At 39.6% G+C, this 253,618-nt stretch overlaps 13 protein-coding genes and 1 non-coding gene across 17 annotated transcripts; 5 read left to right on the top strand and 9 right to left on the bottom strand.

Annotated features, from left to right (window-relative positions):
• Nucleotides 1-2,685: 2,685 nt before the first annotated feature.
• LOC119728513 (coiled-coil domain-containing protein 178-like) lies at nucleotides 2,686-31,328 on the bottom strand. 2 transcript variants are annotated; one of them, XM_038200783.1, is made up of 19 exons: nucleotides 31,202-31,328; nucleotides 22,975-23,252; nucleotides 22,071-22,202; nucleotides 19,602-19,874; nucleotides 18,942-19,130; nucleotides 18,144-18,362; nucleotides 17,542-17,692; nucleotides 17,073-17,142; nucleotides 16,639-16,781; nucleotides 15,914-16,017; nucleotides 14,915-15,060; nucleotides 14,157-14,293; nucleotides 13,282-13,465; nucleotides 8,176-8,400; nucleotides 7,677-7,790; nucleotides 6,603-6,748; nucleotides 5,794-5,953; nucleotides 4,745-4,894; nucleotides 2,839-3,111 (listed from the first exon to the last, which is right to left on the bottom strand). In XM_038200783.1, exons 2-19 carry the CDS (start codon nucleotides 23,195-23,197, stop codon nucleotides 2,839-2,841), a joined length of 3,039 nt encoding a protein of 1,012 aa, XP_038056711.1. In that variant the 5' UTR covers nucleotides 23,198-23,252; nucleotides 31,202-31,328. The 2 variants fall into 2 exon arrangements, with proteins under 2 accessions (XP_038056712.1, XP_038056711.1); XM_038200784.1 differs by lacking the exon at nucleotides 31,202-31,328 and having other exon boundaries at nucleotides 2,686-3,111; nucleotides 22,975-23,197.
• On the bottom strand, nucleotides 23,929-25,369 carry LOC119727986. Its single transcript, XM_038200067.1, has one exon. It carries the CDS (start codon nucleotides 25,318-25,320, stop codon nucleotides 23,929-23,931), a length of 1,392 nt encoding a protein of 463 aa, XP_038055995.1. The 5' UTR covers nucleotides 25,321-25,369.
• On the bottom strand, nucleotides 25,373-26,425 carry LOC119727987 (the record flags this gene model as incomplete). Its single annotated transcript, XM_038200068.1, has 1 exon — nucleotides 25,373-26,425. A coding segment is annotated over exon 1 (927 nt), but the record flags the coding sequence as incomplete, so codon positions are not given.
• A 271-nt stretch (nucleotides 31,329-31,599) lies between the features above and the next one.
• On the top strand, nucleotides 31,600-45,101 carry LOC119728510 (putative Polycomb group protein ASXL2). 3 transcript variants are annotated; one of them, XM_038200779.1, is made up of 12 exons: nucleotides 31,600-31,796; nucleotides 33,269-33,351; nucleotides 34,428-34,430; nucleotides 35,710-35,818; nucleotides 36,066-36,207; nucleotides 37,111-37,437; nucleotides 38,411-38,883; nucleotides 39,268-39,295; nucleotides 39,720-39,808; nucleotides 40,205-40,314; nucleotides 41,597-41,747; nucleotides 42,687-45,101. In XM_038200779.1, the coding sequence occupies exons 1-12, from the start codon at nucleotides 31,740-31,742 to the stop codon at nucleotides 44,631-44,633; spliced, it is 3,519 nt and encodes a 1,172-aa protein (XP_038056707.1). In that variant the 5' UTR covers nucleotides 31,600-31,739; the 3' UTR covers nucleotides 44,634-45,101. The 3 variants fall into 3 exon arrangements, with proteins under 3 accessions (XP_038056707.1, XP_038056709.1, XP_038056708.1); XM_038200781.1 differs by having other exon boundaries at nucleotides 36,066-36,192; XM_038200780.1 differs by lacking the exon at nucleotides 34,428-34,430.
• A 4,793-nt stretch (nucleotides 45,102-49,894) lies between these two features.
• LOC119728514 (venom phosphodiesterase 2-like) lies at nucleotides 49,895-79,484 on the bottom strand. Its single transcript, XM_038200785.1, has 28 exons — nucleotides 79,349-79,484; nucleotides 72,645-72,716; nucleotides 72,318-72,353; nucleotides 72,029-72,100; nucleotides 71,034-71,072; nucleotides 70,534-70,768; nucleotides 70,343-70,400; nucleotides 69,365-69,456; nucleotides 68,597-68,676; nucleotides 67,936-68,055; nucleotides 66,723-66,798; nucleotides 65,495-65,528; nucleotides 64,495-64,560; nucleotides 63,684-63,756; nucleotides 62,623-62,775; nucleotides 61,199-61,283; nucleotides 60,991-61,031; nucleotides 58,527-58,648; nucleotides 57,546-57,612; nucleotides 57,341-57,428; nucleotides 56,111-56,313; nucleotides 55,184-55,244; nucleotides 54,447-54,601; nucleotides 53,350-53,509; nucleotides 52,533-52,613; nucleotides 51,290-51,428; nucleotides 50,427-50,577; nucleotides 49,895-50,103 (listed from the first exon to the last, which is right to left on the bottom strand). Exons 2-28 carry the CDS (start codon nucleotides 72,705-72,707, stop codon nucleotides 49,942-49,944), a joined length of 2,712 nt encoding a protein of 903 aa, XP_038056713.1. The 5' UTR covers nucleotides 72,708-72,716; nucleotides 79,349-79,484; the 3' UTR covers nucleotides 49,895-49,941.
• A 2,863-nt stretch (nucleotides 79,485-82,347) lies between these two features.
• Nucleotides 82,348-109,215, bottom strand: LOC119728515 (venom phosphodiesterase-like). Its single transcript, XM_038200787.1, is given in 29 exon segments — nucleotides 82,348-82,649; nucleotides 82,687-82,973; nucleotides 83,128-83,281; nucleotides 84,705-84,846; nucleotides 85,289-85,369; nucleotides 85,923-86,064; nucleotides 86,726-86,880; nucleotides 87,470-87,530; nucleotides 88,635-88,747; nucleotides 88,750-88,833; nucleotides 89,646-89,733; nucleotides 90,414-90,480; nucleotides 91,667-91,788; nucleotides 92,449-92,489; nucleotides 92,970-93,042; nucleotides 93,770-93,922; nucleotides 94,682-94,754; nucleotides 96,215-96,280; nucleotides 98,953-98,986; nucleotides 99,655-99,730; nucleotides 99,880-99,999; nucleotides 101,561-101,640; nucleotides 102,314-102,405; nucleotides 103,246-103,303; nucleotides 104,041-104,311; nucleotides 105,172-105,204; nucleotides 106,750-106,806; nucleotides 108,367-108,458; nucleotides 109,132-109,215. Coding segments are annotated over 27 exon segments (2,613 nt in total). The 5' UTR covers nucleotides 108,373-108,458; nucleotides 109,132-109,215; the 3' UTR covers nucleotides 82,348-82,649; nucleotides 82,687-82,802.
• Nucleotides 109,216-111,922: 2,707 nt separating this feature from the next.
• On the bottom strand, nucleotides 111,923-138,379 carry LOC119728516 (WASH complex subunit 5-like). The gene is made up of 28 exons (XM_038200788.1): nucleotides 138,293-138,379; nucleotides 137,112-137,370; nucleotides 136,451-136,557; nucleotides 134,615-134,699; nucleotides 134,349-134,449; nucleotides 133,362-133,481; nucleotides 132,794-132,866; nucleotides 132,444-132,596; nucleotides 131,785-131,898; nucleotides 130,693-130,864; nucleotides 129,242-129,366; nucleotides 127,925-128,054; nucleotides 127,319-127,431; nucleotides 126,139-126,305; nucleotides 125,276-125,351; nucleotides 123,878-124,129; nucleotides 123,348-123,530; nucleotides 122,280-122,459; nucleotides 121,798-121,922; nucleotides 120,465-120,555; nucleotides 119,133-119,307; nucleotides 118,422-118,501; nucleotides 116,829-116,932; nucleotides 115,732-115,861; nucleotides 114,899-114,995; nucleotides 113,942-114,101; nucleotides 113,714-113,801; nucleotides 111,923-112,625 (listed from the first exon to the last, which is right to left on the bottom strand). The coding sequence occupies exons 2-28, from the start codon at nucleotides 137,334-137,336 to the stop codon at nucleotides 112,566-112,568; spliced, it is 3,486 nt and encodes a 1,161-aa protein (XP_038056716.1). The 5' UTR covers nucleotides 137,337-137,370; nucleotides 138,293-138,379; the 3' UTR covers nucleotides 111,923-112,565.
• On the top strand, nucleotides 124,559-124,631 carry Trnat-ggu. The gene has a single exon. It is a non-coding gene; the product is annotated as a tRNA-Thr (tRNA).
• Nucleotides 138,380-138,758: 379 nt separating the features above from the next.
• Nucleotides 138,759-141,866, bottom strand: LOC119728517 (transmembrane protein 244-like). Its single transcript, XM_038200789.1, has 5 exons — nucleotides 141,649-141,866; nucleotides 141,437-141,522; nucleotides 140,729-140,823; nucleotides 140,469-140,594; nucleotides 138,759-139,782 (listed from the first exon to the last, which is right to left on the bottom strand). The coding sequence occupies exons 1-5, from the start codon at nucleotides 141,712-141,714 to the stop codon at nucleotides 139,625-139,627; spliced, it is 531 nt and encodes a 176-aa protein (XP_038056717.1). The 5' UTR covers nucleotides 141,715-141,866; the 3' UTR covers nucleotides 138,759-139,624.
• A 580-nt stretch (nucleotides 141,867-142,446) lies between these two features.
• On the top strand, nucleotides 142,447-164,121 carry LOC119728518 (ATPase family AAA domain-containing protein 2-like). The gene is made up of 24 exons (XM_038200790.1): nucleotides 142,447-142,984; nucleotides 144,185-144,300; nucleotides 144,899-145,116; nucleotides 145,824-145,945; nucleotides 146,747-146,876; nucleotides 147,583-147,684; nucleotides 147,793-147,910; nucleotides 148,256-148,363; nucleotides 148,712-148,820; nucleotides 149,253-149,543; nucleotides 150,320-150,568; nucleotides 150,755-150,845; nucleotides 151,915-152,229; nucleotides 153,231-153,405; nucleotides 154,129-154,315; nucleotides 155,183-155,368; nucleotides 156,034-156,169; nucleotides 156,787-156,983; nucleotides 157,510-157,669; nucleotides 158,309-158,431; nucleotides 158,636-159,622; nucleotides 160,323-160,441; nucleotides 161,297-161,425; nucleotides 163,754-164,121. The coding sequence occupies exons 1-24, from the start codon at nucleotides 142,877-142,879 to the stop codon at nucleotides 163,790-163,792; spliced, it is 4,515 nt and encodes a 1,504-aa protein (XP_038056718.1). The 5' UTR covers nucleotides 142,447-142,876; the 3' UTR covers nucleotides 163,793-164,121.
• Nucleotides 164,122-175,992: 11,871 nt separating this feature from the next.
• Nucleotides 175,993-191,881, bottom strand: LOC119728519 (KH domain-containing, RNA-binding, signal transduction-associated protein 2-like). The gene is made up of 9 exons (XM_038200791.1): nucleotides 191,758-191,881; nucleotides 188,539-188,654; nucleotides 187,991-188,107; nucleotides 185,697-185,843; nucleotides 184,230-184,667; nucleotides 183,478-183,530; nucleotides 182,393-182,448; nucleotides 181,389-181,469; nucleotides 175,993-176,544 (listed from the first exon to the last, which is right to left on the bottom strand). The coding sequence occupies exons 1-9, from the start codon at nucleotides 191,864-191,866 to the stop codon at nucleotides 176,375-176,377; spliced, it is 1,287 nt and encodes a 428-aa protein (XP_038056719.1). The 5' UTR covers nucleotides 191,867-191,881; the 3' UTR covers nucleotides 175,993-176,374.
• A 12,582-nt stretch (nucleotides 191,882-204,463) lies between these two features.
• Nucleotides 204,464-218,690, top strand: LOC119728735 (solute carrier family 2, facilitated glucose transporter member 10-like). Its single transcript, XM_038201087.1, has 14 exons — nucleotides 204,464-204,568; nucleotides 205,761-205,991; nucleotides 207,225-207,341; nucleotides 208,268-208,374; nucleotides 209,329-209,412; nucleotides 209,891-209,994; nucleotides 211,672-211,867; nucleotides 213,495-213,581; nucleotides 213,884-213,994; nucleotides 214,925-215,041; nucleotides 215,551-216,154; nucleotides 216,985-217,107; nucleotides 217,887-218,019; nucleotides 218,440-218,690. Exons 2-14 carry the CDS (start codon nucleotides 205,829-205,831, stop codon nucleotides 218,609-218,611), a joined length of 2,118 nt encoding a protein of 705 aa, XP_038057015.1. The 5' UTR covers nucleotides 204,464-204,568; nucleotides 205,761-205,828; the 3' UTR covers nucleotides 218,612-218,690.
• Nucleotides 218,691-222,827: 4,137 nt separating this feature from the next.
• On the bottom strand, nucleotides 222,828-235,859 carry LOC119728572 (digestive cysteine proteinase 2-like). Its single transcript, XM_038200862.1, has 10 exons — nucleotides 235,730-235,859; nucleotides 233,024-233,182; nucleotides 231,998-232,176; nucleotides 230,065-230,311; nucleotides 228,523-228,712; nucleotides 226,671-226,864; nucleotides 225,621-225,712; nucleotides 225,058-225,219; nucleotides 223,966-224,155; nucleotides 222,828-223,312 (listed from the first exon to the last, which is right to left on the bottom strand). The coding sequence occupies exons 1-10, from the start codon at nucleotides 235,770-235,772 to the stop codon at nucleotides 223,107-223,109; spliced, it is 1,662 nt and encodes a 553-aa protein (XP_038056790.1). The 5' UTR covers nucleotides 235,773-235,859; the 3' UTR covers nucleotides 222,828-223,106.
• A 2,737-nt stretch (nucleotides 235,860-238,596) lies between these two features.
• Nucleotides 238,597-251,411, top strand: LOC119728520 (probable protein phosphatase 2C 60). The gene is made up of 9 exons (XM_038200792.1): nucleotides 238,597-238,869; nucleotides 242,042-242,111; nucleotides 242,765-242,953; nucleotides 243,953-244,381; nucleotides 246,395-246,603; nucleotides 247,653-247,887; nucleotides 248,356-248,485; nucleotides 248,786-248,885; nucleotides 249,674-251,411. Exons 1-9 carry the CDS (start codon nucleotides 238,759-238,761, stop codon nucleotides 249,854-249,856), a joined length of 1,656 nt encoding a protein of 551 aa, XP_038056720.1. The 5' UTR covers nucleotides 238,597-238,758; the 3' UTR covers nucleotides 249,857-251,411.
• The last annotated feature ends 2,207 nt before the right edge of the window (nucleotides 251,412-253,618 follow it).

Here is a 253,618-nt window from a genome sequence, read left to right on the forward strand (position 1 = left end):
ACTTTGTCCAGAAGAAACTCTACATTTGCCCTGGACATATTCCGGGAAAATTGTCTTTAGCAACTGCTTGACTCGCCATACTTTATTGCAGGGAAATTGTTCAGAATCCTACAACTTATACAGATACAATGTCAGCAATTTGTCTGGAACTCGTCCAGGATATAAACTGACATGGACCCTTATGTACTATAGATTTTGTTTTTAAATCGACAAATGTCTAGCGATACAAAATATTGAAATGAGACATCATGCAACAACTTATTAAAACCTCTCATGTTTAGACAATATCTGCAAATACTTCGGTGGAACCTACCATATCTTTTTTCCTTCCCTAAATCAAAAGATTTAGGTTCTGCGTGGTTTGCTTAGTTAAGTAGGTTGGGGCATGGATCCTCTACAGAAGGATAAACGACTCATCTGAGCTTGCGTAAAAATGCACGGAACAGATTGTCTACATGCGTGATGTGCTGCTTCTGCGCATAGAACAACGAATAGAACATGTAGATCAATGCGCTTGCCATGAATCCCGACAGCTGGCACTGGCCTAAATGAAATCTCGTTGAAATCTGTCAGAAATTTGTGTGCAGTCACACGCCGAGTCTTGCATACACGGGCCGTATCATGCATGTATGGTAACCAGAAATTTAGGGAAGTGGTTTATCCTTGTGTAGAGGATCAGTGGTTGGGGTAACCAGAAACACTGGTCTTTTTTCTTAGCCTATGGAAAACACATTGGTATTGGTAGCTCCATTACTAAGTCAAACTTCACATCAAGAGAGAATTTAAAGCATTCAAAATAAGTAACCAAGTTTAAAAATTTGCAAAAAAATAATGTAAAATGAAGAAGCTAGGATTTGTTGATAAGTTATGAATATCATTGTGAATATCGATCATCAGGTTTAAATTGGTAACAAGTTGAAAAGATTAAGCACATTTCACTGAATAACAACTGGGACTCCTAACACTTTTCATATTTCAAGAACCACTTTTAAAAAAACTGTGCGAAATTTCTCAGAATTTCTAACCGGCCTATTGAAGGGAATGGTAGCACCAGTATCACAGCCAGAGGAAGGTACACTAAAGGTTTGCGATATTTTCCTTAAGAAACTTCTTTTTCCCTTCGATTCAAATAATCCTTAAGATAAATTTGAAGAAGATAAACAGTAGATACGAAATCGGCATGATTTGAACAAAGTTCTTTCGATTTATAGAAACTCATCCCACTAACTACTAGGCTATTACATAGCTGCCAACATTTCAAAATCCCAATTAGTAATCAACCCGCGCGGTCATTTTCAACTTCTCGTTTTATCGAAAGCTTTACCAACATCGAGTACAGGTACATGGTTTACATGTACACATACATGTGCATACCCTTCTTGTTGTGAATAATAATGTACTGTAGGCCAAAAGATAATTAAAAAAAAAAAAAAAAAATTAAATTTTTTTTTTTAAAATTAATTTTGTTTTAATGTCTGCATTTGTTTGTGGAAGTCAAATAAATAATAAAATCAATAACATGTGCGCATATTTTTTTGGAGATGCATGCTATCGATGTTGAGTTTCGAGTTCGTATCATGTTTTTACACACAATGATCTATGGCCACCGTATGCAATAGAAATATCCCGCCAACATACCTTGCAAACGCATGCTAATTTATCTTTTCTGTCCGTTGTGACAAACTAAAACTCTATTACCAATTATTCCAACCATACTCTTATTAAATTCCATGATTAAAATCTCGCACTGATGGGTCTCATCCCGGCAATAAGCGACTAAATGTGCTCACGATCGTCACTGAAAAGTACTCACATACAGTACACACAACCACACATCCACGAGATGCACACAAATGACACACCATTGAAAAATAGTTTTAGTCTGGTCCTCAAGTACTCCACTGCGCACACTGCATTGATGTCTACCAGGTGCTTGACTGCATTCTTATTAGACTTGTCACCAGTCCATCCATTATCGCGACATTTCGCCAGAAGTTTTCGGTCAAAAACGATACTTTACATTTTTTTTTCTTCGTTAGGTAGAAAATGGGAAATTCGTAATGTTTTAGTGGCAAATCGTATTTTCGTAATTTAACAAACAATTCGTAATAATTACGAAAAAATCGTACTAGTTGGCAGCTATGCTATTATGTCAACCTGACAACGTCCATTCTTTAAATTCCCGTAATGTCGCTAGTCAATTAAGTAATTGACCTATCGTGTAGAATCGCAACAGAATCAAGTAAACGCAGCTTGTGAAATAATGTCCAATTACATGATATACAAATGGTCGTGGAAGGTGCAAAATCTGAGACAAACAAAAGTTAGTGTGCAAAAATTACCTAGGGTTGTCTAAGGGGCGTGCTAACTCACAAACAGCGATAGGTCAATTATGCTGTGACGTCATTGTTCTTTCCTCATGAATAAACATAATACTCCTTAGGTTACTGATAAAAAGTGTTCCTTCCTCCGGGTGTGATACTGGCGTACTGCAGGTGATAGTCTCTTGAAAAGTGAGTTACATTGCATGAATGACTTACTCACACAAAGCTGTTTCCTCACTTGAAAATGTTGACACGTGCACATGATCTTGAACTCAGACACAGATAATCAAACTCCAAAACGTTAATATACACAGGATTCCGATACCAGTCTATACAGATAATCAAACGGCAGAATAAATACACGAATAATAAAATCCACTTTGGCTCAAAAATGTTCAGCAGAGGATCCTGAAAAAGTTTTACAATAATCCAACTGCAGCAGAGTATTGGTGGCAGCGCAGTGGGGGCAACAGCAATAGCATGAACACGTGAACACAAAGCTCCTGAAACCCATCTACACAGATACTCCGATTGCAACATCGTCTTTGAGTAACGCAGCATTCGCAGCGGCATGCACCATACTCGCTGCCGTTCCATCTAACTGATCTGTCAAGAAGGAGCTGATTGTGTTGATAGCCTGATCCATCTCTGTCTGTAAGGATTCCACACGCTGGCTGTTCTCTGCCGACATCTCCTCAAATCGCATCAATTCGTTCTGGTTGAAGAGCCCTCGGATGTGGTAGTAGCGCACCAAGGCATGGTGAAGACGCAGCTGGAGACCACTCAGCTGAGTGAAAATAAGGAGAAAATTTAAAATTAATACAAGGTAATAAAATGGAAACCCCTCAGAAGGAGTCAAGTTATCATCCAGAAACCATTTACCTATAACTCACCACTGTAACCTTTACCTTTGACCTTCTGACCCCCAAACCAATCCCAACTTGCCTGTACCCAAGGGCAACCCCCTTCCGAAGTTGGACACCAAATCTTATTTCCAACTCAAGTTATCATCCGGAAACCATTAACTCACCACTGTGACATTGACCTTTGGCCTTGTGACCCCCAAAAGAATCCCAACTTTCCTGTACCCAAGGGCAACCCCCTACCAAAGTTAGACACCAAAATCTTATTTCTAACTCAAGTCATCGCCCGGAAACCATTAACCTTTATCTCACCAGGGTGACGGTGGCCTTTGACCTTTTGACCATCAAACCAATGCCAATTTAATATCCCCAAAGACAACTCCCTACCGAAGTTACACTCCCAAATGCATAGCTGCCAACTGTTACTAATTTTTCGTAATTATTACGAATTGTTTGTTAAATTACGAAAATACGATTTGCCACTAAAACATTACGAATTTCCCATTTTCTACCTAATGAAAAAAAAAATACTTGTAAAGTATCGTTTTTGACCGAAAACTTCTGGCGAAATGTCGCGATAATGGATGGACTGGTGACAAGTCTAATAAGAATGCAGTCAAGCACCTGATAGACATCAATGCAGTGTGCGCAGTGGAGTACTTGAGGACCAGACTAAAACTATTTTTCAATGGTGTGTCATTTGTGTGCATCTCGTGGATGTGTGGTTGTGTGTACTGTATGTGAGTACTTTTCAGTGACGATCGTGAGCACATTTGGTCGCTTTTTGCCGGGTTGAGACCCATCAGTGCGACAATTTAATCATGGAATTTAATAAGAGTATGGTTGGAATAATTGGTATTACAGTTTGAGTTTGTCACAACGTCCAGAAAAGATAAATCAGCATGCGTTTGCAAGGTATGTTGGCGGGATATTTCTATTGCATACGGTCATGACGGTGGCTCTAAATCATTGTGTGTAAAAACATTGATACGAACTCGAAACTCCACATCGATAGCATGCATCTCCAAAAAAATATGCGCATATTTTATTATTGTTATTATTTATTTGACTCCAACAAACAAATACAGACATTTAAAAAAATAAATTTAAAAAAAAAAAAATAATAATTTTTTTTTTTTTAATTATCTTTTGGCCTACATTACATTATTATTCTCAAGAAGAAGGGTATGCACATGTATGTGTACATGTAAACCATGTACCTGTACTCGATGTTGGTAAAGCTTTTGATAAAACGAGCAGTTGAAAATGACCGCGCGGGTTGATTACTAATTGGGATTTTGAAATGTTGGCAGCTATGCAAATGACATTTCTAACGCAAGTTATCATCCGGAAACAAAGCTGCCGGGATGGAAACCCCGCCCCCTTCCCAAGGCCAACCCCCTACAATTTCGTGAATTTAGCCTATTAGCTAGTACTGTGCACTATTTGCACCTGTATTCCTTAATGCAGGCTTCCAGGCTAAAACAACCCTCTAGGCTGATACAAATTCAACAATTTCGCAATAGCCTGTAGGCCAGTACTAAGTACTGTTTGTACCTGTTTGTGGTCCTTGATGCTGGCTTCCAGGCTAATACGACCCTCTAAGCTATCAAGAAGTTGTTCTTTCATCTTGAGATGCTCCTGCTGTTTCAGCCTGTACTGATGCGCCAACTCCTTGTTCTCTCGCAGACTTTCCCTCAAGTCACTCTGTAGAGAGAAGCGGCAATCCTTAAACATGTACAACATCTAGTTTTCTGTCTTGAAAACTTTCATTTCTAACAAACTAAAAGGAGAAAAATGTTGTCAAGACTGATAGTGCATGTGAAGATTTATAAATTCTAATGAGAGCAAAAAGTCTTCAGTGCATTATGAAAAGGTAAATCAATTTCTGCAAGCATTCTTTGAAGCATGAAAACAAAACTTGTCTTGTCCAGAAAGATAAAGGGAGAACACTAAATTCTCTGTTGTCCTCGATCGTTCATCTTTTGTTGAAACGGACCTCCATCGTGAGTTTGTGTGCTTAGTCTATGGGAGAGTGTTATATTACAGCGAAAAAGAGAAAAACAATGCCTTGTCCTCGAGAGTTATATAAAGTATGACTGTGTGTGAGTCACTCAGTCAGTCAGTCAGTATGTGCACGTCAGTCAGTGTGGATGTACTTTACACACACCCCAAGGACAACAGATTCTTTGTTGTCCTTGAGCGTTCATCTTTTGTTGAAAACAGTCCTGGATTGTTTGTTTGTGTGCCTAGTCTATGGGAGAGTGCCACATTACAGGGACAAAGGGAAAGACAATGTCTTGTCCTTGAGAGTTACGTAAAGTACGACTGTGTGTGCATCAGTCAGTCAGTCAGAAAGTGTGTCCGTTTGTCGGGGAGTCAGTCACAACAGTCAGTCATAACAGTCAATCAGTTACAATAGTCAGTCAGTCACAATAGTCAGTCACTGACTTAGTCCTAGGGGAGTCAGTCAGTTAGTCAGCCCGTCAATTCGGGGAGTCAGTCACAACAGTCAGTTTTATAGTCAGGGACTTTGTCAGTCGGAGTCCAATATGCTGACCCTTCAGGTCCAGCCACACTCCCACTGATTATCATGCATTTCCTACCTCTAGCTGTGCCAGCATCTCCCTCCTTGCCTTCATATGTTCTAGATGTTTACTCCCGCCTTCCTCCATTCGCTGGGTGACCTGGGTCAATGAATCCTGCAGATCATCCTGCTGCTTCTGACCCGACTTCACCTGGATTGTTAGCTCCTCCAAATCTTCACTGTTTACAGAGAAAAACCAAATATTATCAACTATGAGTCCAGGCATTACCAAAATATTTAAATACATAAAGTCAATTATTTATTTTTCAACTGATTCCAGAAACTTTGTTTTGACACAACTTCTGAAACTGAAAGTAACGTTGCGGTTATATCATGGAGGAAAGTTTGATATTTTGGATAACAGTACAGTCTTTGCCAAAAGATCCAAGTAAATAATATTTACTATAAAGCCGAATGTCAGGACAGTGTAGTTTAACACAAAATCTGAAATAAAAACCGACTTTGGGTTATACTGTATGGAACAATTGTTTCATTTTACAATGGGAATTATACAGGGTGACATTTTTTTGGTCACTGTACAAAATGGGAAGTGTTTCAGATGTTATTATAAGAAAATTATTAAGAATTGGAGAAATATTGGTTATTTTTCTTCAGATCTTATTTCTGCTTCTTGTTTGTCAATTTTGGGGGTGAAATTAAGCCACACTTGGCTTTGATTCATTGGCATGATAAAATGAAACAACTTTCAACATCTGTGCAGTGGAACCTATATTTTCTACATCCTTTAATACAGATGCACCCTTCGGGTGTCCAAAAAACCATGTCCCACATCAAAGCTGTCAACAGTAAACGTTTTGGAATACTTACGTTAATTCAGCGATGGTCTCCTCTGTACTTGTGATGACTTTAAGCATGACACTCTGTGACTTGGCCATATCGGCAAGCTTCTTGTTGATCAAGTCGGTGCGGTAAGCCATGTAGTCCAGTCGCTTTGAAGCGTTCAATATCTCCTTCTGCAAAGACCAGTTAATCTTGTCGTTAGACTCAAGATAACATCCGCTGTACTTACGGTCAACGAAAACTCTACAGATGTAGTGGGGAGTCAGGTTGGCGTAGCGGTTCGTTCCTCGCCTTCCACCGCTGTGACCCAGGTTCAAATCCCGCCTTGGCCAACATGTGGATTGGGTTTTCAGTCCCTGCCTGATTCCGTGGGTTTTCCCCAGAATATTCTTCTGGGGTTTTCCTCCCACCTCTAAAACTGTCATTTCTTCACATTGTCTTCTCTCTGCAGGTTTCTTCAGGCTTGCGAGCTACAGTGCCTAGGGCACTTTTGAGGAATCCTTGGTTTCATTACCAAAAGTAAATAATACCAATAACAATACTAATAATAATATCTATAGTCAATATTTTGGCAGTCATTACTTCTTTAGAGCCATCAGTTGGATGTGTGCACAGCATGCATGGGTTTTTAAAAATTACCATAACGTGTATTTGAAAAGGAGGGGAAGGACACAACGAACGAGTAGTGCCTTCAAAAGCTACAATTTGATGCACTCACAACTAGGACAATTTGAATGCCCATTTCAACTCAACTAGAAAGATATCTCAGTTCTAGAAAAACACTGATCTTGTTAGTATGGAATAACATTATAGGCTCCATGCGCCAACAAGAGAGGGCGCTTTTTGATCACTTCAGATAGCCCAGTGGATGGGACACACCGCGTACTCGTATTGGTTGACACGCATTTGGCGCGAAGTACTCACGACAAATTTTATTCTCAGTATGCACAAAGCCTTCGCCTTTGCGTGAGTGTCAGGCGTCTTCAGCAATGCGTTTCAATGTCTCTCCCAGTGGTCTCCCCAACTCTCCCTTTCTTCCCGTTGAGGGCGCACTTGTGCACGGAGCCCATTTTAGTTTAATCATGGAATCCAGCTGCTTACCTCAAGATCTGCACACTGTGGTTCGATTTCCTTGACAGAGAAAGTCTGGGATTTCTCCATTTCTTTACGACGCTCTTTCAGGTCTGCAATGGATCCTCGAAGCTCTGCAATAGTCTGTGGAAAATACAAACCAGAGTTATCGTTTGCTTTCGTAGGAGGTCGTGGGTTCGAGTCCCACCCAAGTGATTTTTTCCAACTTTCTCTCAGGAGGTAACAAACTGAGTATACAATGTTCATACGTCGGTGAAGGGCAAAACCCAATGTTGATCATATCAAAGTTGTCATCACAAGTGTGGACAGGATATAAATATATTGGGCACTACTTCAGCATTTCTAGAGAACTGTAAGTCCAGTTGGGTTGAAACTTGGTATGTACATAGACAAAGAAGTGTTACAGACTACGTCATACAGATTCTGCTGGGATCAAAACATTGGCCTTCATGAAATTTATTGAGTAATATAAATGAGTAAATGAGTAACCAAGTCTTGAGTTACTCACCTGTTGTCGTTGAGCGTGTTCCTTCCTGAGCACTTTGACATCAGCTAAGATGTTACTGACAATCTGCTCCAGTTCGAATGCCTTCTTGGAGACCTTTGCTTTCTTCTTCTTGGCTTCTACTTGTTGTTTAGCCAGGTCGGTGGTATCGGATGAGATACGAGCCTGGAGGACCGTCCGTGAATGGGTTTCCTCTTTGACTCGCTTCCGCAGACTGTCTGACGTTCCCTGCCAGAAAAAAAAACAGAAGAAATAAGTCAAAATGGACCGTTCCACATTTGCCCATAAGCCCCGCCCACCATTGGTTGGTGTACATTATTCACAGTGCTTGTGACCAACCTACCATGGTCACCTGACCAGAACTCATATTCTAATTGGTCAAAAAAAATCCACATTTGATCATAAGCCCCGCCCACCTTTGGTTTTGTGTACATTTCTCACAGTGCTTGTGATCAAGATATCATGGTCACCTGACCAGAACTCATGTTCTATTTGGTCAAAAAAAATCCACATATGATCATAAGCCCCGCCCACCTTTGGTTTTGTGTACATTTCTCATAGTGCTTGTGATCAAGATATCATGGTCACCTGAACAGAAGTCGTGATTTAATTGGTCAAATAATTATATAGATTTGGCTATAGGCCCTGCCCATCCTTGGTGTGTGTACATTTCTCATAGTGCTTGTGATTTGCCATTATTCGTCGGTTCAGTGCGTGACATCGCGTAGCTGCAATCGGCTGAATGAGAACATGTCCCAGACGCTGAATTCAGGCCCAATTCAAAACATGACTTAGCAACTTTCGAATTGAAATCGAGATCCTGGAATATTGTTTTCTCTGAATATACAGCATTCACTGAGCTAAAACTTCATCAGGTTTAATTGTTAAGCACCTGTCTTCAAATTTTGAACATTTATGTTGCTTCAAACGAAACCAATGCACAAATGACCTACTCTACCTTTAAACAAGAATATTTGAAATATAAGGGTTTTTTTTAATCAGATTTGAAAAAAATCATAAAAAACAACAGCATTATTCTGAACCCTTTGTTATTAAAGACCATATGCTCACTAGAATTGACACCAAAAATGTAACATTTTCTAATCATTCTTGTGTACTATCTGACCTCCGCTTGACATTTCATTCAAGACATTGATATAACTGAGCTGGCTGGCAGCTGTCACTGACAGCTGAGCAGTTTATGATCTGCAACATGTGACTGTCACCACACTTTTATTACAACTGTTTAACCTCCCACTGAAATTTAATTTGACAGATGAAATATAACCGTAGAAACTTGTCTCCTTTAAAGTAGATTTTAAAGCTGAGAAGAAACAGAAATCTCTCAACAATTTTGTATTTTAAGAATGGTAGTAAGTGGGCAGTTCTGCCATGCTGGACATACATTTTGGATGAGACAACGTGGCATAATAAAAGTTAATCATGAAGTGGATTTTAGTTATGATTAAACGAATTAGTTAGTTACATGTACTACAATGATTTGAGAAAGAAATTATTCATCCAACTTTTTTTGCTGTAGTAGAAAATCGGCATGAAACAGCATGGCTTTGGACATACTTGAACAGCTTAATTATTTTAGCGTACTTATTTATGAATTATTCATTAAAAAGTGTTACAGCTTAAGTGTTCAACATTGTCAGAAATAAAATATATTTCAATAAAATTCAGATAACAAGCTTCAAATTGGCATACATGTTTCATTTGTGGATTTTTTGATGTAATTTTTGGTTATATTGACAAATCCGACGGCAGCAATTTTCTGCACTGGCACCAGGCTCGCACGAGTTGCGCTCAGGTAATACACACGCACTACGGTCTCCTCCGACCAATAGGAATACCAAAATGGCATGCGCCTCATCTTTAAGAATGTGTGCAGCATGCGTGTGAGCGTGACACCACCACCGCAGTATCAGCTTCTAATTCTGGTCGCCAGATTCTACTATATAAAATTACGTTCAAGTTCAAACCATAGTGTGTACAAAACCACGCAGAACCACCACGTCGAGACTCAGAAAGCTTGACAATTTTACCATCATCCACCCCTACAAATAACTGGTAAAGCCCATTCCCAGCCATGTGCCACAACCAAAAGGTACCAGCTGTCTTGACTAAACTGCCCAAATCACCTTCAGACTGCTCAATCACGATTTCCTCCGACATTTTTCAATGCATTAATAGGGCCATTTCCATTACGCCATAAATTCACTATTTTGCAACAATAACAACATCAAGTCCTTGAAGGTGTTTTTACACTGAGCTGTCTTTTTGGTTTCAATGTCAGTTCTGATAAACTAGTCATAAATGGTGAGATGTGGGGAAAGATTGATGATGGAATGATTGGACAGACAGAAAACACCTGTCAACACACACTGAAAATACTGACCAGGCCACATTAAAGGTAATATACAACATTTGCTTTTGCTGTGATTTTTAGAAATGGATGGATGTAGGGTTTAGTATTTTATGGCAAATATTGTTACACTGACCTGTTCAAAGTTTTGAGTTCATAAATGCTGGATCCTATCATTAAATTCACAATGAACTCAGTAATAAGTCTCCAAACTGGCAGAACTCAATGAAAAAAAACCTCAAATCTGATATAAGGACAGAACCAAAATGGACAAACTCCTTTAAAAAAGAAACCAGTGACGATCACAGTTAAACCAGCAGGTGGCATGACATGTACTTGCTCAAAGTCACTCTCAATGCCAACAATTACGCACGTCTTAGTAACACCAAACAATAGAACACTATCGCACAATGTAGTCTTTGTCAACAACAATCAGTAGCAGTCAATGCCAGATGAGGGAGATGAACTTGAAAACCACATTAACAAAGGCTAAGACGTCTTAGAGATGTGTGACGTTAAACTCCCGATGACTTAATCCTCAGTGAAGGTTGACAATTAGAATATGATATCTCCTCCTTACATGGGATTATCCTAGTAATCCTTCAGTCATACAATAGAAGGGGCATGCACACTGTGTTCCCATTGAAACTCAAGGCTAATCTCTTGGCATTTGAGCGGTGGGTTGAATTTAGAGCAGGCTAGGGAGTCAGGCCGGGAATGTGAGGCCCATTCATGGCTAGACTAGTCTCCAAGGAGAAAGTCTGTCAAGATATCATTTGAGGACAATAGTGAGATGATGACAAGAATGGAAGGGTGAATGAAGGGACATATGAGGGTCAGATGGGGCCTGATGAATGGTGGCTGGGCATTTGGAGGATTGAGTACCTTAAAGGGGCAGTTGGGGTTTTATTTGAGAGGGAAAATGTAAAAAAAGAAAAATATACTGAACTTTGAAGGACTCAATCTTGCACATAAATATATCAATACATCTCACTGATAATACTTACTTTAGTATGAAATGTATTTTAACAATGTTGTTACATGTACAAGGGATGTGCAATAACAGAAATGTGAAGTACTTTATTTGGGTAATTGGCGTGTAATAAATTTTCTTCGAAAGGAATAAGTCAAAGAGCATGCAGGGGCAGCAATGTACATACAAATTTAATACAACACCACAAAAAATGTCAGTGGTTTTGTACTTAAAAAAAAATTTAAAGGGGATATTTATTTACCATGTCCCATTTTCTAGTTACTTTCCAAGCTAAATGTCCATTGTAACTTTAAGATTTTACATGGAGGTCGAGCAATGCTCATGTATGTTGAGGTCAAACTAGGCAGATTCTTGTGCAAGTGATTAACCTAATAACATGTAATCCTGTCAAGAATTACTGAACTTAATACTGTGATGTATGCAATGTCCTTACGTTGGATGATCCTTCCCCCTTTTCAGGGGTTTCAAGAAATTTAAATAGCAGGTGTTACAGACAAAGAGAATTAGGTGTACAGGTGTGATAGCTACTGAACAGTGAGGGGGGGGGGGGCGTTAGTGAAACGTGTCTGCTGAAGGACTTCAAACAGTCGTTTGTTTGTACAACTCAACTCCTTATGTACTTAATGGTGAGTAAACAATGTTACTGAATGTTACGTTTTACTCTGACCTACTCCAGTCAATACTAGTTACATCGGATGTGTTTAATGGGGGTTAAATACTGCAGCCCTTGACATATTTGTGTCGTCTTCCGAATAACAGATGTAAGTACATCCTGGTTATATGGGATTCGTGACCTTAAGAGCAAATATTCTTGCAAGAAACATGTACAAATGTAACTGGTGAATTTATGTCTAAATGCATACTCTCGACAGTACACATCAATACCATTTTAGAAAACTTATCTTAAGGGTGCTCTCTTCGCACTGTTAAAAAAAAACGTGACTGTTTTTTCTAATGAAGTTTCGATTGGCATGTTTTGTTTTAACGAACACAATCCTTTTTTTCTGTATTCTGGGCGTCTCCAACCCGCTGAAAAAAAGACGGTTATTATTGTTTGTTTCACACCTTTAAACAGATCTGCCTGAATTACTGTCGAGATGCAAATAATTCAAAATTTGAAATTCAAAATTTGTAAAATAATAATTTCATAAATAAATTCGGACAGATTTTGTTTCAATGTCTAGTTGAAATGTGAATAATTTTGTACTGCTAGAAATTCAAAATTTATTTTAAAAAGATATTTCGGGAGGTAACTTGAAAACAGCAAGGAAGAAAGACTTTAACCCTTTCCATTCATAGGAATTAGCTTTGCATTCCATCTTATAATCTTTTCTTCATAAAAAATCAATAATAATAATGTGTGTATAAAGCGCACGTATCCACCAGTATTGGTGCTCAAGGCGCTACATCATTATTATCTTGGGCCAATGAAACATTCAAAGACAATCTTAGCTCCCTGGGGAGTATACAGCTCCATGCTGTCATTTCAGCGCAAAGCAGCTTTAATCAACCACAATAACCATCTCTGCCCTCACAGGTACCCATTTACTCCTGGGTGGGGAGAAGCAATGAGCGACAAAGTGCCTTGCCCAAGGGCACACGCACCATAACCCCAGGCTGGACTCGAACCCACAACCTGCAGAATTACCCGCAGACTATGAATTCAATGCTCCAGACCACGAGGCCACAGAACTCCACTCCACTTTTCTTCACGGATATCAAAGATCAAAGAGAGATGTCTCACCTGTAGAGTGTCTTCCAGCATCTGTGCTTTATCCTCTTCCCCGATCAGCTTATTACGGACGGCCGTGTTGATGATTTTGATCTTTTCAAACTCCTCGTCTACTACAGCCAGCTGTGTTTCTACTTTGGTCATCTCTCTCTTGATGCGGTCCACGTTCTTGGCATCGTCCACCTGCTGCTTGGCACTGTGAAAAAATATACACAGGATTGGTGTCTATGAATGTCACAGAGTGGTGATCAGTGCTATAGTTGAGGTACTTGTGATGGATCGTAAGTGCATCACAAGTACATCACAAGTCCAGTCATAAGAACATCACAAGTCCCATCATAAGTACATCACAAGTACACCACAAGTTCCATCATAAGTACATCACAAGTACGTCAAAAGTCCCATCATAAGAACATTACAAGAAAATCACAAGTCCCATCGTAAGTACATCACAAGTGCATCACAAGTCCAATCATAAGTACATCACAACTCATATCACAAGTCGTGACTGGTCACTAAAAAACCATTGTAGTATGAAATAGCTGACTTCTGATGACTAAGCTATGGCTGGGCATTACACACATGTCTATGGAAAGTGAATACAGCCATTTCAAAGGACCCATATGGATTTTCATGTAGTCTACACAATTCATAAAACTGTGCAGCTCAGAAGCTTAGATTTTGTACTACGCACAACTTTAAGTGAATTTTTGTTTTTTTCAATTGATATCATCACTCAACCAAAACCAAGACAGAGCAGATGTGACTTGGACATTCTGTCTGTGGCTATGGATTACTACAGCAGCAAATCAATGGTAAATACAAAACCATAGCCACTAATGATGACTTGAACATAGCCCTAACAAAAGAAAGGCTTTTGGACGTACCAGGTTTTTAGTTTCTGTTCAGTATCTTCAATCTCCATGGACATCTGTCTGCACTGCGACTCTTGCTGTCTCAGCTCAGCTAACCGTCGCTTGGATTCTCCCTCCAAGTCATTCACTTCTTTGGTTTGTTGATTTCTCTGTGGATTGTTAAAGAGTGGAAAACAATCAACACGTGTTGATGGTGGATGCAGGGTTTGGGAAACTGCTGAATAGTTATGCTGTGGAGTTTAATTTCAACTTGTTTGGATGCAGATATAAAGTCGTACAGAACCAAATTATTCTGAGGATTTCAATTAAGTACATGAAAAGTGTCTTGAAAATTAATTTATACAGATTCACCTGTTTGAAACCAATGTCTATTTGACTTCTAATACAATTTGGTTTGTTTGCATGTCTCTGGAATGCATCCGAAACGGTGTTTATGGCTTCTGACTAGCGCCTCTTGAACAAAGACAATGACAAAATGGGGAATGCCAACACGGTGCTGGATAGCTCAGTTGATAGAGCTCCAGAACGGCAATCCGGAGGTTGCGGGTCCAGTCACTTTTTTGTTCAACTTTCATGTAATTTGATGCTCCTTAAACAAAGACATTGACAAATTAGGGAACCGCCAACATAGGGCTGGATAGCTCAGTTGGTAGAGCACCGGTACGGCAATCCGGAGGTCGCAGGTTCATACCCTGCTCCAGTCAATTTCTTTGTTCAACTTTTAAAAATGATATTTCCTGTCAAATGTTGATGTGATTTTGGTGGCCTACCATTCTCTCTGTCTGGCTGGTCAGTTGGAAGTTATGATCCGCCTTCTTCCGATGTTCAAACTCCGCCTCTATGATCTTCTCCTGAATCTCCTTGACCTTGGAGGCTTGGATCTTCTCTGCCGCTTTGGCGTTCTCACACGTTGAGACTGAAAATAAAACACAATAACATGAAATAGGTTATTTTATACAACGCCTGAATAGATCCCCATTATCTGATTGGTGGGTTGTTGATCACATGTCATTGAAGTATTCATCCAAAACCATAGCTCGGCAGCACCTCAAAAACAGAACTTTCAATCCACAGTAAATATAAGTTCCATTGCAATGTCAAGTACAAACAGAATTATTACAACCACATCGTGACCGAGACTTTAGACGCCGACACCTCCCCGTGACCTCATAGCCAAGATCCCAAGAGGATGTTTCCAAGAGGAAACCAACCAAGTACCAAGTACAAAGTCACATGATTGGTGGCTCGACCAATCAGATGACGAGGATTTATTCAGGTACTGTTTAAAACAAATAATGAATGTTTCACATACCCACATCTTAATAAGAAAGAGAAAATAGACCAATCCAATTTGTCTCTCTCAAATGACGTCACTTCTTACAGATTGCCACGCACAACAGCATTTTGGGAGTCAACTTTTTCGTGACGCGCATCGGCTGCGCTGTATTTCAAAGAATTTTGAGCAACATGCGCATGTGTTTAGAAGATTTTGCACACTCCGCGCAATGTATCTGATGGTGATGCATACGCAGTTGTTATTTTCCTACAAAGATGGCTGTCTATGAGAGAGGTCTATGCGCCGACCAACCAGCATATGTGCAACACCACATGCATCTCCAAGCCACGCTGCATGTTCCACACACCCACATTTTACACATGTACATGCATTTCGGACTTAATTGCGTCGGACATCCATCATCGCTTTGATTCGTTGAAAACATGACAGGGCTGAGCTTTAACGGATGAACGTGGACACAGTGGTTACTTACGAAGTACGATTTTCTCTTCTGCATTTTCACGCAGCTTCTTTCTGAGATCGTTGCATTGATGAGAGTAGGATGTGTGTAGTGCTTTAGTTTCATCCAGCTCAGCGCTGTCGAGGAAAAAAATATACAACATTTTGTTACTTGCAACTTTTAACGGTCAGGAGCACTCATCTTTTTACAAAAAAAAATGCCTTAGACACTCAGATACGATCGTCACTAAGGAGTATTTTCGTAACCAGATAATGTTGACGTTCATGATGGAACGATTATTTTTGTACAGCCATAAGATAATATACGCGGGAGAGTGGCGTGGTGGTTAGGGTTCATGACTCATGATCAGAGGGTCAGGGGTTCGAATCCAGCTGCTGGTTATATGTTGTGTCCTTGGGCAAGCCACTTCACTCCCACTTGCCTCTCTCCACCCAGGAGTTTAAATGGGTACCGGCATTAGCTGGGGAGTAACCTGCGATGGACTAGCATCCCATCCAGGGGGAATGGAGATACTCTCAGTTGTTTCATGCCATGGAAATTGGCGACAAATGACATCCTAATGAGCCATATTGGTTCGACAAAGTCTTTACGAAGCGAATATAATAGTTTAACTTGGGGAGAGGTTATGAGCTATTGCAAAAGACCTTTTTGGGGTTAAAGTTTATTTTTACTTCTTAAGTGAGGGAACAAGCTCTATCTTTGTCATTGTGTGTTCAGTTACTTACTTATAAACTTACTTGATCTCTCTGAGAGCGTCGCGGACTGCTTCCAGCTCTCGCTTGATGTGAGCGCGCTCCATGTCTGCCTTCCCATGAGCCTCGGCTGACTTATCCTCGGTCCTTTGCAGTTTCTCATAGGTCTGGTTCAGCATGTCTGTAGTCTGTGAATACATAAATATCAAAATTCAAAACATGTTCGCAAATTGAAATCAACTTGCAATTTATGGCTATTATCATATTTTGAAATATGATTATAATGCACCTAGTCAGTTTCCCTTCGTGGTTTATTTGAAAATATTTTTCGAAATTGGAAATTGGAAATGTTAAGTTTGCTTGACATCAAAATTTCTTTATTAATAAACTAGCATCCAGTCAATATATACATTAATCTTATTCAACTGCAAACAATGCATATCTTGGTTTCGGGGAGGGGGGGGGGGTGTTTGACATACCTGGACCTGAGCCTCATCAATTCGCTTCATAGCATCTCGCTCCAATTCTAACTTCTCTTCCACTAGCGGGCTGAAATGATCAAAATACAATCAGAAAAGTATATTTACAACTGATTTTCATTCCAAAATACTGTTTGTTTCTAAAGATGTATAAATATATTTTGAAATGAGGTGTCTGCAAAGTTTCAACATGTCTACTTCAGCTCCCTGGGGAGTATGCAGCTCGATGCTGCCATTTTGGCGCAAACCAGCTAAAATCAATCCCAATAACCATCTCTGCCCTCACAGGTACCCATTTACTCCTGGGTGGGGAGAAGCAATGAGTGACAAAGTGCCTTGCCCAAGGGCACACGCACCATAACCCCGGGCTGGACTCGAACCCACAACCTGCAGAATTACCCGCAGACCACAATTTAAATGCTCCAGAACAGTGAGTAAAAATGTTCAGATACGTAAAAGATGAGCTTACCAGTGTTTTTGAACGAAGGCAATGTCTTCCATCAATCTAGCGTTCATTAGCTCAGCGGTTTCAACTTGGCTCTGTACGCGGCCTCTCTGTCTGGCACGATATGCACAATGCCATTTCAACTCAGCGATGTCAGTCGCACATGACTCATGCTCTGCCAAAATACAGAAATAATTGTACGGTGATCTTAGGCACATCCAAATCTCTTGGAGACATTGTATCAGGCATAAGTTGCAGGATTCTGAACAACTTCCCCGCAATCTTCCCGCAAATCAGTGTTGGTGAGTCAAGCAGTTGCTAAGGAAAACTTTCCCGGAACATGTCTGGAACTTTTGTCTAGGTCTGTGTCAATTAGGGCCCATCTCACTTCATATCTGGGACAAATTCCGGACAAGTTGCAGACATTGTATCGGGTACAAGTTGCAAGATTCTGAACAACTTCCCTGCAATCTTCCCACAATGAAGTTGGTGAGTCAAGCAGTTGCTTGAAAATTTCCCCCGAACATGTCCGGGACAAATGCAGAGCTTCTTCCGGACAAAGTGTATGATTCTATCCGTGACTTGTTCGGAATTCGTCCCGGATATGAATTGAGATGGTCCCTTACCTTTCTGCACAGCTCTAGGCATTTCAAACATCCTCCTTGCAGCTAGGCGATCTATCTTAGCTTGCAGCCACAGTACTCTCTTGCATTCCTTCTCATACAGGTCTTGGGCGTCTCGCCGGTCGGTTTCAAGACTTCCCAGGAGTACGACGACCTCATCTATCACCTCCTCTGCTCCCAGATGAGGAATCTCATCTTCAATGTCTGTCAGCGCCGTTTCAGCTAAAATAAAATACCAAGAAAAGGAGCAGACGCACAGACAGTATAGAGCAAGTGATGAAAGCCAATTATGAATTATGGAAACTTAAAGTACTGAGGAGTTCGGGCAGATTTGACTCGCTGATCATAAAAAAAAATTGTCTAGGTTTGAGTGGCAACACTTGTAATTTGTTGTGTTTAAATACACTAACACAAAGACTGACTAGTCTGTCTCCTTCAATCTGTACCACATTTGAGGCCCTGGTGCTTGTGTTCTTGGGCAAGACACTTTACTACAATTATCTCTCCACCCAGGAGTATAAACAGTCACCAGCAGTCAGATCATTTGTCAAGCAAGCACTGTGACTAGTCAAACTGGGAACAGACAAAGCAGGCAAGTTGTGGTCACAGCTGGTTTATCACTCACCCAGAGTCACAGCATAGCTGTATCGAGTTACTTAAACAGTCCCAGCCAGTCAATACTACTTTATGTAGGCTGGGAATTCGTAACTGTTCAAAACAGTCACTTGTTGATTTCGACTGAAAGGAATACTTGGCATAATGTATGTTTGCATAGGAGGATTAACGAGAACACGTTCTTACCTTTAGGTGCAACAGCGCCAACTCCCTGCACTGACAGCTCACATGTTCTTGGTGTTGCTGCCGTACGTGTTGTAGGCAGCGAGCTACGGGGTGAACGCAGTGTTGATGAACGTCCACTGGAGCTATGGGCAAGTTCCTCCACGGCTCCGGATAGGGCTGAGTCCGACACAAACCTGAGCTGCTTACGACCTGTCATGTGACAATCATGTGACAATAATAGATGGTTACATCAGGCTGTGTCTGATTTACTTGGCTATGGCTAGCAGTAAGCAGTGTCTGTGGGAAGTGGCTGCAGCCGCTTCCATAGGCGCATGTGTAATTGCGAGCCATAGCCATAGCTATAGTCATAGCCGTAGTCTGTCTGCTAGCTGTAATATTTATTCAATTACCAAACACTGACCAAATCCACCAGAATGATTAACAAGTTGCAAGAGTTTCTATTTGAGAAGCATTTCTTTTTATTTTAATCTTACACAAAAGAAATCAATAGGGCTTTCAACATTTTCATCCACATAAGAATTTATCTGAATTTAAAAATTTATCTGAACACATTAATACATCAAAAATGAGTGATATCCAGTTTGTTAGTAAAAACGCCATATACGCGCGTGCGTGGACTCGACTACATCCCTCAACAAGTAATAAGGCCTTTGTACTGACCAGTATCAGCAGTCAGTCTGCTAGGTGCCTCCTCAATCACACTAGAAGATCTTGACGAGTTCATCACGCTAGCAGCGATGACCGACGGCCGCCTACTCAATATCTCCAGCTCCACCTCTCGGCTCCATATCTCAATGCGATCTTGCAGCTTCTGCAGATGCTCCATGGCCAACTCGACGCTAGTGGAGGCAGGCTTGCGGAAGAAGAGGGCGCGACGCTTGAAGATCTTGTCGTGGAGGCGCGGCCATCCTTCGGGGATGGGATAGAGCTGGTCTGTGGTGTCAGGAAATTACAAAAAAAGGATTTGAGTTGATTATTATTTTAATAAACAAACCTACAGTGCAATAAAAGTTGTTAAAAATAATAATATATGCGGTTGAGCGCCCTCGGTGAATTAGCATATATTTGTTTTCTCCACGTTACGTAACCAAGAATGGTAAGGTGTTCAGGGTGTGGCGTGAGCGTCACTTCATGTTGGCTCGCACCACTGAACAGACCTGAAATTAAATTTAATATACAATTAATAAAAGAAGTAACCTAATACATTCAGTCTGTAGATAGAAGAATTCATTCATCATTTTGGCATGAGATAGCAAGCATGGGGCCAAACTACGTTCTCAATTTTCTCAATGAGTTTCGAGTTTTCGTAGCCGGCTACTATCACGAGTGGTTCTTCAGGTTAACAGAGAATTATGGGTTTAAAATTGGAAAACGGAAAGCTAAATGTGGTTGTTAAAAAGAAGGTATTATAATTTCAGAAACTTGGAATTGTTAAGACGTAAAATTGGATAAAATAATATTGTGTTAAAGATTATTTAGTATGTTGTAACATACGGACTGGTGGTGCGAAATAAGACCAACACAATCCAAATTATTGAGTGATTTGTATAATTATTTAATTAAAATATATTAGGTTTATTCAAGGGTTTAGTGGAGAATGTCTGTTATCGACCATACGGCAATGATATAGCAGAGTCTTTTAAGGGTCCACAAGATGAATTTTTCTTAGGAACACATTTTGTGCAACTTTTACTTCTCTTAAATGTATGAAAACTATACGACATCCCTTTTTGGTTTAATAATGTTATTGAAAAGTGCACTTCTTTAAACATTAAAAATTGTCCATGCTTTTCCGGACAACTGAGGGCACTGTTGCTGTGATGTCATTTCAGGAAGACACTGTTCAGTTTAGGGGTTTTCTACTCAATTGTGAACCCAAAACTTCGCTCACTGAAAACATTTGTGAGAAAAGTTTGCCACATTGGCCATGTACTGACTTAACAATGAATCACCAAAGAAAAGAAAATTTAAACCAGCAAAATATCCAAAATTCTGGCAGCTATTGGTGCTGATGATAGCTGTAACATTGAGGTTTCTGCCTGAAATGACATCACACTTTTGATCACGAATATGGAAATTTGCATTAGCATAAAAGCCAAAAAGGCACCAAAATACTCTTTAAAAATTGCTTTAAAGCTATAGTCCATCATTTGCAGCCATCCGAAAAAGTAACTGGCGTATTATTGTTGAAAAACATACTTGGTTGAAAGATAGTAAGTGGACTAAACTCCCTGTGAAATTAATCTTTCTGGCAAGCTATCATTTTGAAGTAATCAACGAAAGAAGGCCTTTCCAACGGTGCGTCTTAAGACGCATCGTAGGAAAATTTAAATTAGTAGTTCGTTTTGTTATTCGACGCAGCGCGCGCAAGCATTGGCACGACGCACAAGAGCGCTATAATTCGCCGGATCAGTGCGTGACATCGCGTATAGCTGCAATTCAGAACAATTCAAAACATGATTCAGCAACTTTTGATTTGAAATTGAGATCCTAGAATGCTGTTTTTCTCGGAATATACAGCTGAAGCTGAGCTGAAACTTCATCAGGTTAGTTGTTCAGTATCCTTCATTAGATTTTGAACACTTTTGTGGCTTCAAACGAACAAAATGCACAAATTACAAATGATGGACTATATCTTAAAAAAATTGAAAATAAGGTTAAATGGGACACAAAGGTACATTTTCTAAAAAGTAAAAGTACATTGCATGGCCATTTAACAAGTTCTCACAAGATTTCACAAACTTGTCCATCACAAGTCATCCATCCCAAGCCATGTCACAAATTACTCAAATGAACTCTGACAAAGGCAATGTTTTGTTATTGTTCATCCCCGTTACACTTGACTGACTTGTGACTGACGTGTGATTTAAGAATGACCAGACTTGTGATGGACTTGTGAATGGCAATTTTTCTTCTAACACATGAATTTCATTGAAAACAAATGGAGAGGGTTGGTTCTTTCAGCGTATTATAAATTATTCTGAAACATTTTCAAAACAATCAAAACACAATTCTCAAAATGGAAAACCAAAGCTTACTCAAATGCCTCAAGTAATAGACAATGAGACAAATATACAGTATCAAGTTGTTCGCTTTTACAGCATCCACCGTAAATCACTTCATTTTTACCTAATTCACTCAATGTCTCATCCACTTTTCCTTCAGTGTCTGGTGATGACCGTTCCTCCTCGATACCAGAGTCATGAGCAGTGTCATCCTGAGCCACTGATCTCTGTCGCCTGCTGTGAAACCGTTTCTTTCCTTTCATTTAGAGAAAAAGAAAATTATAAGTTTATCAAAGCAATCCATATCCAAAACGTATTTTCTAAAAAACCTAATACCACCTCAGATTACACTTTCACATTACCAGTTCTGCCGAGTGTTACAAAAATACGACACACCGTAGTTTACTGTTGGTCGACAAGGTTTTAGCAAAACAGGTGCCTGTCACACCGAATTTCCCCCCAATTTTTTTTGGTCATCCCCTGCAACTAAATAAGATGGAATATGCAAAGGCTGGTTATGAGTTTCAGGGCCATTCATAATTTTATACATGTATCATGAATGTTTGTATTTTTGCAGTGACAATATGTGTTAAGGTTGCTAAAACATTTGAATGTCATCATAATGTGCCTATCACACACTCAACTGGTAGTCTATGGAATAGCCACTTGCAAAGCAATCGTCTACAATATCCAGGCAGATTCGGCAATTAACTAGATGCAAAACAAGACTGCATCTTGACCTCCAGAGTCTGACCAATCAGCAGGCACCTTCTATATCAGGTCTTCGGTAACCGTTGTTGTATTACAAAAACATGGCAGCAAATTGACCAATCAACAACTTCGTTCACATTTCTGCATGAAATGACCCCCGTTTCTTTCGACTCCAATTATTGGCCGACGCACGGGGTCAAATACATTTGCATTGCACATGTATATCAGACGTTGTTTAGCGTGCTGGCTCCATTGAACAACAGATGATACTCAGACTACGCAACTGCAAGCTAATATTTGAATGATAGAATGTTTACCTTTTTTGGAGGACAATGTCTCAGTATTCGTCTGTACACTAGGAACTGGTGAAAACGTAATACCAGTCGCCTCGTCAGTTACAGCACTCAATTTGGAAGCAGTCCTTGGTTGCGTAAGGAACGCCTTCATTTTCTCTTTCTGTGGTTGGGAGCCTGCGTCTATCCGAATCTGGACTCGTGCGGAGTCGGACACCTCACTCATTGCACCAGGTGATGACGCCATCTTTGCTTAATATAGTTTTAGACCATCTGTTGAACACTTGCAAGCTTTTACTTTTGGGTCATTCCGTGTCAAATCAACACGCTTTTGGACCCGACCCTCACAGATTGAAACAATATTTGGTGTGATGATTGGCCTATATGAGAAACCCCCAGAACTGATTTTTTTTTGTAAATTGACTCGTTAGTTTTTGAGATACGGGTCAACGAACTTTTGACTAATTAGCATGACCTCCGAACTTTAAATACTTGTATCTCAAAAACTATTACGCCTACAAAGCCAAGTTGTACATCATATTAAAGTTCTTTGAATGGCCTCCATTTCATAAAATAAAACCAAAATCATAGCATGAAGTGCAGAGAAAATGCGTAACAAAATGACCTTTGACCTCGAATTACGAAAAACAATATGCTTCAAATTTTGTAATTTTTTTTCAAATGATAGTTTATGATGTCAGCAACAATCTTAAAAAAAAATTGGGATGGGCGCTCTGAAAGTTTTTAAGTTATGATTTTTTGAAGAAAGCCTGTACATGAAAAAGTATGCATAATATTAAATGTACATGTACATGTACATGTACATAACATGTAAATGTACAGTGTACTTGTACTGTGTACATGTACATGTGCACATTTTACCTGTGCATCATGTTTGCCCTTTACAACTGTATAGTTCCACATATATATTAACGGCAGAACAAAATTACTTATAAAAAATATGTTATACATACCGGTCTACGTTACTTTCATTTTTCGCTCAACCAAAGTCTGTGTTGCAGTGTTCATCTCCTCGGCAGAGATCTTGTATATGCGTCCTGTTTCAGTGACCGGTTCCACTGCTGTTAGTACATCCATTCCGTGAATTACAAGTGTGTCTGGTCGATAGGGGAACTTGAAAGATGGAGATGGCCCATGGGGATGAAGGAAACTCAGTTCCACTTCTTGGGATGCTGGAAGGATCTCCTGAACACATGCTAGCCACCAGTAACAGTCATACATCACTGTAACATACCCCTTGATATCTGCAAAATCAATACATGCAGTTTGTCCATGGACTTGGAGACAAACTGGTTCCTCCCTTGAGTCTGAGGAGGAGGAAAAATCACGCACCTTAATTTTGTCTCTAGACATCGGACAAAAACAGTGCAGCTTTTGTGTTCCTGGAATGGTACGTGCAATTTGGAATCTTTGCCTGAGAATATCCGTTTCATTCTTGTATTGCTCTGTTGTTGCAAAAGCGAAGTCAATACTCTTTATCTGAGAAGTAGCAAATTCATACAGCTGCCATGGGGTCATAATCTGCTGATCCAAAGGTCGCTGGAGACTAGCTCTTGCTGCAAGGCGTTTAACAGTTCCTCCAATTCCATCAGATGGGCCTTTCCCGTGGGAGGTTGCAAAAAAATGCCAATCTGCTGGTACACCAAAATCCTCTTCGTGATGGCACAAGTTGATGAAGTTCTTAAGGTTCTTGTACTGAGCAGCACAACCATCTGAGAAGTACAATATCTTCTTGAAACTTTCAATCTTATTAGTGAGAAATTGAAGGAGCAATTTCTGGAACAGATGCACTGCCACAGTATCATGGGTATTACAGTCTGAGATGACGACAAAGCTTAGGTGCTCATTAAGTTTGCCTTCTTGTTGGAAGTAGCACACAAAGGGGTGAATTGTAGCCTGTAGATTGTTCCAGTGGAATGACTGGGCAGCATCCTGAACTACAAAACTGTAATTTTCTGCAAAATCTGCAATGACCAAGATTTCGCCTGGTTCCATGTTGGCTTTAGTGTGTTGGAGAAAGTGACTCTGCTGTTTGGCAATGAAGTCATGACGTAGTAACTTGCGGAGAGTAGCCATGAAGGAATCCAAAAAGTCATCCACTGTCTGAATTTTGGTTTCAAGTGTTGAACGGTCGGTTGTTGTCCACTGCTTGTACTCAATCTGGTCAATCATGTTGTCCTCAAAATATGTCTCAAGCCTATCTCTAAGGTCACTTGTTCCTGGACATTCGTCACATTTATCTAGGAAACATTCAGTGCGTGGTGGGTTGCACTGAATTGCAGCAAGGCAGTCACGGTAGTGCTTCATCTCTCCATTTGTCACAGTTTCCAATTTAGCTCCACTGAACATAAGTTTACAGTTTTGATGTTTTGTACAAACACAAACAGAATGCGTTCCACTGGACACACTGTTTTGGCCGAAGTTCAGCAAACTTTGAAAATCCAATTCTGAGATCGGGGTATTTTTTCTTGAAATGTTCAAATGCTTCTTTCAGATTACAGAGTATGAGATGCTTCTGTATATGTTTTTTCTCTCCGTCTACTTTGACAGAAACAAAGTCTTTCATTCCTGGCATTTGTCTGCTGATTGCTTCTGACAAATAGAAGTCTCTCACTTTTTGCTCTGTTTCCTTTGTTAGTACTTTTCCAGATTTTGGGTTTGGAATGGCTAGTATTCCCTGTTCCTTCACCAGTTTTTTTGCTTTTCTGGCCATATAATTTGATGCCCCAAATTCCTCTGTAATTTTGTGGATGCTCCAGCTCGTAGGTAACACAGTCAAAACTTGAACTTGTTCACTTGTCCTGGTCAGTGAGTGAAACTTTTCCTTCAACTGACTTATCATCTCACACTCATCATCTTGGAACTGTTTACCTGTTGCAGTTTCAAGCCTGTTCTTGATTGTTGACTCGATTTTCTTCACTTTACTTTCAATATAGCTTCCTGTAGATTTTTTCTTGCTCTTGATCGGGGATTCACCAATTATCGTCAAAGACTGATTGACAATGTCTACATCCACATTGGGTGAAACAAAAACATCTCTATGTGTCGGTGATCTTGAAGGTCCTGGTACTTCAGAATCAGTGGTCTCACCAGAACTTCCCGATGTCAAAATTGTTAATTCTGGTGGCAACTTGGACAACTTTTTACGACATCCAGTGCAGAGAGTTTGTGCACGAGAAAGATTGAGGCTGGGGTGCTCAACTACAAACCTCTCAGACACCTCTCTCAAACCAACAGTTTTTCTCTTGCTGTGACATTTAAATGGGTCACAACATGACGTATTCTTCAAACTTTTCAATCGAGGGTGTTGCTCTTTCGCAGTAGACATGCTGTACTTCTGAGCACTCTAACCACTATACTGACTAACTGATGGACCAAACTGTGCACAAATGCACAGGTGTTAAGATTTCTCCATATACCAAACATCCATTGTTTTCTTTTCCAAGGCCATAAAGAGACATCACTGGTCCAAATGAAAGACTTAATCAGTGTTGTATTGCTCTGGTCAGTGTCAATAGTTAAAGCTTTGTGACACCAAGTAATACACTTTGGGGTTTTTGTTGAATTTGATTGAAACTTGCCCATCTAATCTTAAACTGCATAAAAGCACACAATACTGTCTAGAGGTAGGGAGATGCAGCCTATTTACATGAGTTGAGACTATACGGTTGTAAAGGGCAAACATGATGCACAGGTAAAATGTGCACATGTACATGTACACAGTACAAGTATACCTGTACATTTACATGTTATGTACATGTACATGTACATGTATATTTAATATTATGCATACTTTTTCATGGACAGGCTTTCTTCAAAAAATCATAACTTAAAAACTTTCAGAGCGCCCATCCCAATTTTTTTTTAAGATTGTTGCTGACATCATAAACTATCATTTGAAAAAAAAATTACAAAATTTGAAGCATGTTGTTTTTCGTAATTCGAGGTCAAATGTCATTTTGTTACGCATTTTCTCTGCACTTCATGCTACGATTTTGGTTTTATTTTATGAAATGGAGGCCATTCAAAGAACTTTAATATGATGTACAACTTGGCTTTGTAGGCGCAATAGCTTTTGAGATACAAGTATTTAAAGTTCGGAGGTCATGCTAATTAGTCAAAAGTTCGTTGACCCGTATCTCAAAAACTAACGAGTCAATTTACAAAAAAAAATCAGTTCTGGGGGTTTCTCATATAGGCCAATCATCACACCAAATATTGTTTCAATCTGTGAGGGTCGGGTCCAAAAGCGTGTTGATTTGACACGGAATGACCCTTTTCTGTAATGGGAAGAAAACTGGGTTACTATTTCAGAAGACGAATGAAATTTTTAACTAAGGCTAACCATTAAGTCTATTAAAACAATAATTATAATTATGTATAATGCAGAAAAATGGTATCCTGACACCACATTGGTAGAATAATGGTTTACCGTTTACCACGATTATGACTTGCTCCAGCATACAGGCACTTTTGACCAAAACTGAATGACAGGCAACAGCCCTAAAAATGCACATTGTCAAAATTTGATGCAAGCTAGTGAGGGCGCGATTTATCACAACCCATGACCTCATGCAACACGACGCTTTCGTGAACAATGGCTGCAAAAGTCGTCCGAATTCAACTCGAAATTACAAGATAACTAGACCTCTGAACTGAAGGTGCCGAATTTAAAGTTTTGTTGATATTAAGCAGTTGTAGACGGCATTGTGCGAGTATAAAGTGACAAAATAATTGGGATTTCAAATTGCTGTTCGGCTCCCTTAGCAACGGACTCTCCGTCCAAATACCACATGTGGGATTTGTGACGGTTAATAATAATAGTACACGGAGGTAGTCCAGACTGTCCAGTATTACCGTCACATTTATGGGACTAGGCCATGATTTGATGTGTGTCTCAAACACCTTGGAGAGTTGTGAGTATTTTCCCCGAATTTCTGAAGTGGGAACATTTATCATTGGGGTCAATGGAAGTTTATTTACTGGTCTGCAACCCTATGGCCTACTGCGATGTCATGGCTGTGTTTACAGCCAGGTGTGTGTGCGGTGAAGCATGGCCGAAATGACCGTCCGTAGAGTTTGTAAGTTTATTCACAGACTGTGTGATAGACCCGTTCACGGGTCTAGGGGCCTAGTTGACATAGCCCCACTAGTGTGGCCGCGGTATGCTGCGCTGAACCTCTGGCCACACACCGTGGTCCGCGCACTACTGAGGACGTTTTCATCAAAATTGCAGGAAATTTCTTACATATGGTTGTATTCTACGATGTGCCATCTATCACTTCTGGGATGCTTAGGTGACTGTAATGATGTTCAAACTTCAATTTTCCGAGATATTCTTGAATCTTTCTGGAGCCCATATGCACTCGTGAAACGTCTGGTGATGGCAGCCATTTTGAATGTGACAAGAGATGACCTCAAGCTGTGACGTCGCGTTATGCAAATTGCTTGTCGAGCGAGGGCGCAAGTTGCAAATGCGACGGCTGTTTCCTGGGGTCGCACTAAAAAGCATCAACACAGCGTCAATACAGCGTCAACACAGCGTCAACACAGCGACAACACAGCGTCAACACATCGTCAACACAGCGTCAACACATGACAGAAGCGTCAACACACCGTCAACATCCAAAACACATTCTGAATTGACAAAAATAGGTATATAATTGTAAAGCATAGAATAAAGGAGAATTTCCATTGGATTGAGTTTCCATTTTGTTGTTAAAAATATAGTATTTTCACTGGCCGTTGTCCGCCATCTTGACTTCGCACAAAGCTTGGACTACACCATTTCAAGTAGGGGTGTGTAGGTAATGACATTATCTTATCATAAACAACAGAGGGCGCCATGATGCAGAGGGATACCAGTGCATTCTGATCTGTGAGAGACTGAGGGACTGAGGTTTATTGTACAACGCTATCACCCTTTAACATAATGGAATGGTCTGCACTGCCACTGAGGCAACATGGCAGCCGATCTCGGAGCGGCACGGAGAGCCAATTTTCTTGAACTGAAAATCGCAATTTTCAGACGTTTAACCTATTGATTTTAAGCGAAAATCTTGTTTCTGTCCACACTCCATGGGTTGCATACTGCTTTTGTCACTTTTAATGCATTTTAGATGTGTTGACGCTGTGTTGACGCTTTGGAGCATGTTGACGCTGTGTTGACGCTTTTTAGTATGACAGGTTTCCTGTACCATGCATTTATCGTCTGGGGGCCACGTGCACTGATCTCTATTCAGGATCTATGGCACAGGAAACAGCCGTCGCATTTGCAACTCGCGCCCTCGCTCGACAAGCAATTTGCATAACGCGACGTCACAGCTTGAGGTCATCTCTTGTCACATTTTCTTCTTCCTTACAAGTGCAGACTTCATGGCTGCCATCACCAGACGTTTCACGAGTGCATATGGGCTCCAGAAAGATTCAAGAATATCTCGGAAAATTGAAGTTTGAACATCATTACAGTCACCTAAGCATCCCAGAAAAAGGCAGAAGTGATAGATGGGACATCGTAGAATACAACCATATGTAAGAAATTCCCTGCAATTTTTATGAAAACGTCCTCAGTAGTGCGCGGACCACGGTGTGTGGCCAGAGGTTCAGCGCAGCATACCGCGGCCACACTAGTGGGGCTAACCGCGGCCACACTAGTGCAGTGGGGCTATAGGCCTAGTTGACACGGTAACAGGTCATCTCGTACCTTGGGCAACTCGTACCTTGGACAACTCGTACCTTCAACTCGACGTCATTATACCGAGTCGTACCTTGGACAACTCGTACCTTCGGCAAGTCGTACCTTCAGTTAAGACGACTCGTACCATCACGCGTAAGACAAGTCGTACCGTCAATCAGGATAATGATCCGAGGCTGAATAAAGTGGACCGTAACTCATTGGAAGTGGACTGCTTATTAAAATAAAGGTGAATCTCTTTTTGGTATGGGGTCGCTTTCCCCGGGCCCCCAAAAAGAGGAATTTATTTAGCGCGAAGCCGGCCGCGGCAGCTTACACGCACTGTGTGCGCGGCATGCACAAGCCCACGCGGCATCCGTGCAAAGTGACACGGTTCTTGCGCCGCGCTGACCGGTCAATATGGACGTCTGTGCACGGTGACATTGATGCAGTCTGCCGTTACGTTTAGAGACTTAGGCTACGTGAAAATATTATGGAACCAGTGATGTTTTTATCCAAGATTCACGTCTTACCATCATTTCTACAATGAATGACCATCATTGAGATGATATATATATGAAGAAAAAAGTGGCCAAACCCCCGCCCCCAATTTGTAAATGTTTCGAATAAACCAGTTGATGAATAAACCAACTGTGAATTTTTTTTTTTACATTTTAGACTTTCAGACTTATAGCTAGGAAAGGACTGAATCATTTAAAAGTACTGACTGCTCTTGTATACTTTGGTTATTAGACTTCACAAGAAAACGCAGAAATTACTTTATTTAGACACATTAAATGTTTAAATTTGATTTTTATAAATTTTGTCGGTTGGTTTTAATAGAGTTTAATAAAGCTCGCTCTGGAAACAGGATGTTACGGTGGTTAGGCTGTATTGCATAATTAAACCACACCAAATCCGCATCTGAAGTTTCTCCACTATAAAATTCAATAGATGAGTGACACTTCTATAGATGAGTGACACTTCTATAGATGAGCGACGCTTCAATAGATGAGCGACACTTTGGGTGTACTTGTTAAACCGCCGGCCGCTTCCGAGTCACCGGCATCGGTACCGCGCACGACCGACCGCTGCTCGCGCCCTCGGAGGCCGGCCCGCCAGGCCCAATGCGTAAACTAATGCTGCCTGGCAAAGCCATTAGATCTTGAATGTGGTTCTGTACTGTGAGAAGGAAATTAACTTTGACTTGAAAAGAATCGTATCGTTTGGGAGTCAAGGAACCACACACTAAGTCGCGCACGTACAGTGTACATGTACTCTACTTTTTATTCTGATGGTACGAGTCGTCTTAATTGAAGGTACGAGTTGTCCAAGGTACGAGTTATCCAAGGTACGAGATGTCCAAGGTACGAGTTGTCCAACGTACGAGTTGTCCAAGGTACGAGTCGCCCAAGGTACGAGTTGACTCGAAAGCGTTGACACTGTTCACTCTGTTTTCTCCACCTCAAATGCAGCTATTTTATCACTAAATTTGACATGTTTTTACTCATTATAATTTCACAATTATTAAACATGAACCTCTGTCTACATACCTACCGAAACATTCAATGCATTAGGGCCTACAACAAGTATTCACACCACAGAAACTCCATCAGCACCGCACGACCACTGCAGGCAGCCATTACGCTTCTTGTTTCCAGGTGACGAAAAATCCCGACAAATGCCGAATGCTCGTCATCGGAAACAAAAATACATCGCACGAAGTGAAATGTCGTTGACCTTTCAGATTTGTCCATTACTTCAAGAGGGGTACAATTTAATCATTTTTAGAAATATCTATTTCGATCATTTCAGTCTAAGTATTTATCATTTATATGCAGCTAAAAGTACATTAAAAAGTCTTAAGGTAATTTAGTGAGAGAGAAAAAAAGTGTTAAATTGACAACAGTTCTTGTGTCTATGGGAAATAAAAACGTAATATTTTATTACACCCCTGTGTGTGTGTGTGGTAGATCCTTCACAAAATGGCGGAAGGTGGAGTGAGAAACTGTCCGTTGCAGAAATGTCGTTAAATATTTGTATTTTCCATCCTTCTGGAAACTGATTTTGTGGCCGATCTATGTTCTGAAGAAGCATGAAGGATAAACACAGACGTAGGAAGGGTCGGACGTGGGCTGAGGCCGCTAAAACGGTTTGTATTTTAGTGGTCCAATCGTACGTGACTTTACTTCCATGACTTCAGTTCAGCTCTTCAAATTTTCATCATGTTCACACATTGCAAAATGGGTGCAAAATGACTGCATGAAATGTGGGTAATGTTGGTTGAATGGAACTTGGAAAAAACAAAGAGAGGAATGAAGGGAAAGTCATGCCTTTTCACGCTTTTCATCACATAATTTTAAAATTGACTGGTTTTTTTTTGGGGGGGGGGGAAGTCTAAGTTTGGAGCATTTTGCATTTTGTTGTGTGAGCATTTGCATCACCAAAAATTCAGCTTTTAAATTTAATTCTAATTTTGCAGAGAGAGTTATCGAAATCCAAACGTGAGACATCACGTTGAACTTGATGTGTACCGCAATGCATTGTGAATGTTAGTTACGAAAAGACTCCTCAGCTAACATTTTCATTGTGTAGATAAAACAGCACCCTCTTGAGTCTTGCATCTTCACACTGCAGAATGTTTCATTTTTTTTTAACAGAGGGCGATATGATAGCTGTTGAAAATTGCGTTAAGGCTGCTGTAATGATAGCCTCTACGTTTGGGAATAAAGAGGCTAAGTTTGGAAAGAAACATTTAAAATTTTTGTAAGAAAATGTTAGATTTTAACAACTCCCCATAGTTTGTACACAACCTCAAAACATGTCAAAAGTATCATTCTTTACATTTGGACCCTTTTGGCAGTACCAATCTGAAGAAGAAGAAAAAAAAGAAATAAACAAATGGAATTTAAAAAACCCCAAAAACGACCCCCCCCCCCCCCCCCCGCCCAAAAGTCCTTATGAAAAATCTAATCTTCAAAAATAGACATTCATTTTGCCATAACTTGACTGTATTTGGTATAACTACAGGGTTTTGAGTTTTTTTGACAGTTAATAAGTAAAATTTTAGGTGTGACTTGATATATTTCTATGCAGATTTGTTAAATTTTAAATCTTAGACACAGATTGAAAACTTCAGGCATGCAACTTTTCCTCGGATCAGCTGATTTCCTCTTTTTTCACTTCCAATGTGTGCCATTGAAAATAGAAAAACACTGTACAAAGTCTGGGAAAAATTTGAATTTCCTCTTTTTTTGTGACTTCCCAGTTGCATGCCTGAAACTTGCTTGGTCAATGTTGCTTATTTAATCCATTGGCACATGTGTTACAATGCATTACATTGTATTACATTGTATTACATTGTATTACATTGTATTACATCGTGTTCATTCACTGAAGAATCAAAACCATAGAGTGCTTTGGACACTATAGTGAATTATAGGCAGGGTGGTTTCGGAGTTGGGGTGGTTAATGTTAATGTAGACAATAAAGGATGTTGAGTGGGGTTTTTTATACTAGGAACTCACAGTCATGACTCATGACAATGAGAAGGAATTTCCCCTTCAATGTACGTCTGACCTCAGAAGTTGACACATTTACTTTGTTCCTTTTCATTTTTTGTAGGTTTTGGAGAAGCAGCCCAATACGCCCATGAGCTGTAAGGAGATATTGAGAAATATCAAAGAGGCTAATCTTAAAGACATCAGGTAATATTGGATGGCAATCTGTCCAAATTCACGACAAGTTTATTTCTCCAAAAAAAGGCCGCTAAAAATTGTACCTAGAACAAAATCTAAGTATCAAATTTGGGAAACTTTGGATTTTTAATTCATCGTGAAGTTGAGCCCTTTTGTATGTAATTGTTGTTGGTTGAATACTTGACCAAAAAAACCCTAAATACTGGATAGAAAACTATGCTTTAAATTTTTAATTTACACGTTTTGACTTTTACCGGAAAAAGCAGGAAATTATAAAAAAACGGGTATTTTTGAATAGAGAATGAAACCCAGCAAATTTACAATCATCCCATTTTATTTGGGTTTTGACACAACAAAAATACCAAAACAAGTAAACTTATTACCACCAAAAGCAAAATCAAAAAAAAAAACCCGCCCCAAAAATTAAAAAATTCCAAAACTAAAACCAAAGCAACAATGCAACCAAGCACAACAAATGGCAAAAATCCCCCCCCCCGAAAAAAATGTTCCTTTTCCTATTATTCCATTCAAATTCCTTGAAAAATTACAACTAAATGATGCTTGCAAATCTCATACCATCTTGCGACATGACTCAGCATGTAATGATGAATCTCCTTTGTTTATATATAGGGACATTGTATTGGGAATTCACTGATAGGCAGAGCTGAACCTTATTGTGGTGACATTTTAACTTAATTTTAACCAAACGTAAATGATTATCTCCGGTTTCCTTGGCATGAAACGACTGAGAATATTTCTATTCCCCCTGGATGGGATGCCAGTCCATCGCAGGTTACTCCCCAGCTAATGCCAGTACCCATTTATACTCCTGGGCATAGAGAGGCAAGTAGGGTGAAGTGGCTTGCCCAAGGACACAACATATGACCAGCAGCTGCATTCGAACCACTGACCTCTGCTCATAGGTCACAAACTCTAACCACTAGGCCACACTTCCCCTATGTTCCAACTCTTTCCAGGAATGTTTATATCAATTTAAAATAAGAAGTGAGTAATATAAACAAAATGTTCTTGTTTTAACTTTCATGCCTAACCACAAACTACAACATGGAACTGCCTTTATGAAGAAGGTAAGAGTTAGGTTTGATGTGCTTGCATTGGTTGCTGTGAAATGGTGTGGCATGGAATTCTTTTCTTTCCTAGGATATTCCTGCTGCTGTGGGAATATTGAACTTTTTGTTACAACATGAGAAATGTGTGTATCGCCTTACAAATGCACTTGTTTCTAATGAGATAGTAAGAATGTCCAAGCATGTACTCCTTTAGAATATTACAATATCGTTTTGATGCGTGTGACACCTCAACTATAGCATTGTCCTAACTATAGTTGGGATCATCCTAGTTAGGGCCCTTGCTGTATATCTGGGGGGTCTCATGGGCATGGAATGTGTTATTGAGTGATTGCCTATTTGCCTGATATAGTATGTACTGTTTGCTGTTATATATTTTGGGATATTGCCAAATTTCTAAACCTGTGTTACAGTAGTACACACATGGGTGACAACATGTGTGCCTCGCCAACGCCACGTTGCGTTTTCTAGCAATGCACATCATATGCGTGTGCACACATGTTGGACTTTTGTATGCGCATGCTGGACATCAATCATTGCTGTGATTGGTCAAAAATATGGGATGGGGCTTATTAAAGGTAGGGTACATCATTTGCAGCTATCCAAAAAGTAACTGACAAAATTATTGTTCCAAATCATACTTGGTTTAAAGATAGTCATGGATAGTCAATGTGAAATTATTCTTTCTGGCATGCTGTTATTTTAAAGAAAATAATAAAAGGCGGCCATTTCCAAAGATGTGTCAAGTGATACATTTTTGGAAATTTCCGTTAGTTAGTTGGTTTGTAATTCGGTGAATCTGTGAACAGGTGCGCGCAAGCGTTGACATGATGTACATGCACGCACGCGGTTGCTTATATTCGTCGGTTCAGTGCGTGACATCGCGTAGCTGCAATCGGCTGAATGAGAACGTGTCCCGGATACTGATTTCGGCTGCAACTCAAAAGATGACTCGGCAACATTTGAATTGAAATTGAAACCCTAGGATATTGTTTTCTTGGAATATACAGCATTCACAGAGCTAAGACTTCTTCAGGTTGGTTGTAAAGCACCCATCTTTACATTTTGAGCACTTTTGTTGCCTCGAACGAGAAAAATGCACAAATGACAAATTATCTACCCTACCTTTAAATGGAATTCATTTGCAGTGCTTGCTGTTGGTTTATATGTTATATCTTGATTCATGAGTGTGTATGCCCAGTTTTCTCATAGTCTGAATACAGCATTTTCTTTGATGCAGTTGAATAAACTAGTCTATTCCTCTATCCATTTGCTACAGTGGCACTGTACCGTCAGCTTGCTTGAATGCTGTCCTGCATGGTGGCTGTCGTGGACCTGACGGAACTTTCTACAAAGTGGCCGATATGATGGGAGTCTATGGACTAAGGGTAAGTTTTTGACTCGTTAGCACTTGTATTTAACTCGTTAGCACTTGTATTACATGGGTAAAACATGACATTCTCTTAACCCACTAGCAACTGTACTACATTGTATTACATTGTGTTTATTCACTGCAGAATCAATAAAACCATAAAGTGCTCGGGCTGTTTCAGGTGCTACAGTGAGTAGTAGGCAGGGCGGTTTCGGGTGCTACAGTGACTAAAGGATGAAATTTTCCATTCTTTGTTTTCACAGAGTCATTTATCCGATGAGGCTCGGAGGATGCTGGAATACAAGCTTGATGACTCGGTAGATGTGTCTAGTACCCTGGATGCCTTAGAGGAACCAGATGCTGAATTAGTGGTCAACAAACAGCAGTCAGGTACCAAGAAAATGCGTGAGTGAAAAAAAATGGAGACATGCCTGACATTGTAGATATAGCATTCGTAATTTCTTTTATTTTTAGAGTTGAGACGAAGGTACTTATTGTTTATTGAATTATTGACGCGTGATTGACTCGTCCGTACTTGTGATGGACGTGTTATTGACTTGCTAGGACTTGTGATTGACTTGTAAGGACTTGTGATGGACTCTTTAAGACTTGTGATGGACTTGTTAGGACTTGTGATTGACTCTTTAAGACTTGTGATGGACTTGTTAGGACTTGTGATTGACTCGTTAGGACTCGTGAAGAACTTGTAAGAAATTGTGATTGACTTGTTAGCACTTGTGATTAACTCATTAGGACTTGTGATTGACTCGTTAGGAATTGTGATTGACTTGTTAGCACTTGTGATTGACTCATTAGGACTTGTGATTGACTCGTTAAGAATTGTGATTGACTTGTTAGCACTTGTGATTGACTCATTAGGACTTGTGATTGACTCGTTAGGAATTGTGATTGACTCGTTGGGACTTGTGATTGACTCATTAGGACTTGTGATGGACCTGTAATTGACTTGTTAGGACTTGTTACTGAGCTGTTAGGACTTGAGATTGATTAGTTACGACTTGTGAAGGATTCATTAGGACTTGTGATGGACTCATTAGGACTTGTAGTGGACTCGTGATTGACTTGTTAGGACTTGTGTAAACTAGTTAAGACTTATGATGACTAGTGATGTTAGGACTTGTGATGGACTAGTTTAGACTTGTAATGGACTTGTGATGGACTTGTAATTGACTCTTTAGGACTTGTGATTGACTCTTTAGGACTTGTGATGGACTTGTCTCCAACACTATAACTGACCTCCATGACAATGTGCACTGTTTACTCCCATGTTTGTAATTTCTCCTCCAGCTGTGTGTTATCTACCAGAGAAAGCTCATCATCTCATTCCAGCGTTGCGACGCTTCACGCTCTACCAAATCCCGACCACGTCCACGTCCTCATCAAGTAGCGCGTCGTCGCACCGGTCGCCACCGAGGGCGGTAGACTCGGAGGATCAATTCCACCATCATCACCACCACCGTGCCAAGGGCTTTAAAGCCACATCGCAGATGCACAGCCCGACGCGGATCAAATTCACGCTGCACCACAAACACCAGCGACGGAAGCAGCAGATTGTGCCCAGGATTATCTTGAAACCTGTGAAATCCCCAACGGGAAAAGAACCTAATTATGCAGGTAAGACGTCTAAGTTAACATGGAGAGGCAAGCTTAGTAAAACTAATCCTAGATCACAGATATTCCATTGAAGTGATTCAGAATGACTATTCACCGGAAGTCTTTTCATGCATCTGGTCTTCACATTGGGCCGCATTTAGCCATTCATTGGTGTTACAGGGTAATCCTATATAACAACACTGCCCGACTCGCAAGTGACAGTGAGTCAGATAGAGAGATTAGTACAAAGAGGATACTGGGCTGGCCAAAAAAAACATTTCTTGAAAACATGTACAACTGCCACTCAGTACATCTTTAATCAACCCTAACCTTCCCAAATCTTCCAAAATCCTCTTTGCAAAATGGACTTTTTTTGCAGAATTGAGGCTGTATGTCAAAAGTGTGCGGCTGATTGTGGAGGATGCACTGTGTCAAGGTCTTAGGCCGGACCTTGTGTTGTTTATGCTCAGACGTGCATAAAGTTAGGCCTAGATTATACTTGAAATCCTCCGCACTGCTCCATGATGTCACTGGCTCTGCCTCCACAAATTGACAGTGATTGCTGGAGGATTTTGCAGGATTGAGGCAGTGGTCACCCCTCCAAGGACCACATTCAAGAAACAATGGAGGATTTTGCAGGATTGAGGCTGTATGCAGTTTTTACATGGAGGCAGTTGGAGGATTTTGCAGGATTGAGGTTGCATCCTAGCAAAAATGCCTATGGAAATAGGGTTAAATTCATAAAAGCTATGGTGTATTATTGTGGCATTTGCATTTGTCCTGCAGTTTTCAAGTTGCGTTTTTGTTCAATCTGAAGTGTGCATATCATGTATAAGCAGAAGTGTGGATGCACAAATTGACTTCTGAAAACTAACCTCTGAAAACTCAAGTATCAGAGACCTCTGGAAAAATGAACAATACATTGATGCATAAGAGTTAAGTGAATGACTGCTATTTATTTCTCCCATCTTTTTTTGTTTCATGGAAACTTCAGCGGAGGTGATTGATTTAACGCCATCTCCCAGTGACAACGAGCGAGATTCTCAAGCCATGCAAGATGACGACGTCGACACGGACACCAGCAAAGACGACAACTCCGAAAATAATCTCAGAATCGCCCAAAATGTCAACAACGCACAACACCCAGCAGAGAACACCCAGAAAGATCAGTCAACCTCGTCCTCAGATCAACAAGGACAAGCCGGTAATCCATCGAGTACATCTGATAGCTCTGGGAATGTGGTTGACAATCAGGTCGAATCCTCACGAACTATGACCCGAAGCAGCCTAGGGGTCAGAGGTGATGGGAACGAGACACCTGGTGTGACGTCAGCTAAATCTGAAGCTCCTACCGCTAGTCGGGTGTCGCTACGAATCAGCATGAGACAGGCATTACCACTGCAGACACAGACGAGGTCCCAGACCATGAGCAAACTAATGGCCAATGTTCCTGGGTTCAGCGGCAAGGTGAATATTTTGTGGGTGTGTTTTTTGTTTGTTTGGGGGGGGGGGGGGGCTTTTTTTAATAGAAGTTGCCCATTACAAGCCTGACAAACTATCAAGATAAAGGAAAATACTATTATAGTGATCTGTAAGAACAGGATAAATATAGGATCCTAATGTGAAATACAAATCTAAATAAGATCAAATTCGGGAAAATAAGTTATTCTTCAATGCTTGACAAAACAATTTTGTGGTAGAAAATATTAGACAAACAATCTGAAATGTAAAGTTACTGTGATATGTCGAGCAAATACATTAAAATTGCATAGCTGAAGCTATGCCCTACACTTTGATGCTACTAAATTTAAACAAAAATCAATATTTATTATCTCCTTTATTCTCCTACAGCCAAGAAACCGAGAAAAGAAGTTTTCAGGTAAGATGATAGAAATGTTTATAAAAGTGTGAAGAAAATTAACACCATTTAGTTTCATTAACCCTAACCTTACAACTCCATCAAAATCCATACCCCTATTTTGGGGGATTTTGGCAGAGAAGCCACGTGTACCAAGTCCATCAAAATCCACCAGCACCAGTGGTGGATTTCAACGGATTTGGTCCTGAAGCATTATGTGAATCACATTCAATGATGGATTTTGACGGACATGGTCTCCTACTTAATAGTGAAACTAAGTAGGGAGTTAGAGTTGAGTGCTATTTATCTTTTGAATGTTTCTCTATTTTGTTAATACAATTTCCTTTTAATTTAATAAAATTTCATTCATTTGTAATAAAGTTATCACAGCATGAGTGTTATAGTGAGTTTATAATTGGGATGTTTTTTTGTTCATATTTTTTAGTTTTATCAAAATTGCATCCTCCTAAGAAGATGAGTCTTCATGTAGATCTTGAAACGCCGGATTCCATCTTGGCCAACGTTAACCTGAAGGTAAAATAAAATGACTTAGTGTTTCAATAAATTTATATTTTATGTTAAGTGTTTAGTCATGGTATAAACACTTGCCCAACACAACAAACACTTTCTATAGTTAGAAGCCTGCCAAGCATAACAAGATCCATCAGGTCAAATGTCTCAAGGCCCAAACTGCCTCAGAGTCTGTGGTCACCAACTGCAGCAGGATACAACTGTGGCATTGTTCTATGGGACTAGCTCTCATTGTCTCAGAACTGGCCGTTTATGCACTGGCTCAATGCAGCAAGGTCCCAAAGACTTTCACACGTCTTGCAAGGGTCAGGACTTTCACACGGGCCAGGACTTAATTTCATTATGCTAACAATTGTAATCGTTAAAATATGTTTTTAAAAATAACTTCTTTTTTTCAAGGCGTTGATCAACAAGCACACTTTCAACAGTCTCCCCGCCCACTACCAATACAAGTTGCTGACGCTCCTGCCCAAAGTTGACAGAGTGCAGACCAACGATAACTTCATCAAGTGAGTTTGAATTTGGCCAAAAAGATGCTATCCAAATTTGAGACATGTATATATTATTTTAGTTAAAGGGAATATACATCATTTGCTTTTGCTGTAATTTTCAGAAATGGATGGAATTGGGGGGTAGGAAATATAAAGCAAATATAGTTACATTGACTTTTTGGAGGTTTTGGGTTCGAAAATGCTATAAAAACCAAGAAAAACGATCATTTTCCTGTAGTCTGGTTCCCTGACTCCATATAAGAAGAAACAGAGCAGTTTACATACAATGGGGAATTGTAAGGTCAGGGAACCAGTCTAGCTGGCTCGTACCCGTTCATAGGTTTGTAATCGATTGCAAACAAGTGCAATGGTCAATTGGGGCCAGTATTTGAAAAAAAGCCGCTTGTTTCCAACGCTGATCGGCCGATCAGCGTTGGAAATTGATACAAAAATACAACTTTTCTTGAAAATGACAGTATACCAGGTGCCATGATTTTACAGGATGCTTTAGACTGTCATTTACCACCATCCTATTAAGGTATTTCGCAAAAACTTGGTAGTTTTATTTTTCAATGTTTGCAAATGTTGTATATTCCCTTTAAACAAAGAAATTGAATGGAGCTGGGTTTGAACCTGTTACCTCTGGATTGCCGTTCCAGTGCTCTACCAAATGAGCTATCCAGCCCTATGTTGGCGGTTCCCCATTTTGTCAATGTCTTTGTTCAAGGGGCGCTAGTCAGAAGCCATAAACCTGTATATGCCATGTAGCCAGGGATCACGCCCAAAGTCACGATGCTAGCAACATTAGCAATGCTGCAAACCTGGAAATAGCAAACGGGGATCACTCAGAAAGGAAATGAACAAGAAAATCAATACTAACGCAGGATTAAACCCAAATCGATTACATTTAGTGAATTGATTGTATGATGGTCATGATGGGGTTTTCTTTGGGAAAAACAACAGCTTACAATTACCGACCGTGGTTACGGTGTTTGAATCATGTAGATGGTGCGTGGGTTCAAACCCTGCCAGGAACATGGTGTTTGTGCCCTTGGGAAAGACACTTAACTACAATTGCCTCTCTCCACCCAGGAGTGCGAATGGGTACCTGTGAGGGTAGAGGACCGAATGTGGGCTGATATCGGCTGCCTAGTGTCTCGTGGCCTGATGAACGGGGGAATAATTGTAAAGCACTTTGAGATTATTGATACGATGAAAAGCGTTTTATAAGTATTACAATTTATTATTTATTATTTTTAACAAAATGTTTATTTTGTTCTTATTATCCATTTTTTTTCAGGATGAACGGTTCTGCTTTGGATAACGAGTTCTTCGCCAGAGCCTGCAGTAAATGGAGGGAGAGGTTGTCATCGGGGGAATTTACTCCGGAATCACAACTGAGGCTGAGACAGGAAATAGAGAAGGATATGATTAAGCTAGATCCGTGGAAGGTACGCAGATATTAATGGTAGAGCACTGGTGTGGCATTACAAAGGTCTTTGGTTTGAATCCTGTTAATTGAACAGTTGACGAGTTGAGTGTTAAATTGCAGACTTGCTTTTGGTGTGTTGGGCACTCCTCTGTTTGCATAACTGTAATATTTGTTTTTTCCCGACATAACTTTAACCCCAACTCCCTAGGCCTTTTTGCTAGGATGTAGCGTCAATCCTGCAAAATCCTCCAATTTGCCTCATGGAAAAATAGCATATAGCCTCAATCCTGCAAATTCCTCCATTATTTCTTGAATATGGTCTGTGGAGGGGTGACCACTTCCAAAATCCTGCGGCAGTGACTGTCAATATGTTAAGGCTTGGCCAGTGACATCCTGGAGCAGTGCGGAGGATTTCAAGCATAATCTGGGCCTAAATTTATGCATGGCTGAGCAAAAACTTGACAAGGGGCGGCTAAAGACCTTGACAAATTGCATCCTACAAAATCAGTAATGCACTTTTGCCATGTAACCTCAATCGTCCAAATTCCTCCACTTTGGCAAAGAGGATTTTGGAGGATTCAGGGCGGTTAGGGTTAATGAACAGTGTGTACTCGCTGTTGTCTGTTGGCTTGCGAGAAAAAGTTACTTTACTAGGGTGGGATGTGAATCCATGACCTCCTGCTTACTAGTGCAGAGGCAATGCAAACACCTATTGGCATAAATCAAAGTTTAATTCACATCTTCACCACGCAGAGTTACGTCATACAAATAAAGTAGTGGTAGGTGATGGTCAGTCAACATTAGCAAAAGACTGTTGATTACATTAGAAGATTTAAATACAGTCATATCATTGAAAACAAGGTTAAAGTTACGTAGAGTCAATTTGTTCCATCGTCATTGTTCTGCTGTGAGCCACTGACTTACAACGTTTGACTTTTCATTCTCTTTGTGATTTTAGGCCAAGCATTTTGAACCATCCTGGGGTCAGTCTCTACTCGCTACTGCCCCTGACATCCCAGAATCCTTTGCAAGCATGGGGGTCATCCCACCCGAGGAGAGGAAGTCGCCCGCCATGCATACCAGGAGTTCTTCCCAGAGAAAAGGCGCCGGAGGGCACTCGGTCAGCACCGTGTACCGCAACACGCGATCGGCGGCATCCAGCAGTCATCACCACCACCAGAAGCCGGGTTACGAGCCTTTGACAAGACATCACAGGAGTATGTCTTCAAGAGAGAGCAGACGACTGCATCGGATGACCCAGAAGGAGCTGAAATACTGCGCTACCGTGGAGACCAGGAGCACTCCCAAGCAAGATGCGGTTACCAAGCAACCAGAGTTCAGATCAGTTATTGGAGATATAAACATCAAACCATCATCGAGTAGTAGTTTGCCGCCGTCGTCGCAATCCAATTTTTCTTGCAGTTCACTCCTGTCCAGTATGGCAATGGAGAGCCAACGGAATCAGGCAGCAGCAACCTCAGTCGCTTCCTCAACATCCTCTCAGATGCTGCAAAAATCATCCGCAGGAAAGGAGGTAGTTTCGTTGAAGAGACCCTTGGAGAGTAGTGATGACAGTAAAGAGAAGCGTTTATGCTTGGATGATAGTAGCGTTGTGGTGCTGGATTCCCGTCAAGTGTCTCGAAGTCAGTCTGTTTCTACTCAGTCTTCCGCGACAGTTCTGACTGCCGTCTCATGCGCGAATGCTTCACGGCAACAAACCTCTGCAACAACAGCAAATCCGGACATAAAACCCAAGGTACTGCCGAGCGTGAAATCCTCAGTGAATGTTGGCAAACAGGGGACGAGAACACTCGCTCAAATCAAGGCGCAGACTCAAGCTCGGGCGCAGGCTCACGGACAGACGCGTACCCTGGCACAGATTAAAGCACAGACAACTGCGAAGCTGTTGGCGCGATCAGCGGCTCAAGCGGAAGCTCAGAATCAGGCTAAGATATCCGGTCATACGCCGACGATTCTGAACCGATCGCGGTCTCCACAGTGGAATACCGTCAAGACAGTGATTCCTGTCGCCCTGTCAACAAGCCCTGCTAATAACCCCACCCAGGCATCATTGAATCAAGTGCCCAAGCACAAGCTCGAGAACCATGTGGTGCAAGTCAACGCATCGAACCAGCAAGTGGTCCAAGCCATTCAACCGTTCATCATCAAGACCCAACCGGGTAGCGGTGTCAGCGTGGTCTACGTGACCCAGCCCAACGTGGTGACTCTGATGCCTGCCTCAGCCACGGCCATTCAGCGGATGAACAAAAGCCCCGGCCTTGCTAAACCTGCGTCCGTCGTACAAACCACGTCTAGTCCGAGGGTCGTGGTGGAAAAGATCCCACAGTTTACAACTTCAGTCTTGGCAGTCTCGAGTACAAGTGCATCTCAGAGGCCCAACTCAATCAAAACTCTTCTGAACTTGAAAAACGCATCGGGAGAATCCCCAAACAGTGCCTCACCACATGAAGAGAAGAGTGGCAACACAAACAAGACTCTTCCTAATGGGACTAGTCCTGGAACACCAATGCATGGACCGACTAAAAATGAGAATAATTCAAGGGCAAGTGAGGTTGTAATCTTGGATAATAAAACCAACACCATGCGGCAGCAGATTGTGTCAGCTAGTGTCAGTGGTACACCTGTTGTCTCCTCAGAATCAATTAAGATTGTTACAAACAGTAACGCACAGGTGGATCCGTTTTCTTGTCGGTCGACGCCCAGTCTTGTTCTCCAACCAGTCGACATAGCTAACGGAAGGGAGTGTGCAGATAGCCTGGATGCCTCGCCCGGCAAATGCTCGTGTCGGTTAGGAGCCATGGTCGTATGCAAAGGTTGCGGAGCATTCTGTCACGATGATTGCGTCAGTCCGACGAGTCTATGCATGGCCTGTGTAGTAAGATAACCATCGTAAGTTAATTGTTGAACAATTTCAGCATGTAATTAGTTTGTTACAAAAATGGTTTTTGTTACAAAAATGGTTTAGGCTCCGTGCACAAGTAGCCCGCAATGGTTACACAGGGAAATTTGGGGAGACCACTGAGAGGGATATTCAAACGCATTTACAATGCCAACACTTGTGCAAAGACGATACAGGTTCTTGGACATTAGTTGTGCGCGCTTTGTCCCATATATGCGCGTGACTCGGTACGCGCACACGGTGCGTCCCTCCAAATGGGGCTCTCGAAGTGGTCGCAAACGCCCTCTACTGTCCGTGCAAGGAGTCTATAAGTTCACTGTCAAAAGAACTGCTGAAGTTTGGCTAGTAGCAATGTATAATTACCAAGCAGGTTATTTGTACTGAACTTTAATAAGACTATACAACTTTAAATGCATGTTGAGACGTAGTAACTCGGCCTGTGAAAAAAAAAGCAAAATCTGAGGCCCGTTCTAGACGCTGTGCTATTGCTGCGCTGAACTTAATTGAAATGAGTGCGGCAATAGCTGGTCTACAACATGGCAGTTGCTCTAAATGCCGAATATAATAGTCAAACCTTAATGCATCTGGAGGAACTGGCCAGGTTAAAGCAGTTCAAGTAGTTCAAGCAGTTCAATACATTTTCAGCGCGATCTTAATATTCTCTCCAATTTCACTCTCTGTGATGCGGATGCGAAAGAGGGTATTGTCAGCATGCGCTTTCCTAAAATGTTTGCCCCAACTTCGAATTGAATCGAGTTCGTCACGGCAATGGCACAGCGTTTAGAACAGTGCTGTGTTACTGCCGTTCAGAACGACGATAGCGTGGCAGCCCTGTTGAGCCAAAGGATGGTGCCGTGCAAAACTCAATTTCTGGAGCCAAATGGTTCTAAACGCCGTGCTATCGCTGTGCCGAATTTTAAAAAGCCAAATTAAGTGAGTTTGGCACGGCAGTAGCACAGCGTCCAGAATGGGCCTTAAAGTCAAATCAAACTGCAACGGAGAACCAGTAATGGTTGGTCACCCTAACTTTCAATCCTCAGCAAATTCATGTACTTAACTGCTTTGTAATGTGTACCTCAATACAGGATAAGTCTGAGCTTACGGACATTAGGGGTACAATTTTGGAAAAAATTAATACCTCGTAGACTTACTTGCAAGGTGATTTTGATATAGGGGTGTGCATCGGAACGGGTTTCAGATTATGGGATCGGGTACCCATAAATGGATTGTGGAATTGGGTATTAACTTTACAAATTACTTAGTAACTTCTCAGACAATGAAAAAAAAAAAAGGTTTCGAATGCCATTTGTGGGCCCGGAATTTTTCAAAATGAAAACCAGGCTACATGGAAAACAGATTTCACGTTGATGTGCATTTAACTCGCAATGACACTCGCGAAAGTTTATATATTTGGCATACTATACATGCAGCAGACATTTTTCGCTATTTCAGAATAATCTCTGCATGTGTATCAATGGTATAACTGGACCAGAGCTTAACCAATTTTTATCTGAAAGAAATGCTTTCAATTGTAAAACTCCTCTATGGTTGGGCAAGCAGGATTGATTATGTGTCAAAGTTATGTAAATATGTTGTATAAAATCTGTACATGAGCTGGGCATTGCACAAGCGAGAATGAGGAATCACTACCAGTCGTGAATATTTTTCACTTTGCAGTGAATCCCGTTTGTGTCCATTTTTTGTTCACGTGAAAATACACGTATAGATTAAGGAAGGTTGCGGATAGCACATCAAAGCAATAACATAGAAAATGAATAAAAAATGAAAAACCCATTTCAGGGCCAATATTTATAAAAACGACCTGCTCGCAAAATATTTTTTCCTAAGTTTAAAGTTTGTTTTTCTGCAGTGAGTACTAAAATGTAGGCTGTTTTATTATTTTGTATTTTTGTTTTGTTGAGTTGAAAGCAATATAGAGGGAAAAATATGTAGTATACTGACGCCACTTCAGAAGTTGTGTACAAAGTCTATGGAGAGTCAAGACAATTTTCGAAGTATTTCCTACCAAAATTGGAAAGATTTCTCGGTCCCAGATTCATGTCTTTTCAACATTTTTGCAATGACTGACCTTTGTTGCGATATATGAAGAAAAAAGTGACGTCAGGTTGCAACATTCTTTCCATGTAGAGAATTGAAAAGGTATATGGAATATAACAAATTTGTGACCATTGCATACACATTCTTTTTGGCTTATTTAAATATTTTTGTTCAACTGTATTTTGATTTGATAATCTTTTACAGGTATATATTTAAGTTTGCTCTGTCTTATTTAAGAATCAAATTATTTAATGATCTATTATTTTTTTTGGCATGGCTTGCTTTGTACAGTGCACATGTTTACCTGCTCATCAATGGACCGATCTATTAGGCTCCACCCCTTGGTGTTCTGACCAATCACAGCGCATCTAGAACATGCAGTGTGGTGTTGGAGTGGCCCATGTGTGTAGTGGGCGGGGCTTAATGGATCGATCCATTGCAACTCTGAGGGGTAGATCGAAATTGAGGGGAGGGGCCTTTGCAAAAATATGTTCGCATCCTCTTGTATAGGGTGGTGCAAAAAGAAGAAAAACAACTTTTGACAGGAATTTCAACCTTACTTAACTTATTTGAACTGTTTTTTATAACGTAGTGAAGTATAGCTCTTCAATCATACGTGGTGACAAAAATGTTTTAAAAAATCGCAAGAATAGTGTTATTATATCAAAGTCACCAAAATCACTGTTGTCCACGTTTAAGTCTAATGTAGTGTTTTTTGTCTTCAAATCAAGCTACGGAGCTCAGTCAAGCGGATGGAATAAAGCTGTCCATGGACAAACAGGTTTGGCACATGAAATGTTTAAACTACCATATCTCAGAGACAAAATATGCATTTGCAATCATTTTTTCGTCACTTAATGTTTAAAGATCGATATTTTAATACCATTACATTTAATTTTTGAAATATGCTCAACAAGTAGGCGAAAATTGCTGTCAAAAGTGGGTTTCCTTCTTTTTGCACCAACCTGTATATTAATCATGCTATTTGATTTGAGTTAAATTAAGAATTAAAATTGTATTTATTCATTTTCTTTGCGGGTTAGTTGCTTGCATAAATATACATGCATGAAAATAGAGTGGAAAACGGTGCAAAAACACAACTGCTAAAAAAAATTACAAATAATCTGTGAAACTGCAAGTAAATATTCCAGGAGGCAATGTTAAAGCAAGCTTAGGGTTTCTCCGCACCACACAGAATAAATGCCTCATTGAAACCCCAATTTGTAACCTTTTTTTGTAAATAGATCGTTAAGCAGTGTACGGATTGATTGCAAGAAATGGTAGCATTGATTAACACATGTATAATTTATGTAATTTGTAATAAAGAAAGTGAAAACTCTTAATATTTGCCTCGTTCTTGAAATGTTTGAAAACGTTTGAAAACTCATGTATAAATTAGAAAACATGCAAAATCAAACATAAAAATAAACTTAAAGAAAATAAAAGATTAGTCATTATTGATTAATATTCAAGACAACATTAAAAAAACGGTGTGTGTAAACCTAAAAAATCAGTGTCCATTACAAATTAGTATAAAATAGGTATAAAGTTAAACACAAAAAATGACAATCAAAAGAAAAAGCATGCAAATTAACTCTAAGGCCGAGTAAAAATAAAATAGATAACTTCTCATCCAGGCTTTTAGAAAAAAAATGAAGGTGGACATTTGTTTCCCTTTTTTTTTTCCAAGATGGCGGCTTGATTCTTCCATTTTCTCGAACTCGTTTGCTGATACAAAATTGTGTCCGAGGGAACTGTCATCCTTCTACATACTTAATAAAATTGACAATATATTGATATTATTTATAAAATATATTTCAAATTATGATTCAAACAAAAACAATTTTTTTTAAAAGGAGGCGGGCAGGGATGACAAACGGGTTAATTTTTTTCCTTGGGCTAAGTAGTGGCCTCTTCTGACAGATATCAAAAAGCTAAAGATCTACAAATGGTAAAACTGGGAATGTTTGTTGGCATCTGAATTCTGCTTAAAGGTATTATACAACATTTGCTTTTGCTGTAATTTTCAGAAATGGATGGATTTGGGGGTTGGTATTTTAGAGCAGATATTGTTACACTGGCCTGTTTAAAGTTTTGTGTCCATAGATGCTGCAAAACCAAGACAAAAATGCTGTTCTTGTAGTCTTGTTCCCTGAACCTACTTCAGACGAAATGGAGCAATTTATATATGTCGGGAATTGTCAGGTCAGAGAACCAGACTAGCTTGCTTGCACCCGTTCACGGCTGTGTAACCAATTGCAAACAAAATGGACTAAATTTGGTAAATTGGGGGTAGCATTTGGAAAAAAAGTCGTTTTTTTCCCAACGATGGTCGACTGACCATCATTGGAAATTGATATAAACATTCCACTAATACTTGAAAATGACAGCACACCAGGTGCCATGATTTCACAGGATGCTTGAGACTATCATTCACTTACAGTTAAGTAAGGCATTTCATAATATTTGATAGTTTTGTTTTTTGATGTTTGCAAATGTTGTATATTACCTTTAAAACATGAAGCAGGAAGTCAGAAAGATAAACTTCGCGGAAAAATTTCGCAGATGATTCCTTAAGGGCAACGCTCAGCACGCTGGCTTCAAAGTGACAATAATAAACCAACAGTGTTTCATGAACAAATAAAAACAAGACAAACAACAACAAATTAGTGTTTTCGTTTTAACATTTAACGAAAAGTTCTATCAATGTTTCAAAATAATAAGCCAGTTCGGTATCTCAATGACGAAGTCCAGGTCAAAGGTCATTCAGGATAAAATCGCTGACGTGATGTTTTGGAATGTTAGGCAAATGCCCATTCTGCTCCTTATAGGTCTCATTCAAATGACGTCATTTCCTACAGACCATCCACGTGCATCGGCATTTTGAGCGTCAACTTGCATAATGGGCATCGGCTGCGTCGTATTTCGAACACATTTCGAGCAACAAGCGCGCATGTTTGGAACATTTTCAACACTACGCAATGCGTGCTTGATTGCGTAAAATACGCAGTTGCAGTTCTCCTACAGAGATGGCCGTCATTGAGCGAGCCCTATTAACACGCGAGCGTCGTGCGTTCATCTCCTTGCGTGTTCATGTGCCTTCACGATTATCCCAAATGATCCATGACCCATATCATTGTGCGCTGGCACAATTGAAATACCGAGCGGGCTTATTGTGACTGGACTGGACTTGTGGTGGGCTTGTCCTAGACTCGACAACAACGCTGAGGCTGATTCAATTCTTATCCCAATACTCAAAGAACTGCTCCCTCAACACATTATAGGTCCTGAGATGTATTGCCTGGTAGCGCTCCAGATCGGGATAGAACCTTAGACCAGTCAGAAGCTCCACGTCCTTCACTCTTGCAGTGTTAGCCTCCATGTAATCAAGTTGGCTCTGGAAAAACAAGAAAATCATTTGGGGAAAATGTGAGAAAAATTTGTAACAGATATGAAAATTGATATTCTTAACCCTCCTGCTAAATAATCAGTCACAGACAGTCAAAATGTCAATCCACTTCCCATGCTATATTTTAAACACAGGCTAGTCACCAGCAGTCAAGATGGTTCCTGAAACTGATTTTGAATTGACCCACAGAGGACTGTGATTGTAGTCCATTCCACATGGTTCTATCTTAACTCCTTGGAACATACACAGCCAATCTTAAAGGGTTCGACAATGATCTTTAGGTGCAAATGAAATAAGATAAATGTTGCTACCTGACAAGCCTGTATGCCATCCTTGTTATGAAGGATGAAGGCTAGAGGAGTGAGCGATGGACAGTCTTTACTGATGGGTTGGTCATCGGAGGAACATGTTGTGATTACGACAAAGTAGTGAGTTGGTATCATTGTGTCTCCAAGCTTTTCCCTGCAAAAAACATATAATTCTTAAGAGAAAACATTGGAGTAATTCAAATGTTGTAACTAATCACTGAATTTAACGACTTGAGTCAAGTTGGGTCATCAAGGTTGAATCAAGTTGAGTCATCAAGATTGAGTCAAGTTGAATCGAGTTACACTTTTGCTCTGTTCTATTAGAGTCATTTTGACTTGAATTGAGTTAAGTAATTCTAAGGCAAGGATGAGTCAAGTTGAGTCATCAAGGCTGAATCAAGTTGAGTTATCAAAGTCGAGTCAAGTTGAATCGAGTTTAAACACTTCTTGCTCTGTTCTATAAGAGTCACTTTGACTTGAATTCAGTCAAGTAATCCTAGGGCAATGATGAGTCAAGTTGAGTCATTAGGTTATCGGGGTCAAGTCAAGTTGAAATCGGAGTCGCATTCTTGCTCAGTTCAATTAGAGTCAGTTTGAGGTGATTCAAGTGATTTTCTCACCATGACTCTAATTGAGTCAATTTGTCAGTTGCCTGAAAATTGTGACTTGAGTCAGACCAGAGTCGAGTCATCAAGGTCGACTGAGTCAAGACGAAGCGAGTCACATTCTTGCTCAGGTCTTTTTTGGGGTACACTAATAGGTTAAAAGGGATGGGTTTGATTAGGTTACATCTAGCTGATAACATTGCATCTGTAATGATCAGACAAGACAGCATTAAATGAAAATCAAGTGAAACTGTCACCCACCCTTTCTGAGTTATAACATCCATGGAATCTCTGAGGCCGTCCAAGTCATAGTCAAATATTGGACCAGTCACTACGTTGATACCGTTGTATTTATCTGCCCATTTAGGTAAGTAGTCATCCAAGTAACCACTCCATACATCTGAAAAAGCAGCAGAATTAGTGAAACTTCTGAAAACTTGGTCTACACCTGGCGTAAAAAGAAACTAAGCAGTTTTTATAATCATCCTTGTTTGGACATTTCTCGGTGAACAAAAGATCTGAAATAAAAGTTTTGTCATGGAAACTTTCCGGTTCAATTTGATACCTCACTTGGGAACACTGTGTGAGAAATAACGAGAGCGCAAGGGCTGAAGCTCCTGAAACCCCAAACCAAAAGTTGCACAATCAAGATTTTCAATGGGCATTGCAACAGACAATTGAATGCGGGGCCTGCATCAAGTGTGTGTTACAACGGCCATTAAAAATATCCAAACGAGAGAAATGGTCAAACAAGGCTGATTATAAAAACTGCTTAGTTTCTTTTTGAGCCAGGTGTATCTTAGAATAATTATGTCCAACGAATTCCACTTCAGATTTTCAAAGTTCAACATAATCTTTTTCCAAATATAAAAGTTCTTCACAATGTTCATTCTTATATCTCAATGATCATCCATATAAACAGGTACGCATTTAAGTCTTGAATGTAACTGCTCATTAAATATACAAGCTTCTTTTCAAGTTGACTCGAGATCCTCCTTTTTGTAATTTAAAAAGGAAATGAAAAAATGTCATAAAATAGTAATTTCGTCTTCTAGTTAGCAGTTGGACTTTATTTGTGTTCTTTAATGGACCGTTGCGGATGTGATCATAGCCCCGCCCATCTTTACTTTGTGTTCATGTTTTTCACTTTATGAATGAGTTTGAATGAGCTGCCATGGTCATCTGACCAAAAGTCGTGATCTAATTGGTCATAAAAATCCAGATTTGATCATAAGCCCCGCCCACCTTTACTTTGTGTTCATGATATTTTTCACTTTATGAATGAGTTTGACTGAGCTGCCATGATTACCTGAACAAAAGTCGTGATCTAATTGGTCATAAATATCCAGATTTGATCATAAGCCCCGCCCACTTTGACTTTGTGTTAACATTTTTCACAAAATTATGAATGAGTTTGACTGAGCTGCCACGGTCACCTGACCAAAAGCCTTGATCTAATTGGTCAATGCCCACGGTTTGATTGACAAGCAGGAAGGGTCCTGACCTCGTATAAATCCAGTGAATTGTGGCACCAAGTTGGATGTGATGAGTGCATCCATCTCAGCATCCAATGTTTCAGTCAAGCCTGAGGGAAAAAAATATAAACCATTATGGCTAACCTCATTGCCTTTCATTTGGTATTTAATTTTCAGTGTGAAAAGTCCAGAAAAAAAATCACAGATGCCATCATAAAAAAATAATAAAGTCAGATAAGATTCAGGATTTACAGAAAATTATAAAAATTATATAGATATAAAGAGCAGTAGGACACCCACAATACAATAAATCAGACGAAACAAAGCGGAACCCCTTAGGAATTGCAAAAGAAATTAACTTATAAACTGTCAGGTTGCTATTCCTACACTTCCGATGGAAAAAAATATGTATGTAAATTCATCCAAAACCATAGCACAAGAAAAGATGAAACTTGCATAAAGAACACAATATACTGATGACAATACAGAAATTAATAACAAAGAATAATAGAGGATACAAATACAACAAATCATCAAGCAAACAAAGAGACAGGGTAACTTCAACCACATACAGCAAACATTCCCCGGCCCAATCCTCCCCCAACTTTATTCACTTCTGGTATGAATTCATGTGAAATTTCAAACAGCAACTTATAAAAAAAATTTTTTTTTACCGCTACAGTGAATACTAGCTTTGGTTTCGACCAATTACCTTTGCTTGGTAAATGTCTCCCTGTGTGAAACATCGTCACATGCATGGTTCAGTTTTCTTCAGTGAGCTGCAATTACAAAGTTTTCCTAACTTCAGGATTTCAACATTGTTCCTGATTTTGTTTTCTTTCTTACCTGGTGAATAGGAGAAACCCATGACGATATTCGTCGGGTCAAAGTCTGCATCACCATTGGGTGACTGGATGTTGTTATAGTCAGTGCAGTTTGGAGTTACATCTGCTCCAACACGAACATCAGTTCTGGCACAGGTCAAATTTGGAGCACTACCATGTGACTAAAAAAGAAAGAAAACCATTTGACTAAATTTCATTTCAGTTAATGAGGGTGGTACCCACTGCTATATCAGATTCGAACTGGCCAGTTGACCACGGTAAGCTCAGTGGTCAAGTGGTAAGATGCCTGCTCTAGTAAGCAGGAGATCGTGGGTTCGAGTCCCACCCAATCATCCAGACAGCACCGAGTATGCAATTATGTTGGTGAACGACACAACCAAATTATTTCTGGAGAGGATCGTCAAAAACAGTTTTATTTTTTTAAAGTTTGGTCATCCCTCCCTATTATTCAGGGTTCTCGGCACTAACTTTACAAAAACAAAATAAGTTTTACCTGATATTTCCCTGAAAAATTTCCGAACTTCAATGAGAAATGTTTTCACTTTAACGAGGTTGCTGGGAAGTCACGAGGTGACGCAGCACAGCCAATTGTTACTGTCTGAAGATGTGTGTATATATTCACACTGCATAAACACTAAAAACCCACCACAGCCAGTCAGTCAATGGACACAACATGGCTCAAGATGGACACACACCAAACTGGCAAAACGCTTTTCCTTCCGGGTCACTTTTAAATTCCCAGAGTTTTCGACCCAATTTTTTAAAATGTTTTTACCCACATTTTCTGAGTTTTCCCTGAATTGAAAAATGGAAACTCATTTTATTTTTGAGGTTTCCCTGATTTTAAGAGGGAACCTGTTAACAAAAATTATCGGAAAATCTCAGTTTTATCTCTTAAGGCCGGTTCATACCCAGCGCGGAAGCGAATTTGAAAGCGAATTTGTGATGTCAGGGCAACTTTTGCTGTGAATTCGCGAAAGTTGAACACATTTTAACTTGGGCGAGTTTCGCAGCGAATGCCTCATGACGTCAAATTTGATTCGCATTCGCATGGAGTATGAACCGGGTAAGATATGTTCGGATGTCACTATAATTTACATCTTTCTTGTTGAGAGTGAAGGACGTGTAGAGAGGCATCTTCAGTTCGTGGCTGTATGCTGTGATGTAGTTGGTCTGGACCAACTCACAGTAATCAGTCCTAAATGTCACCTTGGGAACTCCAAACAAAGCATGCATGGTCCTTGCCGCTGTTTCTATATTCAAGAAGAAAAAATAATGGGAAGTTGAAACTTTCTTAGGCCTTTTGACACTATTGTCTTGCCTGTACCCGTGCTGAAACAAACACGGGTCTACCATAAGCAGAACTAGGTCCCATCAAACCCAGGTAGGCAAGGCAAACTGTTCACACTAACACTAATTGTGGATTTTCTACCTGGGTAGAGGCTCTCAACCCTGGCCCTGACCAGGGTCGGATTTTACCCCGTGTAGAACGCTGGACCCGTATAGAAGCCGTGTTGGATTCTGCTAGTGTGAAAGGGGTTTCTGAAATATCTGCGTTCAACCAGGGTTCAACACGGAGATTTTAGATAGTGTGAATAGACCATTATCATGTTGTGGCCATCTTGATTTTTTCCCGTTCAAATCAATATTACCAAAGCGAGGCTGGAAGGAAAAATAGTCTGGTTCCTTTTTGCACAACAAAAATTATCATTCAGTACTGTGATTGGATACAGGGAACATGACTGAAATGGTGGCAGTATGGTAAAGATCTTTTGGGCCTAAGGTATTGGCAATATGATAAAGAGATTTCAATCAATGATCAAATATTTACTTACTTTCGCTGTCAGATAAATTCAGCTGCTCGTCAAATTCTTGGATTGTTTTGTTGGTCATAGTCTGCAGGGAAAAAAGAGAAAATATGTGTTTTCTAACATAAAATAGATCTGAAAAACAATTCAGTCTTCAGTCTTGACTGAAAGTTAAATATGTTTTTGATTTTTTTTTCTCGACCTTTTTTTTATGTTTTAGTTTTTTTTAATTTCATCATCATCTGCCTCAGACAGTACCACACGTCTAGACATAAGTTACAGGGAATAATTAATAACAAAAATTCGTCATTGCCTTTGTCTTTGTTCATTTGTACTTATCTTGGGACTTGGGACTAACCGTTATGTAATTAAGTTCTGATGGACTTGTACTGGACTTTTGAAGACTTGTGAGGAATTCAAATAAAATGCTACATTTCTGTGGTGTTGCTCCTCATTGAAAACTGGCAATTTCCATCTTATCTCAAAGATTCTTAGCTTTATTAGGAAAGAATGTTGCAACCTGCTGCTGCTTTTTTTCTTCATATATCATCTCAATGAAGGTCAGTCATTGCAAAAACGATGATAAGACATGAATCTGGGACTGAGAAACATTTCCAAGTTTTCATAAGATGGAATTTTGCGTCGGGGTGATGTAAATGAAATTAGGTTTTGCCCTTCACCGACGTATAAACACTGTATACTCGGTGTGTTACGAGTCCCACCTGAGTCCCACCCGAGCGATTTTTTCCAACTTTCACTCGGGAGGTAACACACTGAGTATACAGTGTTTATACGTCGGTGAAGGGCAAAACCTATTTTGATTTCCAAGTTTGTAAGGAAATACTTAGAACATTTTCTTGACTTTCCATAGACTTTGTACACAACCGCTGAAGTAGCGTCAGGTTGCAACATTACATCTTTGCTTAAACAAAACTTCCAAATAAAGACACTCACAGCCACTTCGTCAGTGCAAGTGCACATGGAATCATCGACACTCAGTCGGTCCGAGTAACTCTGATCGGTCGCGGGGTAAGGACAAGACAACGAGGAGGAATAAGACGATTCATTGAAGGGTGGAAGAGAAGGAGGATTCTGCAGGATTTCATGAAGACGTCCGTTCTCCCCATCATTGGCTGGGGCTGGTATACCGAGCACATCTGTACACAAAATAATTCAAAATGAAAAAAAAAATTGTCAAAACTTGTTGACAGTTCTAAACCGATGCATAAACCTGCAGAAATAGGCTCCGCGCACAAGTACCCCCTCAACGGTAAGAATTGGAGAGTCCACTGGGAGAGACATTTGAACGCATTGTGGAATACGGCTGCCGCTCACGCGAAGACTCTATAGATTTGTGCACATTTAGAATAAAATTAGTTGTGCGTATGAACAAGTACGCACATACAATGAGTCCGGTCTATGTGGCTCTCAAAAGTGGTAAAATGCATCCTCTCTCGTAATTTTATTGTTTGTTTGACCTCAACGAAAAAACTACGGACAGTAATAGGAAAACAAGAAATTTGTAATCTTGTTCAGTTGAGTGAGTCCTCATATTCTCTGAGATCATCTTGCCAGCTGAAGTTACAGGTCTCCCCTTGTACTTCTAATAAACTCAGGGAGAGAGCATTTATGGTAGCTGGTGTCCTCAGCTTTGGAACCAGTTACCTGGTCACATTAGATGCCAAGAAACACTGGGGACTTTTAAACGTGAGGTGAAAACCTTTTTATTTCAGAAGGCTTTTTATGTGTAATTGTGCACGTGGTGATTTTTAATGGTTCATTTGAAATTTAGATGTTTAGCCTGTAAAATTTGATTGTATAATGGTTTTACTCAATAATGGTATAGTATTGTAGTTTTGATTAAAATATAGTACGGTTTTATCCTTCATGTAATTTTTATTGTATTGCACATTAGAACATATGTTTATACATTTTGCGCAATATAAATGCCATTATTATTATTATTAAATACCATAACAAATTCAGCCCCCTAAAAAAGCACATAACAAAACAAACGGAATGTAAAATGAGGATAGAGAAAAAAGTAAATCTTGTAATTTAGAGGCATGCACTTAATGTGACAGCCCCCTAGTAGGTGAACAATTATAAAAACTATAAAATAAAAAAAAGACTAGTAAATCATGAAGAACAAGTATTTTTTGAGAATTGGAAGAAAGTACTTACCACACATTATGTTGAAAAGTTCAATATTTTGAAAATGTTCTATCTTTAAATTCTTCTTAAAAGCTGGGCCGTATGCAAGAAACAGGGACTGTAAAAAAAAACACAAATACAACAAAATATGATGCTCTGTCATTTGTTATTGAAAAGCATTGCTGACAATCTCACTGAAAACAAAAAGAGTTTGAAGAATAAAATGTCTACATACTTGCATCTGTCTGGCTAAGTTGTCGTATCCGTGGCCGCCCCCGTCACAATTACTTGGAAGATTCACACTGTAAGATTGATCATTTGAAAGCTGCATTAAAAATGCCATTGTTCAGAGTATAAACATTTATAGACCCTAGTGAAGAATTCTGATGTTGAATGTTTTTTTCAATTTCAACGTTAAATTGCTCCTATTATTTCCTTCACATTTCACCTTTTGGGTCGTTCTGCGTCAATTCACCCAAAAAATTTGAAACTTTAAACCCCACCTCCTTAAAATCAGTTCATATTAAGTGTATGGGGTAGTTTAGGCAGAAAAAAGTGAAATGTGAAGTTATAGCGCCATTGAACCAACAGTTTTTATGCTACTGCCCAACATTTTTTGGAGAATTTGGCCAATTGGGCGTGGTCACCAATTTTCAAATGACCATATCCCCATAACCAGTGGGCCAAATTTTTTTGATCTTGGTTTTTTTGGAAAGGTTACATCATAAGTAAGATGACCTCTTGAACTTTACTTTGACATTGTTGATCATGTGATCTTGAGAAGAACTTTGATGAAAATTATAACCCAACATGTTTTCTAGAAAATGTCCAAAAATTATGGGTATAATTATGTTTGTTTGGTTTCTAGCTCATCTCGAAGTTGGCATACTTGTTGCAAAATGTGATATTCCTATGCAATGTACTAGTGGATTTAAAAACGTCATTTTTTTTTGTCCCTAATATTTGTACAAATGGAACAAACATGAATATGTCACCTACAAATAAATACAAGCCAAATGTTTTGCTAATATTCTCCTTTCGATTAACAGTTGGTAGTTTTAGAATCATTTTTAGAGGAGGTAAAGTCATACTTTTTTACCTTCAGAAAGTGACTTTATTAAACTTATTAACCTATTACAATCACCTATTTAAAGAATTTGCCTCGATTAAACTGATTTAAAGTATATTGTGATTACTACAAAATGAATGAACTTACTTTGTGATGGCGAAATCCTCTTTGACGGGTATCAGAACATCTTCAATACGTTTGCTGTTCATGTAGTGCCATCTCTTAGGCATGTCTTTCTTGACGTACGGGATGACATTGGGATCTCGACACTGTTCAATATACAGACAAAATTACTGGCTAAATTCACAAAACTCCACAGTGCTCCTGTGATGAACAAACTCTAAAGGTGAACACTCACGACAACACTTGAGTAAACAGGTTTTATAAAGTGGAGCACTTTGGTCCAATGGATGATGGTGTTTGACCCATGTGCCATGGTACATGGCTTTGAACCCCGACAGGGAACATGGTGCTTGTGTTCTTGGGCAAGACACTTTATTACAATTGCCTCTCTCCACCCAGGAGTATAAATGGGTACCTGTGAGGGTAGAGACCAGATTGCACTGATGCTTGTGTTTGTGGGCAAGACACTTTACTACAATTGCCTCTCTCCACCCAGGATTATATGAATGGGTACCTGTGAGGGTAGAGACCAGATTGCACTGATGCTTGTGTTCTTGGGCAAGACACTTTACTACAATTGCCTCTCTCCACCCAGGAGTATAAATGGGTACCTGTGAAGGTAGAGACAAGAATGCACTGATGCTTGTGTTCTTGGGAAAGACACTATACTACAATTGCCTCTCTCCACCCAGGAGTATAAATGGGTACCTGTGAAGGTAGAGACCAGATTGCGCTGATGCTTGTTTTCTCGGGCAAGACACTTTACTACAATTGCCTCTCTCCACCCAGGAGTATAAATGGGTACCTGTGAGGATAGAGGCCAGATTGCGCTGATGCTTGTGTTCTTGGGCAAGACACTTTACTACAATTACCTCTCTCCACCCAGGAGTATAAATGGGTACCTGTGAGGGTAGAGACCAGATTGCACTGGTGCTTGTGTTCTTGGGCAAGACACTTTACTACAATTGCCTCTCTCCAACCAGGAGTATAAATGGGTACCTGTGAGGGTAGAGACCAGATTGCACTGGTGCTTGTGTTCTTGGGCAAGACACTTTACTACAATTGCCTGTCTCAACCCAGGAGTATAAATGGGTACCTGTGAGGGTAGAGACCAGATTGCACTGATGCTTGTGTCTTGGGCAAGACACTTACTACAATTGCCTCTCTCCACCCAGGAGTGTAAATGGGTACCTGTGAGGGTAGAGGCCAGATTGCGCTGATGCTTGTGTCTTGGGCAAGACACTTTACTACAATTGCCTCTCTCCAACCAGGAGTATAAATGGGTACCAGTGAGGGTAGAGACCAGATTGCACTGATGCTTGTGTTCTTGGGCAAGACACTTTACTACAATTGCCTGTCTCAACCCAGGAGTATAAATGGGTACCTGTGAGGGTAGAGACCAGATTGCACTGATGCTTGTGTTCTTGGGCAAGACACTTTACTACAATTGCCTCTCTCCACCCAGGAGTATAAATGGGTACCTGTGAAGGTAGAGACAAGAATGCACTGATGCTTGTGTTCTTGGGAAAGACACTATACTACAATTGCCTCTCTCCACCCAGGAGTATAAATGGGTACCTGTGAAGGTAGAGACCAGATTGCGCTGATGCTTGTTTTCTCGGGCAAGACACTTTACTACAATTGCCTCTCTCCACCCAGGAGTATAAATGGGTACCTGTGAGGATAGAGGCCAGATTGCGCTGATGCTTGTGTTCTTGGGCAAGACACTTTACTACAATTACCTCTCTCCACCCAGGAGTATAAATGGGTACCTGTGAGGGTAGAGACCAGATTGCACTGGTGCTTGTGTTCTTGGGCAAGACACTTTACTACAATTGCCTCTCTCCAACCAGGAGTATAAATGGGTACCTGTGAGGGTAGAGACCAGATTGCACTGGTGCTTGTGTTCTTGGGCAAGACACTTTACTACAATTGCCTGTCTCAACCCAGGAGTATAAATGGGTACCTGTGAGGGTAGAGACCAGATTGCACTGATGCTTGTGTCTTGGGCAAGACACTTACTACAATTGCCTCTCTCCACCCAGGAGTGTAAATGGGTACCTGTGAGGGTAGAGGCCAGATTGCGCTGATGCTTGTGTCTTGGGCAAGACACTTTACTACAATTGCCTCTCTCCAACCAGGAGTATAAATGGGTACCAGTGAGGGTAGAGACCAGATTGCACTGATGCTTGTGTTCTTGGGCAAGACACTTTACTACAATTGCCTGTCTCAACCCAGGAGTATAAATGGGTACCTGTGAGGGTAGAGACCAGATTGCACTGATCTCGAGCTGCTGCAAAAACTTGTTTCATAGCCTGATGAACAGGGGCAATAACTGTGAAACGCTTTGACACCTAGCTTTGGTGGAAAGCGCTAAGGAAGCGACACACATTATCACACAAAAATATGTTGGTAAAGGGCAAAACCCAATATTACAAAAAGTATTTTTAATTAAAAAGACATTATAAAAAAGGGAGAAATGTCTTACCTTCAACCTATCGACGATATCTCTTGGATCTTTAAGCACAGCTGAAATGTAGCAATTAGCAAAACGAAAAGCTAAGTTTTTTGTTTGTTCACTAATGTTGTTATTAAAAGCAATCAACAAATACTTCTCATTTTTCTCTACACCCATTGTTTGAAAATTATGGGTTTTTGTTTTGATACAAATTTTGGAAACCTGGAACACAACTCACTATCGGGTTTATTGCTGTATCGCATCATGCAGCCTGCCGTGGATCGACTGTAGTAATCACTTGTTGTGAAGTTGATGCCATCTTTCTGAAAATTCCATCAACAATGTGAAAGAAGCTTGTTTCGTACTTCCAAACAAATTTAAATACTCAAATACGCCACAAAAGGAAACTGACTAGGTGAATTATATTTATTTTTTTTTAAAATTTGAACAAAGAAATTGACTGGAGTATGGCTTGAACCTGCGACCTCCGGATTGCCGTTCCAACCGACAACTCTAGCAACTGAGCTATCCACTGCCTATGTTGGCAGTTCGCTAACTTATCAATAGCCTTGTTCACAGATAGTAAAAAGCTGTATCCTCTCTGAGTGATCCCTGTTTGCTATTTCTTGGGTCTGCAGCATTGCTAATGTTGCTAGCATCGTGACTTTGCCTGGCTACATGGCATATACAGGCTTCTGAATAGCGCCCCTTGAACAAAGACATTGACAAAATGGGGAACCGCCGATATTGGGCTGGAAAGCTCATTTGGTTGAGCACTGGAACAGCAATCCCCAGGTTGCAGTTCAAACCCAACTCCGGTCAATTTCTCTGTTCAACTTAAAAAACTTAAATATTCTTTGAACCAAAGACTTTGTTTGTAATTCAGTTATGAACAAAAGTTAAAGTTAGTTTTTCACTTGCGATTGCAGCCAACTAAATAAACTTATGACTGTTTTATGACGGCAGAATGTGTTCAGAAAGAGAAAATAAATACTGTGTAGGATAGCTATGCTTTCCGTAAAACAAAAAGGTCCCAAAATTTGGTTGTTTGGAGAAAAACTCCATTTCTGTAGAGAACTTTGAAACTAAAGAGGAAAAAAGGTAAAAGATTTTCTTCACAATAACCACAGTTAAATTATGCTTCTTTCCCATTTTAGTCCATTTTTAAATTGAATTGCAAGTAATGACAACTATTTATGTCAGTAACAAAATAAAGTATTTGAATGAATGAAGAAAGAAACAGAAATAAGTTCAATTTAGTAGAAACAGCAAATAGAATTCATGTTAATGTATCCTAATGGAGATAGTTATATCTTAGGGGAGACACCGGACATTAAGGAGACATTTCAATGTCTCCCTAATGTCACAACTCCTATTTAGAGGCAAAATTTTATGTCACAAATATGCTAGATCGCTTGCTCATGGTACAAAACATGAATATACCTAAATTCATGAGGGTAGGATAAGGGAAAATTGTGGTTAGGGGTCATTAAACTAGTCCAACAAGTTTTCTTCATGTTTTTTAAACACCCTCTGGCTATGTTATGGTATTTGCCTCTCATGAGTTGTCGTAAACAACTCCTTATACGGAGACTTGCACAACCCTATGGAAACGTCTCTCTGAGGTGCCATTTTCTACAATTTTCCAAAGTTATTACTTACAGCACCCAATTTGATGTAATTTTCACAGCTTCTGTTTGCCATGCCGTGATCAGCAAGAATCATGACATTTGCACACTTATGCATGTTGGTTACAAGTAATGCATCCATGAGATCAGCGATGTACTTGTCGACGACTTCAAGTTTGTCGTTTACCTGTTGGAATAAAAGGTGATGAATGATGGGACGAATGAGCCAATTGATATTTCTGAAATATTAAAACTCAAATAGGATTTAACAATATATTGGGGTGTCGGGCAGGCACAATGGTACACAACTAATGAATGCTTATGAGTGCAATGGTAAGAATAATTTCATGAGGTGCCAGATGGAATGTTCCATTCCATGAGGCGAATGGAACATTCCATGTGTCACCGAATGATATTATTCTTTCCATTGCACAAATTTGAAACATTCATCAGGCCTATTTGTTTTATGCAACACCTGAATAAATCCTTGTCATCTGATTGGTCATAGCCATCAATAGTGTGACCGTGCAATGAAAGTTCTATGCACCGTAGAATAGAACTTCTATTATAACGGTGCAGCTGGGCCGTGGGTTGGATCAATTAATTTAATGACATGTGATCAACGACCTACCAATGAGATGACGAGGATTTATTCAGACCTGGTATAATACCTTTTGTTTTGCTGCCCAAGGACCGGGGAACTGTTAACAACGGACACAAATGCCGTTGAAGATAAAATAGCACGTGCTGGCTTCAATTGACAAGTTTTACACAGGACTTGTAAGTTCTACAAAGTAGCACGATCAATCACTGAGCTCAGAAACCGGAGCAAGTTTTCCAAACAGACGTGCTATGAATATTTATTCTGATAAATAAATGCCTTGGTGGTTATTGTCATGAAGTCGCCTTGTGAACCTTTTCAATAATTTGCATAAATTTACATAAATTTGCATAAATTAACATTTGCATAAATTAACATAATATGGTTTTCTGCCCATGTTTAAACGTAAACTACTGCTAAATATGCAAATATCAATTTCCATTTACCATCGTAATTTTTTTCTTATTAAATTTACTTTCTTAAATCTACCATACCTCGTCAGAGTAAGGTCCAAAGTCGTGCCCTTCATGATCTGGCTCATCGTAATACAGAGTAATAAAATCAGGCCTGAAAAAAATGACAAACAGAAAAGTTTTTTTTTTTATTCAAAATTTATTTAACGAAATGGAGGTTTGCAGTAACACCACGTGAATGAAATCTCTTTGTGAGTTGTGTGGCTTTGAGAACCAGTTGGTTTAACTCGACGTTTGGAACAACATGCTATGTTTGTCGGCATCGAAGCATCCTGTTGCAGAATCTCCCGCCTCAATTGTCCACTGATTTAGCATCCACTACTACAACTACTACACCAGCAAGAGTCCGGGAGTCTCCTGATGACGAGCAGAGCATACTGTTTGAAACGTCGAGTTAAACCAACTGGTTCTCAAAACCACACAACTCACAAAGAGATATCATTCACATGGTGTTACTGCTAACCTCCCTTTCAATGATCATGTTTACCTTGTAAACCTTTAAGTCTCAATCAAAATTTATTTGTATACTTTTGAGAAACACAAGAATAACACTAAAAATTATTTGGAATTACAGAAGTATACACTTCATGATTAGTCCAGGATTTCTTTTATATTATAATACATACCTTGCCATGCTTTTGTATACAGACTAGTAAAAAAAACCCAATCAGATCACATTCATTTAACACTGCGACTAGTCAAATTCTATCAACAGTCAAAAGAAGTAGCTGGTAGGTATAGCTGCTAAGTCAATCACCTCCAGTCAAAGCATGGCTATCTGACATTAAGAAGGGAATTTGCCAGCCAGAGAGAGAGGGCAGTTTAGCATTACCTCTTTCCAGTTGGAAGCTCCAACCAGCCACGAATGATGTCTGTTTTCTGCTCCGGGTTGATATTACTAGGAAGATAAAAATAAATTAATCAATCATACAATAAATAATTTCATTTTTTGATTCCACCATTCTACCATTACAAGCTCTTGATTGTTTCAATCAATATATCGACGGTGTTTTCATGAAGCAATAAAAGCCTCTGTATCCTGCAAAAAGGTCATCCTGAGATAATCACATTTGGAGTTAATCCTTTTTTCAAAACACAGTTTCGACCAGTTTGTCTATAGATTTGGAAAATGTTTTTACTGTGAAACATAGTACCAAAGTGAATACATCACATGCACGATTATGTGTGTAAAAGACATTAGCGCCGGTGAACCAACACGTACGCGTACTCCATTTGTTTGCACTACGCTTCTCAGTTCTAAATGACGTCACACTGAAGTACTCCATAATGGATGCTTTGTTTTTTGCTAATTTGCTAATTAAAAGTTGTTTGTTAAAAGTCTCTCTTAATTAAACAGTATTAAACTCATTAATAAAAACTCTTTTACACTTTGTGAAAACAGAAATACACGGATGCCTCTATTTTTTTCCCCCATTTCTCAGTACACAGTCTTTGTCACTTCGTGAAAACATGAAAACATTGTGAGATATTGTTACTTTTACGCATCATATGACACTGGAGCGCACGGACGTTCGCGGGCACGCGTCCCATCTTGACGCGTTTAAAGCAATGCATGATCCCTCTGGCCCTGCTGAAGGTGACTTTTTGCCACTTCGTGAAAACAAAAAACAGTTCAAGCTTTTTGTCAAATCTTGGTTTACGATAATTAAGAAAGTAAACAATTGAAACTTGGTCAAATTGCTCTTTGCATCAAATGTAATAAAATGGCCAGCAAAACTCAGGGTCCCAAAAATATCAATTTTCCAGGGTTTTGTCACTTCGTGAAAACACTGACAATATTTGATGTGTATACTTTTCAATGCTCTACTTACCCATCATAGAGGAAAAAATAGTCAGGCCTCATATCTGTGAATAAAAAGACAAAAAAGAAGAAGTAAAAAAACCCGCAAAAGGTCAATACAAAATTGCCTGTGAAATTTTAATGCAAGAAATGCTTTGTTTGAATGATACTGAAGTAATTTAGCTACACCTCTTTTATCTACACCTCTTTTTGGATCTGTTCTAGATTTTGCTAAGGCAAATTAATTTGAGGATTTAAAGGGCCATGCAATGTAATTTATTTAATGCAATCCTCAGTGGAAAATGCACCTTTGTGTCCTACATATCTCTATTTTCAATTTTCGTTTTGCCATTTGCTCGTGCAAATTTCTATATTTGTAAGCAAAAGTGTGATGTCATTGTCAGGCAGAAACCCCAAAACTAGTTTCAGCACTAAAAGTTGCCAGAATTTTGGATGTTGCTGTTGAAAATTTTCTTTTCTTGTAATGTTTCGTTGTTGTGTCAGTATACATGGCAGTAAGCCAATGAGCAAACCTTTCTCACAAATTTTTCAATGAACAAACTTTGGGGTTCACAATTTGAACAAAAAACCCCCCTAAACTGAACAGTGTCTTCCTGAAATGACACCACAGCAACAGCGCCAACAGTTGTCCAAAAACAATGGACAATTTTGAATGTTTGAAGAAGTACACTTTTCAATAACATTAACAGAAAAAGGATGTCAAATATGTTTCATACATTTACAAGGAGTAGAAAGTTGCACAAAATGTGTTCCTAAGAAATATTCATTTCATGGACCCGTTGAATTAAGATCAGAAACAATGGAGAACTACAGAACATGTAAAACACAGACTGCTTCAGATATTTGGAATGATTTCAGTTTCAAGCCAATTTCCATATGTCAAACATTCCTGTCTGAAACTAAACTTGGTTCAACTTGATTAAATCATTTGGTTCAAGGTGGGTAATAAAAATTAATTTAAATGCAAAGTCTGTCATTTTTAAAACTATTTTTACAAGAGAAGTTGCTTGGGGTAGCACCATGTGGTAAATCTCTTGTGAGTATGTGTGGTTCTGAAAAGAACTAGAGGGTACTCAACGTTTCGGCTCTGCCTGTCGTCAGGAGAAACTATTCTTATCCAAGTTTTTAATAGTTCTCACTGCGGAAACATTTCTATTTTCTACTCAAAGTTTGTTCGGGCATAGAAGTGAACTTTTATGAAGTACTTGCAGAGTAGGGATTTCCAAGTGCTCACTCACCCTGTATGTCAACATCAGATGCCACCCAGTAATAACAACCAGTCCGTAAACCGTTCTTCTTGGCTGTGTTCCAAATCTGACCAAAACAAGACAAGGCACGCCTAATAAAACTGCTCCTAACTGGTCTACATTTAAGTCAGAGCAGACAAAAAATGATCTTCAATTGATTGAGAATGGTTATTCACTGGAAGTCTTTTCATGCATCTGGTCTACACAATGGACCGGATTTAGCCCATTCATTGGTGTTACGGTGTAATCCTATACAACAGCACCGCCCGGCTCACGAGTGACGGGGAGTCAGTCAGTCGGGGAGTCAGTCAGTCGGTCTGTGAGGTAGGTACAGAGAGACGCTAGGTTGGCCCTCTTGTGTCAGCAAAATTACAAATATTACAATAACTGGCTTAAAGGTAGAGTACATCATTTGCAGCTATCCAAAAAGTAACTGTCAAAATTATTGTTGAAAAGCATGCTTGGTTTAAAGATAGTAATGGCACTAAACTCCCTGTGAAATGATTCTTTCTGGCATGCTGTCATTGTGAAGAAAACAAAGAAAGGTCATTTCCAAAGATGCGTCTTTACTTTGGAAATTTGTGTTAATATTTCATTTTTAATTTGGCGAAGCCATGAGCGTTGACACGACGCACACACGTGCAGTTGCTATAATTCATTGGTTCAATGCGTGACATCACGTAGCTGCAATAAGCTGAATCAGAACGTGTCCCGGATGCTGATTTGGGTGCAATTCAACGAAGACTTGGCAACTTTTGAATTGAAAATCGAGATCCTAGAAAATTAGTTTCTCGGAACATACAGCATTCACTGAGCTGAAAATGTATCAGGTTAGTTGTTAAGCACCCGTCTTTAGATTTTGAGCCTTTTTTGTTGCTTCAAATGAAACATGCACTAATGACAAATGATGTACTCTACCTTTAATTAAATACAATTAAGCGTTAGACTTATAGCGAAATTCCAAAATAATTCAGAAGAGATGGATTCAGCTACGTACAAAACAAACAATACTATGAGTCATTCAAGAGATCATATCTTACAGAATAAAAAAAACGGAGAAATATGGCTTGGTTTTATGACTGCTCTCAGATTTTGTTTCATTTCAGTAAACATTTTGTCAAGCTGTCATTTATTTCAAGTCATTTCTTGTTGGTATGATGTCGTTTAGATAAATATTGATTAAAATCAATGATAAATCACTTACTGGTTCTCCAAAGTACCATGCCTTATTCCGTGTCTGAGAGCCTCCAATATAATACGATGCTTTTATATCAGGATCATACATTGAATTGGCAATCAGGCCGTTGTGTTCTGGGTACAGACCCTACAAACAAATTGAATAATCAAACATAGAAAACTTACGACCAGTTAAGACTGGCATCCCAGAGTTTTACAAGCCATGGATAGTACATTTCCACATCATAACAATCAGTGGTGAATTATATAAAAAGTCTAGTTAATACACATAATTTAGATCGGATTTTGAGAGAAAATGCTTCCTGGAAAATTATGATCATTTATTTTTTGCAGTCTTGAAGTTGATAAATACCACAGGGTGTCAAGTTAAAATAATTCCCAAGGGCCAAGAAACTTGCAGTAAGGTATTTTCATTCTGCTTTGAGGAACTTGATTTTGACTTGTCAACATTTAACAAACGATGTGGCTGGTTATGCGTACCCCCCTTAACATTTATGCTGTAAAATATTACATTTTTGTGATCTTTAGCTCCTAAATTTGACAAGAAATGCACAAAATGACAATATTTTGCTATTATCTTGTCTTCAGACATACAAAATATCTTTTTAAAGTTCCCTCTATACATGTTTAATTAGTTATTGGCTTTTTATAATGCAAAATCTACTCACCGTTGCAATGGTGTAGTGATTAGAAAAGGTGACCGTAGGAAAAGATGGAAGCATGTATGGTGCGTGAGTCCCACAATCACCTGCAGTTAACAACACAACAAAGGTAACAGTCAATGAGAAGAGACGCAGATTATTATTGAGGTAAAATATCCTGCTCACATAATGAAAAGTAGCGCGCATCTGCTCAACCGGAAATGTCCACACAAGCTTTAACGTGGGGGAAATGACCACAAAGATTTTTACACTAAATTCCTTGTATCTTCAGAACGGACGGTCGCACAAATCTGGGGGTTGCAGATTATGAAAATTCATTCTTCTTGCTTTAAGTCTATCTATGTCTGGCTTGGAAAGGCAGAAAAACCACTGATCATTTTTTTATTGAAAATGAGGGGTATGAGGCAATTGCCTATGGAGCGGAACAGAAAATGACCGTTTGTGACAGACCTTTGGTTGTTTATCTCAACATATCTCAAGAACCCAATGTCAAAGCACACTGGGGGTAGCGGTTTTGTAAAGAGGATGAAGTTTTCTTTCCATTCATATAAGACTCGATTTCATTGGTTAAGAAACCGCTGATCATTTTTTCCCCAAATGGCTGGATTTCTTGCAGAGGTCAGTTGTGTGAGTGCACGTGGCCAGCGTGTTGCATGTGGTATGCAAATTGCAAGGTCAATTGGGCAAGCTGTGGAGCTGTCTCACACACGCATTGATCTTTTGCGCGTTTGGGCCCCAAACTTTTCATTATGGGACAAGCAAGAGATGACTTACTGAGTTTCTGGATGTGCTTGGTGAGTTTCCTGCCGAGGTAGTCCGCTCGGAAGCCATCTAAGGAGACTAGAATCAGCGGAGGTCTGTCGACACTGAAAAGGAAAAACAAATCCACATGGATCAATCCTTAAATTGGCTTTCTTCTCCAAGGGAAGAGTACACAGTGAGTCCTCCCAAAAAAAGGAAATCCAAATGCTGTCCAAAAGAAGCTCTGCATGCAGCACTTTCCGAATCTAGGATATAAAAGCCCAATTAATAAGCTTTCTTTTAGTGAAAGAATCATTCAAATGGCTCATGTTCTTTTCCAGTTATGGAATTTTGAACACAAACGCCGATTCTCTTTTTTTTTTACCTTGTCCACGGATAACAATAAAGGTAGGGGATATTTTCAAGCAAAACGAAAACTAATATAAAAAAACGCATCAGAACACTCTCATAACCATGATAACTGGTACTTATCATTACCTTTATTTAAACATCTTCTGCTTCCAATGTTAAAATAACATGCTTTATAATGTCAAGAGTTTCTAGTCTTGCCCTGCCTTCTACGAGGCTACCCCAGCGACTTATGGGATTATTCTGATATCATTTTCAGGATACGACATGGTTTCAGTTTCACTGAAATATCACTTACCTTAAATGTGATTCGTGGACAAGGTCAAAAAACGGTGTTTGTGTTCAAAACTTTATAACTGGAAAAGTACATGAGTGATTTCAATGATTCTTTCACTAAATGAAAGCTTTGTCATATTCTAGATCTGGAAAACACTACATGCAGAACTTCTTTATAAAAATAATAGGGGGCACCATTTGGGTTTCCTTTTTTTGACTCACCCTACATTTCAATATTTTGCTTTCTTTTGACTTTGCCCTTTGAGATGTGCATACTTCAAACCTAGATACTAGGATGTTTTTGTCATATTAAGAGAGATTTTGTTTTTCTACTTTTTATTGTGAGAATTAAAGATGAAGACTTACCCAGGGGGGCAAATTGGATCCGATCCAGTCACACATGGTGTGTCAATCCAATGCTCCGCTGGGTACAAACAATAGAACATTCTGAGCCTTATTGAATTAATCAATTTTTATCAAAACGTGAATGGCTAGAACACACTGCTGTTCGGGTGGTGCAGGGAGTAACAGATTAATAAACTACATCACGTCGGTACCTGGTTTTTCAGTAGTCCCTGGTTTTGCAGTAGTCCTTGGTTGTGCAGTAGTCCTTGGTTTTGCAGTTGTCCCTGGTTTGCCTGTAGGTTTGAGAACCGTTGACATTTTCGGTGGTGTGGTAGGCATCGGGGATGACTGGTCTTGAGGGGCTGGTTTTGGGACTGTGTTTTCACTCCAGATGCCATACCCAACACCTATTCCTATCCCTAAACCACAGAGTATGATAATCAACACCTGTATACAGAAAAGAAGAAAAATAGAGTCTTTATAAGTAGGGCTAATGAGGAGGGGGGATAGGGCTTATGAGGAGAGGGGGTGGGGGAGGGGGAAGAAAGGAAGGGAAAACAGAGGGCAGCACTTAGGCCCGTTCTAGACGCTGTGCTTCTGCCGTGCCAAACTCAACAAACTTGACTTTTTGTAATTTGGCACGGTGATAGCATGGCATTTAGCATGGGCGTCAATCAGTGGGGGAAAAACTCGTAGACAAAACTGTACCTACCACTGCTCCAAAGATGATGTAGGTCTTGGTTGCATCTTTCTGAAATTAAAGGGAAATATTATTTTAATTAACTTCATAACATGGGGAACACCACATAATTCTTTTCTTTCTTCTTTTTTATTCTTAAAACTTGGACAAAGAAATTGACTGGAGTGGGGTTTGAACCTGCGACCTCCGGATTGCCGTTCCAGTGCTCTACCAACTGAGCTATCCAGCCATATGTTGGCAGTTGTCCATTTTTTTGCATTCTCTATGACAAATTTAATCATGATTTCAAAAGGATCCAACTTTATGTCATGTCAATATTTTTAAATTAAATTAAAATTAACATATCAATTTAAAGATATAGTCCATCATTTGTAATTTGTGCATTTTGTTCGTTTGAAGCAACAAAAGTGTTCAAAATCTAATGAAAGATACTGAACAACTAACCTGATGAAGTTTCAGCGCAGCTTCAGCTGTATATTCTGAGAAAAACAGCATTCTAGGATCTCAATTTCAAATCAAAAGTTGCTGAATCATGTTTTGAATTGTTCTGAATTGCAGCTATATGCGATGTCGCGCACTGATCCGACGAATTAAAGCAACCGCGCACACGTGTGCGTCATGCCAATGCTTGCGCGCACTTCGCCGAATAACAAAACGAACTACTAATTTAAATTTTCCTACAGTGCGTCTTAAGACGCACCGTTGGAAAGGCCTTCTTTCGTTGATTACTTCAAAATGACAGCTTCCCAGAAAGAATAATTTCACAGGGAGTTTACTCCACTTAGTATCTTTCAACCAAGTATGTTTTTCAACAATAATACGCCAGTTACTTTTTCGGATGGCTGCAAATGATGGACTTTAGCTTTAAGTAATTGAATTTCTTTATTTGTCTACACCAAGGCAACTCCAAATGATTCTTTTTCTGTTTTGCCAGTTGCTAATTCATTACATCAAACAGTCTCCAGTTTTGAATTCAATTTATTTTAATTTGTTTATTTTTTAAATACCTTGAACATAGTCCTTTCCTCCGTTTCGGCATAGTCAAACTGAAGCTGCATTTCGGTCGACATGGTGGTATGCTTAAGACAGAAAAAAGGTAACAGCCAGATGAAACTAATCCTGATCATTTACAAAAGATCAAAAAGTTATTCAGTTCAAGAAGGTACATGGATAGTAAATGAAAAGAACAAATGGAAATGGTTGGCAATCATAATAAAGTTGATTTTGTGTACATGACACTCACAGGCTTGATATTTTTGCCATATACTTTGACTTCTTTCCAAAAAATCAACTTACTTTTTCCAGTTCTTTTCCATGCACTTCCGGCTCATCCTTTCAAAAAATAAATTACAGGTTGGTCGGGTTACCGTAAACACACCATTTTTTTTGTTTGGCCTAACAAATTTAATCATGATATCAAAAAGATCCCAGTTTATATCATTTTAATTTATTAAATTAAATTAAAATTATCATATCAATTTAAGTAATTGAATTTCTTTATTTGTCTACACCAAGGCAACTCCAAATGATTCTTTTTCTTTTTGCCAGTTGCTAATTCATTACAACATCAAACAGTCTCCAGGTTTGAATTCAATTTATTTTAATTTGTTTATTTTTAAATACCTTGTACATAGTCTTTTCCTCCGGTTCATCAAAGTCAAACTGAAGCTTCCTTTCGGTCGACATGGTGATATGCTTAAGACAGAAAAAAAGTAACGGCCAGTTGAATCTACTCCTGATCATTTACAAAAGATCAAACAAGTTCTCAAGTTTTCAAGTTCAAGAAGGCAGATGGATAGTAAGTGAAATGAACAAATGAGAATGTTTGACCATCATAAGTTAATTTACTGTGTAAATGACACTCGTGGGCCTGATATTTTTGCCATATACTTTGACTTCTTTCCAAAAATCAACTTAGTTTTCCCAGTTCTTTTCTTTACACTCCCACTCATCATTTCAAGGAATGTTTCCATGAAATATCTTATCTGTCCTTCAAGGTAGAGTATATCATTGTAATCTGTGCATTATGTTAATTTGAAGCAACAAACGCGCTCAAAATCTAACAAAGGGTGCTTAACAACTAACCTGATGAAGTTTTAGCTAAGTGAATGCTGTATATTCCGAGAAAACAATATTCTGGGATCTTGATTTCAAAACATATAAGTTGCCCAGTCATGTTTTGAATTGGACCCAAAATCAGAGTCCGGGAGACATTCTCATTCAGTTGATTGCAGCTACACGATGTCACACACTCAACCGACAAATTATAGCAACCGCGCGTGAGTGTACGCCGTGTCAATGCTTACGCATACCCATTTAAAGAAAAATTAAGAACGAACTACTAACTGAAATCTCCAAACATGCAAATTTAGACACATTGTAGGAAATGGCCTTCTTTCATTGTTTTTCTTCAAAATGACAGCTTGCCAGAAAGAATCATTTCACAGGGAATTTTAGTCCCATTACTATCTTTAAACCTGGTATGCTTTTCAACAATAATTTCATCAGTTACTTTTTGGATAGCTGCAAATGATGGACTGTAAGTGTTGTCTTGGTTATTTCTTTGATGGCTGGGTTTGGTTTTGTTTTGGTTGTTTTTTTTAACACAGACTTGTTCAGTTTTTTTTTATTCAACTGTATTTATCGCTGATGAATTTACAAAAAGTTCACACAGTGCTGGGCAGTTTTGGGTGGTGATATAAACATGACCTTAATTGACTGAAGGGTCAATACTCCAAGCTAAATAAATACAGGCATGGTTTAGCTATCTTGTGGACATGTCATGGTACAAGACGGTACAAATAACTTAATCTGTGAACCCTATCGATCTGGTCTGTTATTATCAGAACTTCTTTGCATTACAAAGTCTGATTATGACTTACTACACAAAGAGATAATACTGCATAAAAACAAAACGAGTGCCATTACATGTGGTATCTGAAAAATACTTGTTATTGGAATATCCAAAGGGAGAACAGTTTTTACAAATTCTGTTTTCAAAACGGAAAGGAGAAGTTTACATTCGTTTTGTTTATTAAATATGAACTTATTTGATTTGAAAACAGGGGAAAAACAATATATGCTAGTTGCTTACCTGCGGTTTAACGCCTGATGCAAATTAATGGCATATATAACTATGTTCTCATTACGAAAAACATTTTACAATGTTTTTTTACCTGCTAATGGAAAACCAAAAGCAAGAACAGTACAACTTCAATGTACTTTTTTAATGCAATCCTTAAAAACATACCTTTGTGTCCCATTCAACCTTATTTTCATTTATCATTTTGCCATTTTTAAGGGTATTTTAGTGCCTTTTTTGGTTTTTATGCTCATGCAAATTTCCTTATTCGTGAGCAAAGGTGTGATGTCATTTCAGGCAGAAACCTCCATGTTACAGCTATTTGAGCACAAAAAGTTGCCAGAAGTTTGGATATTTGAAAGACATAATTTTTCTTTTCTTTGGTGATTCATTGTTTTGTCAGTACATGGCAGTAAGCCAATGATCAAACTTTTCTCACAAATGTTTTTAATGAGCTAATTTCTAGGTTCACAATTTGAACAGGAAACCCCTAAACTGAACAGTGTCTTCCTAAAATTACATCACAGCAAAAGCGCCTTAGTTGTCTGAAAAAGAATGGAACATTTTAAATGTTTAAAGAAGTGCACCTTTCAATAAAATTAACCAAAAAGGGATGTCCAATAGTTTTTATACATTTAAGAGGAGTAGAGAGTTGCACAAAATGTGTTCCTAAGAAAAATTCTCCTCATGGTCCCTTTAAATGTGCACTCATACTCTGAGAAAAACAAATTCATTTAGATATTATCACATCATATTTGCACAAAAACGATATTTCTCATGTTCCTCTAAAAAGATGGATGATCACAAACAAACTAACTGAAGCTAAATGAGGATAACACTGATTTTTTCATTGCCGCATATTCTCATCATCAGAAATGCTTAACCGACATAACTCTACAGATAGGTAACACAACAATCAAAGCATCTCAGACAGTCCGAAACTTGGGTGCTGTTTTCGACAGTTCCATGACAATGAGAAAACACGTAGCAAACATATCGTCACCGACACCACGAAGTAACACTCCACGTGTTAAACCATATTTTTTTCAATTTTCAGTTTTTTACATTTTAAACATTATCCATCAAGGCCTACCATTGCACGAAGTTTCAAAGCTTCAAGAGCTTTACTTTAATAATTACGCTAATAATCCATGGCAACTTTTGCGCAAAAGTGACAATTTTCGTTTTCACGAAGTAACACTCAAGTTCCATTTACCATTGCAATGCATGGCGCGCACTCTGCTCAAATGCGAGCAAAAACGTTTTCATGAAGAAACACTCTCCTTGTTTGAGCGCGCGCGCGCTGACCTGAAGGAGCACTCACCTAGTGTTGTAATACATTGAAGCGTACTACTTCGTGAAATCAAAAATTAATAGTTTTGCAGCTTTTTCGGTTTCACGAACTAACACTCACCTTATTTCTTGTTGATTTAATATACAAATGGGTGAAAAACAGCAGATTTAATAAATTCAATACATCAAGTGTCCACAACGAGAAACCCAACTGAAAACACTCTGCAGTTTCGATGCAAAGTGTTGTTTTAGAATGCGCTCAACTTTAGATGGCGTTTTCTGCGATTGCTAGTTTTTACTGGTATGTACATGAGTGTTACTTTGTGGTGTCACTGGTGTCTATCAATTACCACAACAGGTATATATCCAAGATTCATAAATACATAGACACAAACACATGCCACGCCGCTGTCCAAGCACTTGCACTTTCCAGACTTGATTATTGCAACTCTCTCCTCAATGGCTTTACAAAATATGATGCTGATCGACTCCAACAAAATGCCGCTTATATCACAATGTCACAAGTTCACGACCCAATACTGCCTCTCCACTCCTTCAACAATTACATTTTCAATTTTCATGCACAAAGAATTTCATAACATAATAGGATAAAATCACTCAACCTTAATGCACCCAGCCAATATTGGCCTCCACTCCAGTGACAACAGAGTTCAACATGTACATTCAAAAGGGCAGGGAACTGGGCCATTTCAATGTCTGGTTCCCGATGCTGGAATACCTTATCACACAGCATCAGTTCTCTTGACAACTTTAAGGGTAGATTAAAAACTGATCTGTTCTCTCCATGAATTCTGGGGTGCGTTTTGGCGGTCATAACCAAGAATTGGTTCGGTGGTTTCTCTTTGGTTAATTGTTTTGGGGATTTGAGTACTACATGATCATGTGTAATTCTAACCCAATCAAAATTGCCGAAGAAATTCACAGACAAGAAACCACCGAACCAATTCTTGGTTATGACCGCCAAAACGCACCCCTGTAAACTTATTCTTCTGAAGTCATCCAAAGTCGCGCATTGTATCTTGTAAAAACGTGCTCTATAAATCGTGTTATTATTATTATTATTATTTCTATCACAAATGATACCATTTGGGAGACACTTTAGCGTCAAAGTTATACCTTTGGGAGACATGTGGAATTAGGAAGACATTTCAATGTCTCCTTGATGCCTCAGCTCCTATTAAGAGGCAACATGTTATCGTCGCAAAATAGGCTAGATCGATTGCTCGTGGTCCAATTAGTAAAAATAACAAAATTTATGGGGGCAGCATATTAAATTGGGGTTCGGGTCAGGAAATTCAGAAAAAAGTCTAATGGTCTAAGTTTTTAGTTATGGATTTGAACCTGCGACCTCTGGATTACCGTTCCAGTGCTCTACCAACTGAGCTATCCAGCCCCATGTTGGCCGTTGTCCATTTTTTTTTTGCATTCTCTAACCAATTTAATCATGATATCAAAAGGATCCAACTTTATATCATGTCAATTTTTATATTACATTAAAATTAACAGCTTGCCAGAAAAAATAATTTCACAGGGAATTTTAGTCCATTACTATCTTTAAACCTGGTATGCTTTTCAACAATAATAGCATCAGTTACTTTTTCGATAGCTGCAAATGATGGACTGTAAGTGTTGTCTTGGTTATTTCTTTCAAGGCTGTGTTTTGGGGTCTTGGAACTTGTTCGTTTTTTTATTAACCCCTTAAGGACGGGGTGTAATGGGGACATTCCTCCACACATAGATCAAGTGGTCCGCATGACTGCACAGCCTTTGTGTGGTAGCGGGACTGCACAAAAGCAGCAGCTGTGGAACTACCCACTAGATGTGTGCCACGGCATACCACAGCTGGCAACTGCATTCCAATGAGGATTAGCGGCCGCGGCCATGACCGCTTCCGGTACACATGGGGTTAAACTGTATTTATCGCTGATGAATTTACGAAAAATTCAAACAGAGCAGGGCAGTTTTAGGTGGTGATATAAACATGACCTTAATAGACTGAAGGGTATACTCCAAGCTAAATAAATACAGGCATGGTTTAGCTATCTTGTCGACATGTCATGGTACAAGACGGTACAAATAACTTAATCTGTGAACCCTGTCGATCTGGTCTGCTTTTATCAGATCTTCTTTGGCATTACAAAGTCTGATTGTTAATTACTAAGCAGGTAGGCAATATTGAGTAAATACCTTTTAAGCAAAGCGTCAACTTCGGTTTAAAGTTCAAATAAATTGTTGACTGTGCGGGACTGTGTATAACCCTCAGCACAGAGTGCTCCTCTGAAAATCATCATGGTATTACATGTGGTAACGTAGAATACTTCCAAAAAACGAGAACAGTTTGCAACTTGCTCATTTCAAAAGTTGGTGGGAAAAGTTTGCGTTAAGTTTGTTGAATATTAATTGATTTGTTTAGTAAGAGAGGAAGAAAATTTATAAGGGAATAACTATTTTCAAAATGAAGTCAGTCAATCTTTTCAACCCCACTTCTTACGACCAATGGAAAGGATATTTTTTTTTACGATGAAAAGATACTTTATTCTGAACACTTCTTTTCCAGTTGGAAAAAAACCACTGTTTTGATTACGCACATATCAAAATACATACCCACATAGTTAAAGTTTTGAAATTCATCATTTGAAACAATAGTTTGGATCCATTTTTTCCTCACTGCAAAAGTCATAATTTTGATATTTTTGATTAGCGATTTAAGTTTTTTAAAATACTTTTTGCGTCCAAAACATGGAGAGTACACCTTTTAAACACTCTGGCCGGTTTTAAACACTCTGTTTAAGACCGGTTGGAGTCTGGATGCTGATATTCAGTGATGGTAATTATCAGCACTCCAGACTCCAACCAGTCTTAAACAGAGTGTTTAATACCAACCAAGCGCATAGTTATTCCCATTCATAAAAACCTTTTCGGTAAAAAACAAAATCGAAATTTTTCGGTACAAAAGTCAAAACAAGTCAAAACTTTAAAATTTCCCACAATTTTGTTCAACAATTTCACTTCAAGTTTTTCAAAACACCCTTCTAGCTATATAAAGGAATGTCCAGCTCGTGAGTTAGGAAGTAAATAACTACCTTACGGAGACTGGCGCGCGCGTCGCACGTACTGCACGATGACGCCCAAATGGCAGCTGTGGTGAGTGTGTTTTAAGCCTGCTGTACCTGGGGGTGCGGCACTTTGGTATTAGGAGACCAGCAGTGGTGGTAATTCTCAGATTCCTACTGCAAACACTGACCCTGGCAGGTGGGAGCATGACCCTGAATCTACTGGACCCTAGTTATTTGTCGACCAACTTAATGTTGGCAGATCTACTTTGCAGAGTGCAAAAGTGTAAGAATCATACCTATGACCTATAATGATTCAAACAGCACGCTATCACTTAAAAGAGCTGTGCCACACTGGGCTAGTGCACTCCAAAATGGGACGAATATAACATGTGTACACAGCAATTAGGTCAAAATGTGACACTTCAGTGTTTAAGACCAGCCAGCCAGTCCTTATCAACCGTTTAAGACCAGCCATGTGACAGGCTCTCGACCAATAGGAATGGGTAAACTGTCTTAGGTATTTATGGATGTGCAATAATACTCGAAGTAATATTAATGTTATTTGAATACCATAATTGCATATTTACACAACATTTGTATTGTGTAAAGCCATGGATAAAAAGAGGTATACAAAATGTAATATTAGGTTTTCCCCTTCACCGAGGTGTAAACGCTGTATATATTCAGTGTGTAACGTCGGTGAAGGGCAAAACCCAATTTTAAATTTACATCACCCCGACGCACATTCCATCTTATGAATAGGTATACACAAACTCCACCGAAAGTCTGTTATAGTTCCAACTATATTCATGTAAATTTCTATGAGATCATATTCACAATTGTGATGATTTTCCTACAGTAAGGTATACACCTACCTCAGCTGATCTAGTGCTGTTTTCCAAAGTGACGATTACTTCCCCTATGTCAATGCCTATATAATGCAGTTCAAGTTTGTATTGTGAAAAGGGCGTTGAAATGCATGTAAATAGACACTGGGACAAGGTGGAAAGATATCGCCACGGTCAAAGTGTACCGCACTGCCGGCCAGGGACAACACTTCATGATATTGTTTGGTTTATCTGAAATATCTAGTAAATCAACAAAGTTCTTGGTATAAACCTACACCCTGTTAAAAACTCTCAAGTAACACTTAATGATCAAGTGTAGTTATAATCTGTGCCTATATGAAGTTGCACACACTTGAAAGGTGGATGCATGGAATTTAGACCTTTAATGCCAAGTCATAACGTTAGGTGAATTTTCTGGTTGGAAAAGTGAGGTGAAACTTCTGGTTGGATACTTATATAAAACTTCTGTGTGGAAAGTCAGGTAAAATTCTGGTCGGAAAGTTAGGTAAAACGTCTGGTTGGAAAGTTAGGTAAAACAAAACTTTTGGGTTGGAAAGTTAGGTAAAATTTCCGGTTGGAAAGTTAGGTAAAACTTCTGGTTGGAAAATTAGGTAAAACTTCTGGTTGGAAAGTTGGGTAAAACTTCTGGTAGGGAAGTTAGGTAAGACTTCTGGTTGGAAAGTTAGGTAACATTTCCGATTTGAAATTTAGGTAAAAGTTCTAATTGGAAAGTTAAAATAGCCTTCCAGTTAGAAAGTAAGGTAAAAATTCTAGTAAGAAAATAGAGCAAAACGTCTGGTCAGAGAGTTAGGTTAAACTAGTCAGAAAGACAGGTAAAACGTCTAGTCAGAATGTTAGGTAAAACGTCTAGTCAGAAAGTCAGGTTTAACGTCTCGTCAAAAGTTAGGTAAAACTGCTGGTCAGAAACGTTAGGTAAAACTTCTGGTCAGAGAGTTAGGGTAAGCTTCTGTTCAAAAAGTTAGGTAAAATTTCTGGTCAAAAAGTTGGGTAAATCTTCTAGTAAAAAAGATAAGTTAAACTCTAAATCATGAAGTTAGGTAACACTTCTAGTTAGAAAGTCCATGTCCGAATTACTTGGATATGGCTAACAATTACGTTTGCGGCTATGGAAGCGGCTGAAGACACTTCCCATAGACATGCGTGTGTCTACTAGCCATAGCCATACTTTGAACGTAGCCATTGTTTTTGGACATAAAAAGCAAACACTGTACTACAACAAAAGAGGTGTTTTAATTGGAACACATATAATTTATTACACACAATCACATCCTGTTTTTGATAAATAAACTTAGTCAAAATAAAATCAATATCTCTCTCTTTGAATCCAGTCAGGACAAGAAAACTGAACTTGGAATATTTTTTTAATACTGATAGGTGAACGCTTCAATGGATTTATATAAAAATTTGAAATCAAGTCATAGACACTCATGCATTATAAAAAAATTTAACGTGATTTACATTAGGCCCCCCCAAAAAGTCTCCGGTGTCTGGTATGCGCGCGTGTCGCCGTAGCCATATGCGTCGGCAAAATGAAAAAAGTTGTTTTTTTTAATGAAAGATGATGTCTCAAAACCGCCAAACTCACTGGTTTGACTGGAATCCTGCTGTTGCACAAGTTTAACGTGTTTTTTAGATGGGGTTATGATCCAGAATAAGCTTTATTTGGCCTCGATCTGGACTCCCATATATTTGCACTAAGTTTAGTCAGGCACCATTTGCAGTCATCAGCCGACATTCGAAGAAAAAAAATGGTAAAAACAAAAAAAAGCCGCGTCGCCGCACCACTTTTTGGACAAGCTCCATACCAGAAACCGGAGACTTATTTTTTTGGCCTTAGCAGGTGAACTTCAATTAAATCAATTAAAAACATGCAAACAGACTTTAAAAACAAAACACTGTTAAAGGCTGTATTTATAACTAGTTAGTAAATCAACCAATCAAAAAAAGTAACAAAATTATGAACTGAAAAGGTATTGAATGTGCAAAGGAACAGAAACATGCAATTTAACCAAATATGATTCACAGCAGTGTTAGGCCAACAACAAAAAATAATCGGTCTCTGGTCAGACCGAAGTTCCGGAATTGATGCGGCGACGCGGGTTTTTTTTTTTTTTTTGGTGGCTTTTTTTTTTTTTCAAGCTTCAATTGTACAGACAAGGTGGGTACTATTTTGCTTTTTTGTGTCCTCATTATACATTGGTGTCCTCCATCATTTGCCTTGGTGCCCTTTATCATTTGCCTTGGTGCAATTTCCCCATTCCTTGGTGCTCCTTGGTACAAAAATTTGAGGAGGTGCGGCAATAGGGGGCGCTGTTGTAGCTTCCGTGTTAATTTGAAGAAAAAAAAAGGTTGACGCGCATGATTAAAATCGACGCACGCGCTGACCAGAGACCAAGTATTTTTTTTTGGCCTTAACTTAGGTCTGGAGATGGTTATAAAAATATCGTAACAAATTAATCATTCTTTGACACATATTTTGTGCAAAAATACAATTAATAAAAAGTGCAAGAAAACAAAACAGACATGCACGTCCCTAATAAAAATAATACATGCACAAAGAAAAAGAGTACACAAAAGAAATAATTTTACAAATTTGAATGATTTAACCTTGCAACCCCTTTGCCACTGAAGGAATTGGGATAGTATACAATTATTGAGTGGCTCAGAGTGGAATGGGAGGAATATTATCGCAAGGTAAAATCTGGACTTTTCTTTTTCACGAGGCGAAGCTGAGTGAAATGGAAAAGTCCAGATTTTACCGAGGGATAATATTCCTCCCATTTCCCAATTTTAAGCCACTCAATATTTGTGTTATATAACTAACATACAGATCCTTGTCATTTGATTTCCTGTTAAAATGAACTTCTATTTCAATACAAAATTGGCAGGAAATGTATTTCTCTCTTCCAAACCACCCCTTCATGAAATGTTTGAACCCAACTCTGTAGCTACTGGCTCTTTGGAACAATACGCCCAACGCTCAACACGAACGCCAGCATGCATTTGCACACAATCACCGTGCTTTGGAACAAGGATGATCCTAACTGTTAAACAGTAAATCCCATTCACCATGGGCGAATGGGACTTTTTGAGCCCCGGCGTGAATGGGAGTGAATAATGAGTGTCAAGTAATGTGAGTTCCACCAATCAAATGACAAGGATCTGTAGGTATTATATAAAAGTTGATAGTCCCACAACTATAGAGTCTGTAGACCAATCCACTGAGACGTGATCACTGCACACACACGAGGCCCCCATCAATGGCGAAAGCATTGTGCTAGCTATTGTTCAGATAATCCCTCATGGGGCAGTTGCTTTGCACAATAGCAAGCACACTGATTTCGCCATTGAAGGGGGCCACCATGAATATACAGTGATTGGTCCATGGCCGAAGTCAAACGACATCAAAGTATCGACTTCAAGGATGCATAGTAAGACAATTGTAACCATTACTCCTCATTTACATACTGTTTTGAAGCCTCCAATCAGAGAAGAGCTGGTTTGCAGCAATGTTGAATGTTCTTAGACGTATCGACTCGTAACGATCCAGGTCAGGGTAGAAACGTAAACCGGTCAAGAGTTCGACGTCCTTTACTGAGGCAACGTGAGTCTCCATGAAATCAGGGGTCATCTGCAAAAAGATCAAAATCAAAATGGGTGAAATTAGTTAGTTAATTCTGATGGGCCACATTGGCTCTCGACAGACTTACTATTACTATAATATTTTAATGGATCAAAAGCTTTATCAAATTATCCAAATTGTATCATATTAAATCGTCTCGTACCTGACACGTGTGAACGCCATCCTTGTTCTGTAGAATGAATGAGAGCGGTTCTAGCTTGTTACAAGCGGCATCGTCAACGGCCTTGCCACCATCCACACACCGATTGATTACAATGAAGAAGTGAGTTGGGACAAAGGTGTCGTTGAGTCTTGCACTGCAAGAAAGGAAAGAAAACGGGAACCGTTGATGACTTTTAACATAGAAATCTTTACTTAGTGTTGAAAGATACAGTCCATCATTTGTAGTTTGTGCATTTTGTTCGTTTGAAGTAACAAATGTGCTCAAAATCTAAAGAAGGGTGCTAACAACTAACTTAATGAAGTTTCAGCTCAGCTTCAGCTGTACATTTCGAGAAAATAACATTCTCGGATCTCAATTTCAAATCAAAAGTTGCTGAATCATGTTTTGAATTGGGCCTGAATTCAGCGTCCGAGACACGTTCTCATTGAGCCGATTGCAGCTACGCGGTGTCGTGCACTGATGCGACGAATTATAGCAACCGCACACGCGTGTGCATTGTGTCAACGATTGCGATCCCTTTTCCAAATAAAAAAAAAGAACTACAAACTGAAATTTCCAACGATGCGTCTTTAGAAAGGCCTTCTTTTGTTGATTTTTTCAAAATGACAGCATGCCAGAAAGAATAATTTCACAGGGAGTTTAGTCCCCTTACTATTTTTCAACCAAGTATGTTTTTCAACAATAATTACGTCAGTTACTTTTTGGATAGCTGTAAATGATGGACTGTAGCTTTAAGTGTAGTGATGATGATTAAAAAGATTGAAAACCTAACGGGAAAACTTTCTTGCCAAAAATAATTCCTTCAAAAATTACCATTTGCCTTAGAGACAATAAACAACTCATTTAATACTTAAAGGCAGAGTGGACCATTTGTGCATTTTTTTTTGAAGCAACAAAAGTGCTCAAAATCTAAAGAAGGGTGCTTAACAACTAACCTGATGAAGTTTAAGCTCTGTGAATGCTGTATATTCCAAAAAAACAATGTCATTTTCTAGGATCTCGATTTCAATTCAGGAAGAGTAACTTTAAAGGGAATAATGATACAACATTTGCTTTTGCTGTAATTTTCAGAAATCGATGGATTTGGGGATTAGTATTTTATAACAAATATTGTTACACTGATGACTTGTTTGAAGTTTTGTGTTTGTAGATGCTGGAACAACCAAGAAAAACAATCATGTTCCTGTACTCTGGTTCCCTGACCCAACTTTAATTGAAATGGAGCAATTTATAGACGTAAGGGAATTGTAAGGTCAGGGAACCAGTCTAGAAGGCTAGTACCTGTTCATAGATGTGTAATCGATTGCAAACAAAATGCAGACTAAGTCGTTGGCAACTGATACAAAAATACCACTTTCCGTGAAAATGTCAGCACACCAGGTGCCATGATTTTACAGGATGCTTTAGACTGCCATTACTTATACAGCCCAGTAACGTATTTCATAATAATTTGGTAGTTCTGTTTTTTAGTTCTGTAGTTCTGTTGTATATTCCCTTTAATAGTCCTACTTTTGTTGAAGCCATTTAAAACAAAAAAAATTTGAAGTTGTGCATACCTGGATGTTTGTGATAAGAATTCCACAGAATCTCTGAGGCCGTCAAAGTTATAATCAAAGATAGGACCAGTCACAATGTTGACACCGTTGTATTCATCAGCCCAGAGTGGAAGATGAACATCCAAAAATCCACTCCATAGATCTGTGGATAGTCAACAAATCAGTTCAAAAATTAGTTGACTATAGTCTAACAACAATGACAGAACTTTGTTAGACTATAATCAACTAATTATATACGAGTGGAACATAAACATGACAGAATTCACCGCAAAGATCTGTGGACAGTCAAGAATCAGTTGAAAATTGGTTGACAGCACAGATTTCATTCCAAGGGTTTTTGTATATCGAATGATCAACTGCCAAATCAGTTGACAACTGCCTTTGCCTATTAGTGGAGAATGAATATCAAAGAACCATTCCATACATAAGATAAACAATGGAAGTATATGAATAGATTGAAACTTACAAATATATGTTGCTTATAAATAACTAAAGGTTAAGCAGAATAATTCTGCAACAAGAACCCAGCAGAATACAAAGCTATTAAAAAGAGCTGTGAACAGAAAGAGAATCCCACCATTTACCTTTAATGAAACCAGTATATTGTGGAACCATGTTGGAACTGATGAGCGAATCCATCTTGGCATTGATTGTCTCTGTCAGTCCTAGATTAAAGAAAATAGGAAAAATCAAAAAATTAATGTACAACTTCAATACTTACAAAGATGATATGCTTGTATTTATGTAATATGGATAAATGAATAGCTTTAACTATTTGATCATATGTGATGTCATCACGAAATGAGCTTAAAGTTGGAAAGTGCCATTTTGCAGTACAGTGGGACAAAGTTGCAAGTTTGAAGAGGTGGTCATCTTTGTTTTCAGGTGAACCTAAATCTGTAAGTCCTGCCTGTGCTACCTTTTCCCAATGTTTTTGTTCTTTCAAACATCTTTAAAACCTATTTTCATCCCATTTTTATTAGTTGACTGTTCATTCACCGTAACACAACTGCAAGATTTTAAGAGCCGTTTTCTTAAGAATCGGTTTTACCACTTCCAGTAAATTGATTGTCTATATTTCCGTTAGTGAACCAAGTACCCCTTCATGTTGTATACCATTGGAAAGCTCTTGTTCTGAAAAATCCAGATATATCCAGAAATATCTCAATTCTTAAAAAAGTCAAATTTTAGGTCCCATATCTAAGGACTCCTGCCTACCCGGCGAGTACAGGAAGCCTTTGGTGATGTTGGCCCAGTCTCCAGCGGCATTGTCGTAGTCTGAGCAGTCAGGAGACATGACAGTAGGTATGCGTACATCAGGTCTGGTGCAGTTGGAAAACACTGGTGCTGGGTTTCTGGTCTGAGAAATAAAAATAATAATAAAAAACATTTTCATATCAATGATTCAAGTTAAGGGCAACAAGTTTTATATTTTCCCATTGTTTAATCAATCCCTTTCAATTAAGTTTTCAATTAATAACTTCACGCCAGGATTATTTTTGCTAAAAATTCGCAAAAGGCAAAATTTTTCAGCCAAATTCTGATATACAGCCAAACGCCACAAATACTGAGTCGCAAGAGTCATTTCAATAGTGTTGTATGATATTTCTTGCCGAAACGTCATAATGGTCATATGTTTCAAAACTTCGAGGCGTGCACTGGAGCGTAAATTGTACAACAATCGGCCAGGCACAACGGCCAACTGAAGATCAACACACGGTCCGCCTCCACAGACTTCACAGACTTTGTGTGTGTGTACAAAAGACATGAGGAATTAGCATGTTTAGACGTCACCCGGAGGTGAGTCAAGGAAATTTCGACATTTTAACCCGTCTTGACGTTTTAACCCTGTGTATAAAACCAGCCAGTGCGTGTTATCACATCCTCCGACGCGAACTGGTTAATAAAATGCTGGAATTTTCTTCCTTGATTTTTTAAACACTAATTTCCAAAATCCATATTTTATGTAATTATAAAGACACTCCCCCCAATTATTGATCTCAGTCTGCAAATTAACTCACTGTCTTTTTGTCGATGGTAAAGGTGGCATAGAGAGGCATCTTCATTTCGTGACTGTAAGCCGTGATGTACTCAGTTTGTGTCAACTCGCAGAAATCAGTCAAGAAATTAACCTCAGGCATACCAAAGGGTGCATGCTTGGTTTTCGATGCAAGTTCTGTTTTAACAAAACGAGAAATAAATATTCGATATAAGAATCAAGTTATTATGAAAATGCAGTTCAAAGATTGGCACAAATTTTAAGGGAATTAAGTTAAGCAATACAAGATCTGGGAGATTTAGTACTCACTAAAAATGTTATAAAAAAATGCTGTCAATCAAACAGTGCACATTGATTAATGAGAGAAAAAAAATTATAATATTTTACATGAAAATAGTCTTACGAAAAACGCAGTTATATGGTCAACACAAGTTTGAAAGGAATAATGTTGTGAAATCAATACTAGATCTGGGAGATTTGCGTCTCATAGGAACTCTGAACATAATGAATCCTGTCAATTAGTCAGTGCACTGACCAATCAGATCAGGACTTTTGGTCAGGTGACCACGTTAGCTTGATCAGACTCAGTCACAAGCCGAGTGAAAAATGCCCCCACCCAAGTGGTCCGGTTTATGGCCAAATCTGAACTCTCCAAAAAAATGTGTGATTTCTTGTAAAAATGCTGTCAAATTGAGGCAATAACAGTGTGTCCTCAGCGAATCTCTTTCAAAAAATGAGCACTCTCGCAATAAAATTGATGACTTACTTTGACTTTCAGTTAAATTCAGCTGCTTATCAAAATCTTCAATTGTTTCTGATGTTCCATCCTACAGATTGGAAGAAAATAAGGTCAGTTAGGAGAAATACAATTTTTGTTCAACATGTTGCTGGAACTGAAGAGTCAGCCAATGGTCCTCTGTGGGTGCAGAACTGTAAATCGACTCCCATAGACCTCGGTGATAATTACGCATACTTCCAAATATTATTTACAATACTCACAACTCTCCAAGGTGTTTGAGACACCCATCAAATTAAAGCTTATTTCATCATCTTTATTTTCTGTTAAATTTTCGGGTGGCAATTTGATGACTTTTGGGAAAAAATCCCATCTCAAGATGATCACCCCTAAAAGAAGTCCTGTGGCCCATCGCCATTTTGAAAAATGATGCCTGTACTCCATTGCAAAATAGAGCAATTTTAAGGCCCAATTTAATCCGAATTTCACAGAAATATGAGCCCACACCCCTGTACACGGCTTTCACTCATTTTTTTTCTCCAAACCTTCAAGTTCACGGTCCACAAAATGCTCTAATAGCAAAGAAATTGAGGGTGCACAAATTGTGATTTGGCCCGCGTTGGCAATTCTGGGCCTATTTACTGGTTTGCACTCTTTATGCACTGACTGAGTCACTGAGTGTAAATAATATCCTCAACTGAGTTTTTTTGGGTCTTGCTGGATTAGGCAAGCGTGGTCTTGTTTTATACAGAAATTACACCCTCCCCAACAAAAAAACTAAACAATCTATTTGTTTCAAGATGATTCCCTTATCAATCTACATAAACAGATAATATATCTCTTATTACCTTATCTTTACTCACCAATGTTTAATGATTTTTTAAATAAACCACAAAGGGAAACTGACTTGGTGTTTCATAATAATTTTTAAAAGTTGAACAAAGAAATTGACTGGAGCGAGGTTTGAACCTGCGTCCTCTTGAGTGCCGTTCCGGTGCTCTACCAACTGTGCTATCCACCCTGATGTTGGCGGTTCCCCATTTTCTCAATGTTTTGTTCGAGGGCGCTAGTCAGAAGCCATAAACCTGCAAATGACATAAAGCTAGGGATAATGCCGAAGGTCGCAGGTTCAAATCCCGCTCCAGTCATTTTCTTTGTTTTAAAAATGTGTAATACTCTTTTTTGAATAACTTACTGGCAGTGTTTCACACATGCACATTGACATGTCTTCACTGAGCCTGTTCACGTAGTCTTGATCGGATGCAGGGAATGGACACATGAGTGGAGAGGACAGACTTGAATCATTCTTGGGGGAAGGCTGGGCGGGTTAAAGAGCATATGATGTAGGCTACCTGCCTCGCCGTCGTTAGGGGGAGGGTTGATGCCTAAGACATCTAAAGAATTTGGAGAAAAATGAAAAGTTAAAAGTGGTTAGGATGCATTTTTTGGGGGGGGGGGGCAAGTTAGAAGCATGGTAGTGATTGCTTCTCCATCGCTTCATTGAGGGATGTTGCCTAAGACATCTGGAGAATTAGAGAGGAATAATGTGAGGCGTTCTAGCAAATAAGACACAACTGGGCAGAGATCGAAATGAGGGTTTGCAGGTATTAGGAAAGAGAATAAAGTTCTGCTAACAATACTGTTTGTTGCACTTCAATCGGTCATTCCGTTGACAAGTTATGGCTGTTAAAAGTTCGCACTCATCGACATGTCAAAAAGTAAAACACTGAGAAAAAGACCATAAAAGTTGCGAGTTTTGTAATCATTCAAATGAAAGATGTCAATTGGTTTTACTTTAAAACTATTTTATTCACGATTTTTATACTATTTCTTTAAAATATGAGTGGTAGATATATCAAGGGTTATAAATATAAATAAATTTGAAAATCAAAAAAAAAAATCACCCCCATTCAGTTTTTTGCATAGTTGATGCCGGAGATATTTTACTATGTTTTAAAGAGAGAGGCAATTGAAGTTTTTAAAGTCAATCTATTTCAATTTTACCACAATTTTGTTTGGATTTGGCAGTTCTACTTGACTTTCCAACAATATAATTCAATACATAAGTCACAATTAACTTATGAGGTCTAAATGAATGCTTTCGTGAAGCAGCATAAAACAAAAATAATACCAAATATTCAGAACACGTTTAGGTGTGGAACTAATATTAGTACAGCATTCATAAAAAGAATGGAATGAGACTCACCACACATGGCATTCATTAGTTCTAGGTTACTGAAAGGTTCGATCTCAAGATTGGCTTTGAAAGATGGACCGTATGCAAGAAACAGGGCCTGTGTAGCGAGGAAGAAAAGAGATTTATAACAAATTAGAAGGTCCTAGGTCAGCAGCACATGAGTAAAGTTTGAGTAGGAAAATGGAAGTAAATATATGCCACAAGATACAAGATTAGCCATAGGGATATCTTGTTTTACAGGTGACCCCAAAAAAGGAACTCTGAATTTGCTTCTTTTTTTTTTTTTTAAGTGATCAGTGAATTTTTATGTTTTGGATAGGCCTATCAGATTAAAGCTGAGATTTTTTTTCTTTCAAATACTGAAAAAAAATCATGAAAACAGCACATTGGGTTGCTGAGAAAATGCCAATTATGTAACACAACTCCTTTTTGGTCCATTCCAATGGCATTACCACAGTTAAGTAACCTTCGTTTTAATACGTCTGTCATTTGTGCAATTTCTTTAATTTTTGACATATTTATGATGCTGAAACAGTTTAAATTAGGATTAAAAAGGATAATATACCTGTTCAGGTGGAAAATAAAAGGTATTTCCATCAAATTCATCTGTACTCTTGTCATTTATGTGCCGTATTATTTGTAAGGATTAGGACACAATGCACTACAAGCAATTTTATGCACTAAATAGGTAGAGTGTAAATCCCTCTAATTTTGAAGGTCTTCCTCCCAGATTCTGACTTAGGATGAGGACAAAGTGAAAAACAAACGAAGACTCACCCTCATTTGGTCTGCTTTCAGATTATCATAGCCATGCCCCCCACCAGCACAACCACCTGAAGGACCACTGGAATTACAAATTTACATTGATAAAAAATGTTGATATTTTATCAAAAATGTCATTTTTTGTTCTTCTCATGAATTTTGAGCTTTGGATGTATTTAAGCCAATTTTTGACCCTCTGTAATCCTCTAAAAAAAGTTTTTTTGGTACGCCTTTACAAACAGTTCCATTATGCTTTCGCACAGATCCACCTGCAAGTAGTCTGGTTCCTAGATTATTGATCTTATAGGGGGCCGGAGCCAGTCCACCCAAGGAATTGAATTTGTGTCAGGCTGTGAATAATTCTAAAATTTGTAAACTTGGGCAGATTTGTTTTTCCTGAAATGTCACTCCAAAGGGAATAATTTTTGCATTGCTGGAAAAATGGCAATTCAAAAATGAGCACAAGATCCAAACTATAGTCAGCCATGTAGAAAAACGTAATTTGAAATATGACTAACGAACGAAAGTTAAAGGTAGAGTACATCATTTGCAGCTATTGAGTAACCGACAAATTATTGTTGAAAAGCTTACATGGTTTAAAGATAGTAATGGCACTAAACTTCCTTGTGAAATTAATCTTTCTGGCATGCTGTCATTTTGAAGAACACACTAAAAGAAGGTCATTTCCAAAGATGCGTCTAAAGACGCATTTTTGGAAATTTCCTTTAGTTATTCATTTTTAATTCAGCGAACGTTTACAAGACGCACACACGTGCGGTTGCTATAATTCATTGGTTTAATAGTGTGTCACATCGCGTAGCTGCAATTGGCTAAATAAGAACATGTCCCAACCACTGATTTCAGGCGCAATTCAAAACATGACTCGGCAACTCTTAAATTGAAATCGAGATCCTAGAATATTTTCTCGGAATAACAGCATAATTCACTGAGCTAAATTTCATCAGGTTAGTTGTTAATCCCTTAATGCTGGCTGATGGCTCTAGACGCAGCTCAATAATAGCTGATAAGCCAGGGACTGTTATTGCCGGATTCATGCTGCATAGCCCATCCATTCATAGACAACAGCTGAATGCCTGCACGTACACATTCCACCCAATGTGCTGCTGTTCGCGGCCGAACAATACCGGCATCAAGGGGTTAATTACCCTTCTTTCAATTTTCAGCACTTGCTTCAAATGAAAAATGCACAAATGACAAGTGATGTACTCTACCTTAACATAATTATGTAATGTTCAATGTCTCCTTACTTTGATATAGTGTAGCCTTGCTCGACAGCAATCAATGTATCTTCAATGCGTACATTGTTGATGTAATGCCATCGTTTCGGAGTATCGGTCTTGACATATGCAACTGAGCCGGGGCTAATGCACTATAAATATACATATACAAATAATACACATGCTTCATATAAATCAAACAGGGTAAAAAACAAGGAATGTCCTCAATTCAGTAGACTTGATCTCTCTTTAAAGGGAATATACATTTGCACACATCAAAAAACAAAACTACCAAATTATTATAAAAATACCCGTTTACTGGACTGTTAGTGAATGACAGTCTAAAGCATCCTGTGAAATCATGGCACCTGGCAAGCTGACATTTTCAAGAAAAGTGGTATTTTTGTATCAATTAATTTCTAACGCTGGCAACCCACCAGCTTTGGAAAACTGACACTGTTCAAACACTGCCCCCAATTTACCATATTTAGTTAGTCTGAATTACGATTTGCAATCGATTACACACTGGCACAAGCCAGCTAGACTTGTTCCCTGAACTTACAATTCCCCGGCGTCTATACATTGCTCCATTTCAATGTAAGTGGGGTCAGAGACCAGACTACAAGAACATGATTGTTTTTCTTGGTTTTTCCAGCATCTACGAACACAAAACTTCAAACGATATTTCCTATAAAATACTAAGCCCCCAAACTCATCTATTTCTGAAAGTTACAGCAAAAGCAAATGTTGTATATTGCCTTTAGGTTAATTTTCAAAACTGCAAAATGATTTTTTTTTGGCTAGTTACTGACCTTCAAATGTTCGACAATATCTGCAGGCTCACTTATCTCAGCTGCAACAAAATAAACCAAAAACAAAATTAATATCTTCCTATTTCGCAAACATAAAAGTTACCAAAAGTTACCAGAATTTTGGATATTTTGCTGTTGTAAATTTTAGAGGGGTGGGTGATTTGTTGTGTCAGCACATGGCAGTAAGCCAATGGGCAAGTTTTTCTCACAAATGTTTTCAATGAGCATGATTTTCTTGGGTTCACAATTTGAACAGAAAAACCCTGAACTGAAGAGTGTCTAATTCCTGAAATGACATCACAACAATAGCGCCATCAGTTGTCACAATTTTTTTAATGTTTAAAAATGCACAATTTTCAATACCATTTACCAAAAAAGGATGTTAAATGGTTTGTATACATTTATTTCAAAGAGGAGAAAAAAATTCGTTCTAAGAAATATTAATCTCATAGATCCTTTTAGTACTTTCAACACACAAACTAATATTATTTAGCATTTACAATCAAATGATTTATGCTTACCATTCGATTTAGGATCGTATCTCATCATCGTGCCTCCTGAACTTCTTGAGTAGTATTGACCAGTCGTGATATACTGGAAATATTTTTAAAAACAGTGCATAAAATCAATCCAAACAAAATATTTATATAAAGTCAGCGAGGGGGGCTCTATCTTATCCAAAAAAATCTTGGTCAACACCGCCACCCCCATTCCCAAAATAGTTAACCTTTTGTTTAAAAAAAAAAGTCTTCTGCAAAAATTCCAAAACAAAAAATAATGTTTACATTTTGTCATCATTTGTTAGACAAATTCAGAAAATCTGCTTTGAAAAAAAAAACCCCAAAAACTTGAAATTCAGTACCCCCTTTAAAAAACAATTCTTGTCCAACTTTGAAACTTGGCCAAATTTGCCGACAAATCAGCTGAAACATCTGAAAGTTTATCATTCGAGTCATTTGTTAAAAATCTCTGAAAATCTTCAAGGATGGATCCGGTGGGGGGGGGGGGGGAATTGGGGCCATGCCCCCCCCCCCCCAAAGAAAACTAACTCTTTTTTTTTAGTGACGTCACTATAAAGGCAGGCACAGCATGTACCACCATCTTTTCCTCATAAAAAAATTGGTCAAGGTGGTCAGAAATTGCCTCAGATCACACCACAGAGCATTTAGAATCCAACAAAAATTTCGGGGCTCACTAGGGCCCCGAACCCCACGCCGTAATATTTTTTTTTGGCCCCCCAAATAAATTGTGTTTTGGATCCGCCCTTCAAAATCTGGTGGGACCAAAATATGAGATTTCCAAATTTAGGATGTGAATTTACGTCTTGAAGTTTGATGTTGAGATCGCAAGAGCGATTCGCCATTCCGTGATCGGCGAGGATGATGATGTTAGTACAGTTCTCCATGTTGACTTCAGTGATCGCATTCATCAGATCGCCGATGTAAGAATCCACCTCTGTCACCATTGCATCTTGCTGTCGTCACAGAAAGAACGAAACAATGCATCAATATGGTCATCACGATTTACAATTTCAATTGGAAATCTATTGACACAATTTGAAGAACGACTCACTGTAATATAAAAATACTGCAAGTAAAACTTGAGCGATCTCCATGGAAAACTTTCTGTGCATGTTACATGCATAGCACTGAGAGTATAAATATCTTGTCAAATTTGCCTGGAAAGTCTTCAATTCTTTAAAATCACAATCCTAAACAATGGGGTGGGAATGTACAAGTGGAAAATAGGACAAACAACTTGATATTATTATCCTGCTTCATTTCCCAATCCCATGTTACACCTTTGTACCACTTTAGCGTGGAAAGGCCCACATGTTAGAGTCATTTGTAATACTGAGCTGAGCTCTCCAGAGAACTCGTAAATATCCATATTGGAAAGGACTATATGAAAAGTCATATTTTGACGTCGGCATTCTCTCCACAGACCAACTTTGAGGTTTGGTTGAGATCGATGACTGAACTTCAGTGATCCTAACCAAAATGGCACACATGGACACACGGAAGGAATACACGATCACAATATCCCCCTGTCTGGCTTGCAAGCCAGGGGGATTAAAATCTTGTGATCAATTGAGCTTGGATTTTAACAGTCCATCTCCTGCCTTGCACATCACTTTGTCACAATGCATCCCTGAAGCAACTTTTGGCAGAAGAGTTGATTTTGTTGGTGTTTAATTCATCTGAGCAAAAAGAATGAGCAAAAATGGACAAACCTCATCTGAATTTGGCCCAAAGTCGTGCCCGGTGTGATCAGGCTCGTCAAAATACAAGGTGATGAAGTCAGGACTGGAAAAAAAAGGACAAAAATTAAATAATAATTCTCCTCAATTACTAGTACTGTTGATGTGCCCCGACATATACATGTAATAATAATAATAATAATTTAGGAGGCTAATCATCCTTACTCGCAGCAAGGGCGGATCCAGGGGGGGGGGCCAAAGGGGGCCATGGCCCCCCCCAAAACGAAACCAATTTTTTTTTTTTTATGTGACATCGCAATAAAGGCAGGCAATGAGTACACCACCATCTTTTCCTCCAAAAAAAATTGGTTAAAGTGGTCAGAAATTGCCTCAGATCGCACCACAGAGCATCTAGAATCCAAAAATTTTTCGGGGCCCTCGCGGGCCCCGAACCCCACGCCGTAATTTTTTAGACCCACTTTTTTGGGGGACCAAAATTTTTTTTGGCCCCCCCCAAAATTGTGTTCTGGATCCGCCCTTGACTCGCAGCTGAGAAGCGGAATTGCGAAGGACGCGGCTACAACGTGTTCAAGCAGCTGGCATGCAAAGGCGCCTTTGGCAGCCAGCCACAGCGACCCATATATGACCACGGAGCACAGCCTGAGATCGAAAGTGTTTGATTTTTCCGAAGGAAGGAAAACCAGAGGGCCGAAGAAAAAAACATCACGGCACAGCAGAGAACCAACGCACAACTCTACTCACATATGGCATGTATGGTCCGCGGCCTGGATTTGAACCAGGGCCACAGTGGTAAGAGGTGAGTGCTTTACGCACAGGCCTCCCATGCCACCCATGGTGAAATGGTAACATGGCACGGCCCCTAACGTAGCACACTTTGATTTTTGCCTCTAGTGCCTTGCTAGAGCAAAATTTTTACCTCAAATTTCAGAGTTGGTGAATTTTTATCAAGCTCTTAACATTCCCGTGCATAAATCTTGAGTTTATTACCTACCCGCTACAAAGTTCCAGAGAAATTCTATTTTTGGGTGATTTTCTGATTTTATTGAAGTGATTTTCTGAAGTGCACAATGAACTCTTTTCAAATGCGCCCCAAAATAAGAAAACAAGTTTCTGACAAACTTGTAAAGTGGATATGTGAGTGGAGATAATAATTTATCCAGATTTATCAACTTTAAAGACATTCTTAAATGTTAATGTGGGATTGTGGGATTTTCCAAAATTTGTTCAAGTGTGCCACGATTGGTAACACTCGGCTGGATTTGTGCCCAACTTTTCAGGCACCACCGTTTTTGAATTGCGGACTTAATATCATGCCACTGAAATTGTTCACAAAGATTCCACACCAAGCATTATTAAGGTAAAAGTACCAGCATATTTTACTAATGATTTGAAGTATGTCAACAAAGAGGTTTGGCAACACTGAAGGAGGCAATTGAGGGAAATTATGTCAAAGTGCGCCACATTAGGGGCTCCAATATTTTTTTATATAAGAATCATTATTCTACCGCAAAAATAGTCCTGGGGATATGATTCCAAGGCACTCACCGGCTATCATTTGGAAGTTGCAGCCATTCCTTGATCTTGTTGATCTTTGTCTGTGGTGTGGTGCTCCTGTATAGAGAAACGTGTGACAAAGTTGATATTTAATGGGCTCCGTTTACAAGTACCCCCTCAATGTAGCCCAGGTTGGACGAAGTCTTCATTGCATTACGACTAACATCCAGGACGAGAATTCTCTACATAAGACCACCCAAAATTTGGACCAGATTTTTGTTACGTTTTACCTCGTTACAGAAGCTTATTTCACGCCTACATTCTCTATGTGTCCTTACCTATTGGGCCGCTGGGTTCAGAAATTCCATATGTGATGCTGACCGACATTAATCAGGAAAATAAACTCTAAAGCAACGTTAAACTTGTACGTGTTTGTAGTCTCTTTTCATCAGTTTATTCCCAGAGTCGTACGTCATGTACAATGTACGTGCGTACGAAAGCGCGCACGCACGCTAGCGCCCTCATTTGTTTAGCTATGGTTGGAACCGTGACGTCACTCCAGCCAACCGATGTCACGAAAACGCTCAACCAATGACCAAAGCCGAAACGTGTTTCTGGTAACTGGTGCGAAAACACGCTCGGTCATTGGATTAGCGACCGCGCCTTCAAGTAAGTGCGCGTGCGTATGAGGGTGGTTACTAAGCAAATCGCGCGTGCGCACTGCATATTCATGCTGCATAGTCTGGCCCCCGGACCAGACGTGATACGAGCGTCGAGAATAATTGTCCGGTCTAGGGAACCAGACTACACGCTGCACAGACGTACATCATGTACAACTAGAATAGACTCGGCGGTGAGAAACTGATGAAAAGAGTCTACAAACACGTACAAGTTTAACGTTGCTTTCGAGTTTATTTTCCAGATTAAGGTCGGTCAGCATCGCATATGGAATTTCTGAACCCAGCGGCCCAATAGATAAGGCTACATAGAATACTACGACGTAAAAATTAGCTTCTCCAACAAGGTAAAAATATTGAAAATACTGGTCATAAATTTTTTCGCCCGGTTTTGAGCACTTTATACCCTGGACTCCCTCCGTTACGTAGGGAGGAAAGGGAGTCCACCTGGGCTACCCCTCAATGGTAAGAAAGGGAGAGTTGGGGAGACCACTGGGAGAGACATTTGAACGCATTGCCGACGACGCCTTATGCTAACGCGAAGACGCTGCGTACTTATACATGAACAAACCATGTACCAGTAAACGCATGTGGTGTGTCCTGTCCACTATGGTCCAATGGGCTCTCGAAAGTGTTACAAAGCGCCCTCACTTGTTCATGCACAGAGCCATTTGCATATCGATACTTTTATAAAAACCACATGATTACAAGAGCTAATTTCATTCTTATGCTTAAAGAGCAAATGCAATGTCATTTTATCAATGTAATCCTTGAAAATTGTAAATTTTCGTTTTGCCATTTTCAAGGGTTTTTTTGTGCCTTTTTTTAGGTTTTTATGCTAATGCAAATTTCCTTAATCGTGAGCAAAAGTGAGATGTCATTTCAGGCAGAAACCTCTATATTGCAGCTGTTTCAGCACAAAAAGTTACCAGAATTGTGGGTATTTTGCTGTTGTAATTTCCTTATCTTTGATGATTCATTGTTGTGTCAGTACATGGCAGTAAGCCAATGAGCAAACTTTTTTCATGAATGTTTTAAATGAGCACAATTTGGGTTCACATTTGAACAGAAAATCATTAACTCTTTCAGTGCCAAACTCGTACATGTACGAGGTATTTTTGTTAGTCCAAAAGCGCCAACCTCGTACATGTACGAGGTAATGTTCGTGCTTAAAATCGCCAAACCTCGTACATGTACGAGGTAGAGTAACATGTTATCAAAAGGGGGCGCTCTCGCTCTTTCTAATGGTACCAATTATATGCATGTACGACCTGTATTTATTTTTATATTCGAGTTCTTGTGAGAGGGCGTCACACTGAGTTTCGATTTGTTGACAAAATGGCGGCGCCCATAAACCGAGCTCGCGTGTTATCTCCAGAGAAAATCAGTGTATTTTTTCGCCGATTTGGACAGGGTAAGGGATTACTTTTCTGATTCAGAATAATCCATGGATATTTCAGAACTGGATGGTGAGTCAGAAGACGAACTTTGGGATACCGATACAAATGATAATGATGGTGCTAAAAGTGACAATCATGGCAATATTTATGATAATGAACAGAGTTTGTACGAGGAGGGGTATCAGACGCGACACACGTATATTCTGCAAAAGTGCGGAATTCCCCTGTGTTCAGGAGAGTGTTTCAGGGTTTATTACTAGGTGCATGACTAATATTGACTTTTGAAGGTAACAAGAATATACCAGAGAGTAAGATACAACAAGTTTGGTGATTACAACTTATTTACTTTTTTTTTTATAGAATTTTGAATAATTAACACAAAAGCTCGAAGTTGGGCGCTTTAGGGTTAAACTTTTGAAATGTCGCGGGCACTGAAAGAGTTAAACTGAACAATGTTTTTCTGAAATGACATCACAGCAACAGTGCCCTCAGTTGTCCAGAAAAGCAAGGAAATTTTGAAAATGTTGAAAGAAGTGCACTTTTGGAGAAAATAAACCAAAAAGGGATGTCAAATAGTTTTCATACATTTATAAGAGGCGTAGAAAGTTGCACAAAATGTGTTCCTAATTACAAAAACTAATTTCACGGATGCTAAAATCTACAAAAGATTGACCACCAAAAAAATCCCATGTTTTAATTGACTGCAACTCACCCATCATATGGAAACCAGTAATCCGGCCTCATTCCTAAGTTGAAAAAAAAGAAAAAGAAAATAAGGATTTAATACCGAAAAGCGTAATTATAACCGCCGTAATTTTGTTGAAGAAATTACAATTTTTAGATGAAGATATTCCAATTAAGGGTAACGATTTTAAGATTTTTGAAAATGTACAAGGGAGTAAAAAAAAAGAAACCCAAATGGCAGGACATTTTCTTCACAAACTTCTCCATGTAGCACTCTCAAAATCTAGGAGATGAAAGCCCAATTAATAATCTTTTTTTTAGTACAAGAATCATTCAAATAACTTACGTACTTTTCAAGTTACGGAAACACAATCACTGTTTTAAACTTCGGTCCACAGATCACAAAAAAGGTATGTTCTTTCAGCAAAATGAAAACAATTCATGCACAACCCTATGTGAATTGTTTTCGTTTTGCTGAAAGAACACTTCCTTTTTTTGTGATCCTTGGACGGAACTTTAAAACAGTGGTTGTGTTTAAAATTTGGTAACTTAAAAAAGGACATAAGTGATTTAAATGATTCTTGCACTAAAAGAAAGCTTATTAATTGGGCTTTCATATCCTAGATTTTGATAGTGCTACATGCAGAACTTCATTAAAAAATTGGTCCTGCCATTTGGGTTTCCTTTTTTTTTGACTCACCCTGTATTAGATTTCGTGAGATAAAATTACCTTGAATGTCAACTTCCGAGCCGACCCAGAAATAACAGCCTGCAGTCAAACCTTGCTTCATGGCTGTATTCCATATCTACGAGGAATTTGAACACAAAAAAAAAAAATCATATAAATTCCAAGATGCCATAACTCTCCCTAAAGTAACCTAAAAGAATTACATGAAGAACTGAATTCTTATATAAAGAATGAATCAATATGTAAATCTCAAAGAATCTTCCTCACTGGTTCGCCTCCCCACCAGTAGTTGTTGTTTTTCTCGTCTCCATTCAGCGAGAAGGATTTTTTGAGTACGGGGTCGTACATGTTGTTTCCAATAATCCCGTGATGCTCTGGTAAAAGACCCTGTCAAAAAAAAAAAAAATAAATAAATAAACAGATGCAGACCATTCATAAAGGTTTTTATTCAAGGAATATTTTATTTTCTTACAACAGTGAAAATTTAATTAAGGTAGTTGAAAGGCTTTAGGGAGGGGGCATACTTCCGGTTGAATATGAAGACTTCTATTTCCAAAGCGCAATATATCCATTTGGAAAAGGTGAAAAATGCCCACAATTGTAAAACTTTAAAGAATAAGCACAGTATGACAGCTGTATCTAAACTTCACTTTTTGCTTAATTGATTTACAAAGTTATGTGTTACGACATAAAACCTGTCGAACCCAACTTTATGCGGCCAGGAGAGGGTGGCATTCTAAAAGGTGGTCATCACGTTTTGGAAATAAATTCTTCATATTGTTTTTAGTAAGACACATAATAAAGAAAGATTGTATTATGTGTCTTATATACAAAGAAATACTCGTATTCAATATCTGAATTGATCAAATAGGCAGTTTTATAGATGAACCCTGTTAAGCATACACACACCCACAAAGACAAATATGAGTCCTATCAGTCTGATCTGTCCTTTATTGACTCATTAAAGCCACACACACACCCTAATGTCCTCTACTGTTCAACGTCCCCTATTGAATGCAGAAACAAACTCATACACACAGGTTTGTTTATGGTGTAAATCTAGGATTTTCTATTGTTCCTCTTTCCTTTTCCTTTGTTTATACTCTGTGTATTTCCTTATATTTAACTTTTTTGCAACAGCTCTCATTAGTTTTGTACACGTTTTCTAATCAAGGTTGTTCTCGATTCGGTTCTCATCCTGAATTCATCGATGATGTTGCACGTGTGTGTCCTCGATTTACACCATAAACACGCATCAAGGTTTGTTTATGGTGTACATCGAGGATTTCCTATTGTTCCTCATGCATCATCGACCACTTGTTCATATTCTTTCATGCAACAGTTCCCATTGGTTTTGTATGCATTTCTAATCGAGGTCATCCCTGATATGGCTACTGTGTGTTCTCGAATTTCACCATCAAATATGCACAAGCTCTAGCAACCTGATCTGCATGACTGATATTTTATTGAAGGTCTATAGATTATTTGCATTTATCTAAAAAAACATAACCTACCAAATTATTATCAAAAAGCCTACTTGAATTAAAGATTGTGCTGGTACCAAATTAAACACCCCGTGAAATTATTCTTTATAGAAATGTATTCTAATCAAGAAATGTGGGTAATTTCCAATGATCAGTAAACTGATCGACTTTTAAAAATACACAGTGCTATGACAAGATCTTGTTAATGTGATCGAAAGGTTGGGCATGGTTTCTCACTGTTTTCTCAACAAGTGTAATCTGAACTGAAACTTCAACAGGTTAGGTTTTGAACATTCTTCTTTGGATTTTGAGTGGTGTTATTATTGGAAATGAACGCGTGAAAAGTAAATGATCCTATATGCCTTTAAGACATACAACAACAAAAACCCGGATAAAAAAAGCCACTTCATAGTGAAGCAGTGACATACATAATCAGGCACAATTGATCTGCAACTAGAAATTACCGTGACTATGCTGTAATGATTCGGGAACGTCAACGTTGGAAAGGTCGGGTACATATAGGGTGGGTGAGTTCCGCAGTCACCTGATAACAAAGAAAAACAACAAAATATCCAAATCATGTCAAAAACAATAATAATCGTATTTTAACATTTTGTAGTTTGTCCCTTTGATCATTTCCTTTGTTTTGACTTGTAATTTGTATGTAATGAATTTACAAGTGTCATATATTTTAACTGTCATGTATAATGCCTAAAATATTATCTAATAAAAAAAAGCATCAACTGAAACAGGTAACTGACTTTGGTAAATTGGGGACAGTATTCAAAAAAAGGCTGACCATCGTTGGAAATTGATACAAAAATGCCACTTTTCTTGAAAATGATAGCATTACCAGGTGCCATGATGTCACAAGAGACAATTATTCACTTACAGACGGTATTTCGGTAGTAAGGTATTTCATAATAATTTGTACTTCTGGTTTTTTTTATGTTTACAAATGTTGTATATTAGTCAGAAACCAATTTCCTATTTGGGATGACCTGATGAGGTGCCCAAATACTTTTTGTTTGGCCTTTAATACTCTAAAACACAAGTCCAAAATGGGTGCAAGTACAGTTGACGCACACAAGAAAGCTACATTTTAAAGCTAAGAGGATGGTTGGATCTCTAAAGAGCAGGCTTGATAAAGTCAACCAGTAAAGCATGTCCGGAGGAAACAAACTTTAAATGACATATTTGCCATCAAGAATACTTACTCAGTCTCTTGAGGTTGGGGGTGATGCCTCGTTGAAGAAAGTCATACCGGAATCCGTCTAGAGACACCAGGATCAGTGGTGGTCTGTCGACACTACGATACAACAAGAAAACAATCACTTGAAATCATAACATTCTACAAACAATCAGGTGTAAGAACTGATGAAAACCCAGCCAAATCAATATCAATATCACAATCAAATGAGATCAGATCTAAGAGATCAATAAAAAAGTATCATACCCATTGGCAACAATATGTCCAAAATGGTTCCGGGGGACGATTATGTAGTGTAGGGCCCCCGTTTTAGTTTTGGTCAAATTAGAGTCAAGGGTGTTTTATCATTCCGAAATGATATTTTTTTTTAACCTTAAGCACTTGAAAGTAGACTTCTATCATTTTTTGGGTGAAATTTGAACAGTTTCTTTTGGTAGAAATTGCAAGTTTTGTACTCATTTTACGGTTGGTGCCATACGAATCAGAGCGGTACATCACGGTTATCGCCACCTTTATTTTTGTGTTGCGTTTTGTCATCGTCATCGTCATTCCTACCCCAAATTTCCCAAAAAAATTCAAAACCCTGCCCTTTAATCTACGACATACCCATTTGTTCTTAAAGTCGCCCACTAGTTTGGTAAACTTCAAAGTGGATTTTGTTCTCAGATTATAAGGAACGGGGCCCTACAATACACAATCGCCTCTGAGTGGGACTGTTAAACCCAACTACACCACAGTCCCAAGTGAAGCTCAGGGGACCATTCCAACACAGGTATTCCAGTTGGAACACTTTAGTTGGTCTCAGCTTAAGTTGGTACCATCTCAACTATATTTGGGACCAATTGCCAAGTTGGGGCATAACATGTTCATATGATAAATCCAAAATGAACACAGCTAACTATTTAAAGTCCTTAAAGTTCATTAATTAATTATATTTACCCATTGGGACACTGAGGGGGTTGTTCAGTAAAACACGGTGTATCAAGCCAAGGTTTTTCTGTGAATTAACAAGAAATTAATAAATGACAAGTTAGAAAATATTTACTAAAAGAGCGTAGACAAATTGAACAAGTTTGATAAAAGCTAGTGTTGCCATTAAAATTTCAAGTTTCTGTGCCATGTTTCACAAAGACAATTTAAGGCTTAGGACATAATAAACAACATAATTTGTTCTAGGCAGTCTACACCCCCAGACCAAGAAATATAAGAAAATCATGGAGAAAAACACAGCACATGCCTGCCACCCCCCCCCCCCCCACCTCCTCCCTTGTGCCAAAGCAGGATCTGGATCTGACCTATCTTGGCCCAAGACGCTAGTGTTCGATAGTGGACGGTGCATAGTGCGCCCTCTAATGGCACAATTAGACCAGCGGGCTTACTCACACTAACATCTTGACCATTTCGTTTCCGCGGTTTAACTTATTCTTTATTTTCTCCCTAGGTTTTCCAAGGGAACCAATCAATGATCGAGAAAAGGTTCAGTGACTCGCCCAACGGTTATAAACATACGTGCTATGTGCAGTATACGTGATCAAGCATCATCTCTTTCCTAGGGAACCAATCAGCTACCGCGAAAAGGTTCAATGGCTCACCCGACTGTTGTAAACATCACGCTACGTGCGGTGATCAAGCATGGAGCTATAAAAAGGAACAGTGTTTGTTTGAATTTATATATTGGGCCAAGACTGCCCTATACATTCAACATTCTTACTAGAAAACTGGAAGAGTACATACCTGGTGGTGACTTTGTTGTGGGTGCCGAACTCACGGTTCCTTGCAGTGTGGACTGTTGAGGTGTGGGTGGTCGAGGCGTGGACGGTTTAGGTGTGGACGGTTTAGGTGTGGACTGTTTAGGCGTGGACTGTTGAGGTTTGATAGTCGTGAACTTTGGTGAAGCTGTAGTCTTATCGCCTGGCCCCTGAGGTGCTTTGATAGGTCCGCTACCATACCAAATGCCATAGCCAATCCCTATACCAACACCCACACCACATAGAACCGCCACCACCTACATGATAACAAAAATATATGCTTGTGATATAAGGCCAAGTAAAAAAATAAACCAGTTTCTTGTCCACGTCCGCTTCATTTTTCCCAGGCCGTCTCCAAGTTTTTTTTAATTCATATATTTTGCACATGGTATTCTATATTGTTTTTCTATTTGTTTCCAACAAAATTGTAGCTATGTAGAAAAGGTTACGGCTCATTTGGGCACAATTCTCAGCAGTATTCCAAAAATATATAAAAGTGTCTTTTCGTCTTTTCGAGGATGAATCTGTGTTCACAGTAACGGAGTGCCCATCTCTCTTTCGAAGCGATTGGGCCAGACTCATGCTGCTGTGGGGGGATCACCACACCTCCTCCACAGCGAGTCTGTCACCTTCCCAGCATTTAACACCTGGGTTGAGAGGAGTAATTGAGGTAAAGCGCCTTACTCAAGGGCACAACATGCATGGCCATGGCGGGGCTCGAACCCACAATCTCACGATCATGAATCCTGTGCTCCAATGATAGACCACACGTGCCCCTCTTATATGGAACAGGGTCCTTAACTACACAAACACCGTAATAAGATAAAGAGAGGTTTGAGTTAAGTTTGTGAACTGTTGTGTCATCATGAAAAAATACAAATTTGAAGAAAAAAAATTGAGTGTGAAATTTTAGCGGGATAAATTTGGAAACTTGGATGTATTCCACCGATCATTCAACGTGTCAACTTCAATAAAAACTCTCCAAAGAAGATACATTTCCAAATTCTGATGCAGTAAAGCTACAGGGAGCCAGTTAATCAAAATGGTTCCACACCATGCAGAGTGGTGCTTAAAACAATGTTCACACCAGCCTGTATAACTACAGATATTAACTCACCACTAGAAAGGCATACAATGCGATTTTATTCTTCTGTGGAAAAAAATGGAGAAAAAATAACCTTGTGAAAGTGTGTTAAATAAACAGTCTTTATTCATTATTAGGCTTAACCAATATTTTGCCGATATTTCTTAAAAGTTATATTTTTTAAGGATAAAGGGCCTAACCTCTTAGTCTTAACAGTTAAAGGGAATATACATCATTTGCTTTTGCTGTAATTTTCAGAAATGGGTGGAATTGGGGGGTTGGAAATATATAGCAAATATAGTTACACTGACTTTTTAGAGGTTTTGGGTTAGAAAATGCTATAAAAACCAAGAAAAACAATCAATTTCCTGTAGTCTGGTTCCCTGACTCCATTTAAGAAGAAACAGAGCAGTTTACATACATTGGGGAATAGTAAGGTCAGGGAACCAGTCTAGCTGGCTTGTACCCGTTCATAGGTGTGTAATCGATTGCAAGCAAGTGCGATGGTCAACTGGGGCCAGTATTTGAAAAAAAGCCAGTTTTTTCCAACGCTGATCGGCCGATCAGCGTTGGAAATTGATACAAAAATACCACTTTTCTTGAAAACGACAGTATACAGGTGCCATGATTTTACAGGATGCGTTCACTAACAGTCCAGCAAGGTATTTCAAAATGATTTGGTAGTTTTATTTTTTGATGTTTGCAAATGTTGTATTTTCCCTTTAAGTCACGGGGCTAAGAAGTCGAGGGGAGCCTAGGGATTAGTTAGACTTTTTTTGTCTCTCACAAGTAAACAAAAAAAATGTAGTTTAGGAAAGCCCTATTTTTATACAAGTTCCGTTCAATGAAAATGAATTCCTCAAGTGACTGCCAATTCCAAAATACCCATCCCCCCCCCTAACGTCACTACTGCCATAGCAGGCCTATTATCTCAATGAAGGTCAGTCATTTCAAAAACGCTGAAAAGACATGAATCTGGGGCAAGATTACCATATGCGAAGTTCACTATTTTCCTCTGTATTGACTTACAAGCCCCCAGATAGCAATTTCATGTCATCAAAGTCAATTTGAGCAGTGAGAAAATACAAGCATTTTCTTAGAAAACACTTAGAATTTTTCACAGTGTTGAGTGAACTTCGTATATGGAAATCTTTCCGAATCTGGGACTGAGAAACATTTCCTTTATTATTAGAAAATACTTTGAAAAGAAAGAGTGAAGTATCATGACGCCACTTCTGTGGTTATATAATTGTGTACAAAGTCTATGGTCAGAGTTGAGTGCATTTTCAAAATATTTTCTAACACTAGACAGAATTGAAAATGTTTCTCAGTCCCAAATTCATGTCTTTTCAATATTTTTGCAATGACTGACCTTCATTGAATATAAAGATGAAAAAAAGTATCACACTATTCCTCCAAATCCATTCATGTCGGAAAATTGCAGCCACGGCAAATGTTGTACATTCCCTTTACAAAAGTGGATATTGTTCCCTTTAATAGGAACCGGGCCCGTAAATACACGATCGCCCAAGACAGTAGGGGCCTACAGTTAATTTCTAATTCTATACACTTTTAAGTTTTACTTAAGTTGTACATTATTGCACTCCTTACCTTTCCGCTTTTCTCGAAGCTTAGGATCACTTCGTCACTCTTGTATTTTACCGACGACTGAAGGTCCAACCCAAAACAAAAAGAAGTTTTATCATGTTAGAAGATGTAAAAAAAAAAGACGAAAGATTTCCGCGTGCAGACTCGCCGCCTCTCACCTCCAGAAACATTCATCATAGTTCCCAGACCACTACATGCGTGTTAATTCACGTGTGCTTGAGTAAGAGTGGATGCATCAGACTAAACGTCTGCAGGTTGCCCACAACTTGCGCATTTACAGCCATATTGCGCATGACGTAAGAAACTTTCGGCCAATGAAAATCAGCTAGCAAAAAATACACATTCTGATTGGCTATCCAGCTGGTTGTAAGGCGAATTGTGCCCGAATTAGGTCAAATACAGGGTGTCCCTCCCCCCCCAAAAAAAAACCCGAAGACCGAAAGCCATCCTCTTTTTTTCACAGATTTTAGCAAAATGCATCACAAATCTTGATACATATTTGACAAGTTTATTTCATTTAGCTTTTCAACAAAAACAAAATCCTTCCAATAGATATTTCTTTTTCTCTTGGGGCATTGGAGGTTACCAAATGTTTATGAAAAAGTAAACAAATCATAGGCGTAACCGGGGGGGGGGGGGATAAGGGGGGTATTTATCCAACCCCCTCCCCAATATTTTGTAAAGACTGCCCTTTTCCATTCAAATGCCCTTTTTCACCAGCGTTTACACCCCCACCCCAAAATTTGTAAAGAGTGCCCTTCTTTGTTAAAAAGTGCCTTTTTTTCTGAACAAGTGCCCTTTTAAAAAAGAAGTCAAGCCCTATTTGCCATCGGCCGTTACGGGTGCCTTTTTTTATTTCGCAAATTTATCGCCTTGAAAAGCACCATATATTGTCAATTAGAGTGCATAATCGTCAGTTTTGATCAGCACTTTCAAGAAGTTTTTACGGCCTCCCCCAGTAAAAATGACCTTGCTACGCCCTGAAACAAATAGAAAGCCGGTCAAGTTGGTACCGACAATCGTTCATAATAGTTCTATTTTTAAGTGGTTCTCGATTTGAAGGGCTGTTGGATCCAACTGGACCCATTGAACAGATAATGGAGCATACATTGACTTAAAATCCACACTAGTGATCAACTTAAGCATAAAATCAAACACGGGTTGGACGTTGTGCTGTCATAATTTGGGTACGTGAGCAAACATGGGTTATCACGTGAATGTCACCTGGCGTATAATAATTTCACAAAATAAGCGACCAACCAAACTCACATTTTCTGTCCACAAACTTAGTCCAGGTTTACAACAAGCTCCCCTTCTTTGGACAAAACTTGACTGGCCAAACTTTGTGTTAATCTATTGTTCTTTTTTGAGCCACACATCTTTTAAGAGTTCTCTAAAGTTGTGGGCCTACTGTTCGCAATGCAAAACCTCAAATTAAATCTGCAAGCATTCAACTATCAATCAATAGAATATAACCTACGGTTATCAGATACCACGGCATACAGAATCACTGCAGCCAGGCCTTCCTGCAAAATCTGCCAAATTATAAGTATCTGTCTATCAAATTATAAGCATCGACCTATCTTTTAATAGTTAGATTAAACATTATGTTATAATTACCGACATAGTTGGCCCAGATTTTGCCTGTATGTCTTCCCGTCTTTAGCTGATCCAAGTACTTTTCTCACCGATCCACTCGGTAAAATCTACCTCTTCATTAAAAAAGCGATAAATAAAGAGAAAAAAATCCAAACGACATTTGAATTCTGAATGGCTGGATTTGAGGACATTTTCGGGATGACTGTTCACAAGTACTGCATAAGGTGGAAACAGATAACCAAAAAAGAAGATAAATTTGAACTTCGTGCACTTCATTTTGTAATTTTGACTACTATGCCTGTTGGAATCATTTCAAAAGCGGTAATACAACATGGGAGTTTACAAAAACAAGAACGACTAAAAGGCCACTTCATACTCGGTACGCGCACGGTAGCACTCGTCAACTATCAGGGTGAGTTTTTGTGCTGCGAATTCGCCCAAGTCGAACCATAGAGGAATAACTCCGGCCTATTTCGCAGCGAAACGTTCACATGAAGTATAAACCGGCCTTAATGCCTAATGCAAGATATTTCCACGCTTTGAAGATAGTAGCAATTACTAGTTGCAAATTACCTGAGGTCTACTTCTTTCAAATTCGAGTGAATTAGAAATGGAGCATCGTCATACATTAGCCCGCTCAGGTATTACATTCAGCAGCAGATCTATAGCTGGTTTACAATGGTATACTGCTGGCGTTCACACAGCGAGGTTTACCATACAAAGTTATTCAGTTGTCATTCTCCGTAAAGCTAATTTAATTTAGTTCCATGGCCTTCAATCACTTACCTGAAATAGCGTTCAGTTTTCCGTCCAGTCAATTTCGAATGACCAGCTTGCAGTGCCAGGACTATGGGTGGTACATTGGGTGGAGCCTATAAAACTACGATTTCACCCAAGATTAGAGGCTAAATGCAGCAGTTGCTGGTGGCAAAGACAAACTTCAGATTTATCTCCATAATCGTTTAAGTAAATCCAAGTTATTGGTTAATTTGACCATTAAATCGATAAGATCAGTAATGCTAATATCAGGATTCCATTCTCTTATCGTTGGATTATGGTGTTGAAGGTCAATAAAAATTATATTACTTTGGTATAGTTGTGGACGTCAGGATGTTGAGCTGGGAAAAAACACTGAGGCTCACTTTTTCTTCGTGTCCCTGTTACATCTGACATCTATGATTGTATAATTCTGATGCACTCCTTAATGCAGTCATCCTCCAAAAGTGATTATGAATAGCAAACTACCCAAACATATAAGCACAATCCTTGAAGTCATTCTTAATTACTCTACTTGAATGGCAAATTACAAAGTACCAAGGTAACAGGGACTGGGAAAATGTCAAACTTTGGACCCAAAACGTATACATGTACACCATTTGGCATTATTTTGTTTACACAATTGATATTGTGGTGAAGTTATGTCAACTTTCTGCAAACGGTTCTTTCTGCACTGGCACTGCATATACCTCTTGAAAATATCAATGGTTTACAAGTGTTGACGCATACGCTTTAATATGGGCCCAAAAAAAAAACAGGCAAAGGATGTTTGAAGGTAATATACAACATTTGCAAACATAAAAAAACAAAACTACCAAATTATTATGAAATACCTTACTTGATTGTACGTGAATAACAGTCTCAAGCATCCTGTGAAATCATGGCACCTTTTCAAGAAAAGTTGAATTTTTGCATCAATTTCCAGTGGACAGCCAACCACCGTTGGGGAAAAAATGACTTTTTCCAAATACTGCCCCCAATTAACCAAATTTATTTAGTCCACAGTTTGTTTGCAATCGATTACACATCCTTGACCAGGTGCAAGCCTGCTAGTCTGGTTCCCTGACCCAGCAATTCACCGATGTCTATAAATTGCTCCGTTTCGTATGGAGTAGGGTCAGGGAACCAGACTGCAACATCCTTTTTTTCTTGGTTTGTCCAGCATTTATGAACACAAAACTTTAAACAGGTCAGTGTAACAATACTTGCTATAAAATACTAACCCCCAAATCCATCAATTTCTGAAAATAACAGCAAAAGCAAATGACGTATTTCAAATACATGTACCTTTAAATGTTGGGGTTGCTAGGCAGTTGCCTGTGGGCAGACGTCACAGGGCACAATAATGCTAAACATGAATATTCAGGTTGTAAATATGGTGTTAATGGTATATCTTTTATTTGTACAAAATCTAACATTCTCTTCAATAATTTTCTATATTTTATAATAATCTCTAGCATGGTTATCAGCGTAAGTTTCCTCACTAACCATTTCAAATGGCCTTCGCTGTACATACATTCTTTTTATTCAGTCACAAGTTATGGGCCAGCATTATTTTTATTCAGGAGCTGACGAAGAATGGATTTTGAGCTCCGTCTATTTCATGGACAGGGATAATAACCTGCGTACATAGGTTGTCATCCACTCAATTATGATATACAGATTGAATCTCTTTATCTAAATCACAGCATGCATTTCCATTGAGTCTCCAATAACCATACGCTGATTTATAGTACACATGCAGCCTTCATTGCATGCAGTCCAAAGTAAAAAAGAAAAAAAAAGAATACTACTAATCTTCTTTTGCATCTAGCGGTCTGATTGGCTGAGAGTTTAAGCAGAGATCTTTTGATTGGTCGATAGATCAACAACAGGTGCTGATACTGGTTACAAGGTAGCTTTTTGATTGGATTTACCCTCCTGCTATTTTTAAGAGGTCACAAACGGTCAAAATTTCCTTCCACTCCCCCTGGCATACTTTTAACAAATCAATGGGGGTCTTGACCAATATTGACCCAAGTAATAACATGGCTCACAATGCTTGTTTTGCCTAAATACTGGTCCCAGTTTACAGCAAGTGTGGTAGGATTAAAAATTTTGATCATGATTCATAGCACAAGAAACAAAGTTTTGCATTGACAAATAAAAAAGTTGGTAAAAGGAGAAGCAAAAAAAATTAACAGAGATTATCTTTAGAATACAACTATGATAACGGCTGTAAAATTAAAGAAACAAAATCCAGTATTAAAATGTAAAAAACATTTTTTTATAAAAATGGGTTGATAAATGGTTAAGATATAATTCGTCACCGACACTTCGTTGCGTGTGAGTGCCTGTCGCGCGTACTTTACAGAACTGCGTTGTTTTGGTTTTCACAAACTGACACCCGGTACTACATGGGCGCACTCCCTACATTTTCGTTTTCACGAACTAAAACCAGTCTTAATTTCACCAGTAACAGGTTTTAAATACACTTCTGTGTAACCCCACAGGCGCAATTGCAGAATACCCCGCCACTCAATCTATCCACCTCGTAGCCGGCTACGGAGTCACGGTTGATTGCCCTCAACAAACCTTCTCAGTGCTACTTGTATGTACATGTACTATGCATCATGCTCCACTGCATATCCAAGAGGACTCCCACTCCATATCCGCGTAGCCGCCAACAGGGTGGTTGGTTTGGACTTTTTTTTCAGCCACTCCCATTCCTTTTGTGTTGCTTCCTTCTCAAATAATGGACCCCCATTTAGTATCCACGTAGGTAATGGACTTGAATTGTTTCTTTTCCAGTGATTCCAACCTCGTAGCCAGAGATTTTAGGAATGTATTTCCAAGTGGCGGGGTATTCTGCAATTACTCCAACCCACAAGTATACAAATGAACTAAATTTGTGTCAAACCTTTCAAAGCATTTTTCTCTGAATCATATTGCCGCAACATGCTTGCGTTTCAGTTTGTGAGAACCAAAACTATTCTATTATGCGTCAGTGTACAAAGTGCACATGCACACCCGCATGTCAGTTCGTGAAACCGAAATGATTGATTACGCGGGTTTCACAAACTGACAGCACACCAAGGCATGTATGTCAGTTCGGGAAAACGGTGACGAATTGTAAGCACGTTTCTGTTCTAATTTTCTGAATATTTGATGAATATTTCATCAAATACTGAATAGTGTTTCAGAAGTATTTCTCATTGACGTTGTTTCTTTCCATGACTTCCGTAATTAATTTGAGACAAAAAACCTACCCAAGTTATAACCACTGACCATATTCAAGATCAACAAATCACAGTTATTATTTTGCATGTGTTGTCTGTTTTCAGAGCCTTCAATATCATCTATGAATCCCTCATCTGTGATATAACTTATATACATCTCTCTACGGGACATTTCTTGTCAGCTTGGCCGGTGCTCAAGGTCAAAGGTCACGGGTCACAGGTCACCTACTGGCACGTGCTCTTGAACTCATCAAAGATGTAAGCTGGGATATGCGTCTCTACAGTCTGTGAACACAACATCATGAAGACAGTAATTAATCACTACAGAAGGAAGTTACAACACACACACAGTCTTGTTTTGTTTTACTTTACTCTCGAGTACAAGGCTTTGTTTTTTCTTTGTCCCTAAAATATAACACGCATTCATAAGCACACACTCTCACAATCAAGGACCATTTTTAACAAAAGATGAATTACAACAAAAAATCTGTTGTTCTCCCTTTGTCTGTCTGTCCTCGGGTGTATGTATAAGTACAAACACACACAAACACACCCAACATTTTTCAGCAAGATTTAAATCAATTTAAATGATCTTGCCAAAATTATTTGTTTTTAACTTTAAAGTTGAATAAAGAAATTGACTGGAGCGGGGTTTGAAACTGCGACCTCTGGATTGCCATTCCGGTGCTCTACCAACTGAGCTATCCAGCCCTATGTTGGTGGTCACCCATTTTGTAAAAGTCTTTGTTCAAAGGGCGCTAGTCAGAAGCCATTAACCTGTATATGCCATGTAGCCAGGGATCACGCTCAGAGTCACGCTGTTAGCAACATTACCAATGATTAATTGTGTGTACTTTACGCTGTATACTTGCAACCAGTGTGATCTGGTACACGGTACCCTGTGGAGACATGCGCACAATAGGGGACAAAAGAATGTATGCTTCTCCACAGAGCAATTTCTATAGGTGAAAACGTCTCCACAAGGTTATCATGAAATAGATATATGGATTTTACTCAAAAACTAGGAATTTCCAAGTTGTGTTGATCTGTCGCAAATTGAAGTATTTTATGCAAGGGATATTAAGTCCGAATTTCAGCCCAGGAAATTAATTCTGGTTAAAATAGGAGCATTTTGAAAGTACACTTTTAAACACAAAAACTTTAGTACTTAAAAACAAAGAAATGACTCCACAGGGATACAAATTTCCGTATGTCTGCACGCGCAATGCATTCCTCCCATTGAGGTCGTACAAGTTGTAACAAATCATTATGCACTGTTCTTTCAGTGTTCATAACCCAGTGTTCCATGTCCGAGGTTGTGTAATGAATACATACAAAATACAATGTTAACAAATTGTGTGTTGGCCACCTACCTGTCTGGACAGGCCAGCGTAGTATGTGAAATCGTCTAGGAATGCCAGGACGTTGATGACTTCAGGTGTCAACTCTGAGGCTTTACCACTGAAAATTACAGGAATAAGAACCAATATGAAATGTTTTGTATTACATTGTGTTACATTGTATTACATTGTATTACATTGAACTACATTGTATTACATTGCATTACAGTGTATTACATTCGTTTCTAATACAAGTCATACCCTGCTGCAGTGCTTTCTACTGACGACCTGACGTACTGTCCGAGCAACGCCAGGAACTGGTCTGTCGTCTCTGAGTGGAATTGCCTCAGGAGTGTCAGGGTACCGACCACAAGCGGGGGACCGTCCAGGGGATCTTTGGGCAGCTTGCCGATCATACTTCCTAAAGTAAAAAAGAATGATACATCGTTTAGCTGACGATCAAAACATTGACTAAAACTTTAAAAAGTTTGAATGAATGGACAGACAAAACCTACCTGGTTTTCCAAATGGATTGACTCGTGATGGACTTGTGATGGACCTGTGATGGACTTGAGATGACTTGCGATTGACTTGCGATGACTTGTGATGGACTTGTGATGGATTTGTAATAGACTTGTGATCGATTTGTGATGGACTTGTGATGGAATAGCGATTGACTTGTGATTGACTTGCAATTGACTTGTGATGGACTTGTGATGGACTTGTGATGGACTTGTGATTGACTTGTGATGGACTTGAGATTGACTTGTGATTGATTTGTGATTGACTTGTGATTGACTTGTGATGGACTTGCGATTGACTTGCAATTGACCTGTGATGGACTTGTGATTGACTTGTGATTGACTCGTGATGACTTGTGATTGACTTGTGACCAACTTGTGATTGACTTAGTGTGCTTGACTTGTGGTTGACTTGTGGTTGACTTGTGATTGACTTGTGATTGACTTGTGATGGACTTGTGATGGACTTATGACAGACTTGTGATTGACTTGTGATAGACTTGTGATTGACTTGTGATAGACTTGTGATTGACTTGTGATTGACTTGGGATAGACTTGTGATTGACTTGTGATAGACTTGTGGTTGACTTGTGATGGACTCGTGATTGACTTGGGATTGACTTGTGATGACTTGTGATGGACTTATGATTGACTTGTGATGCATCACAAGTACTGTGACTGCATCAATGTGACTTACCAACGGTCTTGAGGTACTGAAACTTTGGCAGCTGAGAGACAACGAAGAGGAAGGTGAAGAGGGAGAAATATGGAAGCCTCTTGGTTGTCACGTAGATCTGAAGACAAGAAACAAAGAAAAGAAATGACTTGAGACAATTACAAATAATATAAAATAGTTATTTGGAAAAATTGTTATGATAAAACTAATGACGATAGATTAAAAATGCACATGATAATTTTTCTTTTGTTTTTTTCTTTGAGAGTCAGAAGTGTAAAACAGCCATCTTTATGCCAGATGGGGGCAAATTCTAACCCCTTATCTCAGAAATTCTGTGACCCATTTTAAAAAAAATTGGGTTTGCCAGTAGAGACTTTTAGTAAAATATGCAAAGTTTTAGTTAAATTGACCCACAAAATTGTTGTGTGCAATTATGGTCATAAATATTCCATGCTTTTGCCCATGAATGAACACATTTTCCTATATACTCCCGATGAAGAACAAATATTTTTGTTTTGTGCACTACATGGAAATTTAGACATTTCGCTTGAATGCTCATCCAATTAATCTATTGCGGTAAATTCGCGTCAACGCAGCTTATGAACTATTGTCCAATTACATGATACACAAATGAACATGGAACTCGCAAAATCTTGGACAAACAAAACTGAACGTACAAAATTCCATTGGGTTGTTTGAGGGGCGTGGCTAACTCACAAACAGCAATAGGTCAATTTCCATGAAAAGGGTGTCAAAATGTGTGACTCCATAAGTCCAAAACCTCACATTGGCTTGACACGAAAAATCAAAATCTGCCGACAATGAGACCTGAAATGTCCTGTTTGTAGCTGTACCTTGGAGAGAGGGTTGCTGATTCCAGCTGATTCCAGGTATGATGCCAGCTCAAACATGAGAGGATTGTCATCCTTAGGGTAGGGTCTGGACGGATCGTGGTAGTGAGCCTCAACGTCAGCTAGCAAACCACTGTAGAAAATGAAAAGAATTGAATGTTACACTACTTATAGATTTCTTTTACTTAGATAGTCATTTTTGCTTGACCTAAAGGCATATTGTCCTCCGTCTGTCTGACTCCCCGAGTCACAGACTGACTGACTCCCCGACTGAGTCACTGACAGACTGAAAGAGTCATGTTCTTAAAAAATGTTTTAAACAGCGACTTACGGGTCCAGCTCAACAAGGCAAGCCTAATTTAATAAGGGAATAAATGTGTGCTCCGGAGGTTTTTATCACTCTGTTTAAGACCACTTAGAGTCTGGGTGCTGATAATTACCCGAGCCGGACCCATTCATAAATACCTTTTCGGTAAAAAAAAATCATATAATTCGTTCAAAACATCCCGATTTTGTTCAACAAATTCACTTTATGCTTTTTGAAACATCCCTCTTGCAAAATAATGGAGTGTTCAGCTGGCGAGTAAGATGTAAACAACCCTTTTATGGAGATTGACGTACGCGTATCATGTTCTGCGCGATGTCGCGCAGAACGCACCTGGCGCGTTGCGTTTTGAATTTAGAACTATAAAATTCTGACTTACTGGTAGTGTTGCGCATGCCTACGTGAGGATTGTGAACGTTCAACCAATGAAACGGTAAGAGGCACTGGATTTTTAGGAGTCCACATTTTATGTGACACTGGAAAAGTGTTTAAGACCAGCTAGCCATGTCTTTATCATACGTTTAAGACCGGCCACGTGACGGGCTCTCGACCAATAGGAATGGCTAAACTGTCTGAGGTATTTATGAATGTTATTTCACAAAGACTGATATTCATGTTATTCTTATAAATCTTCATTTTCACTCCAACATTTGAAATAAATATATATCAGGAAACACATATACTGTCTGGAGAATAGAGGGGGCTATTTTCGAGATTTTCAGGGTTGGGATACTTTTAGACTACTGTTTACAACTTAAAAGATTTAGGAACTCACATGTTCATGGTCTCCAAAGCGCTGGCAAGAAACTTGGACTCAAACTTGCAAGAGAAGTTGAGTTCGTTGGCGATCTGCCTGCGAAGAAGTTGCATCTGTCCAAGCTGTAAAGTAAACAATTGAAATATATCAGTCTTTGTTCTTTCTCAGGTGAAACAATTTTTTTGTTAATTAATTGTTCCCTTTTCAGTTTCGGCTGATTTATTTTCCCCATCAATTGATTTAAATGGAAGTTTTAAAATCAGTAAATCAGTCAATTTTTCAGAAAATTGGCCTATGAATGGGAATAATAGTTTGTTTGTTTGTTTTAATTTCGATTCATATAAAATAAAGAAAAAAAATACACAAAATGATACAATAACACAATTAATTAATCAAATACTGTATCTGGAGCAAAATAGTTATGGGCAATTCCACGGTTACTCACGTTACATTTTCGTAACGTGTGTAAACGATTTTGTGCGTCTTGTTTATCATACATAACACATTTTTCTGGATGTCATCTTTGGTGCTTAGGTAGGTCTAGGTCTACTCTATCTACCATGGGGATAACAGTTATTAAACCTTCTCAGTAAGGCAATTAGCCCAAGGAAACTCAAAAGTACATCAAAAATGTAACGTGAGTAACCGTGGAATTGCCCTTATATGGATGGGGGTGACATCCGAGAGAAGGACAAAGCCTTCTGTCCAGGAGCACCCTAGACTGCTGTCAAATTACACAAATATATGCATGTAATTATCGGTTGCATAACTTAAATTGAGATGATGTTCATTTCCAGGTTTAATAAATACAAAGTAGCGGATAACAAATAACAAACACTGCCTTGCTCATTATGGACAGGAAAAACAGTTATGATTGGCACAAATAAAATCCCTGTACGTGTCTAAATAAAATTCTTTTAAGTGCTTAATAAACACCTTTTTTGACAAGTTTACTGAATCGTTTCTTAAAAAGGGTGGTAAAGAATTAACAATGGTTGGCAAAACGTCTATAATTAGCAGAAGCAATGTCTAGCCTACAGGTGGTTTGCAAATGGATGAGATTGGCTTGACAAGTAGTATACGAGTGAACATCTTGGTTCAAGGGAAAAAAAGCATCACAACTTAAATTTTTTTGGAAGCAATTTATGAAAATAATCATAATAGTGTGAAGCAATCTGAAAATTATAAACTTCTTCAAACTTACAGAATTTTGAACTTAAAACAGAGATGTGAAGTATGGGCATTATATTTGGCATGGCAGGCCTTCCTAATGCATTTCTGTTGTAAAGAAACAATCCTATAATAAACAGATGGATAAATTCTAATCAAACCACCCCATGCCAAGACTCCATAATTTAAATACGAATTAACCAATACATTGTAAATAGGAATACTCCTAGCGGACTCATACGCACCACACATCCTCACGCACTGACCACCATAATTGAAGGTGAAACAGTTATAGACATCTGTTTTAAAACAGGAGCCTGGTCGCGGATAATTGCCCTTGCTTTTGGCTCGGCCATTTTCCGCAACCCGGGCCCTTACCGGTATCAAACAAGATGTTTAAAACTGTTCCACCACACTATTATTCTCTTACACATATCTGACCTTGAGAACGAGGTTGACGAATGGTGCCCACATCTTGTTTGCCCTGGTCACATAGTGGCTGTACACCTTGCCAGGGTTGCCTGTTTAGAACACACGGGAAGGAGGAAGACAGAATACAATAGTTAGGGAAGGTAGCTAGCTATCTTAACGGCGGTGTGGGCCTTTGTGTGGGCCGTTGTGTATGGCCTGTTGTACAATTTACTCTCCAGTGCACGCCCCGGAGTATTGAAACATATGAGGTTTCGGCAAGAAATATCGTACAAATACTGTTGAAATGACTCTTGTGAATCAGTATTTGTGGCGTTTGGCTGTATATCAGAAGTTGGCTGCGAAATTTTGCCTTCTGAAAATTTCGAAATTTTCGGCAAAAATAATTCTGGCGCGAAGTGGTGAACAGAAAAAAAAAATTGAATCTGTTAGAGAGCACGGGGACGCAACTTTAAACAAAACAAAAACTCAAAAAAGTTGATTAATAATTCACAATAGTTAACATTTCCCATTGAAGGTCAGAGCAATAGATAAAGCAGAACTCAGAACATGTCTAATAAAATTGTCTATACTTGTTTTAAATGGAATCCCAAACAACAAGGCCAAATGCCATTCAAGGTGTGGCTACAAGCAACAACAAAAAAGAAGGACGTAGGCAATCAAAGAAAGAGAAGGTACACATTACAAAATACGGTGAGTGTCTTGAGTTTCTGAACTACTCACTAATGAGTCCCCTGACTGGGTTGAGTGTCTTCATGAGCGTGCCGAACATCTCCAGCCAGGATTTCTCACGGAGAACGCCGTGCTCCATGTATCGCAGGAACTGTTGGAGCTCCCGGACCATCATGAAGCACATCAGGCGATCCAGGCCGGTCAGGCCGCATGTACCGATACTTTGCTGGAAAAAGAAAAGACACGATCATGACAGCGTTCTTGTAAAATATGAAGAGTTATGTGCTTCAGTTATTCCCCCAATTAAATTTTGGTTACTTGTTGACTTGTTGATGACGGTGGCCATTGGAGCATTGAATTTGTGGTCTGCGGGTAATTCTGCAGGTTGTGGGTTCGAGTCCAGCCTGGGGTCATGGTGTGTGTGCCCTTGAGCAAGGCACTTTGTCACTCATTGCTTCTCCCCACCCAGGAGTAAATGGGTACCTGTGAGGGCAGAGATGGTTAATGTGATTGATTTCAGCTGCTTAACGCTGAAATGTCAGTATTGAGCAGTATTCTCCCCAGGGAGCTGAGATGGTATTTGGAATGTTTAGATAATCAACACATATTATTACATTGTTAGTTATCCCATGAGTGTGAGTGGAACACGGAATGATGTAGTGTGTCTGTGTCAGCCTTGTGGCATATGGAACACAGACGCACTACATTTTCAGTGTTGGATGAGCACGAGTGAGATAACAAAATTATCTTCAAGCAAACTTGACACACGGCAAAGAGGAACATGCATGAAGGTTTCAGCGGATATCCTATTACACGTGTGTGCAGACGGAATAGCGCACGCATCTTAGAATAGCGCAAGTACGATATGGACCGTGGTACAATGAAAAGCTGCTGTACCGAACATCGTGGGATCCACAGAAATTGTTCGTAATAGCGATCATTCGGTATAGCGATTTTAAGCTACCGGTGCTCCGGTACTCACTTTTCAATACATAGCACCCTTCAGAACTTTACCTGCACTCCTTGGTAGTTCTAGTTACTGAAAGACGACTTTGAACACGTGCTGACTATTGAATTATGTAATTATACAGTTTTTAAGCTTGCTACCTACAGCAATGGGTGGTTTTCCCTTCTATTCCTTGGGGAAATAATAGCCACTTGTCGCTCTTTTGTTGACATTTTTCAACTACAATGTTTGGTACGTTTTGTACACAAAAATCGATGCCAAGGACGATGTTCAGTATAGCCAAATGTTCGGTATAGCGGTGTTCGGTTAACGACGTTCCACTATATACGGAATAATACCACACTGTTGTTGCCATGGATCGACCAATCAGGATTGAGGATTCAAGTTTGCCTGAAGACAAGCACTGATATACTTACCCTGACTTTGGAGAAGACTTTGATGTCTAGCACTTCCTGTTTGGTCTTGACATCATACCAAGTCTTCATCTGGTCAATGTAGGAGGTGGACCTGAATTTATGAGGATAATCAGAGGGAAAAAAATTACATCTGTTCATTATTCATGGATCTTAAAGGCGTATAGGATCATTTGCATTTATCCCAAAAGTAACTTACTTGATTATCCATGTCCGGAAGTGTATTTGAGGGGGCATCGTATACTTGACACACTGCCTAACGTCTTGGATGAATATACTTCAAATGCCTGCAGTCAGTGCGGTGTACGCACAAAATCATATGAGTATCGTATAGATCGATTTGTGATCTAAAACTATTTTACTTACGAAGACCAGACTTTGTAATTCGGGCGATTCACAATGCAGAGCGCCACCAATAGTTTGCCACGGAGAGTTCATTTTTCCCAGTGCATTGTGGGAGATGGTCGACAAATTCGCAGGGCGGGACATTTGAAATTGTTCGTTTTTTCCGGTCAGTAGTTTCGTAAGTGTATGATTCGAGTATATGTTTGCCCTTTTCTTTTCTTTGTATCAATATGGTGAGTTTTGGTAAGGCGGCAGAACGCTATGCCCCGATCTATAACAAATTAGCTCAAGTGTCTACTGACACTCATTCAAATGGGCCATATTTTGTCGACCGTAAACTTTAAAAGTTGACTCTCCATGGCAAACTCTTGGTGGTGCACTGCATTGTGAATCTACCGAATTGCTGTACATTCTCATTTCATGGTGTCGCTATCCCCGCCACTACTGGTCAAAGTTTTAGTTTATACATGTAGTATGTTGCCGAAGGAGTATTTTTGAGGTGAAATTGTACCATCTTAATCCGAAAAGTTTCATGTGCACATCTCATGTAGGTTGTTGCTCTATAACTGTTTCATGTTGGGTTCATGTAACGACTTCTACATGTTTTACACTTGCGTTTCAATCTTTGCTTCATAAACTGTACTTTATCAGGTGCATTCTGGAAGTCGTGTTTGGGGAACTTTACTTTATAAACTTAGAACGTTTGGTATTTTAAACCCTGTAGGAACTTTGCATTTTGTTTGCAATCGATTACACACCTATGAACGGGGACAAGCCAGCCAGACTGCTTCCCTGACCGTACAATTCCCAACGTCTATCAATTGCTCCGTTTCATCTACAGGAACATGAATGTGTTTCATGTTTTTTTTTCAACACGTACGAACACGAAACTTCAAACAATTCAGTGTAATCCTTCCATTTCTGAAAGTTACAGAAAAAAGCAAATTTTACATATTCCCTTCAAATGATACACAGTTCCCTGTGTACTAACCTTGGATCTGTGATTCTGAGAATCTCTCTGACCAACCTCCCCATGAAGTTAATGGAACCGTCTACCGGCTGGAACTTGGGAATGGGGATGGTTGGTGATTGGTAGATGCTCTGCCAATCATGGACCTGGGAAGGAGAAAATGTACGACTTGTTTCTGATTGGTCAAAACGAGACGCGGCAGCCAATATCAGCGCACATTCATTAAGGCCTCCTTTACACAGGGCTGCGACCTTTGTACCACCTATGAGCGACCAAAAATTGGCCAGGACGCTCAATGGTCGCCTAAACCCAGAAAATCCTGTTTCTACGTAACTGCAGCTCCAGCGATCCTTGTGCCCCCCTTGAACCACCACAGCTGCAATTTTCGGGTATTTTCTTGTCGAGCTACGAGCGACCTGGGGTCCACTGAGCCACTTGCCTGCCTCCCCTGTGCTTCCCCTGTGCAACCTACGGCCATGGTGGCTCAAATGTTTTAGTCTTACCTTGGTCCTGAGGAAGCTATTGCATTCTTGCTCCATGTTGTAATTGATGATACGAGAGACTTCTTCCTGCCATATCTTCAGGCCGTGGATGTTGACATAGTCTTGGATATACTCAAAGGAGCGAACGAAGCCGTCCATCTTGGCTCCTAGGGCATCCAGTCGTTGCATTAACTCACTGGTCTAAAAATGAAAAAGGAGTCAACAAATATGTGATCCATCAATGATCAAATCTGAGCTAGAATTATTTGAAGTTGCAATTTTCAATTTGCATGTAAAATTTAAAAAAAAAAAAAAAAGTTTTCTATTTTGGGTGTCTACGACATTCTGATTAAAAAAAAAAAAATATTTGGAGTTACTTTTGCAATTCTAATGCACAAAAAGAACTGTCTGGCTTATATTGTTGGATTGCAAATAATTCAAAATTTGTCAAGTAATATTCCATGACAAAAATTCAGGAATTTTATGTCTCATTCATTATTAAAAGACATTTTGTAATAATCTAAATTAAAAAACTCTACTTTGGGCATTTGATGCACAGGGAAACAGCTTAAAGGTTTCAGAAATGAAAGGATAGACTTAGTACTATTTTGTGAGGCCATGAAATGTGATGCGATAGTTCTATGTTCTTAATTAATTAAATGAATATAGGATCATTTGCTTTTCATGCATTTTGTTTTTTCGTTTCCAATGTACTACAATAATAACACCACTCAAAATCCAAAGAAGAATGTTCTAAACCGAACCTGTTGAACTTTCAGCTCAGTGGATATTACACTTTTTAAGAAAATGGTAACAAACCCTGCACAACCTTTTGATCAGGAAACACAATTTTGTCAATAGCACTCTTTATTTCCAAAAATCAGTCAATTGAGTAATCGTTGGAAATCACCTACAGTACTCGATTTTCTTCTAAATGACAGCATACCAGAGGGAATGATTTCACAGGGTGTTTAGTACCAGTACGATCTTTAATCCAAGTAAGCCTTTTGATAATAATTCAGCAAGTTACTTTTGGGAAAAATGCGAATGATCCTTTAAGCAATAAGATTTCTGTCACAGTTTCCGTACCTTGGCCTTGGGATTGAACATGATGCCATGATGCAGAGCGCTGGCTACTTGCTGCACCAACTCCTTCCTGATGCCGTCCTCCAGGAGCTGCTTAGGGTCCACTTTGATGATACCGACCAGCGTAGTCTTCATCATCAGGATACCCTCCGTGAAAACGGAGATGGAATGGGTAAGTCTGGCCACCTAGCATCAAAATAAGTAATACACAAATTTAAAAAATCATGAAGTGACAACTCTCATAGGGATCCATGTGAATTGTTTTCGTTTTGCTGAAAAAAAAAATTCCTTTTTTGTGATCCGTGGAATGAACTTTAAAACGGTGTTTGTGTTCAAAATTCCATAACTTGAAAATTACACGAGTGATTTGAATGATTCTTTTACTAAAAGAAAGCTCATTGATTGGGCTTTCATATCCTAGATTTTGAAAGTGCTACATGCAAAACTTCATTTAAAAATTGGTCCTGCCATTTGGAAAATGTTTTTTTAACTCACTCTGTATTACATTGCATGGGCCCCGTTTTAGCACTTACTTCGTATCTGAGATCCAGCTGAGCGAAATCTCGCAGTTTTTCCTTCTCTAGTCTGGTGGGCACCTCCTTGATGTGATGCGTTTGTAACTGTATGATCTGAGACAGGAGACTAAACATGGTCTGGGGTATGATCTGCAGCACCTTGCGTACGTAGGCGACCAGCTCGCTGGAGTAGTATTGGGAGACGCTGATCAGATCGGGGCTGTTGGCTAGATTGATGCGGATCAGAGGCAGGTCCAGGGCGGAGGCAAGCTGGAAGAATCAACCCAGAGGACAATAATTTTAACCCTCCCACTATTTAAACAGCCACAGACAGTCAAAATGTCCATCCGCTTCCCTGCTTTACTTTTAGCACAGGCTAGTCACCAACAGTCTGATGATATTTCTAACAAGCACTTTGACTAGTCAAATTCAGTCAACAGACAAAAGCAGGCAAGTGGTAGGCCCAGCTGTCTTATCAATCACCTACAGTCAAAGCATAGCTGTATCAAGTCACATAAACAGTCACAGCCAGTCAATCCTGCTTCATGTAGGCTGGGAGCTCTTTACTAAAAGTCACTTGAAATATTTTGACTGAAAGTACAACTTTGCACAGAATGCTTGTTTGCATAGGAGGGTTAATGAGTATTTATAGCATCCCTTGAACAAAGGCTTTGACAAAGCGGGGAACCCCCAACATAGGGCTGGATAGCTCAGTTGGTAGAGCACCGGAACGGTAATCCGGAGGTCGCAGGTTCAAGCCCCGCTCCAGTCAACTTCTTTGTTCAACTTTAAATTTTTTTTATTTTACTAAGCACACATATCCACCAGAACTGGTATTCAAGGTGTTACACTACTATTATCTGTGCTCATCAGTCCAATGAAACATTCCAAAGACAATCTCAGCTCCCTGGGGAGCATACAGCTTGATGCTGCCATTTCGACGCAAAGCAGCTAAAATCAATCACAATAACCATCTCTGCCCTCACAGGTACCTCTTTCATTCTGGCTGGGAGAAGCAATCAGTGAAAAGTGTCTTGCCTAAGGGCACATGCACTAAAGTGTGTATTTACCTTCAATCGTGGACCCCATATTGTCCCTCTTTTGTTTGTACTTTTAACTTTTTAGGAAGACCTCCCATATGTTTTGTACATGATTATCAATTGTGGACCCTATTGTCCTCCATTGTTCAACGTTCCCTATTGACTGCAGAAACAAACTCACCACAACTGCAGGCTGGACTCGAACCCACAACCTGCAGAATTACCCACAGATCTTGAGTTTAATCCTCCAGACCGCAAGGCCACAGTAACCCACCAAGAAATGTAACATGGTTTTTTAAACGAGCTGCAAAAATCCAAAGCTACTTAAAGATATAATTTTTCAAAGTCTTATTCCCTGCCTTCTTTACATATTTACCTTAAGGAATGTTGCTCTTAGTTTAGTGACCAGACCAGGGTTGCCTTTGATGCCTTGCTGCATGTAAGGTGTGTATCTGAAAAAAAAAGAATAATTCAAATAAAATAAGAAAATAAAGAAAATGAAAAACGACATTTCAAACCAAACACAAAGTGAAATGCAGCAATGTCTGCCTTATGACTGGCACAAGACAGATATGCTACAATTGCAGATATTTGGGTATCAATGAGCTCCTAAGCATAAGTCTGTGACTGTCTGTGATTTGTGTTATGACTAGGATCACAGTTACTCTAATATCTATAATCCTAGTTGTAACACAGATCACAGACAATCGCATGTACTTACTTATCAACGAGTTCCCGTGTATAAGACAGATCTACTACAATTACAGATAGTTGGGAATCAGTGAGATCCTAATCATAAGTTATATCTGCTAAAATCACATTTACTTGAGTGTCTACGATCCTAGTGGTAACACAGATCATAGACAATCACAGATCCTCACATGTCAATGTGTTTCCATGCATAAAACAGATCTGCTACAATCACAGTTACCCGAGTGTCTGTGATCCTTGTCATAACAAAGATCTTAGACAATCACAGACAATCACAGATGATGGTTCGAATCATCTGATGAAAGATCCATGCGTAAGCTAAAGTCACTGTTACTTGAGTGGCTATGCACCTAGTCATAACACATATCACAGACAATCACAGATACTTACGTGTCAATGAGCTCCCATGCATAAGACAGATCTACTACAATCTCAGATAGTTAGCTATCAATGAGCTCATAAGCATAAGTTACATGTACCATATACACCTAGTCATAACACACATCACAGACAAACACAGATACTTACGTATCGATCAGCTCCCACGCATAAGACAGATCTGCGACAATCTGCATCGTGATGAGTACCTCTTCCTTTATGTTGATGGTCCGAATCATCTGATGCAAGAACTTACGAGTGTCCAGGAGAAACTGACGAACCTGTAAGTTACTCTCCAACTGATGAAACTCTTGCACCTAAAAAGTTGAGAGAAAATATAAGAATTATAAAGTTGAACAAAGAAATTGACTGGAGCGGGGTTTGAACCTGCGACCTACGGATTGCTGTTCTGGTGGTCTACCAACTGAGCTATCGAGCCTATGTTGGTGGTTCCCCAATTTGTCAATGTCTTTGTTCAAGGGACACTAGTCAGAAGCCATAAACCCATATGTGACCTGTTCTGTCAAAATCAGACTTTTCTGGGCATAAGGTCGAAAATGATATTTTTACATATTGTTAACATATGTTCTTTTTCCTTTTAATAGGTGGTTTAATTTTTGAAACTGGTCATTCCTAGGCAGAGTTATGCAATTTTGAAGTTCATTGTGTCGAAAAGTAGAAAATGGAGAAAATGGCCACGAACGTCACAAAACAGTTATTTCTTTAACTGATATACCTTATCAAAACCATCAAAAATAGTATATGTAGAGTTCAAATTAGGGGTTCAAACTTTTATAATATATTTTAGACATGTTCAGGATAACAACTATGCGAAAATTTGAAAATCGATAAAAATCACCCCACAGCGTTTTTTGGCCCTATCTCAATTTCAACCTCTGCCCAGAAGCGTCTGCTTTTGACAGAACAGGTCACAATATATGCCATGTAGCCAGGGATCACACCCAAAATCACAATGCTGGCAACATTAGCAATGCTGCAAACCTGGGAAATAGCAAACGGGGATCACTCAGAGAGGATATATAAGAGTGTTCAATGTGAATAACAGCATCGATAGGACTGAGTTTGACTGCAACAAGCGTTTTCTTTTGTTAGATCACTTGACTGGTGGTAGTACCCACTGCTATATGGCCAGCCTACCCGGCAAGCTCGGTGGTCGAGTGGTAAGACGTCTGCACTAGTAAGCAGGAGATCGTGGGTTCGAGTCCAACCCGAGCTAACTAGTGACCTTTTTATGATAGGCTCTCGGAAAACACAGTGCTTATAAAATTAAGTCAGCGAAGGGCAAAACCCAACATAATTCACTTGTTACCTCTTCTAGCGCTTGTATGAGTTGTACAATCTTGCGTCCAGCTGCTGTGGAGTCATCATAGTTAAGTGATGTGATCTGTTTTGCCATCTCGGCAAACCAAGCCTGGAGGTTATCTAAACAAACCAAACCAAGGGATCAGAGAATTGTAACAATATAGGATACGGGAAGAATGCAAACTTATAGGGGAACTTGAGGTTTGACTTCGGTAGAACAGGTTTATGGACAATTTTAATATGATTTTGCACAGCCCCTAGGGAGTGAGGGTTAAATTTCACCCAATAGTGCTTTGACAAAAGTCCGACAGAAGTCCGACGTGCGTGTACGCGCATACCGTCGCTTTGCTCACGAAGTGACAAAAACCTCTAAATCTGGCAAAGGTTGAAATTACGAGATTGAAATTAATCATTTTCGACCACTTCGCAGGAACAAAATTCTGAATTGTTTGCATTGTCCAATAGCTTATGGTTTGTGCTTTGCTAATCCATAGCTGTTTGTTAAAAATCTCTTGCTCTGGAATACGCAGTGCGGCATTGGACAGGCGCACATGTTATTGTACACATGCGAAGAGGAAGGGCCAAATGGATCAGTCTATTGTGATTAACTTACCGTTCTTAGCGACTCGAGTTAATGGTTTGGTTCCTGAGAAGACCTCTCCCAGCTCAATCATTCGCTCCACGCTCTCTTGCTTGTACAATTCCCACTTCTTCTGCTTCTCAGATAACATCTTCTTGAACATCTGTAAAAAGAAGACCACTGAAGTGTTGTTGTCGATGCACTTATGGTCACAATTCAATTACTAGTCAATCACAAGCCAATCACAAGTCAATCACAAGTCAATCACAAGTCAATCACAAGTCAATCACAAGTCAAACACAAGTCAATCACAAGTCAATCACATGTCAATCACAAATCAATCACAAGTCAATCACATGTCAATCACAAGTCAAACACAAGTCAATCACAAGTCAATCACAAGCCAATCACAAGTCAATCACAAGCCAATCACAAGTCAATCACAAATCAATCACAAGTCAATCACAAGTCAATCACAAGTCAATCACAAGTCAATCACAAGTCAATCACAAGTCAATCACAAGCCAATCACAAGTCAATCACAAGTCAATCACAAATCAATCACAAGTCAATCACAAGTCAATCACAAGTCAAACACAAGTCAATCACAAGTCAATCACAAGTCAATCACAAGTCAATCACAAGTCAATCACATGTCAATCACACGTCAATCACAAGACAATCACGAGTCAATCACAACTCAATCACAAGACAATCACAAGTCAATCACAATTTAATCACAAGTCAAACACAAGTCAATCACAAGTTAATCACTAATCAATTACAAGTCAATCACAAGTCAATTACAACTCAAGCACAAGTCAATCACAAGAAAATCACAGACAATTACAAGACAATCCAAGTTAATTGCAAGTCGAACGCAACTCAATCACAAGTCAAGGCACAAGCTATTCCAACGATCTGTGACAAAAGCATTCCATTTTTACTGTTCATCCTCTGTTACTTGTGACTGGAATGCATTTGTGATCTACTTGTGATGGACTTGTGATGGACTTGTGATCCATCACATGTCCAACTACAACAGTTGGAAGTCTTTTGACTACCACACTGGGATTTATTTCATCAACTAGTATTTTTGTGTAAATAGGTAATCCTTCTACAGTCCGCCAGATATGTTGAATAAGTGTTCTCCAAGAACAGGATTATGTTATGGGCATAAACCTTAGACCATCATTCTGTGTCTTGGAAATCTTGAGGTTGACTGGATGACATTGTGTTTGATTAATTTGCTGGGTTTTTTTTTTGGGGGGGGGAGTTGAGATTTCATCTTTCTGATCAGAGCTCATTCAACTAGGATACGGAGATAGATATATGCAAGAGGATTCTTACCTCCTTGAGTTTAAACTCAAACTGTGCCGCATCCAGCAGTAGCTCAAAGAGCATCTTTGGATTGTACTTGGATTCCGTGATCATGGTATCCCTCATCATCCGTAACTTCTTATTGGCATCCCAGGCTGCAAAAGAATGTTTATATAAACAGAAACAGTTAATGACAAATTACAATTGGATAAAAACTGACTGTTTATTGCCTTAAAGATAGGGTAGATCATTTATCATCTGTGCATTTTTTGTTTGAAGCAACGAAAGTGCTCAAAATCTAAAGACGGGCGCTTGACAACTAACCTGATGAAGTTTTAGCTCTCTGAATGCTATGTACTCCGAGACAACAATATTCTAGCATCTTGATTTCCATTCAAAAGTCGCTTTAATAGTCATGTTTTGGAAATCAATCCTGCAAAACCTCTAACAATCACTGTTAATGCGTTGAGGCAGTGCTGATGCTATCCAGAAGCAGTGCGGGTGATTTAAAGTATTACCGAGGCCTAAATGTATGCATGGCTAAGCATAAACAACACAAGGTACAGCCTAGACCATGACACAGTGCATCCTCCAAGATCAGCTGCACATTTTTGCCAGATAGCCTCAATCCTTCGGAATTCTTCACTTGTGCAAAGAGGATATTTAAGGATTTGGGGAGGTACGGGTTAAAGTATCTAGGATATCAATGGTATTGGAGTCAGGTTGGCGCAGTGATAGTTTACTTGCCTTCTATCTCCATGGCCCAGGTTCGAATCCGGCCCATGTTCGAATCTGGCCTGGGTTTGAATCCAACCCAGGTTCAAATCCAACCCAGGTTCAAATGAGAAATACTTTTCAGTCACTGACTTTAGATTCCATCCAGGCTTTTTGTGCCATCACTAAAAACCTAAACATTTTTTAAATTCTTCATTTCGTTCACTAGGATTTTTTTTCAGGCTTTCTGTGGTACAAGTAAGTGTGCACTTTTTGAAGAATACTTGGTTTCATTTAAGAACAAATTTTAATAAATAAATATAATAAATTTAAAACGTAAATCATGAACTCTAACCGCCTCAGGCCTTTTGGCTAGGATGCACCCTCAATCCTGCCAAACCCTCCAATTACCACCATGTAAAACTTTGATTCAACCTCAAACCTCCAAAATCATCTGTTATTTCTTAAATTTAAAGAGGTGACCATTGCCTCAATCCTTAAAAATCCTCGGACTCACTTTACACATGTTGGAGCAGTGCAGATGTATCAAGAAGCAGTGCGAATGATATCTAGTATTTATAATCTAGGCATAATATATGCATGGCTAAGCATAAACAACACAAGGTGCAGCTTCAGACCTTGACACAATGCATCCTGCAAAATCAATTGGCACAAAAATGGCATACACCCTCAATCCTTCAAAATCCCCCCAAACCGCCTGGTTGATTGTGGAGGATTGAGGAGCGTTAGGGTTAAAGTTTGCTTACGTCCGTCAGCAGTGTGAAGCATGAGCCACCGTAGATTGACGTTACTTTCTCTCAGACAGTTCATCAGTTTTGGGATGTTATCCAGAACGAACTCCTCCGTCAGCGTTCCTTCCGTTAGATACTGACGTAGCAGTTTGATCAGTTGGCCCACTTTCTGGTTGTGATTGACAGTCTGTCAAAAAAAGTGGGCGTTGGGTTATAGGTAATTTTGGAATGCATAGCTTTGCCTATTTGAATATACTGTTTGATATATACTGCTTTTCTCCCTTAAGTAGGGTTTGGGACTCAGGATCAGAGGGTCAGGGGTTCGAATCCAGCTGCTGACCATACATTGTGTCCTTGGGCAAGCCACTTCACCCCACTTGCTTCGATCTCTCCACCCAGGAGTATAAATGGGTACTGGCATCAGCTGCAGAGTAACCTTGGCCCAATTTCTTGGCTCTGCTTACCGTTGGTGAAAAATCCCTGCTAACTACAGCAAAAACTTCCCTGGTTATGTAAACATATTTCGTGCTTATGTAAGCATATTTCACGCGTTATCGCGGAATTTGGCATCAGCTGGAGAGTAACCTTGGCCCAATTTCTTGGCTCTGCTTACCGTTAGTGAAAAATCCCTGCTTACTATAACAAAAAATTCCCTGGTTATGTAAGCATATTTCGTGCTTATGTAAGCATATTTCGCGTGTGTTCGCGGAATTTTGGCTTCTGCGCACGCGTACTTCCCGTAACTAAGGATTCTGTGCTTATGGGTTAGCACAGAATTTTTCTGCTAGCGCCGTTAGCACAAAATTTGTGATCGTAAGCGCAGAATTCTGTGGTTAGCAGAGCCAAGAAATTGGGCGCTGCAATGGACTGGCATTCCATCCAGGGGGGAACAGAAATATTCTCAATCGCTTCATGCCGAGGAAACCGGAGATAAACGCCGGCTTGATGGGTTACATTGGCTTATGTGACTTGTTCAGAGCTATACAGATTGTGATCGGTGTTCAGGCATGTCAGGCATGGAAGCATCCCAGTATAATGGCCACCATCACCATAATTTCAAAATCGGATTGGTGTTTATGCAAAAAAGGTTTATTGAGGGCTATTTACCAATGTTTTGACGTTGTTCAGGTCCATTGTGTTATTCATGGCTGTTTTGGCAGCTTTGTAGGGCTCCCACATGTCTGCTAGGTTGACAATTATGCCCATATACACACTGATCATCTGTGGAAAAATAGCGACGGAAAAATAGTCATCAGAAGAAACACTGAATATGGAAGACACAATGAGTTATCTTAATATGCAATACAAAGTTATAGTTGAGCCCACCACATGGCCATCACAAGTCAAATCACAAGTCTATCACAAGTCCATCACAAGTCCATTACAAGTCCATCACAAGTCCAGTCACAAGTCCATCACAAGTCCATCGCAAGTCCATCACAAGTCCATCACAAGTCCATCACAAGTCCATCACAAGTCCATCACAAGTCCATCACAACTCCATCACAAGTCAATCGCAAGTCATCACAAGTCCATTACAACATAATCACAAGTCCATCGCAAGTCCATCACAAAGACCTCCAAGCCGAAGTCTAGTCGAAAGATGTTATTGTTCATCCCCTGTTACTTGTTAACGGACTTGTGAATGAACTTGTGATTTCATTGTGAAGGGCTAGACAAAACATTACCTCATGATTAGACCATGTTTATCAGCTTAGTTTGTAGGTTAAGCACAGTAATTGGACTAGACATCTTGAATGACCCACCCAGTTATCAGGGAAATGTTTGTCCACAATCTCCCGCATCTTGGCCTGTTGGTTGTGCAGCGTTTCCGGGGAGAAGTACAGAATGACGTACAGCATGGCCGCTTGCGTGGCTAGGGCAGTGCTGCGATGCTCCGGTAGTGGATAGGCTGAGATCTGTTGGAATTCAACACGTATCACTGTGATATCATTGAAACATGACAATAAATCTTACGAACTCCTTGCAAATGTAACCCCCCCCCCCCCCCCCCCCCCCCCCCCCCCGTTAAAAAAAAGTTTCTTGCTTATTCACAGTGTCCGTAGTCATTTCTTCTACAGTATAAGAAGATTTGACGTCAGGATGATTCTTTTACCTGGTTGTATATGTCATCCGAGCGTAGCCTGGCTATCACCATTTCGATGAAATTTGAAGAAATTGGAATGCGTCTGTTGAGATACAAAGGTATCAGTGCAGAACGATCACTATACAGTATTAAAAAACAAAAGCAAACAAAAACACAACAAATGAAGTCTGTTACTGAGTCTACCAAGTCCCAACTTTGTTGCATATTCCACAATGCAATGTACAGTTTCACTTTCTTCACTCTCAAAAATTGGGCCAGCAGATAATGGACCTTTCCTGCCTTTCAATCAAACAGAGCACATTGACCAATCAGATCACAACTTTTGGTCAGCTGACCACGGTGACCAAAGGTGGGCGGAGCTAATAGGTTTTCTTAAATGGATCCTTCCTGTCTGCCAATCAAACAGTGGGCACTGACCAATCAGATCACAGCTTTTGATCAGGTGACCATACCAGCTGGGCCATCCTTGTGAGAAATTAACACAAAATCAAAAAAGGGTGGGACTTGTGGACATTATGCGGAATAGTCCATTTTTAATGAGGGATATCTTAAGGTTTGGACTGTCAGATATTCTTACTTGAAGTAGTTTTCTGGGTAGTTAAGGGGTCTCCTAGCTCCCGGTGCCACGTAGAATCCGGTAGATCGTAGGAGTTTACAGACATCGTCCATGTTGGAGTCCACAGCAGCCTTGGCAGCACTGCAAGATAAGAATCCGAATTCAAATTAAACAAGACGAGGCAAACCTAGTAAAGCTGGTCCCAAAGCACACAGCATGTAACTATAATTCAAGCAATCTCTGTCTGTCTGTCTGTCTGTATTTCGATTATCTCCAGAACCGGGCACTGTATGAAGTTGAAAATCGGCGGGCGTATTGCTCAGCACCCAAGAATGTGCAGTGTCAAGTTTGAAGCTGTTCAGATGAGCGGTTCTCGAAAAAGCTGCAAAAAAGCAGCAATACCAAAGGCCTAGACTATACAAACGTGTATATATACAGGCCGCGCCATGCACTGCTGCACATTTTAAATTGGCACAGCACTCTACTCCATGTCACATGTACGCAGCTGGGTTAACACACGTCTAAATGGTGGTTGGCTGTATGGTCGTGACCATTTTTTGAAAAGGGACGACGTGCCACGGGGAGGTGGGCCTCGACCATGTTTTGAAGGGCACGATCGCGCAACAGTGAGGTGTAGATATGGCGTGCTGCTATACAGGTACTGCACTCTATACCGCCACATTTACAGGTCTACCGGAGGTCAAGCAATTTCCCCTTCTAAACAGGCACGTTTTGAACGGGCACTGCACTAGTTCTATCAACTGATTCAGAATGACTATTTACTGGAAATTTCCTCAAGACTTTAGCCCTTTGAACAATGCCACAGTTGTATCCTGCTGCAGTTGCGACAACAGACTCTGAGGCATTTTGGCTTTTGGGAATTTGGACCTGTTTGATCTTGTTACACAAGGCAGGCTTCTTACTGTGACAAGTGTTGCAAGATGTTGTGTTGGGCAGGGTTCCTAGACAAAATAGTATGGAGGCTTATGAGATGGGGTTAAGATTTACCTGTATCTGTGATAGGAGACCAGCATCCGTTCTCTGACTGGACCATCGATTCTCATATCCACAACAAGAAGCATCACACCATACAGGTACAAGGATTCACACTACAAATTAAAATAATGGACAAAGTCCTGTTATTTCAAAACAAAAATATATGCAGTGGATCGGTCTGTGCCACAGTCTATGTCGGAGCCGTTACCCCTCCAGCTTGACCTGAAAGATATAACCTCTGACCTCTGACCTGTACTTATTGATTGGAGTTTACTTACCAGGAGTTGTTTGCCATCTTCGTTGAGTAGCACAGTCTCTAGCGTTTGTTGGATGTAAACTCCTTCCTCCAGGTCCTCAAGGAATCTACCAAATCAATCAAAATCATTCAAATCTATAAATCAAGGAAAAACATTCAACTTATTCAATAATGATTCTAATAGGAAGAAATCAAATTGGATACTCAATCGTGGTGATTCACACTATTTGTGTTTAAACCAAGTTCGAGTTGGAATCAAGTCAGACACAAGTACGTTACAACAAGTCAATCACAAATTGATCACAAATTGATCACAAGTCAATCACAAGTCAATCACAACTCAGTCACAAGTTAATCACAGGTCAATCGCAAGTGAATTACAATTCAATCCCAAGTCAGTCTCAAGTCAATCACAAGACAATCACAAGTCAATCACAAGACACTCACAAGTCAATCACAAGTCAATCACAAGTCAATCACAAGTCAAACACAAGGCAATTACAAGTCAGTCACAAATCAATCACAAGTCAATCTCAACTCAATCACAACTCAATCACAACTCAATGACACACTCAATCACAACTCAATGTCAACTCAATCACAACTCAATCACAACTCAATGACACACTCAATCACAACTCAATCTCAAGTCAATCACAACTCAATCACAACTCAATGACACACTCAATCACAACTCAATGTCAACTCAATCACAACTCAATCACAACTCAATGACACACTCAATCACAACTCAATCACAACTCAATGACACACTCAATCACAACTCAATGTCAAGTCAATCACAACTCAATCACAACTCAATGACACACTCAATCACAACTCAATCACAACTCAATGACACACTCAATCACAACTCAATGTCAAGTCAATCACAACTCAATCACAACTCAATGACACACTCAATCACAACTCAATGTCAAGTCAATCACAACTCAATCACAACTCAATGACACACTCAATCACAACTCAATGTCAACTCAATCACAACTCAATCACAACTCAATGACACACTCAATCACAACTCAATGTCAAGTCAATCACAACTCAATCACAACTCAATGACACACTCAATCACAACTCAATGTCAAGTCAATCACAACTCAATCACAACTCAATGACACACTCAATCACAACTCAATGTCAACTCAATCACAACTCAATCACAACTCAATGACACACTCAATCACAACTCAATCACAACTCAATGACACACTCAATCACAACTCAATCCCAAGTCAATCACAACTCAATCACAACTCAATGACACACTCAATCACAACTCAATCTCAAGTCAATCACAACTCAATCACAACTCAATCTCAAGTCAATCACAACTCAATCCCAAGTCAATCTCAAGTCAATCTCAAGTCAATCACAAGACTGACAATCACAAGACAATCACAAGTCAATCACGAGTCAATCTCAAGTTAATCCCAAGTCAATCACACGTCAATCACAAGTCAATCTAAAGTCAATCACAAGTCAATCACAAGTCAATCACAAGTCAATCACAAGTCAAACACAAGTCAATCACAAGTCAGTCACAAGTTAATCACAAGTCAAGTCACAAGAAAGTTCACAAGTTAACGGTGATGAACAATGGCAAAGGGATGAATTTGTCACAGTTCACCAGTTTAGCTTGTGACTCAACTTAAGCCTTGGCAACCTGTGATTGACTTTGTGACTGACTTATAATAGACTTGTGACTGACTTCTGATTACCTTGTGATTGACTTGTGTTTGTTTTGTGACTGACTTGTGATTGACTTGTGACTATGTACAAATGGATCTTCAAATGAACAGACAAAAAAATAGAAGCAAAGATTTGTTTAAATTACCGATTGAGATCTGTAACATATTTATGGATTCCCTCGAAGGCCAGATAGAATCTCCGCAGTATGTCGATATGATTCTCCCGGAACATTTCATCAAGGTCTTGGAGCTCCTTCAAACAAACACAAGTACATGAACATGCATTAACAATTCTAGTTTTAATCCTCATTTTGTTTGAGCAGTCACAGACAGTGGAAATCCAGTTCCCCTGCCTACCTTTTACACAGGGTAGTCACCAACAGTCAGATCATATTTCAATAGGCACTGTGACAGTCAAATTCCATCAACAGACAAAAGCAGGTGACTGGTAGGCACAGCTGGCTTATCAATCTCCTACAGTCAAAGCATAGCTTTATCAGGTTTCATAACAATCACAGCCAGTCAATCCTGCTTTATGAAGGCAGGGAGCACTCAACTGTTAAAAGCAGTCACTTGATTTATTTTGACTGCAGGGCTGGCCTTGTTGAGATTGCCAGCCAGAGAGGAAGGGCAATACAATAACATACAAATGTAAACAGGAACAAAAATCATTGTGCATTAAGATTGACAATTTAATTATGCTAATTATTTTTTACAAGACTGCAGCATCTTTGTATACGACAGATGATAGGATATATTTATTTCAATCTACTGCAAAAACAGGAAAATATCAAATGAAACGCTTACAGGTCTGGAGTCAATCTTATTGTCGTAGTATTCCGATCCTTTGAAGTAGTTAAAATCGAACAGGATGTCGCCATATTTCATCTGATCAAATTTATTATCCAGCTTGAAGACGGGAGGGATGAAGTCGGCCAGACGAAGTAACTCTGCGATGATTGCATTGCCCCGAGAGACTAACTTGAGGAGTGTCTGTCCACAGAGGTTGTTGTCGGCCAGAAAGTCAGCCATGTTGATTCACTGGTCGTCTTTCTACCAGGAGACGCTGTGAAAATAAACAGATTATGGATTAGTGTCAATTACACAGTTGAAAAAATCTTCTCTCAATTCTAATGACACCTTTTTGTCATTTTGAACAGTTTCTTGAGGTAAAAATTACGATTTTCGGACGCGGTTTACGGTTGGTGCTTTGCGATTCAGGGTACCTTGCGTGTTTACGGTACATCGCGGTGATCGCCATCTTTATTTGAGCGTTTTATCAGTGTCGGCATTTTACCCCCAAATTTCCCTCAAAAAATCAAAATCCTGCCCTTTATGTATGACATACCTAAATGTTCTTAATATTGTCGCCAACTAACTAGTTTGGTAAGCAAAATAAATTAAAAGTGGATTTTGTTCTCTTAATAAGAGTCTTATTGGAACCGGGCCCGTAAGTAGGTCCTATACAATCAGCACAATTACAGAATACTCCACATGGAAATTACCTTCCCCCGGCCCTTCCCCACCCAACCACCCAGATAGCCCATGCCCAGCCCGAACCCGACCCCCCCCCCCCCCCCCCCTCCCCCCACCCAAAAAAGGGGGGAAGAAATGGACAGCAAAAATATGCAATAGTCAGATAGTGGGGTAGTGGCCTATAAATACACAATTCACATCGCACCCAAAGAACGTCAAAACATATACATTTCAATTTCGCCCTTTTTATCCCTAATTAGGCCTCATTTTCACCGGTTGAAAAAGTCACTGAGTCTGTGATTTTGTACACGAGTGTCGTGCAGTGCCGGCCGGGCCGGCCGGACAAGTAATCAGTGACAACTCCCACTTTCTTGTTTCGAGTTCAGCACAACATTGAATCTTTTTATCAGGTTTTCACCTCAAAAAGTTCAGAAAACACTTTCGTTATAGGCGCAATTTATACGCCAATAATCTTCACGATCAATCAATGGGAATTCAGCATAAAAACTTACCAAAATAAGTGGTATTTAACTGGTTATTTCATCCCAAACTGTATGAGATGTCCCGACAAAAATCTACTTTCATCAACTTTTTTACATCAATTAGTATGGACCCCATTTTATGGAATATAACTCCGGTATAAAAGCGTTTGTGGAGTCTGGAGACCAGACAAAGTCAGGTGCTGTTGACAATTTTCTTCATCCTCGTTCCCAGCTGAACTCTCACGATGATCCCAATAATGTGGTAGCGTGTTTTTCACTGAATTGTTCTTTTAATGGAGTGATTTTCAATCTTCAATTAATTTCAAATCAATCCAGTCTTACAAGGTGATATATAACTGGATTGACTTTTTTTCTTTTATTGGTCTGTAACATAAGAAACAAAAGAAAAACACTTTTATCTTTGTTTTTTGGGGGGCATTATTATTATGAACAGCGCTTCTGCAAAAAAAAAAAAAACTGCAATGAGACGGGCATATGTTAATCAGAATTGTTTTATTTTCATCAGTATCAAAATAAACCTTAAGGAAACTATAACATTATTTTGATCTGGCTATAAAGACTAACAGTACTTGAGTAGAAATCAAATTGTACTCAAAGAAAGAAACATTCAATGGGATTCTAAAAGCCTGAAAGAAATTTGAAAATTCTAAAACAAAGTTGATTTTCATATTTAAAAAGTCATTAAATATTGCAGCATTCTCAAAGTTTGAGAGTTTCTTTGATAAATTAAAATGTTTTACTTTAGTATACTGAAAGTCAGATTGTCTTTGGCAAAAATATGCACTTACAGTTCTACAAAAGGAACAAATTCTCATATGGTAAATTGATTCACTAAAATTCATACATTAGGACATAAAATAAACCAAAAAGTCTTGAGTTGATAAACTGAAAAAAGTTAAGCTGAATCATCAATCTTTTGAGAATCTACCACCAATATGAGTGGAACTTTTGAATTGAAAAATGATTTCAAAGTTTGTACATTTAAATTCAAACAATCTTGAGTAAAAATGACGACATATAGGACTAGATACAAATTTATTTGTTCAATCTGCCCCCCACCCCCGGAAAATTTCTTGAACAATGTCGGTGTTCATTTTCGAAACCATTTCACATGAATGCAGTAAATATTTTCATTCCTATTCACAGATTTCCGAGATATTTCACAGATAAATTTTGTTCCTGAGCCTCAGACAATCCGAAGTTTTGGCACTTAAATTTACAGTAATCATATTTAAATATTAAATACAAATCAGGTTTATATACATATATCAAAAAGTTGCCTTTGAAAAATAGTCAGGTTTTCAACTGTTCTACTCATCCCCAGATTTTCGTCAGTTTTTTTCATGAAACTGCCCCCGTTCTCTTCTTGTTGAATTTTACGGAGCCTTTTTTCTTCTCATTTATGATTTGGTTGATGAGTTGTCCGAAGCTGATGTTGATAACAAGGCCAATGAGAAGACAGATCCACCATTCCCATACCAGAGGGAAGCTGAGGTTGACTGTAGAGTAAAAAAAAAAAGGACAGATAAAAATGAGATGATGAGGTGTTTTGTATTGAATTGAAAATTGGGGTTTCACTTCATGGAAATATACAACACTTGCTTTAGCTGTACTTTCAGAAATGGATGGATTTTTGAGTTAGAATTCTATAGCAAATATTGTTACACTGACCTGTTTCAAGGTTTGTGTTCATAGATGCTGGAAAAACCAAAGAAAATAATGCTTTCTTATAGTCTGGTTCCCTGACCATACTTCAGATGAAACGGAGCAATCTATAGACATCAGGGAATTATCAGATCAGGGAACCAGACTACCTGGCTTGCACCTGTTTACGGATGTGTGACCGATTGCAAACAAAATGTGGACTAACTAAATTTGGTAAATTGGGGGCAGTATTTGAAAAAAAGGTCATTTTTTTTCCAATGATGGTCAGCTAACCATTGTTGGAAACTGACACAAAAATTTCCACTTTTCTTGCAAATGACAGCACACAAGGTGCCATGATTTCACAGGATGCTTGAGACTATTACTCACTTACAGTCAAGTAAGGTAGTTCATAATAATTTGGCAGTTTTGGTTTTTCATGTTTGCAAATGCTGTATATTACCTTTAAGTAACTTATTTCATACCTGTCTTGTTAAAATTATTTGTTGCTTGATTCTAATATCGCATCTTTGTTTCTCACCTGCACAAGTTATTGCCGAGTGTATTATGGTAACTGTGACAGAAAAATCCCACAGACGCTGCCGAAGAAACGTCAAGAAAACAAAAGTTGAGACGAAAAAGGTGGATTCCAGTGCTATAAAATCACCTACATGGGAAAAACAAATCCAGGATTATTGTATGCTTGAGGAACATGATTTAAATTTAAATTGTGATCTAATATCATAATTAGTATAAAAGTAATCCAGGATTTTCATGACAAATTTTGGAAGAACGACATACCAAGAAAGGGTTGCGTACTCCACTTTGTAGAATTTGTGAAAATATTTTCAAAGCTCTTGTAGTGGAATGGAATCGTGCCGTCAAAGTTGTGAAATCTAAAGGAAAATAAATAATAAACGGTTAAAAATCTTTTGTAAATTATTGAAAAAAAAAAATAGGCAAGTTTGTACTCAGCAGCTCAGGCAAATATAAATATAAGCATGATAAAAGGAAAACTTTTTCAAAATCAAGCCAAATTAAAAAAAGCAAAACATGTTTAGCGTCCCCGCCTGCTTCCTTTTTGGAGGCCGCCTCTTTTTTCCTTTTTTTTTGGAAAAAAACCCAAAAATATGATAAATTTGAAACAGTGACATCATTTTGACCTCTTTCTCTGTTGTATCTAGCCCACATAAAGCTGGTATGTCATTTCCTTAGTCCAGGTAAAAAAAAAGGGCCTCCTCCTTCCTTTTTTACAGAAAGGCAGGACGCTAAACATGTGCTTTTTATTTGGCCTTTAGAGTTGTGCAGATATGTTTTTTATTTTTTTTATTTTTTTGCTAGATCTCATTTATACAGGGTGGCCTTATCAGTTAAAAAATGCTTTCCAAAGGGCCCTGGTTAATTTACATAAATATGAATTAAAACAGTTAAAGAATTTGAATTATAACAAAACAAAAGACATATTAATTATTATAAAAACATCAACAATCAAATGATTATCGTACTCACTTAAAAATCCCATGCACTAGGCTGGCTGTAATGTAGAAAACGGTATAAAATGACGTCAGACTCAAGAGCAACCAGAAAATCACAGCCTGAAAAGAGAAATAATTCACCTTAAAAAAATGTATCCATTCCAATTTCTGTTTATCATGTTTATAGAATTTTCTACAGTGACATTGAGACGCCAACACAACACTACAGGTGGAAATCTACACTACCATCGAAGGAGAATGTTCTATTCCTGGAAACAGTCGTGATGCATGCTTCTCCTTGTCGAGCGACATTTTGAAGACATCCGGAATTTTGAGAGAGAAAAAATGATGGAAAAAGCCTCAATACTGCACTGCATCAGGCCTACGGTAACCAGGAACTCATCATTTGCACAATGTTCGAGTTGTAAGTCCGTGTGAAGGGCGCCCTCTTTATTCCTTTGTCTCCGCCACAAAAAGGACACACTCACTCTTTCAGTTGTACTTGTAGAATTTAACATAGTCAAAACTCAATTTGTTTTAAAAGGTTTTTCAAAGGGACTTCAACCTTTATTTTCATCACTTGATGAATTTTCTTCTTCCTTTAAGCTTCTCGCCTTCTGACATGTGAGAATCGTTGATTACTTTCAATCCTTTTTTACTTTGCATCTCAGTTCCTTGCTCTATTGCTCTATATCATGATCTTACAGAAATATTTCTTAAAAAAAAACAATTTTACAGTATCTGCAATTTTTTTCCATTTTTCATTTCCCCGTCAGTTATTAATTATTGTATGGGTCTTGATAATGTGATTGTCATAATTTTCGTTCGCCAGTTCAAAATATTTATAGGCTGTAAATATTTTGAACTGGCTCAGCTAGCGACACGAGTTTTGCGACTTTTAGCCGGCGTATAGGGCGCCCTCTAGCAATCTTGAAACCGAAGCTTAAGACAATCTTTCGCGGCAAATTTTTCAGACAGACGCATTCTAATAAACCATTTAATTTAATGATTTCTTATTCTTTTCATTCAACGTACTGATTTGTAAATACACAGAAATATATCTTAGCAATAAAATTAAGTTCATGTGTGGCAACGTTTCTTTGGTAATCACGGATGTGTTGTTTTTTTACTGCTTGAAATGTTCACCTTTCGCGCCAAACGACCCTTTACCGCTTCAGTGCACAACAATAACTCGCCGCGATTAAGTAACCATCCTCAAACTGAAAGTTCATGACGTTTTCTCCCTTTTAATGAGTGCAATTGCCAGAAGATTTATAAAGATAGTAAATAAATCTGTTTATTAAGGAAAATTCGAGTTCAATCTTAAAACCCTGGGGATTACTTTTCCTGAATGGCGAATGAACAAATCCTCATTTAGAGCTGTTGAACGTTCACAGACTGCAATGCAAAACATAACGTTTGTTCATCGATGAATTAATTTTTGATCAAATTAGTCAGGTATTTTGCCGTGAAAATGGTTAAAACCAGACGTTCTTCGCCGTTAGAGGACCACAACTATGGGGAGGAGTTTCTGTCTTTGAGTAGCCGGAGAAACAGGCGAGAAATCCGGCCGAACGAGGAGGTATTTGACGGACCATTTTTAGATTGTTTTGTTCGTTTTTGTTCTGCTCGGCGCACGTACTCGATTCGCGTTAAGGCAGTTTACGGGGAAGTTCCCGCTGTCAAAATGCAGGCTTTCCCTTTAATGGGAAAAATATTTACGTGTATGGGATTAATCCCTGATATACAGGAAGCAATGCTTGAATGGATCAGAGCAATTATCTTGACTATAGACCCGGAAACAGCAAATCGGCAGGGGTATTTCTGTGTTCATGTGATTCACTCAATCGGCAGCTGTATTTTTATTACTAACTTGACCTTTCACCCATATTGATATAAACAAGAAGCGCCAATCTATTTTGAATAAGGCTGTATCCACATTATTTATTACACATTTGACATTAAATAAGTGGTGATTATACGTGGTTTAGGTAGTGGATATTTGACCATGGACCAGTCCCTGATTGTCTATGCGCAGCGACTGTTTTGGGGGACTTAGAAATTTTTATCGTGATAAAATCTTCGTCTGGTTCTTCACGAAGTTACAATAACATAACCTAAGGGCATATAAGGGTGGTGTGATTTAATGACAGTTTCTCCCCCCCCCCCCCCCAGGTTCGATTCCCATGGACAGGATGGATGTCCATGAAGCAAGTTACTAATTAATAAAGAGGATCAGGAATGGAGGAGAAACTTTATTGAAAAAAGTGGCGTCCGTATCTGGAATTCTTTCAAAACAATCCTCCACTCTAGAGAAAATGACATAATCTTCAATTAACTGTAGTGTAGGATTTGATTTAAAACAAAAAAGGAGACAATTCTTATTGAATTTGAGCGGTGTGCTTGCAAGGCAGGGAAAGAGTGTTGCCTCCTGATGCCACTATTTCATCTCAGTGATGGCCAGTCATTGAATAAGAAGTAGAAAAGACATGAATCTAGGACTGAGAAACATTCCTAATTTTGTTAGAAAATACTTAGAAAATCCACTTGACTCTCCATAGACTTTGCTCACAACCAAAGAAGTGGCGTCTGGATACTACATTCTTTTACAGGCGGGCTTGCTATTCACTAGGCCACGCATTAACTCCACATAAATTGGCAATATGGTGTAGGCCTACTTGTGCGATCTGCTGGCCTAAACACGGAAAAGAACGAAACAAATGCGGGACCATTTCACAGTTATTTAAACACTATGTTATTCATTTGTTTATTGTTTTTCAAGATTGATGTCAGTTCCAGCAGTGACGTGACTCCTCAGACTAGCAAGCATGATCGCAGTAATTTCCGAGAGAGCGCTTCAGTCAGTACCAGAGGCAGCTCAAGAATGCGAAGAAACAGGTAGATTTACTATTAGCATTGACCTATTTGGAAGTAATAACATTTCTTTATAATTTTCAAAGAAACGTTGGAAGCTTTCCTTTTAAGAAAATTAGAATGAGGCAAAGTAAAATAAAAAAACAGTTTGTTGTCCCCGACCACATTCCTTTTCTCGACCATCTCTTTTTTTATTTCTTTTTATTTTTTGTTGTTTTATCTGCTTCCAGAAAATAATTGTAGCTATCTTTGCAAGTTCAAAATCTGGTAGGAAGGGTGACAGCTCCTTTGTACACACAACTATCAACAAAAGAGTTGAGAAAATGGAAAAATCCATCTGCTGTCTTGGAAAAAATCCACTATCTTGAGGAAGATAAAAAAAGGGAGGAAGAAAAACGAGGAAACAAGGGCCTCCTCCTTCCTTTAAAAAAAAAACTTGGACGAGAAACCTTTTTTCTTTTTCAGTGAAAACATTTCTTTATAATTGGTTTATCGTAAAAAGAAAATGTTTAAAGGTTTTCCTTTTAAGAAAACTTGCATAGTGGATGAGTTGTCTCACTTTGTGTTGGGTTTTACTCAACCATTCTCCATATTTTACGCCTTTTATCCGTTTTTTGCGTAGATCTCTTCGGATGGACGACACACCGCTGTCCACCTACAGTCCAGTTCGGACCAGGAGGTCCAGTAAGATTGAACTTCAGCAGGAACAATTGACAGCACCGGTCACTATTGAAAACATCAACTTGGCCGACTTTGAGGAAGACGATCGTGAGTTCGTACCACGGCGCAGCATGCGAGCAAGGAAGCCGTTGTATACAACCATGAACACAAATATGATCGGTATGGACAAATTTAAGCTTCCTGTATTAATTATTTTAATTAATTAATTTTTTATCACATTTTGTCAGTGCATTGTTTAATGGTTGAACATGACTGAAGTTTATTCAAGGAAATGTAAAAGTCCATCATTAGTCAATCACAAGTCCATCATTAGTCAATCACATGTCCGTCATAAGTAAATCACAAGTCCATAAGTAAATCACAGGTCATCATAAGTAAATCACAAGTCATCATAAGTCAATCACACGTCATTAGTCAATCAAAAGTCCATCATAATTGAATCCCAAGTTCATCACAAGCTAATCACAAGTCCATCATAAGTCCATCATAAGTCTATCACAAGTCCATCACAAGTCAATCACAAGTCTATCCCAAGTCAATCACAAGTCTGTCACAGGTCAATTACAAATCTATCACAGGTCAATTATAAGTCTATCACAGGTGAATTATAAAAGTCAATCACAAGTTGTCATAAGTCAATCAAAAGTCTGTCACAAATCAATCACAAGTCATCATAAGTAAAATCACAAGTCCATAAGTAAATCACAAGTCATCATAAGTTAATCACAAGTCATCATAAGCTAATCACAAGTCATCTAGTCCCAAGTCAACTAAAAATGTATTCAATTGAATTATTATTTATCTCCTTTTACTTGAGACCATACTTGTGAATCGCGTTTTGATGAACTTTCTATATTTTTATGCAGTCAATCATGTGCTGTCTGCCCTACAAGAGGATAAAGCCTCCAAGCCTGTTCAGAAGAAAAGAAACGATGAAGACGAAGAAGAAGACGAAGATGAAGAACAGCAAGAAGGATCAGAAGATGGTGTAAGGAGTGCAACCAGCATGCATAATTTCCCTCAAATATAATTTTCACGGACTGTAACAGATTTGGTCATAAGCCCGCCCCTTTGTGTACATTTCTCACAGTGTTGTGACCGAGTTACGATACTGTGGGCGCCTGACCAAAAGGCACAATCGAATTGATCAGTGCGCACTGTTTAAGTCCACTTCTAAAAAGAGAAATGTCGGGCATGTAATATTTCTGCTTTCCGCAGATTACTGCGTTTTTTTCCCACCTCCGCTTTTTTTGGCGTGACTCTGCGCTTTTTAAGTTCTGCATGCATAATTCCTGTTATAGGCTCCCGATATATCACGTGTGGCGCAGATCACACGTAGTCACTATACGACTCAATTTCTGCATAGGTAACGGCTATATTATGTTCGGCACAGCGTGTATTTTTTTACAACTTTGTCGGGAACTGGACTAGCCAGCCTTGCGGCCACGGAATGGCCCACCACTCGTACGTACATACGTACATAGCCTTGGAGTCAAGCTAAGAGACTAGATGTGACCATTATCAAGTTGCGGCCTTTCCTTTCAAATCAACGCAACCAAAGCGAGGCTGAAAGAAAAATAGTCTGGTTCATTTTTGCACAAGACACAACATCATTCAGTACTGTGATTGGATACAGGGAACATGACTGAAATGGTGGCAGCATGATAAAGGTCGATAGCCAGGTTTTCCTCCTTTTCTTCTCCCTCTGCCCACTCACATGCCTGAATGTGTTACTGCCATCCGAAGCCTAGTAATTCGGACACGTCCTTATTGTTGTTCTTATTTGCAGGAGAACGATTCCACAGGTTTGGATATGTACTCTCGCATCAAGAGACGTCATATCAAACAACGAGCCGTGGCAGGAGACGGGGAGGAGGATGAAGATACAGATGATGAAGGGTCTGAGGAGGATAGTGAAGGTTAAAGAGAAAGTCATCATTCTTATTTTGTTTGATGTAATTTTGTGTCGGAGAGATGTCTATTCAACATTGGGATTGCCCTGCACTAGCCTTTCTTCTATGGCTGGCAAATTCAACCACGCCATCTCAACAGTCGATATCAATCAAGTGACTGTTTTTAACCGTTGAGTGCTCCCTGCCTTCATAAAGCAGGAATGACTGGGGGTGACTGTTTATGTAACTTGATACAGCTATGCTTTGACTGTAGGAGATTAAGTCAGCTGTGCCTACAAGAAATGTAATCTGACTGTTGGTGATTAGCCTGTGTATAAAGGCGTGGCAGGGGAGAAGGATGAATTTTTTTATTGTGACTACTCAGTCAGCAGGAGGGTTATAATAAGCAGAAGGTCGTGGGTTCGAGTCTCACCCGAATAAAGTTGTGAATTTTTTTCTCACAGGCCTTTGGGCAGCACTGATTGAACAGATCATTTGAAATTACGTTGGTTGAGGCTAAAACCCACATTGAATTTTATCAGTCTTATGAAGAAAATGTTATATTGAATAGCGTTGAAATTTCTCCATTGAACCGAGCACAGATGATTTCTGTGAGAAAATGTTATTGTGAACATGTTAATTTGAGAATCTAGTTGAACATTTGTCAATAAAATATATGGGGAGTTACATTACAGTTTGGAAGATAAATCACAAATATTTTAATTCAATACAGAAGAAAGTTCTGAAGAAGAAGAGGAGGAGGATCCGCCTACAAAGAATTACGGTTTGCGACAGCATCGACGTATCGTACAGAGATATGAGGCTCCACTACAAGGTACAGGTTGATTTATTTTAATGTTTCTATATTTGCCGACAAAACTTTCAAAATCCAAAACTGTGCAGTATTATTCTAATAACACATTGCAATTTTTTTTGTACACAGAGAGTATTCCTAAGAAGCGTTCCATTCGTTTGTTTGACAACACAAGCTCACCGCTACGACGGCATTATCGCAGTCATTCTAAGCCACTTACACCAATCAGAGGCCAGCATTTCAAAAGGTAGGAATCGTTGTGGAGTTCTGTATCAAATCATTTTTTGATTTATTTTTTGCTCCGATTTTTCTGATTTGAAAGAGAAATAGCTAGTTTGTTACCCAAAGTTAAGGAACTAGATGAAATTTTAGACATTTGGGAATAAAGTGTTCAAAATCATCCATATTTTGTAGGCTAGTTTGAAAGTATAGTTATGATAAAATAGACAATGTAATAGGTCATGTTTTACTTCAAATTTACATCTTTTTTATATTTTTGTTTTAAATTTTTTATTTTAAAAGAAATTGGTAGTATTGTTACCAAAATCAAATTCCATTTGATTCTGAAGTTTTAATATAATTACTCTTCTAGGAAACACCATGCTGCTCACAACAGGTCATCCACTAGTTCGGATTCTTCAGATGATGAGAGGCGTTTTGAACGGCGTAAGAAGAAGAGCATGGCTCGCAGTAGAATGAGGTATGCCTAAGCTTTGATAAGAGGAAATTTTCTGGGAAAAGTCAGGGAATTTAATAGTGACCCAGAAGGATAAAGGAAAGAATTTGCCAGTTTGGCGTATGTACGTCTTGTGCAATTTGTCCAAGTTGTGTCCATTGTCGGACTGGCAGTTGGTGGCGTTTGAGTGTTTATGCAGTGTGAATATTACTTTGCTTTGCTGCAACCACCTCTTAACTTCCCAGCAACCCTAATAAAGTGTAAATATTTCTGAAGGAAATATCAGGAAAACTCCAGGATTTTTTCATCACAAAAAACTGGGAATGCTGTATATATCAGGTTGTGATTTGGAGCTTCTTTTGAACATTGCAGATGTCTTCCAATGAACATGGTCGCGGAGGATGTGACCGGAGTCAAGAAGGATCGGCAGAAGATTGGAAGCAGTCTTGCGGATGTCGATCCCATGAGCATCGATACCACAGTAAGTATATCACTACCAAGCAAACAATCATGGTCTGGAGCAGCTATAGATAATTTCACAGTTTAAAATCTGAGCCAAGAGTGTTTGCCTGGTGTTTTTCAACATATAGAATCACCAGGCCAACACGTAGACATATCTAAAGTAAACATCTTAGACAGAGACGCACGATACTTTGAAAGGGGGATGAAGGAGGTAGCCTACATCAGAGCCTACAACCTTTAAAAACCGGGACGGGGGCGGTACAAACTCCCAGGAGTCTATGACACGGTGTTGGGATCACGTGTCCGTAGGGTCCAGGATGCAACATCCGGGTCATCCTGCTGATGAAGACCGGAGTTTCGGTCGAAAATTACAGGTATGAAATTCTCTAGTGTTGTGATCAAAAGTTTACCTCTAAATTGGAGTTAACTTTTACTTTCTCGCCTCCAACAGGTAACATTTGACAGTGTTGGCGGTCTCAACCAGCACATCCAGGCTCTCAAGGAAATGGTAGTCTTCCCACTTTTGTATCCAGAAGTCTTCGAGCGTTTCAAGATCTCGCCACCGCGGGGCGTGCTGTTCTATGGCCCGCCGGGGACAGGCAAGACGTTAGTAGCGAGGGCGCTAGCTAACGAGTGTCGACAAGGTGATAAGAGAGTCGCTTTCTTTATGAGGAAGGGAGCGGATTGCTTGAGTAAATGGGTCGGTGAGTCCGAGAGGCAACTCAGACTATTGTTTGACCAGGTGAGGAAGTTTTGAAAGCGGTATTTTTTGGAAATTAATAATAATAATGATTTGTATTTATAAAGCTACAAGGCGCTTCTCCATTATTACCCTGCTCATTGGGCCAATGAAACATTCCAAAGACAATCTCAACTCCCTGGGGAGCATACAGATTGATGCTGCCGTTTCGGCGCGAAACAGCTGAAATCAACCACAATAACCATCTCTGCCCTCACAGGTACCCATCTACTCCTGGGTGGGGATAAGCAATGAGTAAAAAAACGCCTTGCTCAAGGGCACACGCACCATAACCCCAGGCTGGACTCGAACCCACAACCTACAGAATTACCCGCAGACCATAAATTCAATGTTCCAAACCACTAGGCCACAAAACTTTGCTATTTCTTTGTTGTTGTGATTTTCGGTCACCAATACATTGTATAATTGTACAGAATATTTAGGATGCAAAGGGGATGTTCGTTACAGCTAAGTGTTCGTTATAGAGGCGTTCCTTAGTGACAATCTTCTATATTTGTTATAAGCTTACTTCCTTCATCAATAAATGTACCAGAATTTTTTGCCATTAAACTTGAACCTTGGATATTTAAATAGTTACTGCTTTCAGTTGGACAGCAACTGTCACTTCATTTTTAATGCGCAATATGTTTGAGACATCTATGTAAAGGATGCGCGAAGCTTATATACCTACAAAGTTCTGAAATGTTTTTTGTTTTGCAAGCTATAGATACTCAATGTTAACAGTTGCAAAACCAATTTTTTTTTTTAATTTTCAACAGGCCTATCTTATGCGTCCAGCAATTATCTTCTTTGATGAGATTGACGGTCTAGCACCTGTTCGTTCCAGTCGTCAGGATCAGATCCATTCCTCAATTGTCTCAACACTCCTTGCACTCATGGATGGCTTGGACAGCCGTGGAGAGATCGTCGTGATCGGAGCCACCAACCGAGTTGACGCTATCGACCCAGCGCTCCGGCGCCCTGGAAGGTTTGATCGAGAGTTCTCCTTTCCTTTACCTTCACAAGAGGTGTGTAAATCATTTTTTCCCTTTTGTAGAAATTTTCAAAATATGGAATTTGTAGGAATTTTTGAGAAATGAAGCTGACTCCTTCCGAATCACAGTTGCAAGATCATTATTTATTTACTTGATCCCTTGATATGAATAGCTTGTATACGTTTCCTTGAATTGCATAATTTTTCAATGTGACTACAGGCTCGTCGCAGCATTCTGTCCATTCACACCAAAGACTGGAGTCCGAAGTTGTCCGATGCGTTCGTCTGTGAGGTGGCCGATAAATGTGTTGGTGAGTTTGTCATTTCAACCTTTCGAGATAATAATCATTGATTTAAGTTACCGACTCCTGAAGTGTTCCACACTCCTTTGTCAATCTTCTCGTCAGAGTCGGAATGGAGGGAATTACATTTCAAATACAAATACAAGTCAATCAAAAGTCAGTCGCAAGTAACGGGAGGTGAATAACAACAGAGATATGCTTTTGAAACAGGTCATTTGAAAAAGCTTGTGAGGTGATTGGAACTGAAGGACTTCTGGTGACTTATGATTGACTTGTGATTAAGGATTTGACGTTTAAACGTTTAAAAAAACAATACAATTCTAAATCTGTTCTCAAATTTTCCACAAACGTGTAAACGAAACCCAAATTATAAAAAAGGGGCCTACGTTCACTGTTCACATAGTCTTCCTTTGAGTTAAACCTACGTGTACATAGCACAAATAATTAATGTTTTCATTTTAGTTTTCAACCTATTTAATTTACAAAACCTTTGAAGCACTTCAACACTTGATTACATTCAGGGCACACGTAGTGCAGTTGTTACGTTTTCAGTGACTGTTGATTTATCATGTCAATCACACCGGTCTGCAGACATAATGAGCATGCATCAGCCTTTGTGAATGGCTAAATGTTTAAACGATTCTGTAAATATTTGCTTTACAAAAAACGTTTACAAAATTGAACGCAAAGTCACATCCTTACTTGGGATTACTTGTGATTGACATTTTGATGACTTGCGATAACTTGCGATGATTTGTGGTGATGTGTGAAAACTTGTGATGACTTGTGGTGACTTTTGATGAATTCTGATGGACTTTTAATCACTTATGATTGACTTGCGATTGACTTGCGATTGACTTGCGATTGACTTGTGATTGACTTATGATTTGACTTGCGATTGACTTGTGGCAACTTCACTTCAACCTGCCCATTACATTCTATTGTAAGTGCACCAGTGTGCTAGGAGTTACGTGTTTGAAATGAAGATTGTCAAACTGTTTCCAGACATTTCTTCTTCTTTTTTTTTTATAAAGTGGAACAACTAGTTCAATTTTTTCCCCTTTCTTCCTTTCGTCAGGCTACTGTGGTGCTGACGTGAAAGCCCTGTGCACGGAAGCCGCACTGTTCGCGCTCCGACGTCAGTACCCACAGATCTATGCTTCCAAGGAGAAACTCCAACTGGATCTAACTCGGATTCAGATGAGCGCGCAAGACTTCCACAAAGCAATGAAGAAGATGGTGCCGGCTGCGCAGCGTTCTGTCGTCTCGCCTGGGAGGGCGCTGTCTGTCGTTATCCGACCGCTGTTGCAGAATCAGTTGAATGCCGTGCTGGAGCAGTTGCGTCGAGTCATGCCTGCTGCGGTCTGTCCAGGTGATAGGAAAACTACAACAGGTGAGTAGGAAACTGTATATTGTCCATGAAGGAAAACTGTTATTATATTTCTGACTAATGTGAGTATATTTTTGACAACTGTGAGTATATTTCTGACAACTGTGAATAAATTTCTGACAACTGTGAGTATATTTCTGACTACTGTGAGTATATTTTTGACAACTGTGAGTATATTTTTGACAACTGTGAGTATATTTCTGACAACTGTGAATAAATTTCTGACAACTGTGAGTATATTTCTGACTACTGTGAGTATATTTTTGACAACTGTGAGTATATTTTTGACAACTGTGAGTATATTTCTGACAACTGTGAATAAATTTCTGACAACTGTGAGTATATTTCTGACTACTGTGAGTATATTTCTGACAACTGTGAATAAATTTCTGACAACTGTGAGTATATTTCTGACCACTGTGAGTATATTTTTGACAACTGTGAGTTTATTTCTGACTACCGTGAGTATATTTCTGACTACTGTGAGAATATTTCTGACTACTGTGAGTATATTTCCGACTACCTTGAGTATATTTCTGACTACTGTGAGAATATTTCTGTCTACTGTGAGGATATTTCTTACTGCTGTGAGTATATTTCTGACTACTGCGAGTATATTTCTGACTACTGTGGGTATATTTCTGACTACTGTGAGTATATTTTTGACTACCGGGAGTATATTTCTGACTACTGTGAGTATAATTCTGACCATTGTGAGTATATCTGACTACCGTGAGTATATTTCTGACTACTGTGAGTATATTTCTGACTACTGTGACTATATTACTGACTAACGTGTCTATATTTCTGACTACTGCGAGTGTATTTCCGACTACTGTGAGTATATTTCCGACTACTGTGAGTATATTTCTGACCACTGTGAGTATATTTCTGATTACTGTGAGTATATTTCTGACTACTGTAAGTATATTTCTGACTACTGGGAGTATATTTCTGACTACTGTGAGTATATTTCTGACTACTGTGAGTATATTTCTTCTCAGGATCTGCATCAGACCAATCCAAGATGATTCTGGACATGATTGAGGATAATGATGACTATAGTGATGAGGACACTCCTTGCATCTTTGACAAGTCGTCAACACAGAGTAACGGCAGAAGAAAGAAGAGTGTCGGTGACCGAGAACAGTCGGTTCTGTCATTCATGAACTTTTCAAGGCAAGTTGTTTTGGTTAACTTGTTAGCACCTGCACTAAGTACTAATTAGCTGATACATCTGTAAATCCATACAGTCTGGGGTAGCTTCTGGTCGGTACAGTGAGTAACAGGCAGGGCAGTTTGGGGCGGTACCGGGGTTTAAAGAGTTGATCGGGGAAAGTGAATTTTTGTATGGTGAGACTAAATTTGGTTTAAACTCACATATCTCTTGCATATTCGACAATAAATATCCCTGTTAATTTGACGCACCTTGGATTGTTAGATATGCATTAACCCTTACTCTCTGAGGGTAGTTTACTGCATGTCAGTTGGTTATGCCAATGCCCTCCAGCTGCAGTTTTTTGGCAGATAACAAGTCTTAACAGTGAAGGCTCCAATTGGCAGGAGTTGGAGGCCCTGGAGGGTGCCTGATACTGACCAGCTGGGGGCACTCACTTTGTTATCAGAGGACTCTCATTGTTCTCTGTGGCATGTATTGGAGTGCCTGTCCAGTTACCCTTGAAATGACATGGCAGATATTGGAGGGCCATGCAAAAAACATAGGAGATTTTCTTGAGGCACATATTGGCATGCATTGGAGGGTCAAGTAGGGTAAGGGTTAAAGTAGATAAATGGAACTTTACAAATGTTTGTATTTTGTAATGAAAAGTAGTGAGTTTTAGGCAGTCTTGCAAAGATGTTCACAAACATCTTTATGATAGTTCAATTTGTTTTCTCACACAGTGCTGCCTACGAGAGACCCTCCACTCACAGGCCCCGCCTACTTCTAAGTGGTGCCAAAGGTCACGGTCAAAGTTCACATCTAGGTCCAGCTCTCCTGAACACCCTAGAAAAGATGCCAGTCCACCGATTAGATCTTCCCGCGCTGTATTCCGTCAGCGCCAGTACACCCGAGGAGTGCTGTGCTCAAGTAAGTAGAATGGCTGTTGTTCGGTTTTGACGGTTCACTCGTAAAACATCAACCCTAACTCCCTGGGCATTTTTGCTAGGATGCAACCTCAATCCTGTAAACTCCTCCAACTGCCTCCATGTACAAATAGTATACAGCCTCAATCCTCCAAAGTCATCTGTTATTTCTTGAATGTGGTTCTTGGAGGGGTGACCACTGCCTCAATCCTGCAAAACCCTCCTGCAATCACTGTCAATATAACCTTCCCAAATCCTCCAAAATCATCTTTGCAAAATGGAGCATTTTGCAGGATTGAGGCTATATGGCAAACATGTGTGGCTGATTTCGGAGGATGCACCGTGTCACGGTCTCAGGCCGGACCTTGTGTTGTTTGTGCTCAGCCGTGCATAAATTTAGGCCTAGATTATACTTGACATCCTCCACTCCAGGATGTCACTGGCTCTGCCTCAACATGTTGACAGTGATTGCTGGAGGATTTTGCAGGATTGAGGCAGTGGTCATCCCCCAAGGACCACATTCAAGAAACAATGGATGAGTTTGCAGGATTGAGGCTGTATGTAATTTATTTTCACATGGAGGCAGTTGCAGGATTTTGAAATGGTTAAGGAGTTAGGGTTAATTAATTGCTATTTCCTAATATCTTGACCATGGGCGTGATCCCTGGCTACATGGCATATACAAGTTTATGGCTTCCTGACTAGTACCCTTGTACAAAAAAACGCTGACAAAAATGGGGAACCGCCATCAAATGGCTGGATAGCTCACTTGGTAGAGCACCGGAACGGTAATCAGGAGGTTGTAGGTTCAAACCCGCTCCAGTCAATTTCTTTGTTCATCTTTACAATTATGAATGTTTTTATGCGACAGATTTTCCGTGAGGCGCGGCGTACAAGTCCCAGCATCATCTACATGCCTCACATCCATCACTGGTGGGAAACCATCACAGACACGACGAGGGCGACATTTCTAAGTCTTCTGCAGGACCTTCCGCCCAGCGCACCTGTGTTGATTCTAGCAACCAGCGAAAAGGCTCTCCACGAAGTAGCAGTGGAGGTATAAATCCTTTTTTGACACGCTTTAATTAACCGATCGTATTCAAGCATAAGAATTGAAGGTTTGCGTTGTGGAAAGAGCAATAAGTGTAAGTTTATGGTTGCATGCAACAAATCTCTTTTGTGAGTTTGTGAGGTTCTGAAAAGAACAAGGGGGAAACTCAACGTTTTGGACAGTATACTCTGCCTGTCGTCAGGAGACTGACAGACTCCAGTTGTGAATATTCAAGCAATAAATATTGACTTTCCATAAAAAACCAAATCTATAATTCAGTTGCAAAGTACTCATACAGTCCCTGAAGGAAATATTTTGGTCCACTGTTCAGTTGTTTACTCAAACCCTTCAGGGTATTTTGTCAGGAAACCCTGCACAAAACAAGAAATGCAACATTTGTCAAAGTTAGAAACATGCCGTGTGTAACAACATACAACAGGTTAAAAGATCCAAAGGCCAAAATGACTCACAGTTGGTGGTTGCCAACTGCAAATTGATCGAATACTGACATTGTTCAATTGGACGAGTCCCATTGTCTCAGATTTGGCTGTTTATGCACTGAGGTTGATAGCTCACTGCAGCTAGGTCCCACAGACTACTACAACACCTGTCGTACTGTGTTGCGTCTGGCAGGGTTAGGGATATTAAGTTTGAAATGACTTGACACACAGGTGCGAGAGCTGTTCAGTGATTACAGAGGTGAAGTCTACCGAGTACGACTTCCATCTCCCGAGGAGAGACACGCCTTCTTTGAGGATCTCATCCTCCATCAAGCTTGTAAGCCGCCTCCAAGGAAGAGAAAAACAGGTACGTTGCCATCCAAAGAATTGTATTTTTACTCCCTGATTTGCAAGCTCAAACAGAAATTGTGTCTGTTGTTCTTTAGCATCTGTAGAATACCGTGCAACTCTTCAGAAGGATATCTCGCACAGGGATTGCCTTTGCGGCAACAAGAGATGTACTAAATGTACGTTACGGGAAGCACAGTTCTTCATGGAGTAGCCAACAGAGTTCATTCGAATCCACAAATTATGAAACAAATGGTAACCAACCGCAGTTCTGTTCCTGTATCCATATTTCCCCTTGATTTGACCTTTATGTGACCTTATCGTCAAGTTCCATGTAAGCTTTAGTTTTGCCAACTGTCGTTACCATTCAAGAGCTGTATGTCCTTTCAAATCCTTCACAAGCTCCTCTTGCTCTTCGTAAAAAAAAATAGGCAAGTCCATGTTGGCTTTCGTAAAAACCATTGATAGCTACAGCATACCTTGCACCTGCGATTCCTTTTCTACTCGGACAAACCATCTGCATATGAAAAAGAAAAGGAAGAAACGTTTTCTAACAGCTTTTTGGCATTGTTCGCCCTCTTCTGCATTTGTCTCGTAGACATTTTGTTAACTCACTTACGTTTTTGGTTAATACAGCCACTGATAGCTTGGAGGTACTTCCTGTCGCGGCGCCCCCAGAGCCGCGCAAACTACAAGAAGAGGAGCTGAAGAAACTGGAAGAACGCGAGGAGTCAACGCTACGAGAGCTGAGGTTATTCCTACGAGATGTGCTGACACGTCTTGCTAATGAGAAGAAGTTCCGGCATTTCCTCAGACCTGTTGATCTTGAAGAGGTACGCAATCAACAAGTATTCGCTCAGAATAATAATGTGTGGTGTTTATATAGCACTTTCCTTCAAAGCTAGGTCTCAAAGCACTTCACAAGTATTACCCCGTTCAACAGGCCATGAGACCACTTTTCTTCAGCCGAGATCAGTGCAATCTGGTCTCTACCTTCACAGGTACCCATTCATACTCCTGGGTGGAGAGAAGCAATTGTAGTAAAGTGTCTTGCCCAAGGGCATAACCACCATGTTCCTTGTCAGGGTTCGAACCCACATACCATGGCACATGGTCGAATATAGAAACACATCGCTCTCCAAAAGTCAAGGGTCCTTTTTTTGTTAATTTTCCCTAAAGCAGTCACACCCTATTGGTATGTGCATAAATATTTAAAACATTGTTGACCCCTACGTCATATGTCAACCTAACAATCGACACGCTGGCCAGCATCGGACTTTACATGGCCCGCCATGTTGAGTCTGTGTTCGGACTACTCAGACACAGCCTAATGGAGCTGTTGTGTTGTGCATTTTGCAGGTACCTGACTACATGGTTGTCATCAAGAACCCCATGGACCTGTCGACAATGATGAACAAGATCAACTCGCATCATTACAACAGCGGACGAGACATGTTGGATGACATCGATCTGATCTGTCAGAATGCATTGGAGTATAATCCTGACCGAGATCCTGGTGGTAAGTACTACCCTGAGACAGTTTACCCATTCCTATTGGTCAAGAGCTTGTCACATGGGTAGTTTTAAACGGCTGATAAACACTGACTGGTTTTAAACACAATTCCTGCACCGCTGCGTTCTGCGCCACATCGCGCAGTATGCGCTGCACGCCACATCGCGCAGTATGCGCTGCACGCCAATCTCCATATAAGGAGATTTTTAGCACTATGCACACGAGGCACATACCATAGACATGTTTCACAAAACATGAAGTAAACTGTTGAACAAAATCGTTTGAAATTTGTGGAGTTTTGACTTGTTTTGCCTTCGGCTCGGGCCAATATTGGCGACCAAGCCCAAGTCGGTTTTAAACGTACTTGTTTAAAACCGGCCAAACACATATTTATATCCTTAGCATATCTCAGTACATGATAATACTTGTGTCAACACATCATCTAGAATATATATTTTTCAAATTTACATACTTGTCAAGACATGCATGACCAAAGTTAACAGTGTGTTTTGGTGTACTGGAGGGATTATTTAATTAATAAAGAGAGATTTTCACTTTTTTTGTGTTTTTCTAAGCGTCCACTCCATGTTGGCTTCAATATGGTTTCAGTATCATTATGTGGTGTTACTATTTCCCTTGTGTCAGACCGAGCGATCCGTAATTTTGCCTGTGAGTTGAAGGATACAGCGTACGCCATCATTGAAGCCGAGATGGACAAGGATTTTGAGAAGGAGTGTCTGGATATCAAAGAGTCACAGCGGAACAGAGGTAAGGCCAAACTTGGATATTAGAATGTAACTTTGTTTGACCAAACTGTAGCCATGAAGTTTGTAAGAAACTCACTCCAACATTGTTTTTGGGGCTTACATGTATTTTCATTTCAAAGTCTGCCTCAAAGTTTTGCAGGAACAAGCCACAATTCTGCTATGTGAAGCAATGTTAAGTTTGAGATGCTTTGTGGATGTCTTTCAGGTGAAAGCCCTGCCAAGACAGCTCCTCTGTATTACCGAGTTCTCCCTCCGAGCATGCTCCCCGCCAATCAACAACCTCCTAATCTCAAGCCAGTCAGGGAGCAGCCAGCCAACCTCAAGAGGAAGACCGACACCCCTCCAAAGATTCACACGCCTGTGAGCGGATTCAACGATCCGTTCTCTCAATCCACGTCCGTGAAGAGGAAAAGGCCGGCACGTCTGAAATCCAGATGGAACAGGGGGATTGTGTCAAAGGCGAAGAAGAAGAAGAAGGCGACCAACGTGGCAGACAGCTCGACGAAGGAAATTGCGGATGAGATCAAAGATGCAGCGGAACAGAAGAATGAAGATAATGTGGAAGAGAACGTGCCTAACGTGGATGTCGAAGCTGATAGTAATACAGAACAGAATAGCAAAATCCGTGAGGATGAAACTGGCGACAACCAAGTTAAAGCAGACTCCGTCCCTTCTCACTTGCAAGAAAACGGACCGATTGAGAACGGGATCGAATCGGACACCTTGCCCGATGAGGACCCCAAAGTTAGTCAGCACTCCCAGTTACCCACTGATAGATTCTGTAGCGACAACGAAAGTATAAAGAGCGGAGAGGCGTACCGGGATACCAGACCCACTCGCGGGATACCGGGATACCAGACCCGCTCTAGACTCCGTTCCAGCGCCAGCTCACATTCCGATCACAATCCTGCTTCCCCGAAGTCTACCTCATCAGCACCTGCAATGAACGGAAGTGAACAGTCCACACATGCGTCCCACAGAGAACCCGGCATCGATAAAATAGATGATCGGGAACAAAGCGCGGAGACTTCCAGATCAGAAATAACCAGTGAAGACCAAAATACCTCGGGACTCGTCCTCAGACAGACAAGTAATTCCACACCGACTGCAGAAGTGGAGATGATAGCAACGACAACGTCCCATGCAGATGTTGCGGGGGCGGGGACCAATGATAAAGAGGAGGCGGTGGAAGGTAAGGGTGACACGCTTTGTCTTTTAGCCGGTCCCAGAGGGCCACTTTAGCATCCCCTTAGTGCCTATCATGACTGGCTGAGGACTTTCACTTGCAAACCGGGCAGTGCTATCATATAGGATTACCCAAATTATAGTAAAGCCAATGAATGAGATAAAACCCATTGTTTAGACCAGGGCCAAATTTCATGGTTCATTGCGCATAAGCCAAAATTCCTCGCTTAAGCATGTCATATGCTTACCCAAAGCATGGACATTTCTGCTATATTAAGCAGGGATTTTTTGCTTACTGTAAGGAGAGCCAAGAAATTGGGTCCTGATGCATGAAAGCATTCCAGCAGACGGCTAATATGAATCCTTTGAATAGAATTGCGTGCGATCTTGGACGAGCTTCAGTAAGCCTGCATTATGTTGCAAAGTCTTCTTACATTTCGTTTCACTTTTAAAAAAATTATTTTAGGAAAAAAAGATTTGGTGTTAGGAGAAAGTGAAGATTTGTGCATTTATTGCATTGACTATAGAGTACCGAAGTGTGACGTCATTTAGAACCAGAAAGTGTTGTGCAAATGAATGGAGTTTGGCACGTGTTGGTTCACGGGCTGAATCACCCGCTAATGTCTTTTACACACATTTTGTGCGCATGATGTATTCACTTCAGTACTCTATACGTTACAAATGTTATGTTGGACTTCTAGTTTTAGGATCACCAGCTCCACGTAGAATGACTAGAAGAATGTGGGCAGACATGACGACACCCAAGGTCGTAGAAAAACCGGAGGAAGTCACACCAGTACTTGTTGTAGATCACAAAAAATTGGAGGTAAACAAATCTAAATTATTATTATTATTAATTATTTCTGGTAATGAAAGCAAGGATTCCTCAAAAGCTCCCTAGGCACTGTAGCTCGCAAGCCTGAAGAAACCTGTAGAGAGAAGACAATGAGAAGAAATTACAGTTAGAGGTGGGAGGAAAACCCCAGAAGAATATTCTAGGGAAAACCTACGGAATCAGATAGGGACTGAAAATCCAATCCACATGTGGACCAGATCAGGAATCGAACTGGAGTCACAGCAGTAGAAGGCGATGAAAGAACCGCTACGCCAGCCTGACTGCATAGTGTTTGGTGGTAAATGTTCTCAAGATTGACAGATTTGAAATTGTTCTGGAACATTTAACTCCCGAAGCCTGTTCTGTTGGTGTTTTCTTTAGCATGTGGGTTGGACATGATGTAGTTAAAGTATATTGGAGGATGCTCTGGCTCATCAGCCAAAGAGAGCTTTGATTTTAGCCAAGTGTTTTGCTGTTTCGCAAGTTAAAGTCTGTCACGAGCCAATATGGCCCATCAGGCCGGCGTTTATCTCCAGTTTCAGTGGTATAAAACAACTGAGAATATTTCTATTCCCCTGGATGGGATGCTAGTCCATCGCAGGTTACTCCCCAGCTAATGCCGGTACCAATTTATACTCCTGGGTGGAGAGAGGCAAGTGCGGGTTAAGTGGCTTGCCCAAGGACACAACATATGGCCAGCAGCTGGATTCACACCCCTGACCCTCTGATCATGAGTCACAACCCTCACCACTAGGCCCCACGATTTGCTTTTTAGACAAGTGGGTAAACATTTTTGACATGTTCCCAAAGTTGGTTGATTATGCATCTTTTTGCTGTCTGTGTTAGGCCCTTCTTACCACCGTTGTTCAAAGGACTAGTGGTAGTAACGTAGAAGCCTTGGAGAGACTTCACTGTAGCTTGAGTCAGTGTATCTATTCTCATCGGATGGAGTACGACAAAACTCAACTACTGACAGTAAGTATCGTCAGTATTTCATTTTACACTCCTGTAAATGAAGAATTCTTTTAGGTAAATGCGTTATGCCTAGTTTCGAATTGGGACTTACTACCTTTGGTACTTTGCTGCAGACAAGTTTGTTGCAGAAACATTGTTTTATGGATAATCATACCCAACTGTTATTTATGAAAGATATTTTGAACATTCGATGAGTTCAAAATTATCTTTTGTGTCTCTAAATTTGCCTGGAAAATTGTATGCCTTTTTCTGGCGGTTGCCATTTTGGCATGTACAGGGGTGTGAAATCTCCGCTATTTAGCGGATTTCCGCTTTTTTGTTCAGCGTGCCACATTTTGTTTTCCGCTTTTTTTCTTCCGATGATCCAGATTTCCCCCCGCTTTTTCCCCCGCGCGTAAGCATTGATTTTATTTCCGTTTATTCTATTTTCCGCCGAACGCACGCGATCCGCTCTCTACCACATACACGTAGCTCAGAGATGGGGTGCGTGCAAGCGAGTATTCAATGTACTGTACATGTACATGTACATTTACATATGTATGTGTACTATACGATGCCATGTGCATGCATTTTGCAGCTCGAAGCCGCGTGTGTACACAACGTGTAAACAGCATCCGGGGAACCAACAGTCATTGCGCTGTGATTGGCTGCAGATAAATATGTATATTCACACATGCGCCATGAAGCGCGTTGGGACTCTTTGCGGCCGTTCCTGTGTCTATGCATGTAGTGACACGCGATGATCTCCACAATAACTCTCTGTAAACATCGTCTTGTTGCAAATATAAAGCCTTGAAATAAGACTAGTAAATTGTCGCCGTGCCGCGCCGGTAGAGGGCTAGGGCATCATGCGGGGCAAAGTTCATGTGTGCATTTCATTGCATGCACGCATCGGCCTGCTGCGTATCCGCTGCATGCTGATACGTACGTTAGTGTGTCGTTTCAAATGTTTCAAATATTTTGACATTAATTCCGCAAGATGTCAGTGCAACACAAATGTGTTATTATCCCAAGAGGTTTGGAGTTTGATTCGGACATTGACAAGACCGATCCTCAGGTTACGAATCCGTGGAAATGGATTTGGATGGAACACATGGTTAATGGGCAGAAATTAGGCGACTCGATCAGAAGCCGGGACACGCGATGACGATGTGTATCAAGTCATCTGCAGTAAGGAGTTAAAATATGGAAAACGTGGTTGAATTTCCCAGTTTTCATATACAAGTTGGCCATTTAGGCAGTTTCAAGCCAATATGAAGGAAAAGTTAACTTAAAAACATGCATAAATTGCAAAACATTTTCGACCAATAGTTGGCCCAGGCATGCCAGGGGGCTTTAAAATGCACCACAGAGCATCTACATTTCAAATTTTTTTCCGGGCCCTTGGGCGGGCCCCGAACCCCACGCCGTAAGGGCTTCGCGCTCGCAGGTTCAGTTATTTACAGGTTCAGCTATTTTCAGCTTTTTTTTGGGACTCCACTCACACCCCTGCATGTATTCGAAGTTTAAACATTTGGTAGAGTGCCGGAACAGCAATCCGGAGGTCGCAGGTTCAAACCTCGCTCCAGTCAATTTCTGTGTTGAACTATACACAAATATTATAATGCACCTAGTCAGTATCCCTATGTGGTTTATTTGTAAGTTTAAAATTAAAATAAATGTATCCAAAGACTGTTTAATGAGAGAGTGGCTCTATTTTGGGGAGGTGTAATACAAGTAAAAATCTGTAATATTGGGTGGTGCTGTGGTCCAATGGTTACGGTGTTTGACTCGTGTACCGTGGTACATGGGTTTGAACACTGACGGGGAACATGGTGCTTGTGCTCTTGGGCAAGACACTTTACTAAGATTGCCTCTCTCCACCCAGGAGTATAAATGGGTACCTGTGAGGGTAGAGACCATATTGCACAGATCTTGAGCTGCTGCAGGGTCTCATTCCTGATGAAAAGGGATTATAGGCCATCAGCTTTGGGGTTTGGTCAGTGTCAAATCAGGACATAAATGATTATAGTGCGCATGCGCAAGGTATACCGCCCCTAGAGTGGTAACAAGCATTTTGATGGACATTTTGAGAAAAAGGGTGATAACACACAAAAAGCTGCCACCGCTGCAATGCTATCACATATTTTCCAACTCTGGAGGTGTGTACCTTGCCAAAAATCGCTATGACGATTATTCCCCTCATTTGATACCGGTGGCCAAAATTTTGGACCGAGGCTGATGGCCTATTATAATTGTGATGGGCATGTGATCATATTTGTATGGAATTTGCACAATATAAATGTATTAATTATTAAAGTATTAATATTTTGTCCAATTTCTTTGCAGGATATGGAGAATGAGGTCTTATGCTTCGTGAGGATGTAACAGACAAACAGCCACGTGAGATTTTGAATTGTTCTGATTATACACACAAAGTTTTTGCAATTACAATTACTTACATGCCCAAGATGTTCTTGAAGTAAACCATACACAAGGCACAGGAATTATCGATTGAACGTTGGAGGATTATAGAACTCCATGACGTTTGACCAAATCACAACTTTACCAACCATATTTCCGACAAAAATCTGACGTGCATGCACATGGCATGCTAAAACCGGACTATTCCATTTGAAGTCAGAGGAATGAACGTACGGGATAACCCTACCTCAATACAGCTGCAAGCTTGCTGGCAAGATGGTGAGTCTCAGGGAAGACATCCTTGCAATTTTGTGGTACTGTTTTGTTATTTAAGAAATTTTAGAAGCATTTTCCATTATTATCACATTATTACCGATAAGACAACTGAGCTGTGGTGCATGAGATGATTGCACACACTAAATGCCGTGACGTGAATTCGGCGTTGAGAAAAATTTGCTGCGAAATTCGACGGAGTTAAAATATGTTTAACTTTTGTGAATTCACAGCGCGGAAACTTGGTATGACATAAAATTCATTTGTGTTCGCGTTCACTTTCGCACTGGGTATGAGCAGCCTTAGGCTTATCTTATGTACTCATTTCAAACTGGTGTTGCATAGGCGCACAAAACCAAATACGGTAACGGTATGCCTTGCCTACCCGTGTTCATTGAGACCCGTTCTGCTTACGGTGGACCCGTTTTGAATTGAACACGTGTAGTTGAGGCGATAGTGCGGAACGGCCTGTGGTTGCCTACAGTTCAAGTCATTAACCCTCCTATACAAACATACATTCTGTGCAGAGTTGTCCTTTCAGTCAAAATCAATCAAGTGACTGTTTTTAACAGTTAAGAGCTCCCAGCCTAAATAAAGCAGGATTGACTGCCTGTGACTGTTTATGTAACTTGATACAGCTATGCTTTGACTAGTACTGTAGGTGATTGATAAGACAGCTGCTTTTGTCTGTTGACTGAAGTTGACTAGTCACAGTGCTTGCTTGAAAAATGATCTGACTGTTGGTGACTGGCCTGTGTGAATGGCATGGCAGGAAAAGAGGATTGATTTTTTGACTGTCTGTGACTGTTCAGACAGCAGGAGGGTAAATATTTGGCAATGTATTATATACTATCTACTTTACAAAATAATTACCATAATTAACAGTTTCTATATGCAACAGACATACAGAAAAAGATGCCAAACCTCTTAATCTGACCTCATAGGTTTTGTAATGTGTGGCAAATCAGGTTATCAGTGGTAAAAACAATCATTCTCAAGTACTAATTAGTTTTTGAAAAAAATATTGACTGCATATTTCCTCGGTCACTCAGTTGGCCTAATTACTTTTCTGTGCAGTAGAGAAATACGGGCAAATAAGTTCCTCGTGTAGATTCTGAAAAGTTTAAACTTCCATTAAAATGTTTTACCTGGAAATATTTTGACACTTTTCAAACCTTCAGGGTAATAAGAAGTTCACGGGTGGGAAATGAGGGTTATGTTAAAATTATCTTAACTTGGATTTTTTTCCCCTAATTTCTAACGTGACTAATGTGTTTGAGCAAGAATTACATGCATTTGAAGGATTCGACAAATTTATATTATGATAAAATCAGGTTCCATTTTAAACTTTTTGTTGATTTAGTATGAATACACTGTCGTAAAAAGATTGAAAATCAAATATTGCAAGGCCTTTGGAAGACACATTCCCCAGCTGATTTTACGTGTTTTTTGGAAAGTATTAATATGGATCTAATCCTGACTGGTGTCGAAGAGTAATGAATATTGAATTCATTCGTTTGTGAAAATGTGATGTTGCCGTAGAAAGGCATCATTGAAAACCGATGAATTGCTCATAAAGTCTTGCAATGAGCTCATGCTGCAGTTGAATTTGAACCCTTTAGCCCTTGAATCGCCCCAAACCGCCCTGCCTGTTACTCCTGGTACTGTCCCAAACTGCCCCAGCACTCTATGGTTTTATGGAGGAGTAAATACAATGTTATACAATGTAATACAATGTAGTACAATGTAATACAATGTAATACAATGAAGTACAATGTAATACAATGTAATACAATGTAGTACAATGTAATACAATGAAGTACAATGTAATACAATGTAATACAATGAAGTACAATGTAATACAATGTAGTACAATGTAATACAATGTAATACAATGTAATACAAGTGCTAAAGGGTTCAATTGTGTATATAGTGTGTGATATAATATTTCTTTTTAATGGATCATTACTTGATAACTCAAGACTCACCACATTCAGGCAACTTGAAAATGAAACCTGCAATTACAGACAGAGTGCAACTTTGGGTAGCGCAAAGTTACCCCCCCCCTCCCCTGCCCCAACACTCTATGGTTTTATGGATTCAAGGAGGAGTAAATACAATGTTGTACAATGTAATACAATGTAATACAATGTTATACAATGTAGTACAATTAAATCAAGACTCGCCACATTCAGGCAACTTTAAAGCTATAGTCCATCATTTGCAGCTATCCGAAAAGTAACTGGCGTACTTATTGTTGAAAAACATTCTTGGTTGAAAGATAGTAAGGGGACTAAACTCCCTGTGAAATTATTCATTCTGGCAAGCTGTCATTTTGAAGTAATCAACGAAAGAAGGCCTTTCCAACGGTGCGTCTTAAGACGCACTGTAAGAAATTTCCGTTAGTAGTTCGGTTTTTTTTTATTCAGCGAAGCGCGCGCAAGTGTTGACACGACGCACACGCGTGCGCGGTTGCTATAATTCGTCGAATCAGTGCGCGACATCGCGTAGCTGCAATCGGCTCAGTGAGAATGTGTCTCGCACGCTGAATTCAGGCCCAATTCAAAACATGATTCAGCAACTTTTTATTTGAAATTGAGATCTTAGAATGCCGTTTTTCTCGGAATATACAGCTGAAGCTGAGCTGAAACTTCATCAGGTTAGTTGTTCAGTACCCTTCTTTAGATTTTGAGCACTTCCGTTGCTTCAAATGAACAAAATGCACAAATTACAAATGATGGACTATATCGTTAAATTGAAACCTGTAATTACAGACAGAGTGCAACTTGGGAAAGCGCAAGGTTTAACCATCCCCCTCAAGCCAACGGCAGTGTTCAAAGTTACCAAATAATTTTATTTCAGTTGTTGGGCAAGTATTTTATGTAAAGTGAAACTTTACTCCGATCATTGGCAAGCATGCCTCAAATATTTTGTGTTCTGGAAATTTCGTGGAGCATGGTTATGTAAAAGTTAAACGAGAAAGATATTTGTTTCAGAGTTGAAATCGAGTCGATCACAAGCCAACTTACAAGTCACTTCAGGAGTCAGGTCATAATTAATAGGAAACGTACATACAATGACAAAGGAATGCTTTTGTCACGGTGAATTTGAATAGTTTGTGAATAGAGATTGGAGGACTTGTGATGACTTGTGATGACTTGTGACTCGCTGGATTACGACTTTGATTTGTTTGGAGTTCACTTTTAACTGTTAGTTCCCAGATAATTTGCTAAAAGTACATATTGGCAAGGATTCTTGCTGCGACTGGCCAGTACCAGTATGGCAAAGTTTGTTTGGTAAAAGTTTTTAACTTGCACATAATTGGGAGTTAATATATTAGTAATTTATGAGAACCGAAGAGGTTCTATCTTGGAAAAATAATAATATATTGATGAAAACAAAAGAATCTTGTTAATTTTACTTCCTTAGGGTGGGGTGGGTTTCTTTAACAAGGAATTGAAAATGTTATACAGAAGTTAACTAACCGATGTTGGTCATCTGTCCGTAGTCTTTGGAAGGGAAGACAATTTAGTGTATAACCTGAAAAGTGTGGTAATATTTTCATGAGTATTTAAATTTAGTCAAAATTGCATCAAAGTTCATCAAAAGGAAGGGAAATTTGATTTTTTTTTTTGTAAGCCATCCAGGGTAACCACTGTAAATCCCTCTTTACACTGATTGCATATGGGTCATTCCACCGGGTCGGGAAGCAGTGCATGTTACATTTATATATTTGGTTATATTATTAAAAGTATCAATGCGTTCTAAACAATTGCTCAACATAATATTTGTCTTAAGGTGTTTCTATACTTGAGAAAGTTTGAAATCATTTGAAAGTACTTTGACAAAAATATGAGCAAAAATGTATTAATTCGGATGTAACATTGACACCGTTACAATGTTACATCCAAATATTCTTTTTTGCCATTTTTTACACGAATGTAAAATATTACCAAAACTGACATTGCATATTTACAACTGGACACCTAAGCACCAAGAAAAGCTTTTGTTTTGGTATAGTCAGGGTTCAAATATAGCAGAAACAATACCTCAAGTGTGGATGTAACGGTGTAAAAATCACTCAATGGAAGTGTGACATTGGGTTTTACACCGTGTCAATGTTACGTCCACACAACCAAGCTATCATTTCTGCTCCATTTGATACCTGACTACCATAACAAAAGCTTTTCTTATTGTGTTGCATGTTAAGTAAGAAGTACGCAAAGTGAATTTGGGTGATGTTTCGCAGAAATTTAAAAAAAAGGTACAAATGTCACATTTGGACGTAACACTGACACGGTGTCAATGTTACATCCAAAATGACATTTTTTACTCATATTTTTGGCAAAATACATTGAAATCATTTCAAACTTTCTGCAGTCGTGAAACACCCAACAACAAATATTATGTAGAGTAACTGCTAGCAAGGCATTCATGCTTTTCTTAATATGGTCATATGTCACACATTGTTCCCCAACCCGGTGGAATGACCCATATAGCATCCATTTTGGAGGTGCGTTTTGATATGTTAATTCATTAACAATGAATGCACAACAGGTCTACCCCTGCGTACCCCTGTTGAACAAAAGCACACACCTCAAACATGGCTGCAGTGCAAACTGTCTATTGTTGATGAAGTAAGTTACGTGTTCCTTTATGTGTTGAAGTTCTGTGGATTACGAACAGAAAACTCAAGGTGCTTGTAAGATAATGTTTGTCTTTTTTGCAATTTTTCGAATGTGAATTTTGCAGGGCGTACAATGTCTTTGTTTAAGGTGAAAAATGTAATTTGCAAGTATGTAATGCACTGCCTCCAAAAAGGCTTTAATGTTGTCTTGTTGGTGTAAAAATTATTGTTTGACATTACTTACATGTTATGACAAGTCAGTGGATATTATTTACAAATCTTGTATTATCAGTTCTAACTACAATGTGACATTCATGATTATGTTTGTAAGATTGACCAAATTTATTATTTGTTTACTTTTTCTGTAACAAATGGATGTATGGGAAAGTATGGTTGAAATTTTTTATCCTCAAAAAAAAAAAGAGAACATGAGTTGCTTCTCAGACATACAGGCAGCCTTTTTCAGTCGAAACTGTTTTGAATGACAGTAACATACATTACATTTGCATACATCTTAAATTTGAGGCCGTAACTGACATACGTACATTACAAAGCTCCTTATTGTATTTTCTCTGCAAATTTTACCAAATTTCCCTTAATGGCTCAAGTATGTTTCAGGTAAACTCATTGTAAGGACAGTTTCCTTGAACACTGGGCATTTTTTAAATGCATATTTGCCCTGAACTATGCTAAAAGTCACTCAAGGTACAGGGCTATAAGAGAAATAAAAAGGAGAGTAGGTACTCGGCAAAATTAACTGAAGGTAGGAATTAACATTCCTCTTGAAACAGGACAGAGCATAAGGTTGGAGGGAAACAAGCACCAGGCAAGGAATTCCAACAAGATAGAGCACGTGGGAACTATCCTTATGTTCTACATCTAGACACTGCAACAGTATATGGATGAGAACAGGCAGAAAGCTAGGATTGTCTCTCAAACACATTGAAGTTTAAGGAAAACAAACATTGTGTAATCCTTTTTTAAGCAGCTTAGTAACATTTTGAAGGGATTCATTGATCCCACAAATTTAACATACATGCAGTGGCATTGGTTTTGTCTTTTCATCATCCAAGACAACAAATGTGTGCATACTAATTTAATGTGTAACAAGTTCATAAATGTACATTATTAAATGTTTTTCACCACTTATTCTAACATTTCTTTTTGTAATATATTTTGCAATTTTGTATTGAGTATTGTATTGGCTTAATTTGGAATTTGTGGAATACATTAAAATTACTTGACCTTTTCAAATTAACCTTTTTGTGTGTGCTTTGTCATATTTTATTGTACATTATCCGTGTGTTAACTTATTTTCTTTTGAAATTGGGGACTATTACATTCCATGGCATAAAATGACATGATTTGCACAATCTCAAATCACAGTTTGAAAGAAAATACTTATGGTATTGTCCAAAATCTTCAAAATTATTCCTTTTTACTGAATCACAAGACCAGAGGGCCATTCAAGGTGCGGGATACAATGTACATGTATAGAGAAAACGAGCTCGATATGATTTCGGAATGCTGCGGACTCGCAACAAATTTGTGCTGCGCTTTGCGTGGAATGTGTATGGCCGTTGTCTATGAGTGAGATCTCGAGAGCTGCTTGCAGCAGGTATGCGGCTATTGTCGGTCAACTACTCATGAGTTTATCAAATTTAGGTTTTGCCCTTCACCGACGTATATACACTGTGTACTCAGTGTGTTACCTCCCGAGTGAAAGTTGGAAACAATTATGAATAGTTAATGCAGTATCCGCTGCTATGTACATCAGATTCAAACCAGCCAACCGATCCCCTTAGCTCGGTGGTCGAGTGGTAAGACGTCTGCACTAGAAAGCAGGAGGTCGTGGGTTCGAGTTCCAACCTAGTGATTTCTTCCAACTTTCACTCGGGAGGTAACACACGGAGTATACAGTGTTTAAACGTCGGTGAAGGGCAAAACCTAATTTGATTTACATCACCCCCGACGCAAAAATTCCATCTTATGAATACTCATGAGTAGTTAACCGAATTAAGTAGTTAACCAAATTCTAGTAAAAGCAGAAAAATTACATATGTTAGTATGACGGGATTAAACACAAGCAAATAGCGTGTAAGTTGCACCACATTCTTCAGCACTGAGATATACTGTGCAACGTTTTGGGTTAAATATTTACTTCAATTTTTTTTTTTTTTTTTTTTGACAAATGGAATCCTAGGGAGAGAGAGGTGGAGGGAGTGATTCCCTGTTTGCAGGGGACGTATTAAGCTGTGAACCCTCAACTCTAAATTACTACTCTTGAGTGCCTGCTTCTACTCGCGCCAGGACGGATTACTCAAGTAGATGAAAACAACGAGTAGCATAAACTACTTGCAAGTACTCGAGTAATCGAGTTACTCGCCCAGCGGTACTAGGGATGATGCAAGGTCCAGTCCTTACAAAATTAATAATCCGCTGTTGGATTCTATCAAGAAGGGCCAAGTAGCAGACCGTAGCACCAGCCCAGATAATGATTGCAGTATTCCATGACTGGTCATATAGTGACCTTGTACATGCTTATATTTCTTAAAGACAATCCAACTGACTTGGACTCAGCCAAGTTGTCATAAGATAAAAATGCAAGGTTAAACCCTTGCAGTTTTTACATACATTGGATAAAATCAATGGAACATTGATTTCTTTTCAAAATAGGAAAGAAGATAGCCAGGCACACAAATGAATCATTCTTTATAAGAGTACAAAATATATTTCATAATTCCGTGAGCAATATAAGAATCTACAATTCTACATGAATAAGATACATGAATATAAATTAAGAAAGTACAGGCGCCGTCTATACATACATCGTGAGAGTTGATAAAATTGCTGAAAAAATGCCCCGACCACTAGAAAGCATGAGTTTTTTTTTTATTCTGTGAACACAGGCTGATGTTCCTGAGAATAAAACGTTTACAAATATACTAAATTCCAGAGAATATTTTATCTATACATGTGAAAAGATTATACATGTAACAGAAAGCATGTTCAACTGATTAATAGAAAAACCACTTAGAGGTAACGCAGCGTATACATCATTATTTTATGAGGATATTGGTTAATAATAAACATTTAAAATTAATATTAGAGTTGCGTGCAGTTGCCATGACAATCAATTTAAGAATTTCAGTGTTACTCTAACTCATTCTAAGGTTTTCATGGGTAGGCATACACATGTCCCTACTCACTTTAAGCGATTGGTTAGTGTGAAAAAAGGCCAAGAACGAAGTATTTCGTCCAAGTCTGAATAAGATCCTTCTTTCAGATACTTACACTGGTTTAAGTTTGCAATACGCCAGTTCTGTATTTCAATGATATGGGTTACGGGTCATTCTGGATAACCGAACGCTCATTGAAGGCGCATGAATGCCAAGGGCGGATCAAGAACACAATTTTTTTTTTGGGGGGGGGGGCCCAAAAAAATGTTGGTTCCCCAAAAGGTGGGTCCCAAAACTGACGGCCTGGGGTTCAGGGCCCGCTTAAGGGCCGCAATTTTTTTTGGGGGGGGGGGATACTAGATGCTCTGTGAGGCGATCTGAGGCAATTTCTGACCACTTTAACCAAATCTTTTTGAGGAAAAGATGGTGGTGTACACAGTGCCTGCCTTTATTGCGAGCCTGAGGTCACTTAGAAAAAAATAAGGTTCGTTTTTTTTTGGGGGGGGGGGGCCCCCTGGATCCACCCTTGATGAACGCATAGGTGACACGGGCACGACGCTTGTGTTTTAATTACTAGCAGAATTGGCATACGCGTGATAACATCGCATAACATCACGTCAGCGATTTTATACCGAATGACCTGTGACCTGGACTACTTCATCGAGATACCGCACTGGCTACAGTCTGCTTTGCCCTATCTCACTGACTGACTGACTGTCACTTGTGAATTAGACTAGCTAAACTTCACCTTTTTCCACACATTTGACAAACCCATAGGCACCAAATTAGTACGGAATCACGTTGCAACTCTTATTTTGCGATTACTTTTTCTGATATCATACATTCTACATGTTCGAAGGCTAATTGACCCGTTTTGAAGATTGTGTACCACTCTCTTAATTACACCACATGCTTTGTCCCCTTCTATTTGAAAAAAAAAAATCCTCAATGTCTTAAAGGTTTTGCAGAGTGTACTCCGGAACTGATCTGATTATTAGATTTACTACAAACGGTTAATCATGTTATCATGTTAAACATGGAACATTAAAACGCTTTTACAATGTAATTCATTGGTTATATGTGTCTATTATTTAGGATTACATGTTGTAACAATTAGATATTAACACCAAGAACAATCCTTTATTTTATATGTTATCGTATCTTAAAAGAGGAATCACATCACCAAATGTTGATTTTGAAAACAAGCCAATACAGGGTGAGTAAAAAAAACGAAACCCAAATGTCGGGACAATTGATTTAGTGAAGTTCTGCATGTAGCACTTTCAAAATCTAGGATATGAAAGCCAAATTCATAAGCTTTCTTTTAGTACAAGAATCATTCAAATACTTTTCAAGTTACGGAGTTTTAAACGCAACCACTGTTTTTAACTTCTGTCCACGGATCACAAAAACGGTGTGTGTTCTTTCAGCAAAACGAAAACAATTCACACACATCCTTATGTGATTTGTTTTTGTGTTGCTGAGAGAACACTGAACTTTTTTGTGATCCGTGGACAGAACCTTAAAATGACGGCTGTGTTTAAAACTCCGCAACTTGAAAAGTACATGAGTGATTTGAATGATTCTTGTACTAAACAAAAGCTTATGAATTGGGCTTTCATATCCTAGATATTGAAAGTGCTACATGCAGAACTTCACTATTAATGGTCCCGACATTTGGGTTTCATTTTTTTGACTCCCCCCGTATTGGTCATTAATTTTCAGATAAAATGTCAGAATTTTTTCCCAATGATACCGATATTTATTCCTCAAACACTTTAGCCAAATCAGCGTTTAAGAATCTTCAGGATTTTTTTTTTTTTCACCGTATGGAGTGCTACTCCCCCATAAATGGCGTCATTTATTTCAGGTATCATTTTGAATGACCTCAAATAAACTCCCTCCAAAAGACTGTATTTATTTTGAAGCAGTCCATTATTTCTTGTCCAAATAAAAGCTGAAAACAATCCACTGAATAGGCCCGAGACCTAATGACGTCACACTTTGTTTACATGTGCACTTTTCTATGTGGTAGACGGTCCCTGATTCGTCTGGCGTCCCGACTTCGCTCCCATATGAAAGCGCATGTAAACAAAGCCATTATGTCATTAGGTCTTAGGTCTAATATGTTCCCTTTGACTCCTAACGTAGGATTTAATTAGGGAATAACTATGTGCTTGGCCGGTATTCAAGCAAGTAAGTTTAAAACAGGCTAGGGGCCTGGTCGCCGATTATGTTTGGGTTGGGCCATAATCTTCATCCAGGCTCCTGGCCGGTAAATGAACTTGTTTAATACCGGCCAAGGACTTATTTAATCCCATTTCTAAATACCTTTCTGTCAAATAATCCAAAAATCACAATTTTCTAACAATTTTATTCTACAATTTTACTTCATGTTTTGTGAAACACCCCTCTGGCCATGTTATGGTATGTGCCTCACACGCATAGTGCTAAAAAACTCCTTATATGTAGCCTTGACCAAGGCGTTGGGCTTATCGATTCGCCGATAAAAAAAAAATCGCCGATAAGAAAATCCCTAATCAACTTGGCATGGCATAATTGCGTGCACATATATCGATGCCCGTACGCTGCTAGTGAGAAAGTAACTTGTACCATACAGCGAGGCTATGCGTGCACGTATGCACGTACACACACGTACATGTACTGTACTCGTACAACAGCCATGCACACACAGTGCATGCATGAGCTAGTCCGCGTAACCCAACGCCTTGATGGTTTTGAGTTGACCCAGCAAAACCTATTACGGTAATGAGGTACCACCCCCCGCGTATACTGAATTCTCATTGGTCAGCCCGCGATAGGCTAACAAACACGTCGCATCCGCGAAGAAACGCTGCAATGGCGGCCCGTTGCTGTGGGTGAAAGTCGTTCAGTCCCAATCTGTCCGAAGCAGTATTGAAGGCTCCAACGAATTCTGCAGGTAATGCTGTCATTAGACGATCGTTGCCCACTCAAATGGATTCATTACACGAGCCGAAAAACTTTCAACAATTTGACATTGATTCGAAAGTGACGAACATTTCGCTCTCGCTAAAAAGACATGGAAGACGCCATGATGACTAATGCATTATGCATGCCGCGCGACGTCACATGATTCTTGTGAAGCTTACAATTGGTCAGCTTAAAAATGAATTAATCATACTATTGGGAAGGTTGTTTCATGTGATTGGTCCAAGACGAACCTACATAATCATCACGGCATACCCGCATATCCTGAAGCCCGCCCATTTTTTTCCAAAACTGGACGAAAAGGTAAAGAAAGACATTAAACCCGGAAGTTGCAGACCCAACAAGGCGGTCGTTCGACAGGCCACGCGGCGCGTATATCCCCCACACGTACGTACGTACACCCACACGCAGAACACAGTAGGCCTACATTTACTGCCTTATTACACCATGCGTACATGTACAGTCCGTACTCACGTGTGTGTGCTTGCTGGTTGTGTTAGTACCGAACCGTTCGTATGGACAAGGGTCGGTGGTACACGCACGTAGCCGCGTTGATTGTGGGTGCAGGGCCCGATTATCTCCCTTCGACAAAAAGCCGAGAGACCACATTGAACAAGGCTACTTATATGGGGATTGGCAGCACACGGCGTGTACTACTACTATGTGGCTCAGAACGCAGGGGTTTTTATCAACAGTTTAAATCCACCCGTGTGACGGGGTCTAGATCAATAGAGGGTTAACTGTCTAAGGCATTTATGAATGAAATATTACTATTTGTATTAGTAGTATTAATAGAAATATCTGAGTAATATATTTAGATTATTATAGGTAACCTGCTGGATTAACAAATACATTATTTGATTCAGTGATAACATAGATTAGTTTGATTATCATTGTGATTTAACACTTGTAATTATGCCTGCAAATGAAACTTCAAGAATTCTTTAAAATTTTGATGAAAACCAAGTAATGTAATGCACCTTGAGAATTTGTTTTCCAATTTAAACACGACACCCAGTAATTCTCTTTAGAAACTAAAATCCCTTTCCTTGCTTTTAAACCCTGTTCCTGGCAAGTTTTATCACCCTAGATGAACCTTTTTCACTAAGATTTCCAATCACCCATGTTGGACACACCACTGCTTCTGCATTTCACTTGCTACATTCTCAACAAGTCGGGGTCTACCCGATGTTCCCCAATACCTATGTTTCCCAATACCGATGTTCCCCGAAATCCTTAGGATTAGGGTTAGGTTAGGGTTAGGTTTGGGGAACATCAGTATTGGGGAACATAGGTATTGGGGAACATAGGTATGCGCCCCAACAAATCTGATCTCTGAATATTCAATCCCTTATAAAAAAAGAAAATTATAAACACCATTAAATGGTTTTGGACATAAAACAGACGTGTATAAAAAAAAAATAAAGACCAATGAGATACCATGAGGGACTGTAAGGTTTCACCTGCACAATTTTTTTCTCTCGAATTCAGCTGCTTTTACGGAAGTCTGCTCTTAAAGAACAACTCCCAGACATCTCTCTCTTTCGTTGAGAGGTCTCTTGGAGTGACAAATGCAAGATGACCTTGCTTTGAAGACGCATAGATTAACATCCATCTCGTTTCAAGTGAGGAGTCGCTTAGTAAGTCAGACGTGCTGTGACTGTCATCTGTAACGGGAGATAAAAGTTTTAGCTAATAAGAATGAGATTCTTCTTGTTGAAGTTAATTTAACCCAAACAGTCCTGAATCCTCCAATTTCAATGAATTTTTTTTCACACCTCCTTGGGAGTAAGGATTGTCCTATTTGAATAAATTTTCTCATGGATTTCCAAACGCCTAGATCCCTTCATCCAGGGCTTCGTTATGGAAAAATTTAGAATTTCAAGCATCAGCATAAATGCCTTAATTGACTTTACGAATTAGCCATCAAAGGGTTAAACCTGCCCTCCCCATACTACTTTTTAGTTACATCCCCACCCCCCCCCCAAAAAAAACCCAACATTTTTGTTACAAATTTGTCATTTTTCTTGCAATCCAAAAGTTATTGACATTTTATTCACAGGAAATTCACACCCTGAACAAAAATTTAAAAAGTAGTTTTCTGATTGAAATTTAACACAAATTGAAAATTTATTCAGAAAAAAGTTAAAATTAAATTGCACAAGGGCAACTTTTAAGAGTTCTTATTAGTGTTCATGTTGATTTTAATTGGAATAACCCAGAATTACCGTCCTTTTAAGGAAACCAATTTTTCATGAAGATGGTATGTAGATATCTGTTACATGAAATAAGTATGTGAGGAAATTATATTAAAGGGAAAATACAACATTTGCAAACATCAAAAAATAAAACTACCAAATCATTTTGAAATACCTTGCTGGACTGTTAGTGAATGACAGTGTAAAGCATCCTGTAAAATCATGGCACCTGGTATACTGTCATTTTCAAGAAAAGTGGTATTTTTGTATCAATTTCCAACGCTGATCGGCCGATCAGCGTTGGAAAAAACTGGCTTTTTTTCAAATACTGGCCACAATTGACCATCGCACTTGTTTGCAATCGATTACAAACCTATGAACGGGTACGAGCCAGCTAGACTGGTTCCCTGACCTTACAATTCCCCAATGTATGTAAACTGCTCTGTTTCTTCTTATATGGAGTCAGGGAACCAGACTACAGGAAAATGATTGTTTTTTCTTGGTTTTTATAGCGTTTTCGAACCCAAAACCTCAAAAAGGTCAGTGTAACTATATTTGCTATATATTTCCAACCCCCAATTCCATCCATTTCTGAAAATTACAGCAAAAGCAAATGATGTATATTCCCTTTAAAATGGCTTATAAAACTTACATAAATAATTCAATTTATTCTAATTCAATTCAATTTTTTAGATTAATAGAAAGGTCTTACCTTCAGTGTCAGTGTTAAATGATTTGATTTAATCTGATTCACTTTAATCTAATTCAATTCATTTTAATCTCATTCAAAATTTAATCTAATTCAATTCGTTGTAATCTTATTCAATTCGATTTTTAACGACCTGCAGTAGTCAGTTTAATTTAAAATAACTTTATGATAGGGTCATACTACTGAGTAGTAATGCCCATGCACTCCCAAGTTTTAGCCGCGAAATAACAAATTTCATGAACAATTCTTGGGTTTTACTTTATAATAATATCACTGTTACTCTTTATAGCAATAAAACAATTATAAAGAAATTAAATATAAATTCTCCATTGCTGAAGAAAAGAAAATCAAATACTTAAAATCCTTTTTTTCTTCTTTTTGTTGTTGTTTATTGATCAGATGTTTATTTATTCCGATTAAAAAAACAGCCCTAAATGTAACTGAATCAGACTAAAAGATAAGCAAACTTCTCCATCGACTTAATTTTAAGTGGTTTTTATTGTTTAGCAAGGGATTCTTTGATAAAACACGGTTACATTTTTAGCTTAATACAAGCATTATTTCACCAACAAAAGTCAAAGTAACATTTACATGGTTATTCAAAATTAATAGTGCCAAAAGATGTACTTTTCTAATATTATTAACTGTAAATGGTTAACAAGCAGGTTTACTGGCTTTTTATCAGTAACATGTAAGATTAATTTTATTCTTAAGATGTATTTTATCACTACATTATATGCCAACTACATGTACTTCTATTATCAGCATTCATAGTGTTAACTGACCTCAGTTCATAAAAAAATCAATTTATGGCAATAAACATTAAAACTTACAGATTTTTTAAACATAAATGAAGTATGGATGAATAGTTAGTTGCATTAAAGGGAAAATACAACATTTGCAAACATCAAAAAATAAAACTACCAAATCATTTTGAAATACCTTGCTGGACTGTTAGTGAATGACAGTGTAAAGCACCCTGTAAAATCATGGCACCTGGTATACTGTCATTTTCAAGAAAAGTGGTATTTTTGTATCAATTTCCAACGCTGATCGGCCGATCAGCGTTGGAAACAACTGGCTTTTTTTCAAATACTGGCCCCAATTGACCATCGCACTTGTTTGCAATCGATTACAAACCTATGAACGGGTACGAGCCAGCTAGACTGGTTCCCTGACCTTACAATTCCCCAATGTATGTAAACTGCTGTTTCTTCTTATATGGAGTCAGGGAACCAGACTACAGGAAAATGATTGTTTTTCTTGGTTTTTATTGCATTTTCGAACCCAAAACCTCAAAAAGTCAGTGTAACTATATTTGCTATATATTTCCAACCCCCCAATTCCATCCATTTCTGAAAATCACAGCAAAAGCAAATGATGTATATTCCCTTTAAACAAAAGGTCCCTTTTTAACAAATGAGAACTTTATAATTAAACAAAGAAATACAAGTGTGAAGTTTGTCATCATACATTCATTTCCTTCAACCTAAATTGGGGAACTAAGAAATTTATGTAAAAACGTTTAGTTTAAGTGAGTTTGGAAAAGGCAAATATCATGAATCAATTAATGTTTAAACCTTATTTTGAGACTACCAGATACAACTTGGAGAGATCATATCTTATAATCTTAGTTTAAATGTCTTAAGCAAAAACAATTACTGAATACCTTGCTTCTAGAATTTAAGGTTGAACATGTAAAAAGAAAACCGTTTATTAAGATTATGAGCCTGTTTATGTCAAAGAGTATTACCGTGGATTTGTTAAAAAAAACCTTTTAATGCCAACAAAAAAAAGGATTACAGCATCTCTACAGAAAAGCTATTTACATTGCCACTAAACAATTATCATACGACAGACACAAAGTTGTTTGCATTAAAGTAAATTTACTTCATGTATTGAAATGAACTATTATTTAGAACTGAAGATTGTGTCTTTCTCATACAATTTTTAAAGAAATGTTTTAAAAAAACAGGCAGTACAGAAAACATCTAAAACTATTACCTTCTTATTTTTACATCAAAATGGCAAACTAGCTTCTTTCAATTTTGAAGAAATTAAGCCAAATCTTTATGGTTTGTTTGATTTCAGAGACCAAACAAAAAAGATGGGGATTATCTTTAAAAAAATAACACATTTTTATTGAACACCTTCAAGCACCAACACAAGACAGAACATAAGTGGAAATCTTCAACAGATATTTCCAAAAACAAGTTAAGACAAAAACTAACCCAAAATGACACGAGAAATAGATGAAAAGAAAGATCAACAAACTTGCATGCTAACTTGGTAAGCGTGCAAGTTTAAGTTGTGCCTGGCTCGCAGTTATCATCAAACATTTTTTCACCCTGTAAACCACCTCGTATATTATCACAAAATCTGAGAGGCGTTGAAGTTTCAAGCATTTTCAATGTAAGGACTGATCCAAAATGGTAAAACATTTGTCAGATGCACCACAAGGTAATGAAGACCATACTTCTGCTACACTTAGGACTGTCCCGAATATCCGAATATTTGATCATCAACTGAATATTCAAATAGCTTTTTACCGGTTAGAATATTCGAAAGCACACAGCTATGCACGTACACGACTGTGATGGTAGTTTGTGACCTGTTCTGTCAAAATCAGACTTTTCTGGGCATAAGGTCGAAAATGATATTTTTACATATTGTTAACATATGTTCTTTTTCCTTTTAATAGGTGGATTAATTTTTGAAACCGTTCATTTCTGGGCAGAGTTATGCGATTTTGCAGTTCATTGTGTCGATAAGTAGAAAACGGAGAAAATAGCCACGAATGTCACAAAACAGTTATTTCTTTAACTGAATATATACCTTATCAAAATCATCAAAAATAGGATATGTAGAGTTCAAATTAGAGTTTAAAACTTTCATAATATATTTCAGGCATGTTCAGGATTACAAATATGCAAGCATTTGAAAATCGATAAAAATCACCCCCACAGCGTTTTTTGGCCCTATCTCAATTTCAACCTCTGCCCAGAAGCGTCTGCTTTTGACAGAACAGGTCACATTTAATCATAAAGTTGAGAGCCTTTATTGTCCGACAGCACTATTTGTCGACGGCGACAGCAACTTTTTTGTCGACGGCGTTTCATTGTTCTCATCCTTTTAGCAGGCTAAAGCCCTTGACAATTATAAAATAATTTCCAGTGCCCCATAACATCAATCACTCCATGCAAATTTTACCCGGTGCATTTTGCGTGCAACATTTGACGGGGCGTGGCGTCAGCATGCAGAGCTGGCGTGTGCAAACTTGAACAGCGAGTTTTGAATATTTGAATATTCAAAACGCAGTTTCGAATAATTGAATACTAAATTATTCGAAAATGAACAGCCCTTGTTTCACTTCAAAGCGTAGGATCTCTGGGGGAGGTAGCTATCCGCAATACCTCACTTTGTGTGGTGCAAGTGACAAAATAATATGGAAGACAGTCTTTGACGACATTTGTGAAACTGTCTGAAGAGTTCTGATTTTTTTGGGGGGGGGGGATTGGTGGGAATTTGGACATGAATTTCACGGAGTGCGAGCCAGCGGGGATAAGATCAAATTAATACCGGTATGGATGAGTACGTTGCGTGCCTTTATGTGGAGCAAAAGGTGACGGTGCCTTCATGCGCGCCCCTGAATCGCCCCAACTCTGTCCGTTGTTAGCGCCCCCACCTGTTAGTAGAGAGGGTAGCAAATGAAGAACAAATGAAAAAAGGCATCAAAATGGGTATGAGAAATTAATGCGAAATCAAACCATGCAATTCAAATACACCAAGGAATAAAGCACAAGTTAACCAGTTCGCGCTGGATGACGTGTATACACGCAAAGGTTTTGCGGTATTTGGAACCGATGACGGATAAACGCGCAGGGAGCGAGGCCGGAAGTATCTGTCAGCGACCCGCTCGCAGCGAGCGAGGCTGGGAATATGAGTGTGCTGCCTGAAGATGATGGCTTCAACCCGCCAGGTTAGAGGTCGAGTGAAAAGTAATCCCGTGCCTCGTTCCGTTCTTGTCAAAATAATACCGGCGCGAGAACATGATGCATATGAAATAATGATACTGCGGCCTGATAAATGTCAAAACTTAAGCATTTGAAATGTTCAATTAGTCAAGTAAAGGCCGGCTCATACTTCATGTGAATGCGATGCGAATTTGACGTCACGAAGCATTTGCTGCGGAATTCACCGGTGTTGAAATGTGTTCAACTCTTGTGAATTTGCAGCGTGAAAACTTGTCCTGACATCACAAACTTTGCGTTCGCGCCGAGTACGAACCAGCCTTTAGGGAGATGAATTAGACAGGCTTTTATATTTTAATTTAGCTGGAAAACACAGATGTCATTTTGATTGTGTTTTGCTTCTCATGCTGCTTTGCAATCTTATGATTTATATTTAGCGTAAAAACATCATTGTTCCAGGTTGTATATAGAATCACAAATCAAATCGCACAAAATACCTTTGCTTGCTCAATTTATTATCAAGTAACTTTTTTTGCAATCAGTGTTATTTCTGAAGATTTTAAGCAGCCACAGAACGCCAAAATGAATTAGAATATCATTCACAAACATAAGGAAACCAACAATTATTTCTTCTTACCATATCCAGACGGGCCAAAGTTGTTATCTGATCCCATACCTTGATATCCTGCAGAACTGATATAAAATAAAAACAAGCAAGACCTCAAAATTGAACTGAAATCAGGACTTTTTGTTGAAATTTCCCATTTACCATGAATCATGACTACAAACAAATACATTGCTGTAAGAGTGAATATAAGGCTTTCAAACTATTTGGCCACTGCCCGAGAATGAAATGTCTTCATCTCAACTCCAGCTGAAGTGTATTGTAGGGAGCTTTAGATTGTCAACCAATTGAACTCTGGAGTGCATTAGCGGGCTTATCTGCCGGTCAGCAATAGACCTTTATCATGCTGCCAACATTTCAGTCATGTTCCCTGTATCCAATAACAGTACTAAATGATAATGTGTTTTGTGCAGAAAGGAACCGGACTATTTTTCCTTCCAGCCTCGCTTTGGTTACGTTGATTTGAATGGGAAAAAATCAAGATGGCTGCAACATGATAATGGTCTATAGCCCTGATTTTGAGGCATGAGGAAGGCCTGGGGAGCTCATACAGACTTGCTTACTTTGGTTTGCCAGTGAGCTCTGAACGTAAGACTTGGTACTGTGGCAGATATTGGAGGGCAGTGAGATTAAATACAGAGAAGTCAATTCAGACAAATACTGAAGTATAATATTAACCCTTCTGCTCTGAACAGTCACAGAGTCAACAAACTCAATCCTCTTCCATGTCATGCCTTTTACACAGGCTAGTCACCAACAGTCCGATCATATTTCAAGCAAGCACTGTGACTAGTCAAATTCAGTCAACAGACAAAAGCAGAGAAGTGCTGGGCACAGCTGGCTTATCAATCACCTACAGTCAAAGCATTGTTGTATCAACTTACATAAACAGTCACAGCCAGTCAATCCTGCTTTATGTGGGCTGGGAGCGCTTAACTGTTGAAAACAGTCACTTGATTGATTTTTCGACTGAAAGGACAACTTTGCACAGAATGTATGTTTGCGTAGGAGGGTTAAAGAAGTACTCGACACTTAAAAAAATTAAAAAGGACAAGAAATAACCCAGCAACCGATAAAGATCAGACATTTCAACTTACCCTCCAGAACTGCTGTAACCATCGCTTCCTCTAGGGCTGTAGCCTTCATTATACTGTAACAAATATGTCAAACAAAAGCATTAACCCTTACCCTACTAGACCCTCCAATGCATGCCAATATGTGCCTCAAGAAAATCTCCTATGTTTTTTGCATGGCCCTCCAATATCTGCCATGTCATTTCAAGGGTAACTGGACAGGCACTCCAATACATGCCACAGAGAACAATGAGAGTCCTCTGATAACAAAGTGAGTGCCCCCAGCTGGTCAGTATCAGGCACCCTCCAGGGCCTCCAACTCCTGCCAATTGGAGCCTTCACTGTTAAGACTTGTTATCTGCCAAATAACTGCAGCTGGAGGGCATTGGCATAACCAACTGACATGCAGTAAACTACCCTCAGAGAGTAAGGGTTAATGTGGGCTATTCAAACAGTGTCTTTGTGATGGATGCCTCTGTACAAAAAAAGCACCCCCTTCACAATAAGCCACTTCGCTATCTCGATGAAGTAGTACATGTCAAAGGTCATTTGAAATAAAATCGCCGACATGATGAGATGTGATGATACGCGATGTTACGCGGATGCCCATCCTGCTTGTAATTAACAAGCGAGCGTTGTGCGCCCGTCTCCGTGCGCGCTTATGCTCCTTCAATGAGCGTTCGATTATCCCGAGTGACCTGTGAACCATATCACTGAGCGCATGCACTGTGTTGCACCTGTCAGGGTCGGGAATAAATGATTGATGAATATCTCACCTCTTGTTGTGCTGCTGGCGGTGGCCCCATTCTACCAGAATTAAACCCGGAAGGCGGCGGTTGTTGCTGCCTACCAAACCCTCCTTGGTAGCCGCCTCGGCCTCCTCCAGGTCCGCCTCTGACTGACGGACTTGGCGAAGTGCCAGCACCACCAGGGGGTCCGGGGAACGACCTCCCAGGTCCTTGTGGGGGTTGATGCTGAGGAGCAGGGAACCTGCTTGGCATATTGGGTGGTCCACCCCCACCACCGCCTGCTCCACCTCCGCCTGCTCCACCTCCGCCTCGTCCCATAGGGCTAGGAGGTGAAATACCGCCCCTTGAGCCACCGCCCCCCACGTTAGCAAAGCCACGCCCAGGGCCTGGAGGGACTTCTGTGTAGGAGCCACTGATGAGGGCCAACTCACGCAGCTGGCTCTGCCGGATTTCATCATTAGGGTCCTGGAGAACACAAAGTACACAAAGCGTTTTAGTGCGTTACAAATGTTTAAATATTGAAACATATATGGATTTAACCTTCAAAGTGCCTGGGGAGGACACCCCCCCCCCTTCCTTTTATTCTAATATCGCCCAGCGATTTATCCCATGCTGAGCCTTTGAGCTTGTACACTGATATGTACCGGACATTTTGATGCAAATTTCATAAAAATCAATCGTAGTGATGTCACAAATAAGCAAATTTCAATGCGAATGGGAAAAGAATCGTTCCTGTTTTCATTGACTGTGTATAGAAAAATGCTTACTTAATTCATAAATGAACTAACTTTGCATAATTATTTATAAGCATGATCCCACAAAATTTCATTACATTGGTTTTTGGACATTTACAATACAAGAAATCAGAAAAAAAATTTTTATAAGAGTTAAATGCCAACTATGTACATCATTGCTGGCTATTGCAAGATGTTCCATTCTAATGCAAGGATTTCTGGAAGTTTCCACTTTCTTCCATATTCCACTGCAAGACACTTTTCTTGTTACTGAATACATGGTTGTCAAAAAAAAAAGGTTTACACTTTTTCAGAGGCAGATTTCTCAAAATTGAAGAGACATGTTAAAATTGTTGTAAGACATTCGTTTACTACAAGATCTTGGTGGTATATGGTGAAAGAGGCATTGAAAATAAAGCTCAAGTTAAGAAATAGCGGCCATTTACAGAAAAACAACTATGGCAGTCATGTAAACCTAATTACAATTACTGCAGTTCTTAGTGCATGCAGTGCTATCATGTTGACCATATCTCATAGACTTGCGTGTTGACAAACTGGTTTTTGACCGTCTTTCTTTAAACCATTGCCATTTCTTAATTTAGGCTTTATTTTCAGCGCCGTTTTCACTATATACCACGAACATGCTGTAGTATAGGAATAGCTTGAAACAATTATAACATGTCTCCACAATTCCAAGCAATCTGCATCTGAAACAGTGCAAACATTTTTGGACCACCCTGTAAAACGATGAAAAACTTACTGGGATGAGATATTTTCTGACTTCAGATATTCCATAGGCCATCCTGTTGTATGCATCAGCGGCGGGAGCGAAGACCTCAATCAAGACATGGAGGTCGTCGTTCAAATGAGCGTTCTTCTCGGCACCTTCTTCACGAAGTTCATCTTCCTGAAATATCACACATCCCCGAATTATTGCCACGAATACCACGATCTATCCCGAATAAAAATTCTTGATGGGATCGGAAGAAATTAGCCCCGATTTGCTATTTGTAAGAATAACTCAAGAATGAAGCAAAAATAATCAAGAACTAAGTACGAATTGGAAGCCGAATCAGACCGAACCAAGCCGAAAGATTGCGATTTAGTGCAGAATAAAACCGAATTGTAGCAATTTAGTCAAGAATATCATATGAATAACTCAAGAATTATCCAGAATGACCCAGAGTTACATGTATGCCGATTTAGTATATTCGTAAGTTATGCCTATAATATTGTTACATTTCTTGATATATTCCTAATGATTCGGTATGATTCTGAACTAATAACACCAAAAATAACTCTACGAAACTTTTAAAAATGCTGTAAGAATATCCAGAATGCTGTAAGAATATCCAGAATTAGTTACGAATACAACAAGAATAAACCAAGTATTGAAATTGGTTTCCAAATCACCACGACAATTTTGAACATGTACAAAATTGTCGGGGCGCTTCACGATCTTTCACCGAACCAACAAAATCATTCCAAGGCAGCCAAGAACCATTCACCGAGTTACTCAAGAATTGCTATTCGCGGCGATTCGGCCTAAAAATATCAGGATTATGTGAACCTAACGTAAGGAACACTTTTTGTGCAACTATCTACTCTTCTTAAATGTATGAAAACTATCTGACATCCCTTTTTTGGTTAAGTTTATTGAAAAGTGCACTTCTTTAACCCCAACCTCCCCCAACCCATCAAAATCCAACGGCATGTTTTGTTGGAATCTGTCAGGATGGGTACAGTACCCCTAAACTGACAGTCTTTTACATTGGGTTGGCACACCTCCAGAATCAAAGACAGAAATATGTGAGTGCAGTTTCCCATATGGTGTTGGAATTTGCCAAGATGGGTATGGTTCCTAGTAAATTATGCTAGGGAGTTAGGGTTAAACATTTAAAATTGTCCATGCTTTTCTGGACAACTGAGGGGCTGATGCTGGGAGGTCATTTCAGGAAGACAATGTTCAGTTTAGGGGTTTTCTGTTCAAATTGTGAACCCAAAATTTGTTCATTGAAAAAATTTGTGAGAAAGTTTTGCTTATTTCCATGTACTAACACAACGACAACTCAACAAAAAAAAGAAAATTTACAACAGCAAAACATCCCAAATTCTAACAACTTTTTCTGCTGAAATAGCTGTAACATTGAGATATCTGCCTGGAATGACATCACAGTTTTGCTCATGAATATAGAAATTTACATTAGCATAAATCAAAAAAAGGCACCAAACTACCCTTGAAATGGCAAAATGAAAATTGTAACTAAGGTTAAATAGGACACAAAGGTGCATTTTCAAGGATTGCATTAAACACTTTACATTGCACGGCCTTTCAATAAGCCAGTTTCATAATACGAAGCTAGACTCATTTTGCATGAGGTTTTCATTTACCATTAGTGAATACTGTAAATGTAAAATCCAATTTCACTTTTGTTATTAGTAAAATACAACATTTGCTTTTGCTGTAATTTTCAGAAGTGGATGAATTTGGGGGTCTAGCATGTTGTAGCAAATATTGCTAGAGCAACCTGTTTAAAGTTTTGTGTTCCTAGATGCTGGAAATATCTAGGGAAAAAATGTTGTTCTTGTAGTCTGGTTCCCTTACTTCAGACGAAACGTAGCAATTTATAAACGTCGGGGAATTGTCAGGTCAGGGAACCAGACTAGCTCGCTTGCACCCGTTCACGGATGTGTAACTGATTGCAAACAAAATGTGGACCAACTAAATTTGGTAACTTGGGGGCACTATTTAAAAACACTTTTTTTCCCAACCATAATGGGTCGACCATCGTTGAAAACTGATACAAAAATTCCACTTTTCTTGAAAATGACAGCACAGCAGGTGCCACGATTTAACAGGATGCTTGAGACTATTATTCACTTACAGTCAAGTAAGGTATTTCATAATATTTTGGTAGTTTTATTTTTGATGTTTGTTAATGTTGTATATTTCCTTTAATCGTCAATCACATTTCAGCTTGTTTATTTAGATACAAACCTAATCGACTCAGCAGCAGTTTGCTGCAAACATAGCCTACTCCTGTGATATCCTACCTTTTTCTTGTCCCTCAGAGATCCTCGTCCTAAGATGGACATCCGCGTCCCCGTCATTTCTTGCATTCTTTTCAACGAATTCCCCCTCGGGCCGAGTAACTTCCCGACAAAGTTGAACTAAGATTGAGAAACAACATTTGAAATGAGTCATTCAAAACATTTTGGTTGACTCTTTCTCTTTTACCCATCGAATGAGTTATTCACTAATGAATTTATACTGTACTGTGTTGCATCTGGCAAGGTTAATGAGAAATTTATGAGGCTGGGATTATCCACAATTGCACCCGACTATCTCAAATACTATGACCAAATAACGTACGCCTAGACTTTTCATTTCTATAACAGCCCAGCAAACTAGTAACCACTTATAAATTGCCCATAAGAAAAGTCATAAAATCATGAATTATTGCCAGTTCAAACATAACGCGAATACGAAGCGATTTGACATCATGAAAAATTTGCTGTGCGAAAAATTGGCATGACATCACATAATTTCACATTTTAGTTTGCTTTCAGGCTAGTATGAACCATTCTTTACATTTACCAACCTTTGGATGTTCATTGACGGGGATGAGTACCCTGACTTCTAACTTCAGTGGCTTATCTGTGATAATATCCACGTATTTGGGTGGTTTGATGGTACCCGACTCCAGCCGCTTTATTTCTGCAACAGAAAACATTTTGATGAATTCTATAATCTTGCAATTTTGGCACTTTGTTCAAACAATGACCAATGTAAGACACAATCAATATGAACTTTTTACCTTTAAATCTGAAGAAAAGAATTATGCATGATTTCATCTCCTGACATTTCAAAGTGAATTTTAGTAGATTTTGACATGCAGTGTTCTCCAACTTTGAAAATTAAAGGTTGGCGCTGGGGTCGGCGGGGACTCCTGCGAGTGCGGAGCCCTTACAGCGTGGGGTCCGGGGCCCGCTTAAGGGCCCCGGGAAAATTTTGGATTCTAGATGCTCTGTGGTGCAATCTGAGGCGATTCTCCAGGCCAGTTCCCCCGATTTTTTTAGCATTCAAAAATTTCCTTTTCAACCTAAAGCAGACTTCTCTCAGATCAAATGACACCTTTTTGTAATTTTGAAAAACAAAATGGGATACAAATTACGTTTTTTTTAACGCGATTTTATGGGTGGTGTCGGTGCCGTGCGATCGTCATCTTTATTTTCATGTTGCGTTTTGTCGTTGTCATCGTCATTTTCCCCCCAAATTTCCCTCTATTTATGACCTACCTGTATGTTCTTAAATGTCGCCAACTAGTTTGGTAAGTCAAATAAATTAAAAGTGGATTTTGTTCTCTTAGGGAACCCATGGAGGAATAAGAACACATTCTTATTCCTCCATGGGGAACCGGGCCCATACACGATCGCCATTTATAACTTTTGACAATCGGCATGATCGGAACACCATGTGCACGCGTGTTTTGGCCTCGAGCTCGTTTGCCTTCGTACAAAAACATCAATGCGTATTATATTGTGTACCGCGCGTGCAAGCACTGAGAAAAAGAAAGTCGGTTGGCTGCACGTAAGATCTGCCGTACGTACTCCTGCTGGTGTGTGTGTGTACTAATACAGATATATATTTTTGCGGCGGGGTTGTCGCTACTTGAAGTATCGGCACACTCCGGAACTGGGGATTCAGTGCAGTGTGTGTACATCGCGCGTAGGTAATAGTCGTACGGTGCATGGGGAATCGCTGGTGTTTGCACGGCCGGCCGTGCGTGTGATTGATTCAGCGAGATTTTAAGACAACCCCGATCGGGCTGGGATGACATCGAAATACACTGTTAATGTGTGGAAAAACAACTGAAATCAATTATTTTAGTTGTAGATGTACACTGTAGAGTCAAAAAAATTAAACCTGGCGGCAGGATTTTAAAGCTTGGCGGGGACTTCTTAAACATGGCGGGCGCCGCAGAAAGCATGGCGGGGCGCCAGGTTTGTTCTACATGTTGGAGAACACTGGACATGATATCTGTTCGGATCCAACTCATGATCACAATTAACCTTAAACTTCCCAAATCATCCAAAATACTCTTTGCAAAATGGAGGATTTTGCAGGATTGAGGTTATATGGCAAAAGTGTGTGGCCTATTTCGGAGGATGCACTGTGTCAAGGTCTTAGTCCGGACCTTGTGTTGTTGATGCGCAGCCGTGCATAAGTTTAGGCCTATATTACACTTGAATTCCTACGCACTGCTGCAGGATGTCACTGGCTCTGCCTCAACATATTGACAGTGTTTGATGGAAGATTTTGCAGGATTGAGGCACTGGTCACCCCTCCAAGGACCACATTCAAGAAACAATGGATGATTTTGGAGGATTGAGGCTGTATGCTATTTTTACATGGAGGGAGTTGGAGGATGTTGCAGGATTGAGGTAGCATCCAAGCCAAAATGCCTAGGGAGTTAAGGTTAATTATGTCCAATTTGCCATAAAAAATTTGGGGTTTTTTTATGTCGTGTAGGCCTATGTGGGATTGTGAATTCTCCAAATTTCTTACATAGGCCTAATAATATGACATATGCAGTTTGTTGAATATCATATCTTTTTTAAAGCTAAAAACGTGCATTTTGAGCTTGTTGACGCTGTGTTGTTGACGCTGGTTGGCACTTTGTTGACGCTAAATAGCATGACCGGACAGACACGACTGACACCCAAACCTTTTCGATATTCACAATGCTTATTGGGTCTGGACAACAAGCAAACCAGGCAATGTTTGGAAGTGTACATTTAGCTGGCTAAATTACAGAATAATTACAGAATACCCCGCCACTTGGAAATACACCCCTAAAATCTCTGGCTACGAGGTTGGAATCACTTGAGAAGGAAGCAACACAAAATGAATGGGAGTTGCTAAAAAAAAGTCCCAAAAGACCAACTCCCCTGTTGCCGGCTACGCGGATACGGAGTGGGAGTGCAGTGGAGCATGACGTGTGTAGGCCTATTACACACAGTAGCGCTGAGAAGGTTTGAGGGCAATGAACCGTGACTCCGTAGCCAGCTACGAGGTGCATAGATCGAGTGGCGGGGTATTCTGCAATTGTGCCCCCACACCTTTATCAACTCATGACGGTCCTACTAAAATGTGTCAACAAGCGTCAACTGGCGTCAACAAACTTCAACGGTCATCAACCCAGCGTCAACACATTTGTACGGCTGTTGCCTGTCATTCAGTTTTGGTCAAAAGTGCGCCCGCATACATGCACTTTTGACCAAAACTGAATGACAGGCAACAGCCGTACAAATGCACGTTGTCAAAATTTGATGCAAGCTAGTGAGGGCGCGATTTATCACAACCCATGACGTCATGCAACACGACGCTTTCGTGAACAATGGCTGTAAAAGTCGTCCGAATTCAACTCAAAATTACAAGATTACTAGACCTCTGAAGGTGCTGAATTTAACGTTTTGTTGATGTTAAGCAGTTGTAGATGGCATTGTGTGAGTATAAAGTGACAAAATAATTGCGATTTCGAATGGATTTTCGGCTCCCTTAGCATAGCAACGGACTCTCCGTCCAAATACCACATGTGGATTTGTGACGGTTAATACAGCCGTAGTCCAGTATTACCGTCACATTTATTGGGACTTAGCATGTTCTGAACAGTTCAGTGCTTATCTAGCAAAATAGCATTCATTTAAATTTAGCCGGCGCCGGCTAAATATAGGCCTACACTGCCAACAAACGTTCCCATTGTTTCTGCATGTTATAAATTGTCCGGAAAGTGGGCAACAACTGAAATTGTTATTACCTTCATTTATGAGTTTTGTGGCGCAAGGACAGTTGGTTAGATCGAGCTCCTCCAGTTCTTCCTTGAATTGTTTAATGCGAGCAGATCTGTCTTCTGAAGTTTCCATCATTCAGACGGTTATTTAATACCAGTTTACTGTAAATTGATTTGAGATTTTCCAGGCACGCGTCCGTCGTTTTCTGCTTTCGCGCTGGTACCCGTCTCGCGCCACGATATCCACTGCCACATGACATGGTACAACGCGTAGTACCAGTTTGTATGGCGGACTGTTGAATGTCTAAACTTGCTCCTAGTCTTATTATCACATCCTAACTGTCTACTTTAATTTTCTTTCAAAAGAGGGCACCCCACATAAATAGTGGTCACCACACGGTACGGATGCCTCATCACTTTATTGATGAAAAACGAACACACTCGGTTTTTTGGGCAATACCTCAAGAAATGCACGCTGTAGTAAGCTGCAATTTCTTCCATTGATTTGACTTGCTGTGTCACATTTGGAGATTTAATTTCATGAGAAACCCATCAAACAATAAAAAATAATTGTGACGAAAAACAATATAGTGTTTTCAACGCAAAAATACAATCCGAATAAGAGTCATTTTTTTTGTGGAACAAAAGCAACACATTCCTCTTGCAAAGGAAGAAATACATGTTTTACTGAATTCGAAGTTCGTTTATTTCACTATTTTGCAAGGGCATTTTACCTGCACACTTTTGTCAACTAAAAGTTTCTGTCGAAAAAGGGCGCGCTAAACAAAATAGTGTCTTGACGAAACACTGCACATAAACTTCTTAAACTCGCCCAATTTAGGATTTTTTTAAGAAGGATTCACTGCATAACTTAGTAAGTGTTACATTAATGTTCCTATTCTGGAGGATTTTTGTCTTCATGCATTTGCATCTGCAGCTTAAAATCTGCGTATTTATTCATAATCATGGGCACTGGATTTTCGAAGCGTTCGTGATATTGGAAAGTACATTCCATGACTATCAAATAAAAAAAGTAATTGGTACATCCAATCAAAATTAAATCGAAAATTCAGATTTAAACTGCCCCAATCTATAGCAGTTTATTCCACTTTATCATAGTGTTTTAAATGGTCGTAGAAAAACGTTTTTATCTCGATAAAATCAAAACTACCGTTTTATTAAAAATATGTACATAATAATTATAAACGGCCTCCCATCTCCCCTCACAGCCGTCCTTTCCACACCATTTTTTGAAAAATATAGAAAGTAGGCCCCTATATTTTTTATTATTTTTTTTTTGGGGGGGGGGGGTAAAGTGCTTAGCTGTAGGCCTAGCTAAACACATAGGTTTAGCCAACATTAACACATAGGTGTAGGCCTAGCTAGCTCAAATAAACGCTGTACGCCTATAGCTAGTATGTAGGCCTAGCTAGCATATAAGCACATGGATGTAGGCCGATCATTAACACATAGCTAGCTGTAGGTCTAGCTAACATAAACACATAGCTATAGATATAGCCATAAAATCATGCAAGCCTATAGCTAACGTTATATACATGGCTTTAATGTATAACATAAAATTAATCATATAGTTTTAAGCCTACACGCTCTACATTGATCATTAATCGAAAATAAGGCCTATCATCTCCCTTTAAATACCATCCTATCCACACTATTATGGTTAATAAAATCACCAGATAAAAGATTAATCGCTGCAGTGATTTTCTACTTATAAATCAACAGTCACATTATCGTGGGACTTTATACTTTCCACGATTCATCGTTTTCCCCACACATTACATGATTTAACACCCTAGGTGATTAACAGTGCAGGCCAGTAAATAGGCCCAATATTGCGCCGGCCAAATCACGATTTGCATGCCCTCAAATACTCTGTTATTAGATTTTTGTGGGCCATGAACATGTGGGTTTGTAAAAAAAAAAAAGGGTGGAAGCCGTGCACAGGACTGTGAGCTTGTATTTCTGTGACATTTGGATGAAATTGGGGCCTAACAGTGCTATTTTGCAAGTGGATACTAGACAACATTTTTTTTTTTAATGGCGATGGGATTCAGGACTATTTTTAAGGGTGATAATCTTTGAATGAAATTTCTCCCAAAAGTTGAACAGAAAATGAAAGATGATGAAATAAGCTTTAATTTGATGTGTGTCTGGAACATCTTTAAGAGTTTTGAGTATTTTTCCTGAATTTCTGAAGTGGGGGCATTTATCATTGGGGTCTGTGGCAAGAATTTATTTACTGGGCTGCAACCGCGGCCCTAAGCCATTAGGTCAATTTTACAAGATTTGAAGCGGAACAAAACCTTAATGCAATAACTTTGAATGAATAAGTGTCGTAAACTGTCGGGTTTTTTAAAGTTTGAATAAGGCGTGATCGATCATATCTTCGTATACTCATCAATTACCAATACATAGCCTTAAAAGACTGCAATAAACTTACAAAATAATTATGCTCGATCGATCATCGATTCGCGATCAATCCATAAAAAATAAGTATACTTTTCATGGATAACCATAAAAAAAAATGAACATTTTGCAACCAGGTAAGATCGAACATGGACCACGTAATGGTTTTCAAATTAGATATAGAGACGTATAGATCTATGTAATTAACACCACTCATCCTTATAACGAAGTCATATGTAACTTCAATACCATTTCAACAACATAGTCAATATCACATCGCTGAGTAATAATACTTAGTTATTATGGATATTTAAACTATTCTGAACACATTAACTGATCAATTTTCCCAACACCCATTTTCCATTGGTCGTCATCAGGGCCAACCGATCGATCGTCGAAATCGAGAAACTAAAGTTTACTAATCAATACATTTTTAATCCATACAGATTACCCTCTGTAATTTGATGTATTCGCTGCTTCTAACTTCTGTTATAAAATAATTTATTTAGAGCCACAACAACCATGTGTGATCGGGGTTTTTTAATTGATAAACCGTTAAATTATACTCAGGTAATAGTTTCGATAACGGTCATTTCATCATTTTTTATTTCGGTCGTTACTGGACCATGATTCACATATTTTTCACTTCACTGATATTTTTTTCACAATTTCAATTACCTTGTAACATAGGCCTATTTTCTTTCGATATTCAACTGCAGCAAGTACGTCAGCTCGACGCTGAACGTTCGATATTGGTCACTTAATCGATCATTTCTGAACACGATTCCCCTTGTAACAATGTAATCAATACAAAACCATTTCACCTCCAATATGATGATGATATAGTATTGAAATATTTTTTTAACACAACTCACGACCAAAGACTCTTAAAATGAAATAGACCTTTATCATACTGCCACCATTTCAGTCATGTTCCCTGTATCCAGTAACAGTACTGAATGATAATGGGTTTTTGCGCAAAAAGGAACCAGACTATTTTGCCTTTCAGCCTCGCTTTGGTAACGTTGATTTGAATGGGAAAAAAATCAAGATGGCCGCAACATGATAATGGTCCATAGGCCTCTCGGGACATGACAGGGATGATAGTAAGTTCAACAAAACTATAATACAAGAAGAACACAGACATGCGAGCTCCGAATCAAAAACTGTCATGGACATTGTAACCTTAAAAGTCCTTGTTTCGTCGGCTGTGAAATATAATTTTAATGACAGAAATGAGGAAGATTCATGCACATCTTTTATGCCGATACATCCGGAGGAGAGGGGTTCCATATCTTGAGACTGTTGAAAGACTTCCAATGGACTTGGTTTCTGTCTTTACTTGTTGGAAATCCAAAGCGCATACGATCGATGTTTTGTGGTGAAATACACAGCTTTACTGCGTAACTCTGGAGGGCTGGAATGAGTTGCAATGCTTTTTGAGAGAAGAATCGTTACTTTTGGAGAGAGGAATCGCTACTTTTGGAGAAAAGAATCGCCACTTTTGGAGAGAGGAATCGCTACTTTTGTGGAGAAGAATCGCTACTTTTGGAGAGAGGAATCGCTACTTTTGTGGAGAAGAATCGCTATTTTTGGAGAGAGGAATCGCTACTTTTGGAGAGAGGAATCGCTACTTTTGGAGAGAAGAATCGCTACTTTTGTAGAGAAGAATCTCTACTTTTGGAGAGAGGAATCGCTACTTTTGTGGAGAAGAATCGCCACTTTTGGAGAGAGGAATCGCTACTTTTGTAGAGAAGAATCGTTACTTGTGGAGAGAGGAATCGCTACTTTTGTGGAGAAGAATCCCTACTTTTGGAGAGAAGAATCGCTACTTTTGGAGAGAAGAATCGCTACTTGTGGAGAGAAGAATCGCTACTTGTGGAGAGAAGAATCGCTACTTGTGGAGAGAAGAATCACCACTTTTGGAGAGAAGAATCGCTACTTTTGGAGAGAAGAATCACCACTTTTGGAGAGAGGAATCGCTACTTTTGTGGAGAAGAATCGCTACTTTTGAAGAGAAGAATCGCTACTTTTGGAGAGAGGAATCGCTACTTTTGGAGAGAAGAATCGCTACTTTTGTAGAGAAGAATCTCTACTTTTGGAGAGAGGAATCGCTACTTTTGGAGAGAAGAATCGCTACTTTTGGAGAGAGGAATCGCTACTTTTGTGGAGAAGAATCGCTACTTTTGGAGAGAGGAATCGCTACTTTTGTGGAGAAGAATCGCTACTTGTGGAGAGAAGAATCGCTACTTTTGGAGAGAAGAATCGCTACTTGTGGAGAGAAGAATCGCTACTTGTGGAGAGAAGAATCGCTACTTGTGGAGAGAAGAATCACCACTTTTGGAGAGAAGAATCGCTACTTTTGGAGAGAAGAATCGCTACTTTTGGAGAGAGGAATCGCTACTTTTGTGGAGAAGAATCGCTACTTTTGGAGAGAAGAATCGCTACTTGTGGAGAGAAGAATCGCTACTTGTGGAGAGAAGAATCACCACTTTTGGAGAGAAGAATCACCACTTTTGGGGAAAAGAATCGCTACTTTTGGAGAGAGGAATCGCTACTTTTGGAGAGAAGAATCGCTACTTTTGTGGAGAAGAATCGCTACTTGTGGAGAGAAGAATCACCACTTTTGGAGAGAGGAATCGCTACTTGTGGAGAGAAGAATCGCTACTTGTGGAGAGAAGAATCACCACTTTTGGTGAGAGGAATCGCTACTTTTGGAGAGAAGAATCGCTACTTTTGGAGAGAAGAATTCCTACTTTTGGAGAGAAGAATCGCTACTTGTGGAGAGAAGAATCGCTTCTTGTGGAGAGAAGAATCGCTACTTTTGGAGAGAAGAATCGCTACTTTTGGAGAGAGGAATCGCTACTTTTGTAGAGAAGAATCGCTACTTTTGGAGAGAGGAATCGCCACTTTTGTGGAGAGGAATTGCTACTTTTGGAGAGAGGAATCGCTACTTCTGTAGAGAAGAATCGCTACTTTTGGAGAGAAGAATCGCTACTTTTGGAGAGATGAATCGAAACTCAGTGGAGAGAAGAATCGCTACTTTTGTAGAGAAGAATCGCTACTTTTGGAGAGAGGAATCGCTACTTTTGTGGAGAGGAATCGCTACTTTTGGAGAGAGGAATCGCTACTTTTGGAGAGAAGAATCGCTTCTTTTGGAGAGAGGAATCGCTACTTTTGGAGAGATGAATCGAAACTCAGTGGAGAGAAGAATCGCTACTTTTGGAGAGAAGAATCGCTACTTGTGGAGAGAAGAATCGCCACTTTTGGAGAGAAGAATCGCCACTTTTGGAGAGAAGAAGAAATCGCCACTTTTGAAGAGAAGAATCGCTACTTTTGAAGAGAAGAATCAAATTACAATTTCTGTTGCTCTGTTCGCTGTTGTCTTTTTACATGGAGCCTTGATCAAAGGCAGGTATGATGAACTTTTTCAACCAAAATGCGAGGCTTAAGCACCCCTATTATATACAAAGCGTGAATAGGTGAACATACATTTTTGTTGATGTTTTCTCAGTATTCGAAGCTTCTGGTGGAAAATCAAATTTTTGTAGTTTTTCAGTTCGTGGAATCAGTACGGCCTAAGTTGAAGCTTGATATTATCTCATAAATGAAGACAAACTGTAATCTTTGAGCTGCTGGAACTAATTTTTGATGGCTTTCCAAAAGCACAGTTTATGGATAGAAGCACGAATCTGTCGAGAAAATCATCCCAAAAGTCGTGAAGAATGTTCTTGATTCCATGTAAAAATCAATAGTGCAAGTCGGTTGATCTTTGACAAAAGCTTTGTGTGTTAGCAGGTATCTGAAGGAGAAACTGTCTTGTTGCGGATGCCTGGTATAAGAAGCTGTCAAGACGAAGAATTCTACACCATGATGACGACTGAAATGAATCCCATCCGACATGCGCCCCATCAAAAACCAACCGAAGTTTAATCTCTTTAAAAAAATTATTCTTATAATTACTTTCACCATTAATTAACTCTGAACCGTAAAGGTTCATTGGTATAAAGATGGGCCTACTTAATATTAAGTTAATGAGCTAATATGACCTGTTTAATTATTCATTTAATCAAGGGATTGTGTAATTATTCATTATTTGATTCTACTTTCCCCGCCTTAATCCATTTTATACCCCATATGACCTAGGCTGCGCATGGCGCACATCGCTAGCTTGAATGCTGTAGCAGCTGCCTGCATGCTGAGCTAGCTCACAGTAACACCCCACCATCATCACAACATATCCATCACTCATCATCAATGTACACTCACTCAATAGCATATACCAATCTCATCAATAGCTATGCAATTGTTACATATCTATAACCTCACATTCCCCTAAACGGAAACAAAGATATCGACGGTTGAGGTTCACCGAAAGAAACCGTTAGCGACGAATACCGATACAGTCGTGGTAGGCCTACCACTCTTATTCCGGTAAAGTTTCCGTCTTAGATTTACATTTTCATTCACTTTTTACACAACTCACCAAACTACCAACCAACACTTACTCACTGGGGCCCCTTCACACACGCTTACACCATAACCACCACTGCATCAGGTTCGAAACTCCACAAACATTACTACAAACATTACCACCAACACCACCAAGTGCTCACACCCTTCCCCCTTTTCGCGCGCATAGCGCGTTTACTGCAACGACGCGCTATGCTTATTGCTGCAAGCAGTTTGCCTTATTGCCATCCCGAATCCCACCAAAGTGTATCTTCCTAATTGTTATCAGTTTAAAATTATTCACTTCGTGATTATAAACCTAAGTTATCATTAAAAGTTAGTTATTAATGTGCATTTATTGTGTTTTTTAATTAAACATTTACCACTTTGCCCCGCTTATTAAAACTCCACCAAAATATTCAACCCAAGCCAACCACCACATTTATGCCAAATACTTCTTCAGATGATCAAACATCACTTGCTGTGCCAATAACACCAACTCCTATCTCGTATCCCTTAAGAACGATTGTTGACGATAAATATTTCTTTGAAGTTAGATGATGTTTTGATTGCAGAATTGTTGAAAGTCTTCTTGGCCTTGTGCAGAAGAGTTGCTTATGACGAAGAACTGCTTGGTAGATGAAAGAGAACTTTTACTGTTGCTACATCACGTTTGCATCAATTTTGTTGATAAAATTGGGAGTCAGTGAAATCGCATCGATGTAAACACAATATTGCATTTCCGTTTGATGTATAACTCGACTACATCTGAGAAGAATTTTCATTGATAACTTACAAGGTGTTGACTTTACTTCTTGAAGTCTTAACATTTTATGAAGTGCGTGTTCGTGTGGATCCTTTTTGTGGCAATCGATCATACTGAGGATGGATCTTTAAATTCATGAAGCAATGATGTGAAAGCATGCATGATCATAGTGGTGCTGAAAATCTCTTGCCTTTAAAAACTTTTCACTTTGTGGAGAATTCCGCGCATGAGACAGAATGGGAACTATCGATTACCGCAGACCACATTTTCTGAGTGTCAACCATCCGTACAACGACCAATGTTTCCTCAATATTTCTTTATGAGCTTGTTTCTCATTACTCATGAGGCAGGTGGCGATCCGTGGAAGTATTTATCATACTCCAAACCATCCTCTGTGCTGGGTGGAAAAATGGAGTTAAAAATCGGTTGAAATCTGGAGACTTTCGATTGAGAAGAGTACAGGTGATTTTGTTTTGATGAAGACGTTGGGATTCTCTCTCAAGTTGGTGGACGAATACTCTGTCGAAGTAGTCGCGAAAATGGTGAACAAAGTACTGGCTGTGCTTAACTTTTTCTGTGAAGAAGAAACCTATGAAGCTTCTTGCCATACTTGCAGCACCCTGAGGAATATATCTCCACACTTCTTGAAGACTTCGACCGTGCTCAGATTTGATACAACAATGGATTATCCTTTCAAACACACATCTTTTTCAATATCAACCACCCATCCAAGGCTCCAACATACAATGGATTATTGGTTAATCATTATCTAAGTCCGATACTTTCTTGTATGTTTAGGGCCTAGTTTAGTCATTTTGTTTTAAATGCAACTTTAATTCTCTTTTATGAGTAATTTATAATCAGTCCCCAGCAACCCCCTCCTACCCTTCGCTCGCTTTGCTGCCGCCTGATATTGCAATGGATGCAGTCGCATGTGCGTGCTTAATTAGCAACTCTCACCACTCACCTCTAACTTTTCATCACTCACCACTCATCACTCACCACTACCTTCTCATCACTCACCACTCATCACTCACCAATTACTACTCACCACTCACCACTCATCACTTATCACTCATCACTCACTACTAACTTCTCATCACTCAGCACTCATCACTCACCACTAACTTCTCACCACTCATCACTCACCAATTACTACTCACCACTAACTTCTCATCACTTACCACTCATCACTATCTACTAACTTCTCATTACTCACCACTCATCACTCACACTTACTACTCACCACTCATCACTCATCACTCACCACTAACTTCTCATCACTCACCACTAACTTCTCATCACTCACCACTCATCACTCACCACTAACTTCTCATCACTCTCCACTCACCACTCACCAATTACTACTCACCACTCACCACTCATCACTCACCACTAACTTCTCATCACTTACCACTCATCACTCACTACTAACTTCTCATCACTCACCACTCATCACTCACCACTAACTACTCATCACTCACCACTCATCACTCACCAATTACTACTCACCACTAACTTCTCATCACTCACCACTCATTACTCACCACTAACTTCTCATCACTCACCACTCATCACTCACCAATTACTACTCACCACTAACTTCTCATTACTCACCACTCATCACTCACCACTTACTACTCACCACTCACCAACCAACAACTGCACATCACATTGGCTCATCACTGTTATACTCTCACACTTTACGGACACGACGAGACTCGGTATCGATTCGAGTGATCGAATCGATACTCTGAAACCGGTATACGATTCACCGAAACCGACGATTGAGTAGGCCTACTCAGATAAAGTACCGACTCCGAATACGTATTTTCGAATCCGAATACTCGTTTCCGAATCTATTTTGGAAACGGCGTGATATCGACACACTCAAGATTTGTCACTCACTCATTCACATATCTTTTTCTCACTCGGAACTCACTCAAAACAAGGCATATACAAAGCAACCTCATAACTCAGTCACTCATTAACTCACTGCACGCGCTAGCTGAATTGAAACGCTTTCATGTTGAGCAATGCTGCACTGCGCATTCTCTCCCCACAATGTGCCCATCCCCATAGAACCTTATGTAATTAATCGATTGATAATCAATCTTTATGTTTCTACTATAGTTTGCGTATTCAGAATATTAAATTTTATCTCATTTACTTTATCTCAATAATTAAGTTAAGGGCTCTTATCTCAATATGAGTTGTGTATCCTAATTGTAAGCAGTTTCTTAAAAAAAAAAATCCCCCAAACAAACAATGCATTTAATTTATGACAAACACCCCCTCCCATCCATGACAACACCCGGACTCCACTGTGGACACATAACCTCATTTCTGGGCAAATTGTGTAGGCTGCAGCTTGTGTTTTTAACAACTTCATGTTCAAGATGATGGTGGAAATTTGAAGGAGATTAAAGTTGATCGAATTGCTCAACTCTTGGTTCATCCTTGGAGGCTTAATCTTTGTTGGACGAAGAGGAAAAAAAAGTTTAATCGAAGGAGATCAAAACTTGAAACCTATATTGTCCACGAGTCATATTCAGAGTAATTATGCTGAGGGAGAATATGAGGAAGACTTGTAGAAAAGTTGAAGACTTTGTTGCAAGCAATTTTTGTTCGTCCGATGAAGAAATCATCATCTTGAAGGAGACACAGCAGCCATCTTCGTTGCTCAATAATATCACTTAATTTGGACATATTATATTCTGTGAAGTTTTCTTTTGATGAAGAAGATAACTTTGTGAAGGAGATTCACCATCGACTAGGCTATATAGCTGCAAGTTTGACTATTATAAATATGTTCTATTTTACTCCTCATGTAGTACGCGGTTTCTTTCTTGATAATAGACATGGAGGGCGCCCTTTACATATTGAATTTCGAAATACACGCAAGGCATCTGTCAATAATTCAGGAAGTGTGAATGCAAACCTAACAGGAACAAAGGCAGAATAACAGGCGTACCTCCCACATAGCTTGGTCCACTTCAATTCAACAAAAGGTGCGAACGTGTATCAATGTGCCGATTTACAATGACTAATTTAATGTTTACGAATAATATTCACAAAATGCCCTGCATGTTATACATATTGAAAGGTCAAACACTTTGCATACTGCTGCCCGGGGGTCAGGTGTACATTGTTCGCTTCTCAAAGACATTTTTGTTGAAGAATTCACAGGTGTTAACTGTACGCTATTCAAATACATTTGCTACACAACTAGGCCTACAGACAATTCTTCGTGGAGAAAAATCAATAAATCTTGCCTACACTTGCCAAGAAAGGAAAGCTTTTAAAGGTATAAAGACTCATCACTTATTTTAACAAGTATACAATGGGCAGACTGGGTTTTAACAAACAGCCGATTTGACATTCACAAAATTATGCAAATACGTCATGAAAATCTCAGCAGAACCATAAAATGTGGGAAACGGAAAGTTTTTGGTCACGACAGAGAAATCATGGAAAGGATACAAAACTGACAAATGCATACTAGTAAAAGTGTCTTCAAATGTTTCACTTACCTCAGAAATTTGGTTTTGGACTTACCAATTAATCTTGAATTCAAAAGCACAAACCATTATCTCTCAGATCCTCCGATAAATTCCTCAAGTTCCACAGAGAATATTCCTTGGTTAAAAGTCGAAATATCACTCGTTTCTGTTCAAGAATCATCTTTTGTGTCCATTTCAATTTTGGTGCATAGGTCTAGTTCAGTTCTTTGAATTTCAGCAAAATACTGTTCAGAGTTTCATGAGGTTTCGGCAGGCAAATATGCAACCTTGCTTGGAGTTTGGCAATTAATGGTTCATTCTTTACAAAGTTCACTCGAGTTCATTAATGTTTCTGTTCTACAGATCACTCGAGTTCATTAATGTTTCTGTTCTACAGAGCTTTTAACTTACAGTTTGGTTCATTTACCACAAAGTCGAATTCAATCACTGGAACTGAAGCTCGAAAGTTCCGTGTTCCACACACTGTCACTCACAATGAGAGAAATCCGAGAATTGAAGTAGAACTCGGAGTGCAGCGAGTCAGCGTCGGATTCCGAAGGGGCAACAGCAAACTGCAAACCGGCGGCCCCTGTGCCAGTGACCCGTACACGGCCCGTCTCTCCCGAGAACACATTTTGAAGCTCGTCTCTCTCAAAGAAAACCTCGACAGAAATCTACGTCTCACTGCTGGAGCACTACTCACATTGTCTCGGTCAAGTACTACGGTTTTTCACCTCCACGCAGTCAAAGAAACCGCAGGAAAATGTCCTCTTTTGTGGACAAAAGTTTAGCACCAACCATTCATCCCAAAATATGTGACTAAAATAATGACTTGCGAGCTCGCACGAATTGAAGAACATAGCCGAAAAGTGAGTAATTGGGCTGCCTATGCAATTTAGACGAGAAAACTTCAGCTGTTTAGATGTGTCCCTCCGCGGCCGACTTCTCAACCGCGTTGTGCTTAAACTAAAACGCAAACTGAAATAGGTTCAATAATATTTACCTCAAAGTAATCATTTTTGGCAACACCTAGACAAAACTTCAAAGATCTTGTTCACATTTACCCTTGCAACAAAACGGAGCGGTCTGTTTTCTTTTGACGTGGAGTGATATCGATTTGCGATCGGCCGATGAGTTGGTCACGCGCGCACGCAGTACAGGCCGGCTCCTATTGGTTAAAAGTGTAGCTGACAGGTGGAAAGAGCGCTTATTTACGGTAACCTTTCTTTAATGTGGTGTGCAAAATTGAACCCCACAAAAACGTACGCCCAGCCCATGTGCGCATGTCGTAGTGGTCAAAAGATGCCAAACAAGTAAAATTTGCAAATATCTGGATTTGATACAATGTAAATTTTCAATCGAGAATGATATTAGCAATAGTCGCGGACCACAAAATCGAAAGAATCAAGTACGCAGATAATGTACACAGCATTATTACACATTGTTTACGGCACACCGTAAAACTAACTAGACTTGATGTTTAAGTCCTTCAACAGCCGAGTTCCATCGGCGCATTATGAGCCTGACGCAACGGTCGTGCACAAACAAAAATTCAGCTAATTACCGACTTGAAACCGAGTCTATGAACTACGATAACAAAAACATTCACCACACATCACAGATCTTCAGGATCGATCGAGATCACAGCTAGCCTAGGAAGTAGGCTCCAACGATCAGTGTTACTGATGAGGTTAGTGCTCGGATCTCACTGCTGTAGTTTTTTTGTTAACAGTCAACACAGAATCTTCTTGTTTGGTCTTTAATATTGTAAAATATTAGAGCTTGTGTCGTTCCAAAACAGGTAAGGATCGCAGAGTGTCCGGAAAGTAGGCACGCCATCGATAATGACGGTGTCGGTGTCGGTGGGGGATCCTGACTATTTTTTCCCATCAAAGTTGGAATTATCACCTCCGATATTTGTCTATTCCTTACTATATATGGTAGGATAGAGAGTATGATAATTGATAGTGAATATTTTCTGCCTGGATTCTTGCTGAAATCATGCTGAAATGTTATTCTTGATTATATAGTCGTGTTCCCTAACGTGGCGCACTTCGAAGCTTACCCAACTTTCCTCGTGTAGTGTTGCCAAACCTCTTTGTTGATAAACCTAGAATTCATGCAGTGAAATACTGGTACTTTTACCTTTTTAATGTTTGCTATTTAACCTCTGTGAACAATTTCGGTTTCATAAAATTTAATCCGAAATGCAAAAACGGTCGCGTCCGGAAATTGGGCACAAATTGGCGGAGTGTTCCCTAACGTGGCGCACTTGAATAAATCTCGGAAAATTCCAAATTAACATTTAAAGAATTTCTGTAAACTTGATAGATTCTGATAAATCATCATTATCTTTACTTACAAACCCAGCCAGATGTTTGTCAGAAAATTATTTTCTTATTTTTCGGGGCATTTTCAAAGGGTTCACTTTGCACTTGAAAATAAAATCGGAAAATCACGCCAAAATAATTTTTTCTTTTAACTTTGTAACGGGTAAATAAACTCGCGATTTATGAACGGGAGTGTTTAGAACTTGATGAAATTTCACTTTCTGCGAAATTTCAGTTAAAACTTTTGCTCTAGCTAGGCGCTACAGGCGAAAAATCAAAGTGCGCCACGTTAGGGGCCGCGCCACGTTAGGGTACATCAACAATAGACCTTAGTCAATAGTCAGACATAATGACGTCACGCTTTGCTAACATATGCGCTTTCCTATGGGAGCCAGGTGGGCACTATTGGCTGGCGTCCCCAACTGGCTCTCATAGGAAAGCGCACATGTAAACAAAGCGAGACGTCATTGTGTTTTGGGTCTATTGTGTCTTGTGTGCAAATATAAATTGATCAAGTCACGTCAGTGTGTTTTCTTTTTCTTCAATATTCAGAATGTAAGCCAGCAGGCATGATGTGCTAAATTTGGCTTACCAATTCTTGTCTCGAGACCTTAAGGAATATGGAATCCATGGCTGAATTGGAAGAAGATGTTGAAGAGGTCGACAGGGATGAATTTGTGTCACTGACCTCTGCGGAGCACCAGCCAGCGGGAACGACAAAGTTTGTCCTACTAGCTGCAACCATGGCTGCCCTGGGAGGCATCTTATTCGGTTATGACATTGGTAAATTAATTTGCATGTCAAGGACTGTGCTGTAGTTGAGTCCATCACAAGTCCATCACACAAGTGACCTGTTACTTCACAAGGACATGTATGTAATTCACAAGTCAGTTCACAAGACCAGTCACAAAAAGAGGGAAAATGGCGATTGTGTAGTGTGGGGCCCTGTTCCCTATAAGGGAACAAAAATCTTGGTTTAGGTTATTGGACTTAGCGACATTTCAAACTAGCGACATTTCAAACCAACAGGTATGCCGTAGATAGAGGACAGGGTTTGATATTTTGAGGGAAAATTTGGGGTTAGGGACTATGAAGACGACAGAACACAATACGTAAATAAAGATGGCGATCACCGCGACGCACTGTGAACACGCAAACTGCGTAGATCTGCATGGCACCAACCGTAAAGCATGTAAGAAAAGATTTGCATTTTATACCTCAAGAAACTGTTCAAAATTACAAAAAAAATTATGTGATTTGAATTAAGACAAGTCCGCTGTAGATTACTCGGAAAATTATGTGATTTGAATTACGAGAAGTCTGCTTTAGATTGAAATAGGTTGTTTTGGAAGATGAAAAACACCCTTGACTCTTATTTGATCAAAACTAAAGAGGGGCCCACCCGGCCCTACACTACACAGTGGCCTAAAAACTAACAAGGATTACCTTTGTCAAAGTTCATTTGAATGGCTTGTGAGTTGACTTAGGACTGGAGGACTTGCGATTGACTTGCGATTGACTTGTTATGGCTTGTGATGGACTTGTGATTGACTTGTGATTGACTTGTGATTGACTTGTGATTGACTTGTGATGACTTGTAATTAATTGACTTGTGATGGACTTGTGATGGACTTGCGATTGTCTTGTGATGGACTTGTGATGACTTGTGATCTAGTCCTTACTTATTCCTAAAACCGTCTTTATGTGCATCCACTCCTTAATGCATATTAAAGCTGGTCCCCGAGCGCACACAATTCAAATCAATCGATTCAGAATGGCTATTGCTAGAAGGTCTTTTCATGCATGTGGTCTACACAATGGCTGGATACGCCATCATTGTGTTCTGGGTTAACCTATACAATAGCACTGCCTGGCTCACAAGTTGCAGTTGGTGAATGAGTTGACCAGTCAGTCAGTCAGATAGGTACAAAGAGGATACTAGGCGGGCCCTCTGGGACCAGCGAGAATTCATTCCGAGTTATTTGAATGTCTGCTAACATCGTTCCCCTGTTACAGGTATAGTCTCTGGTGCCATGCTGCAGTTAAAGGAAGACTTTGAACTAAACTGCCAGCAACAAGAAATGATAGTCAGCCTGCTACTTGTTGGTGCACTCATTGGGGCATTGTCAGGAGGTGAGCCAATGTGAACGGTCAGTGCGTTAACCATGAGGGCGCTCTTGACCAAAGAGTCACATGATTAGCGGGAAATCGTCATCATTCTCTGTATTACTGTGGGATGTAGAAGCACCCAGGCACGAAATGGACATCACAAAGTCAAACATGAAAGTGGTTAAATTTTGCCTGCTTGTTTGTGTAAGGGGTATTGATTGTAGTCTGAGTATCAGACTTTCACGTATGCACACACTTTTGTTTTACTATACGCCAGAGGACAATGCTTTGTGTTTCCCTCTGTCCCTGTAATATAACACTCTCCCATAGACTAAGCACACAAACTTACTACAGAGGACCGTTTTGAACAAAAGACCCAACTCCCGAGGACTGACAGGATCTGTTGTTCTCCCTTTGTGTGTCGGTCCTCAGGGGTATATAGAACAAGAACAGAGCCACATCAACGAATGTCTGATATATCCCAGTATGCAAATTGTATGCGACCGTATGCCAGCCAGTTGTGGTCGACTTTAGAAACTGTAACGTCATTTCGAATCAGAAATGTGGACTAAGCTGTTGATATGTCATTTGGCTGCCATTTTTTGTAAAACAACAACGGGTTACAGAAGACCTGATAGAAGGTGCCCGCTGAATGGTAAGAATATGAAGGTCAAGATGCAGCTTGTGTTGCATAATTAATTGCCAAATCTCCTTGCATATCATACACCCTTGCTGTGCAAGGGGATATTCCATAGACTATGTTCATTGAAGGGGCGTGGTCAGATTTTTTTTTTATCAACATAAAAAATAAAAACCCTAACCCTACCCTCAAACCCAAAACACTATTTTATAATTACTGGAAATCTAAATAATTTGGTTTTGTTGTATATTTATTCGTAACTTTATTGAATTTTGAGATTTGTTAATGACCTTTAATTTCTTTATGGCAGGTTTCTTTGTGGACTGGATTGGGCGTCGCTGGTCTATCATCCTCAACACGGTCATATTCATAACTGGGGCAATTGTACTAGCAATTGCTCCAGTCTATGAAGTGCTGGTAAGTGGCATTCCTTCAGAAACAAACAATCAAATCGTTCAATTCAGAAGTTTAATTTTGATGAATTCTCTTTCAAAAATTGAGTAACTTTCGTACTATTGAAAAGATGAAAATATTTTTCGGTTTAAACTGACAAAAAAAATTATTTTGAAAGATTTGGGAAGCTTGCTTGCGTTCAAAATTTGAATGTGAAAATAAAATGTGGAGTGCATTTGAAATATCTTCGGTCATCTCAGTTTAGTATCATATTGATCACTGTACAAGGTAAGTCAAACAGAAATTGTCCTGGATTAATGATTTATTTTTCTAAAGAAGCAATCAAATTACATACACGAAAGAAATATGTTTTAAAAGAGCATGTTCTTCCACTCATCTGAAAAAAAAAGAATTACTGAAATTGATCTATGCTAGAAGTCCTGCATATTTTTACTAAAAGAATTTTTTTTTATAGCTGTCCATGGAATGCCATTGGAAGCTATTGAGCTGAGTGAGAATTACAGATTACACACAGGCATTCAAATACAAATGGGATTTTAATCATTTGAGTCAAGACTGAAACATTATTTTTACTGTTGGATTTTGTGTTTTGAATTTGACGAACAAGTCCACTCTTTTTTTTCCGAAATATTGATGGCGATTTTTGTCTGTTTTCCTTTGCACGTTTTGTTTATTCATGGAGGTAGGAAAACATTTATTTAATGGGTATTCATCAGTTCGTAGAATGGTAAATGATCAGTGGTGGACAGCTGAAGTTTGTGATATTTTTATTAAAATAGTCATAACTTGGGAATAGAGTATGAAAATTACGTGAAATTTCGACAGTTACTAGTCAATAACATGCATTTTACCCCTATGTTATTGTTCTTGTTACATGTATTTTCAAAATACTTTTTCTAATTTGGTCACTTTCTTTTCGACTCACCCTGTACAGTGCATAATGCTTCTATCTTTCAGATTATTGGACGCTTGATTGTCGGTTTTGCAGTATCATTGTCGGCCATTGCGGAGTGTATATATATCTCAGAAATATCGCCCATGGTAAGATCTGCAATATAGCATAAAAAAGTTGATTTCATTCTGCCAAATCATCTTCATTTTTCATCTTTTAAAATGTTTGGAATATTGGAAAAGACCCAGCGTACCTGTCAATCAAACAGTGCGCATTGACCAATCAGATCACGACTTTTGGTCAGGTGACCATGGTAGCTTGATCCAACTCAGTTAAAAATGTTGGAAATGCATGTAAACCAAACGTGGACGGGGCTAATGTCCGCACTGACCAATTAGATCCAACTTTTGGTTAGGTGACCACGGTAGCTGATCTAACTCAGAAAATATTGTTAGAAATGTATGCAAATCAAAGGTGGGCGGGGCTTATGAACAAATGCGCATCGACCAATTAGATCAAAACTTTTGGTCAGTTGAGCAACAGTGGGCGGGGCTTAGCCCAATTCCATTCTGCCACTCATTCTGCATTTTTCCATTTGTCGTTCATTCATTCGTCATTCCTCCACAGAAGCAACGTGGTCGCTTGGTGTGTGTGAACGAGGTCGGCATAACCTTGGGCCTACTCCTCGCTTATCTTGTCAACTATTTCCTTATCTTAGTCCCATCAGGATGGTAAATAACATCTACCATATGTCCGTCTGTTTCTATCGGCCAGAGATGTAGTCGAGTCCATCACAAGTCCCTGCAAGTCCAACCTCGTCCAACCTCGTCCCCCTAGGGGAAAGCTTTTTGATGCGCCAGTTTAACCCCTGGAATTGTGTAATTTAAATCTCCCACTATTTGTTAGATATAAATTAGGATTGCATTTGATGTTTTAATTGCTCGACGCAACACTTTAAATTTTGAAAGGCTTTTGTCGGTAGAATCAATTCTTTCAAACATGAGATTCAGACGTCGCGTTATAGAGCAAGTATTTTAAATGAATGTACTTAAGTCGTCCCTGTACAACACACGATACAGATTTGTTGGGCGAAAAACAAGGCTTCCAGACTCCATATCGTAAAACTCTTCATACGTTGACATGACATGACAACGCGGGTTGAGCGCATATATAGGGCGTGCAGTCTTTGAAATACGTTCGCAGTACTCTCTGAATAGTCAATCAGCGTCGTTTACTTATTCTACACGGCTAGGGGTTAGTAAAGGAACGTGCACGCTGCCCATGGAGTAGAAGCTGTTGGAAATCCATCACAAATCCTCCAGTCCCAATTTAAATATCGCAAGCTATTCAAATGAGCTTTGACAAAGGCATTCCTTTGTTATTGTTCATCCACTGTTACTTGTGAAGGACTCGACTACATCACTGCTATTGGTTGTAACTCAGAGGTTGTTTAAAATTCCCAATAGGAAACGAGATACGGCAATCATCATCATCATTAATAACATTATCACTATGGTTACAATGAACATCACTTGCTGTGCATGGACATATGAATCATGCATGTAGTGACATCATGCTTATGAGGCCAACATCTGTAATATTCTAACTTACCCTGTGAATGGCAACTTTTACTATGCATGATTTATAAGGAAAAAATGTATAATTGCATGCACTGCACCTTGATATTGAAATTTTGATCTTTTATGATACTTTTGTCCATTTTTTATAAAACTGGTTACATAATGCTAAACAGCTGAAAAAGTCATCTGAGTTATGGTCTAAATACGTGTGTTGGTTGTGCTTAAAAAAAAAAATATTATTAATGGAATAAATATGTGCTTGGCCGGTTTTAAACGTGTCCTTTTAAGACTGGCTGGGGAATGAATGCTGATAATTGCCCGAGCCAAAGGCTACCAGGCCAAAAAGACAAACCAAGTCAAAGTTATATATTCCAAAGATGTTGTTCCACAATTTTACTTCATGTTTTTTAAACACCCCTCCAGGTATGTTATGGTATGCGCCTCTCGCGATTAGTCGTAAACAACTCCTTATATGGAGATTGGCATGCGTGTGGCGCATACTGTGTGATGTGGCCCAGAAAGCAGCGGTGCCGGTGTAGTGTGAATTTAGGATTATGAAATACGGACTCATTGATAGTATTGGGCATACCTAAGTGAGGATTGTGAACATTCAACCAACCATTAAAAGGGTGAAAGGTACCAGATTTCATAGGAGTCCAAATTTCATGTGACACTGGAAAAAATGTTTAAGACCAGCCAGCTGGTGTTTTATCAACCGTTTAAGACCAGCCACGTGACGGGCTCTCGACCAATAGGAATGGGTAAACTGTCTTCGGTATTTATGAATACAAAATAATGATGCAAAAAAACCTAATTTGACTTTTTCAGGAGGTACATGTTTGGCCTGTCAATAATCCCAGCTCTGGTGCAGGGGGTAGGGATGTTCCTCCTACCCCCAAGCCCACGGTTCCTGATGCAGAAGGGTAGGGAGACCCAGGCACGGACGGTGTTACAGAAACTGCGAGGGACTGAGCTGATAGAGGGAGAACTGAGCAACATTAGGAATTCACTGCTCACAGAACATGTAAGTAAGGATGTGTCGGACGCCATACTGATATAGACACTTTGCATCAGAGGCCATGTTGGAGGTGTATTATCTTAAACTATAATTCCAGGGATCTCTGTGTGTCTGTACATCGATTATCTCCAGAACCAGGCACTGTATGAAGTTGAAAATCTGCTGTTGTATTGCTCAGCACCCAAGAATGTGCAGTGTCAAGTTTGAAGTTGTTTGGATGAGCGGTTCTCAAAAAGCTGCAAAAAAGCTCCATTTGTCTCATATAAAAGTGTGTGCATAGAACCAGCTGACCTTCACTGGGGGCTATTCCATTATCAACAATGAGTATATCAACAATGGCACACTTTTCTTCCTCATCTTTTCTTACTATAATTCGTGGAATCTCTGTGTGTCTGTCCACATGTAAAAACAAAATGTGCGTTCAACCTGTGAGTGTGCGTTCAACCTGTGAAAACAACATCATTGAATCGCATGCGTTGTTTGCATGAGCAGTTCTCAAAAACGCTGCAAGCAACCAGAACCAGTGACCAATCAATTTTGCCCCTTCCAAACAGGCACATTTATTATCTAAATTCAGTAAGAATGAATGCATAAAAAGTCTGCTCATATGCATCCCTTTGAACAACAGCAGCATCTCAAAGATCTCTAGAATGCAAATGATCCATAATCTATTGCTGACACCTCATTGAATTTATTATTTATTATTTTCTAAGGGAAACATAAAGAACGCTTTTGTTACCTAAAGGTAGAGAAGACCATTTGTCATTCGTGCATTTTTTCATGTGAACAACAAAAGTGCTCAAAATCTAAATACAGGTGCTTAACAACTAACCTGATGAAGTTTTAGCTCTGTGAATGCTGTAGAAAACAATATTCTAGGATCTTGATTTCAATTCCAAAGTTGCCAAATCATGTTATGAATTGTGCCCGAAATCAGCATCTGTGACATGTTCTCATTCAGCCAATTACAGCTACGAGATGTCACGCATTGAACCGACAAATAATAGCAACCATGCACGTGTGTGCATCGTATTAAGGCTTGCGCGCACCCATTCACGGGTTTGCCCAGTTACAAACCAACTACTAATGGTAATTTCCAAAAAGTGTGTCACTTGACACACCTTTAGAAATTGCCCTTTGTTATTGTTTTCTTCACAATGACAGCATGCTAGAAGGAATATTTTCACAGGGAGTTTAGTGTCATTACTATCTTTAAACCAAGTAAGCTTTCTAACAATAATTTGGTCGGCTACTTTTTGAATAGCTCTACGTTTAAATGACTGTCCTCAGATTTGTTTGTTTTCCATTTTTGTTTATCTGATGGAGTCCTGTGAGATTTTGTTTAGAACCCACATGACAAAAACGTTTGGCTTTCTTTCTCCAATTGCAAAGTTCTGTTGTTACACCTCATGTGTAGCGGCCATCTTAGAGGGCATCTTTTGTTAATTTAATTCATTAACAATGAAGACACAAAAGGTTCTCTCATGCATATCCCAACAAAACAAAGGCATTGCCCTCTAAGATTGCTGCTCCGCATAACGTCTATAAGGGCTATTGAATACAGACTACGATAACACTTGTTTTCAAATTTAAAAGAATCATTGCAATTTTTGGTTATTTTTTTTACTTTTAGGAATACAAGGTTTGTGATGTACTGAGCACGGTCGACAACATGAGAGGGCGCTTTCTCATCGGTGTTGGCCTTGTGTTCTTCCAGCAGGTACTTTGGCAGTCAAAATTACAATTACATTTTCATTAGAGTTTGATGTTATCTTTGGCCAAAAATTCATAAGTTATCTTTTTTCTGCTGCAATTTTTCCAGCAGAACAAACAAAAAGTGATACACTTTTTTCGCACTTTTTTTTCTCTTTCAAGTTCTTTTTAGTGTTTTTGTTTTTACCAAATGAGTGAGTTTTCATCCATATGGGATCGGAATACTTAAGAAGCTTGTTTTTTTTTTCTCTACACATGTTTACACCTTAACAACAAACGTGGTCAATTTTTTGTATCTTTTCTGTCCAGTTCACAGGCCAAACCAATGTGCTATATTACGCTCCAACTATTTTTAAGTCTCTTGGTTTTGGAACTGATGCAGCTGCTACCATGGCAACAGTTGGTCTTGGATTAGTAAAGGTATAAAGCTTTGTTTTTCAATCCTTGGGCTGAGCTGGGTGCGAATTGTTTTTTCCCAAACGACATCCGTTTCCCATCTTCTGATTGGTCTATTACATGCATATCTAATGCCTTGTTCTCCACAACTCAAACCCAAGACAGGCTTTACGTCTTGTGAGAAGTGTTCCTTCCTCACTTAAAATATTTAAAAGGTAAAATGAGAAGAAGTGAAAACGCTTACTGGGATTCGAACTCAGATCACCTGATTAGAAGTCAGGACTACTTCCAACCAGTCCACGTATCAGCTGCCAATTGTCGGTGATTTAAACAGCATTATACCTTGTTATATAACTTATTCCCTAAAGCCCTGGACATCATGAATATGCATAAAAGATAGAGAGAGAGAGAGAGAGCCCTCTTTGGATATTGTCTGATCTCGTTTGGGGAAAAAATTGCTGGATGGGGTTGGATGGATTTGATTGGGTTGCATTGGAATGGGTTGGGCTTGGTTGGGTTGGATTGGGTTGGGTTAGATTGGGTTGGGTTAGATTGGGTTGGGTTAGGTTGGATGGGCTGGGTTGTTTTGGGTTTGGTTGAGATGGGGTTGGGTTTTGGGTTGGGGTGGGTTGGGCTGGGCTGGGCTCGGTTGGGTTGGATTGGGTTTGGCTAGGTTGTTTTGAGATTGGTTGAGCTAGGCTTGGTTGGGTTGGGTTGGGTTGATGTTGGGTTTGGTTGGGCAGGACTGGATTGGGTTGGTCTGGGGTGGGTTCAGTTGTGTTGGGTTTGGGTGAGTTGGGGTGGGTTTGGTTGGGTTTGATTGGGTGAGGTTGGGTTGGTTTGGGACGGGTTTGGGCTGGGCTGGGCTAGCTTGGGTTTTCACTTTTAAATCTTTTCAAGGTCAGGTCAGAAAACTTTCCATCGTACATCAATCCATTTTGATTTTCGTTTTAGGTGCTAACAACAACCATATGTCTGTGCTGTGTTGACAAAGCAGGCAGACGGCATTTTCTCCTGGTAGGTGCAGGCATCATGACGGTCATCATCATCATTTTAGGAATCGTTGCCCAGGTCAGAAATTTACATAATGGAACTTACAACTTATGTAACGGAACTTGTACTCCGATGCAATATATTGGGCAAGGCACTTTGTCACTCATTGCTTCTCCCACCCAGGAGTAAATGGGTACCTGTGAGGGCAGAGATGGTTATTGTGATTGAATTAGCTTCCTTGCGCCTAACAGGCAGCATCGAGCTGTATACTCCCCAGGGAGCTGAGATGGTATTTGGAATGTTTAATTGGCCCAATGATCAGGGGTAATAAAAAATAATGTATTAAGCGCTTTGATCTTAGTTAAAAGCGCTATATAAGAACCCGTTATTATTATTATTAGTAGTAGTAGTAGTAGTATTATTACTCTTAAATATAAACAAGTCTTAGAAAAAGATTGCTTTTTTTGACCATGATTAACTTCACAATAGAAGTATGGATTTTAGAATCACCATAAGTATTTACTCAACGTTTCAGTCAATATGCTCTGATCATCTTCAGGGGTTTTGCTATTCGTTCTTTTCACCAGTTTTCACTACCAGTCCAGGCCAAGAGACCATGCATCGCTCCAAATACGACAGAAGTCCACTCCATGGTCCTCAGTGCACAGCAACAAGGAAATTTATCCTTTAGCAAAAATACCTCTGAAGCGGAGACTAGCCAGCAAAGGTCAAGGGTCGAACGGGATGAGAACCCTGAACCTTCTGCAGTAACTGAACAGCCAGTAATGCAGTCTGCAACAATCATCATTCCAGATATAACTAGTAAATTGAAATCTCTAGAGCTCACGTCGTCTTTCAGCACAGCGTCAATGCACACACGATCTCCAACGAGTGCGTCATCTACAGAAACCTTGACCCAAAGTTTAACAGAACGGAATTCCAACACGCAAGAAGCAACTCCCGAAAGTCTCGCTACATCAAATCCATCTTCGGAACATGTAGACGTCGATCAAGATTTAGTCACTAGTCTTACTACGACTGCTAGTACAAATGGTACAGACATTGCTACTGGAAACGGTACAGGAAATACGGACGCTACACCAACTAAAGCAGACCCGGGCATTGCACAGATTGTGGCATTCATATGTCTGACGCTGTATGTCGGTGCTTACTCATATGGCTTCGGACCGGGTGAGTATTATGCTTGTTCTCTGTCTTTTGTCCGAGTGTATTTTGGTGTAACGGAAATCACAGCAGCCGATTTCACAAAACAGTGCGTAACTAATGCCATGCGTAGGACTTAACGCAACAAATTTATTGTGCAGCTTCGCAGTGAAATTAGGATTGATTTCACGAAACTTGGCGTAGCTGCGTAACGTTTTAAATAATGTAAACATCCTGGACGAGGATTATAACAGTATTTACGACGGCTATATGCGTGTGACAGTCGTTGAATCATCTCCGCCCGCCATTTTGAAAATAGTTTTGTCTGACATTCTTCGGAACTGTGTGGCAACTCTAAAAACTCTGTCACAAGTAAAATTGTAATTCTTTTACTTCAAACACATAGCTGTGAGTGTCTTGTATCAACCTTGATAAATTGTGCAATGCTAGGCTCCACGACGATCAAGATTCACTGGTAAAATAGGTCGTTGTTAGTCGCTACGCCACAATTTAGCCACCTGATTGTGAATGTTATGCCATAATTTGTTGAGCAAGTCAAAAATCGAAAAAATATCAACCCCATTCATTTTCTTGCAGTTTACTCCACAACTGCCTGTGCCCAATTCCGTCTCATTTTGCCAAATCGCCTAACATTTATGCAAAATCTCAAACTTTGCACGTGAATTACTCAATTGCCTTGTTGAAACAGAAGGGAATTTCTGTTAACCGAAGAGTGAGTAAAAGGGGTCTGAAAATAAATTTGCAAGATTCGTTTTTGCTTTGTGATGTGGTCATGATGGTGTTGCAGTTTTAAAGGGTTGTTTCATTTTCAAGTTTTCTTTTTGATTTATTTTCAGTGACCTGGCTGGTGTTGAGCGAAATTTTCCCTGTTGGTATCCGAGGCAGGGCCAGTTCACTGGCGACCGTCTTCAATTGGGGTACCAACGTACTGGTATCCCTCACATTCCTGGACGTCATGAGTAAGCACAAGCCCATAGCATTAGATCTACAGCTTTCACTGGTTCCCTACCCTTGCATTGTTTTAGAATGTTTACCCACCCCAAGCAATGCAACCAACTTTTGTAGGCTACCATGACTTTGCTATTCTTTCTATATGTAGGCTTATTATACTGTTGGAGTGTGTTCTAGTGGTTAGGGTTTGTGACTCACGATCAGAGGGTCAGGGGTTCGAATCCTGTTGTTCCTGTACATTGTGTCCTTGGGCAAGCCACTTCACCTCAATTCACTCTGCCTCTCTCCACCCATAAATGGTTATGGCTGTCTAAAGGAGTAACCTGCAATGGATTGTGACTCATGATTAGAGGGTCAGGGGTTCGAATCCAGCCGCTAGCCATACGTTGTGTCCTTGGGCAAGCCACTTCACCCCACTTGCCTCTTTCCACCCAGGAGTATAAATGGGTTGTGTCTCATGATCAGAGGGTTAGGGGTTCGAATCCAGCTGCTGGTCATATGTTGTGTCCTAGGGCAAGCTTCCGGTACTTTACCCCAACTTGTCTCTCTCCAACCAGGAGTATTATCTGGGGAGTAACCTGCGATGGACTAGCATCCCATCCAGGGGGAGTAGACATACTCTAAGTTGTATCATGCCAAGGAAACCGGAGATAAACGCCGGCCTGATGGGCCATATTGACTCCAGACGGACTTCATTATGCTGTCACCATTTCGGTACTTGTCTTAGTTTTAGTTTTGACATTTTTCATGATCCGTGTGTTATGATAATTCTCTATCACATTTGTAGATGGCATAGGTCCGTCATGGACGTTCCTGCTGTATGGCCTGATATGCAGTGTAGCGTTTGTCTTCATCTACTGCGTGGTGCCCGAGACAAAGAATCGATCACTGGAGCAAATCTCAGCAGCACTGAAGAAAAAGTAAGTTGTGACTCTAGTCACGGATCCTCTACACAAGGATAAAAGACTCATCTGGGCCCAATTTCACGGCGCTGCTAAGCACAAAAATTTGCTTGGACTGAATAAAAAAACTTTATATTGAATGTATAAATATTGTTTTTAGGAGAGGTGTCTTCGGATCGTATGGTGAACAATTCGAGTGCATTTAAAAAAAATACTTTTTGCCTTGAGATGGAAATAACATCAAGTAATAATAAAAATACAATTGATCAAAACACCATTAAAAAAATATTTTTGAAATTTGCTGTTTGACTTCATAAGTAATTGGTTTTGAATCAAGAATATGTTTGGGCATCGTAATCTGGAAAGACCAACTCAAGTTTTTGTTAAAAACAAATTGAACCAAATAAAGCTTCCTTGATTTAAAATTCCAACCACCAGATCAAATCTGACAGGTCTACCAGGGCACTGCTGTCTCCAGAGGGCGGGCTTCTGCTGTCCTTGTTGCCATGGGAACAAGCATCATCGGCTCCCTCTAACAGACTCCTACAGCGATGCGCAGGGTACCATCGACCAAATGTGCTTGGTCGAAACAGACAATACAAGAATTTAATCAATGGATAAAGAAAATTGTATTTTTGGTGTACATTTGCAAGAAACTTGCTGCTGAAGATTATTTTTTGAAAAATGTTTGTCTCTTATTTTATATTAAAGCATTTTCAGGCCTCACAGCAAAACGTTTAAAACCTATAAAAACTTCTATTTTATAAAACCTTTCTGCAAAATTCTATTTTATATAACCTTTAAAAATTTCTATTTCAACTGAGGAGCATATGTATTTTGAAGTAAACTTTTTACATGAAACCTATAAATCCTCTATTGTTTTCTGGCCTACACTTTAAAAAAAAAGAGGACAATTTTAAAATCAAGTTGACCCAGTTCAGTTATCGTAACGCCTGAATTAAAGGGAATATACATCATTTGCTTTTGCTGTAATTTTCAGAAATGGATGGAATTGGGGGGTTGGAAATATAAAGCAAATATAGTTACACTGACTTTTTGGAGGTTTTGGGTTCGAAAATGCTATAAAAACCAAGAAAAACGATCATTTTCCTGTAGTCTGGTTCCCTGACTCCATAAAAGAAGAAACAGAGCAGTTAACATACATTAGGGAATTGTAAGGTCAGGGAACCAGTCTAGCTGGCTCGTACCCGTTCATAGGTTTGTAATCGATTGCAAACAAGTGCAATGGTCAATTGGGGCCAGTATTTGAAAAAAAGCCAGTTGTTTCCAACGCTGATCGGCCGATCAGCGTTGGAAATTGATACAAAAATACCACTTTTCTTGAAAATGACAGTATACCAGGTGCCATAATTTTACAGGATGCTTTAGACTGTCATTTACCAACATCCTATTAAGGTATTTCGCAAAAACTTGGTAGTTTTATTTTTCGATGTTTGCAAATGTTGTATATTCCCTTTAACCACCTTGTCAATATAGACCTCCGTATTTTTTGTAACAAGTGTTTTCAGAACTTGAGGGAAGCAATTCGCAGTGTTGTAGTCGAGTACTTTTTTCCGAGTACAGAGTACTGCCGAGTACTTAGGTTACCGAGTACGAGTACTTCTGAGTTCGAGTATGAGTACTAGTATTCTGAGTACGAGTACGAGTACTTCTATTTCCGAATACGACCATACGGCAAATGGTTCATGGTGCGTAATTGGACCAGGCCCAGTCAGACCGATATACCGACCCAGTCACTGCTGGCTGTTAAATGTGTTTGTCTGGACGTGCACAGAGAAAAATCATCAAACTTTGATCGCTCCGCAAGCCAATCAACCATTTCAAACTGAAAGTATTGATAGAATAAGGCCATGGTAAGTCATACCATTTTGTTCCCGAAACAAATACTTTGATGATCGAGTACAATTTCGACATGTCGAGTACGAGTACTTGCTGCCCGAGTATGAGTACCGTCATTTTGAGTACGAGTACTTTGACATTCGAGTACGAGTACGAGTACTCTAAACAAAGTACTCGAGTACGAGTGCCGAGTACGAGTACCAAGTATGAGTACTACAACACTGTCATTTCGCCTAAATTCTGCTACCTCATGCTGAAAAATTGCATATTTTTGTATACTAAAATCTTAAGAGGTGCCCGTACATGGATTTTGGCACTTGGAAAACCTTTAAAAAAGTAGAAATTGATTTTCAAATCTATTAAAAACCTATATTGATGAAGAGGGGCACTGTGAGGCCGGATAAAAAAACTAAGTGGTTTTGTTTTTTTTCGTGGAGTTTGGCATAATGTATAAGCAATGCAAAAATGTTACAGTATCAATGCCTTTGAAATGCAGAGCAATACAGATTTTAGTCTGACATTTTGTAAAACTTTTCCAGTTGTTTCTCAGGTAAAAGCACAGTGGAGATTTAAAAAATTGGGAACAGGCAAAAAAACATCAGGATATCAAGTGCGATTCCGATCAGTTCTTATCATTGTTTATCCCGTTTTATATCTTGGAATATAATCAACGCCAGTGGACGTGTAAACACGATCCGACAGTGTACCCGTATATTTGCAGGGGCAGGTGATGGGTTAAAATCGTCAAGCTTTCCCCGAGTCTCTGGAGGTGGACGTGACACGTTAGTGGTCCCATTGGTTTTGTGCACACCATGCTTTGAACTTGAAATTGGTCGCCGTACACAGCCTATCGTCGTAGCAAATATCACTCCATGGCAGGGCCTTGGCATGTTGCAAAATATGAAGTTACGGTGAGAAGTATCAAATATTGTTCAACTGACTCTCAAGAGTCAGCATTTGTGGTGTTTGATGACCAATTTTAAAATTTGGACGATAGATCTTGTCTTTTTCAAAAATGGTGTTTTGGGCCAAAAAGAATCCTGGTGGCAAGTGGTTAATGAAATATACGTCTGTTAAATTACTAAGTATTCTTTAACATACATTTATTTTTAGTGTAGTTAAGAGTTTTCAGTTGAAAACGATGTGCATTATGTAAATGAATAGAACAAGAATTTTAGTTGGCAGATTGCCAAAACTGAAGTCTACCGGATTTGTGAACACCAACTACACGTACAAAAGTCAAACTAAATCACAGATTTTAAAACATTTCATGATTTAATTCCATCATCATTAGCAAAATTTCATATGTTTTTAATCTCACTACAATTTAATAGACTGATTCGTTTTTAACTGAATCATTTCTTTTCTTACATCAATTACTTTTTTGTGACAAGCTTTTCTAATTAAAAAAAATTGCAGACATTTATGTAAGTACGCAGTGTTTTTTTGGCACTTTGTGCCATTCAGTACTGTTTCAAATGTAGAAGCAAAATATGTATCACTGTTAAAGACATTCCTTTATTTAGCATTCGGTTTCAGGGTAAAAAAAAAGGTACAAAAATTACATGGTATTACGAAGCAATTATACATGCAAAATCGTATAGTACTGGTTCGTTGCATATTTAAAAAGCATTACACACAAATATTACCGAGAATGGTTCCGACGAGAGACATTCCCATAGGGTTGTGCACACAAATTTTCAACTTTTATGACCCCCCCCCCATTTTACCTTATCCTACTCCCACACATTTTGGTACATGTATGTTTTGGACCATGAGCAATCGATCTAGCCTATTTGCCACCATATTTTGCCTTCAAAAAGGAGTTGTGACATTAAGGAGACATTGAAATTTCTCCTTAATCTAACCTTGTCTCCTAACGTATAACTTAATATGAAAAAATGTCTCTGTAAGGGTACATTTATGGGAATTTAATCAAGGTTATATGCTGTATTCATTAACCCCCTATGCAAACATACAGTCCGTTCCAAGTTGGCATTCCAGTCAAAATTAATCAAGTGACTGTTTTCAACAGTTAAGAATTCCCAGCCTATATACAGCAGGATTGACTGGCTGGGACTGTTTATGTACATTGTAACTTGATACAGCTTTGCTTTGACTGTGGGTGATTGATTAGCAAGCTGTACCCCCAGCCTGCCTGCTTTGTCTGTTCATGGTCTGTTGACTGAGTTTGACTGGTCACAGTGCTTGATTGACATATGATCTGACTGCTGGTGACTAGTCTGTGTTCAGAGTATAGCAGGGGAAGTGGGTGGACATTTTGACTGTCTGTGACTGCTTAAATAGCAGGAGGGTTGACTCTGATTATTTTATTGTTTGGCAGAGAAAGCTTTTGACATTCCATCAAATATACATTTTATTTCTGATTGTTTAATACGTACAAAAGGAATCACATTTCCCTAACAATCCACCAATCTGTGTATTAAAATATAAATCTAATATTACTGGAATCATCTTGTGTTCACAAAATGTTGGTGTAGATACCGTAGTACTTACTCTTTTCAGTACCGTAGCTAGTTTACAATAGATTTTTTTTTTGCCATGTACGTGCATGTATTCCACAAGATCTTTGACAAAGCCCACACTACAAAATTATTTAAGATTCAGATTTCAAAACCAATATTTTATTCTCTTGTTGTGGAAGGAATCGTCTAACAAAGGCCTCTTGACGTAGGAAACTTCAGACTTGAATATTGTTACAAAACAAAACGTGAGGCAAATGCAGAGGTTGAGTATACCATTCGACAGACCAATTACTTTTGTGGTACATTGTAAATAGTTGGAGGAGCGTGGCCTAGTGGTTAGGGTTCGTGATTCATGATCAGAGGGTCAGGGGTTCGAATCCAGCTGCTGGCCATATTGTGTCCTAGGGCAAGCCACTTCACCCCACTTGCCTCTCTCCACCCAGGAGTATAAATGGGTACCGGTATTAGCTGGGGAGTAACCTGCGATGGACTGGCATCCCATCCAGGGGGAATAGAAATATTCTCAGTTGTTTCATGTTACGGAAACCGGAGATAAAACATTGGCACATGACAGACTTGAATTTACGACTTAACCAAATTGATTGAGTGTTCACTATTTGAACGAATACAGTGATCAGCTGTACATAAAAAGCAAACGGTACTGAAAAGATTAAATTTCTTTTTAATTTCATAAAATTACCGACATTGATTTTCCCATAGCATTGAGTTCGAAATGCACGCCAACTTTACGCTGCGGTTTTATTTCGTGGGCAGTGTGACGTAAGTCGCAGCCGTAGCCACGCCGCAGTTGTTGTCCTTCTGGCTCATCAGGACGTAGCCGTTGTTACCCCAGTACGTAGACCAGGAGTTCTTGACGATCCAGTACGGAGTCTCTGTTTTATTGACCATCATAGTACCGTAGCCTACGGCCAAGACGGCATGGTCCAGGTCGTCAGGCTTGTTTCCTGTGTTACGCAAGTGCAAATGAGAATGTTTAGGGTCACCGGTCTCAACTGGACTTCCGCTCAGGGTTGGGGAAATTTTAAAAAGTGGCTATGGGCTCCATGCATGAACTAGTGAGGGCGGTTTTTAGCTACTTTTGAGTGCTCCAGTGGCATTTATTTTTTATGCAACCAAGTATAGTCAATGACCATAATGCGCATGCGTGGAACATATCACGTGAACGACTAAATATGCCAACTGATAATCCACCATGATGATCTGGATTTCAATTCAAAAGTTGCCGTCATGTTTTGAATTGCGGCCGAAATCAGCGTCTGGGACACGTTCTCATTCAGCCGATTGCAACTACACAATTTCACACACTGAACCGACGCATTATAGCAACCGGGCGCATGGGTGTCGTGTCAACGCTTGCACGCACCCATTATTCTTCGCCGAATTAAAAAACGAAGGCAATTTCCAAAAAATGCATCATCTTTGGAAATACCTTCTTTCGTTTTCTTCAAAATGACAGCATGCCAGAAAGAATAATTTCACAGGGAGTTTAGCGCCATTACTATCTTTTCACCAAGTGAGCTTTTCAACAGTAATTTCGTCAGTTACTTTTTGGATAGCTGCAAATGATCTACTCTACCTTTAATGGGTATATACTCACCACAGGCTTTGTCGTAGTATACGCCGGAGGCATAGAACGAGAACGTCTTCAGAGCTGCATCTATCCCCACGGCAACAGGACCGACATTGACCAGGGCCATCTTGAGAGCAGTCAGGTTACCAGACTTCACCTGTGTGAAGTTTGCTATCTTCACGCCGACATTGCTTGCATTGAAGTGGCATTTTCCGTCCTATCCAGAAAATTAAAGGGATTTTGAAAACGGAGACTAGATTTTCACGAGTCACGTGGTGATATGACTAAACTTTTGCAATACAGGTTGAGTCAAAAAGAACATGACCGAATTTGAAAAATATTTTCAAAAAATATTTGGCCTGCACCATTTCATAAAACAAAGAGGGATAAAGTATCTTACTGACATTTTAACTGACAATTTCATGTAATTTGCATACTCTATTCCCAAGTTATGTCTATTTCAATAAAAAGATCACAAAACTGGTGGCAGTCCACCACTGATCTTAATACCGTTCTACGAACTGACAAATACCCATTGAGTACAATGAAGCATGGACATTTCCCACCTCGATGAATGAACCAGAACTTGCAAAGGAAAACATACAATAATTGCAATCAAGAATTCAAAAAAAGGAGTTGACCTGTTCCTCATATTCAAAACAAACAATCTGACAGTAAAAATAATGTTTCAGTCTTGATTTCAATGATTAAAATCTCAGTTTTGTACAATTGTAAGCTGTACTTTTTTTTATTTTGTAAACTTTAAAAAAAGAAACTTTGCTAAAAGATGAATACAAATTTCATCAGAATTTCACAAACTCAAAATTTGCTGTTGCCTTAACATGAAGGTGAATCCAGCCGCTGGCCATATGTTGTGTCCTTGGGCAAGCCACTTCACCCCACTTGCCTCTCTCCACCCAGGAGTGTAAATGGGTACCGGCATTAGCTGGGGAGTAACCTGCGATGGACTAGCATCCCATCCAGGGGGAATAGAAATATTTTCAGTCGTTTTATGCTACTGAAACGGGAGATTTATGTTGGGCTGATGGGCCACATTGGCTCGTGACAGACTTTACTACTGTGACATGAGGTATGAATCGCACTTTAGGGACGTTTTACCTGGCCTAGGTACGGTCCGTAAGCTTCTTCAGTCATCAATCCCTTGTGGTCGATGACCCACTGGTAAGCCAGGGTCTCGTCCCCGCCATTGCATGCGTCATTCCCATAGCCCCAGGAGCAGTCCATCAGGTTCTGCTGGGAGAATCGCACCATTTTCTTGTTCTACAGGAGAAGGAACGCGAGAAAAACTATTAGCAAGCCTAGTAAATTCAATTTTTGTTCTGTTCAACTGATTCAGAACGGCTCTTCTGGAAGTCGTCTGGTTTACCATGAGGTGATTTTGCCTTTTATTTAACCAGTTCACGTCAGAGGACGTGATAACACGCACTAGCTGTTTTGATCATCAGGCACGGCTGACGGGTTAAGACGTCAAGATTGCCCCGACTCGCCTCCGGGTGACGTCTTAACTTGCTAATCCCTTGTGCCTTTTGTACACACACACCAAGTCCGTGAAGTGGAAGCAAACGGTGTGTTCAAGGATCGTAAATTGGCCATTGTGCCTATTGTTGTTCAATGCACACCCCGGCTTAGTGAATCATTCATCATCTTAACTTCAGTCTTACCTTCATGAAGTAAGCGCCCTCTATAGCCTCGGCAGCTCCAAAACTCCAGCACGAGCCACAGATAGCCTGGTCCTTGACCTGCGATACAGCTCCTGGACACAACAAAAGAATATCCAGATTTAGTGTGAAGTCAATTTTCAACACTTTTAAACCTTGCAGGTCAGTTTCATGTGAAGGGATATGAAGTGTTAAGTAACCATGTCACACAGAGAGTGACTGCACAAAAACAGCTCTGTGGAGAGCAGTGGAATATGACCAAATCTGCATGCTTAGCTTAACCACACAAAACAAGTGAGCAGGGATTTTAAACAATTGTTACTAGTGCAGTGACCGTTTAAAATGTGCCTGTTCAAAACAAGCAAATTGCTTGGCCTCTGGTAGACCCGCAATCATGGCGGTATAGAGTGCAGTGCCCGTATAACAGCGCGCCATATCTACACGTCACCGTTGTGCGATCGTGCCCTACAAACAATGGTCGAGGCCCACCTCGCTGTGCGCGAACTATCCCCCTTCAAGAAATAGTCGAGCCCATACAGCCAACCACAATTTGAACGTGTGGGGACCCGTGGCACGGTATAGAGTACAGCGCCTGTTCAAAATGTGCAGAAGTGCGTGGCGCGGTCTGTACATCCACGTTTGCACTGGTGTAGGCCTCCGAAAATGCTGCTTGCAGCTTTTTTGAGAACCGCTCATCCAAACAACTTCAAACTTGACACCGCACATTGGGTCCTGAGCAATACAGCCGCCAATTTTCAGCTTCATTCAGTGCCCGGTTCTGGAGATAATTAAAGTACAGACAGACAGACACACAGAGATTCCTAGGATTATAGTGAGATTAGTTTTTTTAATGTGCACTCCCATCTGTGGGTAGTACCATAGTAACTATGTTGCTTTTGACTCACCTATGCCCAGTTGGGTGGTGTGAATTTTCATGGCATGAATAAAATAATAAAAAAATACTATTAAGTTTTTTTCTTCTACTTGAAATCCCCCACTCCAAAAAGAAAGGAAGCATTATAATGAAAATTCTATTTGAATCCACAAACGTACCACTCAGTCGCCAGTCCAATGACGTCGGGGGATCCATGATCTTGAAATCTTCCATGGTGAAGGGCGCCCCGCCTACGGGTCCCTTTGAGGGGCGTCGGCCGCGCATCATGCGCAGCTCATCGTCGAAGCGATCTGCGAGGTGGTTTACGGCCAGGCTGTAGCTAAGACCCTGACGGTTGTTGCCATGGATAAGTCTGCCAAAAAATCATATTTTAAGTTGAGATACGATGCAAAATTGTTAATATTTTCTCTCCTATTGTTTGATTGTTCACAGACAGTCAAAAAATTCTTCCACTTCCCTTGCCGTGCATTTGTATTCAGACTAGTCAAAAAACAGTCAGATCACATTCGCGTAAACACAGTGACTAGTCAAATTCCATCAACAGACAAAAGAGGTAGCTGGTAAGTACAGCTGGCATAACAATCACTTCCAGTCAAAGTGTGGCTATATCAAATTAACCAGGGAATTCTTAGAATCAGGCCATGAGACCAGTTTTTTGCAGCAGCTCGAGATCAGTGCATTCTAGTCTCTATCCTCAAAGGTACCCATTTATACTCCTGGGTGGAGAGATGCAATCGTAGTAAAGTGTCTTGCCCAAGAACACAAGCACCGTGTTCCCCGTCAATGTTCAAACCCACAAACCCACATCCAGTTTTCAAATGGATATATCACGTTTCAGAAATAAACTCCTCGTCAGCATGCTGAAAACATGTGCAACATGTTTACATGTGCTGTCATCTAATACACATTTGTTTCATCATATCAACGATGATGGTTTAAATTAGTAGTGATCAAATTGTTTTTATTTACAGGAAAATTAAAAAATAACAGCGTTGCTGTTGAAACCCCTCAGCCAGAGTCAAGTTATCATCCTGAAACCATTAACCTTTAACTGAACATGGTGACCTTGACCTTTGGCCTTTGACCCCAGAACCATGCAGTCCCAACATGCCTGTACCAATGGGGAAGCCCCCTACCGAAGTTAGACACCGAAATTTCATTTCTAACTCAAGTTACCATCCGGAAACCATTTACCTTTAAACTCACCATGCTGGCCTTGACCTTTGACCTTTTGACCCCAAAACCATGCAATCCCAACTTGCCTACTCCCAAGGGCAACCCTCTACCAAAGTTAGACACCAAAATCTCATTTCTAACTCAAGTTATCATCCGGAAACCATTTACATTGAACTCACCATGCTGGCCTTGACCTTTGACCTTTTGACCCCAAAACCATGCAATCCCAACTTGCCTACTCCCAAGGGCAACCCTCTACCAAAGTTAGACACCAAAATCTCATTTCTAACTCAAGTTATCATCCGGAAACCATTTACATTGAACTCACCATGGTGACCTTGACCTTTGACCTTTTGACCCCAAAACCAATCCCAACTTGCCTACTCTCAAGGGCAATTACCCCCTACCAAAGTTTGACACCAAAATCTGATTTCTAACTGAAGTTATCATCCGGAAACCATTTACCTTTAACTCACCACACTGACCTTGACCTTTGACCTTTTGACCCCAAAACCAATCCCAACTTGCCCTCTCCCAAGGGCAACCCCCTACCAAAGTTTGACACCAAAATCTGATTTCTAACTGAAGTTATCATCCGGAAACCATTTATCTTTAACTCACCACGGTGACCTTGACCTTTGACCTTTTGACCTCAAAACCAATCCCAACTTGCCTACTCCCAAGGGCAACCCCCTACCGAAGTTACAATCCCAAACAACATTTCTAACTCAAGTTATCATCCGGAAAACTAAGCTGCCCGGACGGACGCCCTAGGCGATGACAATACCCCTCGAGCCTCTCAGCTGAGGGGTAATAAGACCGCAGTTTCCTCACCTGACATTGTGGGTAAACTGGACCTTTCTCTTCTCATGCTCTGCATCATCGACATACACCTTGCCGTGTTCGGCCTTGTACTCATTGAACATCTCATGATAGCGGTCTCCCAGCTCTGGGTTGAACAGCTCCTGGTATGGGTTGACCCGGATGTGATTCTCCGAACCGTAAGCTAAGGTCTTGCTGCACTCTGCATTTTGGTCGGAAAACAAAAATTGCCTGACTTGTTTTGAAGTGTCAGTGCTGTATTCAAGTCCATCATTAGTCCTTTCAAAAGCAACGGGATGAACAATGACAAAGGAATGCATTTGGGACTGGACTTGCGATAGACTTGGGATGGACTTGGGATGGACTTGTGATGGGCTTGTGATGGAGTTGGGATGGACTTGGGAAGGCCTTTGGACGGACTTGGGATGGACTTGTGATGGACATGTGATGGGCTTGTGACGGACTTGAGATGGACTTGGGATGGACTTTGGATGGACTTGGGATGGACTTGGGATGGACTTGGGATGGACTTGGGATGGACTTGGGATGGACTTGTGATGGACATGTGATGGGCTTGTGATGGACTTGGGATGGACTTGGGACGGACTTGAGATGGACTTGTGATGGACATGTGATGGGCTTGTGATGGACTTGAGATGGACTTGGGATGGACTTGGGATGGACTTGGGATGGACTCGGGATGGACTTGGGATGGACTTGGGATGGACTTGTGATGGACTTGTGATGGAATTGTGATGGACTTGGGATGGACTTGGGATGAACTTGGGATGGACTTGTGATGGACTTGGGACGGACTTGGGACGGACTTGGGATGGACTTGTGATGGACTTGGGACGGACTTGGGACAGACTTGGGATGGACTTGGGATGGACTTGTGATAGACTTGGGATGGACTTGGGATGGACTTGTGATGGGCTTGTGATGGAGTTGGGATGGACTTGGGAAGGCCTTTGGACGGACTTGGGATGGACTTGTGATGGACATGTGATGGGCTTGTGACGGACTTGAGATGGACTTGAGATGGACTTTGGATGGACTTGGGATGGACTTGGGATGGACTTGGGATGGACTTGGGATGGACTTGGGATGGACTTGTGATGGACATGTGATGGGCTTGTGATGGACTTGGGATGGACTTGGGACGGACTTGAGATGGACTTGTGATGGACATGTGATGGGCTTGTGATGGACTTGAGATGGACTTGGGATGGACTTGGGATGGACTTGGGATGGACTCGGGATGGACTTGGGATGGACTTGGGATGGACTTGTGATGGACTTGTGATGGAATTGTGATGGACTTGGGATGGACTTGGGATGAACTTGGGATGGACTTGTGATGGACTTGGGACGGACTTGGGACGGACTTGGGATGGACTTGTGATGGACTTGGGACGGACTTGGGACAGACTTGGGATGGACTTGGGATGGACTTGGGATCGACTTGGGATGGATTTGGGATGGACTTGGGATGGACATGTGATAGACACAAACACATTTCTAGTTATTTTTTTGTTTTCCCAAGAAAGTTACCTGTCGGAGGAGTAAACACGCTCTGTTTGAAGACAGTGGTGTTGTCAAACATGGTGTACTCAATGACGTACTTGTCGTAATGCGAGCCCAGCAGAGTGTCCAACCCCATCATCTCGTAGCGGACAGGCACGACGTTTGAACCCCGCGACACGTAGAACATGTACTTATTAACCTTGGCAGTGCCGACGTTGGTGACATTCATCCATACATCCGTCATCCGTCCGTCGATAAGTTCCTGACCATCCATCTGATGAGTTTTCAAAAATATTTATTAGTTTTAACTTTAAATGATTCTCAGTGTTTGGTATAAGCCAATCTCTAGGGCTGTCCATTTGGAATAATTTAGTTTTCGATTATTCGAACCTGCCATTGACCGAATATTCCAATATTTGAAACTAGCTGATCAAGTTTTACACACGCCAGTTAAAACTGCCTTCCTAGCTGGACAAAAGTTGCATACAAAGGGCGCCGATTAAAAATTGCACGGTGATGGATATTATTGAACGCTGGAGTGTTTTACAATTGTGATGCGATCAAGCTAAATGAGTCATTTGTCGACCCTGGTAAAAAATTTTCTTACAGTTTTGAAAAGAGCACAATCTCAGCATTACTGATGTGAAAACCGCATGCTGATACCATCTTTGGTTAAAAAATTATGGATATCGTAACACCGAGAGATGTGATGAAGTGATGTGATAAAGTGGCCCTATTTTGGCCTGAATCTCCAAATGAAAGTTCCCGACAAACGACTCATTTAGCTTGCTAAAAGAATGGGACCAATAAATGCAAGTACGTGTCGACAAGAAAGTTACTGTCAACAAAAAAGTATCATCTGACAAAAAAACCGCAATTTTACAAATAAAATGACTCCACAGTCAAACGCGTAGTTTTCTCTTTTTTCGAATATTCAAACTGGCAAAAAGCTATTTGAATATCCGATAGATGATCAAGTATTTGAATATTCGGTATAATCGGGACATTGGATTCTGCCCCCCCCCCCAAGATCTTGGCCATCGAGTGACGAAAACAGTTTAATACTTGGTACATGCATAGAGCAATTCATCATGAACATACTCAAGAAAGTTTACGACTATAGGTCAAAGGGTTCTGGAATTATGGCTAATTAACTAATGATATGTACAAATATATATGGGAAAATTCAGTTTTCACGGCGCATAGCGCTGGAAAATGTTTCGATGTTCTTGGTATCAAAAGATGCGCAAGGCTCGAGGCTAAAAAGTCATAACAGCTCGGGTCGCGAAATTTTTTTTTCAAGGCTATCGCGGAAAAAGTGGAGGGGGGGGCGGATTCTGACCCCCCCCCCCCCCCGGCCCTTTTAGGGTTAAGAGTTACTTGCACACTGTGCCCATGGCTGTAATTTTGGGGGTCGTAGTCCCTAGGTATAATACCAACATCTATGAGCAAATTAGGGTAAGGACCATTAGTCGACTATCGGTTGATTTGTGACGTAACTTACGCCTGCGCACTAATAGCAACATGCGAACTCCTCTAGTCAAACGATGGTCAAAACATCTTCATGAAACTCCTTGGTCCTGGCTTCCTGTTGTACTTTTTGATGCGCGTGACATAGGGATGTGTGTGAATTGTTTTTGTTTTGCTGAAAGAACGCACACCTTTTTTTGTGATCCGTGGACAGAACTTTAAAATGGTGGTTGTGTTTAAAACTCTGTAACTTGAAAAGTACACGAGTGATATGAATGATTCTTTTAATTAAAGAAAGCTTATGAATTGGGTTTTTACATCCTAGATTTTGAAAGTGCTACATGCAGAACTTCACTAAAAAAATAGTCCTGACATTTGGGTTTCGTGTTTTTTTACTCACCCTATAGGGCCCCGTGGTCTGGTTCCACATAGTCAACTAATATTTATAACAGACATTATAAAAAATGTAACTTATTTATTGCAGACCTACCTTAAAGTTTGTGAGGTCTGGCAGCATGCTTTGTGGCATGACAGGACTGCCTTTCTCCCCAGGCATTGTGGAGCAATGCATAACTGGTACGATGCTGGTCTTAGTTTTCACCCACGGATAAACCTCGTAGGCAACGCCATAGGGCTTCATGCTGCCGTTGTAGAATGCCTGATCCATGCCTAGGATATTAAAATACAAATTAAGTGATTATTAGGCTCTGCCCATTGTGCAGGCTCTGCCCATTGTGCAGGCTCCGCCCACTGTGCAGGCTCCGCCCACTGTGCAGGCTCCGCCCACTGTGCAGGCTCCGCCCACTGTGCAGGCCTCGCCCACTGTGCAGGCCTCGCCCACTATGCAGGCCCCGCCCGCTGTGCAGGCTCCATCCACTGTTCAGGCTCCACCCAATGTGCATGCCCCACCCACTGTGCAGGCTCCGCCCGCTGTGCAGGCTCCATCCACTGTTCAGGCTCCATCCACTGTGCAGGCTCCACCAAATGTGCATGCCCCACCCACTGTGCAGGCTCCGCCCCTGTGCAGGCTCTGTCCACTGTGTAGGCTCCACCCACTGTTCAGGCTCAGCCCACAGGTCAGGCATCGCCCACTGTGCAGGCTCCGCCCCCGTGCAGGCTCCATCCACTGTATAGGCCCCGCCCACTTTGAAGGCTCCATCACTTTGCATGTGGGCAACAACAAGTTCACCGAGCTACAATGCTGCACCAAGCTAAACTTCATGTTCCTAGATGTGCGCGTCGTATGCACGTCAGACTTCTGTCGCATACTGATCACAGCTACGATTGGTGCAATCATCAATGAGGCGGGACTAAATAAAATACTCTGTTGCAAGTGACTTACAAATTAAAGAGAATTTTTTTGGAAATGGATGAACAAGTTTTGGCATGCACAATGTAAACAAGGGACTTTTGCCTATAATTAATTCTTACATATCGTAATTTGTATTAGAATGCCATAATTTAAAACACTTTCTTTAATAAATAGTTAAAATTAAAAAGGATGAATGATACTAACCGCCGTAAAAGTCTATCCTTCCCATTCCATTCTTCCCATCAAAGTAGATCTCAAAAGGCTCATTGAGCTCAGCATAAGGCAGTTGCACAAAGCCAGTGGCGTGGTAGCGACTGCCAAAATCGGGTGGTTTGGGAGCGGCCGCTTCATTGCAATTAAACACTGCAAAAGGGATAACAGAATATTTGAATCTGATATGTTAACAAAAAATGCCTTGGAACACTTTTTTAAATGCATATCTGCCCTGAACAATGCTAAAAGCTTCTCAAGGTACAAGAGAAATAAAATGAAGATTCTCAGGAAAACTGAAGGTAGGAATGGATGTTCCTCTTGAAGCAGGACAGATCACTTCAAAGAGGGGCTATTGTTAGATGGAAAATAACAAATACTTTGAACCAGATAATAAATACTTAAGGCAAAAAAAAAAGGCTCCGGTTTCTGGTATGTAGCTTGCCCCAAAAGAGGTGTGGCGACGCGGGTTCTTTTTTTTTTAACCTTCTTTTTTTGTCTTCAAATGTCGGCTGATGTTGCAGATGACACTTAGATCCCCTTAAACTCTCATGGCTACGGCGGCGCGCACGCATACCCGAAACCAGAGACGTTTTTTTTTTCGCAGTGGCTATCATTACGGCAGCCGTAACGCATTTCCCATTTTCTATCGTTACGGTAGTACTGCAACTTGTATAAAAACATGAGTAGAAAATATAAAATTAGAAGGAAAAAAGTTAATTTGAACGTTATGAAATTCAGACTTTATTTCCCTTTAAAAAAATCCTCCAAAGCCTCAGGTTAGAAAAGGAACAAATTTCGAGTGCAAAACTGAGATGCGAACCTGCAACCTCGCGGTGTAAAAACCTACCCTCTATCGACTGAGCTGTCGCACTGCTCGCTACAACGTGGGGAAACAAATAATTATATACCTGTGTGCGTATCAAAAAAGTATCGTAGAGGGCGCTAAACAACAGCTGCCGTAACGATAGCCACTTCGGGGTTTTTTTTGGCCTTAATAGTATTGTACCATGAATAGGCCCTACCGTCCATGCCCAAAGTTGAACAGTGATCAGAGGTGACCCAATCAATGGCTTTAAACGGGAGCTAGCTACCGGTCCTCATATTTTTAGGGGGCGAGAAACAGTCTACAAAGACATTTCTACACTCTAATTTCTAAAGCACAAAGGCCCAAGGGGGCGCTCACGCAAGCAACTGCAACTTGCAAGGGTATCAGGTCAACTCGGACCCAAACCAAGTCGGACCCATGCCAAGTCGGACCCATGCCAACTCGGACCCACGCCAACTCGGATCCACTACCAACTCGGACCCACTACCAACTCGGACCCACGACCAACTCGGACCCACGACCAACTCGGACCCACTACTAACTCGGACCCACTACCAACTCGGACCCAAGCACGACCAACTCGGACCCAACAATGACTCAATCATTAGTTTCAGAGATTTATATATTTATAGGTAATCTTAATGTTAGTGCTTATAATTATAGTGAAGATATTCTGTAAAAAATACATTGGGCAGAATGGGGCTTTTAGTTTTGTTTTCTTGTATTGCCGCTGTGTGGAGCGCTATTTTATGATGCGTATAGTAAATACTGATGCTAAACGTTTATCGTTTTGAACGTCATTAGCTTTTTGAAACCGACGGTGACCTGTGAAGCTAAACCAAGAGGTATTAAGAGCGTATAGTATAGGTTAGGCATATCGTATGTCATTTGTACAACTTGATATATACGTGCTTTTCAAAATCCCGATTTTCTTTTTCAGTAAAAAATAAATTACTTGTGTTTATGTGTTTCTTTTAAAATGGAGATTAGAATAGACTTCGTTTTTATATCTTATTTTATTTATTGACTTATAATGTTTACTTATATTTATTGAGTTAAAAATGTTGTGTTTGAAAGTGTTTATGTTTTAATGCCATATTTTCCGATTATATGTTTCTATGAAGATCAGCCCTGTTCTTAATTTGTATACTCGTTACGTTGAAGTTTGGATTAAAACAATAAATTGCTGTTAAATTTAGCAAGATGGTGTGAACGATGTCAATTAATATGTTTTAATGAAAATAAATAATTGGTTAAACTTTTAAAGCGCAATATGTTTTAATGGAAACAAATAAAAATAATAAATAATTAATTACACTTTTAAAACGCATTTCAAAATAGCATTTCAATGCGCTTGTGACAACGACAAAAATGTTATACTGCTGCAATACAGATATGAGATAATTTACCTTACAACAATTACAATGAAAATTTATACCAAACAGCATCACTGTAATAACAGATGAGGAGTGGACAAACTTTATGAAATGAATGATTGAAAACGATGTCGAATGATTGAAAACGATGGGTCCGAGTTGGTCACGCATGGGTCCGAGTTTGTAGTGGGTCCGAGTTGGTTGTGGGTCCGAGTTGGTAGTGGGTCCGAGTTGGTCGTGGGTCCGAGTTGGTAGTGGGTCCGAGTTAGCATGGGTCCGAGTTGGCTTGGGTCCGAGTTGGCTTGGGTCCGAGTTGGCTTGGGTCCGAGTTGGTTTGGGTCCGAGTTGGATCGAAACCCTTGCAAGTGCGAGCGACTGCTGTGCCGCGCCGGTATCTTTCCTACCGCCTTTGTTGGTTCGAGTTTGAAGGAAAATCTTACCTGTAAAAAGAAAGATATTTTCTACATTGAACAAGTATTGTATTTATATACTCACAAACCGCAGCGGCCAAGCAGACAAAGAGGATCTGAGAGAACATTTTGCTAAAGTTTTTTGAGTAGAAACTTATCGCGCGACGACGACGTTGGATCCAAGGGGTGGTGTAGTCTGGTATCCCAATTCTTAACATAAGACGAAGTATAAAAGTAGTTTCTGGTTTGGCTCCCGACTAAACATGTTATCAGATGACCCATCACATGACATGACTTTTCTGGTCACGTGCTTATCCTGATCAGGTCGGCACAGAGACCACACGGGTGGCACAAACGATGTCTAGGTCACAGGGCCCTGCTAGCTGCTGGTCTAGATAATCAAATTAGCGCCTTGTCTGGTCGTAAAAACCCAAAGCCATTAGCATATAAATTGGACCATTTAACGGTATTACGTTACTTTCTTGATACAAAGTTCCTTTATTGACAAACGAGGTCAGTTATAGGTCATCACGATATGTGGATTTTGAAGAAAAGGCGTTTTCGAGACGATGATTGCAAAAAGAAGTTTCTCCTATTTTAAAACTCAGCTGCAAAAAATACATACTACTTTGCAACAACTTTGTGCAGTAAGAAAAAAACCTTCACATGATTCTATGAGAGCTGATTTTTTTTTTACGTGAACCTAGTCATTATAATTAATACAGTAGTTAATTAGTGAAAATTAATTAGTAAAGTTTTTATGTGTCTCTTCGTGAAAACGAAAGTTCAAGTTTCCAACATTTTGACCCTTGCTGTTCAACGGCTAAGCTTTTCCATAGGCGCGCGTGTGTACGCGTGAGCCGCTGAGAATTGAAAGATCTTCGTGAAAACGGAATTCTCAGTTGACCTACCTTTACGCCTTTCCTTGCAAACGCAATAGGTTTTGTACGCGTTCAAGGGGCTAAAATGTATGTGGCTCTTCGTGAAAACGCAAAATGCAATTATCGAGATTTCCGGCCCCTTGCATCATTAATGTAATTTGGAAATTAATGATGTTTTGCTAACAGAAACATATCAAAATGGTTATAAGTACAATGTTTTAAAGCAAAATAGTGAAAAAATCGAAATCGAAAAAAACCTGGTAATTTTTGACATAATATGGCTCTTCGTGAAAACTTTGGTGACGATATCATGGAGGAAACCAATTATCCATACAATTCTAGCAGAATACTACTAGTCAATGTGTAGCGCTGCGCCGGTAACCAGCTTTTTATGCCGGGGGGGGGGGGGCGCAAATTAAGACTTACTGTATCGACGTCTAAAAATACTGTTGGTTTTGGTCTTACGACGTCATCAAAAATGCCGCCGGGGGAGGGGGGGAGGGCAAGGTGTCCCCTTCCCCCCTCTGCATGGACACGCCACTATAAAGCACTGGTTCAACTTTAAGTTTCTTAATAAAAAACAAACTTGTTTTATTCCTCTAAATGAGCTCCTTAATTACAAGTTTCTTCGGTGCTATATTTTCGATCGAGTTTACCCTTTAAAAAGACTTGTGTTTCAAATTGCTATTCTTCTGATAATACAAAATGTCCTCAAGTTTAAATGCGATGCCGAGAAATGCGACGCCGATGGCACATATGCAACACCATAGTTTGGTCAATTTTATGGGAACAGACCGACAGACAGACCGACCGACCGACCGACCGACCACCAATTAAGTGACATGTGTAGAAGCTCCAAATTTATGAAATTCCATAGTACGTCAGTCGCTGGGCGGATCTGTGCCCAAACCAAAGTAAACCCTTTTCACAAAAGGTTGACGCCTAAAGGGGGGAGGGTATTGAATAAAACATACAAGTTGAAGATAAACAAGTGCGATTGCACAATAAGCTCTGGCCGTCTTGCATGACAGTCTTGCATGAAATGGTACAATTGCTCACTTGTTCGTGATTGTCAATTGACAGCCCCTACCCTTATTTGTTCATGGAAAAAACCTGATAAAAAAACGCCCCAAACCATCAATTACTACCTTTTCCCTTGACTACACGCAGACGCCTCCATAATTATGATCGGACACCAAAAAAACCCCGCCCCCCCCCCCAAAAAAAACTTCCCTACCTACCTTCCTACCTACCTACCCTATTTTCTAATACCATGTAATCGGAAGCAGAACTATTTTTGGCATCATCCCTATATAGGCCATGGAGACTCGTAAACCTTACACAGGGCCAGATGCAGGGGTGATGCATAGTTACAGGTGTGTATAAGCTCCTAAGTTCCTAGCGCATTACATACCACGTGACCTTTACATTTACCACATTTTCTTCCCTCCATGAACACACTTTTCATAAACAACTCCACGATTTGTTTCAAACACTATTTGTCAAGTATATAATGTATTTTGTTTGCTTCTTTTTTTTTGGACAGTTACAATTTTGGTACTTAAAGTTTTATGGGTGAGTTAGGGGTTTTTGGTCAATTTTTTTTTTTGGGGGGGGGGGACCGACAGACACCAAAGTGACTTGTAGAAGCTATGTGCCAGAGCTTAAAAATCGAATAAGCTGAAGAACTGAGAAAACGGGGAATTAAACCAATCGGTCTGAAACTTCAACCTGTTGCTCAAAGCAGAATTTTATGCTCACACTATGCCCCACTTAGTTCGACTCCGCCCCTAAAATGGACGATTACATTTGGTGTAGTCGTTGGTGATTGTTGGTTCATGGAATTCGTTCACACATAAGTCTCTTTAGTCGTTATAAATGATTCCTTGTAGTTTTGGGGCATGTGTAGTTTAAATTAATAAAATTCATACAAAAACCACATAAATGACGAAATGTGGGGGTTTTTGGGCCCGCGGGGTCACGTGTTATTTATAGCTCCACAGAGTCGCTGGTATCCGTTGTCCACATAAGGATTACGCAAGTAGTTGGAAAACCAATGAACTTGCATTCTTGCATTCATTCTGCGTACGTTTTTTTTATGAAAGCACTTTACGTACGTTCATCGCCACGTGAAAACGAATTTTCAAAAGTTTTAGTTGGAGAACTTCTTCGATAACTTTCCTGTTATGAAACGCAGGTGAAACTGTTTTATCGAAGGAACGATTTGTTCAGGATGGGAGCTTATCTTTCAGAGCCGAAGACAGAGTGCGTTTCTGATGATGGGGGCACCGAAAAGGTCCGATTTGGTTCGTCTGCGATGCAAGGTTGGCGACTCGGAATGGAGGTAGGCTATCCGAACATGTCGAACTTCGTTGTGTAGTGGAATCCTTGTCTTTGATCATTATTGATTTTAACAAGTTAGATAGACCATGCTTAGTGTTCCCTGGATAAAATCAGGTGTATTTTATAATGTAAATCAACAGTGTTGATGATTGTCAGTGATAGCTTGCCCCATTATTCTCCTTGGTGACACTGAATGAGTTACTTTTCGTGTCATGTTCAGATGTTTAATGTTTTGCCTTGGTCATTTGGCTAGCCCCATAAATGTGGCCTATTTACTGGACTGCCTCCGTAAACATAGGCCACACATCCACATGTACACAAATCGTGTCGACGGAGCCAAATTTTGATTTTCACATTTAGGCTTAGTTTGTAGGATTTTTTTGCTTTAGAAGCATACTCACCCTCTTATAGGCTAATCAGAAAGTGCTGCCTTTTTCAGATGTCTAATTTTTGTGAAATTTCATGTTGAAATTTTGATACGCAAACGTGTAAAAATGAATCTGGAAATTTCACGAAAAATATATATCTGAAAAAGGCAGCACTTTCTGATTAGCCTATAAAGAGGGTGAGTATGCTTCTAAAGCAAAAAAAACCTACAAACTAATCCTAAATGTGAAAATCAAAATTTGGCTCCGTCGACACGATTTTTGTACATGTGGATGTGTGGCCTATGTTTACGGAGGCAGTCCAGTAAACTGGCCACATTATGGGGCTATCATTTGGCATGATTGTTTTTCTACCAATCAATGTATATTTATATTATTGAACAATGTAGCTACAGCTACATTGTAATTTGTTCATCATGTTATTGAATATTACACATGTATTATAGCCTACATTGTAATTTGTACATTATGAATCGGCAATATTACAAGATTTTAGAAATTTGGGAAAAAGTGTTGCATCCTGACAGTGACACCACTTTTTTCATCATAATTCTTGTATCATCTCAATGAAGGTTAGCCTTGTACTAAGTTGTAGTAAGTAGGATGGGACTCCGTAACATTATCGTGGTACTTATCACGTTTCTCATTCGGAATAGAGATTGCCCACTTACCTTCCCGATGCCCGAATTGTCTTGTCTTTTGTATAACTCTTCCTTTTCAAACAAATCCGACTGTGGTGTGGTTTATTCCGTGTACGATGCCTGTGAAAATAGACATGCTCGGAGTGTGCGAACAGAGGTGGACTCCCTATTATCGCAGTATGTGGGAAGTTGGTTTTATAATGATCTCAACGTTTTTTTTCATAGTTAATGTTTGACCAAAACATCCCCTGAATAAAGTCTGATATTTTCCCTCTAACGTTCAAGTTGATTAAAGACTATATGCCTGCAGAATGATTTCTGAAGACCCTGACCCTACCCCGAAAGGAGAACAAAAATCGCTGAGACAAGTCTACTGATTGGCGATTGGGGGCACCATTCACTTTACACGGTCGGTGTGCCGTTTATTTTTGACGCACTGTCCTTATTTTGATCCTGTAAAATTTTTACGATTTCGCGGTGGAAATATTGTCCTTCGACTTCATTTTGTGTTTGCAGCTGTAGAATGGGAACCAGACAATGGAACTTGCATGGACAGAGCGCCATTAAAGATTGGCAGTGTATATTTTGCCGGAAACGGCAAACCTTTTAGTAAACGTTAGTTTGCCGGATATGCACTGAACATGCGCAGTTACTGTTTTTTTGTACTTAAACATTTTCCGGTGACAAGTTTTAGTCTGGTTCCATGCCAAAATTATCGTTGTTACCTCGTATTCACAAGATGGGATTCAGACCATTTTATAATTTCGGACTTTATTTCCCTTTTAAAAAAAATCCTCCAGAGCCACAAAACTGAAAAAGAAAATGTAATGCTCTGCAAAAAATGTTTGAGACATGTTAAAATAATAAAAGAAGAATATTCTTATTTATTTGGGGATGAAAAAAAAAAAATTTAAAATGTGGTGCGGTCGGAATCAAACACGAGTCATCCCGCTTACTAGAGCCTTTGCTTAACCACTACACCAAACGTGCTACACAATTTTTGGTTGGAATTTAATACATCTTATAATTCAGCCCTATTTTAAAGAGTACAGCGCCCTCTGTTGATATGGATTGCCGCCGGCAAACCTTTAGTAATCGTTAGTTTGCCGTCATTACCTCCGGCAAAATATCCACTATCTTAAAGATTTATGTTAAAATATAGACGGTACCTTTTAGCAGATACGGTGAGGAAAAATTTGCAAGTTTTGGAAAACGTTAATATTTATTAAAAATCGTTAAAAGTCCCGAAAGACACAACATTTTTTAATCGTCGTTTTTATACAACTTGGCAGAAAGTCCTTAACCCTAACCCCCTAGGCCCTTGTTGCTTACAACCATCCTCAATCCTCCAAAATCCTCCTCATCCCAAAACTTTGCACTCGTGTTTAAATGAAGGATAACCAACGCCAAATCCTTCAAAATCATCAGACAGTCCTGCCTCAAAGTGCATTCATCCTCAATCCTCCAAAATCCTCATGTGCTTCAATCACCATTCATCCTCAATCCTCCAAAATCCTCATGTGCTTCAATCACCATTCATCCTCAATCCTCCAGAATCCTCATTTGATTCAATCACCATTCATCCTCAATCCTCTAGAATCCTCCAAAACCGCCAGGAGGATTTTGGAGGAGTGAGGTGGGTTAGGGTTAATGCCTGGTGAAGGACTTTTGGCAACGCAAAAAAAGAAATTTCCCATGCCGCGATAATAGGGATGCCGCGATAATAGGGAGTCCGACTATATATGGCACCGAACTGGAGTAGACTGTGCATAGGGCCCTATGCACAGAGTCTACTGGGTGGTAACGGTATATAATTATGATACATGATAGGTGATATATGATGACAAAAGTGGTGTCAGGATATAACATTCTTTCCAATGTTTCTTTTGCAAGTTTTGTGCACCATACATGTATATTTACCTGTATGATTTTTGCATGAATTTTAGGACTGAGAAAAATTACCAATCTTGTTAGAATAATCTTAGAAGTCTTCACAACCACCAAACTTGGCATCAGGACATATTTTTTTTTTCCATCGTTGATATAGGCCTTAATTGTTGCTGTTGTATTGATAAAAATGATGAATGTTTTTTTTTTTAATTACTTAATTAATTTATTTATGCTTTGGTTTGATTCGTTTCTGCAGGATGGCCACAACTGCATTTCACAACTTGACGAGGAGACAGCCATGTTTGCTGTCTATGATGGTCACGGAGGTATTATAATAAATAACTAAGAATATGTGAACTTACCCCTACAAATGTCGCCCACTGATAGTGTAGAGTATTTCGATCATATTGTGAGCATGCGCAATGGCAAGGTCAACTGCTTGGGTCAAAGTCATGAATTATTAACCCTAACCTTCCCAAATCCTCCAAAATCCTCTTTGCAAAATGGAGGATTTTGCAGGATTGAGGCTATGGCGAAAATGTGTGGCTGATTTTGGAGGATGCACCGTGTCAAGGTCTTGGGCTGGACCGTGTGTTGTTTATGCTCAGCCATGCATACATTTAGGCCTAGATTATACTTAAAATCCTCCACACTGCTCCAGGATGTCACTGGCTCTGCCTCAACATTTTGGTTTTGCGCATTTTTTTTCTACGACTGTTTCGTCAAGTGGTAAAAACAAACATGAAACAGCCATCAAGTTGGTAGTTCTGATGCTTCTTGCTTAACATGGGTTTAGTGAAATTGGTCTTAGGACGCCTCTTAGGTAAGATCGATCTTAGAGTAGGGACTCGTCTTAAATCCTAAGATGAGTCGTAAGATGAAATCTGTGTCAAGGTCTTGGGCTGGACCAAGACCTTGACACAGATTTCTGCCCCAGGTAGGGTAACAGTTAATTCCTTCTGTCGCTGGCTTTCTCCAGGAGCGGAAGTAGCTATCTACTGCTCCAAGTATCTGCCTGACTACATCCTGGACCAGGCGGCTTACAAGAATGGTGACATCGGCAAGGCTTTGGAGGATGCCTTCATGAAGATAGACGTGGCTATCAAGGAGCCAGCCGTGGTGGAGGAACTGCGACAAATAGCGGGGATGGAACACAACAGCGATGAAGGTAGAAGAACATTTACAATTTTCTAAACAAACCCCCCCCCAAAAAAAAAAAACCAGACAAAATTAATAAATAAAAGTTGTTTCGGGCAATATGTAACGTCCGTGACAGCTTTTAAAGGGGCACTAGGTCCTGAAATCCCCGAAAATTTTGTGTTTTGGATTGTTTACTTACCCTATTTCAAACACCTGGTTGAAAGGAAACCAACCTAATTTCTTACCATTCCCGAGAAAAGACGAAAAAACACCGTTTGTTTACATCGGACATGACGGAGTACGAATACGTTTTTCCTGTCTTGTGTGTCTCGGGAACAGTGGTGACCAATCACCAATGCAAAAAAAATTTTGGTTTCTTCAACGTCCGCAAAAGGCGAACACTTTACGAATGAAATCACAACTAGCGTCATAATAGCTCGAATTTATGGGGTCGCAAAAGTGGACACTGATATTCGTTCTCGCACGCATAATACAGGAATAACTCAAAAACGCCCAGTTTTGAAAGGATAGTTGTGTGAATGTTTATATCCTTCTTTTAAATGTTATTTCCGATTAACATCATCTTGTTCAAAGCGCGTTTTGTAGCCCAATTGGGCTGTTCCAGGACCTAGTGTCCCTTTAAGAGCTTGGCGAATTAATCTGAAAGTGTAGTTTTTAAATCTTATGCATCCATCATCTTGTAATGGTCAAGGAGATTACAGACTAGGAGTTTTGGATCATTTCTCTGAATCATTCATTAGATATCATGGTTAATTGGCTTTGTCGTGGACATTACACTTTCTTTCATTACACTGGAATTGCCCTTGCACAAATGTTCCAACAAAAGTTGAAGTGGTTCCCATTTGTACTCGTGGGTGGAGAGAGGCAAGTGGGCATGAACTGGCTTGCCCAAGGACACAACATATGGCCAGCAGCTAGATTCGAACCCCTGACCCTCTGATCATGAGTTACAAACCCTAACCACTAGGCCACACTCTGTTTAGTTTGTTGTGTTTTTTTTAAACAGCTGATGCTGAAGAAGCGAATGCCTTACAGGAAGAAGCCAACCTACCCCTAGGAGAGCTGCTTGCCCGCTACAGTTACCACCCGACAAAGACACGGACACTCCGCAAAAAACTGGACAGAAACGACCTCCTATCTCCAATGGTCCGTAAAAAAGCGCCGGCGTTTGGTAACGAGGACGCGGCCAATGGACAAGACAAGGACAATGGGGAGGGCGACAGAGGCTCAATTCCTCTGAGACTCGACGATGATGAGGAGGAGGTCGAGGCAGGGTCAAAGGTCCAAGTTGAAGCTAATGGTGCTAAGAAGGACGGCAGTGCTGTCGACGAGGTGCAAGAACCGGAGGGTAACGACAGTGGGAAGGACTCACAAGAGATCATCAAATGCAATGGTACAGACGCTGCGGAGACGGAGGAAGTCAACGGAAGATTAGGTAGGTGTAGAAGTCTTACGATGTTGGACTCATCAATCGTACAGTGTTGCAGCTGTTAACCCTAACCCCCTAGGCCCTTGTTGCTTACAACCATCCTCAATCCTCCAAAATTTTGCAACTCCGCCTAAATTTTTCAAAATTGTCAGACAGTCCTGCCTCAAAATGCATTCATCCTCAATCCTCCAAAATCCTCCTCATCCCAAAACTTTGCACTCGTGTTTAAATGAAGGATAACCAACGCCAAATCCTTCAAAATCATCAGACAGTCCTGCCTCAAAGTGCATTCATCCTCAATCCTCCAAAATCCTCTTGTGCTTCAATCACCATTCATCCTCAATCCTCCAAAATCCTCATGTGCTTCAATCACCATTCATCCTCAATCCTCCAGAATCCTCATTTGATTCAATCACCATTCATCCTCAATCCTCTAGAATCCTCCAAAACCGCCAGGAGGATTTTGGAGGAGTGAGGTGGGTTAGGGTTAAGGGTATTGTACAGTTTTATAACCAGCCACATACGGGACCAAATATATTGGACTGGTATGTGTGTAGATACATACACTCTCTCTGCATGAAAAACTAGAATAAACTGCCAAAAGGGGACAAATAAAAAGCAACAAGGCTGCACAAAATACCCATATCAACGTACACGTTGCGTACGGTGATGATACGTACGACGCTGGTATCCAATCTAAAGAGCATACCTATGATGTGGACAATGCGTCCCTGGTACTTATTAAGACTGGGTTCCCACCTTATGTATGCATTATCAGCAGGAAACTAGATTTAACATCTAAGGCTCTTTTGCGCATGCTAAGTTACGTGTAGACGTGTATGTAGTCTACACGACACAACAGTCTGTTCACGCCGTCCCATATGTTGCTACAAATGTACAGTTTTCTTAAGAAGGCCAAGAGTAGATGTATCATACTTACAAAATGTCAAATTGTCCTGTCGACCATTGCATAGTGAAAAGTTCTCACGGGGCTGACTGATTTGATTAAACACCTTCTATCCACTTGAATGTAGCTGAATGTTAGAGACTTACTGTGCTTTGTGTCATGTTTAGTACTAAGAATATGCCTGGTTTGTGTTTTTTTAAGGGTTTTTCCTCCTTTTTTTTGGGGGGGGGGTTGTTGTTTTGGGCATCAAATCCTAAGGAAATTGAGGTTACAAAATGCCTGGTTTGTGTTTTTTTCTGGGGGGTTTTCCTCCTTTTTTGGGTGGGGGTGGTGTTGTTTTTGGCATCAAATCCTAAGGAAATTGAGGTTATGTCTGCGATACTTGGCTACGGTAGCAGTTACATGCGTGTCTTGAGGAAGCGGCTTCAATCTCTTCCATAGGCGCATGTGTATTTTGGAAGCTACAGCCACTGATGTAATCTAAAAGTGGCACAATTGTAGCTTGTCTTTCTTGCAAAATGCTCAAAAAACTTTTACATTTTTGGATGATTAATGAAGCATCTTAGAAAGTTAGGGATGGAGATGCGCAGGCACCCCCCCAAAAAAAGTCAATATGAAGAGTTTTTTCCAAAACGCGATAAAGCCATTTTGTTGGCTTATAAAATCCTGCTCTCTCCTGGTTGCCCAAAAACAGTTTCGACAGGTTTTATTTCTAGTTGAACACAATAAAGTGAAAAGGGAAGTTTATGAACAGAAATTTTTATGTGTGGCAAAAATGTGTGGCTGATTGTGGAGGCTCAAAGTCTTAGGCCGGACCTTGTGTTGTTTTTTTCAGCCGTGCATGAATTTAGGCCTAGATTACACTTGAACTCGTCCGCTCCAGGATGTCATTGGCACTGCCTCAATGTATTAACAGGGACTGCTGGAGGATTCTGAAGGATTGAGGCAGTGGGCATCCCTCCAAGGAATATAGTCAAGAAATTATGGGAGTTAGGGATAAAGATTCATATTAAACCGTTTAAATTTTTCACTTTTTGTCAAATGGATACACGTATGTTGTGTTTTGGAAATAACTCTTCATATGTTAATTCGGTGTTTGATTTGTTGTCCAGCGGAAAGTGAAGGTGATAATGAGGCAGAGGAGGAGGAAGCGGAAGACGATGAGGAAGACGCAGAAGAAGAAGAAGATGATGACGATGATGATGAGAGCGATTCAGAAGAAGATGAGGACGCCGAAGGAGGGGATGAACCGGATGATGATGAAGATGATGAGGATGAAGATGAAGATGAACAACAAGACGTCTTTGGACAAAAAGAAGAAGTAAGTGGAGTAGATTTGGGCAACCATGCAACAAAATCATCCAAGTCGACTTCTCATGAGTATTGTAGGATAGTGGTTTTTAATAACAAACCTATGCGATGTTGTGTAAGCTTTCCATTTATTGAACTAGGTTCGAGGGATGTATTTGTTCATCCGAAATAAAACATACATTAACCCTTACCTTCCCAAATCCATCAAACTTCATTCCCCCATTTTGGGGATTTTGGTAGGCAAGCCATGAGTACCATCATAATCCACCTATAAAAGTGGTGGTCTTGTGGTGGATTTCAGCGGATTTGGTCCTAAAGCGTTATGTGAAGCAGGGTCAGTGATGGATTTTGGCGGACTTGGTTCAGTACTTAGTAAAAGACACTACAGAGTTAGGGTTAAAGATATAGTTCATCATTGTGCATTTTGTTCATTTGAAGCAACAAAAGTGTTCAAAATCTAATGAAGGATACTGAACAACTAACCTGATGAAGTTTCAGCTCAGCTTCAGCTGTATATTCAGAGAAAAAACAGCATTCTAGGATCTCAATTTCAAATCAAAAGTTGCTGAATCATGTTTTGAATTGCAGCTATATGCGATGTCGCGCACTGATCCGACGAATTATAGCAACCGCACGCGCGTGTGCGTCGTGCCAATGCTTGCGCGCGCTTCGCCGAATAACAAAACGAACTACTAATTTAAATTTCCTACGGTGCGACTTCAGACGCACCGTTGGAAAGGCCTTCTTTCGTTGATTACTTCAAAATGACATTTTGCTAGAAAGAATAATTTCACCGGGAGTTTAGTCCACTTACTATCTTTCAACCAAGTATATTTTTTAACAATAATTATGCCAGTTACTTTTCGGATGGCTGCAAATGATGGACTATAGCTTTAGGGAGAGTTGGCACATAAGGGAGCGAAACCTTGTCATCAACTGTCAAATACGAACAGCCTCTAGGCCTCATCACAACCATGAATGCTGGCAGTAATTGCAGAATTATTTTGAATGATGTTGTTTTAACTTTTTTTTTTTTTTTAAATAACATTTTAAAAACAGCCTGGAAGTGACAGTGGGTGTACTGCCGTCGTGGCCTTAATACGAGACAACCAAATCATCGTAGCCAATGCTGGAGACTCACGCTGCGTGTTATCAAAAGCCGGCGAAGCTGTAGATCTTTCCATCGACCACAAACCTGAGGATAAAATCGAAATCACGAGAATAGAGAAAGCCGGCGGGAAAGTGACGCCAGACGGAAGAGTCAACGGCGGCCTCAATCTCTCAAGAGCCATAGGTAAGAGTTGCATTGATTTTATTCATGCATTCCAGATGGCACTGAACCAAATTGAATTAACCACTTCGCGCCGGGATTATTTTTGCCGAAAGGCATGGGATTCATGATCGTGTGATTGTGGGTTCGAGCCCCGCCGTGGCCATGCGTGTTGTGCTCTTGAGTAAGGCGCTTTACCTCAATTACTCATCTCAACCCAGGTGTTAAGTAGGTACCGGCATTATTCAATGCTGGGAAGGTAACAGACTCGCTGTGGAGGAGGTGTGGCGATCCCTCACAGCAGCATATGAGTCTGGCCCAATCGCTAACGAAAGAGAGATGGGCACTCCGTTCCTGTAAACATAGGTTCATCCCCGAAACCTTTACCTTTGTATGAAAAATTGGTGCTGTTAAATCCTACTGTCATGACTGTCGTACATTTCCATCTCACACAACCATGTTGCTTCTTGTTGTTGTTTGTTTGTTAACCAGGCGATCATTGTTACAAGTGCAACACAAACCTTCCACCAGAAGAGCAGATGATCTCTGCATTCCCAGACATACAGACAGCTGAGCTGACCAAGGAACACGACATCATGGTTGTTGCTTGCGACGGTATTTGGTGGGTTGACCTTTTCATTCCAAAACCCCTAAAGTTCATGTCAGTGTGTTCCTGCCAAAAATCCAACAAATGGATTTCCCTCAGTTGAATCATGGAGAAAATGGATCAGAGAGATGGGCTTTGTACAAGAATTGTTACGGCAGCCGTGTTGAAAAGTCAAAGTCATATGGGTGAACTCTGATTACTTGGATGCCATTTTGAAAATTTCCTGTAAATCGTTGCTTAACAAGGCTAACCTTGTCTCGTCTTGTTTAGTCAGTAAATTGATTTTCAATTGTCATTTTTCTCTCTGTTATCAAGGAATGTCATGACAAGCCAGGAGGTGATAGAATTTGTCAGGGACAGAATAGCCAAGCAAAGCAGCGAGGGTAAACCCAAATTATCCGAAATATGCGAAGAGGTAAGAATTCATACTTTGTGTCTCCCCCCTCCCTTCCCCCATACCCCCCTCCTTCCCTCCCATCCTACCCCATCTCCTACTGCCTTCCCCCACCCCCGTCACTCTCCCACCCCTACCCCATAACCCATCCTCCACCCTGGCACCCACCCCACCTCTAGGTCCAGCAGAGTTTGTATTAACGAGAGTCGACTGTATGATATAATTATGTGATGAATACTTGTGTACCGTCCCTAACTCCTAGGTCAGGCCATTTTGCTGGATGTAGCCTCAATCCTGCAAAATCCTCCAATTGGTCTCATGGAAAAATAGCATATAGCCTCAATCCTGCCAATTCCTCCATTATTTCTTGAATATGGTCCATGGAGGGGTGACCACTGCCTGAATCCTGCAAAATGATGTGGCAGTGTCTGTCAATATGTTGAGGCTTGGCCAGTGACACCCTGGAGCAGTACGAAGTATTCCAAGCATAATCCAGGCCTATATTTATGCATGGCTGAGCAAAAACAACACAAGGTCTGCCCAAGACCTTGACAAAGTGCATCCTACGAAATCAGTAACGTCATGTAACCTCAATCCTCCAAATTCCTCCACTTTGGCAAAGACGATTTTGAAGGATTCAGGGCGGTTAGGCTTAAAGAATATTTTTGAATAGTCTTCATTCCAGAAAACCTTTGGCCCTTTCCCTTAAAACTTTTCAGCAAATTGAGGGACTTCATGTATATTTATGAAGACGAAGATGATTGATGCATATTCATAAATTTAATATTGATGCATATTCATAACCACAGCTCTTCCACGTCTGCCTGGCGCCCGACACGAGCGGGGACGGCACCGGCTGCGACAACATGACCTGCGTCATCGTTCAGTTCAACCACGACACGCCGGGCCAACCCCTAGCCGTCGGCGTCAAGCGAAAGGCCAGCGAGAGTACGCCAACCGATGACGATGACAGTAAAAGGCACAAGGTCTGATTCCGGACTCGTCTTTCCACTTCACACTTGTATACACTCCTACAGTGGCCATCTTTGAGTAGTACCCAACCAACAAGGTGCTAACTCTATATGAAGTGTTCCACCATGACATGGGTGCCAGACTATTTTAAACCAGCCTCTCTTAGGGTTTGGCTTGCATGTGGGGGAATAAATCCAAGATGGCTGCTTGGTTACAGAAATACTTTAAGGGAAAAACAAAGGGGAGTTTTAGTGTTCTCTTTACATATTCATGCATCTTCCCATCGACACAAACCCATATTTCTCAGGGGATATGTAAATAACGAGAAAAAAAAAGCTGCATTTCTCATTGGAAATACTAGATTTTGACACGTGAGTAATATTTTGTACAAAGCATTCCTGGGTTTTTTTTTAAACTGAACTCAACTCTGTTACCATAGTGAAGATTTAAAAGCATCTCAATGGTTTAGCTGTGAAGTCGGCGGTCATTTTCCTTGGAACCAAGTCGATATAAAGAGGGCTATGAGTAAATTGTTCAAGAATTCGGTCTTCGTGAGTATAGGTATTCTTTATACTGGTAAAGTGAAGGTTCTGGCAAATTCAGACAACTGGGCAGAGGTCGAAATGAGGGTTTGCGGGTATTAGGAATGAGAACAAAATTCTTCTTACAATACTGTTGTTGCACTTCAGTCGGACATTCTGTTTAACCCTAACATGGATGTTAAAAGTTCGCACTTGCCGACATGACCAAAAAGGACTGAGAAAAGGGCCTTTAAAGTTCCGCTTTGTAGTCGTACGAATGAAAGATGCCAATTGTTTTCCTTATTCAATTTATTTCTTTAAAATGTGTAGTGAACATATTGAAGATTACAACTATGACAAAATCTGAAACTAAAATAAAAATCACCGCTATTTGGTTTGTTTTTTTCATTTTTCTCCACTGACCTGTGCCCAGTTCGGTCTCATTTTGCTGGAATGCTGGAATATTTCTTTCATCTGCAGCGCTGTGAATTTGTGTCTTGGTTGTGTTAAGCATCAAGGTTTAAATTTAAACAAAATAGCGTTAAGTTTACTTTGATGTTGAAGATGGTGGCGTTGTCCTCAATGTGGAGTGAAATTGTGCGATCAATGCGATACACATTGCGATTCATAAATTTCACTACTCCACATGCATTTTAGCTTTTCGGAAGTGAGAGGTCAATTTTTGGCACGATATTTCTCTTTCACGTCGGGCGATTTTTCAGTTTCAAAATTGAGATGCTAGTAACAATTGTACAAAGGCCTTACTCGAGGTAATGTTCTTAAGAAATTAATGTACCAGATATAATTGCAAATTTTAGAATTTTGTGCACATTTATTTTCATATTCACGGTTCCGGAAGCAGCAATGAAGGTGAACTTTCAGGCTCTATTCAAGTCCTAACGCAAGTTTTGTCATTTTCAAATACAGACCCACGAAATTTCCAATGGCCCAGTATTTTAAGACCGAGTGTGGCGATTATTTCATATAATTTATTTGAATATATTTGCTCCAGAAATATCCCATTCATTACAACAGTTTGTTAACTTAACTTGAATCTAAAAAAATTTAAAAATTGTAGAAACGTGCAAACTTGCGTCGATATGTGCTGATACACATATGTTTATACATGTACCAACAAAATGACATCCTCGACAAAATAGCGCCCTCTTCGTGACAAAATGACGTTGTGGTGGCGCCCTCTGTCATTCTTGAATGAGGCCGATGTTTCCCCATATTGTTTTATATTTATGCTTATTGTCGAGTCACCAATTGTTATCAGTGTGACTGGTACATGTAACTGTTTTGTAAGGTTTTTTTTTTGCAAGGGGTAAAATTTTGTATTTCGTATAAATCATCACCACAGCATTTCTGATTTAAAGGTAATATGCAACATTTGCAAACATCCAAAAACCAAACTACCAAATTATTATGAAATACCTTCCTTGACTAAGTAAAAATGCATCCTGTGAAATCATGGCACCTGGTGTGTTGTCATTTTCAAGAACAGTGGAATTTTTGTATCAATTTCCAACAGTGGTCAGCCGACCATCCTTGGAAAAAAGTGACCTTTTTGTGACTTTTCTTCAAATACTGCCCCCAATTTCCAAATTTATTCAGTCCACATTTTGTTTGCAATTGGTTACACATCCATGAATGGGTGCAAGCCAGCTAGTCTGGTTCCCTGACCTGACAATCCCCTGACGTCTATAAATTGCTCTGTTTCGTCTGAAGTAGGGTCAGGGATCCAGACTACAAGAACAGCATTTTTTTTTGGTTTTCCAGCATCTATGAACACAAAACTTTAAACAGGTCGGTGTAACAATAATTGCTTTAGAATACTAAATCCATCCATTTCTGAAAAGTACAGCAAAAGCAAATCTTGTATATTACCTTTAAGCCTTGCGGAGTTGTTTCACACAAAATCCGCTGAAATATTCGTTTTCATCAGTTTTTCTTGAAATTTTCTTTGCTGTTTTTAGATTTTTCTTCGGTGTAATTTTGTATTCAAAACTGGATTTTTTTGTTTAGTTTGGGAAAATAGTTTGTTTTGTGTGACCATTTTCAATTAAATTTTGGCAAAATCTGAACTTTGTCCTGTATTGTAGGATTAAATTATGTCAGATATGCAGGCTCACATGTATGCCAAAATTATTTCTCAATGGACCTTTGCATAACCATTGCAGTTAAATGTACATGCTCATGAACTTCTGACATGTCCTTTCTGGGGTCTCATGGAGTTGCTGCACAGCGCCCTCTATTGTCTAAAGCTGCACAGGGATAACCTTCATTAAAGGTGTATATAGGATCATTTTGCATTTATCCGAAAAGTAACCTACCAAATTATTATCGAAAAAGCTTTTTTGGATTAAAGATCGTACTAGTACTAAACACCCCTGAAATTATTCCGTCTGGCTTGCTGTCATTTAGAAGAATTTTCAAGAAATGTTGGTGATTTCCAACGATCAGTCAGGCGACTGACCTTTGGAAAAATAGAGCATTGCAAAAGAGTATTTCTTGATCGAAAGGTTGTGCGTGTTTTTTTACTGTTTTATTTTAAAGTGTGCTATCCACTGAGCTGAAACTTCAACAGGTTAGGTTTTGACCATTCTTTAGATTTTGAGTGGTGTTATTATTGGAAACGAACAAAATGTACGAAAAGCAAATGATCCTATATATGCCTTTAAAATAGTCAAGATTGAGTGCATCAGCAATAAATTAAAACAGGGGTGTCATTCAATTAAAAAAAAAAAATCTGTGTTATTTTTGTCCTGCAACACACTCCATGTTATACATTGCTTTGTTCTTAGTGCAGATAAGGGATTTGTTATTAGTGTGAACATTCACAGTATAGTTATTGATGGTTTGCATGTAATTAATGCTGCAGCCATCGTTGTGGCCGTTTTGAAAATATATTTTATAATACTTGAGAGACCCTTCTTTTTCATTGTTATCAATTGAATCAAAATTCTTTTCCAATAAAATGTTTTACAAGTCTCTGGGAGACTCTGCAGTTGAAATGATGTCTTCAATTTTGTGTTACCAGTTCTGTAGTTTTGTCGTCAATTTTTTGTTCAATGTTTTCGTCAAGATATGAAAATCCTAAATATTTTCTGACAAATTTCATTACTTACATGTACCGTGTGTTCTAGCCATATTGTGCCAGTTTTATAGCAAAAGCTTGGCTATGTTTTTAGGGTGTCGAAATATTTGGTTGGCACGTTAAAATTGTGAAATTGAAAATATTAGTTCCCCACACCGTTT

Source organism: Patiria miniata, unplaced genomic scaffold (genome assembly GCF_015706575.1).
Source record: "Patiria miniata isolate m_02_andy unplaced genomic scaffold, ASM1570657v1 HiC_scaffold_20, whole genome shotgun sequence".
Lineage (NCBI taxonomy): Eukaryota > Metazoa > Echinodermata > Asteroidea > Valvatida > Asterinidae > Patiria > Patiria miniata.

What these genes read in the sequence shown, in the direction of transcription:
- LOC119728513 (XM_038200784.1), bottom strand. Translation starts at nt 23,197, where the DNA reads ATGGCGTCATCACCTGGTGCAATGAGTGAGGTGTCCGACTCCGCACGA. An exon ending in CAGACTGACTGCTGATACTG is followed by an intron (nt 19,131 to 19,601) that starts GTCAGTACAAAG and finishes GTCACATGACAG; the next exon opens with GTCGTAAGCAGCTCAGGTTT. An exon ending in AACACGCTCAACGACAACAG is followed by an intron (nt 7,791 to 8,175) that starts GTGAGTAACTCA and finishes TATTTTCCACAG; the next exon opens with ACTATTGCAGAGCTTCGAGG.
- LOC119727986 (XM_038200067.1), bottom strand. Translation starts at nt 25,320, where the DNA reads ATGTTCAGTGGAGCTAAATTGGAAACTGTGACAAATGGAGAGATGAAG.
- LOC119728510 (XM_038200779.1), top strand. Translation starts at nt 31,740, where the DNA reads ATGAAGGATAAACACAGACGTAGGAAGGGTCGGACGTGGGCTGAGGCC. An exon ending in TTCCTGGGTTCAGCGGCAAG is followed by an intron (nt 38,884 to 39,267) that starts GTGAATATTTTG and finishes ATTCTCCTACAG; the next exon opens with CCAAGAAACCGAGAAAAGAA. An exon ending in TTAAGCTAGATCCGTGGAAG is followed by an intron (nt 41,748 to 42,686) that starts GTACGCAGATAT and finishes TTGTGATTTTAG; the next exon opens with GCCAAGCATTTTGAACCATC.
- LOC119728514 (XM_038200785.1), bottom strand. Translation starts at nt 72,707, where the DNA reads ATGTCGACCGAAAGGAAGCTTCAGTTTGACTTTGATGAACCGGAGGAA. An exon ending in ATGGAAAAGAACTGGAAAAA is followed by an intron (nt 72,101 to 72,317) that starts GTAAGTTGATTT and finishes TTCTGTCTTAAG; the next exon opens with CATACCACCATGTCGACCGA. An exon ending in ACTTTTCAACATAATGTGTG is followed by an intron (nt 56,314 to 57,340) that starts GTAAGTACTTTC and finishes TTTTGTGTACAG; the next exon opens with ATGTGCTCGGTATACCAGCC.
- LOC119728516 (XM_038200788.1), bottom strand. Translation starts at nt 137,336, where the DNA reads ATGGCTGACTTTCTGGCCGACAACAACCTCTGTGGACAGACACTCCTC. An exon ending in GTCTCCTATCACAGATACAG is followed by an intron (nt 133,482 to 134,348) that starts GTAAATCTTAAC and finishes CTTATCTTGCAG; the next exon opens with TGCTGCCAAGGCTGCTGTGG. An exon ending in TGTTCAATCCCAAGGCCAAG is followed by an intron (nt 122,460 to 123,347) that starts GTACGGAAACTG and finishes TTTCATTTTTAG; the next exon opens with ACCAGTGAGTTAATGCAACG.
- LOC119728517 (XM_038200789.1), bottom strand. Translation starts at nt 141,714, where the DNA reads ATGTCGCTCGACAAGGAGAAGCATGCATCACGACTGTTTCCAGGAATA. An exon ending in TAGAACATTCTCCTTCGATG is followed by an intron (nt 141,523 to 141,648) that starts GTAGTGTAGATT and finishes TTCTCTTTTCAG; the next exon opens with GCTGTGATTTTCTGGTTGCT. An exon ending in CTCGGCAATAACTTGTGCAG is followed by an intron (nt 139,783 to 140,468) that starts GTGAGAAACAAA and finishes TTTACTCTACAG; the next exon opens with TCAACCTCAGCTTCCCTCTG.
- LOC119728518 (XM_038200790.1), top strand. Translation starts at nt 142,877, where the DNA reads ATGGTTAAAACCAGACGTTCTTCGCCGTTAGAGGACCACAACTATGGG. An exon ending in ATATGAGGCTCCACTACAAG is followed by an intron (nt 147,685 to 147,792) that starts GTACAGGTTGAT and finishes TTTTGTACACAG; the next exon opens with AGAGTATTCCTAAGAAGCGT. An exon ending in AGAGGCCAGCATTTCAAAAG is followed by an intron (nt 147,911 to 148,255) that starts GTAGGAATCGTT and finishes TTACTCTTCTAG; the next exon opens with GAAACACCATGCTGCTCACA.
- LOC119728519 (XM_038200791.1), bottom strand. Translation starts at nt 191,866, where the DNA reads ATGATGGAAACTTCAGAAGACAGATCTGCTCGCATTAAACAATTCAAG. An exon ending in CACAAAACTCATAAATGAAG is followed by an intron (nt 188,655 to 191,757) that starts GTAATAACAATT and finishes TTTCTGTTGCAG; the next exon opens with AAATAAAGCGGCTGGAGTCG. An exon ending in CTCTGAGGGACAAGAAAAAG is followed by an intron (nt 185,844 to 187,990) that starts GTAGGATATCAC and finishes GTGATATTTCAG; the next exon opens with GAAGATGAACTTCGTGAAGA.
- LOC119728735 (XM_038201087.1), top strand. Translation starts at nt 205,829, where the DNA reads ATGGAATCCATGGCTGAATTGGAAGAAGATGTTGAAGAGGTCGACAGG. An exon ending in TCTCAGAAATATCGCCCATG is followed by an intron (nt 209,413 to 209,890) that starts GTAAGATCTGCA and finishes ATTCCTCCACAG; the next exon opens with AAGCAACGTGGTCGCTTGGT. An exon ending in ATTCACTGCTCACAGAACAT is followed by an intron (nt 211,868 to 213,494) that starts GTAAGTAAGGAT and finishes TTTTACTTTTAG; the next exon opens with GAATACAAGGTTTGTGATGT.
- LOC119728572 (XM_038200862.1), bottom strand. Translation starts at nt 235,772, where the DNA reads ATGTTCTCTCAGATCCTCTTTGTCTGCTTGGCCGCTGCGGTTT. An exon ending in CAGACCTCACAAACTTTAAG is followed by an intron (nt 230,312 to 231,997) that starts GTAGGTCTGCAA and finishes AAAACTCATCAG; the next exon opens with ATGGATGGTCAGGAACTTAT. An exon ending in AGGGCGCTTACTTCATGAAG is followed by an intron (nt 225,220 to 225,620) that starts GTAAGACTGAAG and finishes CTTCTCCTGTAG; the next exon opens with AACAAGAAAATGGTGCGATT.
- LOC119728520 (XM_038200792.1), top strand. Translation starts at nt 238,759, where the DNA reads ATGGGAGCTTATCTTTCAGAGCCGAAGACAGAGTGCGTTTCTGATGAT. An exon ending in GGAAGTCAACGGAAGATTAG is followed by an intron (nt 244,382 to 246,394) that starts GTAGGTGTAGAA and finishes TTTGTTGTCCAG; the next exon opens with CGGAAAGTGAAGGTGATAAT. An exon ending in TCTTTGGACAAAAAGAAGAA is followed by an intron (nt 246,604 to 247,652) that starts GTAAGTGGAGTA and finishes TTTTAAAAACAG; the next exon opens with CCTGGAAGTGACAGTGGGTG.